The sequence below is a fragment of the Astyanax mexicanus genome, chromosome 20, assembly GCF_023375975.1.
Source record: "Astyanax mexicanus isolate ESR-SI-001 chromosome 20, AstMex3_surface, whole genome shotgun sequence".
NCBI classification, from domain to species: domain Eukaryota; kingdom Metazoa; phylum Chordata; class Actinopteri; order Characiformes; family Acestrorhamphidae; genus Astyanax; species Astyanax mexicanus.
This window is the reverse complement of record NC_064427.1, coordinates 10,234,180-10,522,537: the sequence shown is the minus strand read 5'-3', so window position 1 is coordinate 10,522,537 and position 288,358 is coordinate 10,234,180. Positions and strand designations below refer to the sequence as shown.

The 288,358-nt window shown below is 38.3% G+C and overlaps 6 protein-coding genes, 1 long non-coding RNA gene and 1 other non-coding gene across 14 annotated transcripts; 4 read left to right on the top strand and 4 right to left on the bottom strand.

Annotated features, from left to right (window-relative positions):
- The first annotated feature begins 16,859 nt into the window (after positions 1-16,859).
- Positions 16,860-16,941, top strand: trnal-aag (transfer RNA leucine (anticodon AAG)). The gene has a single exon. It is a non-coding gene; the product is annotated as a tRNA-Leu (tRNA).
- A 726-nt stretch (positions 16,942-17,667) lies between these two features.
- Positions 17,668-28,151, top strand: vamp2 (vesicle-associated membrane protein 2). Of its 2 annotated transcripts, XM_007236042.4 has the most exons (5): positions 17,668-17,963; positions 22,758-22,866; positions 23,235-23,393; positions 23,650-23,701; positions 23,890-28,151. In XM_007236042.4, coding segments are annotated over exons 1-5 (339 nt in total). In that variant the 5' UTR covers positions 17,668-17,961; the 3' UTR covers positions 23,907-28,151. The 2 variants fall into 2 exon arrangements, with proteins under 2 accessions (XP_007236104.1, XP_022522950.1); XM_022667229.2 differs by lacking the exon at positions 17,668-17,963 and having other exon boundaries at positions 22,750-22,866.
- Positions 28,152-33,546: 5,395 nt separating this feature from the next.
- per1a (period circadian clock 1a) lies at positions 33,547-49,920 on the top strand. 2 transcript variants are annotated; one of them, XM_007236043.4, is made up of 20 exons: positions 33,547-33,704; positions 35,592-36,057; positions 36,238-36,491; positions 36,748-36,869; positions 37,011-37,212; positions 38,988-39,179; positions 39,779-39,857; positions 40,051-40,157; positions 40,592-40,745; positions 41,037-41,292; positions 41,802-41,907; positions 42,006-42,165; positions 42,618-42,736; positions 42,880-43,056; positions 43,778-44,101; positions 44,503-45,482; positions 45,592-45,775; positions 46,452-46,635; positions 47,636-47,786; positions 49,470-49,920. In XM_007236043.4, exons 2-20 carry the CDS (start codon positions 35,783-35,785, stop codon positions 49,737-49,739), a joined length of 4,296 nt encoding a protein of 1,431 aa, XP_007236105.3. In that variant the 5' UTR covers positions 33,547-33,704; positions 35,592-35,782; the 3' UTR covers positions 49,740-49,920.
- An 8,740-nt stretch (positions 49,921-58,660) lies between these two features.
- pcolcea (procollagen C-endopeptidase enhancer a) lies at positions 58,661-69,987 on the top strand. Its single transcript, XM_007236044.4, has 9 exons — positions 58,661-58,819; positions 63,584-63,692; positions 64,787-65,045; positions 66,121-66,245; positions 66,376-66,512; positions 66,668-67,023; positions 67,964-68,038; positions 68,212-68,382; positions 69,088-69,987. Exons 1-9 carry the CDS (start codon positions 58,734-58,736, stop codon positions 69,216-69,218), a joined length of 1,449 nt encoding a protein of 482 aa, XP_007236106.3. The 5' UTR covers positions 58,661-58,733; the 3' UTR covers positions 69,219-69,987.
- A 9,064-nt stretch (positions 69,988-79,051) lies between these two features.
- Positions 79,052-96,660, bottom strand: tmem88a (transmembrane protein 88 a). 2 transcript variants are annotated; one of them, XR_007427347.1, is made up of 4 exons: positions 96,361-96,660; positions 90,272-90,659; positions 85,016-86,184; positions 79,052-79,118 (listed from the first exon to the last, which is right to left on the bottom strand). XR_007427347.1 is itself a non-coding variant. In XM_007236045.3 (3 exons), the coding sequence occupies exons 2-3, from the start codon at positions 90,635-90,637 to the stop codon at positions 85,903-85,905; spliced, it is 648 nt and encodes a 215-aa protein (XP_007236107.2). In that variant the 5' UTR covers positions 90,638-90,659; positions 96,361-96,660; the 3' UTR covers positions 83,753-85,902. The 2 variants fall into 2 exon arrangements, 1 of the variants encoding a protein (XP_007236107.2); XM_007236045.3 differs by lacking the exon at positions 79,052-79,118 and having other exon boundaries at positions 83,753-86,184.
- LOC125784791 (uncharacterized) lies at positions 83,753-167,566 on the bottom strand. The gene is made up of 2 exons (XR_007427349.1): positions 167,469-167,566; positions 83,753-84,792 (listed from the first exon to the last, which is right to left on the bottom strand). It is a non-coding gene; the product is annotated as an uncharacterized LOC125784791 (long non-coding RNA).
- kdm6bb (lysine (K)-specific demethylase 6B, b) lies at positions 101,242-180,764 on the bottom strand. 4 transcript variants are annotated; one of them, XM_022667232.2, is made up of 23 exons: positions 180,636-180,764; positions 173,024-173,149; positions 131,872-131,928; positions 131,614-131,737; positions 128,458-128,541; positions 126,938-127,127; positions 126,662-126,865; positions 126,413-126,550; positions 125,009-125,329; positions 122,502-123,768; positions 120,107-121,652; positions 118,136-118,262; positions 117,861-117,966; positions 115,891-116,096; positions 114,283-114,383; positions 114,106-114,174; positions 110,779-110,927; positions 109,890-110,004; positions 109,115-109,302; positions 108,011-108,152; positions 106,053-106,179; positions 103,603-103,773; positions 101,242-103,428 (listed from the first exon to the last, which is right to left on the bottom strand). In XM_022667232.2, the coding sequence occupies exons 4-23, from the start codon at positions 131,730-131,732 to the stop codon at positions 103,405-103,407; spliced, it is 5,394 nt and encodes a 1,797-aa protein (XP_022522953.2). In that variant the 5' UTR covers positions 131,733-131,737; positions 131,872-131,928; positions 173,024-173,149; positions 180,636-180,764; the 3' UTR covers positions 101,242-103,404. The 4 variants fall into 4 exon arrangements, with proteins under 4 accessions (XP_022522953.2, XP_007236109.3, XP_007236108.3 ...); XM_007236047.4 differs by lacking the exons at positions 173,024-173,149; positions 180,636-180,764 and adding an exon at positions 154,416-154,664; XM_007236046.4 differs by lacking the exons at positions 173,024-173,149; positions 180,636-180,764 and adding an exon at positions 147,301-147,530.
- Positions 180,765-231,692: 50,928 nt separating this feature from the next.
- On the bottom strand, positions 231,693-233,101 carry LOC125784902 (G2/M phase-specific E3 ubiquitin-protein ligase-like). Its single transcript, XM_049469073.1, has 5 exons — positions 232,840-233,101; positions 232,649-232,732; positions 232,062-232,369; positions 231,799-231,980; positions 231,693-231,698 (listed from the first exon to the last, which is right to left on the bottom strand). The coding sequence occupies exons 1-5, from the start codon at positions 232,926-232,928 to the stop codon at positions 231,693-231,695; spliced, it is 669 nt and encodes a 222-aa protein (XP_049325030.1). The 5' UTR covers positions 232,929-233,101.
- Positions 233,102-288,358: the final 55,257 nt, after the last annotated feature.

The window sequence follows — 288,358 nt, the reverse complement described above, 5'->3', positions numbered from 1 at the left end:
AAAAATTTCCCCGTGGCTGCATGTCAAACTAAGTGTTCTCTCTCTCTCTCTCTCTCTCTCTATCTCTTCTCTGTGTTTAAATATATTTTACAATAATAAAATATTTGGAATATGAAAAAAGCTATTTACTATTAATAAATGAATTAATAAGGAATGTCAGCTGCTAAAAAATATTTCTTAAAATTGCAAAAACTAAAAAAGGTTCTATTGTAGTACAACAACTTGACTAAAACAGGGCTTGTAGTACAACAACAACTTGACTAAAACACCTTAAAATAAAACACCTAAAATCTACCTTACATGAATTACTGGAGCAGTTATTTTAGTACACTTTGCAAAAGAAATGTTAATAAAAATCAATTTAAAATAATTTAAAATTAAATGAATGATTTACTACAGTATACGTTTTCAAATCTAAAAAAGTATTTAAAATAATGTTAAACAAGTAAGTACATAATTATTAGTTTTTTTATTTAATGAAATATAAGAATTCTCTGTTTTTAACATCTTTTAGGGCCAGTTGTTCAAAAAATGTAATCCGGATCAAAATTATCCAGATTTGGTAATCCCATTTTTTGCTATCCAGGATCAGGTGATCTGTGTTACTTTTAAGACAGTTTTTCAAAGCAATATTGGATTGGATCACCCTGATCCAGAAACACAGTTTTCAGGATTACCTAATCCGGATTACCAGCTATGTAAAGAATAGGTAGAAGAACCAACATGGGTTGATGACTCCTTTTCTTGCAGTAACAAAATAATGCTTATTTGTGAAACAATAAGTGCAATTGAGCGTTTAAATGGAGTTCTGCAGAGACGCTTTGCATGCCTTAACTATTTGTGAGTCGATCCACAGGGAGCATGCAACATAACACTTGCATGTATTGTCCTGCACAACATTGCTACCAGACGCAATGTCCCTCTCTGTGATGTTTATGATGCACCTGAGCCTGTTGAAGAACTAGAACAACCTCTGGTGTTCTTTGCAAATGTTCGAAATAATTTTTGACAGCTTCATATCTGATGAATGTTTCATTGACATTAATATACAGTGATGAATGACAGTGACGTAGATGAAAAAATGAATATATTATTTTGTTTGTTATTGAAATCTTTTGGGGGGTTTATTTAATGGGGTCAAGATTGTTTTTATTTTTACTTTACTATAGTAAAAGGCTTAATTGGTAGCCTATGTCTACTTTAGCACTGTAACGGTTAAACAGGTCAAGTGCAAAATAGAAATAAAAGTATATACACTAAATTGTGCAAATGCATTTTTTTACTTTAAAACTTTGATTTTAAAGTTTTACTACATTTTCTTCCTGAAATCCATCTGAAATCCTACCACTTGTTGGGATCAGGGTAATCCTGTTTTTTTGGATCAAAGATATCCAAATCCTACTAAAAAGTTTTGAACAACAGAAACTGAAGGTTTGATCCATTTACAAACTAGGATTGGATTACATGATCTGATCCGATTTCAGAATGCTTCTTTCACTTTTGAACAACCCGTTTTCCAGATTTGATCCAATCCGATCACCACAATCCGATCAGATTACCTTTAAAACAACTAGCCCTTAGATGTCAATTTGTCAAGATGTCAAAATGTCAAGCATAGAAAAAGTATTAGTGGAAACAATGTAGGAACATATTCTGTCATTTTACTAAACATGTAGTGGTTACAATGGATACCGGACTGTTTCATTAAGATCAATAATTATTATTAATACCAATGTTAATATATATGCTTTTTTTAAAGGTATCTGTTCCCTATGAAGTTTCTTTTCTTGTCCTGAGGATGGCAGTGTTGCATTGTCAAATTTCTTAAGAGTTTGGATCACAGAGGTTTGTGGTGTGGTATGTGTGTAAAATTAATGGCATTTTTATGTAGTCCTATCTGACCACCTTGGCTGGTTCTGAAAGAAGGAGTAAATATTCTGTCCGATTATTTTAAAACCACTTATGGACTTAAAGTTGTTAATAATTCAGTTCATTTAAATTCTTTTCCAAACTCAGATGGCCTACACTGAAAAAAATCATGTGTTGGATTTACTTTAAAAAATCAAGGCAACGTTTTGCACCAATTTTTTTAAGTAAATTCAACTTGATGAATTTTTAAGTAAGTTCAACTAAAAATATTTTGTTACACCAACTCATTTGTATTAGACTCATACAACTTAATATCAAGTCAGTCCAACTCAAAGAAATCAAGCTCAATTTACATATTCACCTTTAAATATTAAGTCAGTCTAACTCAATGAAATCAAGTTTAATTAACATATTCACCTTTAAATATTAAGTTAGTCTAACTCAATGAAATCAAGTTTAATTAACATATTCACCTTTAAATATTAAGTTAGTCTAACTCAATGAAATCAAGCTTAATTTACATATTCACCTTTAAATATTAAGTTAGTCTAACTCAATTAAATCAAGCTCAATTTACATATTCACCTTAACAAATTATAAATGTACAAATTGACTTATACAAAATGTATTACTTGAATTTATTTTTATTAATACATTTCTTACTCATACATTAACAATGCATGAAGTTGAGGTACAGTATTTTTAAATTCCTAAAATATTTAAGAATTGAAACCAAAAACTCAGTTTCTCAGTCCAACATACAGATTCAGATTAAGTGCAAAATGAACAAAACATGCAACAGACTCCTTAAAGAGGCCTTGAGACCTGCTGTATAGTTTTAAATGAACAAAAGCTTGCCAGTTTTAACAGTCAACTTTAACAGTCAATCATCTGAAAAATCCAAACATTTTAGGAGTTTTAAAATCCTAATGATTGATGGCTGACTAGTAAAAGTATGGGGGGGGGGGACTAAAGTGCAAACAATAAACTGACAACTTCTTACAAAGACAACACTGTCATTAGAATATGCCAACAACATCAGTGACCATAAATTGCAGCAAGTTACACAAAACTAAAGAAAATCCATTTAAAATATTTTTTTTTCACTGCTGTTAGCCTATAAAGTGCATAAAACAAACTGAAAGTTGTAGTCAAGACAATGTTTCAATATTACAACATGACAACATGTCATTAGCCAAAAATAGCATCACTTTACACAAAACAAAAGTCCCTGAGACCTACTGCTTAGCAACTTGCACATACCTCTTTTGAGACACTGATATCCACACATTTAACTCAGCAACTTGGACTTCAGTGCGTGCACTTTTGGTGAAAGTTTCCCACTGTCCAGTTCTAACAGCATCTTTTGACAAAATTCAAACGTGTACCTGAGTTGTTTGGGGTAACTAAGGTTCACAGCATAGATCAGACCTAGTAACAAGGCACACGCCCTTGCTACACTGGACAACCCAGACAGTACTTCTCTGCCTTCCAGCACAATCCCAACATCCAACGGGTCATCCTCCGTAGAACCACCTTTGGTGACAATTTTGATTGTATGCTGTGCAAGATCCTCTTTTACTTCATCAGATGGAGCACCCTAAAATAAAAAAAGCATATTTAATGCTACATTTGGACGAATTTCTGCATTTCAAAATTAAGGGTTTTACACATTAAGCCTGAAAGAGGAATTAAACTAGCGGCATTTACAATTTAAACTAACTAGTATTGTTGTTGGGCCCCTTTTAGCACGTGGTCAGTGGCCATCTGGAGGGATATTAAGCTGTGCAGTCTATATAGCCACCCACAGCTCCATGGTACTTTTGGTGCAGCACCTCTGGTGTGAATGGACTTCTACACCACATGTTGATACATTGATAGTTAATTGCTGTGTAATTCCTATCTTGTGACTGAAAACCATATTCACAAACAGCTGCAAAGCTATTGCCCAAACACTATTTAGAACCATTAATCTCTGTAAGTTTTCTTACATGGTAATCCTTAATAAGATCATCTACACTTTCGGAGAAGTACACTATTAAGCAGCGGATCACCACATCTCGGCGCATTTCAGTAGTCTCTTCCTATTAATGAAAAAAGAGAAACATTTACAACATGTCTAATGTGTCTAAACTACACAGAGCTGAATTTCATTACATAATTCTTTTCATTCTTTTCATTACATAATGGTATTATGATACGCACACTACTGGATACATTTTAATTGCCATACCAAATGAAGAATGTACCACCCAATGCTGATGCAGTCAAATGTTTTGTGCAAAAATGTATATTTATTCCATAATGTTTGAGGTTCCTTGATTTGTGCATGACGCTCACCATGGCTAAACAGTCTTTGTCCAAAATATCAATAAAAACAGAATGCAACAATGTACAAATAATTTAAAACGTATTTTTAATACTAAAATAATTGTTAAAAATAATACTGTTTTTGTTTTTTAATGCCCAGTTTGAATTTGATTCCAGCAACACCTCTCAAACCAAATATTTGTTTAATTGGCAATGATTGAATAATAAAAAATAAAAAAAGAGACTGATTTTTGCAGAATTATAGATGGGGGGGGGGGGGTTCGTCACTCTGTAAAAGACAGCATGGGCAGTGCAACAATTCAAAAATAACATTTTTCAATGTAAAATGGTAAACCTTGGGACTCTTTTTACACCAATCATATATCTGGCTTGTAACCCAAAAAAAACTATTTTGTTAAGTAGTATTACACAAATTAAAATCTTTTGCTGTCCCATCCCAGAATTTCTGGAATGTGTTGCTGGAAACAAATTAAATTGAGCATTTTATTTTAAACCGTAAGATTTCTCAATTTTAAAATCAGAAATGTTGATTTTGTACTGCTTTCAACTAAATATATGTTTTGGAGTTTTTATTTGCAATTGGGGTGGGCAGTATGCCACACCTTGCAACCCAACGCAGTTACATTCTGGCACCTTGTAGATTTACAAAAGCACCAGTACATAGTTGTTGCACCATGTTGAAACCATTTTAAAACCATGGTAGTGCAACCCTGAAATCAAGATGTATTTTGCTTTTAGTGTGACTATCAATAGAAAATTTAAGGATCAGAGAGACAATACAAATTTCCTTTGTAGTTAATGTATGTAAACCCTAAAACTGTTTACGCAATACTAAGTCTTTTGCTGTTTGGTAATCCCATCATTCATTTAATTGGAAATTTAGTTTGTATGTATATGAAAGGAACTAGCTCTAAAAGGGTATCTAATGTCTGTACAACCTGCAAGTTTGGCAGCATGTCAGTATCCTATAATATACAGTATGGCATAATACCTGCTTCAAAAGATCCAGAAGTTGACCCATCTTCCGTCCAGCAGCACCTCCTTTAGCAGAGAACAAAGACAGGAGCCTCACTGTGTGCTTGTCCAAATTTGCAACGAATGTTGTTTCCAGCTCAATGGTTGTAATTCTTTTGAATTCTTCTTTTATCTACAAACATTGACAAATAAAAAAATCATTAATTCGATTGTTTAATTATGTCAATAAAAGTAATATTAGCATATTCACATTTCACATTAAGGGTAACTGTATAGGGTTTTTTAATGGTTCATAAATGGATAAGAAACAACAAGCAATTGTTATGTACCATTAAGTCAATTAATTAACAGTTAATGAACAGTACTTGTAAATATGGGATTATGCTTATAAGTGATTCGTAAACTCTGCATGAACCATTAAATTACATAAAAATATTAACCCTTATTAGGCCCTTATGGAAGTGTTACCATTAGCACACACTCATACAGCAGTTACCTGAATAGCATCAAACAAAGCTGGCCATCTATGAAGAAGATCTTCTATGGCAGGGTTTTCATTCACCACTTCCTGTCTTCTCACTTATGGTCTTCTGATTATTTTTCTTCTTAACCTCACTGAGAAGATCTACCCTCTCCTTTTCAAGAGTTTGTTTGGATTCTCCAGTGGGGTATGGGGGGAGGTAATTAACCTCTGCTTTACGTGGCTTTTTGACATCTTTCGCCGCTGCTGTCTTGCTGGAGGCAGAGTTGACAACAAGCTCTGGACATCCCAGTCTTCTCAATTTAGACCTGTAATTTCCCATCTTATACTTTAGCCTTGTTTGCCATCCATACAACCCAGAGAATGAACCTGGTTCCTTCAAGCATGCATGCTTTTGTATTAATGCCTCAGCAACATTGCATATCTGCTCACTGGTTGGATATGCACAAAATTGGTAGATCCTTTCAGCCAGTTTTTCAAGAATATCAGACTTGATGCTTGGATTGTTCAGACATGTGCCATCCTTTCTAAATGCAGCATTAGCAGACTCGAGAATCAGCTCTGTATCATAAGCAAATTCTGGAATTTCAAATGGTGATGGCCACTGTTGTGATCTCCCACGGTTCTCCGGAGAAGAGAGAATTATGGTTTCAGCAGATGAAGCATGAGATGAGGAACTAGAAGAGCTATCTGACAGTGTAGAGACAGGACCTGCTGGGTCACTTTCTGTTAAAGTTATATACAAAGGCTCAACAAGAACTACTTTGACAGTGTCTTTGTCTTTAAGATCTGCTGTTGTGGTCAAGGAAAAAAAAATCACCAAACTCAGCATCCTTATAGAGCAGGCTGAAGTTTCCCTGAAGCTGAAATGTCTCTCTGATGATCAATTCCAGGTCTTGACATGTACCAGGGATCCCTGAAGGCAAGACCAGCTTTCGGATATCATGGTCATCCAGAATCACACGCAGCTTTGCTGGTTCAGACATCCTTTCCTTTTAGCAAAATAGAGAAAAAGAAGGTTAAAGATTAAATGAAAATGAAGCATCTTCAACCACTATGAAAGAAGACTGATTTAGAGTGGAAGGCAAATAGCACGCTTCAGTGTAACCATAGTCCGCCCTGCAACGCTGTACGCTGATAATGGCATAACATCAAACAACTCCTGTTGATCAAGTACTTGAAAATGCCCAGTTGTTTCTAGCTCATAAGACCTCAAATGCTGATTGTACCAGGCCTGACAAGTCTTCACAATGAACCTGAATGTCTCACCAACAATCATTATTTGTTGTATTTGCACAAAATCTGGAAGCCCTGCAGTGGATCCATAAGGCAAAATCATGCCTTTTGAGTACCTTGTTCCATAGTACAGCGCTGTATCTGCCAAATTAACCGTTGCACTGTTTACATTTTTTTTTTGGATTGCTTCTCGTACATCATCGCTTAACAAATCCAGAGGTACTTCAGACACACGTGAGACACAAAGAGCCGGTTTTAGACAACTTGATTCATTCGTCTGATAAGCCATCAAGAGCTGATGCTTCACAGCAAGAGAGAGCAAGATGTTTTTGAAAGAACCGGCATGCTGGACCACACGTTTAAAAAACCTGTGCTTTGCCTCAAAGCGCATTGTCCACAATGCCACTAAGGGACCAATAGCCACCAATTGCATCACTCTCGTCATTGGTCTCTCTCTCTCTCTCTCTCTCTCTCTCTCTCTCTCTGTATCTCTCTCTCTATGTTATTAACTAGCCAACATTCATTTACAGTGATGTTTGCCGTTCATGACACATACTGTCAACACAAAAAATATGTTGCGTTCAGTTCAACGTTCACGAAAAAATTAGCGTGTTCAATGAACGTGTTTTTTTTTAACTCGTTCACACACAACACTGAATACGAGGCTTTTAATTAAGTTTATTTTATCAGAGATAATGCTCAGGACTGTCTGTAGAGATATATTTAATTCTGACAGAAACAGGAGGGGATCATCCACATATAACAATAGTTCATAAAGTTGCCATTTTCTATTAATTCTGTACAAGCCCACACTATTTCTCAGTGCTATTGCTAGAGGCTCAATCGCCACATCAAAAAGTAATGAAGACAAGGAGAAACCTTGTCTCATGTCTTGTAATATATGCTTAAAGATTTGGATAGAATCTGGTTTGTTTGGACTGTCGCCTTAGGGGCCAGTTGTTCAAAAAATGTAATTATCCAGATTTGGTAATCCCATTTTTTGCTATCCAGTATCAGGTGATCTGTCTTACTTTTAAGACAGTTTTTCAAAGCAATATTGAATTGGATCATTCTGATCCAGAAACACAGTTTTCAGGATTACCTAATCCGGATTACCAGCTATGTAAAGAACAGGTAGAAGAACCAGCATGGGTTGATGACTCCTTTTCTTGCAGTAACAAAATAATGCTCATTGCAAAACAATAAGTGCAATTGAGTGTTTAAATGGAGTTTTGCAGAGACGCTTTGCATGCCTTTACTATTTGTGAGTCGATCCACAAGGAGCATGCAACATAACACTTGCATGTATTGTCCTGCACAAGGTTGCTACCCCCCCTTTTGGGGGGTTTATTTCATGGGGTCAAGATTGTTTTTATTTTTACTTTACTATAGTAAAAGGCTTAACTGGTAGCCTATGTCTACTTTATCACTGTAACGGTTAAACAGGTCAAGTGCAAAATAGAAATAAAAGTATATACACTAAATTGTACAAATGCATTTTTTTACTTTAAAACTTTGATTTTAAAGTTTTACCACATTTTCTTCCTGAAATCCACCTTGAAATCCTACCCCTTGTTGGGATCAGGGTAATACTGTATTTTTGGATCAAAGTTATCCAAATCCTACTGAAAAGTTTTGAACAACAGAAACTGAAGGTTTCATCCATTTCCAAAGGGATTGGATTACATGATCTGATCCGATTTCAGAATGCTTCTTTCCCTTTTGAACAACCCCTTTTCCAGATTTGATCCAATCCGATAACCAAAATCCGATCAGATTACCTCTGAACAACTGGCCCAAGGTGATGCATATAAAATCTTAATCCAGGAGGTAAAAATTGGCCCAAAGTCAAATGACCTCAGCGCTGCAAACAAACAATTATATTCTATCCTATTAAATGCTTTATGAGTATCTAATGAAAGGATAACTTCTGGACTTATTCTCGTTAGTGGGTAGATATAGCACATTAAATAACCAACAAAGATTGTTAGGTAACTGTCTACTACGGTGGCCGAGAAAGCCCAACGCAGTGCAAATTGAAAAGCGCTGCAAAAGCACAAAACACATCCATCAAAATTACAACACAGGCGCAGCAAATAGAAAAACAACACAACGGAAGTGAGTCACAACACAACGGAATTTTCCCGGGGGACCTTAAAAGATACTGTACCAGCTAAGCTGCGTCTTCAGTAACGTCTCGGACTTCACTATGTGTACAAAGGACAATAAGTGGCAAACAAGGCGTTTTGTGAAGCAGAACTTTTAATAATATGCACACAACCGTGGTAATCACAGGTAATAAACATAACTTACTTTTCAGAAGCTTGTTTGCCACTTATTGTCCTTTGTATACAGCTGGTACAGTATCTTTTAAGGTCCCCCGGGAAAATTCCGTTGTGTTGTGACTCACTTCCGTTGTGTTGTGGTTCTATTTGCAGCGCGTTTTTCTATTTGCAGCGCGTTTTTCTTTTTGCAGCGCGTTTTTCTATTTGCTGCGCCTGTGTTGTAATTTTGATGGATGTGTTTTGTGCTTTTGCAGCGCTTTTCAATTTGCACTGCGTTGGGCTTTCTCGGCCACCGTAGTCTACCAGCAATAAAAGCCAGTTTGATCTGGATGAATTATATTGGGTATAACTGTTTCAAGCCTGGATGCCAGACCCTTGCTTACATTTTTATAATCACAGCAAACTGGGTGATATGACTCCTACGTGGATCCTGGTTCTTTTTCAGAAGAATGGATATTATAGCTTCTGTCATTGTTAAGGGTTTTTATTCTTTTTTTAATATCTCCTCAAAAAAACAACAAAAAACAAAGTCGTGGTATTAGCCTTGCTGAAAATGATAGAACTCAATAAGAAACCCTTCCTTCTACACTGTAAAATGTGATAAGTTGATCTTACTTAAAAGAAATGAGGAAACCGGTTGCCTTGAAAAAATAAGCAATTATAACTGTTATTTTCATATTTTCAAGTTCACTTTATGCTTGCTATTTAGGTGTACTCAAATCATAGTTAAATCTACACAGTTTACTTGAGTTGTTTCTACTTTAAATAGCCTGTAAATGCAAGTTGTTTTTTTTTAAGTGTGTAAAACCCGATAAATTGACTAAATTCAAAACTTTTGTTGTAACCGATTACCTAATCAATTTTAAGTTCATGTAATATAATTTTTAAGTACAGTGAACTTAACAAATACATATACATATATATTTAAATTTTTTCCTGAACTTCTTTTTAGTCTTCTTTCTGGTTTCATTCAACTATTCTTTAAAATACTCATAGAAATGTAGATTAAAGAAAACAGTAAATAATTAAAACTACTGAGAGCACAGCAAGAACACAGAGTTACTGCAACTCAGTAAATGATGCTTGCTCTTATAGCCAACAACACAGAGACCAAGCATTTAATTATAATAGGTGATCTTCAAGTTTACCTAATCTAGCCTGGGAGGAATCACTACACACTGATGGTGCGCCAGAAATTGGGGGACACACCCAGTATGCAAATCGATTGTGACAGAAGACAATGGAAAAGAGGCTGCCAATGACAACAGACTAAACTCAGTTATGATAAGTAAATGTGCCCACGAATGTTCAACTAACTCAAAATAGTTGAGTAATGCTTAGAAATCTCCAATTTTATGTAAAACAGACTAAATTTATTTGAGTTATGGGTTTACAGTGTATTAAGTCCATGTTATCCACTTCTGATGTGTATAAACCTTCATAAAAATGGTAAAATTGGTCATTGTACTTTTGATCAACAACTTCCTCAACCTCAGAATTTAGAATTTTGCTCATATACAACCCAACGATGCTGATAGTTTCAGCTGATGACTCAAAAGCTTACTCGCTTCTTCACCAGATTCATAACAGTTCTGCCAAGTTTACAATTATAGGTCTATCACCCTCTTATTAGTTAATAAGTCACATTCGGTTTGTAATGAACGTTTGTCTCTCCTTATATAAATCTTTATATGCTGAAACTGAATATACTTAATCATTTAAATCCTGTCTGATTTAAATTTTGTTTTCCTTTTATTTTCATCTGCAGCGTATGAAATAATTTTCCCTCTTATAAACGCTTTTAGGGTTTCCTACAGTGTCCTACAGCTAATATCAGGTGATTAATTTATTTCAATGAAGAAATATATTAGGAACCAATAAATTTAACAAAATGATCGTCAGCAAACAGTCTTTTATTCAGGTATCAGGCTCGTACAGAGAGCCTATTTTACTAAAAGCAGAGCTTAGGTACCACTGGGCTATGGTCTGATTAAACTATACTATCGTATTCTATTGATCTCAGCAAAAAAAGCAATTTTCTATTTATCAGAAAATAGTCAATGCTGGAATATGTATGATGAACCGAAGAGAAAAAAGAAAATTGTTTCAAGGTTGGATATTTAACTTGCCAAGGATCAATCATATCATATTCCAAATAAAAAAAAATTGTTTTACTGCTTGTGCCACTGTAAAAAAAAAATCGTAAAATAATGGTAGAATGTCTATTGTCAAACATTTACCATAAAATTACAGAAAATTACCGTACCTAATTTAACAATGACTTTCTGTAAAATTACAGCCTTTACGTGAGTATGTTGTCTGTAATTCTGCAGTCAAAGTATACTTAATTACATGTTTTTCTGTTAGTAACATCCTATATATAACATCCTTCTTTATAAAATACTAAAATACATTTAATTCTGTTATCTGAAGGTCTATTAAATAACAGAGTAATTATGTTACTTGATAAAATTATTCAAGCAATGTACAGGAAAATGTCAACTTTCAGTAAAAGAAAGTAATTTTACTGTTTTTTAAATCTTATAACCTGTTGATAAGTGGCTTAATTCTGTAATTTACAGAGGATAACCTTTAAATAAAGGATGATGTGTTTAAAGGATGTAGGGGCGGATCTAGCCATTTTGGGGCCCTAGGCAAAGTACAAACAAGGGGCCCTCATTCTTGAAACACACACATAAACCAAATAACTAGAGATGGAACGATCGATCGGCAGTGTATCGTATCGGCCGATTTTCAGTCAAAATACGTTAACGGCGATCGGCAGATATTCTTCTGATTTTACCCGATCTGATTCAGGAGTTTAGGGTTAAGCAGTTTATCTGAGCTGTGTGTGGATGAAACTGCTGAAACTGCTCGCTTACAGGAAGCTGCAGTTCCTCATCCAACCACTAGTCGGAGCTGCAGCAGCAGCAGCAGCAGCACAAGCCCCGCAGATATATATAAATATATTATTTAGTTTATGAAAATAAATATATTTATTTATATATCTATAAACTAAAAACATATAACAACATACACATGATGCTACCTATATAAACTAAATAATATAAATTATATAATATATAAATAATATTTATAATATCTATAAGTATTTATTTATCTATAAACTAGATAATACAGCCTGACTCCGCCCTTTTCGAGCTGAAATAATCCGGCGCGCAATGAATCTTGGGATACTGTAGGCTGTGAAGGATACACATCGGAAAATAATAATAATCGGCCTTAAAATGAGTCCTTCGAAGGATGCAGCCCCTGAATTGAGACACAGCCTTTATCTCAAATCAGTTAGATATTTCTCTCAAAATCTCTGGACTGTGCTGCACTCTAGTGGATGTTGTTCTAAATCCCTCAATAGTAAAATTTTAGATATCTTTATTTGAGTTTTAACTAGTAATAGTAAAATTATTGATATCTAAAACTGCACTTTTACTAGTCAGAAAGAATTAAAGTGTATATCGAATTATAAATATGTGCATTATTTAATTTAATGTCAAATACATCAGTGTAAACACCAAGTTATCTAGAACAAGGGAACTAAATATTAGACTGTGAGCCATTTTATTTCACTTAAATAAGGTGAAAATATCGCTATAGTGAAGAATACTTTCTGCACATGGATCACTTTTACTGATTTAATATATTTTCTTGTGTGTGAAAAGAATGTTTTTTTGGGATGAGGAGTGTTCTTATAACTCCTCATGATAAGTTGAGTGTTGAGTGTTCGGCTTTCTCTGCTGCTCTAAGGAACAATATTTACACTGCTGAGACATACATTATGTATATAATGATTAGAATAACACTTTTGTGCTACGTTGGTCTTTTAATTTCAACAGACAAATTCACACATTTTCTGCCCCACACTCTCTCTCACATCATGTGAAGACCTCTTCACCACCACCCACAGTGGATAATGTAATATGTTTAAAGAACACTGGAGAGAAAGGCAGTGGAGTGGAGAGCTTGAAAATAGTGGCCAGTCTGGCCAGTGTCCATTCTGAACAGTATGCTGTAAACTCCTAACAAGTAAGGATGGTGTTATGCAGTTAGTAATAACTGCTCATGGCAGACTGAGGTTCAGTCAAGAATACCAGACTACACTTATATACACCTAAATTTTATTCACCTAATAGTGAAACGTTTCAAATTAATCTGAATTTAAGGACATGGTTGTAACAGAGTTACAAGATATGTACTCCACATGATTTACTTATTTATTTATTATTTAAATGTTACATCATATGGGTGGAATCACTGTGAAGGAGACGGACAAACTGCTTTCTTTTATTTTCTGAAGGTCTGATAGATTCCTGGACTATAGATAATTTTAATCAGGCTCATGTTCGGAACAGATGAAGACCATACTGATACCTACAGAAGTCACAATGATGGTAAGTGTGTTGTGTTTTCTCTCCCTGCAGATGCAACATGCCATAAGAATGATAATTTGAAAAAAATGCCTCCAAATTTGTACTTCCTTCACTGACCAGAAAAGCAATACATCCAAACCACTGAGATAGACACACAGTGAAGTAAAAATAATACTCCAGTAGATACAGATACAACATTTTAATAATTAAGAACAATAGTGAAGTAAAATAATACTCCAGTAGATAACTGATACAACATTTTAATAATTAAGAACAGTAGTGAGGTAAAAATAATACTCCAGTAGATAACTGATACAACATTTTAATAATTAAGAACAATAGTGAAGTAAAATAATACTCCAGTAGATAACTGATACAACATTTTAATAATTAAGAACAGTAGTGAGGTAAAAATAATACTCCAGTAGATAACAGATACAGCATTTTAATAATTAAGAACAGTAGTGAAGTAAAAATAATACTCCAGTAGATAACAGATACAGCATTTTAATAATTAAGAACAGTAGTGAAGTAAAAATAATACTCCAGTAGATAACAGATACAGCATTTTTGTAATTAAGAACAGTAGTGAAGTAAAAATAATACTCCAGTAGATACTGATACAGCATTTTAATAATTAAGAACAGTAGTGAGGTAAAATAATACTCCAGTAGATACTGATACAGCATTTTAATAATTAAGAACAGTAGAGAGGTAAAATAATACTCCAGTAGATAACAGATACAGCATTTTTGTAATTAAGAACAGTAGTGAAGTAAAAATAATACTCCAGTAGATACTGATACAGCATTTTAATAATTAAGAACAGTAGTGAGGTAAAATAATACTCCAGTAGATACTGATACAGCATTTTAATAATTAAGAACAGTAGAGAGGTAAAAAATAACACTCCAGTAGATACAGACAGAGCATTTTAATAATTAAAAACAGTAGTGAGGTAAAAAAAAATAATACTCCAGTAGATACAGATAGAGCATTTTAATAATTAAGAACAGTAGTGAGGTAGAAATAATACTTCAGTGGATAAAGATACAGCATTTTAGTACTTAAGTACTGCAGTGAATTAAAATTATACTCCAGTAGATACACTGTAAACCCAGAAGTTGTTGACACTCAAATTAATTTAGTCTGTTTTACATAAAATTGGAGATTTCTAAACATTAATCAACTATTTTGAGTTAGTTGAATATTTGTGGGCACAAATACATTCAAACTGAAATCTTTGAGTTGAACCAACTTATAATAACTGAGTTTAGTCTGTTGCCATTGGTAGCCTCTTTTCCATTGGCTTCTGTCACAATCGATTTGCATATTGGGTGTGTCACCAATTTCTGACACTCATTATTAGTGTGTAGTGATTTCTCCCAGGCTAGGTTAGGTAAACTTGTAGATCACCTATTATAATTAAATGCTTGGTCTCTGTGTTGTAGGCTGTACGAACAAGCATCATTTACTGAGCTGCAGTAACTCTGTGTTCTTGCTGTGCTCTCAGTACTTTTAATTCTTTACTGTTTTCTTTCATCTACTTTTCTATGAGCATTTTTAAAAATAGTTGAATGAAACCAGAAAGAAGACTAAAATTAAGTTCACGAAATTATTCATTTTAATTATATATGTATTTGTTAAGTTCACTGTACCTAAAAATGATATTACATGAACTTAAAATTGATTAGGTAATCGGTTACAACAAAAGTTTTGAATATAATCAACTTATCGGGTTTTACACACAAAAAAAACAACTTGCATTTACAGGCTATTTAAAGTAGAAACAACGCAAGAAAACTGTGTAGCTTTAACTATGATTTGAGTACACTTAAACAGCAAGCATAAAGTGAACTTAACTTGAAAATAACAAGTATAATTGCTTAACTTTTCAAGGCAACCGGTTTCCTCATTTCTTTTAAGTAAGATCAACTTATGACATTTTACAGTGTACAGATACAGCATTTTAATACTTAAGTAGTGAAGTACTTCTACAGTAATATGTGTTTAAAATGTAACTGTAATCCCGTTACTTATTTTTTTACTGTATCTATAAAGGAGTACTGTTTTTGGTATCATGACATAATTCTGTTATGCTCCCAGGATTTGATTCAGTGATTCAGTACCACATTATCCTGGTTATCTTACATAACTAATATGTAGCTAATCACAAACTTGTTATTTACAGTCTTCCTTATACTACAACCACATATTTACATTCATACAGAACTGAAATATGTAACACTGTTTCTTCTCTAAGAGTTTCACCATTCATTTGGATTTCCTATCTCAGGTGCAGCGCTACAAAGTGCTATTCATTAACTAAAGGGAATACTATTGCTTAATGAAAGTTAATATACGCTGCCCTTAAAGAGTCAACACAAAAAATTATTTAGTGGTGTAAAATAATTTTCTTAATTCAATAAATTCCCTCAGGTTAATTATATTGTACATTTTAAACTGAGGATTTTTATTAAATCATATGGCTGATGTATAAAATTTAAGGAATAATTTAAATCAAAAGAATGTTTTACATCTTTAACTGTGATTTTATTACCATCATGTGCTAGCTTCTCCCACTAATAAAAAAAATTATTTGTAACTTTTAACCTAGTTAGCGAGCTAAGCTAACACTGTGGAAATTTCGATGGATGCATGGTTTGGCTTTATGAGGACACAAGTGGTTTCTTCAGCCTCACTGATTTAGACAATAATCTGTTCTATATAATCTGTCCTTTCAAGTGTGTTTAAATACAGTAGTTTATTGTTTAAGTTATATGTTTATGTTTATATATATATATATATATATATATATATATATATATATATAAGATGTAACGTTAAGTTATCTAGCTAGTTAACTATAATTTTAGAAGGTTGTATTGTGATTTTAAAATGCAGTGTTTTAAACGTTTCCATTTAACGTTATATGATTTATAGGTAACATTATTTTTCGTGTTGCTATACTTCGAGGTAGCTATACTTATTGATTGCTAAACTGTTCAGTGGTTTACTACAGATTGTAGGTTACTATTACTAGCTAACTACTAGCTAATTACTAGATAACCTAGTTTATTATTTTCTGCACGGCGGTGATTTAAGCGCTATTGATCAAATTAGGACTGTTTCCGGTTACACCACCATGTAGGAAAAAAAAAAATAATAATAAAAAAAAATAAAACTAGACATTTAACCGATAACTACCCAAACGAATGACAAAATCCAACAATATATGTTATCATAAGTTTATTTTGATAAACATTTAAGGAAAGACCGCGCTGAGTGCGGCAGGGTAGCGTGGCCGAGCGGTCTAAGGCGCTGGATTAAGGCTCCAGTCTCTTCGGGGGCGTGGGTTCGAATCCCACCGCTGCCAAATTGTTTTTATTTTTTTCTTCTTCTTAAAATTAATGAATAGCAACGCTGAAGTAATCTAACGCTGCCTGACGCCATTACAACATATTCTATGCGTTAACTCTGCGTTTAAAATAGGTTACGTCTCAATTTCTTTAGAAATACCTTTTAGTATTGCATTAACCTAAATCAGCAGAAAATGGAATATGGGCAGTGCTAAACTTGGGCTGAGCTCGTGCTGTGTAATATAAGAACGCAGCTGTGTTAGAATTAGGCGCAAAAATAATACGCCTGATTCTGCTTCATCCATACATTTATAAACCACACCGCCATTTTGTTTGTTTCTGACTCTCTCCTTCAGTTAGAAAACAGAAAGCCGTAGCGAACGAGCGAATGGTAACGTTAAATAGACGCTAGATATGCGTTTGTTTTTAAGCGTTCTTTAAAAAGGCTGATTTGTCCGAAAACGTGAACAATTCCAGAGCGCTTCTTAGCAGGTGTATCTTTGGATCCGTGCACTCTCCATCTTCTCTTGTTAAACCGATGCTGCAGCCCGCTGCCTTTTTCTTTTCCACACCCGTATTCCGAAGAATTCCGCCTTTCATTGGCGATCTGTGGAGCACTAGCCAATAGCAACAAAGAGGCCGAGACTCTATTAGCCAATCGCGACCAAGCGTAGGCGGGACAATATCGAATGCAGGTGGGTAAAAAAACCCGTCACCCGTATGACGAGTGACGTCAACGAGCCATCTTTGTTCCCTTAATCCAAAGCATCTTATTTTTATGTACATAGTGACGGAGAGGCTAGTTTGCTGAAGCTCCGTTCATTTTATTAGCGGGATATCAGGCGAGAGAAGAGGCTAAAACGCGACGGGAACACGTGTGCGTTTGGGATTAAGGACACCAAATAAAATAGAATAAAATTAAATCACCTTTGAAATCGAGGAGAAGGAGAAAAAAACGCCCGAGGCAGACCAGCCATTTAACAAATTACCTTTTCCCAGGACTTGTATATAGCTGCACACACAAGCCTCAATAAGAAATGTGAGTATATATTTAAATATCTTTTCATACATTGCATTGTATTTAAAAAATATTTTAGAAGGTATTGTTTTGTGATTTGCCTTTTTTCCTTGATCCTTGTAGAATGAAAGCTGGCCGTGTAAAATGATACAATATAACAAATATATACGATTCAGTAAATGGTAATTACATACATAGCTATATTTGTACTGCTTATTTCAAAGCGGTGAACGTTTACACGTTATTTTTTGTTATTCACCGAGCGCACCAGCTGATAATGGCTATAAATAGGCTAATTATAGGCGGCTCTGTTTAACGTTAAATGCTCGGAACAGATGGCTTTTCTAACAAAAGTGACACGTATGCGGTCAAAACCATTTATTTAAGCAGAAATAATCTTTAAAATGGAGGATGTTTAAATGTACAGCTGGATTTCCTAGCTATAACCTATAACGGTGAATGGCGTTCAGCCACTATGAGGAGGATGTGTTGAGTGTATAGTTTCAGGAATATGCAGCTAAAATGTATTACCCTTAACATTTAAATTTAGAAAAAAACGGTCGTTTAAATAGCCTGGGGGCTTTTTTATTATCGTGGACATGCCCGGTCTTCAACATATGATGTTAAAATGATGTTAAAGAGATAGTACTGAGCTAAAATGCTGTGTATTTGGTTAATGGGGATGGGTGTTTTATTCATGTAGGCTGTTTTCCTCAGCGCGTGAGGCACACATGGTGGGGGTTGGGGGAGCGCTCGTGAAGCAAAGGAGAAAAATCGTGTTGAATTTTTCTGCTCTCATATTCTCCAAATAGGGCAAATGTCTCCATCATTTTCTTATGTTTACAGAGATGTCTGAATGGTTTATGTATGACTGTGCCGTGACCAAATGGCTGGCGTAATGGGCTCATGTTATGTAGTTAGGCTTCCCTGCAAGAGAAGATGGCCGTGCTGCTCTTTCCATTGCTCTCCAGCACACACGCTTTATTTAACACGGGTTAAATAACCCAGCTTGAAAGAACTCAAGCCTAGCTCACCAGTACTGATTTGAACAAGGCCATTTTGCTTTTAGATAGAGCTCATGTGTAACCAAAAAAGCATACGAAGGTGATTGCAGTACAGGTGCGCTGCTTATTTTTTTTTATCATTTAGCTATAAGGATTATATGCAGTGGGTTGCCTCTGTAATCAGTGCATGTAAACCACACGATTTTTAGTTAATCTGTTTTTGAAATCATCTGCTTGGCTCAGGAGAGCGTGTCTTGCATGTGACGCACATAAATGCAGGCCTGTTGAGGGTGGGGTGTTGGCCCTGTCTTCTTCTCTGACCCTATATTATATTATGGTGCCTAAAAAGATATTTGGTGACAATTTGGACACAACACCACAATCAATTGGAGTAATGTTGGGTTTGAATGTGCCATAGCAATGAGTGAACCACACAAGGATCTGGTGTGCTGTACGTGTGTTCATATTTAGCTGGCTCTTTATTTTCCAAATTCACTGTAGTACTATAGTTAGATATTGTAGACACATAAGCCAGCAGTGCTGTGCTGTTCTATTAAGTAAGTAGTAAAGGCTGTAGATTATTTAGATATTATTGTATTGCTCCTAAAGGTGTCAGCTGTACCCACCAGCCTAGGCTCAGTCACGGACAGACATATTTTTTCATTACATTACTTTAATCATATATATATATATATATATATATATATATATATATATATATATACACGTTCAAAGCCGTCAGCAGTCAGCATGGGTATACATTGTTTATTTCTGTTTTTAATCTGTGAGCTGTACTGTTTTATTCAGCTCTTACCGTAGGCCACACCAGCCAAGGCCTACAGGGAGCCTGCTTTGAATTCATTCTTTGAAACACCGTCCCTCCTTTCTGTTAGTACAGAATAAGCTTTTGTGGCTCGCTAATTGTGTTTGTAGTGGCTACAGTAGAGCGGAGGCTTTTTATTCAGACGAATGGATGAATAAAACCCTGTTGGAGAGGACTTTAGCAGGACCTCAAAGCTAAAGCAGGTGGACTAATAGCCATCTTAGCCTGCACTGTTGGTGATTCTTCTGCTCAGTGAAGGTGACAGTGGGCAGGATTTGAGGTCTAAATATAGGCAGTGCAGGAGAAGCTGTAATATAAGCATGAAGCCGCGGAGAAAAGGCTGTGTTGACAAAGGGGAAGCCTTTATCAGCATATATGCCTCTCTTCTCACTTACTATGTTTTGCTCATATAAGTGTAATAGGAGGTAATATAAGTGTAGTTGTGTAAAGAAGGTTGTGTGGTGTGTAGTTTGTCACTGGATTAGACGCGAGCAGCGCTCAGAGGTGACCTTTATACAGAGTTTTGTCTCCTACTAGCGGTCAAGTCAGCGAACTGCAGCCGCTGTATGCTTTCTGGATGTGTGCACGTGCACTCCTGAACACTGAGGAGAGATGTCACAGGGTATCAGTCTCGTGCCAATATCAGCAGAAAATGCTGGAAAATGTATTGCAATAACAAAATAGAAAGAATCGAATTCGATTCTGTCACAAAAGTTCAGAAATTGAGTAGCAGACACTTGTCTCTTGAACACACTGTGTCACTTGAATGGGCTAATATCACATAAAAGTAATTTGTAAGGTATTTTGTAAGTTGCTGTGTGTAAAAACTGTTTAAGTGTCTCCCCAGTCAATATACAGACACTATTGTTAATGGTTTAGACAGGGGCGTAGCAGCAAATTCGGGGCCCTGTACACTCTCAGTGACAGTGGGCCCCTATCCATGCCAGTACACAAGGAGCGTGAGCAAAAATTTTCATGGGCCCCTCTCTCTACTTGGGCCCTGGGTGGTCAGGTCCACTTTTCCCCCCACTACCACGCCCATGGGTTTAGATGTATCGTTTCTAAGAGGACAAATCCCAAAACAGTTTAGCCCCGCCCATTCACACTTAAGGTATAAGAATAGTTTAATTTTGGAATTTTTGAATGATAGGAATGATGAGGCACAGGAAAGTAGGAGTGGGAGAAATGACTATTGTGATATGATAAAATAATATTACAATATTTCATAATATTTTTGCAATACTAAAATGACTAAATATGTTGTTTAAAAAATATTTTTAAGAATAATTTACTGCAACAAAATGAGTATTAAATCTTACTTGTCAATATTATTGCACGTGATATGATATGGTGCACCCTTAATTGAGATTTTTATCAAATAATCCAACACATCATGATATTAATAATGTACTCTATATTTCCAGATTTCCTGCAGAAAAATAAATGATACTGGGCAGATCTAATCTGTCTGCAGTAGATATAATTTAATGGGAAATAAGAATTTCGCTACGAACAGCAAAGAATTGTACCCTGATGTAATATCACCATATTTTTAGGGTATTTTTACAATAAAGCTATTCCAATTTTTGGCCGTATACCATACCATACATTATGGCACACCCCTACAGGAAAGGCACATGCATTTTATTTTTGTTATTTATTAATACATTATGATTAGCACATAATACATTAAATACAGTGTGGCCCTGACTGCAATTGAGCTTTTAGCTGAGAATACTTTACTTTAATGTGAAAAAATTTAGGTGTTTTAGGTGAGATTTTTCACATTGATATAGATTGATTTAACTCCCTGTTCTTCAGGTTCATTATACAGTACTATAATTTCACAGTAATTACTTCAGTCTTAAGTATCTACTGTAAACCTGTGTAGATATGAAAATGGCTTCTCAGAGTTAAACAGAGTAATGATTTTTACATTATAGTAATAGCTGTGCTTCTTTGGTGCTGGTTCTTCTTGTGACACTGATAACAGGATTGATTTCATTTGCAAATCTGACTCGGTCATGCAGATTTCTCCCGTACAACATCCAAAGAATTCGACCGTTTCTGTCTCAGGAAGCCACTCAGGTGCTTGTGCAGTCTCTTGTCATCTCAAGACTTGACTACTGCAACTCTCTACTGGCTGGTCTTCCACTGAGAGCCACCAAACCACTACAATTAATTCAGAATCCTGCAGCACGAGTCGTCTTCAATCTTCCGAAGTTCAGTCATGTGACTCCTTTGCTGCGTTCCTTCCACTGGCTCCCTGTTGCCGCCCGCATCCGATTCAAAACCCTGACGCTGGCCTACAAGGCAAAAAACGGACCAGCTCCTTCATACTTGATGGCGATGGTCAAAGCCAGATCTGCACCAAGAGCTCTTAGTACGGCTCGGCTTGAACCTCCATCACTCAAAACACACAGAAAACAGACATCCAGACTCTTCTCTGTGCTGGCACCAAGGTGGTGGAAGGAACTTCCACTGGATGTCAGAACAGCAGAGTCACTCGCCGTCTTCAAACGTCGACTGTAGACACATCTTTTTAAAGAGTTCCTAAACTAAAAAAAAAGGGTTCCTAGGGTTCTAAACATGATTAAGTTCTATGTATCTCTTGATCCTAGTCTACAAACTAGAGTTGGATATCTTAAGTAACTTTGAAGCACTGTTGTAAGTCGCTCTGGATAAGGGCGTCTGCTAAATACCGAAAATGTAAAATTTAAATGTAAATTTCATAGTGATGTCATGAAGGGAGTTGCTCAGACCCTCTGAGTCATTACACAGCTGGATTTTTTGGCAAAACTAAACTATAACTACAACCACAGCCAGCACACCGTTCAGAAAGACTCAGGCGTATCTGTCTACCTAAATAAATCTATGATAGGAAGTGTGTGTATTAACTGTACAAACAGTTCATTTGCAGAGCATGTCTCTCCTGGACACATGAAAGATTTTTGTTTGAGTTGTGCTTTTGATGTTTTTGATGGACAGGTCTGCCCCAGGCCCTGCCGGCGCCCCCGCCCCAGAGGGAGGCAACCAGGCCCCTCCAAACCTGACCAGCAACCGCCGCTTACAGCAGACACAGGCCCAGGTGGACGAGGTGAGTGACCCCTGTTTAAAGCTCCTGACCTAGGAATTAAAATGTAGTAAATATTTTTATTAAGTTAGTTATGAGCGCTTTAGTTATGAACAAAGGTAGAAATGAATAAAAAGAACAATGAAAAGAAAGCCATTACAAAAAGTGAGTGAATCAACATCTAAAACAATTGTAATGATACTAAAAAAAAGCAAAAAATGTTAAAAGCTGAATGTAAAAAAAAAAAAAAAAGCAATCAGACAATCCCTTAAATATTATTCTATATTCAGTATTTCTCTATTGATGGGAATATGTGCCAAGATTAAAAACAGCCATTTATCATAGATGTGTGTGATGTTTTGGTGCATCAAACGCTGTTTGTCTGTCGGCAGGTGGTGGACATCATGCGTGTGAACGTAGATAAGGTCCTTGAGCGTGATCAGAAGCTTTCAGAGCTGGATGATCGGGCCGATGCGCTGCAGGCTGGAGCCTCGCAGTTCGAGACCAGTGCTGCCAAGCTGAAGAATAAGTACTGGTGGAAGAATGCCAAGGTAAACCAAACATAAGCACATGTACACGCACACAGCATCTGCAGACTGGAGAAAAGTCACACCTCATACAGAATAAATCATGCCTTTAACAACAGCGTTGATCTCACATGAAAACTCTTCTTTAGTTTAACCCTACCATACTTTTATATGACAGATTTTAAAGATATCAGTTTGATGATGGTATCTGTTCATATATTCGTAAGCTAAAAAAATTGTTTTTACAGTGTGCCCATGTCTCTGTCTTCTCTCTCTGCAGATGATGATTATCTTGGGAGTGATATGCGTGATTGTGCTCATCGTCATCATCGGTAAGGCACCACTCAATTCATTGTGACAAATAAGATGTAGTAAATGTATAACGATACACTTGTTTCAGGTTTGAGTATGATTTTTCATGTAGAAGTTTTATAAATTTAAATTCATTTGTGCAACAAACCCAAAAGAATCTATGATAATGACCATTTAGTAACTCTGCTTCTCCTTTTTTGTCTTACAGTCTACTTCAGCACCTAAAGGCCGATGCTCCTGCCCCAAGTCTGCGCTCATGACCACCCGATTTACAACAGCTGAATTATCTACCCCCGCAAAGAGTGTAAATCTCTCCCCTCGATGAACCCTGTAACACCACCACCGCCCCTCCCCTCCCACTGAACCCAGATCAACCTTACCCCAGCCCCCAGAGCGGGACCCCAGTCTCTCCGTCCATCCCCACATCCGGCCGTCTGTCCTGTCCATCCATTCTGTTGTGAGTGTGTGGTCGTGTATCCTCTGTAAATACCCCCCTTTCCCTGCCCCTTGTTGCGCTGTTTTCTGAAATATTCCTCACAAATTGTCAATTACAAAACGAACGTCGACCATTGGGCATATTTACAGTCTAAAGTGATATATACATATATAAATATATATGTTTGTGTGTGGTGTCTGTACACACCTACATATATATGTATAAAAATTGTCCTTTGTAGACTTTTATTCTGAAATACCCTTTTTTGTAGTTTGTGTGCGTGAATGTGTGCATTTGTAATTTATTTATTTATTTATTTATTTATTTTTGTACGACTCCTTTGGCTTCAAACTTGACAAAACTGCCTACAGATCTGTGTTTATATATATATATTGCACGTTCTTTCTCTCATTCATTTGCTGTCCTTCTTCCTCTTCCTCTGCTTACTGTTGCTCAGTGAGTTCTAGTTGTGTGCTTTTTTTAATGGGAGTCAGACTCCTTTTACTCCGTTAATCGAGGTATGAAATCCAGACTTTTTCTTCCAAGCCCACATGTTACATGACATCAGATCCACTCAGCATGCCGCTGTTCTTATCTTTATTTCTTTCTCTTTTTTTACATTTTCTTACCAATGATAGAATCGTAGCCTTTATTTTTCTTCTTCTTCGTAAAAACTGCCACAAAATGATTTGGACCAATGTCTGTAGATGTCTTTATTTTTTTTACGTCTTTTAGTGTCTTATCTCTTAAACATTCCTTTGTAGCAGTGTAGGAGTATGCTGCCTATAACAATGCATGCAGATGTACAGGGAGCGGCGGATGTAGAAAAAAAAAGCTGTAGTCGTAGAGTCGAAATGATTGCCAATAAAGTCGATACCGAATCCGTTAGGGCCTAGCTCCGTAAAGTACGCTATGAACTGCAGTTCCATTAACAAACCGGTGGTTTGGAAGCATGCTAGCTTATAGACACAGGCTGTTGTTTGTCTCATACTTTACATCTCTAAACACTAATTAGGGCCAAAAAGAAAACCAGAGATCTTTAGTAAACATTTTAATGGGGAAACAATCATGCACAAGAACCTTGTTTTTGATGGCGCTTTTTAACTTGACTGATTTAGAGCGAAGCAGAACTGCACAATCGTGCAACTCTCTCATGGAGCAATCTGAATCCACACACAAAACCTGTTCAAAAGTGCAACCGAGCCGAAACATCGCCAGCAAAATGAGTTCAGCGTTAAAGCACACTGGTTGTACTGGCGTGAGTGGGTTGCTAGTGCTGCGTTCCTGCCTCACTTTGTCTTATTATATAGAGATAATGCCTTTTGTTAGTTTTTTTTTAAAGTAGAAATAGTTAGTATTTGTATTCAGAGTATTTTGTGTATGTGTGTATGTGTGTGAGTGTGAGATGCAGGCAGAAAGGGACCAGATCATTCAGGCCTTTATTTGCTGCGCTGTCTGTGTGTGTTTGTTGGTTTTAGCTCTGTAGTTTATACACTGCCAAGCACCTGGGGGGATGTTTTTTCTTTCTCTCTTCATGTTCGCAGAGCCCCCATTCAACCGCACCCACTCAGAATTACCCATCATCCTCCAGTGCTCCAGTCACACAGGCCCAATCTGTCAGCATTAAATGAGCCAGCGATGATGTGTGCAGCCAGATCACATACACACACTCGCACTTGTCTCTAGACACCTTCATACACTGAGGGATGCATCCTGCACTTCCATATTTTCTCTTTCTCTCTCTCTCTCTCTCTCTCTCTCTCTCTCTCTCCCCTTCTATCTCTCTCTCTCTCTCTCTGTCTCTGCTTGTTTGCACAGCTGGCTTGTGTATATTAGCCACTCCATCCAACCAGATTAGGTAGCTCAGACCTTACAGGACCTAAAGTAATGGCTGCAGATCAGCTGATTAATTTTGACAGTGGATGGAGCCAGTTATTCAGCATAAAAGGCATTGGCAACTCCGTAAGAGTGTCTTCAGTGTAAACAACCTGTTTTGGCATTCCTGTAAGGTCTTAAACCAAAACAGGTCAGTTCTCAGGTATAACACAACACTCTCCTAGCAAAACAAGGACAGTTTGGTCTGGAGCTCCCTTGTCATCCTCACTGTTACAATCATCCAGCAAAAAACATCTCTGTCTAAACGGAAATGGCCTTAGAACGTTTCTCCCTTGCCCGAGCCATTGCCGAGCTTGTATTCTTCCTACGCGTTATCCCACCCAGATAGAGCAAAACTAATTTTAAGGAAAATGACCAAAGACCATATTGTCTTGCTTATGCTGCCAAATGCCATCAAAAACAGGTTTAGAGACATTTCCCCTCTCTGGTTCATAAAAGCACTCAAAAGCCCCAATCTGCTGGCATTTTCAGGTCATTTGACATATTTTACTTGAATTAGAAGGTAGCGGTAAAGAATCCGAGAGTGAATCTAATTAGAGTCTAAAGCCAGACAAAAGAAAGAATGACGCTGATTTAGCCCTGGACCTGGCCTGGTCTTAACTAACGTCGATAGCACAACTTCTTTATTTCTGTCTTATTTCTGTGATGCTGAGTAAGAAATGAAACATTTATCTGTAGCTGTTACGATATATATATATATGAGTATATAAAAAATGAATCAACAAAATCTGTATCGTTTGGTGTTGTACTGTGGGAGATATCTGGGGGACAGGGGTCCATTTTTTTCTAAGTACGTCCAAATTTAAGACCAATTTTCCAACAGAATAACAGAATCGCGGAAATATAAATTGACCGGAAAGCATGTGCTGGGGTAGGAATCGTACATGAATGGACAAATCACAACGTGATGTGTGTGCGTGCTGCGAAGAGGACTAATAAAACTTGATGTGTGTATGTATGTGTGTGTGCGTGTGTGTGTGTTTTCTGTTTAATTCTTTATACGTCTTCTTTATGTACGTACATGCGAGTACGAAGCCATTTCTTTGTGTCGCTGTTTATTTAATTTCGTGTGTGGATAGAGGGAACAGGCGCGGGTGGTCCTGTGTGCAAACGCCCCGTTGAAGTTAGTGTGCCCTTTTTACTGGAGGGACCAAAAGGGGGCTCCGTAACTTCAGCGGAGCGGATAGGAATCACGATAACGATAAAGATTAATTGTCCATCGCACGCAGTTTATTTACATTGACCTGTTGTAAGAGAAATTGTTTACTTTCCTGTTTTATTGTTTTCGAAGCAGAATTGAGTTGAGGCCTAAAGGTGGCACTGCTTTTTGTGAAAAGAGGACTTTTATTTTGTTATTTATGTTGTTTTATGCTTATTTTTTTAAAGGTGAGAATGAGCATATAATAGAAAATGTAATAATGGAAACTGAAACCTGCCTTATTAAAAGGCAGCCTGAAAAAAACAAAAACAAGCAAAAAAAAAGTGTGTACAGAAAGCAAGACAACACCATTCACGTAGATGCTGTCATTCAAAGCAGGAGTGTCTCAAATGAAAAGGCTGGCTTTTTGAATAATGGGCGGAGCTAAAGCAGATACTGAATGATGGGGGCTTAGGAGAGCCTGTAGAGTTTTGGTACTGGTCAGTTAGAAGGGCATTGGTGTCGCTGTACTTGGTAACACTGTTCATGTTTAATTTCTTTATTTTGTTTAATTTAGGAAGGCTTGGAGAAAGGGGGTTAGATGAGCATTGCCTCTGATCGGTCAGCCTTTTTTTTTTTTTTGGAGGGACCAGGCTGGAAGACCACGGGCAATGCACTCCCCGCACTCTTATTTGATTTATTTGCATATGTTTTGTTGTCTTTATTTCCAGTGTTTTTGAATATAAAAACTGGATGAGATACCATGTTACAGGAAATCATTTGAAAACCAGACCTACATGGCAACAATTGTAGAGTAAATCTGTCAATGTCTAATTATATTGATGAACATCTTGGGAAAATATATATATAAATATACATATATATTGGAAAAAATGACAATTATGATGACCTGTGTTTATTGTTCCAAGTTAGAAATTAAAATGTGTGTGTGTTTGAAAAACAATGACATTAAACATAAATGAAATATATGATTAAAAAATGGTCTGTGTTGTTTGTTTTTAACTGAAAGCTTGCATACAATTTGATAATGATCATTTACATTAGAATAAACAGCTTATTATCGTAAAGTTATTATTATCGTAATAACATTCATAACCAAACTAAAGTTCTAAAATCATTAATTATCCTTAATCAACATTAACATTCATTATGAGGTTATAATAACAGTGATATCCAGAATTAAGTGGAGATGGATTTAAAAAAAAGGTGAAATTTACACAGCAAACTTGTTAAGTTCAATTCAATTTTCAATTCAATTTTATTTATATAGCGCTTTTTACAACAAAGGTTGTCACAAAGCCGCTTTACAGGAAAAACAGGTCCACGCCTCTTATGAGCAGCACCACAGAGATGCCAATTGTTATGGTGACACAGTGGCAAGGAAAAACTCCCTTTAAAAGGAAGAAACCTTGGAAGGAACCAAGACTCAGTCAGAGGAACCCATCCTACTCGGGTTGACCCGCTCAGTACAAACAAATAACAAACAACAAACAAATAACAGAACAAAACAGTACAGAGAATTAATATGTACTATGGCTAATATAACAGGTACTAATTTATGAATATAAAAATGTGATGGGCACAAACTATAGAGCTATGGCTAATATAGAAAACAGATTCTGAGTGTGTTAATGTTAATCAGTGCATGGCTGCAGCCGGAGAACAACACAGCGGGCAGTGGAGAGCCAGGCTGGGAACATCAGGAACAGGGCATCTCCATACATGTAAAAGAGACAGATAGATAGAGAAAACAGAAAGGAAAGAGAGAGAAACAAAAGGCAGGAGTTAGAAAGGTTAATAATTGTAATTGTAATAATTGTGATGAGTAGAAGGACAGGGCTGATTCCTGAAAGCTGGAACCACAAACGAACAGATCCAGGCAGACCAGCCGGGCATCTCAGCACATGTGAGAGAGATAGAGAGAGAGAACAGAGAGGGGAGAGAAGAAAAAGGGGTCAGAATGTTTTTATAAAACTCTGCTGGAGTGGGATGGGCACTGGTAGCAGCAGCTCAGGACATGGGGAGAGAAAGAGAAAGCAGATGATTAGGACAGGGTTTATATTTGCTGGATAGGGGAAGAAAATTGTAGTGAGACATTACTCAAAAGCTTGAGCAAATAGAAATGTTTTGAGTCTAGATTTAAAGATTGAGAGTGTGTCTGAGTCCCGTATATTAATAGGGAGGTTATTCCAAAGTTGGGGAGCTTTATAAAAGTAAGCTGAATGTTTCAGCCTGGACATCATATGTATGAATTTGATTGTGTTTAGTCACGAGTGTATCAGTGTGTTCAAATATTGGATGTTTAGATCTGCCACCCCAACTTACCCCAAACGAGGCAGAGAGCAGCCTCTAGTGGCAGGTTCTAGAAAAACAGCAATTTATTGGTTCTTTAAATTTAACTTGTAAAATGAAACATCTGCATTAACTTAATACATCTACACATACTTTGTGTCATAACATTATTATCAAAATACTTTTAATTTTCTGTCATGTGTACATGCGCCTTCAAAGCAAACTGCACCACAAGTAGAAATTTTATGGAAACTAAGTTTAATTAAAACGTGGTTGCAGCCATTTTGACTGATCAATGTTGATCATAGAGAGTTGGAGGGAATATGAGAATTACTCATTGAAATTAATATTATTAATTAAAGTGTCAGTACCTTAAAAAGGTTATCACTGGATGGCAGGGTACACAGGGAACGCATTCTTAAAACTTTCTTAAAACAGTTTGTACAAGCAGCACCACATAATGGATGAGCACATACTTCACTCTAAATCCTTTGCACATGCATATTTATGTCAGTGAACATGTCAGACTCATCAAAATTGACCAAAAGTCCTTATGTCATTGATTTCGAACAAGACAGTCAAATAGATTAGTCATGTGGTCATGTATCTGTTATCTCTTTAAGGATTTTCTCAGTGCTAATGTATTGATGACAGACAATATTTTTTTTCTAAATAGCATTTATTAATTGAAACAGCACAAGTTTACACATTGCTGTTTGTGGGAGCCTAATTTAAATTGGACAATAGATTCAAATTCATGTATTCACTGTTTGTGCAGACATTTATTGACAGACCATGTTATTTTAACAAAAAAAGAAGAAAAAAAAACATTTCTGTCAAACACTACATAGCACAAAGGGAAAAAAATAGGAAAAAATATTTTCAGAAATGTAAACGCAGAAAACAGGCAGCAATGTACACTGTAAATCAGTGCAGTTTTTCAATACTTCCTCACCTCCTGTCTGTTGGACCACATATTCTCATCCACATTGTAACGAATATCTTTCCTTGTGAAACACCGTTAAAATAATCGTTTGGAATGTCTAATCCCGCCTCTGCAGGCTTCAGCATGTGGAGTAAAAGCACAGCTCAGTTGGGTTTAGGAATGGGTAATAGGGTGGGAGAAATACCTTCAACGTCCTGTCGTGGGCTGCAAACCTTTGCCTGATTGAGTTTGAGTTAGGGAAACTCACATTGTCCCAAGTAACCTCATACTTTGTTAAATCAACTGGAGCTCTTTTACCATCATTTAGAGGTCTATCTAGGACTTTAAGGAGATGCTGTGTGTTATGTGGCCCTGTAATGGGGATATGAGTATGCACACCCAGCTCTGATATGGCTGCACACATAGTAATGTTCTCCCCATATTGGCCTGTAATATCCACAGTGGCTTTGTCTCCAATAATATTTCGCCCATGTCTTCTGCCTTTTGTACACATTACACATTATTTTTTCTAAATCCACAACAATTGTGTACAGGTCACACTTACTGTACTTTATATCATACAATGCAGTGTTTACTAAAATGTACAGTTACTGTACTGTTGCATAGCTTCTTTACTCTGTCATCGTTCCCTTCAAATGGTACACAGTACAGATTTTTAATACAAATCTGGTTTCTTCTAAATACTCAGACAATAGTAAAGATGCTTACTGGTTGGATGTTTTCAAAGATGCCATTGTCATCTATAATGGCACACTGGCTATCCCTGTCTAAAATGCACTAACAGCAAAGGCCATTGCACAGATAGCCTCCTCCTGCTAAGGTGTAAAAAGGGGACTTTTACTTGGGTTGTCTTGCAGACCTGTGTGGTACACGTGCAGTAATGCGAAACATAAGATTGAGTTGAGTATACTTTTAAGAGATATATAAAATTATAATGAGAAGTGTTAGTGTGTACAGTGAGTGTGTAGTCTTAAATTATTGAGTAATTATTACACACCTGTTCTCTCCACAAAAAGTTAGAATTATTAAAGGCACAGCTGATCTTCTAACATTCAGCTGCACCCTCTGGCTAGCCTACGCCATGATTAACAACATGGTCTACAATTGTGGCCCTTATTTTATCTGAAACATGCCCATATCCTTGGCTTCATCCAGCTCTTCTTCTGTCATGCCTTCTTACACTTCTTCCACGCACCCTTACTTCCCTTCTTCTTCATTTAGCTGTTGAGCCTGGTTATTTCCTTGTGGATCTTCTGTTATCAAAATTTGTAATACTGTTTTATGCTCAGTTTATATATGCTTGCCAATTGAACATTTGAACCTGACCTCATGTTTATCACTTATTCGCTGATTCTGTTATTGAGAGTGGCTTTATGTTGGCTAAATGTAGATCCGGACCATTATACACTAATTCAAAATTACTCCGTCATCAGTTGTGGCTGTGATAAGGATGTAGGTTATCAATATAAAATTTAATATGGTTGAACAAATTGTAATTGACTATAAATAAATGAATAACTTTAAATTAATAGGACAGGGTAAGTGTTTCTAATAAAGTGGCCAGTGAACTTAAGCACTTGGTGAGTGCTTCTAATAAAGTGGCCAGTGACTACACGGTTAATGTTTCTAATAAAATGTCCAATGTCCCTAAGCAGTTTGTGAGTGTTTCTGTTACTGTGGCCAGTATACCTCAGCACACGGTCAGTGTTTCTAATAAAGTGGCCTGTTTACCTCAGCACACGGTCAGTGTTTCTAATAAAGTGGCCAGTTTACCTCAGCACACGGTCCGTGTTTCTAATAAAGTGGCCAGTGTACCTCAGCATATGTCAGTGTTTCTAATATAGTAGCCAGTGGGCCAAAGCACTCAGAAAGTGTTTATAATATAGTTGGGCAGTGTGGCTAAGGACACGCTCAGCGTTTCTAATAAAGTGACCAGTGTACCTCAGCATGTCAGTGTTTCTAATAAAGTGGCCAGTGTACCTCAGCATATGTCAGTGTTTCTAATAAAGTAGTCAGTGTACCTCAGCATATGTCAGTGTTTCTAATAAAGTGGCCAGTGTACCTCATATGTCAGTGTTTCTAATAAAGTAGTCAGTGTACTTCAGCATGTCAGTGTTTCTAATAAAGTGGCCAGTGTACCTCATATGTCAGTGTTTCTAATAAAGTAGCCAGTGGGCCAAAGCACTCAGAAAGTGTTTATAATATAGTTGGGCAGTGTGGCTAAGGACAGGGAAAGTGTTTCTTATAAAGTGGCCAGTGAACTTAGCACTTGGTAAATGTTTATAATAAAGTGACCAGTGTACCTTTGCACACAGTCAGTATTTCTATTAAAGTGGCCAGTGTACTTCAACACACGCTCAGTGTTTCTAATAAAGTGGTCAAAGAGTCTGAGCATGCGATCAGTGTTTCTAATAAATTGGCAAATGTAGCTTAGCACCGAGTGTTTCTAATAAAGTGGCCAGTGTACCTCAGCACATGTCAGTGTTTCTGATAAAGTGGCCAGTGTAACTGAGCACATGTCAGTGTTTCTAATAAAGTGGCCAGTGAACCTCAGCACACGGTCAGGGTTTCTAATAAAGTGATCAGTGTTTCTAAAAAAGTAGCCAGTGTATCTTAGCACACGGTCAGTGTTTCTAACAAAGTGGCCAGTGTATGTTCAGCACATGGTCAGTGTTTCTAATAAAGTGGCCAGTGTACCTCAGCGCACGGTCAGTGTTTCTAAAATAGTGGCCAGTGTATCTTAGCACACGGTCAGAGTTTCTAAAATAGTGGCCAGTGTATCTTAGCACACGGTCAGTGTTTCTAAAATAGTGGCCAGTGTATCTTAGCACACGGTCAGTGTTTCTAACAATGTGGCCAGTGTACCTCAGCACACTGTCAGTGTTTCTAATAAAGTGGCCAGTGCGTGTTTGGTGCACCATCCAATAGGCGGACGCGCACAGTGTTCCAAATATGCAAATTGGGACAGGAGCGCTGCTTCAACGTGACAGCCGAGAAAAAAACAACAAAGAGAGTTTCACAGCGACCAATCAGAGCCTTAGTTTCTGACACAGGGGCGCGGTTTGCCCTGATTGGGCGGTGATGTTGTCATCCGGTGGCCAATCGCAGCAGAGAGTCGTTGTGCATGCACGTGTAGTGTTTCGTGTTGAGTGTGCTGGAGACCCGTTGACATGAAGTGGACTCAGTTTTGCATCGCTGTGGAGCTGTTTTCATTTCTGTACGATTTCTTCGCACTTTTCTTTTTCTCCACGCGCGCACTTAGAGACCTTCGCCCACTCGGTGTCTAACACGAAGGTAAGAAGGTCGACTTCGCGTCTGAAAACGTTATTTATTTTCTCTTTTTAGTAACTGAAGCGAAGAAAGCTAGCTAGCGAGTTTACAAACCGCGGATAAACTGGTTAACCTAGCTAACGCTAGCCAGCTTAGTTTACTGTCTGTCTGCTGTGGTGAGCTGTTATTGTGTTTAATTATTTGCTCTGGATTGATATTTTCGTTTATTTTCCTTCTTTAATAGGCTTAAGTTGATGGTTATTGATGTGTGTTGCTCGATAGCTCTGTGTGACGCTGTTTGACCATTATAGTCGAGCTTGGCTTTGACTCAGCCTGGGCTGCACTTGACGTTCATGTATATTTAACCTGTAGCTGTACCGTAACTGCAACACTAATCCGTTGTCGTTTAGCAGTGTGGTCGTTTTAGCTCTTTATTTAGCAAACTGTCCTCCACGACTCACTCATCCGTCCTTCCCACTGTCTGGCTTAAAAAATACACTAACCCTGTCCTCATACAGCTGAAACAGTTAGTTAGTTAGTTAGGTTTTATGTACAACTGTGTGTATGTATTTAACCTACATAATATGTGTATAGTTATACATGATTAGACAGATAAATCAGATTGCGGATCTGCAGTGTAATTAAAATGCAGACTAAATACATTTTACATATTTAAAAGGACTGTATGAGTCTATCAAAAATGCTGTTCCTTTTGATTATGCAACAAACACTGATCTGTAATAATAATAGCAGGTCAGAATACTTTGCGTTAATAATCTTAAACATTGAGCAAAATGAACTTAAAGGGAAGCACTAATACTGTATTATAATAAGGGGCTGATAATAATAACAACTAATAATAATTAATGCCTTATTGTAATTAATCAAAAAATAGTAATAATCTTTTTTGGCATGTTAACATCAACCTGACTAACGTTCATGAGCTTTATTTTAGAAGCATAAATACTTGCCTGCTCTATGAAACGTTGTTTGACGACGTCACTACGCATCAATGGGCAGGGCAAATGAAATTAACCAAATAATCCCACTTACCTCACTCTCCTTATTCCCCCACAAGTCATGGAAGAAAAATGCTCAGTTAGGTGAAAGACCTCATCACCATATTGTTAAAGTGCAATTTAAGTGATAGAATATAAACATAAAAAAAATCGAATACTTCGTGTGTCTGATTATGTACTTTTACATAATTAAATATGAGTTCTTTGACAGAGCACTAACAGTCTAATATGTCTAATATACAAATAACTGTATTCGATAGCAAGTAAACAGTCTGTTCTTGACGTTAATGAATATAGGAAAAATTAACAAGAATTCTGAGACAGGTTGACCAGAGCCATATTGAGATGGGTAAATGACTGGGTCAGAACAGCTCAGAAATTAGCAGACTTTGTGGGCTGTTCCCAGTATGCAGTTACCAGCATCTCCCAAAACTTTGTCTAAAACATGTGTTTACATTTAATATATTTAGGTTACATTTTGAGAATGTTTATGTTACGATTCCAGTGTCTAAATATTATAAATAACTTAATTAGCTTCTAAAAATAACATTAATTATTCTACTATTATATTACTTTATATTAGTTGCACACAATGATCATAAAAGGATTTTAATATTAGTTATTGCCATTATTTCTGAGATATCTGGTTATCAAGACAGCCTTAAGCACAAGTGAATCTGTTAATCTTTTAAGCAGGAGTTGGAGTTGGAGTCAGGTGGTCTTAATGTTATGGCTGATTAGTGAATATGCATTAATGCATATGTAATAAAAAAATATTTAAATACTATTTAATAATCATGTGTAATCATACACTGTAGATGTTTGTAGCTGTTTCACGGAAGTTGTTGTTCTTGACATGCTTTTCTTCTTTATTCCCTGTATTTCTTACCAGGTGCACTGTAGTAATTCCACAATCAGCACAGAATACTTGACAGGAAGAGAATCTACAAGTCAAGAAAAACCTACAGACTGATGGTTCTATATCTTATGTGGATTCTAATTCAGTGCTGATTCATGCTTGGTTATAGGAAAACTTCAGTGCACATGCAAGGAGCACACTGTGTGACATAGCAGAGTTTTATTATGAGTGATGCTAACTTAAAAATCCCTGTCAGCAATGATCTTAAAAAAGGGGTCAGATGTGTGGGTGATGATGACAAGAAAAAGCATTCCCCCAGGTTGAACAGTAGGGGCGTGGTCAGTCAAAGTGCTCAGTTGCACTCTGACGACACGGACGGTCAGTCCAGCGGGAACGATTCAGCTGAGCGAGAGTGCGACGGCCACACGGGACAGGAAGCTTCCACGTGCAGCTCTAACAATGGAAAAGACTCTGCGATGGAGACTACAGAGAGCAAGAGGTAATCACCCCAACTAATTCACCCCCACTTACCTTCTATAGTGCAGTGGTTCCTAAAAAAAGTGCATATGTCCTTAAATTGGTTGTTAATACTGTGCAATGGTTCTCAACCTGGTTTTTAGTACAGAAAAGCATATGATTTCTTGCTCTTACTTACTTTACCATATCTCCTGTCTTCCAGTTCCAACTCCCACAGCCCATCTCCTCCGAGCAGTTCGGCCGCATATAGTCTGCTGAGCGGCAGCTCCGAGCAGGACCAGCCATCTACCAGCGGCTGCAGTAGTGACCAGCCGGCTCGCCGGCAGACTCAGAAGGAGCTGCTGAAGGCGCTTCATGAGCTGAAGATCCGGGTTCCTGCAGAGCAGCGAGGGAAAGGGCGGTCCAGCACACTGGCCTCACTGCAGTACGCCCTTAACTGTGTTAAACAAGTTAGAGGTGAGTGGGAAAAACAAATATTTAACCCTCAAAAATCTGTTATTGTTATTTAGTTATTAATATTTTGCAATGCATTTGATTTGTATTACATGAATAATAAAAACAGTCTGCAGTTTGGCCTTTTTCAGTTTATTCAGTGTTAAAACTTAACAGAAATTGTTTCTTGTGAGTACTAGTATGATCTATCAGAATCTTTAACTGTATCAATTTTGAAAAATGAATACAAAGAAGCCCTGTTTTTCTTGTCATTTTGCAGCTAACCAGGAATATTACCACCAGTGGAGTGTGGAGGAAAGCCATGGCTGCTGTTTGGATCTGTCTGCGTTCACCATCGAAGAACTGGACAATATCACTTCAGAATACCAACTTCAAAACACGGTACGGCAAACTGTCAAACCACAACACTACATAAAATTCTCTGCGCTGTCAGCTGCATTTTCCTCCCAGCATGACTTGTTATGTTAATATATTATTATATTGTATTTTGAGTATTCTGGGTGTTTTTCTCTTTGTTTCCAGGATACGTTCTCGGTGGCAGTTTCCTTTCTCTCAGGGAAAGTGGTGTATATCTCTCCTCAGGCGTCGTCCCTGCTGCGCTGTAAGCCGGAGAGACTACAGGGGGCAGTGTTTTCAGAGTTTTTGGCCCCGCAGGACGTCAGCACCTTCTACAGCAGCACGGCCCCCTGCCGCCTGCCTCCGTGGGCCTCCTGCACCCGCGCTGGTACGGAGGGGCTGTTACACATACATTTACATAACAACCAGTGGTATTCTAGCATTGACAGTATAGAAAAATCACTAATTAAATAATGCATCCATTAATCCCTAGAATATACACTTTGAGGCAAAAAATTAAGCTAGTTCCTCTGTTCAGGTGGTTCTGAAATCTTAATTAGGAATTTTATATTAGGAGTAGTTTAGAAATTATATATAAAGGACAATGTTATGAGCATATTTGAGTTTTGTTCTAAACACTTAAGCAGGGTTTACCAAGCATAATTTTTTCAAAAAGCTAATAGTAATTAACAAACCATCTACAGAAGAACAAGAGAGAAGAATGACTCAATTCAAAGAAAGCTTTGATATTTGGTAATTAATTAATAAATTAAGTTAAAGGAATGTCTTTCTTGAATCTTTCTCTGAAACAGTGCAAGAAACACCAAACACTGTTTCAGTATACAATTGTCAAATATACATTGTCTTTATTATTACTCAAATTATTAAAATGATATCATATTTACAGAATATATATAATGATATAATGTAAAATAAATGATTGCATACATGTTCACTCCTCTTAAAGTGATCAGACAATTGGTGCTAGAAGACTCACAGTTAAAATGGAGATCATTTGAGAACAGTGAACATGTCTGAAATGAATGTAGTATAAGCCCACCTATCTGGAAGGTACTGTCAGAAGTAATCTGTGTATTGTTTCTGTCTACAAATACACCATGAAGACTAAAAAATAGAATAGCTTTCCTGGGTTCTTTACACAAAAATGGATTAAATACATTAAAGTAAATGTCCTGGAGTGGAAGAGCTAAAGAATAAATAGACAATTTGTGACTAGTCTTAAACAGGACAGTTTACTCCTGTTTCCATGCAATCTGACATTTCTTGAGCAGTTTCACAAGGATGTGCAAGCATGACTGAGATCCAATCACACACCTCACAGACTCAATAGGCCAATAGTGCATCTACAAAATACTGACTTGAATGTATTAATATTTATGCAGTCACCTATTTTACATCATGTTTATATTTAGTTGCCGTTACTTTTAGAGCATGTTAATTTTAACATTTGACATTTTGACAGTTTTTAACTATTTCCAAAAAAGTACTTATACTGACCATAATGCCATTTTGCAAAGCAATACATTAACAAAAAATATTTGAATAAGGAAAGTAATATATTTGTTTTTTATAATTAACAGTTTTATATTTGTTTAAAATTCCTTCCTACCAGAACTGCAGCCAAAATCAATTTAAGAAGCACTTAGAGAAAAATGAGTAGGTCCTGTTACTTGTGTATTTTTAAGTTTTGAAATGTGCTTGATTATTACTAATACTTAGCATTACAAAGGGCATGTTCAGGGCTCCCCCCAGGGGTTTGTAGCTGTATTGCAAGGGGTTGTGAGAAATGTGAAGGTAAATTGAAGAAAATGTAAATGAAAAGAAAAATGTACTAAAAGTAGTTAATAGGACTAGGATAGGACTTGAACTTTGACCCATTTGCATAGAGGGCTAGATGGCTATAAAGCCCCCAGCATTGAGCTGTTGAGAAGTGGAACTATGTTCTCTGGAAAGATTGAACTCCATCCAATTCTTTTGGGACAAGTTATGGAGTTGGGGGTGGGGTGGTCATTCAACATCCTGGGACAGTAGAGACAGTTACTCCATTGAAAGCAGGACATTTTTTGATAATTGATTGCAACTGGTTCTTCATCACTGTGAATTAATTAATCTGTTTGATTGATCTTTGTGTTGTGTGGGCAGCTTCCTCAGTGGACTGCGCTCAGGAGAAGTCCATGTTCTGCCGTATCAGTGGAGAAAGAGAAAGCGGAGGAGAGATGAAATATTACCCATTTCGGCTGACCCCTTATCAGCTGACCCTGCGAGACTCGGACACATCTCAGCCCGAGCCGTGCTGTCTGCTCATCGCTGAGAGAGTACACTCCGGATATGAGGGTAAGAGATTTGGAGTGCCGACATAATTCAGGCTAAAAGATTGCTAATAAGAGTAAGAGTGACTAATAAGACAAAACATTATACTACACAAAATATATCATGGTGTCTTGATGCACAGGCAAAATGCACCAAAGCTGCTATCAGAAACGCAATATAGTGATCTTTATTCAGAATTTTCTGCAGTACCTTCAGTTGAACAGGACATGCAGTAGTTTAGTTATGATGGCGATAGTAACGCCGAAATGTACAATATGTGCAAAGGTATGCGGATATCACAGTCATGACAAATTAGCTTTATATGTCCCACCTCCAGTTCCAATGGCTTTTCGCTATGTTACATACAGTATCAGTTAAAAGTTTGAACAGACCTGTGTCATATTAATCTACAATGTTTTAAATAATACAATAAAATAATAATACAAATTATAATCAGAATGTGTGTCCAAACTGGTACTGTACATATCTGCTTTTGTCACACAGTCATGCACCATCAGAAATCAAATTGTAGATGCAAATTTATTGTGTATAAGCTTCTATATATTGTTCATTGTTCAATCTGACATCATCTTACTGATTGTGTAATTTTATGTCTCTATTAGCACCCCGTATTCCAGCAGATAAAAGGATCTTCACCACCAGCCACACACCAAGCTGTCTGTTCCAGGAGGTAGATGAGAGGTTAGTTTGGTATTAATTGTTTTTGCTCTTTTTCTCATTATTTTGCTTTAAAGCAGTCATAGTTTGCAGATATGGCTTTCCCACTAAGAAAAAAATATTTATATGTAATAACTGCTGGTGTAATGATGTTAGGCTTAACTGTCTTTCTAAATAGTCCCTCATGAATCTTTTATTATGTTCCTTTTCTTTCCAGAGCGGTGCCATTGCTAGGGTATCTACCTCAGGACTTGGTTGGAACCCCGCTGCTTTTGTACCTCCATCCTGAGGACAGGCCGCTCATGGTCGAGATCCACAAAAAGAGTGAGTTTCAGTGTACACTGCTCAAAAAGGTCACAATGGCTAAATTAGAGATTGACTGATTATTATATTTTAGGCTGCTACTGAATGCAGGTTGTCTTTCTGTATGATTGGATGATCGCAGTATTTCCAGGCAGTCTTGGCGATGCTTCATAATGCAGGGCATATAAAACATCTCTCAAGATTAAATGTACTTTTATATGACAACAAGCTGTAAAAGAACATGTGAATTCCACACTGCAGCTCAGAGTGGACACACAACCAGACAGGACTGTTTATCTAAAACTAAAAACTCTTTCGTTATGGTTTTGTGTGATTCCACCAGATTTTTTCCATCTCTAATAGTAACAGATATCTAGAAACTAAGAAACTAAGTTAGGAGCAGTGTTTCAAAGTGTCATTGTTTTGTTTCACAACTTAATTTTTCCATCTTCCAGTTGTCCAGTACGCGGGTCAGCCTTTTGACCACTCACCGCTGCGCATGTGTGCACGGAGTGGAGAGTATCTGACCATCGACACCAGCTGGTCTTCCTTCATCAATCCCTGGAGCAGAAAGGTGGCCTTCATTGTGGGTCGCCACAAAGTCCGAACGTAAGTGACATTCCTTCATATGACTCGACTTCAGAATTCATCCACACAGAGGTGAACAGTTGGAATGTGGCTCTTTATTTAATGTAATGTTTTTATGTTTTTTTTATGTTTGAAAACATATATTAGTAGTCTAGTGCAACGTCTTAACATAGCAAATGAGACCAACCATACAATCTCTTTTGTAGTTTAGTAGTATTAATATTATCTTCATTGATAGAGAGAGTGTTTAATATAATGCTTGCTCGACTCTGTAATAAAATATAAAGCTTTCTGCTTGTTCCGTGTATACAGGAGTCCCCTTAATGAGGATGTGTTCACGGCCCCTGAAGAAGGTGAGGTCAGGGCGATGTCTCCCGAGGTTCCTCAGTTCAGCGAGCAGATCCACAGGCTGTTGGTGCAGCCGGTCCACAGTGGTGGAGGTGGCGGTGGATCTCAGGGCTACAGCAGCCTTGGCAGCAGCGGCTCCCGGGAGCTCCAGCCCAGTGCAGCATCTTCCAGTGAAAGCACAGGAGCTGCTGCAGAAGAACCTCCACACGTCCGCAAACTGGTGAGACTTAAATCTCACTGTCCCTCCCACTCTCCCATTATTGGGCTTTGTGCCATGTTTATTTATAGATCCAAGATTTAGATTTTTACAATTATAATAATCAGAAATATTACTTTATCCAAACGATTATCACTGCTGCTGGGTGGCGATACTTGTTAGCGGTTTGTCCCACATAGCTTGTTTTAACTGGTTAAACACGCAGACTACAGTCCTAAAATACTCACCTCTGAACGATAAAACGCTTAGTGTGGTTAGAGATTATTGCTAATACTGCTCCAGCAGTGCTAGCCGGCATAAGCCACAGGCTACAGGCCCATAATACTCACCTCTGAATGGCAAAAGAGCTAGCGTTTAGCATGATTAAGAGTAGTTTACTGGTCCTTTTAACCTGACTGGTAACTATTTTTTATTAATTGATTAATTACAAAAATGTTTTATTCCAAACCTGTGTTTAATAAAGCTGATGAGCTTCATGCCTGAATTAATTTTCTGCCAACCATATCTTTCAGACCTTCCAGCAGATGTGTAAGGATGTACACATGGTGAAGACCAGTGGACAGCAGCTTTATGCAGAATCCCGGAACAGACCCCCACCTCGGAAACAGGCCAGCTCAGGTATATACAAGCCATTCAGAATGAATGCCAGTCACTAACTGACACTCTTTTGTAAAACTTTATCAGCAATACAGCAATGATGTTTTTATTTTATTAAGGAGATGCAGTGAAGGCTGCTGAAGCAGAAAGCACATCCAAAGAGGTCCAGCAGATGGCGACTATAACCCTCAAAATCCAGGCTTCCACTCAGCTACCAAGAAAGGAGATCCCGGCCACCTTTTCATACCAGCAGATTAACTGTTTGGACAGCATCATTCGGTAGGGGTGGCAAATAAGTATATATATAAATATATATTAGTCTAACAAGCAGTTCTTCTGTATGTCTTAACATACCAAACATACTTCACAACCAGGTTTACCAGTGCTGTGTGGCTGTGTGTGTAATGCTGCAGTACTTTCCTAACCTGCAAATGATTCATACATAAAATACTATTTACTGGTATAAAAATACCTGTATCAGTAAATAACTGGTTATATGAAAAAACGACACATAAGATATGGTAACAATACAGCACTACATTGTTTCTGGCACAGCTTCTATAGATGCATTATATTATGCTCATTGTCATACGACCTATTATTACACTCATATGATCTATTATTACACTGTAGGTGTATTTGAACACTTATTAAAGAAAGAAGCTATACATTTTATTCTTGATCTTTACTTAAGCTTTAACACTGATTTTGTTGTTTTTTTCTGTTCACAGTTATTTGGAAAGCTGTAATGTTCCCAACACAGTGAAGAGGAAATGTGGGTCCTCCTCCGGTACCACCTCCTCCACCTCTGATGATGACAAATGGAGAGAAGCAGCAGGTCCAGCTAAGGGTAAACGCTGTGCTACTGTTTATATTTTACATACATAAACACACCTCACATGATTAGGTATATAAGACATGTATAAAATTACATATATATGTCCATTTTCCGTGTATGTATTATTAATATATATGTTATCCTCTGCTATTCAGACATAGTGGAGACACTGGAGGTGGCCGAAGTTTCTAAGGTTGTCCCTGCAGAGCCCACTCACCCTCTGACCCCTCTGGCTCTGCACTACAAGGCTGAGAGTGTGGTGTCTGTCACCTCTCAGTGCAGTTTTAGCAGCACCATTGTCCATGTCGGAGACAAGAAGCCGCCAGAGTCAGGTATGTCAGTCTGTAAAGGTACAGAGCAAATTTGTGAAGTTGGATAATATCAATATTAGATAAATATATGAAAGTGTTAGTTTTTTTAGTTTGTTGTCAACATAGACTACAACTTGAGTTCAGGCGTACTTTTTGGCAAGGTAGTATATCAGAGTGTATTCGCGAGGTGTTTAGGAGCATGATTAAACTCTCCTGGGGTTAATTCACCTTTAGTGCTGTGTTGCAATTTGAAAGAACAATTTGCACTCACTTTACTTGTGGAGTTCACACTGTAAGTTGAGTAAATATTACAGATATTGAAAAGCTGACAAAAATTCAATAAGGTAAAGTAAGGTAAAATGACATATTCCTTTTGGCACATGGCATCATTTATTTGCAAAACAGGTGTATCCACTGTTGGAGGCTATAAGAGCAAGTTACCTTAATCTTTAATAAAGTGTCTAACTGTGAAACTATTGTTAGTCATATTAAGTGACCGTGAAAATATATGCTGTAAAGAAAAATCACTGATGTTGAGTTGAGGTATGTGCCCAACATAAAAGAAGCCAATTGAAAATATATACTTTATGTGTGATGCCCAGTTTTTAATTCCCCCCCCCCAAAAAAAAAATGATAATATAAACTCAAAAAGGAAAAAGGGATTGCAGCAAGAGCTCCAAAGAAACAGAACACACTGCAGTATCAAAAACTGAAACTGACTCTGTTCTTTGTTCCCTCACAGACATTGTGATGATGGAGGAAGCTCCAACAACACCTACACCAGCACCATCAACTCCTGTCCCCCAAAACCCCACCACATCCCCTACAGGGGCAATAGCACAGCCTGCCGCTTCCCCCAGCCTTGCGGAGAAGAAGGAAAAGGAGCAAGAAGGGAGAAGAGGTGGTACTGGAGTGAACAGATGGGGGCTTACTAAAGAAGTTCTGTCCACTCACACTCAGCAGGAGGAGCAGGCCTTCCTCAACCGCTTTAGAGACCTGAGCCAGCTGCTGCTCATCGAGTCCAGCCCGCCCCCTCGCAGACAAACAGCAACACCTGCAACTAAAGGTACAGCACTGTTACCTTTCTCCTCCAAGCGTGTTTAGCTTCAGTGGTATTTTTTAGTAGTATCCTCCAAAGTAGCATTTAGAGGTTTTTAAATTTTTAAAAGGGTCAAGATATTTGTGTTTTTTTGTTTTATAAATATATTGAATATTATGGCTGTCCAATTTCTCTGTGAAAAATGTGATAATATTTTTTATTTGACTACTGAAGGTTTTTCGCCAGTGCAAAGAACAGTGCAAAGAATATAATTACTAATAGTTGTTATTAAGAACTCTTGATAGCTATTTTACAATGCTCATGCTCAAAACTCATTTCTACCTGTATATTGTAACTATGGTTTACTTTAATTTGTTTAATTTTAATTTAATTAATTTATTTTATTTGTTTTCTTTTTGTTTTTTTAGGTGTCCGCAGCTCCCAGAACTACCCATCTGGGGGTGGTAGTGGGCGTCAGCGTGGTAGAGGAGGCAAAAGACTGAAACACCAAGCTGAGGTCCCCTTCTTTGACACCCCATCCCTGTCAACCTCGGGGCCTAGTACTCCTCCTAGATCTACAGCAGAAGGTCCCAGTGTTCCAGCCTTCTCCAGCAGTCAGCATTTGTCTGGAGGGGCCCACTCATCATCTTCTCCATGGCCTACTTCAGTGGACTCTCAGGCTAGTGGACCACCCATTATGACATCATATCCTCCTGGCTGCATGCCTTTTTATTCCATGTACCCACCTTTTCCTTTCCCACAAATGGAGACGGACCCAAGGATGCAGGCAGCGTTTTCCTGCCCACAGCAAGGCCCCAGGTTTCCGATGCAAGCCACGCAAATGTTCCCATCAATGGCACCTCCTGTGATGGCCTTCATTTTGCCTAACTGTATGTTCCCTCAACTAAACGGTGCCAATGTTCCAGTTCAACAACTCGCACAGGCTATGCCCATGCCCACCCAGCTGAACCCACAATTCAATCCTGCAGTGGCTCAGATAAGCCCTGCTGTGGCTAACTTTAATCCCACTGTGGGGCAGTTTAACCCACTAGCTCCCCAGATGAATCCCACTCAGCCTCTAACTGTACCTCAGCAGTTTTATAACCCAAATCTGATGTTTGGGTTCCAAAATGGAGCTGCTGCTTTTGCCTCGCCCACTTCCGCTGCCCCGCCCCCTCGTGTCCCCTCCCGTTCCAGTACCCCTCAGTCCACTGGCCAGCCAGTGGGAGACAATGAACGGGCGGGATCTCCTCTTTTCCACTCGAGATGCTCCTCGCCGCTCAATCTGCTGCAACTGGAGGAGTTGCCAAGCAACCGTACTGATGTCACACAGCAGACACCACCCCCAGTGGGAGGGGCCAGCCAAGGACCACAGACTTCTGGCACTCGTAGCAGTAATAAAGATAATGTGAGTGAAGATGTTTGGCTAGATTTATGAGTATAATTTGAGTCATTAACACAGATGCACAGTATGAGTCTGATGTATTTTTTTCTGTTACATTATGGTCTGCTCCCAGGCTGATGTCAGTGAGTCCAACCAGGATGCCATGTCCACCTCGAGTGACCTGCTGGACCTCCTGCTGCAGGAGGACTCTCGCTCAGGCACGGGTTCTGCGGCCTCAGGGTCAGGGTCCTCAGGATCTGGCTCTGGATCCTCTGGTTCTGGATCTAATGGCTGTAGCACATCAGGAAGCGGAACCAGTGAGTCATAACAACCTGCTACTATAGTTCTCTATAGGATTCTCTGTCTTTAAGCCCAGGAAAGAACAGAAAGTTCTAAGTTTGCAGATTTCAATAGGTCTTTGGATGACACAAGATATTTATGTGATCAAATAAATAGAAGCAATTTTAATCAAAGAGAGGCAGGCTGTTCTATAACAATGTAACACTATTCTGTTTTGATTATGCAGCATTATAAAGTGGTATTTTTGTATATGACAATACTGGACACAAATGTTTATTAAAGAAAGTATGATGATATTAATATCATTATGCTAGGAAACATCTCAGCTTCTGTTACTGCACCATTTACCGTATTTTTTCGGACTATAAGCTCTTTCAGGTAAAGCAGTCAGGAGCCACGCGTAATAATACTTAATGTGCTTCAACATAATATTTTGGTGTGTTGTAGCATTACAGCTACTGTAGTCAGGAGCCCCGCGGAGGTGCTTAATGCGCTTTATAATCCGGTGCGCCTTATGTATAAAAATAGACTGAAAATAGACCATTCACTGATAGTTCTCCTTATAATCCGGTGTGCATTTATAGTCTGAAAATACAATACCACTTTTTGTCTAATCCAAGAAAGGATGTATTTGTAAAGTTTTATTACCACAAATAAAAATTTATATATTCTTTGATCTGTTTACATTTTTAGGAAGCAGTAATACCAGCAAGTATTTTGGAAGCATAGACTCGTCAGAGAACGACCACGGACACAAACAGGCATCTGGGGATTCTGGGGAGGAACAGTTTATTAAGTATGTTCTCCAGGACCCGATCTGGCTTGTCATGGCCAACACAGATGAGAAAGTAATGATGACATACCAAATGCCCAAGAGGTGAGTGTTGGGGACAGAAATGGGGTTTACAGGTAGGGTTTTTAGGTAGAGCTCAGAAGCAATTTTTTTTCTTTTAATTGTAGTAATTTTTATTTTATTAGACAATAAGTAGCAAGTAATTTGAGCATCTTGTTTTACATCTACTTTTTGATTGAATGTCTGCAACGCCAATTTAACACCATCGTCCAGACATACTGATAACCAGAGCTAATCCAGAAAAACTGCAATCCAACTACTACTAATCCCCTCATTATTTATTTTAATAGTTTCATAACACAAGGGCTGTTTTTCAGTTTGGAGCATACTGTGGCATTTTATAGACATACAGGAAATTATAAAACAGCATGTGGAAATGTTTAAGTTACATTGTTATAATAAAGTTACTAAAGTGGAGACTATATAGTATGCCAGCTATCCCTATTCATGGCCAAAGTGGTTTCCTCTTTTTTGGGAAAATTAGACTCGGTTTAAATCCAGTCTATATTAAACAAAGTAAAAAAAAAAACATCTTACTGCACAACTTTATTTTCTAGTTATTTTTGTATTTTACAACAATACACATGAAAGCTGCTTCAGCTGCTTCAAACTAGTTAAAAATACAAGCTGTGTGCGAGTGTATGTTCACAGTTTACATTTCACTGTTTAATGCAGTACAGGCTGTATTAACTACATCAGGGAGAATAAAGAACAGTACATGGAGCAAACCGGGAACCAACTTCTTTATTTTTCTTCCACCCAGCACACTGAAATCATATTAAACTGTCAGGTTTATACTGTTGTGTAAACTGAATCATGAATTTTGTGTACCGTTACACCCCTGCATGTACTTCAGTTCATGTTTATAGATAACAGTGAGTCAGTCAGATGGTGTCAGAAGCTACATAAACAAGTCTATTACAGATTACAGAACACACCCACATGGTTTCAGGAATGTGTGTGATGTTGATGTGTGTGTGATGATTTTTGTCCAAATGTGTCTGTATGTGTGTTTGTGCTGCAGGGACAGAGACACAGTGCTGCGTGAGGACCGAGAACTTATGAAGACCGCAAAGATGCAGCAGCCACACTTTACTGAGAAGCAGAAGAAAGAGCTCAGTCAGGTGCACCCGTGGATCCAAACCGGCTGCCTCCCTAAAGCCATAAATATTACTGTGAGTAGCTCAAATCTGTTTTTCGCCTTTCTTTCTCTCTTTACAGAAAAGCCATAATCTTTAAACGGATCCAGAAAAACAATATTTTATGCATAATTTCCGTATTTTAAATTTCCAACCGGAATTTAATGATGCAGAGAATTCTAAGCAAAGAGCTTCATTAGAAACAACTTTTGGGGGGAATCCAAATGGCAAATGCTATAAAAATTGATGGCTGCTATAAAAATCAACATTAATGTTTGATTTCTTTCCCAAGGATGCCTTCAACCCACTTTATTTCAGCTAACAAAAGTAACGAAAATGACTTTGAAAAGGCATTAAACTCTAAATCATATATTTTTTATAATTAATAGCTAAAATGTGTTCCTTTGATGTAATTACATAAGCCGGTCCTCGCAGGTTTAACTGTGCAATAGGCGAGGATGATGTTTCTGTGTACATTGGTATGCAACACTCAAAATATGGAAACCAATCAATTGATAATACCGCCCATTGTTGACGTCCAACCATCTGAGCATCACCGCTATCAGAGGCAAGCTGCTGCTGCTGAATATCTGCGCTGTGGCATCTTAGCTTAAGTTAGTCAGTTAGCTAGCTAGCTAGACAGAGAGCTAGATTTACGGTTTATTCTTTCAGTTTTCAGTTTTTTCAGCTAACTAGCTTAGGCTACAGCGATTGGGTCACTGTTTTTGCATTAACTAACAGCACACTTAAGGTTGTTTTATTGGGGGCTGCCACTATGAGCGGGAGGTCGCAGGTTCGAACCTCCGCTCATGCAGCTTTGCCATCAAGCTGCTGGCGTCAGAGGGAGCAAAAATTGGCCCTGCTCCCTCTGGGTGGGTAGATGGCGCTCTCTCCCCACATCACTCCTAGGGTGATGTCTGCAGCACAGGGCGTCTGTGAGCTGATGTATCGGAACCGAGTCGCTGCGCTTTCCTCCAAGCGCGCTGGCTGCTCGTTAATGCTGCATCAGCAGCAGCTCCAAAAGAAGTGGTGGCTGACCTCACATGTACTGGAGGAAGCACATGTTATTCTTCACCTTCCTGGGCATTACTAGTGATAGGGGGAGTCCTAATGAGTGGGTTGGATAATTGGTCGTGTAAATTGGGAAGAAAATGGGAAAAAAAAAAGTTATTTTACTGTAAGTAGAATTTTACAGTTAGACACTCACTGACCACTGACTTTATGTTTATTTGGGTTTATTCTAATGTTATATAGAGTTTTATAGGTAGACACTTTCACTGACCACTGACTCTATATTTAGTGGAGTTATGTATCATAAATAAGTTTTGGGAGATTGATCCACGCCCTCACTCCTCCCACTTTCTTCCCTATTTAAACCGTCACTTCCTCTCTACCTGCTCATTGAACAACATCGCACCCACCTCCCCCATCGTCCTCCTTCTTTAATTTTATTCTCTTCTCATGTTTCTCTTCGTGAGAGGGGGGGCTTCGGCTTCACGCTTTACAGCGAAGCTGCCCCGAACTCCATCCCAAATACTCTGAGTTTACCCCCCCTCTTTTCTTCTTCTCTGCCCAGTCAAGGGTGTGGGTCAATACTAGCAAATTTGGGGTTATTTTAATGTTGCAGTTAAAACACTCTTATTGCTTGTATACACAGTTCTGACTGTCAGTACACATGCTGAATTAAACCTGTACCCTTGGCCTTTCTTTAATCCACAGTCCTGCATTGGGTGCGGTTCCCCTACAGAAGCTTCTTCAGCACCACCATTTGATGTGGAGCTCCATGTCATGGACCTCACCAGGATCCTGCGGGAAGAGAACGAGCACATGACTGCAGTCATAGCTGAGTTACTTCCAGATAGCCCACAGTCATCAGAAACACTGCAGAAGGAAGCTCAGACTAATGCTGCCACTGACACAGGAGCTTTGAACAAGGTGGTTGAGGAGGCAGAAGTGACGTCATCATCGGTGGAAGTAAAACAAGACTGAGACAATCTCAGCTGTGATCAGAATGCCTTTATATGGGAATGAGCTCTGTAATCACACAGTTTAAACTTTTTCAAGATGTCTGTGTTCAGAGTTTGTTTGTGTGTGTGTGGTGTTGGAACTGTCAGAAATGTATCATAGTCACAGTAATTAAAGCAAAAAAAAAAAAAACGAAAAAAAAAAAGGATTTAATTTTATTAGTTAGAGATCACAAGATCACGTTAATACAAAATGCATTAGAAATAGTATTTTTATGTATATTCAGTTTTTAAGTGTCAGTCTTTTTTGCCATTTCCAAAAGTCATTGTTTAAATGATTGTATGTACCAAAGGTACTTATTTTACACCCTACAATAGACACACTTTAGGTAAACCTGTACAGAATACACACACAGACTGTATGTGTGTGATATGTATGTGAAGTCCGTCTTCATCTTTTGTTGTTTGTTAAATATTTTAATGTTGAATTTTTATGTCTGACAGGTGTTTTCATGCAGGTTAGAGCTGCTGAGTGTCCTCGAATGATGACACCCTGACCAAATCCTATTTTTCTCATATAGATGAAAATATGCAGTTTGTATTGTTGTAGTGATTATTGTTTTTCTATTTTTATTTGTCTGTTTTTGGACAAAAAGAGCAAAAATAAGCCTCCAATTTGCGAGGAGCTGATCTGGCCGTTCCTATGGAAACGCTGTGGTCCTGCTGGGTGGACAGTAAACCCATATAAACAGAAAAAAGCATTCAGAGAAGCAACCGAGCACAACGTGCCTGAGGTTCAAAGCGATTTCAAGACTTACCACAGCCGACAATGCTAATTCTGTTACTCTTTAAAACACTGGAGCTCAATTAGTGTCTGTTGGCTGAATTTAACCCAAGTTTGAATGCTGGGTAATTTCTAAAAGCTTGTCTGTGAAAGCAGTCAGGTTCCAATCAGTTTACATGCAGTAGATCGTCTTGATAGGAGCTTTTTTTTTGTGGAGGACAATCGTTTTTGCATTGTATGAACTCTTTACCAGTGGGTGGATGTGGGAGGAAAATTCCAGTTGTGTTTAGTGTAACCTCTATCTGATACTTGCATCTTACAGCATTCATTACTGAACATATTTTGACATGTTTATCTGCACTTAGAACATGAAAGATAACTTACTGTCTTACAGAAATTAATGGGCAACACAGCTTACGAGCCTTTTTTTAAATCAAATTCACTGGGAAGGTGATTCAGAACATTTAATAGGAAATTGCTTTCAAACACTTGTAATGAAAGTCAATGTGCAGTTGTTTTAGAACATTATTAATGGAAGTTAATAGGGAGTGGCTTCAGAACATTGATAATAGAAATCAATAGGCAGTTTGTGGGGCAACTCAAAACGTACTTATTAAAAATTATAATAAAGGTTTTAAAGCAACTGCCTATTGACTTCTGTCAGTCAGTGAGCCTTTCTTTTTCGCTAAATATAGATAAACTGTCTCAACATTATTAACAGTGGAAATTAACCATACAGTGCAGATGCAGCAGATAGACGTTAGGCTAAAAAATGTTTTTTTGAGAATTACTCTGTTTCCTTTAATATTCAATAAAATAACGGTTAAAAAATGTGTCTTTTGTGGTATTTTATTTAGAATAGCAGTTGAATTCTCAGAAATTGAGTTCTGTTGTTTAGTTAATGCGTCATGATTCCTTTGAAAGCCATAAACAAAAACGAAATCCAGTCCTCCCAACGCTGAATGAGTAAGGAATAGTTCAATTCATGCCAAACAAATTTTGAGTCACAGGCAACTGGAAAGAATTTTTGAGTGTGTGTGTGTGTGTGTGTATGTGTGGGAGTGAAAATAGTTGCTTCTTCCCTCCCATTTTTTCCATTGTTGAAGAAGCACTGGACACAGAATCCATAATTTAACATGCAATTCCTGAGCATGGAGGCAGTTTGTGGGAATTACGCCAAAATTCCTTACGCAAACATTCTGAGTTTTAGTTGGAATGCTCCCCTAGGCCTGGGAGACCCTTCCAAAGTATGCCAGAGGAGTGTAAACCATAGCATTCCTCTCATTACTCTTCCTTCCTTTGTTAGAACCCTCTCTTTGTATAACTTGACTAACTCTAAATCAAAATGCTGGTGTGCTCAGTTATAGGTAAGAAAGGTAGAGTGATGTAGGGATATGTTCAGGGTGCCGTTATCAGGAGATACTGGTATGCAGAGAATGCCTCCCAGCCAGTCCAATTGCAAGGTCAGGGCTGAATGTGCTTTAAGGCTATGTTCAGACTGCTAGCCCAAATGTGACATTTGGCATATATAGATTTAATCCAGAATGATTTTTGGTAGTCTAAACAGCTGGAAACAACATGAAATCAGATTTTGACAAATCGAATGCAAGTCACATTTCTCAAAATTTAGATTCTTACAAATTGGATTTGAGTTTTAGTCTGGACAATCTAGGCCTTCAAATCAGCAATGTGATGCACAATTACCTCATCAAACCGGAAGTGAAGGAAGTGCTGGAGTGCAAGAAGGCCTCCAGAGTTACTTACACAGGTCATGACTAAAATTACTTTTTAACATTTACAAGTTGCCTGTCCAACCAGAGGAGGATGGGTCCCCTATGTATTAGTCTAGTGTATAAGGTAAATATAAGCCCTGGTTTCATCCTAAAGTTATTCCTTGCCTCTGTTGCTCACTGGAGATTCTGTGTTGTATGTTCAAGGTTTAGTCTGATTTTCTGTCTAGTAGGGGTGGGTGATATGGCCCTAAAATAATATCACAATATTTCATTGTATTTTGTCGATAACGATACTCTTGGCGATATGACAAAACACTGAATAAAAAAAAATAGATCAAGAATACTCTACTGTAACAAAATGAAAATGAAGTTTTATTATTGCGTACGATATGATATGGCACACCATATATCTCCATATATCCAGGATTAAAGTAAATCAAATGATATTGGACAGATATAGTCTGTCTCCAGTAGATATATAATTGGAAATGAGGACAGTGTGAATTTTTCTTTTGCTAAAATCAGCAAAAAAGTAGTACCCTGATGTGATAGTTAGGGGTGGCTGATATGGCTCGATATTTCAGGGTATAATATCGTTCACGATATTCCAAAATGTTGGCGATATTATCGCGTATGATACGATATGGCACACCCCTACTGTCCAGCTACCACCTTTCTGTTAATCTAATTTGCGACTACAAAAAAGCACTATATAAATACACTTGATTTGATTTGTTATCTCAGCATCCCATTCAGATACATTTGTTTAGTCCAGATACGCAAATTCTTTTTAATTAGTTGAAAATAGGAGTTAACAGATCTGATTTGAAAAACAAATCTGATTTACCTGCAGTCTAGTGCATCTAGTGCATTATTACCAAATGATGTGATTTGCTTTGAGTCATACAGTAGCGTCCAGCTGTAAAAAAAAAGACAAGACTGAAGTCATAAAACAATACACAGTCTGGATGAAATACTGAAGGGCACTCTTACTGAAACCATAATAGCAGAGAGGAGCTTGTGGTCTGATCCAGGGCTAAAATTGGAACGTTATGTGTGAAGTGTATTGGCCTGCATGTCAGCAGCTTTCATTCATCCAAGCTGTTTTATTTTCACAACAGAAACGGAATAGCTTAGTGAACCTTGTGCTCCTACAGTGTTAACATGTTCTAGTCTGCTACACACCTTATTTTACTATGGAAACTTTTAAGAACTCTGCAATTGTGTTAGAATCTCAGGTCAGTTCATATTAAATTGCTTTTGGTCATTTTGTAGACTGAATAAGTTACAGCTGTGGCCAGTAATCATAAGGTATGTAGATATGCTATTCCAGCATCCCAACATCCTATTTAACCTTACAGTGGCTTGCAAAAGTATTCATACCTCTTGAACTTTTTCTCATTTTGTCATCATACATCCACAAAATGTATTAGTTTGTGATTGTAAAAGATAGATAAACACTAAGTAGCACATAATTGTGAAGTGGAACAAAAAACCTATGAAGACATGTCCTTCCACAAACACTGACAGATTGAACAAGGAGCAAGGCCCATGGTCACTCCGGAGGAGCTGCAGAAATCCACAGTGAAGGAAATTCACTTTCCAGCCACACAATGATCATAAACATACATCCAGAGCTACAGTGGAATGGTTTAGATAAAAGAATATTCATGTGTTAGAATGGCAAAGTCCTGACATAAGTCGTGACCTAAATCCCATTGAGCATCTGTGCCAAGACATGAAAATTGCTGTTTACTGACGCTCTCCATCCAACCTGTTTGAGTTTGAACCATTTTGCAAAGAATACTTGTAGCTCTAATAAGTTCAATATACTTTTGTATATTGAAAACTTTTGCACGCCACACTTTTCACAATTTTTTTTTAAACTTTGAAAACCATCTTTTTCCTTTCTTTTCACAATTATGTGCTTCTTTGTGTTGGTCTATCACTGAAATACATTTAGGTTTGTGGGTGTAAGGTGACAAAATGCGGAAAAGTTCAAGAGTGCACGCCACTGTTTTTACAGCCCTTTACAGCATAGCCAACCAGCTTTCACACACAGCACCCCAAAAAATAGCAATGCTGTGTGGAGCTAACTTGCTAACTAGCTAGCTAACATATCCACTAGCTTTCAGAGAGGTGTGGTGCTGAGAGTTTGCAGACTTCCCAAGTCTCCCGGAAGTTGTGAGAGACTACCACATATCAATAACGGCTCCCTGATGCCCGCAAGTCAGTAAATCTCCCGGAATCCACAACGAGTGTCCCAAGAGTGAACACAAACGCACACAAAGGCGATACAGAGAGGGATCTTATTGGCCTGTACTTTGCAAATAGTTTGTGAGTCAGCCACTCAGTGTTTAGTGTGGGTGGGCAGTGTTTTTTCCCCTCCTATGTATATATATATATTGTCAACTGGGCAAAGTGTCTTTGAGTGCGTCTTATAGGCATGTCTAACAGTCAGTGGTCTCTTACCAATAGGGAAACTACACAAAAAACATTTTCTGAGTCTCACAAATCAGAACTTAGGGACTTTATACCTCTCTAGCTGACGGTTGGCATTAGGCTTGGTGCCATTAGGTGCTGTTTATATGCTAAAGGGTCTTGATCTATTGGCAGAACTTACAAGGAGTAGAGAAGGTGTGATTGTGCATCGGCAAGGGGTCTAACTTAAAGTAACTAATTGCTTTCTTAAAAGGAGTGTTCACAAACATTTGAACAAATTATGGACTTTGCATAGAGCGTTATTTGTCTTGCTCAATGTCCCAACAGTGACAGGTTTGCAGACCTGGGTGTTAAACCAATAACCTTTGTGATCAGTGATGAGGATGGCTGTTCATTATACTTTTTCTTCTTCGTCTTCTTCTTCTTATTATTATTATTATTACTGTTTTTACTGGTTATTATTGTAGGGTTACTTTGTTAGCCTTGTCCTTTTTTTCCTTCCTCCAGGGCTCAGACTGGACATGGCCAGCCAAAGCAAAAAGATTATTATATAAACAAACCCTCTTCAACTTTCATTGGCACCGGATTCTAAGACAAGGACAACCCTATGAGTGTAACTGACTGTGTTCTCTGGAAAGATTGCTCTAATATTATCCAGTACTTATGGGATGAGTTGGGGACTTTGGAGATGAGCAGGATTAGTGATCATTCTGTCATCCTGATTCTGATCAATGCTTTTATTGCTGAATGCAATCAAATCCTCACACCAGTGCTTCAAAATGTAGTAAAGGGCAACAATCAAACAAATTATTTTGATTACTCTTGATTTCAGAAGAAACAATAAATACGATGTTGTCCCATCACTTTTGTCCATTTCCTTTTCATGTGGCAACAGCCTAGTAAATGCTGGAAAGTGGAAACCACCTAAGCTGCACATTGATTCTATTAAATAATAATCATTTTTCAGTTTGTCCTCACTCTGCAACTTTCCACCAGACACCCCCCCTTGTCGCCCCTCGGTCAGCTTTTGTCTCTGTTTTGATTTATTGTTTATGAAGCCTTTCTCAGGCCTTTCTCTATACTCCTGGACTGCTGCCAGTTGCTGGGGGGTAATTCTAACTGCCCTGTTACCTCCAAAAACACCCCCGAATACCTCCCCTCCCACCCCACCTCCTCATCCACTCCTTTGTCCGCCCCCCAGCAACGCTTCCACGTCACCACATTCCTGCATCCTGTTGACTCTTATCACTGCTCCAGCCAGACGCCACAAGGCCCTAAGCCAACACACACACACACACACACACACACACACAGAGCCTCTCTGAAGGAGAAGAATAGCTTTGAATATCCCACTGTGATTCATTAACCTCAATATCAATTGCCTCCGCATGTGAACTGTATGAGTTTGTGAGGTGGATGGGCAATACTTACACATTTGACACTTTTTACTCATTTTTTTTTTGTTTGTTAACACATTTGTATTAGTTTGTAGTTTTGTGGATGCTTTATAATCATTTAGGTACTTTATTTATTTATTTATTTTGCTGATTGTCATGCCCCTTACCACCCTGTCATCTTGGGATAACCCCGCCTTTAACGTCAATGACATCACAACCTTCACAATGTTTTAATCTCATATTTTCTCCAAGCTTAAATCAAAATGTATCTTTGAACTCTACGTCAACGACATTTTCATCATAAACCACGCTCTCAAACTATGAAACTATGATTTCTGTGTAGTCTGTAAATATGATAAATAATCAAAGAGTTATACAACTTTTTTATATTTAAGGCCCAAAAGGAACAGTATACTAAAAGATGAGCCAGTGGCTTATTGCCGTCTATTGTACGAGTTGGTGGCAACTACTATTCATATTTATATATAGCCACCTCTGGTCAAGCTCTTTCTTTAATATCCATGAAATTGTGTGTGTGCGTGTGTTTGTGTGTGTGTGTTTTCCTGTGAAGCTCTGCTGTTTTCAACAAAGTCAATGTGCACTAGAAAACCATATGGGTATAAATTCCTCCCACACTGTGTAATCTGTCCTCCTCTACACTCAGAAGGCATAAACAGTATTTGTTCATTCATTTAAGTGTTTACCCTGCTTTTGCTTAATAAACTGTCTATTTTGTCCACAGATGTGTACTATACTTTAGACCATTGTTGTGAGGATTTGATTGTATTTGTAACAATAAACATTAGCCAACCAGGCACTCAGAAGTATAAGTGAAATTGGGTTTATTGGAAGAGAGCTTGCATAAGAAAAAATAACAAGGACTGAGTGAGATTACAAGCAAATAGGCAACCATACTAGTCATGGGCAAACCAGAATCAGAAACCATGATACAGAGCCAAAAGAGCAAACAATCCAAAAGCGAAATCAAAAGGGCAAAAAATAAAACAGAAAAAAACCCCAAAAGAACAAGCAGATGTTGATAACCAGGCTAAAAAAACAAGAGAGCATTTAGCATGCAACAGAAATGGTCGGCAATACTTCGCAAAGGCTTTGACAAACGAGTATATTTCCAGGCATGTAATCTGAACACAGGTAATTTTTTGGGAACTGTTTGTGATTGGCTGATGATGAGCACATAACATATTGGCAGAGGTGTAGTCATTAGTGGAGTCAGAGGACCAGAAAACAGTGCTAAAGAACTTTTTATTTATCTAGTCAATGTCTACAGTATCAAAAGTTTAATGTTTATCTGCAACGATTAGTCCTATTCTCTTGGCAATACTTATCCCATGTGTGCATTTTCATGTCAATGTCAACAAAGGGTGCTACCTAAAGCAACTGAATGCATTCACCACAAGGGGTGTCCAGAAACATTTAGACATACAGTGAATCTGTATAATCTGTGGAACTGTTACTGGGATAGAAAAACGAAGATGGATGCACTAGATAAAAACAGCACAGGCCTTAAAACACTTCAAACATTTGCAAAAACATTTCCACATGTCATCCACTGCTTTCACTGTCTTGTTTTCACCACACATCAGTGAATGTTTAGCAGCTTGCCTTAGAGCTCACTTCTCAGTAAGCCTGTAACTGAAATCAGGAGCTGTGTTAATGCTAAAACTGGGACAGAAGAATGACTGTCAGCTAAAGCTGAGCTGTTTAGTGTGTCCTGTGAAGCTTAATGGCCTGAGGCACTTCCTGACCCGGCATCAAACAGCTGGAGCCAAGCAACTAAAATTGGTTTGAGGCAAGTGTGCAATGTTTTAGGCATGCAGTTTGCCCTACCTGTCATCCCACCCTGCAAAAACTCATTTCAGGGAGGCAGCATTAAGGCCTTGACCACCAACATTCTCCTTAAACCCACCCCCCCCATGCCTTCAAACCTGCAAAACTGCAAAACCTCAAACCACCCCACACGGAAACCTCATTGGTCAACTTGGCTTTGTTGTCTCTCTCTCACTTGCTTACTCTAAAAACAATAAAAAAAAAAAGATATTGTCTATACAGTAATTTGCAAGCATCAGGGAGCCCCTATTAAAATGAGTGACACTCCCTGAACTTCCGTGAAAGGTGGGATCTCTGCACTTAGCTAATTGGTCACGTGCCATTGGACACTGCCATTATAACTTCTCCAGCTTTAGCTCCAGCTTTTGGATGACTGGCTATATTTGGTTTAAATCGTTAAAATGTGTTAGTTTGATTTTCCACCAAACTATCGCTTTAATATTGAAGATGATCTTCTACAACAGCTTGAGCAGCATGACCAAAATCCTGAACTAGTCAAACAGGCCACACAGACACAAACACTATCCTTTGGCCTTGGTGGTTTATTTTACTCTTGTTTTCCTTATTTTTTCCCTCTCTCTCTCATGAATGTGCACCAACTTCTTTGGGCCAACATCAATAAGCTTGATACCAACACAGCATCTGGCTCTGATTAAAAAAAAACTCCCCCTTTGCTTAGGTCCCCCGTCAGCACACACACATAGACACACCCTCCCTCCTTTTCTTCCACTTCCAGCATCACTCCCCCTGTCCCTCCTCCCCCAGAGCCACTCATTCCCTCTGTTCTCCTCCGTCCTGCTGCTGAGTTGTGAAAAATGGAGAAGTTTAGCTGGACGTTTTGTTTGGGGCTTCTGCTGCTGTTTTTCAGCTGGACGAGTGGCCAGACAACCAACTATACCAGGTGTGGGGTAGGAGTGATTATGCCTGTGTGCCTGTGCTTGTGTGTGTGTGTTAAGAGTATGTGTATGACTTTCTAGTAAATCCAGAGAAGACAGTTCTATCCTATAGGAGCAAAGGTCTGGACTTTGTAAAGCTCTTTACATACAAAAAGTATTTTTATTTTAATTTAATAGATCCTAAAAACCTAGATTTATGTTACCTATAGGCACGTACATGCATAATTAAACTCAATGGCAAAAGTCATAGGGCAAAACTTAGTATAATATACCAGAACCTTTGCCATGCCTTATAGAAGCTAAAGAATGCTGCATTGACCTGCAGGATATACATGTGGGGCCTCCTGCATTGAATGTAGATGTGATTTCATCCATCTACATGTCTGTTCGCATGGAATTCATAGCAAATTTTGCTGGTCATGATCATTATCATTATTCCCACTACACATGTGATGCTGTGAATTGAGGAATGTTAACTTGTTAGAGTCCTATCCATCTGGTGCTCACTATTAGGCCTCACTCAAACTCAGTTCAAATTCACATCGCCTTGCCTTGAGCATGCTGGCCACTTTTTAGCCTCACTTACATGATAAAACCTCACTAATTATATGTGTGGGTGTGTCCAAGCTGTTGATAGCCCATGATACTACCTCCACCAGGCTTAACATATAAGCTTATAAGTTTGAATCATGAGGGTTACATTACTTTTCATCACTTTATCACTTTGGTACATCACTTAAACTTTGGTCTTATTTTTCTATTGTCAACACTTAATATTCTAAGATGTTTCACTCTTATATTTAACTCATTATTACATAAATACACTTAAATGACATCTGACAATTAAAAAAAAATCTTTTGCTGTATGTATGCAATATGTTACAAAATACAAGCTGTATTTACAATTTATTACTTTTTACATAGATGTTTATTCATAAAACATAACAATTCTAAATATTGTTATATACAGTTTATATGTGGTTCACAGTGTACAGTCTATTCCCCTGTGTGTATCTGTCTACAGTAAACAGATGCACAGTAAATTTTTCACAGTCTGTGCATGCATCATTCAGGCTTGGCTGGGATTCTACAGGCTGTAAATGTGGTTAAAGCTGCTGCTTTTCTGCATTGGTGTGTGTCTGTTTGTTTGAGTGTTTGGGGGATTTGGCTGAATTCGTGCTGAATTCATGATCCAACAAGTCTTCTGCTTTTTACTGAGGCTTTTCACCCTCATATTTCATCTGGATCCTGAACCCAAATTGAGTAATCACACTGGCAGACAAACTGTTGGGCAAGAGCTGTGGAAAAGTTCTTTGAGCGAGCTTCGAGAGGCTTCGAGTTCACCTACTGTACACTGCAGTATTCACTCTCTGAATGAGACCTTAAAGGAATACTGCAGTGTTTTTAAATCCTGCTGCATTTAAACTGCAAAATAATATACCCTCTGTTTTCCATAAACAGCAATTTTTACATGTTTGCTTTCACTTTGAATAATGGAAAAATCAATTAACAGAATAGAAATCAATAGTGTTTGTGCACAACCATTTTAATAAATACATTCAGCTGTTTTAAGCTGCAACCATTGCAGACACATGTAAGAATTGCATGCAAATGTACTTACAGAGTTTGTCTAGTTCCAGTAGAGAAGTATTATCAAAAAAGAGGACACCCCTGAGGAGATAAACATGATAAACTTAGCACCATGCTCAATGTAAATCAAGGCTTGCCTGGGTTATAAATTCCTCATTAGATCATGTAGGTCCTGTCCATTTATACAATGAGGATGCATGGCTGCTGTATCACTGCTATGGGTGGGTGACTGGTCAAAGTCTGTTAGCTGGACAATATGTCTTTGAGTAAATCATAGAGGGATGTTGCAGTCAAGAATCTCTTACTAAGAAGTTCACTACCCAAATGTAACCACTGATAGCATTTTATAGGGCAACAGGAGAAACACTTTTATACCATATTACCTGTAGAAAAGCTCTCTGAAACAAAGAGCCATGAACCTATTGTGTGTGCATGGTGCCTAATATCAGGTGTGGTCTCGAGAGGTATATGTTGGTATCAGCCAACATTCTGACTTTATTTTTGATGTAGTAAGTGATAGAATCAAATACTAACAGCAATGCTAAGAATAACAGTCCTGTTAACTGTTCACCTTTATTCACAGATACCACAACTGTTCCCTTAAAAGAAACAGATAAACAGATGTACATATCTATATAAAGTATTCACTAAAAGTATCACAAAAACAGTTTAGTCAAACAGGCTAAAAGTGTTTACTCTAAAAGTCAACTGTACAATACAGATGTAGTGACTATACTTAGAAATGTACAAATTATTGGAGTAGTCCTTTAAAGGCTCTATATATCCTTACTGTCACTACGTAGATGCATTAGAGCACAAGCATCATATTCATCTTCATTTTTAGCCTTTTCTAACAGGGAATTGCAAAACCCAGAGAAAGTGGTAGGAAAGTTTTAGGACAGTTGCTTTCGCCTGGATGTTTTTGCACTGCACTCTATCATCTTGCATGGTGAGTCTCTGTCTTGTTTCTAGAGGAGGGCATTTTTTTCTGCAGCCAGGCTGGCTATCAAAGCAAAAATCAAATAACAACACCTTTACTCCAATATGTCTTCATGGTTTGCTGTTAAATTAAAGTTTAAAATACTAGATATATAATATTTAAAGAGACAGTATGTTTTATATTCAGTCAGTACAACATGTGATATTTTCATAGTTATATTCTATACAGAATGCAACAAATTGTGCAACTTACAGCCTGCAGTGCAGCCTTCTACTACAGGCAGTTACAGTAGGAGTCCAGGTGACTTTAAATCAAGCCAGAGGAATTTCAGCTTTCCACTGTGTTTATCTAACTGCTGTCCCTTCAGTCTGTTAACCAGTGGCAGTATTTCAGTATGTAAAGGTGCTGGAACTACACGTGTAAAAAAAAGGGGGTGAAGGGTATTTTTTGGGTGGGTGTGTAGGTTGAATGTCACTGGGTTTAAACTATTTAGCGATACTCAAGGGAACAGAGAACAACCTCTCCCTGCAGCCAAAGACAGTGTATGGTGAAAGTCTTACCCAATCTAAGAGTCCTCTGAGGTCTGTCTATGAGGGTAAGTGGGCTTAAAAACTCATTAGATCAGCTCTCAGAGGAGCATCTGTCTGGTCATGAAGGTTGATGTAACTCACAGTCTAAAACAAAAGCCCTTTGTTACAGGTTTGAGGGGTCAAACAGCAAAGAGGGAGAACTGGGAGAGAGAGAGAGAGAAAAAGAGAGAGTATCCAGCCTGTCCTCTGTTTACCCTCTCCCCAGCCGAGAGCAGTATTAGCTGTTACTGTAAATGTCTACAATTCATCCATCCAACATATGAGTCATGCACAGTGTGTGTGTTGAGTATTCTTGAGTCTTTATTCATCTCTTAGTGAGGACCAAATCCGTCTTTATTCTGCTTGCCACTAGAGATAGGACCCATCCGGTCCAATATCGGTATCGGGGCTGATATTGGTGTAATTTAAGGTATCAGATATCAGGGAGGGCCTGATATTTTGTTATTGGGCCTGATATTTTGTTATCAAACAGGCCTGATTCACTTACTGATCCAGATTCCAGTCAGCTGTCTGTGCTGGACCATGAATTTTCTGTAAAATTAACAGGCGAGGCACACTTTACCATGACCCCACAGCAGCCTCAGTGGGCAAATATCTGGCTGTTGCCTTGACTAAAACATTGTTTGTTTGGAGATATTTTAGTTTAGTAAATCCAGCTGGAGCGTAGAAGTGCACTGTATTGTACAGTTTAGCCAGTTTAATCAAGCATTTGCCTAAGCATCATGTGAAGGGGCACAGAAGTTAGTAAGCTCTAGCAGCTCCAACTTGTAGACCAGTGAATTTAGCACTTTTTTACTTTTTTATTGCTTTTGCTTGTTTGGAGATATTTTAGTCTGAAACGCAAAAAAATAAAATAAATAAATACAGTAAAGCCAGCACAATGAGGGGTAAAGATATGGCTGTCATATTATTAACCCATTTTATTAGCACCTGCTCAAATGTTCAAGCTGTCCAGAAACTACAGCTGAAAAGGATAAAGGGATTACAGAGAATTTGTTCACTATATATTATACTCGATGTGCAGTTACTGTCTTCAGTGGAAAATGTTGTATTTCTGAGTCTGTTGAAGCATAGGTATAAAGGTATAAAGCTACAATCGGGTATAATCAATTATAAATAAATTGGTTTGGAAGGCATTAAAATTAAATATCCTTATTTATGTTGTTGCTGTCCTAGCTGTTCTGTATGGTCTATTTCAGCATCGCCCATGATGTGACTGTAAACACAACACAAACAATAATAGTGATGATATAAAAAAAAAAATTATGTTAAATAAGGTGAAAAGAAAAATTAAAAGAGCTCTTGTGTAGGAATGTGGATTGTTGTGTATTGGAATTGGATTGTAACTAAAAAATGCCATGGTGAAAACAATTTACATTCATGCAGGCCAACTAAAATGAATAAAGTAACTTCAGAATACAGTAGCAAAAATTGTGACTTAGGTAAACATTTGACTACACTAAGCTGAGTTAACAAAAACAAAACATGCTGTAATCAGTTAAAGTATAATTTGGCGTTAAGTTGACGTTAAGTTTACTTAGCTTTTGTTAGAAAAGAGAAAAAAGGGCTAAAGATAATCAGCTGCGTTTCTGAGGTTAAGTATAGGGTTGGATGTCTGAGTATGAGTGTTTTCTGTGCTTTGTCCTCAGGCCAGTGTTTAACTGCGGTGGTCATTTGGATGGAGACTCTGGCTTTGTGGGCAGCGAGGGCTTTCCTTCTTTCTACAAACCAGACAGCAAATGCACCTGGTACATCACTGTGAGTGACACAAACACAAAGTCCAGAAACATTTCTTCATAAGTAAATACCAGCAGAGAACAGTACAATATCAAGACCTACTCAGTAGTTATTATAGTTTTACAGTGGAGCTACAAAGATAATGTTGATAACAAGAAAGGTTTAAGCAGTTAGCATGGCGCTAACTACATGCAAAAACATATCAAACTCTCCTCAAAAGGTATGGGGGTATTCAGTAATACCTTATAACAGACTTATGCAGTTTCAAAATTGTTGACACACCCATATCTTATCTGCTAACAATCATGTTTATATAAATTAGAGCTTCTCTGACATGTTATATACATTGTTAATCCATTGTAAATCTAAACTAGTTAATCTAACTACCTAACTATATAGCTAACTAACTAACTAAATAAGTAAATAACTATATAACTTACTAACTAACTAACAAAATGAATAAATAAATCATATAAATGAAACAGGTCTTTTCGTTTTGGTTAAATTTGTGGTAAACATGGAGAAACTGTATAATTTACTTGCTTTACTAAATGAGTAACTAAAGTACTTACTAACTAACTTATTAAATAAACCTTATTGAATTAAACAGGTATTTTCAGTCTGTCTAAATATGTGGTATACAAATGTGCTTTACAATGCATGTCGCTTCTTGCTATTTGGGGCTTAAGATAGCTATCTAACTAACTAACTAACTAACTAGTAAAATGCTAACTAACTAACTAACTAACTAACTAACTAACTAACTAGTAAAGTAAATAACTAACTAACTAAATAACTAACCAACCAACCAACCAACCAACTAACTAACTAGTAAAGTAAATAACTAACAAACTAGCTAACTTATTTAAAAAAAACACTACAAATGAAGCATTTTCTTGCTATTTGGGGCTTAAGATAGCTAACTAACTAACTAACTAACTAACTAACTTGTAAAATAACTAACTAACTAACTAAATTATTAAATAAATCTTAGAAATTAAACAGGTATTTAATTTTGTCTAAATATGTGGTAAATATGGAGAAACTGTACAATTTTCTCTGCTAGCTTAATGCTAATGTCATCTAGCCTCTCTCTCTCTCCCTCTCTCTCTCAGGTCCCAGAAGGCAATGTGGTCATGCTGTCCTTCAGGGTCTTTGATCTGGAGGCTGACCCTCTGTGTCGGTATGATTATGTGGATGTGTATAATGGTCACTCTAACATAGTGCAGAAGTTGGGTCGTTTCTGTGGAACGTTCAGGCCAGGCGCTCTGATCTCTACCTCTAACACCATGATGCTGGAGATGGTGTCGGACTCTGGCACTGGGGGCAGGGGTTTCCTGGCCTACTATAATGGAGGGAAACCACATGTGGACGGTAGGGCTTCTACTGTTAAGCCAATTTACATTTTAAATTAAACATTGCAGTGTGCAGTCTACAATATTATAAAGTTATGAAATAAAATAAGACAATTTACTAATTCACTGTCATAAGAAAATTATGTATTATTATTTTACTACTAAATATGTAGTGGAAAATAATCATTTTACTTTTTATAAATTGGTTATTTTTGTCACGTCCTTGCCCTGTTTCCTGTCTGTCATGTTTCTGTGTTTATTTACCTTTTCTCTGCCTGTCGTCTGCTTGTGCCTGTGAGTGTGTCTTCCACGTGACCCTGGTTCCTTAGTATTTCTTCCCTGGTGTTTTTCCACTCACCTGTGTCCATTTGTAGCTCCGCCTCATTACCTTTTCGTCAGGTGTTTCCTGTTTGTCCGTGTCTTTATATAGTCCCCCTTGTTCCTGTATTGCTTATCTGGTGTTGTACGTGTTACATCAGTTCAGGTGTTTTGTGTTTCTCAGTTCTACGTTCATACAGTTTCTTTGTATGGTCCAGTCTTTTTGTTTCTTTAATAAATATTCACATTTGCGTCCGCTCTCCTTGTCCTTCCTTCCTGCACTTCACCTGACAATTTTAAATATTTTGTAGTATAAATTTCACGTTTACAGTCTGACATTTGCTTTAAAATATCTGACATTAATTTTAAAATTTGCAGTCTGAAATCTAAAGTTTGCAATCTACATTTTCTTAAACATTTGCAGTCTGAAATTCATTTTGAATACGGCAATCAAAATTTTCAAATTTGCAGTCCGAAATTTACTTTAAAAGTCTGACAGTGAAATAGAATTTAAAGCAAAAACATTTGTAACATTTGCTTTGAGGTTTTCTGCATGAAATTTAATTATCTTATGTTTTATGTTTAAAAACCCACAGTAAAGTTTGCAGTCTAAAGTTAAATATATGCAGTATTAAATGTAACATGACTTTTGCAAAATTTTTAAATAAAGTTTTAGGACTTTTATTGTTCCTGTAATGGATTTAGAATTTCTCCTATTGCTTACTTTATTGCTGTTTTAACCGTGATAATCAGTGCAAGTCTTTATTTCTTTTCAGAGCATCAGTTCTGTGGAGGAAAATTAGAAAAACCACAAGGTACCATTAAAACTCCAAACTGGCCAGAAAAAAATTACCCACCGGGCATCAGCTGCTCATGGCTCATCACTGTGGATCCAAGCATGGTCAGAACTGATTATTAAATACTGATAAATCCAGATCAGGAGAGTGTGTGTGAATTTTGAGATATGAGCTCTTTTTTGAGGCAGCGATGAGCTGCAGGTTGTGATTTTAAGGTTTGTGTTTGTGTTTCAGGTGATTGAGGTGAAATTTGATAAGTTTGATGTGGAGTCGGACACTTACTGCCGCTTTGACTATGTGGCATTCTTTAACGGAGGAGAAAAGGATGACTCTCGACGCATTGGTAAATACTGCGGAGATGTGGCCCCTGAGTGAGTACACATTACCAAGAGCTTAAAATCTTGATGATTTATAAAATATAACAATGTGTAATAAAAAATGTCCCCTAGGCCCCTTTTAAAAATGCTTCAAGATTTGACTGGTAATAAGTGAACAGCTTCTATATTTCACTTCTTTTTTTCTGCAGGACCATTATAACCAACAGTAATGTCCTCCTGGTCCAGTTTGTGTCTGACCTCAGTGTGACCTCTGATGGTTTTATGGCCTCATACTCCAGCATCCCCCGTGGCTCTCAATCCCCCACTGCTGGTTCTAGCCAGCCAGGCAGCCGGGTTCATTCTGGACCTACAAAGCCCCGTCCAGAACCAGCTAAACCCCAAAAACCCATCACTACAACAACTACAGCGCCTCCAACCACCACCACCACTACAACCACAACCACTCCTAAACCTCCACCCAAACGTATACCAGGCAAACCCGTCCGACCTGTCAGACCACCGGTCCGCAAACCAGAATCAGGCCAGACCAAGCCAGTCCGTCCAGGTAAGATAGAGTTCTACTCACAGAAATAGTGTAGTTGTATATCCCTAACATAAGAGTAAGGTTTCTTTAATTCTTTAGAATTACACAGTCTGTGTAACTGTGTAATTTTACTGTGCTTTTAGGACTGATGAATACTGCCCTGTGTGGTGTTTCAGTCAAGACATCTTATAACTTTAGCATAAATATGTGGAGCTAAACTGCTGCAGGCTGAATGTGTAGTGTGAATCCATACATTTATTTAAAAAAGATATGTAAATTTGACAGTTTTAATAGTTTACTCAGTTTTTTCCAAGTAAATAAAATTATTTTAAAATAAAAATGGTTAGGCCCTTTAACACATCAAAGCAACATTATGTATCATTTTTACAATAAAAGAGCAACTATAAATTTATGTTGATGCTTCACTGACCTGTAACAAGAAGAATGAAGCTTTTTCATTGTTCTGGGCTCTGTGTGCCAGAAACTGCATTAATAAAAAATGTGCAGCATAACGTTTGTGAGAACTACATAAAGCTGCATTACCCAAGTTATATTTATGTAAAATCCTGTAGTAATTCTCTATATTCACCTCAGTGTACATGTTTTTATTATGTTTAGCGACAATTCTGTAACTCTCAACTTGTAAAATGCTTGTGAAAAGAGGGTCCATTACAAGTGGTTCAAAGCATGAATTTGAGGGGAGTAGGGAGTAGGGGGAGCCGAGGAGCAAAATCCCAGTTCTCCCATACTGCTGCTTTAAAGATTAAGATGGTGTGTTTACAGGACAATAGAACAACATGTAAATTTTAGGGACAGAGTTAGCCTATGTTTCTCCCCTTGATGTGATATTTACCTTCAAGTGTTTTTGGTGTTTAAATATTTTTTTATCTGTGCTTTTAACAACATTATGCTCTATTAGTTCTAAACTGTTAATCTTCTTGGATGTCATTCTTACTTTCAGCTACAAACCCACTTTGCCCTAAAACATGTAAAAGGGACGGGACCATAAAGGCCAGCTTCTGTGCCAGTGACTTTGGTAAGTTCAGCCATTTAAACTACAATTGTAAATTTGATATTGATAAGTGAACTTTTTGTTCTCTCTCTATATATACTGTATATAAAACAACAAAAGTTCAATGCTTTGTCATTTTTTTCTTTTTTACTTCAAGTAAAAACAAGGCTCTCTCTGCTCTTTGTTTGTGTGTGCAGTAATCGCAGGCACAGTGACGGCTCTTTCTCCGGGCCCTCAGGGCAGTCTGCATACCACAGTGTCCATCATTAAAGCCTATAAGGCTGGCAGCCTGACCATCACTCAGGCTGGAGAGACCATGTCTGTTAAACTGGTGCTGCCCTGCAGGAGCTGTCCACAGATTCGTAGAGGTACACACACACATACATACCAAACGCAATACAAGCAAACACTGACTGGCCAGTTTATCAGAAACTCAGACCATCATTTAATATATTGAGCCCCTCAGAAACTAATTTAAGGGTTTTAGAGCAAATCAGACATTTTGATATGTAGAAATGGGTCCCCAGATACATTGAACTCAGAGGTTTGTAGATCATCCTACAGTAAATGTGTTATGGAGTGGAGTTCCTGGAGTGGAATAACGACAGCAGTAAAAATCTTTTCAAGAAACGTGGTCTCAATTTTAAGTAACTACATTTTGTGAAGTATCCTAGCCTTTGGTTCGAGCCAGGTGCTTCTTTTAGTGGATTATGGATTGATGTGTATTAATACATTGTATTACTAAAGTGGTCAATATGAATGATCAATAAAAAACTGATCTAGAATGATTGTATTCTTGTTAGATATGTTTGAAAAACTTTCAGCATTGGATTTTGTATTAGTTTAATGTCTTGATGAGATGCCTTAAATGGATGCCCATGGATGTATGATTTTAAGTTGTGTTGTATTGATTTTTATATGTGGATAAGACTTTATTTATATGATTTGTTATCCCAGTTGTCCCAGTGATCTTAATTTGCATTCTCTGGTTATCTATATTGTTTTATAATTTGATATTTTACTCTGTATAAAAAACAGTTTTAACCTTTTTGGAATCACATTCACCTTCTCAGGTCAGAACTTCATCCTGATGGGACGGGTGGATGAAGAAGGTCGCGGCACATTGGCTCCAGGAAGCTTCACAGCACCCTACAAAGCTCCACACCACAAAATCCTCAACAACCTCAACAACCAGCCATGCTGATTCCTCACTCTGCGCCATCTCAGACCACAGAACAACACCAACCACTCCGACCACACCAGGTCCAGCTCATGTGTAGCCAAAACAGAGCCTGAACACCGCAGAGAACCAGCCATGAGTTTTACAGAGATGCTGAAGTGAACTTTATTCTTCCATATGTTTCAGTATTCACTTAGAAAAGTGCAGCTCAAAGAATCATTTGGATGTTAAAACAGGTCTTCAAATTGGTGGAAAATCCCATGTAGTTCTATACAGAACCATTTAAAAAATGGTTCTATAAAGCCCCCCCCCCCCCCCCCAAAAAAAAGTTGGATTATTGCTTTTAGTCAAATAACCATTTTTTTAGAACTATACAGGACTTCTTTTTAGTTTTTGTTCACATGAAACCTTACAGCAAGTTTAATTTGGAGCAGCTAATAATAAATAAGAATAAAAATGATTTAAAGAACCTTTATGTAAATGTGTAATGGAACAGTTCTGTACCAAGATTAAGTTTACATTACATGGAGGTTCACTCTTCACTCATGCATCTAATTTTCTAATATGATTCTGCTGAGAACCATATATTGAGAGTTCTTCTCAATACGGCATTGTGCAATGAACCATTTTTGGCACCTTTGTTTTTAAGAGCGTACTGAATTGGAAACGATCACAATGGCAGCATATAAAGGGACTATATTTCACTTTATTCATTTTATACACAAAAACAAAAAGATGTCATATTTGTAATTTATGATGATGTCATCTAATAAAGGTTTTATATATCACACCATGTTTTTGTTAGTTGGACTTAATATATGAGTAAAACACATTGCTGGAGCCAAAGCATTTTAAAAGTTGCAATATTGAACATCGCCACCATGTGGCCAGATTCCTTTCATTACGCTCTGTATGAAGTCTCATGGGTGTCTTGCTTATTGAGGAAAGTATTAGAATTAAAGTGATAGTTTGGCAGAAAAAAACATTTTATTTTATGTCATTAGTCAGCCAATATGTCTAAATTAGCTTTTTTCAGTTTTAGCTATGAGGCTAATGTAGGCAGTGGAAGCTTACTGTGACTGATTAGCATGGTGCTAACAGCACGTCTAAATCACATCATCTCCTCAAATGGTGTACAGGTTTTCAGAAATCTCTAGTTGATTAATTAAGTGGTCTGAAGTGTTTATACTATATTTTATTGACAAAAGTAAGTACATTCTTAAAAAATATTTCTAAAAAAGAACTATGTAACAAATCTTTTGAAAGAATGTTTGAAGAACCACGACATAATATAATTTCAGGCTCTTCACAGTCCAAATAAACCAAAAAACATTTCTGAAGAATCATGTTCTGGTCAGTGTTCTCAGAGCTCCAATGTCCAATAAGAATCTGTCACAACAGGTGGCCCTGATCTAGCCCAGTGTAAACACTCTCAATAGTTCTTAATGCATCATTCATAAATTCCAGTATTATATTTTCAGTGATCTCAGCTCATGATTCGTTAGTGTGATTTTGGAAAGAAGCCAGTGACAGAGTGCAGGCTTATCTTGCAGAATGTGGCACACTGTAACTCTGACGTAAACACAAATCTCCTGCTGAGGGTTTGAACAGGGGCAGATTTGGAAGTTCTGGGGCCCCAAGCAACGTTTTTTTCTGGGGGCCCTGATCAAAAGGCTTCTTTTGTATAGCAAAATTCAATATTAAATCTGACAACCTAGCTGTCTCAGGTACCTCATCCTCATCAGATGTATAATTTTTTTTGCTGCTGCGAAAAAAATGGTGAGCTTTGTCAGGCTTTCTGTGTTGGACTTCCTTTCCTTATTTTTTTTATTTTATTTTTTTTCCAACCTTTTGGCCAGCAAAAGCAATCCCCAAGCGTTTGTGTGGTTTGCGTAGTGGTAAAATCCGCCCCTGGGTTTGACTCCTGTGCTGCATATATACAACTATGCCTAAGTAAAAAATTCACTTATTTATTATTCACTGATTCACTATATGCAAATGACACCTTACTTGAATTTTAAACTAATGTTTTCTTGTAGTCGCTGTTCCAGTTTTAAAGCTTTTAAACTTCAGGTAGTAACCCTTTAATTAGAGGTTTACGAATCAATCCAAATATCGATAATATCAATACCAACTCTGGTATCGGTATTGAGCAATACTCATGTTAAAAAAGATCGATACTCAAGCTTTTATCTGATCAATATCAAAATTCCCGGTATCACCCACCTCTAACCGTAATGCTGACACTGCCTAAAACCCCGACTGAGTGTGCGTTTATTCACGCGTGAGTGAACGACACTCACGTTCACGTTCATTGGTTTAATAGTTTATAGTTTTATATTTCGTAAAACTGTTATATTGAGGAAAGTTGGTGGCAGTTGAGTGAGTTTGGGAGGAAAATCACATTCTGCTACAAGTATGTGTATTCTACTATTCTAATAAGTATGTGTATAATTTACATAAACAAAGACTGGAATTTTAGAACACTGTCAAATTTAAACAATTTTAACTGCATGCATGATTATTGTTGAGTATTTTGATATTTTACAAATGTATAACTTACAGAAACATCAATCTAACAGAATGCTAAATTTATTTATTGCAATTAGTTACAGGCCACAGTGGTTAGTTACCCTGTGGCATTGGTACCCTTAGCTACAGCAATGGCTGAACTGGCACTGCTAGAAAATTTAGGACACAGCGCACTCAGAAGAGTGTGCTGAACGGATATTCAGAGAGTATTATAAGTTTATCCTCAACGATTGCACCAATGTGCTCGTCAGCTTTCAAAAGCTTTGTTATGAATTGGATTTATCTTCTTTGATTCATTTTAATGCGAAATCACTTTTTTTAAACCTCCGTCATGATGCACTCATCTGATAAAGCACTATTAACTTTACTTCTAATTTGTTTCCAAATCTTGGCATTTTCAAATGCTGTGACTCTGCTGGTTACACTACTACTAAAAAAAAATGTTAACTTGATTTAAGATTACTTCTACTTCTTCCTCAGAGAAATTCCTTTTCTTTTACTGTTTCTCTGTCATTTTGGCATTTTCAGGACAAGTATTCATTGCCTTTTATGGGCTTTTGGGAGCATCACTTAATAAAAATCAGCTGTGATGTGAATGCGCTTGTGATTTTTCAGGTGATTGGTATTCTTTAACATAAATATTGATGTTGATAAATGAAACACTTAGTTTGGTTTAATTTTGTAAATTAAAAATATACAAAAACTTTACTAAAACTTTAATAAATGAGGCCCATTACTCGTAAACTGAGTCATTCAGGTCAGCATTTACAAAAAATATAAATGCAGAACAATGAAAAGGTTAGCATATACTGTAAACTTGTACTATAAACTTGTTCCTATTGGCTCCTGGTAATACCCAACATGCCCTCAGTGTGTATACTCATTAACAAGGGCTACCCTTGATTGTCAGTTGGCAGTTTGACTATGATATGCATCTTTGTTATAATAGTAATGGATATTAATTATATTTGTGAAGAAATTATGGTGGATATTATATTAATTAGATTAGTTATTTACTGTAACTATTCAAATTACTGTTGACTTATATGTCAGTTATGATTATTTAACAGCATTTTACATTTATTATAAAATACAGTAAGCTACTGTTTAAAATCTACAGTAGATTTACAGCAGGCCACTACAGTGTAGCATTCTGATCCACAGTTGAGAGAAGACAAAAGAAAAGAAAAGAAAAACATGGAATGAAAACTTTTCTACATTTATATCAGTACAAACAGTGATTATTTACAATAACTCGTCAAATAACAAATCAGATCAACAAATCAGATCAACATGGCAAATATTTAAGTCATGTGTAATTTAATTACTTTTTTTCTTTGCAGGCCTTCCAGTTATCAATTCAGCAACTACACAGATAACTGTCCTGAGCCTGAGTGTGATTAAAAATGGTTAGAAATTGTATTTTTAAAAATTAAAACATATTATTAATAATACTTTTACCAAACCACCACCTCACCACTAAAAAGCTTTTAATCACTGTGGTGTTCACAATTTATTCCCAGTTCATAAAGGCTCTAAATACCGCCTCTAAAAATCACCAATCAGAAATACTGTTCACATTCATCTCTCCCACAAAATGATCACTAGAATGTTACAGACAGTACATTGCTCAAATGCACAATCACACATTTTGCAGAATACACTTGTAATTTCTGTGTTTTATCTGTTTATAGACCTGCAATATTATTTATACTGCAATACATACACTATTTGTGTATGATACATATATATACTTATATGAATACTCAATCTCCTTTTAGGTGCTATTGAACAGTACTGTCTTTTGACTCATATTACACTTTTAAACTTGCCTTATTTTAGATTATAAGAGTCTTATGAAGGTGTAGGGAACAGTACTCACTGCTCTCACTTCATTTGTAATTTCTCTAAAGAACATTTCTCTGTGTTTCTGTAATTTTCTAGTTATTGTGATGAAAGTGTGAATGTGCTGTGTGTAAGTGTGTAAATGCTGCAGTACAGAGTGCAGTAACACAATCTGTTCCAATATTGCTTTATTACACACAAAAGCTTTACGAATGGATTTTTTTTCTGGTACAAATGATACAAGGGTTAGCAGTAACCTGGCAGGGCATTTAAAAAAAAAAAAAGACTGTGTAGTATGTGGCACATATAGTGTCATTTCCTATTTGTACATTTCTACACTCCCGGTCAAAAATTTTAGAAGTTTATTTTTTTGCCATTTAAGTTATTTTGGTTCAGTAAATAACCTGAAATTGGGATTCAGTGAACTTGAACAGTATAAATGTTAGCAGACACCTGCCAGGATTTAAATGAAAAAACTAAAAACTGAAAAAATGTATACAGAAAAAAAGGTGATGCTTTTTAGGAAACAATTCATTTCTTAACAGCTTACAGCTGGTAAGTAGCAAAGTAAATAAACTTAGCTTTGGAAATGGATTTTTAAAAATGTAAATTTCCAAATTCTTTGTGTGTAGGACAACAGTATTTGAACGCAACACTCTTTACTACAGCAATTACACAACACAGCTTATTTACACTTTCATCATAATAACTAGAAAAAGTCACAGGAACACAGATATTTCTGTAACTATTGAAAAACTCCTTTCTTTAAATAAATTACAGATGTAGTCAGAGAGAGATGACTACTGTTTCCCACACCTTTAAAAGAGAGCAAGAGGTCTGGCTGACACACATCGCAACTGCGCATTTAGCTCAGCTTAACATTGGACTAATTGGATTCTCAGTTTCAGCAGTAAAAAGAAGAATTAGAGGTCTGTCAGGTGAAGTGCAGTAATAAAGTCACTGTTAAGATGACAAAGCAAAAATCTGATTATTGACCTACTTTTATAACCTCTGGATTTTCACAAATAAACGCACTGATTGGATTACTGATAATGTATTTTGCAGTAATCAGATTATGAAGTGCATGTGAACATACATACTGTGTGTTTAATGAACATCCTTTTTGGTTCACACTCCTTTACAAACATGCTTCTGTATGGAACCAAGAGTGATGTTTAAATAGATCTGGAGGAAAACTCATAAGTATAAGTTTAGTTAAAATTAAGTTAAAGAACCCTATTTAAAATAGTTTCTATAATATACAAACCATTTTCATTATAACAATATATATAACCCAGTTTCAATACAACACAGAAACATTGTTTTCGCAAAAAAAATAAAAAAATAAAATAAAATGTAATTCTGCTGCAATGCTGCTTTATCTACAGAATCATCAACTCCAAACTTATGCTAAAAGTATTACATGGAGCATGGTCTGATTTAAAGGGATACAGAAACATTCGCAGTCAGAATATTATCAGTAGTACAAAGGCCAAACTCGTGATAATAAATAGAAAGTGATATGTCAATATGCAGTGCTAATAGATGTTCAGTCATTTGATTTTAATAATCTAGTTTCTGTAGTATTTCACATAATTTTAACCAAGGTGCAGATTTTTGTCCTTTTTTCCACATGGCTCAGGACTGCTTGCACAGGTCAGAGCTCAGAGTGCTACTGCTTCTCAAGAATATACTTTTGGATAATGTCCAAACTGCACTGAACAGACAAAAGGCAATGACACTAACATACTTAATGTGTTATTAACACATCTGTGCACTCAAACCTGAACACACTGCCTGTGATACATAAGACCACAACACACAGGTTTTAAAAATAAATAACACCAAAGGGGTTGACCTTACCAGAATACACAGATGCTTTACAAATAACATATAACTGTTTTAACAAATGAAGAACAAGATCAAGAAGGGTCTAGAAACCAGTGGCATGCAGTGAATATAGTGGGTACCCCCTTACTATTGAATCAATCAAGCATGAGCCCAGTTTATGACTAAGCAACGCGTAACACCTTCAACACAGCGCTGAGAAGGGGTTAGACAGCCATGGCCCCGCCCCTGTAGTGAAAATGAATGAATGTAATGAATCTGATTGGTTAGACTTGCTTCGATTTTGCTAATAGACTCATTACTACACTCTTCTCTAAATCAGGAGAAGGGTCACGCAGTCACGCGGGCAGAAGCCATTTTAAAAAGCTTTGATTGGTTAAAACCGCTGTCAGTGAAAATAAGAGTCCTGTAGACTAATGCTTTGAATAAGTTGCTGTTTTTTATTTTAGTTAATTTATAAAATAAATTCTTACACTTAAAATAGTTATGATATATATTTCCTGCTTAAAAATTATGTAATTATTTACATGCATTTATTGTCACCCCTTCTCTGAAGGGTTAGAAGGGCCTCACTGCACACCACTGCTAGAAACCAAACAGATAAAAGTGTATAAAAATATATGATGCACTGCAGGTCATGTATGTAAACACTTAAACCTTGGCCTGTCATGATAACTATTTTTGTTTGGATGATATATAAATAAAATTAATTAGGATAAATTGGGATAAACAATATTTTTGTCAATTTAGGAATTTTTTTTAATGTTAATTTAATGGCACTGATATAATGATAATATAATAGCATATTAATGCAATTATATAAAAAACCCTAAACAAATAAATCTAAAGATTTTTTTTATTGTAATATAAATATATTTAAAGATCCAAAATAAATAAAACCACATTTTAGCTTACACAAATTTAAAATCTATTAATAAAAGTCTAAATGATGATATCGAGGGAAGCAAAAACGATCATGGTCATATGATCATACGTTATAAGTTATGTTTATAACATAATTATCATGACAGGCTCACTGGATCCAGGCTGGAAGTCGGACCCGCCCTCTTTGATCACATGACTATCCTAAATGTGTCATTAATTCAGGGCTGGCAGAGACAATCCAGCTGGCCTTGATTAAAGCAGCAGAAGATATAAAGTTTAGGAGGGAGGAAAATCGTCCTTACTCTTCAGAAAAAAGTGATGCATTGAATAATGCCTCGATGATGATGATGATGATGATGATGTGTGCATCACTGTTCTGCATAGTTTTCTATGTATTCAAAGGCATCACTTTTTTCTGCCAGTGATTCTGGGAAAGGAGCCGGCCGGTCAGCAGGTGGCGTCAATAATATTTCCGTCCATCTGGTGCCGATAGGTGACTCTGGCCTTGTGTGAAAAGTAAACAGGTTGCGTTCCGCCTCCCTCGCTGTAGCATGTCCATGGGATGGAGGGGCGGAAGACAGGCTGAACCTCACTGGAGGGAACTGAAAAGAGAAAAAGAGAAAATGGGAAAATGGACATCGTTTATTTTAAGGTGATCAGTGTAATGTCTTCGGCACGTTCTCACCAGATATTATCATGTGTCACATGATGCAACATAATCCCATCACTTAACGCACATTCGGAGGAGGCCAGGGACACATGTAGAGTGAATATTAACTGAACATACACTCTAGTCCTGTCATGAGTATGTATGAGTATATTATGGAATTATCGTACAGTAAATAGACATGAGCTCAATGATATTGAATAAGGATGATATCGTCTACTGTTTATTTGTGTGCTTGAGTACATATATAACAGAGAACAGTTATTTATCCTGTCATGAAATGACCAAAATTTTAATAACTGTGACTCCATACACACTGTGTGAACTGCAGTGTTTTAAGAAAAAAGTATATGTATTCTTTTTAAAAAATGTCTTCAAATTGACATAGGGGTATGCCATATCATATTGTATTATACCCTTAAATATCGTGCCTAATTATCACATCAGGGTCCTACTTTTTTGCTGTTTTTAGCAAAGGAAAAATTCACACTGTTCTCATTTCCCATCTTATATTTAGAATATCTAGATCTAGATTATATCTGTCCAGTATCATTTATTTTACATTAATCCTGAATATATGGAGATATATGGAGTCTATTATTAGTATCATGACATTCTGGATCATTGACATTTATTTTGTTGCAGTAGTGTATTTTTAAAATATTTTTTTATATTTAGTGTTTTGTCATTATTGTAAAAATACCATAAAACATTGTGATATTATTTTTGGGCCATCTCGCCCACCCCTAAATTGACAATAATATTGTTAATATTGCTATTGCTAATTTCTGGGACTAAAAATCGTCCACCAATATTTTTATTTTATTTGTAATTGTAAAAGGCTTAACACACTGTATTGGCGAAAGTATTTGCTCATCTGCCTTTGCACACATATCAACACGAGTGACATCCCATTATTAATCCAAGGGGTTTAATATCATGTCTGCCCACTCTATGCAGCTATAACAGGTTCGACTTCAACTATTCTGAAAAGGGTTTTCACAAGGTTTAGGTATGTGTTTATAGGAGTTTTGGATTTTGGAGGACTGTAGTGATTGACTCTGCAGAAGGTACGTGCCTCAGTATCCACTGACCCTGCCCTGTCATTTTATGTGGTCTAACACTTTGTGGCCAAGTTGCTGTCATTCTCAATTGCTTCTATTAGTAGACGCTGGAATATTTAGTAGTAAGTGTTTAGTAGTTTTATACACTGGTGGCCATGAAAGTGGCTGGAACACCTGAATTCAATATTTCAGATGGGTGTCCATACTGTCCAAATGATTTAGCTGATCATGCTACAATATCGTGCTAATGGATGGAAGGTGATACATCTCGATTTGGACTGAGGACTGCATGCAAAGAAACCTGGGAGACTCTTTCTGAAACTGGACCCTCCTTCAGCTGAAATTATGTGAAGAAAATGATCACAAACAGTCACATGACCCACATTCAAAAATTATTGGATCGTCCAGGACACATTAATGCCAAGTGGGAATGGGGTCAGACTTGCTAATATGGTTTCTGACACTGTAATCTCCAATTATGTGCACGATGCTGCTGCTGTTTTAGCCCATTAAATGTGCTACTGCAGGTTTATAGATGCAGAGACATTCATGCAATCAGCACCATGCTCGTTGCTGGGGTGTCTGCTTCCAGTATATGTTAGATCAGGGGTGTCCAAACTTTTTTTGTTGGGGGCCAGAAGTAGAAATACATTTGAAGTCACGGGCCACAGACTCTATAATAAAACAAATAATGAAATATACCACTTTAAATAATACATTTTCCTGATTACTTTCATTTACACATCATTTTACTTGACTTACTATCTTTATCTATCTTTGACAGTGTTGTGTAAACTAAGATTTTTCAAATTGATGTTTCATTTCATGATGTCTTTTAATATTAAACTCCTTAATTACGGCAACTTTTAGACTCTTTGGCCTGTTTTTCTGCGCTAAAACTGCGCACTCTCTCTGCTTTTAGACTATTTGGCCCGTTTTTTTGCGCTAAAACTGCGCACCCACTCCGCTTTTAGACTCGTTTGTCTGTTTTTCTGCGCTACAACTTCACTCTCACCGCTTTTAGACTCTTTGACTCGTTTCTGACACCTAGTGTTCAAACTTTAAATCTCACATTATAAAAACCTGCTTAACAGCGGGCCAACTTTTATTCTATTTCTAAAATACCTCACGGGCCGCTCCAAAAAAGGAAACGGGCCGCAAATGGCCTGCAGGCCGTAGTCTGGACACCCCTGCGTTAGATGCATTAGCCTTGTACCTGCAATGCAGATTTTTAGGCTCCAATTGTGGCTAATTATATAGTGTGTACATTTGCTTAAATCAATAAAGTGTGCAACTATTTGCCTGCATCACAGCTGAGTACCACACTGATACTCAAGTTAAGTATACTGAGGTATACTTAACTTAACATACTAACCGGAAGTGACTTGTTGCTTTGTCAACATACCTGATACATTTGAGCATACTCCCATTTTACACTTTAGCTATAATAAATACTACATATTCTAAACTAGTATTTCTATTTACAATACAATTCGAACACACCCTTACAGTTGTTGCTGTGGTTGCCATAAAGCAGTTTTTCTCAATCCTAGTCAAGGAGGCACCCTGCTCTGCACATTTTAGAGTTTTTCCCTGCTAATAAAGATTAATGTACTGATTTGATTAATCACTTGTGTTAAGAGAATGGAAAGAAAGAAATATGCAGGACTGCATTTGAGAAACACTACCATGTAGTTACCAAGTATGTTACCCTTACCAGGCTGTGGTGGGCAAAGCCTGCCTTTCCCCTGGTTTTTACAGCGCTTGTACCAGGGAAAACACTGCAGCACATTCTTCCCCATGATTGGAGAGGAAGGGTCAGATCTGAAAAGGAAATGACTGGCATGAACTTGAATAGTATCTCTCAGTCTTGCTTAAGCACTACAAGAAAAGTAGGGAGATCTAATTAAACAGCACTGCACAGAAGACATGTAACTGTGCTAATTGCATTACAGAAGGTGCAGAAGGTTTCTTTTTTTAGACTGTCTAGTCTACTTTATTTCTTACTGGAAATTTATAATCTGTTTTTATCCTTTAGAAGTGTTACTCTAAAAGTAATACGGCATGCACTGGTCTGTACCTACCAAAATTGTCCCATGATGGATCCCCAAAAGTTGGATGGGGCATCATAATTCTAATGAACAAATTATCACTGCTTCACATCTTAATGTAGTGGGCTTATATAAAGTTCCACTTTCATACAGCACTAATACCCACATATAACATATTACAACAATCAAACTAATTTTTAAGTAACACTTTACTTGAATGGTCCATTTGATGATGCTCAACTGACATTCAACTGCATGTCTATTAAATGCAATTGAACTGAAAGGTTCAACCCTACATCCAACTCTAACCCAAACTCCAATTTTAACATTTTAGCATTGGGTTTAGAGTTAGATTTAAAGTTCAGGTTAGGGTTAAGTGTAGGGTTAGATTTTAGGGTTGATTAAGGGTTAAGGTTAGGGTTAGGTGTAGGGTTAGATTTTAGGGTTGATTAAGGGGTAAGGTTAAGGTTAGATTTTAGGGTTGATTTAGGGTTAAGGTTAGGGTTAGATTTTAATGTTGATTTAGGGTTAGGTATAGGGTTATGTTCTATTTTGAATAATTTACATTCAACATATGGTTAAGTAGCATTTAACAGACATTCAGTTGAATGTTAGTTGAATGTCCATTGAGCATCAACGAGGACATCAAATGGACCATCCAAGTATTACTAATTGTTACCAATTTTTTATATTTTGTAAGTCCCTCTTGTGCTGCTGTAACAGCTCTGACCATCAATGAATTTTGAGGGTGTCCTGTAATCCTGCAATTTGTGAGGTGGGCCATTGGATCTCATCAAGAAGCCTAAGTTGCCCATGACCCTGTTGTTGGTTCATCGGTGCTCAACTTTGCAGAGGCCCAGTTTTCTAGCATTCCAATGTGGCAGGCTGGAACTATACTTTACATGTAGTTTAGATGAGTTTGGCTGATGTTTCTGCTCAATCAGGCCTAATTCCTCAGATAACAAGCCCATATATTGGAGTCCAGCTGGTATGTCAGTGATGGGCACCATCAGGGTAATTGGTGGGACAAGGAGGGGTTAAAACAGGAGTTTCCTCCTGGTTGTAGACTGTTACTGGGGCCTAGATGGGACCCATGTGGAATAAAGATGGGGTTTGATGATGGGGTTCATTTTGGAAGTCTGCTGAGAGCCCACGCTCACCTGAAACCCACCTGGACTACTTTCCACCCATGTGAGACCCTTATGACCTGCATAGTTAACCACCCAACCTAGACAGACCCTATCCCACCAGAACCCATTCAGTGCCCTATTGACATCCTCAGGGGATAGAGGTCAGCCTAACTTGATTAGGAAGTCATGTATCGAGGTTTTCTCAACTTCTCTGAAAAGTATGTTACATAAAACGCTAATCCCGTCCTGGAGCGAATGAAAGTAGAACGACTGGAGAAGCCAGAGGAGTAAAGGGGCTTTGTCTGGATAAACATAGAGCTTAAGAGTCCCAGCATGACTGCATCACTGCAGAGCAGCATTCATTATATAAAACACAACACCATCCTTATACATTTACTAGGAATTCATTTAAAATATTTAAACATTATGTATTATGCAAAATGCATACTTTAAAAAAATTACAAAAACTATCCTAAATCAGTTGTTTACATTTATCCATCACATCATCAATTATACAATAAAACAAAAACAAACAAAAAATACATTAAAACATAAACTAGAGAAAATGAACCTACCGGTGGATGAGGACTCGGTATGTGGGTTCTGTAGTATCCAGCTCTGGGCAGTTTAGTGTAGTTTAGTTTAGTTTAAATCCGTGGCTTCATCATTCACATAAACACCAGCAGCACCAGCACAGCTATCACCAGCACGCTGCTCGAGTGGAGCCCGGGGACTGGCGCTGTAGAATCTGAGCGACGATTTGATTCACGAGTCACTCGGTTCAAATGATTCTGTTTTTTTAAACGACTCGGATTCTTACACGGATGATAGTTGTAAAAAGTTCTAATACTTAACAAATCACCCTGTACATTTTTGCCAATCCTTCTTTAAAATGTGTGAAATATTTTGTGTTTCTTAAAAAGTAAAAAAAAACATGTTGATTCTAAATTAAAGTAATAGAAACAATTTTTAGTATATAAATTATTTAGTATATAAGTACAATTTGCTAGAAATAATTTTTTAGTAAAATATAAAACAAAAAAAATATATAAATAAATATGAAAAACTCTCTGAATGAAAACAATTGAATTAAAATTCTCTCGTTTCAAAAGAATCGAATCACCCAAACGAGTCATTCGCGCGTATTAATTAAGGTCTGGATTGAGCATGCGCGGTAGAGCAGGGGAAATTTCCACAAGCTGAGCCTTTTAACATCACTAATCCTACAGGTCTCAGAGCTGCCACAGCTTCATAAACTACAGCAGTGTCTTATTACACTGGGAAAAGTGTTTACATGTACATTAAATATATATATTAAGTGTACTGCTTAAGAGAGGTAAACTGACCTTGTGTGTAATATTTATTAAATAATATTTAATTCGTGTGGAAATCATGCTTACTATAGGCCATAGGCAGATTTAAATAAATAGCTGTATATAATTATAAGGTAATATGAACATATGAGTACCAGTAAATGTTTGGACACCTCATTCAATTTTATTTCCTACTTTGTAAATGAATACTAAAGTCATCCAGACTGTGAGGAGACATATAGAATCATATACTTTTGGATTGACTTTGAATGACCTTCATTTATTAAGGAATTTTTTTCTTGGCTTAGTTGCGTACTCTATGCCATAATATGAATTAGAACATAACTCAAATAGGGCTATTTACTGAATACCAACTCTACCTCTTCACAACTTTACAACTGGTGCTCTCAAACACATTAAGAGGCAAAAAAAGGTAATTAACTCTTGACAAGTTCAGCACAGCTGTTAACTGAAACATATTCCAGATGATACAGCTTATAAAGCTGACTAAGAAAGTGCTGCTTGAAGAATCTAAAATATAAAAAATATTCTGGTTTCAAACACTGTTTTGTTTACTAAATAATTTCGTGTTTTTCTGTATAGTTTGGATGACGTTAGTGTTAATCTACAATGCAGAAAATGTTTAAATAATGAAAAAAAAAAACACCCCAAAAGTGTCCAAACTTTTGACCGGTACTGTATATAATTAATAAAAAAATATGATATAATGATAAGGGAAAAATATGGCTCAAGACAATATTTTGCAACATTATGTATGTGCCCCTCAGTAATGAATCACTAGCTAACATATTCAGGGATTCAAAAAATATTCAGTAATAATAAGAAATCAATTATTATTATTATTATTATTATTATTATTATTATTATTATTATTAGTAGTAGTAGTAGTAGTAGTAGTAGTAATAATAATAATAATAATAATAATAATAATAATAATAATAATAATAAATTATTATTATTTATTTATTTATTATTATCATTATTATTATTATTATTATTATTATTATTATTATTATTATTATTATTATTATTAAATCAGCAACAACAATACTACTACTACTACTACTACTAATACTAATACTACTACTACTAATAATAATATTATTATAATAAGCTATCTATTTAAAAACATTTATTTAATGTTACAACTGATCTTTTATTTAGAATTCTTATCGGTTCTTAAAAACACAGTTAGCACGTCCTCACGTTTTCATTTATTTATTCATTCAGGCATATCAGTAACACCATCCTCCAGCTTTCATTAGATGTGATGTTTTCCTCATGGTCGTCAGCAGGGGACGATATTTCACATCCTGGTCTCCCTCCTTCTGCACTGTAGTTGCCAAACCCAGATCAGTGGCGTCTGTATCTCAGTCTGATCACACGCAGTCCTGTAGTTTTAGATATAATAACAAAACAGGAACAGCTGGCCCAATTACAGATAAAACATTTATTAAACACTGAGCCTAAAGGCATAATCCAAAAACACATTAACCACAGAATAATGATTTGGAGAAAAGACCCAGAACAGTCTAATAAAAGTGATTCTTCCAGAATAAAACTCTGCAGAGATACACCCAGTCCAGTGAAGCAGCAATAAAGCAATAAAGCCAACAATAAAGTGGAATAACGTGGAGGGGGAAGGAAAAGACACTTAGTGCCAGAATGGAACAGCCACTTAAACTACAGCACTACAATCAGTAGAATAGTACTTCAGAACAAGACCCTAGGAATCAAAATCTATCATTTTGGTGGATAAAAAAACACATTATTAGGTGATTTATTGGCGTTTGACTTGTGAATCTACTATGGGTGGTTGCCTATTGATTAACTTGACTGGTTATTCCATAATTGGCTAGTTTGTGGTTGGTTATCTTGTGATTGTTTAAATCAGGGGTGTCCAAACTTTTTTTGTTGGGGGCCAAAAGGAGAAATACATTTGAAGTCACGGGCCACAGACTCTGTAATAAAACAAATAATAAAATATACCGCTTTAAATAATACTTTTTTCCTGATTATTTCATTTACACACCATTTTACTTGACTAACTATCTTTATCTTTGACAGTGTTGTGTAAACTAAGATTTTTCAAATTGATTTTTAATTTCATGATGTCTCTTAATATTCAACTCCTTAATTACGGCAACTTTTAGACAGTTTGGCCCGTTTTTCTGCGCTACAACTGCGCACCCACTCCGCTTTTAGACTCTTTGGCCCGTTTTTCTGTGCTAGAAATGCGCACCTTCTCCGATTTTAGACTCTTTTGCCCCGTTTTTCTGCACTAGAAATGCGCACCCTCTCTGCTTTTAGACTCTTTGGCCCGTTTTTCTGCGCTAGAAATGCGCACCCTCTCTGCTTTTAGACTCTTTGGCCCGTTTTTCTGCGCTAGAAATGCGCACTCTCTCCAACTCTTTGGGTCGTTTCTGACACCTAGCGTTCAAACTTTGAATCTCACATTAAAAAACCTGCTTACCTGCGGGCCAACTTTCATTCTATTTCTAAAATACCCCGCGGGCCGCTCCAAAAAAGGAAACGGGCCGCAAATGGCCCGCAGGCCATAGTTTGGACACCCCTGGTTTAAATGATTAACCTTTGACTGGTTAGCCTGGATATCCATTTTCTCTCGACTAGTTATCCTATGATTGGTTATTCTATGATTGGCTGGCATGTGATGGGTTAGCCTGTGATTGGTTATTATGTGATTTATTAAAGCATGATTGTATAGGCTGGTAGACCTATGATTAGTTGTAGTTGATCAGTATATGTTTGTTTGTTAGACTACAGTTTGGATATGAATTAGTTACCCTGTGATTGATTAGTCCATGAATAAGATTAAGATTAGTTCTAACATGATTACTTAGCCTATTTTTTATTAGCTTGTGCTTGGTTATCCTATGACTGGCTATCCTGTAAAAACATTTGGGCATTTGGACTTTTCTTAAATTGATGTACACTTTTAATGGAACACAATTTATGTGTAATAGGCCTATTTATCGCTTAGCCTACAGTTAATTAGCCTTTAATTAATTGGCCACGATCATTTTTTTCTCTGCTCACAGATTTGAATGGCCTTTAGTTTGTGAAAAAGAGCAAACAAGCTAAACTAGTAAAAAGAAGGAGCCTCCAGATGTTTACAATGAATGAAAAGCAACACAGCTAATGGCAGAAAAACAACCCTACCCCACCCACCCAAAGAAAGTCTTAAGGGTTGCTGTAAAACCGCATTTTCAACCCTATTCTTGAAGGAAAATGAACATTTGTTTAAGTGGATTTGTCCCTTAAAAATGCATTTAATCCTGGATTTGTCTCAAACCCGAAAGTCTTTTTCGCTGGATCTCCAGTGCCTTTTTCCTCACACCCACACACTGCCTTTCCTCTCCCTCTCTGATGAGCCCTGCTGGCCACAGCATCCCCCCATCCCCCTGTGGTGGGATGCAGGTATGTTTTTATAGACGGCGCGGCTGTAGGGGATGAAGCAGAGGCTGAGCTGCAGGTGTCGGGCTAGTCTGCAGTACGCGGCTAGAGCCAGAACCAACAGAGGTACCAGCAGCAGAAAGCCAACCACCAGCAGAGCGACACAAGCACCATCGTTCAGCAGATCCGAGCAGTAAACAGAGGTTCCATGGGGCTGCACCTGGGAAAGAAGGTCCATTGGTGAGGCTGAATTGACATGAGTTTACAAATGCATACAATATATTCGTAACTAACATTTCAAAGGTTAACATTTGTAACATAAAAAACCCTAATGAGAATCTTCTGCAAACATCTTAATATTACACCACTGCATGATTACAACATTGCATGATTAGCAGACATCCCACCTCTCCCAGGACTACCATGATTCTCCTGTATATTAATTGCATCTCCATGACACCCATAAATCATTCCACAAATCAAGGCATTGTAAATAAAGCTTTCGGAGTGATGAAGCATTTCCAAGTGAGAAACAGATGTAACGAGGGCTCTCCTGTGTTATGTCTCTCTTTCTACCATAAAGCATCAGTTCAGTTTATTTTTGTAGCTCTGTGGCAGAAAGATTACTTTATTTTTTGCTTTTTTTGTCATACAGATAACAGACAAATTTGACCTGAGTAAATATAAAAAGCTACTTTTAAATGATAATTTTATTTATTAAAGGAAAAAAACCCATTCCAGCCTTGTGTGAAAAGGTGTTTGTCCCCTAAACCTAATAACTCTCTTTTTTATTATTGAATCATTAACTCTGACCTTAACTGAGGTGGGTGTGACCTGCAGTTCTTTAAATGTTGTTCTGGGTTCTTTTGTGACCTCCTGGATGAGTTGTTCATGCCCTTTTTATTAATATTGTTCAGCCAGCCACTTCTGGGAAGGTTCACCAGTTTTCCATGTTTTCTCCATTTGTGAATAATTGCTCTCACTGTGGTTTGCTGGAGTCCTTTTTTAAGTGATTTACTGTTTCTACAGTAATCAGGTTCTGGTTGTGGTTAGTAAATTGAACTCAGCTTTCCACTCAGATTTATTACAGGTAATTTATTGGGGGCAAACATTTTTTCACACAGGGTAAGATAGGTTCGGATAGGTTTTTACCTTAATAAAAGAAATCAAAATTTAATTTAGGTTATATTTAGGTTATTTAGGTTATATTTATCTGATATTAAAGTTTGTTTGTTTATATAAATGAGCCTCCAAATGTTGGTATTGTGATATACACTGAAGTGGAGCTACAGTGTCTCATTAGGGTAAATATATATTAATAACACTCTAAATGTAGGTATTGTGATATACACTGAGGTGGAGCTACAGTTTTGAATTAGACTGAATATACAGTATAATAATAACACTCTAAATATAGGAATTGTTATGATATACACTAAGGTGGAGCTATAGTCTCTCATTAGAGTGAATATATATTAATAACACTAAATGTAGGTCTTGTGATATACACTGAGGTGGAGCTACAGTTTTGAATTAGACTGAATATACAGTATAATAATAACACTCTAAATATAGGAATTGTTATGATATACACTAAGGTGGAGCTATAGTCTCTCATTAGAGTGAATATATATTAATAACACTAAATGTAGGTCTTGTGATATACACTGAGGTGGAGCTACAGTTTTGAATTAGACTGAATATACAGTATAATAATAATAACACTCTAAATATAGGAATTGTTATGATATACACTAAGGTGGAGCTATAGTCTCTCATTAGAGTGAATATATATTAATAACACTAAATGTAGGTCTTGTGATATACACTGAGGTGGAGCTACAGTTTTGAATTAGACTGAATATACAGTATAATAATAATAACACTCTAAATATAGGAATTGTTATGATATACACTAAGGTGGAGCTATAGTCTCTCATTAGAGTGAATATATATTAATAACACTAAATGTAGGTCTTGTGATATACACTGAAGTGGAGGTACAGTCTCTCATTAGAGTGAATATATATTAATAACACTCTAAATGTAGGTATTGTGATATACACTGAAGTGGAGGTACAGTCTCTCATTAGGGTGAATATATATTAATAACACTCTAAATGTAGGTATTGTGATGATATACACTGAGGTGAAGGCAGATTTGTTGTTTCTTTTTTGCTGACTTGATTACCTTCAATTTAAATGTTATTCTGACAAGTAATATCAAGTATCAAGTAATCAATCCAATGTGTCTGGAATCCATGATTTGTTATGGTATGACTACTGAAAAACAGAAATGTATTAGATACGGGAATAAGATCTGTTTTTACAGTGTGATTGAAGCTCTAATGTAATATTTGAGATAGTGGTGTTGGTATTAGGAGCAGTGGGAGAGGTGTGTATGTGTGTAAGGTGATAGTGGATAGATAAGCAGTGGACGGTGGTGATAAGGGGGATTACGTCTGAACTGTTTACTTTTATGTAAGCTGATCCAGGTTGTCTATGTTAGGCTCGGTAAACCTGGAGGAATTCAGTGATTACTTACAGAAAGGCTGAGATATTTTTCCTGTCACTCTTAATCGCTGAGATCTTCAGATGGGTGGAATTAGAGAAAGTCTGAGTCTGAGGCGCCTTTATGTTATTCTTTTGATGAATGAAAGATACACCCAGTCCTCCAAATCTAATTAGTGTGTTCATGGTAGAAGAGTTCATGTGTGATGTGTGTGAGTGTGTTATAGATTAGTAGTGCTGACGCTGAGCTCAGTTTTCTCAGCCTAAAGAAATAACAGTGGCCCAGTCTTAATACAAATCTTAATAGTTTTTAATTCAGTAACTACTAATGTGTTATTGTACTATGAATTACTCAGTATACTCTATAAAATATTATCTTTCTACTATTCATCAGTAACAACTATCATTCATTCATTACCCAGTATAAATTATTCATGGTCTGTAATAAATAATTCAGTATATAATTTAAATGTTTAAAGTCTTAGATATAATAGATCATATATGTACAGTACCATTAATTTATTTCTTTATTTAATTTATCTTCTACACTTGAGATTAATATTAAATACATCAAAACACTTATTGGACACATATGAAAATGGCGCAGCACACTGTAGCCGACGCCGCGGACATTGTGACTGCTCAAAGAGCAGCCCTTCCTCCAGAGAATGTGGACATTCTCATCTTCTTAAAGAAAAACTTGAAAATATAAAAATAACAGTTGTTTTGTCTAGCCTCAAATATGTTAATAGATTTGGTACCGTAAGGAGCATCTTTCTCTCAGATAAAGTTAATAATATATCTTTATTAAAGAAAAATATATATTTTTAATGTTAAACTGATATAGTAGGACAGAGTTCAGTTTGTTAAGGCTCTAATTGTTCTATTATTTTGTACATGACTGTTCCTGTATTTTTTTTATTATTTATTTTGCTATGTTGACATTGCTGTTTTAATAGTGCACACTGCTGCTACCAAAAAAAGCCACTAGATGGCATTACATATATATCTTAATTAAATTATTTAAATTTGACCATTAGTGCCTAATGTGGTGTATTACAGATCACTTGTATCACTTTCCATCACTTGTATCAAGCCCACCTTTTGAAATAAGATATTGTAAATTTGATGAATCAAACTAATGACTGACCACAGACAAATCTAAAACTGGCATCGGCCTCTCTGCTGCAAAAAAAAAAAAAAAGAAAAAAGAAAATTAAGAATTGATTCGAATCGTGACCCTAAAATCGGAAATAAAATTTAGAGAATTTAGAGAATCGTGACACCCCTAATTGTGACCGGCGGCATCTGGCTAAAATTGGGGATTGTCAGACAAGTGACTCTGGCAAAAATCATATCCACTTTCAATACAGGAGACCCCACATGCATATCCCAAAGGAAACAAGTTGAGAAAATTCTAAATTTCAAGGTAATCTACCGCACAAGGTTTTAAAATTTTTAGGCCAAAAAGTTGTAAAGAAAGCCACCAACAGTTGTGCCAAATAATAATCATATTTTAATCATATTCATGTAGTTGGCCCAACAATATATGTTGTGTTAATATATGTTGAAGAAAGCTTTATTCTTTTATTCCTTAATTGAAAGCTATTAAATATCTACCTACATGCCATCCATATAAGCTTACAGTAATGCAAGAGTGACCTGCTATAATTCACAACAAAGTTTACTTCTTCAGTTTAATTCTTGAGCTGCTGTTTAGGCAAACCTTTTCACATACAATCACCTGTAAAGCCAAAGTTAAAGGCAATAGACCTAGACCTAGATAGGCCTCTTACCGAAGAATGGCAGAGGAACCCGAACACCACCATGACAAGCGCTGGGGTGAGGATGAGGCCGAAGATGACTCCAGCCAGGCCTGCATTGATAGTGGCGATGATGAGGTTCTGGGCGGTGACGAGGACAGAGCAGGCCCAGCAGTCCAGAGACCCCCTGAGCTCCAGCGGCTGCTCGGCTCCGGCACTGCCTGCCACAGAGTAAGGAGGGGGCACCACCACCCCCGAGGCTGGCACTGGGGACACGGCCGCAGAGGAGATGGAGTTAGTGTGATGGAGGTGAGTCTGAGTTAACTCTGAGTCCAGAACATCAGCCGTGAGCTGCTGAGAAAACGTCTTCTCCAGCGTTCCGTTACGAGATAACGACATTCTGACCGGCTCTTCTTCAAACCTTTCAGGCAGAGAAATCAGAGATGAAGGTGAAAAAAGGACAAAATATTTATAAATCATCTTGAAGATCATATCAATAATATTAATATCAAATTATATAATACTCTGATCATTTCAGGAGACAATTCCAACTGTGAAGGTTAAAGTATCATAATACAGGGGTTGGACAATGAAACTGAAACACCTGGTTTTAGACCACAATAATTTATTGTCCCGACGGACAGTTCTGGTGGAAACAGGAGAGTTGAGGCACATTGAATTCTGCCGTGGTTTTGAGCACCCGAACATCCCTTTCAGACAGCTTCCTCTTGCGTCCACAGTTAATCCTGTTGGATGTGGTTCGTCCTTCTTGGTGGTATGCTGACATTACCCTGGATAACGTGGCTCTTGATACACCACAAAGACTTGCTGTCTTGGTCACAGATGCGCCAGCAAGACATTTGTTCTCTTTTGAACTCTGGTATGTCACTCATAATGTTGTGTGCATTGCAATATCTTGAGGAAAACTGTGCTCTTACCCTGCTAATTGAACCTTCACACTCTTCTCTTACTGGTGCAATGTGCAATTAATGAAGATTGGCCACCAGGCTGCTCCAATTTAGCCATAAAACCTTCCACACTAAAATGACAAGTGTTTCAGTTTCATTGTCCAACCCCTGTATATGTGTCACTAAGGATCAACAGCAAATTAAATCACTTAAATCGACAGTCCATAAGTTAAGGGGATTTAGAGACCCCTCTGGTGAGTATGTGTAATTGCAGTAATTGTAATTGTGTAACTGTAGAACAATTATATTAAACAAACCTACCAGTGCACTCGGTTTTAGAATGAATATATGAGACTTTGCATCAAACTAAGCATTACAATTAGAGATTTTTTAGCTGTAAAACCTAAAAAGTTAAAGTTCCTCCAAGATTATCCTCCTGATATCTCAATTTTTTTATAGGACTAGAAAGGTCAAAAATCTTTATTATGCATTACCTTATCATTCAGTGTTTTTTCCCCTACATTGTAAATTAATACTGAAGTCATCCAGACTATGAAGGAACACATAAGGAATCATGTAGGAACTTAAAAATGTAAAAAAACAAAATACTGTCTGAAGCATTTAGGTGCTCTTATTTGGGGTTCTCTGAACTTGCAGTTTCTGAGTCTGGTAACTCTTATGAACTTATCCTGTGCAACAGAGGTAACTCTTGCTCTTCCTTTCCAGTAGCAGTCCTGATGAGAGCCAGTTTCATCATAATTTGATTTTGATGGTCTTTGTGACTGCACTTGAGGATACTTTTAAAGTTATGCTGAGTTGAATAATTATTGCCATAATATGCATTAGAACATTACTGAGATAGAGCTATTCGCTTTATAACAACTCTACCTCTTCACAACTTTACAACTGATGCTCTCAAACACATTTAGAGGCAAGAAATGTAAGTAATTAACTCGTGACAAGTTCAGCACAGCTGTTAACTAAAAGCCATTCCAGGTGACTCTTCCTAAACCTGACAAGATACCAAGATGTCAAAGCTGATCATCTAAAAAAGGTGCTACTTTGAAAAATCTGAAATATAAAACTTATTCTGGTTTGTTGTAAACACTTTATTGTCTAATAAAGAGTTTACAGGTCATGAAACTAAAATAGAGATAGGCTTTAATGAGGTGGTTCGAGATCTGCTTCCTGTCTACAATGTGTATTTGTAATCAGTGCGCTGGAATTTGGAGCTTCATCCGTATGTACTAATTGTCAGAACATAAAATTATACATTATTATCTTCTCACACTCTTGATACAGCAGATTCGCTGGTAAATGTTCATTATGTATATGTTATATTAAACTAAACATAATTTAGTAAAGTCACAACCATAAAAAGAATAAATTAGCAAGTTAATTTTAAATCTATTTTAAGAATTTTAAAATCCTTAAAAAGTCTAGATTAAGGTATTATAATCAAAATGGAAAACTCTTTATTGTTTACTAAATAATTCAATTTGCTTTTCTTCATAGTTTGAATGCAAAGCAAAACATTTTAAAATAATCAAAAAATGCTTAAATTATTCCTAAAGCCTTATATATTTCTGGAATGGTGAGGCATAGAGAAGAACTTCTTAAGCTTCTATTGTATCCACATTCTTAAATGTAGTGTTTTGTTATCTAGTTCTAAGACTATAAGAATGGACGTCTAGATCCAAAGAATGAACCTAATAATGCTACAATTTTAGCTCCTTAATCTGCAGGCCTATTTGGCCTATTATTTATATTATTTAGCTTAGTGAAGGACCACTAAGCTGGACCCTCCTTTAGGCTCACGAATATTCTCCTAATTAATCTCTTAAAAAAGCAAAGCTGATTTTCTCAGAATCCAGGGGCAAGAAATCTGAAAGGTAAACAAAGATAACCAAGTAACTGTGAACAGCAGGAAACAGAGCCCACTCCGACACCCCCCCCACCCGCAGTGACCGGAACTCCAGGACGACTAAAAACACAAAACACTGAGCCAGGAACAGGCCTCTCAGGAAAGGCAGTGTGCTGAGCGGACTGCATATATCTCTCCAAGCTGGACATCTCCTCAAACACACGGCTTCCTGCAACCACTGGGACAAATAAACCCACCTAACTGCCCAATACTCTCCGGTCATGACCTTCCAGTGTGACAATGACCAGAGGAGTCTTAGAAAAATCTCTTACACTACAAACTGTTACAACCATTAAAGTAAAAGCAGAAATTACAATTTCAAGGTAGCCACTTATAGTCTGAGAACTGCTTCTATAGTATGTTTACATTCTTAAATTTAGTGTTGTGTATCTATGTGAAAAAATCTGAGTCGTTATCTAGTTCTAAGGCTAGAAGAATGCACGTCTAAACTCCTGATGGGTCTGAAAATGCTGAAATTTTAGCATATATACAGCCAAAACTAGACAAATTAATTTTTACCAAGTTGAAGGGTAAATCCTAACTTTCAAGCTGAATGCTAAAAAAATAAAAGGTAAAATATTTTATAATTTTGTAATTTTGGCACTTTTTTATTGGTCCATTGACATAAAAAAGAAAAAACATTTTATTTTGTGTATATATTGTATGCTGTGACACATACTGTGTATATTGTTGACATCTATCTAAACCATTTCTTTTTATTATTATTATTATTATTATTATTATTATTTTACTAATAACACTGTGTGAAATTTGTAAGTTGGAAATACGTTAAATATTGCTACAATATTTTTTTATTCATAAAATAGATTTGAGGTTTTGACCACTTGCTAATTTGTTCTTTTTATGATTGTGACTTTACTAAATTATGTTCAGTTTAATATATCAGAGATATAATGAACATTTACTAGCGAAGTTGCTGTAATAAAAGTGTGATAAGATAATAATGTATAAGACGATCAGTACATACGGACGGAGCTCCGAATTCCAGCGCACTGATTACAAATACACATTGTAGACAGGAAGCAGATCTCGAACCACCTCATTAAAGCCTATCTCTATTTTAGTTTAATGACATTTTGTCACCTGTTTATCTCCAGGCAGTCCAGAAAATGGCCTCAGAGGGAGTATCCTCTTTTCTAGGAACTGGCTGACTTTTTTAAGAAACAGTACTTTGGCTCGAGTCCAGCCTTTTTATTGGTGTGAGGGTTTGTGCATGACATCAGCCTGCCAATTATAGTGCTGATTTTATCAAGGTTTTAATTTTAAAATCTTTCTCACGCTGTACGTCTGCAGTGCAGCTAACAAACGTTCAGGTTTTCTGAAAAACCTAAACAAAACATACAAAATGTGTGTTTTTAAAGGAAAGACTGCATCAATTGATGTTAGAGCTTATTAACAGAATATCGTATTATATGTCATTATTAATAAATAATATTATGTATAAAGTGCTTGAGTTCTATATTAATATAACTAATAATAATAAATAAACATGACCTTTCAGTTAAAAAAAATTACTAGTCAGACATTACATTAAAACCACCCGCCTAACAGTGTAATAGTCCCCATAAGGCTGAACACAAGATCTCTGAGCGCGTCCAGCGGTGAGGTGGGGCCTGTTGCCAGTTGTCTCATCTATTAGACACTTTTGGTAGATACTGATTATCAGCATACTGGCATACACTATCAGGAAAATGGTACAGAGCTGTTGTACTCTTATGTTAAGAGGAACATTTGTATAAAAAAATTTTGCAGGTTTTTTGCACAGTTAAATCTGATCAGTCATTTTGTATCTTGAGGGAAACATTTGCCCTGGTTGTACATTGATGAACAAGCATGTCCCTATACAGTATCTTTTTTTCTTACAGGATGCTGGGAACTCCCTAAGATCTGCTTTCTTGTTCTAAACCATTCTTATAGTCACCTTTTAGCCATTACAAGCTTAATAAACAGTGCACACTTGTCATTTTAATGTGATTCTCCAGAGAAAATCTTTACAGGAGAAATACTGTGAAATTGATTGGGGAACGCTATCAAAATAACATAAATATTTTTAACTATACAATTACTACATTTTAATAGGTATCTTCGGACATCACAAGATTTGTTTTACATTTATTTTCTTTTATATTTTGTTTCATGTATTAACTGTATTTAACTGTAGTATATCAGCTTTTTAAAGTAAAAAATGCAAAGTGCAAAAAAATGTTGCTCTTTTTTAAATTAGAAACTTCTTTTTATTTTTCTATTTGTTTTAGAGTGTAAAACATCCTATAAGACCTTCCCAATGTTTTGCAGTCTTCTAGCCATCCCAATTTCCGTAAATCCGTTTTTTTTTTTTTTTTCTTGCTTTTTTGTTTACAGGAGAAATACTGTAAAATGTATTGGGCAATATTTGTAAACATCAGGAATATTTTTATATATAAAACTACAGTACAGGTCTAAGAAAATGAGCAGTTTGTAACAGGCATTTCTGGCATCCTAACATTTTTACCATTATATTCTTTCATATTTTTTACATGTATTATCTGTATTTGACAGTATAATAATATAATGTTATCTACAAAAGTGTTATTTCTAAGATAATTGAGCTTGTTTTAAAAATGACTTGTCGATCTGTCGTTTTGATTCTGGTCATTTAATCTAGACATCTAGAAATAAGTAAAATGTTGTTTCAATATTCTTACATTCCTAAAATTAGATTTCACATTTGTTCAGATTTAAGATTAACTTTCTAATTTATAATTTTTATGATTGTGACTTTACTAAAATATATTCAGTATAATAATAACAGAGATAGAATAAACATTTACCAGCAAAGTTGCTGTAATTAAACAATAAGATTACGATCTGACAGTAAGTAAGTACAAACAAATGGAGCTCCAAATTATACAATTCTTTTTTATTTTACTGTAAATTTTAAAACAGTTTAAAACACAATAAAAGACATGTCTGGTGTTTTGCAGATAATTTGGAGATATTTTGACCCGTCACAGTCTGGTGTGAACTAATGGATCTACCTCTATACAGGCTGCTTAGGAGCCTGTTTTTACTTTATATTCAGCCGTTTTAATGTTGTGACTGATCAGTGTGTATATTTTATATTTCGTTAAATTAAAATGTACAATATAAATTTATGAGATTTGAGATTTTGTTATATTATTAACAACATATTTCTAGAATATGTTTTTTATTGATGGTTTTTCAGAAGATTGTGCCATATGGACCTGCTTTGGCACATTTATTAAAGCACGTATAACGCTGGTACTTACTTTAGTGTGATTCTCCAGAATTGTAGACCTCAATCTTCTCAACAAGATCTTCTCTATACCAGAATAAATTCTTTAGTTATTTATTTAATCCTCAGGCTGGTGTAGATGCCGCCACTGATCTGAACAGAAGGTCCAGTAGTTCTCCTCTGTGTGGAGCTTTATTCTGTATTGTTCCAGATGTTATCAGGTGTGACTTGTATGTCAGCAGACTCTGGTGCTTTAGTTGTGCCACTGCTGGTCCTATCCAACCCTGTGCTCTCTCTCTCTCTCTCTCTCTCTCTCTCTACTGGAAAACTTAACTTTCCTCCTCCTCTCTCTCTCTCTCCCTCCTTTCCTGCCTCGCTCTTTCCTTCCTTTGACGAAGATGGCCTTGTGCTGGCAGCCTGGATACATCCTCCCTCCCACCTCTCTCAGAGGGGTTCAGATCTGCTCCTGGTTGGGGTAGATAGGGTATTTGGACTCAGAAGTCCAGATGTTTGTCTGATAGCTGCAGTTCCTAAAGGCCAGAGTACACAACCTCCACATTCCTTAATAAACATCATCTCTTTCATATCATGTGCTGGATGGGGATTTTGATGAGTCTCTAAATGGGCTTTTTTAAACAGACAAGTTATTAACCTGGGTGCTTGTTGTATAGTGATGGTGCTTCGTGGATAATGATGGTGTTTGATGGAGAATAGTGGAGTTCTTCACTATTTCCACTATTAAAAATAGTGATGTTTATTGGAAAAAGTATATATGTAAGTGTTTGAAAAATAACGTTGACATTGGATGGAGAATGTTGGTCTTGGGTTGTTCTAGAATTTGCATTATATTTCACATCAACACTAAAATAGAAAAAAAAATGTTTAATCCTAATAACCAATTAGGAGTTTCTTACATTTTTTTTAGTGTAACAGAACACCTAAAAGCAAGGCTTATCCGTTTTAAAAGGGAATTTCTCAGTTATAAACCATGTTGGCAGACAAAAGGCAAAAGACAAATGTCTTTAAAGTAATTTGATTAAATCCTGCACTTTAAGTAAAATGTAATTGTAGTGGTTCTAAAGTCTAATATAGAACACTTCTCAGTTTTTACAAGACAGAACATTTCTGTAGAAGAACAGTACCTTTCTGGAAGGATGAGTCCTGGAAATGTATCACTTTTTATCAGACATTTTCTAGCATCCCTACATTTATGTTTTTATGTTTACATTTATTTTCTTTAATATTCTTTCATGTATAAACTGTATTATACAGTAAAATGACAGAAAATGTTGCTATATTTTACATCAACTTTTTTTTATTTTACTTTTGTTCAAAGTGACAGCTAAATGATATAAAAAAGAGGTAACATTTTGTAACTATTTACAAATTAAACAGTGTTTTGTTTGTCACTTTAATATGATTTTAAGAAGAAACATTTTTACAGAAAACAAGTACTGTAATATTAATTAAATTAACATACAGGTCATTGTATTAGTTTTAAGAGCTTTAGTTATACTGAGAAACAGTAAAATAACAGTAAAATATGTTTATTTTATATTATGTTTTAAGCGCCTAAGTAAAGAAAACTATAATTCTTAAAAAATAAGTCAAATGAGCAATGGATTTTGGATTTTTCAATGTTTACAGATTTCTCTCCTGAAAACTGTCTATTTAGGTGAGTAAAGCACTTCTTTTTCTATTTGACAGTGCTACAGCTAAGTGTTCTGGTAAACCAGGGCGCAATTAGCTAGCGGTTTGTCCCACTTGCACGGTTAGCAGCTAATGCTAACGATGTTTCAGCAGTGCTAGGCGGGGTTAGCTGCAGGCTACAGGCTGATAATAATCACCTCTGAACAGTGAAAGAGCTAACACTTAGCATGTTTAGTTAGTACTGCTAATGCTACTCCAGCTGGAGAAAAACATTACTTAAACTCCTGTATAACACTGTACTTCAGCAGAGTGGCTTTACTGCACCCTTACAACCTGACTGCCAAAATTCATACATAAGGGGTGCTGACAATTTTTAGGAAAATGTACGGATTTTAGGTGCGCCTTATAGTGCGAAAAATACAGTAACCTTTTATTGTATACAAACTATTTATTTTAACATTTAGGCAAAACTATGGGTTGGAACAGCTGCTCTTTAATTCTGATCATACAGAACAGTCAGAGTAATTTCCTCTCATTCTCCAGAACTGTGGACCTCAATCTCCCCGCCAAGATTATTTTTTATTTAATCCTCAGGCTGGTGTAGATGCCTTCACTGATCTGTACAGAAGGTCCAGTAGTTCTCCTCCATGTGGAGCTTTATTTTGGATTATTCTATTGTTCCAGATGTTATCAGGTGTGACTCGTATATCAGCAGACTTTAGAAGTGCTACTGCTGGTACTGGTACTGCTCATTCTGATCATACAGAACAGTCAGAGTATATTACATTTACATGAGAAATTGTATTAGTTTTTTTTTTTTTTCGTGTTTCTCTCTCACAGATTTCTGCTCTTTAATGCTGCATCAGCATCTTGATAATCTCTGCATCACCACTGTTTATCAGCTGCTTGAATCTATTTAAATTAGTATTATTATAATTCACATAAACTAACAATATTAATGTTAACTAATGATGTAGACCACAGAGTTACACAGTTAAGCATGTACCTTTTTAAACAGGTCACTGTCTAATTTTAACACATATTTGAATTAAAAAATGCACCCATACCAATATAAACACAACTGATGATCAGATCAACTGATGTTCTATAAAAGGTAAAATATTGAAATAAACAAGATGATCTTTAGTGTGTAGAGAGGAAAATGACATCATGTGATGCTGGGATAAATTGTTTAAGATGGAGTATTCCTGTAAGTAACAGTTGATAGAACTTATGCATACATAAATAATTAAGATATTTAAATGGTTTGAATGAAAATGTTCTGAAACTGTTTTTGACTTAAATGGTTTTATTCATTATCTTTATTTATTATACTAATGCACTCTCAAATTCCATTCATCTGTAATATATGCCAGTTTCTAAGAAAATTTTATTTAATAGTGGACATGGAATGAACACCAAATTATAGAATGTTGAATACTGGAATATGGTGTGTGATGGATAGGGATGGGAATTGATAAGATTTTTCCGATTCCGATTCCCTTATCGATTCTGTGAAACGATTCGATTCCTTATCGATTCTCTTATCGATTCCAATTTGGGGAAAAAAGGAGAGCAAACAGTTTCATAAGCACCAACTTTGTTTACTTAAATATCATACGACCTTACAAACTCAACAACAAGGTCAACATGTCCACAACAATGTGCAACTGGCAATATGGAAATGTAGCAAATACTCTCTAATAATGTTGTGTGCGTAGATGTTTGTGCATATTTGATGTATTCCCTCCCGGCGATGTTATCAAAAATTTACAATGGTTGCAAAACGCCCTGTTGCCATCCTTGTGTAGCGTGAAATGAAGCCAAACTTTCGAGCGTTTTAACCTAGTGGACGCCATTGAAAAGACGTGCTTACTGAATCATGCGTAACTTGCGTGATCGTGCTGTCTGGAATCGATAAGAGAATCATTAAGCAAGGTGCCAAACGATTCCGTGGAATCGAAACACACGGGATCGATTCTCAACAGGAATCGATTCTCGATTCCCAAGCCTAGTGATGGATGTAGAATGATGTTAATAGATGTAATTATGCTTAATATGAAAGATGCATGATGGATAATGGTGGTGTTAATTGGTGCATTATGATGATTGGTTAATGATAACTGTGTTTACTGCAGATGATTGATGTTTAATCCAAGAATAATTGAGATGATGATGATGGTTAGGTGTGCTGTAACTGCGTGTAGTCTATTAGGAGAGTCAGTGTTCAGTGTAAAGTTCATTGTTAACAGTAAAACGCTGTTGTGTTTTGGAAATGCTGGGTCAGTGTTGGGAAAGTAGTCGGTGGGGAAACTGATATTGTTCTGTCCAGAATATCTTAGATGATGTTCATAAAAACAATAAAAAAAAAATCAGGTGGCAGTCGTAAATAAAAATTATACATAAGGGACAAGACACACTTTACATATACAGTAGCAGACCGGGTATTTGGTATTTGGAGGTCAGGAAAATAAATTTATGGCCAAAACAAGAGGAAAATCAGCTCTGCATACACAGCATTTTTATCCCTGTCCAGGAAAGGAAATCACAAACGTCAGTGCAGTAAATGCTGAGTCAGATAAACAGACCTCAGGAGGAAGCTCATATCAAAAGATTAGATCTGAACTGAGATGTATTAAGATGTTCTTTAAATGCTCTACATCATTATTCTAAAAATATATATACTGCTTAATCCAGAACAGCACAAAAAGGATTTTTTTATGTTAATAACTGGGTATAAATAAATAAATGGGATTTAAAAACTATAATCATTATTATGTTCTGTGTTAAATAAACCCTTTACATTCTGTTCTGTGTATTTATATCCTGTACATCACTGTGTCCTCTGGATGACAAGAACTATAGAAGGATGCATGACCTCAGTGTTCGCTGTAACGTAAAAGAGGGTTCCGATACTCGTGGCCCGAACTGAAGGCGATAAACCAGTGCAGTCAGGAGGCTCCAGGGGAACGGTGGAGGTAGGAAAAAAAGAACGTTAAGCGGGAAATCCTGAGAGTCATAAAGGAGGAAGACCTGATTTCCTGTCCTTGGAACCAGGATATCCGCCGGTCCGTCTGCAGAGGGCGCCAAGGTGTCACCCAAAAGTTATTCTCTCTCTGTCTCATGACCCCTGCAGTGACCTCTACTTACACACAACAGCAGCTGGCAGAGGAAATCTCTTGTTTTGTGTAAAAAATAAAGAGTGACACACACCCTACCATCCCAAAATAACCGGCTCAAAAAACAGATGGCTGAAACTGAGCAGTGAATTTATCAAAATTTGTTTTATTTCTTTTTTTTTGTCATAGTTATTATATGAATTATGACACACAAAATCACACGAGTGTTTAAGACAGGTCTGGCTCAGTTCATTATTTTTCATTTTCTCTTTTTTTTTTTGTTTATACAGTAAAGTCGTAACTCAAAAGTGGAGTAAACCTGACAGACACACTCGGAGAGGAGTGGACAGAGAAAGCAACCGCGGCGCGTCGAAATCTGCCGCTCGGAAAAGCTCGTACAGGTCATACAGAACAGCAATTATGATAGTTGTCATCCACACGTCATCACAATATCTTGTATTCCATGTAACGTAAAAGTAAAACAGTAAAACTCTTTTTATCTTTCGAATACAGTACAAAGACATTCAGGGCATAAAAGGTGTACAGACTCTGTTCTAAGCACCAAGCTGTGAGATATTAATGTTATATTCATGTACTTATCTTTTCTAGATCATATACACTGAGTGGCAGGCCGGGGAACAGGGAGGGAGGGGGCGTCGAGCACCATAATAGAATCAGACATCCCCCTTTTCTGGACCTCGGCACTGCCCAAACAATAGCACGATTTTAAGGAAAGGAAAAAAAATAACATTTACAAAATCTGGACTTGCCTCACTGACGAGAAGCACCATGTATGTTCAATAAATACGTGAGAAGCAGTCGAATAAATAAAACCACAATTCAGTGAACAAATTTCAGGAATTCAATTCTGAGAACCAACAAACCAACAAACAAACAAACAAAATAAAAAAAGATAGAATAAGAAGAACAAAATTCGACTGAAGTTATTAAGGAACAGGATAAAATCGACAGGAATGATTCTGTTTTTTTCTGTTAATACAAAAAATTCACCAAAACACTCACAAGGTTTTCTAGACAAATGCAACCAAATACGTTTCTAAATTCAACCCGTATATTTTGAGAGATTTGTGACGTACATTTTATTGTCTGCAAATCATCGCTGCCATGCAAAAAAAAAACAAAAAAACTTGTATCTCTAAAATGGCAACTTTACAGAAGAAGAAAGAACCTTCTTAACTTTTAACAGAAATCACGGTATAAAGATCGTATTATTTCAGTTATTTTAGAGCATTGCTATTGCTCCACCATGTAAAATTCATACTGTGTCAAAAAGAGAAAAGCAAAAAAATAGGGACACAAGGTTTTTGCATGACAGCGACAAAATATTAATTATTAATGCTCTGAGAAATATGCAAATTGTTATTACATAACTGCTTGTTTTGTTTGTTTTCTTCTAAATACACAAGTCACAAAAGGCCAAAATGGTGTAATTGTAGGCTGTTTAAAAAGTTTTTTTTTCCTCATCGAAAACCTTTGTAAAATTGAAAAAAAAAAAAAGAACAAAATAGCACCCAGGTAAATATGCAAACAGCATTTACAAAGATTAGCGTCGCAGTAAATATGACACAACACAATCATAACAGTAAAAAAACAAACAAAACACCCAAAATAATGCCACTGTCGTAATTAGCATTAGCTCCTTCAAAGGAGAAACGATTCCCCTGCTGTTCGTGTCGTAACAAAGCACCACTTGTTCAGCAAAGTCCGAGACACCGATATGTAACCAGACGGGTGAAAAATTTCTACAGATTTGCATAAATGTAATCTACAATAGTACCTGAATCGATTCACGTGTTCGGCAAGTTGACTCTGTGTGTGTGTGTGTGTTTATTTATTTTTTTCTCAATATTGTAAAAATCACAGCAGTTTCCTCTGTGGACGAATGACCTGAAAGTGAGTTTTTAAAACACAGTTCACATTACGAGTCCAGTGTGCACCAGGTCTGTGGCAACTTACTGGTCACTCCGAAATACTTGTTGGCTGCCATAATGCTGTTATTAGGCATTACAACACCTCGTCCTGTCAGTAGCTGGTGAAGGGGAAGACGACTGAGCCGGAGAACCGTCTGCTGCTAATGCGCTTGTCTGTAAACAGTACTGAGTAAACAGCTGTGCTGATTGGTTACGCAGAGAGAGAGAGAGAGAGTTTGCAGTAGTGGTTTTTGTAAAAAAGAAAAAGAAAAAAGAAAAGAAAAAAAAAATTAAAGAAAGAAAACTGAGTGAACTGAAAGTTGGCACTGCTGATGATCAGCAGGGATTTGGTTATGGCTGTGACATCACACATCGGCTTCATTTAGAAAACGGCATAGGAGCCTAAAAAAGATAGAGAGAGAGAGAGAGAGAGAGAGAGAGATAAAGAGAGAGAGTCAGACATTAGCAAGGCACACTCCTGTGTTTTTTTCTTTTTCTGTGATATAAGTGCCTTAAAAGGTGTGTATCCCATTGTACTGTATGTGGTGTGTGTGTGTGTGCGTGTGTGTGTCTCACCAGGCTGAAGTTATCGTATATACTCATGAGCTCCTCCACTCTGTACTGCTCCAGCACCACCACGCCGGTCATGCCGGGGCTGCGCCGCCGAGCGCAATCCTCACAGTGAACCACGTACGTCTTTCTGCTGCTGTTCTCACTGGTCACAAAGAGCAGGTTAAACACCTCTACCTGCACACACACACACACACATACATAGTTAGTTTTATATAGTGTTTCTGTATTCTCAGCCTGTATGTTCATAAATACAGTACAGATTCACATTAAGTCATAAATAGAGAGCTGCAAATTTTTTGATGCAATTACAGCTGTAAAAGCTTTTGGGTATCTACCAGCTTTGCTCATCTAGAGACTAGAGATCTAGAGATTTTCGCCTATTCTTCTTTAAAAAACAGCTCAAGCTCAGCCAAATTTTGATGGAGAGCATCAGTGAACAGCAATTTTCATGTCTTGCCAGAAGCTGCCACGGATGCTCAATGCGATTTAAGACTGGGCCATTCTAACACGTGAACATTCTTTGATCTAAACCATTCCACTGTAGCTCTGGCTGTATGTTTAGGGTCATCGTCTTGCTGGAAGGCAAATCTCTTTCCCATACTCAAGTCTTTTGTTGCCTTCAACAGGTGTTCTTCTAGGATTGCCCTTAAACTGCATCTGTAACTGTGCCTTTAAGACTTTAGCATATGGAAAAAACAACTCTGTTCAGATTGACTATTTAAAAAGTAGTCTGGGCTACAAAACTCCTTACATTACATGCCTAATATTGGGCCTTTAAGTAATTATTTATTAGTAGTTAACAGAGGTGGGAACAAGTCATTGAGTTGCAAGTAACAGGTAGGTCTCAAGTCTTGACATTCAAGTCCTAAGTCAAGACTTAAGTCAATACAGGCAAGTTTTTAAGTCACCAAATGCAACACCAACGTAGTAGTTGTTCAGTAGTATATTAAAATTACATTCATTTGCAAAGGTTTGTGTTTTGTGCAGAGGTGGAAAGTAATGAATTACATTTACTCAAGTTACTGTAATTGTAAAACTAGTTTAAAATAGGTAATTTTACTTTTACTCAAGTACATTTTGACACAAGTAATTTACTTTGCTACATTGGAAAACTCACAATTACTGAGTAAAAAATAAAATGCTGGGGAAAAAAATTGTCTGAATAAAAAAAAAAAATTTGGTGCGGATGCTCGTGTGTGAATTTTAGCAAATTAAAGGTACTTTTACTTAATTAAAATTTTTCTGTACTCTTTCCACCTCTGGTTTTGTGTTTGTATATTAAGCTCAATCCATCTTCCCATTAACTCTGACCAGCTTCTCCGTCTCTGCTGAAGAAAAGCATCTCTACAGCATGATGCTGCCACCACCACGTTTCACAGTGGGGATGCTGTGTTCAGGATGATGAGCAGTGTTACTTTTCTTCACCATATAGCGCATTACATTTAGGCCAGAAAGTTCAACATTGGTCTCATCTGACCACAGAACCTTGTTCCACATGTTTGCAGCAACTGCTAAAAGTAATTCATATGTTACTTTTAACAATAGATTTCTTCCTGACACTCTTTCATAAAAGGCCATATGTGGAGCGCATGACTTATGATAGGTGTCCTGTATACAGATTCTCCCACCTGAGCTGTGGATTTCTGCAGCTCCTCCAGAGTGATCATGGCTGCTTTTCTGACCAGTGCTCTTCTTGCTTTATCTGTCAGTTTGGGTGAATGGCTATGACTTGGTAGGTTTGCAGGTGTAGAATACTTTTCTATTTTTGGATAATGAATTGAACAGTGCTCCTTGGGATGATTAAAGCTTGGGATATGTTTTTGTAACTTAACCTTGCTTTAAACTTGCTGCTCCAGAGCTTTATCTCTGACCTGTCTGGTCAGTTCCTTGGTCTTCATGTTGCTGTTTGTTCACTAGTGTTCTCTAACAAACCACTGAGGCCTTCACATAATAGGTGTCTTTATATTGCGACTAAATTACACACAGCTGGACTTATTATATAACTAACTTATTCAGTGACTTCTGAAGGCAGTTGATTGCACTGGATTTGATTTTACGGGTTTTAGAGTGATTTGATAAAAAATTTAAAAACCATGTATCATTTTCGTTCCACTTATGCAATACTTTGTGTTTGTCTATCACTTAAAATCTCAATAAAATACATTTAAGTTTGTGGTTGTAAGGTGACAAAATGTGGAAAAGTTCAAGAATACTTTTGCAAGCCACTGTACATACTGTATATTATTGATACTTTTTTATTTTACTAAAATATTTTTTCCCAACACATTTAATTCATCAAATAGATGGCACAAGATGTCCTAATAATGTCCTATATAAATGTGTTTTTTTATCCTGGATTAGTATGTTATGTGTGTGTGTGAATGTGAGTGTGAGTGTGTGTGGGTGTTATTCACTGCAGCTCAGCAGGAAGCACTGATAAGCGTGTCACTCACGTCACACTCGTTGCAGTAGTAGGCCGGTTCATCCTTCACTCGGCTTTGGTAGGAGATTTTTTTCCCTGCCGCTGTCAGCTGGCCCCGCAGGATCTGGATATGCTTCATGGATTGCAGGAGGCAGTGCCTGCAGGGGAAACAGGACAGACTAGGGGTAACTCAGCTCTTTCCATTAACCTCTATTTTAAAGTTTTCTTCGACGGTTTGCTAAGGGTGTTATTAAAGGCCCTTATCATACAGTATTGTAGTGTATTATATTTCCCTACTGAGGTCCACTTATAACCTTCGTGTAGGTTTATTTAAAAAAAACAACAACAGTCCTAATGATTTTTTTCAACAACATTTTTTCCACCCTCTCTTTATCACTTATTAGACTTAGAATTAAACTGCATCTGTAACTGTGCCTTTAAGACTAGCATATGGAAATAAAAAACTGTTCAGATTGACTGACTATTTAAAAAGTAGCCTGGGCTACAATGCTACTTACATTACATGCCTAATATTGTGCCTTTAAGTAATTTAATAATTAATAATTAACAGTTTTAACTTAGTTGCAAGTAACAGGTAAGTCTCAAGTCTTGACATTCAAGTCCCAAGTTTAGTCTTAAAGCTCCACTAGGTAGGATTGAGATTTTGTGCTCAGGCGGATTAGTTTCTCTTTCTTGTTTTCTGGCTTTCAGAGACATATTCGTTCTCTTTCCAGCCTTTGCCAGAGTGTCTGTATGTTAGTTTGTAAAGAATGAACCAGTAGTCCTTGTAGAACTGTTAGAACTAAAGGTCGGAAAGCAGGTCGCAGTTCTTGCGAGCGTTGGTCGCGGCCGCCTCGGAAAACTTACAGAGTCTGGTTTGAGCTCAGAGGAGCTCCGGCACAGACGCGAGAGCACCGCTATTCCTCCTGTTACACCTCAATGCAGCGCTGCAGTGAGTTTCAAGCTGTAATTTTACTTCTTTAAAAAGATCAAGGAAATCAAGGAAATCCTACCTAGCTGCTTTAAATCAATACTTGACTTAAGATTTTAAGTCACCAAATGCAACACCGATGCAGTAGTTGTTCTGTAGTATATTAAAATGACATGATGAATTTGCAAAGGTTTGTGTTTCTTAAAATTCCATAAAAAAAACCAAATCAATAATGTTACTTTTGATTATACTAATAACTTAGAAGAAAAATTATGTCTCAAGAATTATGGATATGACTTTACTGTACAATCATTGCATAGTGCCTATTTCAGTTTTCAGTTTTCTCTAGGCACCAGTCAATTGCGTATCGCACAGCTGGATTTAGGGCGTGTCGGTGGTCTTTGGTATCGCGGGGGCACAAAAAATACACCTTGCACAGCTCGAAACACCCAAAAGGCATGTACTAATTATCTTCATTATTCATGGGTGTCACATGCCATTCCCTTTAGGAGGAAAGTGTGCTCTGACTTTGGCACGTTAGTACACACCCCACTTCCAAACCAACACACCCATCAGTGTAGATTTATTCCTAATCTCTGATGCCATTTTGACAGTGTGGGGTGTACGATAGGGCACAAAATGTTCTAGTAACGTAATTTAACATTACTTATTGGAAGTGAACATGGAAGTGAATGATGTTAAAAATAAGGCTGTCAGGTCTTTTATTCTTAAAGCGCAAGTTCAATTCCAGGTCCAGTCAGCAAAGTTAAAAGTCAAAGTCGAGTCAAAATTCATTAAATTTGTAAGTTGATTCCACACCTCTGATAAATGATATCCCACATTTTCAATGAGATCAGACAGAATGTTCATATTATTTATATGTCATCAGATGTTGCATTTAAGTTCATGTGTAGCTTTTGCAATAACAACATTAAATTTAACACAACTCTCTACAAAAATGTATTACTAATATCTTACTGAAAATTGGACACTTAAATTTATTTTCTGATGCATTAGTAAGAAACAAATGAGACAACACAGAAACACACTTAACTCACCTGATCATTTTGTAAGTGTTCGCGTCTGTTATCTTGATTGTACGGGCGACATTCCAGGAGACATGAATCATGGGAACAATAGACTTGACCTTTTTGACCTCGTTCCACTCAAAGCGCTCCAGAGCCAGCTGATACTGGTATGCTGAGAGGACACACACAAACACACACCCATCAGCTTTCTCAAAAACAGCACACGCACCTAACCCAGGACACACACTTTCACCTAAGAATATAATGTATATTAACTGTCTCTTATTTATAGATGTAACACTTTCTGACCTGGATCACAACTACAAATAAGTATGAGAGAAACTTCAGCAAGCAACACAAATATCCCTTTAAATTGAATTACATGGATAGTAGGGGTGGGCCATATCATATCGAACGCAAAAACATCGCCAACATTTTTAATTATTGTGAATGATATTTTACTCTAAAATATATTGTGCCATATTACCACACCTCTAATTATCACATCTGGGTTTTTTGCTGTTTTTAGCAAAAAAAAAAAAAAAATTACACTGTTCGCATTTCCCATTATATATCTACTAGAGACAGATTACATCTGTCCAGTATAATTTATTTTATTTTAATCCTGGATATATGGAGATATGTGGACTGCATTATTAGTATCATGACATTCTGAATCATTGACTTCTGTTACAAATCTGATAAAATTATTTTTCAATATCTCAGTTATTGGTGTGCCATATCATATCATATTCAATAATTCAGTATTGTATTCTTGAAATAATGTTTTAATTCAGTGTTTTGTCATTATCCCAAAAATACCAGGAAATATTGTTATATAATTTTAGGGCCATATCGCCAACCTCTAATGGATTATCAAACTTAAAAAAATAACATACACAGTTAAGCTCTAATTATGACCACCTCCCTATTACTTTACTCATTGTCCCTCTTATCGGCTCCTCTAATGATACCAGAGACAAGTAATACAAAATCAACTGAAGCAACTTATCAGATGATGACATTTTATATAGTAATGCTTTAGATCACATTACAATTCCATCTTTTAACAGACACTTTTGATTAGTTGATTATCTACTGTAGCTCCCCCTGGTGTGCACAGACAGTACTCACGGTTGAGAGGGCCCACGTTCCAGGCGATGTTGTTGCACCAGCCCACAGCCTGTACCCAGTGCACAGTGCCAGCATTGATCCACACCAGGTCTCCTGGCCGCTGGATGAAGCGGTACACTGGGATGTTGGCCTGGTATAGATCTTCCAGGACTGGCCACCAAGAGCCGGTCAGATAGTCCACTCCATGCCTGAGAGATAGACCACCACAATAGGAAACATGTTTATACTGTATGTGTGTTCTTTATTCATACAATAATCATAATTATAAAACAATTCAAATGCAGTTATGAATACTTTAACGCAGTGACAAAAGAAACTGCTTATAAATATCATTCTACAAATAAAAACTCTTTTAGATTTTTTATTCTCAGCATTTATTCTAGCAGCCACTTAGGCCCAATCCCATTTCACCCCATAGCCCTACCCCTTACCCCTACCCCTCTGTTTTGCGTGTGCACGCCAAGGGGTAGGGGTGTCTCAATTCTTAGGGGGAGGATTTTATTCCTTCCTCTTGTAACTCTGTCTCAAATTAAAGGGTTACACTCAAAATGAAGGGGGAGGGGTAAGTGGGGGGGGCAAGGGGTGAAATGGGTTTGGACCTTAGGACTTTTTTCAACAAACATGTTTCTAGATACATTAAAACAGACTTGTTTAAATGTCTGGGTCAGGCTATCATGCTCCAAACCATGACAATATAACTAACAATAAATAGAATTTTAAAAAATCGTATTTGTTATTTTCAAAATAAAGGTCTGATGAACCATAAATTACTCACTTCTCACAGAAATCATTGATGGCCTCCCAGTAATGTTCATGCACAGCAAACCACTCACAGTCTCCAGGGCCAATGTTAATGTTCACAGAGGAGAAGTTATTGTTCTCCTGGTGGCCTGAGGACAATGAAACATAGCATCAAATCAAAGACAGTATGACCATATATATATATAAAAAAATCACCTTTTTGGTTAGGACACTACCGCCTCCCGTTACAGTAAACAACATAATCCACAAAACATTTAGGGCCCTATTTTACTGATCTATATGTGAGCTGCCAACCTGCACAGCACTGCGCAGCTTGATTTAGGGCAGGTTGGTGTGTGTTTGGTATCGTAAGGACTCTAAAAATAAAAAGGCGTGAATGTGAAATAAACCAATCAGCCGGTCACTTGCCATTGCCTTGCTATTAGGTGCCAGGTGTGCTATTACTTTGGCGGATTGATATTTTATTGGCGCAGAGCTTCTGTGCTTGTCTTCTACGCTGTGAGCAGGCAGCTCATTTATGGTAACAACAATGTTTTTTTTTGTATTTGGTTTATTTTTGATGTAAAATTAGATTTGTGTGCTGCTGCGTGTTTTTTGTGTGTGTGTAACGAGTGTGGGTGTATGCGCGTTTAGCACATGCGGCGCACCTGCGATGCCAAGACAGCAATGAATGAGTTATCAGGGTTCAAATCAGTCAGTTGCACACCTGTTTCTAACCACCAAGGTAGCAAAACGTCAAAATGTTTCTGAACACACCTCACTCCCAGATCAGATATATATTCACAAGCACAGTCACTATTTAAATGGGGCAAAGCATGAAAATAGACTTTTGCAGGGTGTAACACATGGCCTTTAAAGTCTCCTATCCAAATGAATGTGAATTAGGGTGTTTGTGTGGAAACCTGGAGTTCTGCTGCCCGGGACCTTCATATACAGCTGCACTGTATTCATGCCCAGTATGGTGTGACCCACATGACTCAGCATGTTGTCAGTGGAAGAAACGCGCATAAATGCTGGCAACTTCAGCAACTCCTGCAACTGGGGCTTCCACCTGCACACAGCAACACAACACATCCCACATAAAACAGCTCAATATAGACAAACACACAAAAACAGAGCTGCTAACAGGGAAAGGAGATTCAGTGCTACAAGTATTCTAATACATTCTCTCCCTCAGTAACAGCTGTGTTTACGTAAACTAGAAACTGACTGTGAGCTCCTATATGTCACAGCACGTTACACACATCTACACCTCATCCCTCACCACACACATTCAGAAAGCACTAATGTCTAATGTCTGGCATATTTACTGTATTTATTGTATTGGTCTAGTTTTATTCTTGCACATTTATGTAGCACTAGGGTTACCACTAGGGTTAATGTTAATGAATAAGATTCCTCTAGGAACTTTAACATGCATTTTAAACGCAAATTATTTCAAACTTTTTTAACACAATAGTGGTTTTATTTAGCGATATATCACCATTGCTTACTGTTGAGTTCAGAAGGTAGATTCTCCCTCATACCCTTTCTCTCACACAGAAACACACACACATACACACTTATACAGTCAATTACTGCCATGTTTCCTTTTTCCAGGTTGTTGAAGGTGGAAATACTAACTGAAACTAACCTCAGTAGCTTTGCATGTTAAAAGATTCTAATTTAAAATCATGAAAACTACCCTGAGATATTGTAATGAAAACAATAATGTAACACAGGAAATACCAGCATTTAAAAAAAAATCATAATTTCAATCATGATTAAATCACAGAATATTGTTATGATTAATACAATTATTTTGTTATGTTTATTATGTTTAAAACCAATAATATAATTACATTTAACACTGAATCTATTATTTACTTTTAATACTTTTTATGAGGTTAATTCTAAAGAGAAGACAAAGCAAGATTAATCACGATTAATCCCAAAATTTGGCTGTGAATAATCTGATTATTTTTTTATTATTGCACACCACTAGTTTGCACGTTATCACTTTATTTAATCTGTATTGTGTTGTGTTGTTTTTTCCATGTTGCACCATGGTCCTGTGGGAATGTATATTCGCTCCACTGTATACATGTACTCAAATGAAACAACAATACAAGCCTATATTAACTTCAGAGCTATTCTGAGGACTAATCAACCAACACCCCTTTTTTCCCCAGAGGAACCTGTGCAACTGAGGAGATCTTAGCCATCTCCAGACAATAAAGGAGAAGTGCTGTCTACTTTAAAAACATGGCCATTCCACTTCTGCCAGCCCAGAACTGTTAAGAAACTTCAGTCCTCGTCCAGACTAAAGCAGCCTGTGATTGGATCCCCTCCATCTACTGGGAGCCCAGTCTCCAGGGTCCGACCGGCAGTCGCTCTAGGCCCCAGGCTGTTGCCCCTCTCATCCTCTGACAGAGAACATCTAGTGCTGAGTACTTGTGATGATTTATCTGCTTGTCCACCTCACTCATTTGTGGAGATTTGTTTTCCCTACAGGACTTTTCAGCCTCAGGAAATGACCTCAGGCAGTGTATCCATTCCAAGGACTTTAATAATCTTGAAATCAAGTATGTTCTTCAATGAATGAATGTACTTTTTTTTAAACTACACCAAAAAAATGTCGGGTAAGTCTTATAAAGTAACTATTCCTGAAGGACCATATCATCGCTGCCTAATAAATAAAAAAAACATGTATCTTCAAAACTGCAACTTTACAGGAGGTAAATGAAAGTCGATGTAATTCAGGTAATTTTGTAGAATTTCTGCTGGTCCATTAATCAAGAAATTCTGACAGTGCAAGGGACAGTTTGTGCATTCAAATGACACTGCCTGACTAAAAAAAGTCACCACCAAATAAAAAAAGTCACACACGCTAATATGTTGTTGAACCACCTTTAGCTTTGATTGCTGCACACATTCACTGTGGCATTGTTTCCATAAGCTTCTGCACTATCAAGATTTATTTCAATCCAGTGTTGCATTCATTTTTCACCAAGATCTTCCAGCATTGATCAGTCTGACTGAGAGTCTGACCACTGCACAAAGCCTCTCTTCTCCATCCAGCACATCCCAAAGATTCTCAATAAGGTTAAGGTCTGGACTCTGTGGTGAACTCTCTCAATCCATGTGTAAAAAAAATGATGATCTCATGCTCCCTGAATCACTCTTTCACAATTCCAGCACCATGAATCCTGGTATTATCATCTTGGAATAATCTTGTGTTCATCAGGGAAGAAATAATCCATTGATGGAATAACCTGGTCTATATTCAGTATATTCAGGTAGTCAGCTGACCTCATTCTTTCAGCACATACTGTTGCTGAATCTAGATCTGCAGACCAACTGCAGCATCAACCCCACATCGTTTACTTACTTAAATCCAGGTGGCAACTTTGTTTTTGGCAAGGCAGAGTATGTATTTAACTAAAAATAGACAAAACTAAAGATACTTGCTTTTCATTGGATATCAAAGATATGTTTGTCTAAACTGGAAAATGTATTTGCCCACAAATTTGTCTTGTCTTGAAAACATTTAGTTTGTTTATCCACAGTGTCCTTACTGGCTTTTAAGTTTTCAAAAACAGCACACTTCATTCAGGACTGTAATTAAACTACATGGAAGTATTGGGACACCAGCTTACTCACTGTTCCTTTAAAAAATCATGACATATTAATATATTACATTAAAAAGATTTATTCAACTGATTTTGTTGGAGTAACTGTCAATTTAACTACAGTAAGGATTGGATGGCATTCAGCAACAAGATAGTTAGTGAGATCTCAATGTTGAATGGTCACCACCATACCTAATATTCATCTCATCCCAAAGTACTGTATGGAGTATTATCTCATTCCAGAGAACACAGTTCCACCGCTCCACAGCTCAATGCTTTGGGCTTTAAATTATACCGTTCTAGCCCACGCCTGGCATTAGACATAACGGCAATATTTTCTATTCTGCCTTTACTACTGGCAATACTTAACTACAGGGAATAGACTGTGTTTCTAAGATGTGTGTTCATTTGCACATCTTAAAAGTAGCTGAATGCCTTAATTAGTCCACATACAGTACATGTAGTGTACAAGAGAGCTGAACACACTTCTTAACAACTTAAACAATATCTTAACAGCTTAAATAGTTTAGCCTTTAAGATGGTTGAACTCACATTAAACACTAACTAAAGCACAATCAAACACGCTGTTAAAAAAGCAAACAAATATGCAAGTCTTACCTCTTAGGGTCAGACAGGTCAATGTTGGTTCCAAATTTGATGATTTTCCCAATTGATTTCTGATCAGAGCTAGAAGAGAGAGATACACATAATTTCCAACAGTGAAGAACGTGACACTTGAAACAAGGTTTCTGGAGTTAACATTAACATTAAGAGATAATAAAGTAAACTCCTGACCTGGGAGTGCTGGGAGCAGAAGGAGGGCTGGACAAAGCTTCTGGTTTAGACTCAGTTGATTTCTTATCTCCTTCATCCTCATCTTCACTGTCCTTCTCCTCCTGAGAAATGCACATAAAAAGGACAAGTAAATCATTAACCCAAAAAAGCCCATGGTGACGTATGTGTCACAGACCCTTTTAAAGAATTGAAAAGTTCCATGCAGCACTCTGTCCTTCACTTCAGCTTATGTTAAAGTCTCTTAGTGATGTATACTAAACATCCTGAGAGCATCACTACAGGACAGTTTGTGAATCTGGTTCGTTCATCTGACCTAATTTACAAAATTAGGAGTGCTGGGTTAGCTCTTTTTATAATTCATTTTTTGCTTCTACAGGTCCGTTTCAACCATTTGAACAATTCAAAAGCCTTAATTAAATATTTTACATTCTATATAACTAGTTCTGATCTGATTTCTGGAACAAAATGTTCAAATATATGGTTTTAGCCTTAAAATATTAAAAGTCATGTGCTCACAATAAGACAAAAACATGAAAGAGCTGTTCACTGAATTTATCTGAATTAGTGGCATCTGGGCTCTTATGGATTAAATGGTTTTTGCTGTACAGGGTGTGCTTTTTTTGAAGTCTGTACTGAGGCTGGGGTGACCCTTCACAGTAATCAACATCATCAATTATGGAAATACATTGTTTTGCATAATGTGTGTCAATGTGTTGCAAAGATGGCCCAAACCTCACACTACTACAGTAAACAATGTATTTAAAACAGTTCACCACCATAAGAAATGCATATTCACAACTGTTCATTCATAATAGTTTGATTAATCTTCCTGTTATGTTCATTTTTCAGGAAAAAAATCAATTTGTCAATTTGACCCAGTGTTTGTTTAATTATCCAAAAGATGTCTAAAACCCCAAAAATATATATAACAAGCAGTGTGAGTATTTCACTACTAACTCCATTGCTAATTATTCTATCAATATTTAGTGTAATGGTGTTCCTTCTCTCTAACAGGTAATGGTTTAATTAGGATAATTGACTTGTTTTTCATAAAAAAAAAAGGTTCAAACTTTTTTTTAGGTTTTACTACTTTATTACTTTTGAAAGACTAACATATAAAACACAATAGTTTTACATAACATTAAAACAGCACTGCAATTTTGTTTTAGATTTTGTTTTTGTAGGTGTGGTTTCAAATATATGAGATGAACTATTTTCATATTATATGTTGATTACACTAATTAAGGCAAGACGTTTCATACTGAAAAAAAATAATTACCTATTTTTCCTAGATCTTTAAACTTTAAAACAAGTCAATTTGACCCGTAACATAATAGGAGGGTAATTGACTAATGGATAAATAAGTTGATTGATTAATTATAAAAAAATGTAAGGTACAGCTCTCGTCTGAATTTAATATAAGAAGAGATGTAAATAATTAGGATAACTATAGGAAGATGCAGGGACTGCTTAGATAGAATGGAAACAATATTTCATTTAGTAACTGAGGTTAAGGGATGTCATATTTTGCAATAGAAAAAGCAGTATTTACAATATAAACAGTCATTCAATTGAAAGCATGAAGATGGTGCTAGTTTGTATGTGTACCTGTAAGCTCTCCTGGAAGCTGGAGGCCTGATACTGGGCATACTTGGCAATGGTGGTGTGGGATCGGCTACTCTCACATGGCCAAGTCTGAGCTGAGCCAGCTGTGTTCCAGTTCTCATCAGCTGGCTGCTGCACCTGAGTCCTCACTTCCACAGCATGTTCACCATTCGCCTCCACCAGGGACTTGGTGGAGAACAAACCCAGATCTGAAGAAAAGACAATGGAAGGACAGTGGTTATGGAACTGTTGGTAGGAAAATACTTTTTACAGTGAGCAACATGTTTACATACTCTGTGATGAGACTAACATAGACATACAGCAGCAAATCTGGGTTTGAGATCTAAAGATGAGATAATAGACCATAGTTACAGTTTTTATTTCCTTACATTTATATCTAGACATGTTAAAGAAATAAAAAGTATTTGTATAGTGGTTGTAGATTACACAAGTCTATATAAGGGAAAGTATAGGAACAGGTAGACTTTAAATCAAACCATAGCTAGCTGAAATGTTAAAAAAGACAGTGCTTAATAAACATTTATAAATTGTTATTTTGTAAAAATAAATGTAGCCTGTTTATTTAATTAAATGGTAAAAGATGACACATTTAATAAAACCTGCAAAAAAGGTGTGCGGATTTCATGATTTAGCCTTCAGACAAATGTCTTATTTGGCTTGGTTTCAGCAAAAAAAGTCTAATATCTCTGCATTTAACTTTTGTTTTTCTTTTTAAACGCAGTTGTTTAATTTTTAAGAGGATTCTTCTGCTTAATTAAGCTATATCTTCTTCGACTGACCCTATATTTTCCCTTGATAAAGGTATGTTTTGTTTAGGCAGTGTGTTTTGACTAATGGCTGCTGCATGATGACATTCCTGTCAATCAGATTTGATTGATTCATTGGCAAAAAGGATATCTTAAGATTACTGATGAAACTACCTCCACCATGCTTCACGCAAGAGCCTGTATGCTTTAGAACATGAGCAGATAATTCTTAAAACTCTGGGATCCATCACTTTGGTCCATAAAACTTTAGTCCAGAAATGTTGAGGCTCATTTCTGTTTCTTTGCAAATTTCTTCTGATTTGTATTACGGCCTTTACATTTCTGCTTTTAAAGTCTTATTTAAACTCCATAAGTTCTACCCTATGGAACTTGAGGAGTGATTGTAGTTCTGGAGTTTCTCAAAATGGGATGTTAATAAATGGATGGATTCAAACAAAAAAATAGCAGGTTTTTAGGTGTTTATCCTAAATCAAACTCCTAATATCAGGAAACAAACAAAATTCTGATAACTAACTTGCTAACCTTTTTACTAAAATACACTGCCTGGCCAATAAAAAAAAAAACACACTGTAATATTTCTTTGGACCGCCTATAGCTTTGATTGCGGCATTGTTTCGATAAGCTTCTTCAATGTCACAAAAATTTATTTCAATCCAGTATTAAATTCATTTTTCACCAAGATTTTGCATTAATGATGGTAAAGTCTGACGGCTGCACAAAGCCTTCTCCAGCACATCCCAAAGATTCTCAATGAGGTTAAGGTCTGGACTCTGTGGTGAACTCTCTCTCAACCCATATGTGAAAATGATGATCTCATGCTCCCTGAATCACTCTTTCACAGTTCCAGCACCATGAATCCTGACATTGTCATCTTGGAATATGGCCGTACCATCAGGGAAGAAAAAATCCATTGATGGAATAACCTGGTCTATATTCAGTATATTCAGGTAGTCAGCTGACCTCATTCTTTCAGCATATACTGTTGCTGAACCTAAACCTGACCAACTGCAGCAACCACAGATCATTTGCTTAGTTAAATCCAGGTGGTGATTTTTTTTGGCCAGGTGTATCTTTAGTGTACAGCAAAAACAAATCAATTAGCCTTGCTATACCAGGACATTCACTCTATTCACAACACTGTATAAAGATTTATGAAGATGGAATACATCATCAGATATCACTCACTGAGGCGGAGGGATCCTGCCAGCCCTCTGATAACAGTAACAGGGTTTTTGGCATCTGTGCAGAACTGAAGCAAAACTGGAGAAAATGCATCTCTCTTACTCTCGAGCTAAACAAAGACACACACAAACACACACATATGCACAAAGTTAACATGGAGGTCACAAACTATGCCATTATAAAAAAGTAAACATGCATGTGGTTTCTTAGTGTGTAACAGAAAACCATTATCTGGTAAAAGCTGAATGTAAGAGATGAAATATGAAACTTATGCTTACGTAGATGCTGGGTGTTGGAGGATTAAGCTTTTCCCGAGGTATTGGAGAGTCAGGGTGTAACACAGGCTTAATTGACAATGCAGGCAACAGATAGGACTCACGGAACTTGCCCTTAATATTTACCTCCCTGTCAGATGAGAAGAAGAGATAAATAATAATGAATACACTGACTTCAGACACTTTTAGGACACATTGTCAGACTCTCCTACCTTTCTTTCACTGATGATTGTTTTTTTGACTAAAGCTCTATTCATACAGGATTACAGGTGCATCTCAAAAAAATTGAATATCATTAAAAAGTTATTTTTTTTAGTAATCCAGTTCAAAATGTGAAGCTCATATATTATATAGATATATTACACACAGAGTTATCTATTTTAAGCGTTTATGATTATGGTTTACAGCCAACACAAAAATCAGTGTTTCAGATAATGTGCAAATTTGAAAGTTGTCAGCTGATTGAAGCATGAAGTGCTGTAATACTTTCTGGGAAAACTGCACTGACTTTGGACTTGATAAAACACAGTGGACCAACATGGCTCAACACCAGCAGATGACATGTCTCTCCAAACCATCACTGATTGGTGGAAACTTCACACTAGACCTCGAGCAGTTTGGTCTGTGTGTTTCTTCACTCTTCCTCCAGACTCTGCTCCCTTGATTTCCAAATAAAACGCAAAATTTACTGATGGTCAGTGATGGTTTGGAGAGACATGTCATCTGCTGGTGTTGATCCACTGTGTTTTATCAAGTCTTAAGTCAGTGCAGTTTTGTTTTCCCAGAAAATCGTACAGCATTTCAAGCTTCCCTCTGCTGACAACTTTTATGGAAATTCAGATTTCATTTTCCAGCAGGACTTGGCACACTGCCCACACTCCCAAAAGTACCAACTGGTCTTATGTAATATTCTAATTTTCTGAGATACTGACTTTTGGATTTTCATTGGCTGTAAGCCATAATCATCAACAATAATAGATCACTCTGTGTTTAATACATCTATATAATATATGAGTTTCACATTTTAAACTGAATTACTGAAATAAAGTAACTTTTTCATGATACTCTAATTTTTTACATGTACCTGCAGATGTATATGAGAAGGTGGGGTAAAGTCATTATTACTAGAGTTTCTCTGTGATTTTAGTCCTAAACAAATGTTCCATATCAGTCATTTTTATAGACTTGATGCTCCTGCATCAGAAAACCTTCAAGCATCTTTACCTTTGTGTAAGTAAGTCACAGAAGTAACCACAGGTTATATTAATCCAAGCGGAATTAACATAAAAATCATTATATTTTGTCATATCCTGGGAAAAAAACCTTGTGACATTTTTTTCTCAGGTATGGAGGCAATCTACAAGGTGTTGAGTCTCATTGTGAATGGCACAAATACATAAGGTCATTGGAGTCTGTGGCAAACCTGACCTAAATCCAGAAAATGCTAAAGGAGTTCTCAGAGTTGTGATGTTTCTGACTTTAGGTGTAGGTAGATTAGTCATTATGTAGCATAGCATAGTGAATCGCCTATGGAATTGTAACTTTAAATGGATTTAACTTTAAATGCATGAGATTAGGTGAGATCAGTGCATAAATTGAGTAGCCACTCACATCTCGTATCCCATTTGAATTAGCTATAACATTTGCAAACATCTTGTGATAAAAATACATAACTCCTCATGTTAAACTCTCTTGTCTAAGTTATTTTGGCTGGTTACATTTGGTTTAAGCAACAATTATAAAAAAAAAACAGTGAGGCTGTTTGGCCCAGTGGACTCTTTTTAAAAGCAACTACAAGCCCACATCACTACTATGTAACTAGCATTGCTGTGCTGAGAACAGTACACGTGTCAGATATAGATAAATGATGATTGATAAAAGATAGTCTGTACATATATATATACAGTGGAACTATATAATAGACATAGAGTGAAGTTTAATGCAGAACTCCAATAAAAAAGCACTGAGGCTCACTTGCAGGCTCCGATGATCTCTGCTGCTGAGTTACTGATGCTGATCTCCTTGATTGGGATCCTCTTCGATTCAATGTTTGAGGCAATGAAGGGCTGCCTCCCATTGCTATCCACTTTAACCAGGTGGATTCTCAGCTCTTTCAGGGGTATGGTACACAGGGCCTTCAGCCTCAGCAACTCATCATTGCTAAGCACGGGTGGCTTACAACAGATATTAGCACCAGAGGAGACGTTCGAGTGGGTGGATGTTTTTGTGGTCACTTTTCCATTTTTGTTTTTGTTCACCTTCACTTCTGCAGGTTTGTTTTTTTCTTCTTTACCTCTCCCATGTTCTTTAGCTTTTCCTCTCTCTGCTGTTTTGTTTAATTTGATGTTTTCTACAGTCACTGTCGCCTGGTTGTTCCTGAGATGCTTGGAATGGCCACCAGTAGTAGAGGAATGAGGCAGAGAACTGTGAGAGCTACATTTTGCATCGTTCTCAATTGTTGCTTTTTGCTTTTTACGTCCTTTTCCCGCAACCTCTTTCGCATCTGAACCTTCTTCATTGCTGTCAGTACTTGGTTTTGGACTCTTCTCTTTCTCTCCTTTCTTATTCCGAACTCTTTCAGATGCTTTCTTGATTGCCTTGGTTTTAGATCTTTTTTTCCCACTTTTTTCCTTTCTGACTGGAACAGTGATGTGATTAGGGCTTTGGGTCAAAAGCACCTCACAGCTGTGGGCAAGTTTGGCCTGCAGGGTTGCGGGTGACATGGTCTTTGCTTCTTTCTCCTCCTCCAGAGATGTACAGGTAGGTTTATTGTGTGGTTCTACTGCTTGAATTAAGTTGTCTCCAACTTCCATTTGGACACTTTCAACCTCCTCTTTCTCATCCTTGACCTTCTCGTCATCCTCAGGATCTGAAGACGAATCTGAGGGACACTGGGAAGGGGACTGACTTGACCCGGGAACTGTTGGGGTGAAATCGGTTTGGGAAAGACCTGTTGGAATCACTTCAGTTTGTGTGAGGCTAGACTGAAAACCACCTGAAACCAGATCACTCTCAGTCAAGTCAGTTTGAGACAGGCCAGATGAGGATGAGTCATTCTGAAACAGATCAGTTGAGGACAGATCAGTTGAGGGCAGGTCAGCTGGGGTCAAAACAGTTGGGTTTAGGTCAGATGAGCTCTGACCAGTAGGGGACAGAACAGCTGGGGACATGGCCAATGGAGTTACAGCAATTGGCGATTCAGAGGTTGGGCTTTGCTGCTCTGGAGGATGTATTTCTGGGCCCAGCGAAAGAGAAGAAGAATACTTGACCCCAGCCAATTGGTTCGGAGGTGGCCGGCCAAACGGTCCACCTCTATAGGTGTATCTGTGGGTGCCTGAACCTGAGGCGCTATCAGTCTGGTGCAGGTGGGGTCTCTGGGAGGCCTGAGAGTTGATTGTGCTGCTGTCCTGCTGTTCTACCTCAAGCTCCCCATCCTCCTCTTCTTCTGCAACCTTAGGTGGCTCTTCAAAACCATAGAGTTTGGCTAGGTCACTGTGGCGGTAGTCTGGCCAGGAACCTCCTGGAAAAAGACGTTTTAATTTAAATGAGTTTTTAGAGTTTTTACAAGCAAATTTGGTACATTTAGTCTAGTGTAAAATCTGTTTTTGAACCCGGAAAAATGTTTAGAGCACCACTCTCTGGTTTTCCTGAAATCAGTGGTCTGGATTTTACTTCAAGCAGATGCTATCAGTTCCCTGTGCAGTGTGTAGGGTTGTGTGATTGGTTTATTTTCTATTATCCCTAATGCACACCTTTGATAAAAATCGTTTCATATGGATACATCTCCTGCACTGTGAAATGCAGTAAATGGCCATACATTTACTGTTATTAACATATGGGGCCGTATCTTACACCCTGTGCCAGGCATGCTGTGATGCTAATTGATATCTTACACCCAGTTAACAGTCTATTTTCATGACTTTCGCCTGCATTGTTTAAATAGCAAAGGCTCTTGTGAATATATCAACACTGATTGATGGGTGTGGTGGTCTGAAAGTGAGGTGTGTTCAGGTAAATCTGTGGCGTATTGCTATGTTGGCAACAGAAAACACAGGTGTGCCACTGACTGATTTAAACCCTGATAACAGTCAAGCGTCAGTCGTTCATTGCCATCTTGGCACCGCAGGTGTGCTGTGCACGCTCAACATCAAGTCAGAGTTCTTGTGTAGGAAATTAAACCAGCAATAATAATCCCCTCCTCTGTCCTTTCTGGGGCAAGTGTGATAACTCCTGTTTAGTTGATAATTGTAAGGCTTTTTGTTCAGTATGCATTATTAAGTTCTCAGCAACTGCTATGTAATGTTGTTTAAAGCCTGTAATAATCGGCTGGCCTAGAAAATGATAACAAGCTAGCCCCTCCTGGACTCACCAGATTCTTTCCAGGTCTCTTCTGGCTCTCGGATTGGAGAGGTGTGTGTAGGGCTGGGCTGGAGCACTGGCCTTCTCATCATGATATCTTCTTCTTCCTCGCTGAGGTCTGAGACAGGGGAGCCCTGCCAGCTCAGGACAGGAGGGCTGGCGGAGGGATCCAGACGCAGATGCTCATCCGTATAGGTGCCATGGGCGGGTAACAGGTCTGGAGCGCGCTGGGGCCTTGGCTCAGCCTGTAGGGGAACGTTCTTCTCGAAACCAGCAGTGGGTTCATTAAATGCTGCTTTAGGATCAGGCTGCTCACTGCTAGCAGGTGGATTGGAGGTAAAAACGTTGAGGTCAGGCTGCTCCTCTTGAGGCCTCTTGAAGCTGCTGGTGTTTAGACTCTTAGGCTCTGAGGAAGTCAGGCTGTCGTCACTGTCTGAGGTCATACTATTGGCAGTGTTTTTTGATGGATGTGGTGGAGAATGGCTCTGATTGGCTGGAGGGGTGGAGGAGGGTGCGTCGGACCCTGAGGTGTGTGAAGAGTCGGAATGGCAGCTGCTCTCCTCCTCTTCTCTGTTCTCTACATATTCGTGGGCTGGAGATGACAGTGGAGTGTGTGAGAGAGGGGGAGATGGAGCAGACTCAGAAGAGGCTGAAACAGGATGGTTCATTAGAGAGCCTGATAATGGATTTTGGGTAGACGTGTGTCTTCTAATGCGGTCTTTCTCTCTTTTCTTGCCATCCTTCTCTGCTTTCCTCTCTTTTTTCTTGCCATCTTTAACTTTTCTCTCCCTCTGTCCCAACCCCATCTCTTCTTTTCTATGCACCCCTTTCTTTTCCCGATGACTTCTTCCTTCTTCTCGTTCCTTTTTCTTCTTCTTTGCCTCCAGTTTCCTCAGCATCCTCTCCCTCGCTTCCTCGCCTTTCCTTTCTTTCCTCCTCTCACGCTCCCTGTGTCTCTTTTTGGATTGGCTATGTTTGAGCACATCCACATCCTGCCTGCTTATTGGGCTCTCCTGGTTGCTGTGGGTGGAGGAGCTGGAGTGGACATACTTAGATGGACTCTGGTGTTTGGAGAGTTTGCTCTTTTTTCCCTCAGTCTTCTGAGAATCAGAACCAGTTTCAGGGCTTGGAGAGACAGTACAGGCCTCTGTAGGTGGACTTCGCCGCTTGCAGTGGTCTCTCTGGGTGTGTTTAGAGGTGCCATGCCGCTTCTCTTCCTCTTTCATTCCCTGTGGCTGCTGTCGGCCATCCTGACCCGGTCCAGAGCGCCTAGTCTCCTAATGAAAAATGTAAATACACAGCATTATGAAAATTGGTACACAGGGGCGGACTGGCATTCTGTGCATTCTGGAATAGTCTAGAACGATTGGCCAGTTCACAGCCATTGACCCTGTCCAATAACCAACATTTAGAGTCTACTAACAGCATCAGGGGGCACTAATTCAATAATTTGTCAATTTATCAAGCAAAAAAAAGCCAATAGACAAGAGTGAGCGAATCATTAGTTTTAATAGAAATATAGCAGAAAGCATAAAGAGAAAGGTGAGTGAAAAAAAAATAGAAGAATAAAAAGACAAGTTCCAGAAAATGCATCAAAATGTAAAAAGCTCACAAAACTTTCTTTACAAACAAGGGAGAAAACTCTATTCTCAACCAAATGTGTGAGGAGGGGAAAAGTTTTCATCTTTTGTATTTACGAGGTTTTCTATGTGGAACATAGTCTACATACAAACTTTACTGTTGTTTGAAGGTGGATTATTACAAAAGTCGGTTAGTATCATAATTAATCACAGCAGCGTTGCATTGTGAAAATTACTAATAAACAAGTTTTAAGTCTATTTGTCAGGCTTATATATAAGCTAACAAAAGAGCAACATAAAATTACAACTATAAAATGTGTCAAACAGGTTACTTACTATTATATATGATGGGATCTAGGAAAACCTCGACATGGTAAAATGTTGACCTTTCTGAGATTTTGATTTAAAATTCGTTCAAATCTGATTTCTCTTTCTTTTATAAATGCTATTATTTAAGTACTGCGATCAACCAAAATCATCTTATCAGTAACCAATAAACCAATAAACAATTAGTTTTGTTAACACGTTAATCCGAAAATATTTTGGTGAGATATTTTCAGATATGACGTGCAGGATGTTACAGAATGATAAAGTTATAAAAAAGACAATTTAACCAAAATATTGTTATTCAGCACATTTTCAGTCTTTCACACACACATATGTCGGAGTACAATTTGAAGGGTATTGGTAGAAACAATCACATAGTGTAGCTATAATCAACAATAGCCCCCAGAGATGTGGTGGGCCTATTTGGGATAAAGTCCAGGGCTGTTTTTTGGTCCCAGCCCGTCTCTGTTGGTACACTAGATAGTAATAAGGACATTTACCTCAAGATACAGAGGAAGATGAGATGATCAGCTATTTTTAGTGTAAAAATTAAATTTCAGTGTGAAATGTTTTGTAAAAGGATTGTGAAGAAAGGTTTTAGGGCACTCACGCTGTCTTGTCTAGCCGGGCGTTCCTGGGCTTTCCAGGCCAGCGTGGGTGACACCGCTTTCACACTGCTGGACCTGCTGTCCGGGTGCCTGTGTGTGGACGCTGGGGGCTGGTGCTGGGGGCTGTAAGGCACTCTGGTGAAGTCTGCTGGTGAGGGGGGAGCAGAACGCCCCCAGTCCCCTTTGGTTCCACGGAGGCCCGGATGGTCTCTGGGGTGGTGGGTGTGGCCTTGTTTTGGAAAAGCCTGGCTGGGGCCGCTGAGCGCAGGGGAGGTGGGATGAGTCCTGTGGGAATGATCTCTGTTGCTGGACTGACTGGATTCCTGATGATACAGGGATAGAGTGGAAGGTACTTCATTAAATGCATGACTGATTAAGATTATTCAAACTGTTTATGGAGTGTGTGTGTGTGTGTGTGCTGTTCCATCTTTAACAGCTTAAAAAGGATTTTACTAAGGATTTGATTAATGATATGACACAAGTATAATAAAGCAGTTAAAAATGAAAAATATAACAGCAAGTGGCAATCGTCTGGGTCCAAGCACTTCTCAGTAGTCTTGTGCATTTAAATAACGTTGATGTACTTTCATAGAGATGTTCCACATTGCAAAGATTGAGATCAAACCCACAACCTTGCAGTTTAAAGGCACATGTTTTACAGAGAAGCCACTAGCATTTAAAGTGATGCACAAGCTATTATTTCCTTTACATTAATTTCTAACATTTTTTAACATCAGTAGTAAGCAGCCCCCTTCATCCTTACATGCAACTTTTTTATTAAACACGGTCCAAACATAACCTCCTTATATTTCAGGTAAGAAAAAAAAGGTTAAAATATGACTGCAATATAACTGCCACGTAAAAGAGTTCTTATAAATGAATAATGCCAATCTACTGAGATTCCCTCTGGAAGCTTCTATATGTAAAGATGTACTATTTTGATTATCCCATTAAAAAAAATGCCTTAAAACAGAAATTGATTAATCAAATTAATTGATTTAACCTCAAAGTCATATGGGATATAATCAAATATCCACAAAACAGTAAAAAAAATATTTGTAGACTTTGCTAAATATGGCACTGGTAAATGAGAGGGCGGAGCTAAAAACTTCAAAAGACTCTTTGATGTAGAAAACTTGCCAGAATAAGTTACAATAAAAACTTTTGATTCTAGATGGCACAGTTGGTAAGATATTGACCTAAATACAAAACAGATATTTTTTCGAATAGGGGTTAAATTACTGCACCAATTTATCAAATTTGGAGTTTAGATGACTTCTCTACATCCTTATGTACATGGAAGAAGAAGAAATTAAGAATCATAATAATAAGAAAAATGCTAGCAACCTCTAATGATATAAAGAGGGAAACATGGCTAAAGTTTAAAAACAAAAAAAAAGTTTAACCTGGTAGCGAGAAGGAGAATGTCCCTTATTTGTCTGACTCCAGGGGGCAGCATTCCTATAGGGGGGACTCCAGTTGCGAGGATTAGGTTGGGACATAGGTGGACGGTTCATAGGATGTTTCATTCTAGAAGGGAAATCCTGGAGAACAAAACACAAAAGGTAAATTTAGCGCTGCCTTTCATTGGCCTAACCAGCAGAGGGTGCTGAAAACACTTATACTGTATAATATAGATCCTAGTAGGTTCTGACCTGGTGTGAGCTGTTGCTTTTGCTCCTCTTGCTGGGGCAGTCATCTCTGGACGGTGAGGGGTTTCGGTGGGGGGCTGAGTCACTGTGTGGGGGCGGCGGCCGCTTGAGTGAAGGGTTCTGGAAGGGCCGGGATGGGGACGTTGGACTCCATCTCTCTCCTTGTGCCTGCGGGGGGCGCTGCTGCTGCTGGTGAGGGCCTCCATACTGAGGGACACAAAGAAACATTGTTTTAGTATCTGCAGCTTCAGAGTATTTAATAAACGGTATTTTTCGTACCTTCTGAGGCTGGTTAGCGTGATTGTTGCTGTTGGAGCCGGTTCCTCCGCACCCTGAGCTGTAGCCATTAACAGCGGCCCGATCCGGGTTCTGGTGGTTTGGAACCCAGGGACGTGGGGCTGATCTGTCCCTCCCGGGGCCTCGTTCTCTGTGCTGACCATGAGCTCTGTCCCTGCTCAACTCTGGAGGTCTGGTCATAACAATACACACACAACATTCAGCTCACCCCCACTGCTGCTAACACAATTAAACTGAAGCTGTAATATTATCTGGTGTTTACATTTTTTTTTTTTTAATTTAAGACTAACTTAAACTTGTGTAATACAAGTCATATATATATATGACATATATCATATATATATATTTTTCTTCTTGGTGGTATGCTGACATTACCCTGGATACCGTGGCTCTTGATACATCACAAAGACTTGATGTCTTGGTAACAGATGTGCCAGCAAGACGTGCACCAACAATTTGTCCTCTTTTGAACTCTGGTATGTCACCCATAAAGGTTTGTCCGTTATAATATTTTGAGCAAAACTGTGCTCTTACCCTGTTAACTAAACCTTCACACTCTGCTCTTACTGGTGCAATGTGCAATTAATGAAGATTGGCCACCAGGCTGCTCCAATTTAGCCATGACAACTCGCACACTAAAATGACAGGTGTTTCAGTTTCATTGTCCAACCCCTGTATGTAAAATTAGTTTTTTTTCACAATATAAGGTGCACTTAAAATCCTTTAATTTTCTCAAAAATTGTCAGTGCTACTTATAATCCGGTGCGCCTTATGTATGAATTTTACCAGTCAGGTTGTAAGGAGCAGTAAAGCCACTCTGCCGAAGTACAGGGTAACACAGTAGTTTCAGATTAGCCTGAGGCAGCAAGACTGGAGCAGTATAAGCTCTATTTCATTCGTCAGTCAGAGATGAGTATTATCGGCCTGTAGTCTGCTGCTAACCCCGGCTAGCATTGGTGGAGCAGCATTTGCATCACCCGCTAACCATGCTAGCTCTTTTGCTGTTCAGAGGTGAGTATTATCAGCCTGTAACCTGCTGCTAACCCTGGCTAGCACTGCTGAAGCAACATTAGCATTATCTGCTAACTGCGCTATCTCTTTTTGCCATTTAGAGGTGAGTATTATCAGCCTGTAGCCTGCTGCTAACCATGGCTAGCACTGCTGGAGCAGCATTTTAGGAATTACAATTTTGTTTACTTAACTTAGCTAAGCTATACAGGTGTCACCAGCCAGCAGCGAGACCTGCTGAATTGGGAGGAAAATATGGCAACACCCCTGTTCCTCACTAATGTCACAAAATGTGGCTTATAATCTGGTGTGCCTTATGTATGAAAATAGAGCAGAAAATAGACGTTTATTGATAGTGTGCCTTATAGTGTGAAAAATATGGTATGATTTAAGTTTAAATCACATCAAATGACAACTAAATATAGTATTAGGGAGAATTCAGCACTGTGACAGGAGAAGAAAGGCACGAGTGGGCGGGGTTGTTTTTGACTGACCTGTTGTTATAAGCTTTATGATGGTTTCTTCCTGATGTGTGGTTCAGGCCTGGGTGTTGGGGCTGGTACACTCCTCCACTGGCCCTGTGGAGGAAGGGAGAATCAGCAGAATGGACGAATCAATACATCAATTAAGCAGACAATATAATATAATATACATATAATTTAATATCACGTTATATCATGTTAGGAACTCTCTACAGTAGAGTCAAATTGTGCTCTCTCTCTCATATTGTTCATTAATTACAGTACACTAAAAACACCTCACATTCCACACACATATATACATATACATTATATGAACATAATATTGGAACATTCATTCTAATACATTCATTGTTTCTTATGAAATAAGAATATTAAAATGAGGGGGTTTATTCTGCTTTTGTTGGAGTAACTGTCTCTACTGTCTGGAAAAGGTTTTCTAATAGATGTTGGACCATATATTGCTGTGAGAATTGGAAGGCATTCAGTCTCAAAAGCATTAACATTCCAGAGAAAACAGGTACACACAGTGATACTCCTCTAGCTCACAACAGGCGTTAGGCAATGTGCCAACTGGTTCATCTTGTTTATTTGCAGCAGAGAGTCCTATTCTATTGGCAAAACTTGTCAACAGGGACCAGACAAGTTGTGTGTGTAGTTTAATGTATTCATTGTAATACTTGGATTAATAGTGTAAGCCCTCTATTCCATTCTTAATGCTGCATTGTGCCAATGTCCTCTTAGGACAATACAATAGTTAATGTATAGCGGTTTCTTTCCCTGTTTGCCACCCTTTTTTCAGTCTGAGAAAAGGGTGGGGGGCAATTCCCACTCAGAAAAATAATAAATTGTAAACACAACAAATTAACAGAATGAAGTAAATGGGCACTTACTCCCCACATCATAAAAAAGCACAGTTCCTCTGCAGCAGAGTACCGTGTTTATTATTATTATTATTACAGTCCTGGCTTTGGCACATGATGAAATTTCCTGCAACTTTATGTATTCGTAATTGAGATTAGACTGGTAAGCATTTGACAAATCACTTGAGAAAATGACCATGTGACCACATCATAAACCATTTCCATGTTTAGAGTAGGGCTGCCAATTTCCTCAAATGAAAACAGGGAACACGGACACTGCTCCAGAAAAAAGTAGTTTATAGAATAAAACAATAATGTTTATTTTACGAAGCAAATATACCTAAAATAGTTCAATCAGATAAACAGATAATTTGTGGTCTCTTATTTTTTTCTGGAGCTGTCTTTTCTCAACATTGAGCAGATTAAAACATTCATTTCTAATCTTTGTTCCTGTCTGCTTTGCCCACATAGGCATATATTAAAGGGCACAAATTTACATAAAAATAGCATATTCACAATAGAAATAAATTTAAAGAACATACCATATTTTCTGCACTATAAGAGCACTTGAAATGCTTTAATTTATCCAAAAATCATCAGTGTGCCATCGGTGTGCCTAATGTATAAACTTTACCAGTCAGGTATTAAGGAGCAGTAAAGCCACTCTGCTGAAGTACAGCATTATACAGCAGTTTCAGTGACGTTTTTCCAGCACCAAGGCTGGAGCAGTAATAGCATTAGCTGCTAACTGCAGCGCTAGCTTTTTCACTATTTAAAGGTAAGTATATTGTACTGCAGGCTGCGCGTTTATCGTGTTAAAACAAGCTACGTGAGACAAAGTGCTAGCTGGTAGTTTCCTGGGTTACCAGGACACTTAGGGTTTCTCAGTGTAGCGCTATCGGGCGGCATTTACTAGTGCTAAACACAGCTGACACTGCTGCTAACCGTGGCTAGCGCTGCTGCTAATCATGCTAAAATACTGGAAATTTTAACTTACTGTAAGTAAGCGGAAGTACTTTACTCAATAAAATAAACAGTTTTTTAGGAGAGAAATCTGTGAAGATTAACATTTAGCGCTCGTTTGACTTTAAAAGAAAATGTTTTTTAAGGATTACGGTTTTGTTTACTTAGGCGCAGTGAAACCTGCTGAATTAGAAGGGAAACATGGCAACACCCTTGCTCCTTACTAGTGTGGCTTAAAATGCGCCTTATGTATGAAAAACAGACCAGAAAATAGACGTTCATTGATTAGTGTGCCTTTTAATTATCATATTTAATCTCTAGTTTTTGTTAGGCATATCAAAGTAATGCTGCTAGTCATCAGAATTGTGGTTGTAAGAATTGTTTTAAGACCAATGAGAAGTGTCTGCTCTGTTGAGAGAGAGAAACAAAACATGACTGAGTAATTGAGGGAGAGTAACTTGATTATATCCAGAGGTGGAAAGTAATGAATTACATTTACTCACATTACTGTAATTGAGTAGCTTTTATGAGTAATTTGTAATTTTTAAAGTAGTTTTTAAAATAGGTAATTTTACTTTTACTCAAGTACATTTTGACACAAGTAATTTCCTTTGCTACATTGGAAAACTCCCAATTACTGAGTAAAAAAATGCTGTTAGCTTTCAAGACTTCCACATCAAACCTGAGAAAGCATGTGGTGGTAAGTATTTTTATAATTAAACAATCTGCTTAAATGTTAAAAAAAAAGATGTAAATAGCAGTTAAAGCATAGCAATGGCAAGTTAAAAAATAATAATGAACTGTAAAACTATAAAAATACAGTTTATAGTCACCTATATTACCATAACTTTTTAATAGTAAAGAAAAGAAATGGATCATCGAAACCTATGCCACTTGTTTTATGGGGTAGTCTGAACAAATACTGCCTGAAAGATCCAAATTATTATGTGGAATAATAGTTCATTAAAAACAATTTAATTTATTTCCTTTTTTACATCAAATAATTAAAAGTAACTATGTAACTTTTACTCAAAGTATATTTTAAATTGAGCACTTTTTTAATTTTGCCCGAGTAGATTTTTAGATGGGTACTTTTACTTTTACTTGAGTAGAATTTTAGCAAAGTAAAGGTACTTTTACTTAATTACAATTTTTCAGTACTTTTTCTACCTCTGATTATATCACACAAAACACCATGAGTGTAACCTCATAAAAATACGTAACAATATATTAAATCTCACATTCCCACATCTGTGTCCCAATACTTTTGTCCATATAATATACAACTGTGTAGTCGTGAAGAAGTTTTAATATGTAGAACCTTAAAACCAGTATGAGAGCGAACCTGGATGGAGCAGCCCAGTTGCGGCTGGAGCTTGGTGCCCATGCTGCTCTGCTGGAGCTATTGGAGGGGAAGGAGTCCCATGAGTACCGCCCAGAATACTGCTCTGCTCCGTGATACATCCAGCCTGGGGCAGCACACACACCCACACAGACACACACAAACACACACAAATAGGGTATTCTTGTGGATGACAACACATTTTGGACATTTTACAGCAAACTGATGCAACAGCTTCCAATCAATGAACAAACTGCTCACCACACTAACGCACGCGGGAATCCCTCCAGTGCAGAACAGAGACAGCACAACTTCAGCCTGAGAGAGAGAGAAAGAGAGACAGAGAGAGAGAGAGGTATTTAACAGTGAGCCATTGTTTTGGTTTGAGTAGCAGAGTGTGTGTTGTGTTGGAGCTGGAAGGGCTGAGACGCAAACAGCTGAAACAGAAAGCGACAGACAAGAATAGGCCTAGATATGCATATACACTCATGTGAAAAATTAATAGAACACCCCATGATTAAAAAAAAAAATTTAAGACATTTGTATTAACAAGTTCAGCCCGAAAGCAGAAAACAAGATGTGTAAGGACATCTCTTTAACAATCGTAAAATAATATTAATTGACCGAAAAGTAGCTCTTGCCACAACTGATATTAAAGCACAGCATTTACCATCAGAACGAGGCTGCACTGCACTTATATTATACACTCATTGACATGAAAATTATGCACCATGAACTTTTGCCAGCTGAAATTTAGTTTATGCTCATTTGGCAATAAATATGGTGAGCAGACAGTCCAAGAAAGTGTTGCAATCTATCAAAGACATTTCTGGCAAACACTTGTTATGTGTGGGTGAGCATTATCCTGCTGAAAAATGTCAGCCGGAAGCTCTGCCATGAGATACAACACACATATCACTGAGCTGTTAGTATCCCTCATATCACTACCAGAGGTGGAAAGTAACGAATTACATTTACTCACATTACTGTAATTAAGTAGATTTTATGAGTAATTTGTAATTTTTAAAGTAGTTTTTTTTAAATAGGTAATTTTACTTTTACTAAAGTACATTTTGACACAAGTAATTTACTTCGCTACATTGGAAAACTCCCCGTTACTGAGTAAATAATTAAATGCTGGGGAAAAAAAAAACAAATTGTCTGAATTAAAAAAATATGTGCTTCTTTACGGCACTGCACATGCACCGACCAACATTTTATTTGTATGTTTTCACGTTTTTCATTATAATTCCTTTAGTTTTTATTAGGAACATCTGCTTGGATGTTAAACAAACATGTAAATAGCAGATAAAGCATAGCAATGGCAAGTTACTGTAAAACAATTTTTTTTACAAAAACTGTAAAACTATAAAAATACGGTTTATAGTCACATAAATGACCATAACCTTTTAACTTTTTTAACAGTAAAGACAAAAATGGATCATAGAAACCTATGTCACTTGTTCTTGAAAATGTTTTATGCGGTGGTCTGAACAAATACTGCCTGAAAGGTCCAAATTATTTAATTAAATAAAAATTTAATTTATGATTTGTACTTTTTTACATCAAATAAATAAAAGTAACTATGTAACTTTTACTCAAAGTAAATTTTAAATTGAGTACTTTTTTACTTTTACTCAAGTAGATTTTTAGATGGGTACTTTTACTTTTACTTGAGTAGAATTTTAGCAAAGTAAAGGTACTTTTACTTAATTACAATTTTTTTAGTACTTTTTCCTCATCTGACCACTACTAGGGGTGACTGATTGTTGCATATAATAACTCTCCAGATCATCACGCCAGCAGTGTGGGCTATTGTTTCTCAAAAAATGGCAGGATTTAGGCACTCACCACGAGCCCCCATACTAAAACTTGACCATTGTCAAAATCAGATGACGGACCAAAAAAACGATGCAGTTCTAATTTGTAGTTGTCAAGGTTTCTCGTTTAAACAAAGGGGACAGTGTCTGGCTGACAGACCGTATAGATGGCAGGCAATTTGTTGAAACAATTAATCTCCCTGAAATCAACTTTTGCAACTTGGGATGTCTGCTATAGAGTTGTTCGCTTGTGGTGAGAACGTGATCCGACCAAGCTACCAAATATGTACATTTAATCTGAGCTAAACTGCTGATAAGGTGCAGTTTAATCTGCTATATTAGCCAGATAATGCTAAGTACCACAGTTATGAACAAACGCTGTATCTGTTGCTCCATGTTGTTTACATGCGCGTTATGTGCAGCGTTCACTGCTTGCAGCTGCACGACTCAGTTTACTTTGTGTACATATGCGCTGCACATTCCATTTAAAACACTGTTTGAAAGCACAGCAGCACATTTTTTATAATGTTTTGTGTTAAAGCAGCTTTACATTTAGAGTGCCAAAAGGTACACTACACTAAAAGTAGGGTAGCTGGGGAACTTTTACACCCTTTAGTGGCAAGACCTGTTTTCATAAAGACATATTTTCTTCATATATTTAAAATTTTATCTTGTGCATTACTGTTTCATGTGACTAGACAGTTGACGAAGCTGTTTCTATTACTAGTTACTTTTCATTGGAGAAATCTTGTCATACTTTAGTGAACAATGGTTGCATTTTTTGCAAATTTAATTATAAACATTGTTATTGCTACATAATTTATTAAACATTTGTGTACTTTATCATACTGTATGCAGGTTTAGAAAAGCTATACACACACAGGACAATGCACTACATCGGGGGTGTCCAAACATTTTGGTTAGGGACCAAAAGGAGAAATATATTTGTCCTTTTGGTCAGACTCTGTTTTATTACAGACTCTGTAATAAAACAAATAATGAAATATACCACTTTAAATAATACATTTTCCTGATTACTTTCATTTACACACCATTTTACTTGACTTTTTTTTATTTATCTTTGACAGTGTTGTGTAAACTAAGATTTTTTAAATGATGTTCCATTTCATTATGAACTTTTAGAATCTTTGGCCCGTTTTTCTGCGCTACAGCTGGGCACTCTCTCGGCTTTTAGACTCTTTGGCCTGTTTTTCTGCGCTACAACTAAATATTCTCACCCCTTGTAAACTCTTTGGCCCGTTTTTCTGCGCTACGACTGCGCACTCTCTTCGCCTTTAGACTCTTAGGCCTGTTTTTCTGAGCTACAACTACGCACTCTCTCCGCTTTTAGACTCTTTGGCCCGTTTTTCTGCGCTGCAACTGCGCACCCTCTCCGCTTTTACACTCTTTGGCCCGTTTTTCTGCGCTACAGCTGCGCACTCTCTTCGCCTTTAGACTCTTAGGCCTGTTTTTCTGTGCTACAACTGCGCACTCTCTTCGCCTTTAGACTCTTAGGCCTGTTTTTCGGCACTACAACTACGCACTCTCTCCGCTTTTAGACTCTTTGGCCCGTTTTTCTGCGCTGCAACTGCGCACCCTCTCTGCTTTTACACTCTTTGGCCCGTTTTTCTGCGCTACAGCTGCGCACTCTCTCCGCTTTAAGGCCCGTTTTTGACACATAGCGTTCAAACTCTGAATGTCACATTATAAAAACCTGCTTAACAGCGGGCCAACTTTCATTCTATTACTAAAATACCTCGCGGGCCGCTCCAAAAAAGGAAACGGGCCGCAAATGGCCCACGGGCCGTAGTTTGGACACCCCTGCACTACACTGATTTACATCCCCTTACCCATGATAAAATCACAGAAAAGAACAAACTCTTTAGCTAATTTTATATTATCATAACATATTTATTCCAGAATTGAGTTCACACCTTATTAAATATCATTGTAATAGATTTTTTTAGATGTAAAAATGTATGTAATTGAATGATATCCACAATTTTTTACACTTCTAATCTCCGAACATCCAAAGCTACAGCTGCAGTTCCCAATCCTCAAAAAGAAATAGCCCTGCACTTTTCTAATCTTCACCCAACACACTCTCTCACACACAGCTCCACCACACCCTCTCTCAGTCGCTTTATCAGGACAAGAAACAGGCACATATGCACATGCACACACACACACACACACACACACACGAATTGAGTTGTCCCTATGGGAGTGTGTAGTGTGTTGATAAGTGTGTGTCTGTCCCTGCAGTGCGTCGGCGTGTCCCCTGATATCAGCCAGGCTTATGTGGGGAGGAAAGAGAGAGAGAGAGAGAGAGAGAGAGAGAGAAGCAGCGGAGGAATGACAGGAATGGGGCCACACTATGCATATGCGTGTGTGTGTGTGTGTGTGTGTGTGTACACTTCCCTTTAATCCTGTGAGTAATGTTTTTGCCCACATACAGTGAGCCATACAGTAAATGTCTCATGATACATACACATGGCCTACATTCTGTACAACCAACATCATGCTCTGTTCTTATGAGTTCATTTCAGGACATTCAGGACTAATTACATGCTTAACAAAAACTTTCTGGCCCACCAATGACACTGTTAGATTTATTCAGCTCTGTGTTTTATTTTTATTTATGTTATTTATACCAAAGTTTAGATATCTAACTCTTAGTTAAAGGGAATACAACATAATTGAGTTTTAGTTTGCGTCATACTAACAATAAAAAAATGAGTAAATAAAAACATAAGCATAAATAAAAATATAACTAAAAAAAAAAATACAGAAACAATTGTCCTATCTTTAATGACTCAACAATAAGTGCTTAAATAGTCAAATATGAATATCATAAACAGTTGAAAAGTTGTATTGATGCATATTTTCAAAAATGTTTAACAAACATGAGTAACTTAAGTAACCGGTATATTAAGGCAATTATTATAAATATGGAAAAGATGGATATTGTTATTTTATTTCCTTCTGATAAATATCTGACATGTTGCCAAATCTGCAGAATTCAGACTTAGAGCCGAACATGCCTACTAATTTTGTTGAACAATCCTGTTCTCTCACACTAAAGGCCAGTTCATACTTTTCTGTACGCTGTAGCTTACATCGCATCTGCCCAGGAATAAAACTATATGTCATATGACAGACAGCAGCAGCTGTGATTGGTCCACTGAGTCTCATGTTCCCGCCCATTCCCGCTTCGCAAAAGTATAAATGTGCACAGCAGCTTAGGGCACAGGCAGCCGATTAGTCCAGTAATTGTAATGTTTAAACATTAAAAATGCAGTTCAATATTTTGGCATGAAATTATATATGTTTTAATTAATCACGATTAATCACTTTTTCTTCCTTAAGACTAAGCTTTTGATAATGGGTATTATTATAAATGTGAATAAAAGAATCAGTGTTAGAAACACTTTTTTGTATTTGTATTATTAGATTGTATTAATCACAACAATATTCTGTGATTGAATTGATAAAATAATGATAAACAAAATATTTAATGCTTTTTCAACTAGAATATTGTAATGTGAGTGTTTTAATGGAGAAAATAAATGCTAGTGTAGCTCCATATTCCACCTTCAACAGCTTAAAAGAGGAAACATGCCATCAAGATTCACAATCACGATTGTTATCACCACTCGAGTGTTTAAGTTTCCAGATTAACTGCATGTGTTAACTAAATAAAATAATAAATACTTAAATGTTTATGTAAATATTTTAATTACACATTAAAAAACTCTCTCAATATCTCCATGTATAATATGAAGAAAAGAATGCTGAAAATCAGATTATTTTAGTAATATAATATGATGTCACAGTGGTTTACAGACTGGCTAACAAAATTTGACTGCAATACGAAAATTTTTAGATAATTGCAAAAAAAAAAAAAAACAGATAAAATAAACTGGAGTTAACAAACCATGAATTTGAGTGTAAATGAAAGACTAAACCTAAGAACACGTGTGTGTATGTGAATTAACTCGTTAAAAGAGGAAGTGGCATTAACTTCCTGTGGAAACGTGACTATAACTGCCGCACAGACATACACACACAAACACACACAACCTAAATGCTGCAGTGTCTAACCAAACCCTGTTGTTAAGAGTCAAGCACTCCCACTGGCTGTATATATATATGCTATTTTTACATATATTTATTTAGCAGATGCTGTTATGAAGAGCAAGACTGCAGGTCAAAGTACCTGGAGGTGCAAATGTAAATATATAGAACCTTAGGCCTGACTAAAGTGTTTTAATTTAAAAATGATTTTGTGTCAGATTTTGTGTCTGTATCTTTTTTTCAGAAAAAAAAACATTTATCCTGAAAAAGAAATGCTACATATCTCAACTTACTTAATTTACACACAGTGTGATTTGTTTTTTTATGCAAATGTGAACACAATAATCACACTCAAATGCAAATGCCAACATAACACACTGAAACACATTTGAGAGGAGGTGGTTGGTCTCGTTTAAGTGCCACATAAACTCTGAAAAGGTTTGTTCTGGAGTAAATGTACTGTATTTTTCACACTATAAAGCGCACTATATTTTAAGGCACATTATCAATGACCTCATTATCGACCGTATATTTTCTGGTCCATTTTCATACATAAGGTGCACTGGATTATAAGGCGTATTTTAAGAGGAACTTCTAATTCAGCAGCTCTCGCCGCTGGGTGGTGGTGGGGGTAGCTAACTAAGTTAAGTAAAGCTAAGCTAAGCTAAGTAAACAAAACTGTAACAAGAAAAATACTTTATTTCAAAGTCAAACAAGCGCTGGGTGTAAATCTACACGGACTTGCCTTCTGAAAAGTGTTTAATTGGGTGAGTAAAGCACCTTTGTTTATTTACAGTTAGCTTAGATTACCGAATTTCTTCAGCACTAAGGTTTGAGCATTAGCAGCTAACCCCTCCAAGGTTAGGAGCAGGCTACTGGCCGATAATACTCACCTCTGAAAGGGTACCTCTGAAATAGCAGTAAGCGGCTAATGCTAATGCTACTCTAGTCCTGATGCTGGAGAACGAAACTGAAACTTCTGAATAACACTGCAATTTGGCGGAATGGCTTTACTGCTCCTTACAACCTGACTGGTAAAATTCATACATAAGACATACTGGATTAAAAGGCGCACTGGTGATTTTTGGGAAAATGTAAGTATTTTAAGTGCGCCTTATAGTGTGAAAAATACAATTCTCTGATCTTAATCTGAACCAACTATCAGAAGGGATTACATTTATTTCTCAAAAATTACTAATTTGGCACTCTGCAGTTCTGGTACAATATATTGATAAGATAATTACTACAGCTATGAACATATGCTATCTATACTATTTTTCATATTAAGTTGCATAGAAATATGAACCAGACCAAATCGCAGGACATTCTTTCTGTATTTACTTTCTTGCTCATGACTCAAGACAGGTCTGACCAATTAGCAGAGAGAACGTTCTCATGTAGTTTTTTTTGTTTCCCTTTGTGAAAACAAACCAAAGCAATGGGAAAAATTAACTTTTAAGATTTTAGAAAAAAGCAAACAGACTTCTTTGTAAAAAAAAAAAACACAGGTTCTCCAATGAGTGTGTGATTTAAATGTGTCACCTAAACATTAAAAATGTGGTTTGGAAAGGAGACTGAATATGGTCACAGAGTACCTAACCCCCAACCACATCCGAGTGCCCATAACATAGTTTGATAGTTAGACATTAGCCTAACAAAAGAGGAAAACACATAACCTTTCTCTGTGTTTTTGGTAAAAACTAATTTTGATGCTGCCCCCTTGTGTACACATTCATGTATACTGTATGTTCACGTTCACAGACATGTATTTCAGTCTTAATGGTGGAGGATGCAAAGGCAGCAACACCTGGCTTTACAGGAATACTTATATGTTAAGGAAAGAAGACCAAAGCTGGTAAGCAGGTGCAGAGGTAGTGAGGAGATTAGCTCTTTGATGCCTGGAATGTGAGAACCAGAGCTTTGTTTTCAAGCTTGCTTCCCCAGGAAGCCGGCGAAGAGATCTCAGCCGAGTTTTTTTTATTCTAACAGTAACTAATTTAACAGTAACTATAAACGCAGACTATAAGCCCTTTGTGTTTATGACCTTCACATCTCATACCTTTTATTAGTTGTCTGATACAGTTTCTCACTGTTTTATCTGTCTGGATGCCAACCTTCTCCATTCACTTATTCAGCTTTCATCTCTCAGTACTCACTGCCACACTGCATGCAAACCCACACACACACACACATACACACACACACACACACACACACACACACAGAAAAAAAAATGGATGAAATATAAGACTGCCAGAGCTATACTATGTCATTTAACTACACTTACACACATACACACTCATGTTTAAGGATATTTTGCACACATTCTACACAGTAAACCAAACTATAGTTGTATCAGTTAATTACAGTGCTAATTCTTATGGGGACCTCCAGCACAGTCCCCACAAATCCTCAGGTCCCCTACTGCATAGTTAAAAAAAACAGGTTTGTGTCCCTAAAAGTATTGTAAAACAAACACTGTATATAACCACAGAGCAGAGAGAGAGAGAGAGAGAGACACACACACACACACAGAATCAATTCACTTACACAAACATAACCTCTACTCCCACACACTGCACACTATACTATACACTATACAGTGCACAAACACACACAGAGAGATACACACACACACACTGCATACACTTTACACACTTGCACACCTGGAAAAACACTGCAGGCACCATCAGATACTGAATAGTCTCACAAACACACACATTTATGTATGTATATATATATATATATATATATATATATATACACATGCACTTCTCTTCTTGATTGAATTGTTTGCATGCATTGTATAAAGTAAAATAAAGTTTTTTTACTGCACACTTTAGACACACAAACACACACACACAAACAAATTGCATTACATTCAATAGTAAATCTCAGTAAATTTGATTTTTTAAGTGGGGAATGGACTCTATCAGAGCGGAACTGAGACAAAAGGCAGAGTGTCTGAAGCATTAGGAGAAAATGATAGCTTGGGAGGGGGGGTGGAGCAAGAGAGAGAAAAAGAGAGAGAGAAAGAGAGAGAGAGAGTAGGGTGTGTGCGGTCAGGGAGCCGAGAGATTGAGTTACACACACCGAGGCGAGAGATACGCTCACACTCCCAAATAAAAACACAAAAGGCTGCAGACTGAAGACCAGAAGACCAGCATCACACAGACACACACACACACACACACTTCCAGGGGTTCCAGTTCTACTGCTTCACTTAATAAATGGGGTGCTTGTTAAGGTTGTTATGGTGACAGTAGGTTTGTTATTGCTATTGCACTACTATTGCAGAAGGATGCTCTACGTGAATTATGTTCTAACCAATCCTCTAAGCACCCTGACAAAATAATTTATCCATGCCCCGCCCACAAATGCATTCCCTAATAGCTACTGCAGCTCCACCTCAGTGTGTATCACAATACCTACATTTAGAGAGTTATTAATATACAGGGGTTGGACAATGAAACTGAAACACCTGTTTTTTAAACCACAATAATTTATTGTCCTAACGGACAGTTCTGGTGGAAACAGGAGAGTTGAGGTGCACATTGAATTCTGACGTGATTTGGGCAGCCGTGGTTTTATGTTTTTTGGATACAATCCGGGTTAGCACCCAAACATCCCTTTCAGACAGCTTCCTCTTGCATCCACAGTTAATCCTGTTGGATGTGGCTTGTCCTTCTTGGTGGTATACTGACATTACCCTGGATACCGTGGCTCTTGATACATCACAAAGACTTGCTGTCTTGGTCGCAGATACGCCAGCAAGACGTTCACCAACAATTCTCTGCTCTTACTGGTGCAATTAATGAAGATTGGCCACCAGGCTGCTCCAATTTAGCCATAAAACCTCCCACACTAAAATGACAGCTGTTTCAGTTTTATTGTTTTATACATAACATATTATGTAACGTATAAGGTATTGTGTAATTCTGCCTACACAATACCTGTATTTATTCATCCATATTTACATCTTAGCTATATACCGTCTAGTTTACACTTACTGACCCCTTTATTAGAAACTTTATGTGCTTTGTAAATTTATGTGTTTTCACCCACTGTCCACTTGACCAATGAGCCGTAACTTATTTAGACATGGTTCCACAGGAACACAGGCGTCAACATTTACACAGGCATAATACAGGTAGAAGTTCTATCTCAGCACAGCAGTGACATTGGCACAGTTAGCGGTTTAGCGGTGCTATGAGTGTCAGACATGATTCAGACATAGCAGTGTCGCTGAAGTTGTTACACACATCAGCATGTCTGCAAGGTTGAGAGTTTCCACTTTCCAAATAGTGTGACTGAATGGAAATCCACAGCAGAGGTGTTTTGTTTTCATCTAGTTTGAGCTGAGCGAATCAGAAGCGTGTAAGAGTCTCTCATTTCCATTTTTTTAAACACACAAGAATGTTTTTCAGTTTTTAGCTTTTTCACACTTACACTGATACAGACTGGAACCATATTGGGCCCTATTTTCAAATACTACTTGCTGCAGAACCATAAATCCAGGTGGGTGGGGCTGTTTCTGATTTAACTCCTCCCATAAGTCCAAGGGTTAGGGTTAGTGATAGGTGTGTCTTTGCTATCGTAACAACGGAAAAAATAAACAAGCAAAATACATATACTAATTCTCTTAATTAATCCTTGGTCTGGTTTGGGCGTACCGTGAAATAACTAATCAACATGTCACTTGCCATACCCTTTAAGAGCCAGATGACTTTGGCAGATTGCTATTTTAACAGTGCAGTGCTTCTGCTCTTCCTAGCAGAGTAAAGTGACCCGCTCGTTCACGCTGTAAAGATGATTGAACAGGTCATTTACTCTGTTTATTGTTGATGTAAAAAAAAGTTGGGTTTGCACACTGCTGAATGCATTGCCAAGATAGAAATACATGTCTGAAGGTTAACTGTCATCAGGGTTCAAAACAGTCGCAGTTCCTCTCAGTCACAGTTGCACACGTATGTTTTCCGTTCCCAAGACAGCAATACGCCAGAAATTTCCCTAAACACACCTTGTCTTTAGTGACAAGTCAATGTTTTGTTTGGGATCCATCCACAGTCCGATTTGATTTGGAGGCCGTGCTTTAATCCTGAATTTGCGTCCAATGATCTAGGAAACAGTTAGCATACTATAGACAGCGCTCTCTAATAGTGATATGAAGGACAATAAGAGCTCAGTGATATGTGCAGTACATTCTGCAGCTTTGTGTTGTCTCTTAGGTAATGCTCACCCACACACAGCAAGGATTTCTGAGGATTGTCTTCAGATTGTAAAACTTTGGCAGATTTATCGACAATCAAGCAATTCGATAGATAGACAGAGAGATAGATTGATAGATAGATAGATAGATACCTTATTTATCACGAAGGAAATTTAGGAATTATAGGACCAGGCAGGGATTGAGCAAGATCAACTGACACAGCTGCAATACCTGTGTGCAAATGTGCCACAGGATGTCATGAGGAACCTGTATGCCTTCATGCCCAACTGTATGATGACACAGTGTATGATGATGTGTGTGTGTGTATCTTGTATCCAGGCTAGAGGCAGAATACATGGGTACTAGTGCCTGCTTTTAACTGAACAGTTTTCCTTAATAAATGTATGCTTTCGTCTTAATATCATGACCACCCATATATTTAATCTTGGTGCATTTTTTGCCTATTACACATTAGGGGTGTGCCATATCGTATCGTAAGCGAGTATATCGCCAACATTTTTCTATATCGTGAACGATATTATACCCTGAAATATCGTGCCGTATCACCCACCCCTAATGATCACATCAGGGTACTACTTTTTTTTTTACTGTTTTTAGCAAAAGACAAATTCACAGTGTTCTCATTTCCCATTTTATATCTACTAGAGACAGATTATATCTGTCCAGTATCATTTATTTTACTTTAATCCTGGATATATGGAGATATGTAAAGCACATTATTAGTACCATGACATTCTGGATCATTGACTTCTGTTACAAATCTGATTAATTTCTTGTATTTTTTTTAAATCTCAGTTAATGGTGTGCAATATCATATCGTATGCAATAAGAAAAATTAATATTCTTTTTGTTGCAATAGTGTATTCTTGAAATCATTTTTTAATTCAGTATTTCGTCATATCGCCAAGAGTATCGCTTTCGCGAAAATACCATGACATATCGTGATATTATTTTAGGGCCATATCGCCCACCCCTATCTCACATATTATAATAGTGTTTTAATAGCAGTTGTCTTTTATAGATAGTTAGGTGTTTGTATTTTTTGTGTATGCTTCTATTCATAAGAATAAATATGAAATAATTTAGTTCTCTGTCTTTCACTCGTTCTCTCTCTCTCTTCACCTCTCTAAGTCCATTTCCAGGTGTGTATAATGAAATGGGCCAGCCAAGCAGCAGGTAACACACCTGGGCCCCAAAGGAAAGGAAAATAATATCCTCACTGTGTGTGTGAGAGTTGTGTGTGTGTGTGTGTGTGTATGTTAGTGTGTGAGACTGTGACAGAGAGACCACAGGGGGATTATGGTATAAGAGAATACAAGGACGCCTCTCTAGGGCGAGAGAGTGTAGATAATGTAGATCTCTCTGTCTCACACACATTAACACACACACACACACAGACCACAAACACACACATGTAAACACCCCCCCTCCCCCCCCCCCCGCCCACACACACACACATACCCACACACACACATGTCCAAAAGGTAAATTGGGGTCAGACTGTATAAAAAAAATATAGTTACATTATGGAGCTCAGTGAGGCTCAGTGTTAATATCGTTAACATCAGTAATTTTTGGTGCCCATGATATATTGCTGTTGTGTTTATTTGTGTGTATAGTGTATATATTTAAGAAGAGTTGTTAGTTTTGCTTAATTGCGCTATTCTCTTGTCCTCTGCTCAGACGAAAGCAGGTCAGTAGTCTCCATACATACACACACACACAGAAACACACACAGAAACACAGTACAGTTTTACTGCTGCTGTTGTCTTTCACACAGTATAATCAAGTCATACACAAACATCTATAACCTTCGTTTTAATGCAAATCAAAATTGTATTCTCTTCACGTAGCAGCATCTGTCTTTTGCAGTGGTATAAAAAATATTTCTTGGGACAATATATCATCCATTAAAAGTCTGAGTCTACTAATTTAATGAGATTCAGATCAACAGAATCAAAGAGAGCTTATAGAACAGAAAGTGTCTGTAAAGTATTTGGTCGCAGATGAGCTAGTAAAGTTTATGGTGAACCTCAAGGTCGTTTCTGAAGTGAAGTGGAAAGAATGACCAACTGTGTTGTGCTGGAGGGCCAGAGAGGACTATTCTACCCACTCAGATATGCTCTCTTCAGGACTTCCAGACATGGATGGCTATGGCATCAACAAGTACTGGAATACCAACATTTTGAAAAAAAAAAAAAATCTGTTTTCTATTAAATTTTGTAAACTAACAACTGTAGCTATAGCAGAACACAATAGTGGGTGGAGCCTGAAGACCTCAGTGCAAAGAGGCCTGTGGTAAACCTTTACTTTAGCTGCACTTAAATCATGTGACAGTCTTTTCCTGTTGGTAGGCAAATCTATAATGGTTCTACCTGCCTCTGTTTACTGGGCAAAGATAATAATGAGCGCCATAAAAGCACTATAAACACTATAAAGCTGCAGCTATAATAAAAATGTGTAAAAGCCTGAAACTCACTGACCCTTCATTAGCATTAATATGTTTTTCAACAGTACTTACCTCTTAATTACACTTGCACACACAAATACAAACACACACACACACATACTCACTGCACAGCATATGTTTCTTTTTTTATCAACCTTGCCAGTGCTATGAGATCATGATATACAGCCATAATAAGCCCACTTCCTGCCTGAGAGAATTCACTACAACACTGATATCATATTACAAACACACACACACACCATTTGTGCAAAAGCACTCATCTGAAGCTTCCTTTGCATTTACATATTGCCCTCCCCACACAAACACACAAAGGAGACAGATCTTTGTGCACAAACAGGAAAAAAAAACGTAGAGAGAGAAAACTAGAGTTAAAAGAGAACAAGAGAGACTGAGAGAGAGAAAGAAAGAGCGACAGAGAGTGAGAGAGAGAGAGAGAGAGAGAGAGAGAGAGAAAAGAAGAGGGCAGTCACATGCCGGTCTGCTGCAGAGCACAAAGGCAGTCTGACCGGCAATACACTCTCGAAAACGCTGTGTTTATTAACAACACACTCATTGTGCTGTCACTACCCGCATGGAAATGTAGTACAGTAATGCTGCAGGACTCCCATTACAGAGTTACAGTACAGCAGGACAGTCACTACAACTATCCTGCATGCTTAACTACTTAACTATTATACAGTACTAAAGAACAATAGTACAGGGATATGCTGAATACAAATATGTATTTTAAAAACACGCATGCAAAGATGTGCCAAACTGTTTGCATACAGCTATTTTTATATATACAGACATATATATGTGTGTGTGTGTCCAAATATTTGTGGACATCCTGTCTAAGGAATGCATTCAGCTATTTTAAGCTGCACCATGGGTGATAAAAAAAAAAAGATGTGCAAATGACGCACTCACACACTTCTTGTCTAACACTTGTGAAGACGTACTGCCAATAGAATAGACAAAAAAAAAAACGTGGCTAAAAACCATTGGCACCATGCCCAATGCATTAAGCTGTGTTCTCTTTAACATTGGGGTTCCACTGAAGTTTGGGATGAACAAGTATATGGTCATGACCTCATGACCAAATATTTATGTTGCTGAATGTAATCAAATCCTTACAGCAATGCTCAAAAATGAATAAGCAGGTGTCCCAATACTTTTGTCCGTGCAAAATACTGTATATATGCAATCTTTTTATTTAGCTGTGGGTTTGTATCTAATTTTCCCTTTGAAATCAATGCCATTTTAGCACATATGTAAAGGTATATGTATGTATATATGGCTAGGTGAGTGTAGTTATGTGCAATTCTCTATACAGCCCAAAATCTCCACTGTGCAAGACCCCCTTTAATATGTGCAATATATATGCCCATATATGGGCGCACACTCCAGTCCCCCTCTACATTACAGCACAACATTACCTACTGTTATACATTCCTTTCTCAATAATACATAGTGAGCCTCAGCTACACAGCAAGCCTGCAGTTCAAAGTTCAGTCCCAGAGAAGGAAAAAAAAAAAAGCTAATGCTGCTAACAACTAATGCAAGCGAATGGGCTTCAATTAGCATTATGCAAATGGGGCTTGGCTAATTGGTGCAGATTAGCTTGTGTTTGCCATCAGTTAGCATGCTTGCTTGAGCCGGTCCTTTAAACAAACCGATAACACACTGAACAGAACATAGTGCTAATACCACACACACACACACACACACCCACACACACACACACACACACATACAGAAAGCTGGGTTAAAGCAACAATACAGTACATGTTCTTTTTTAACACATCTGCTTTGAGTGTGTGCAGCTCTTACCTTGAGGGGGAGAGCCTCTGAGCTTCCGGATACACACACACACACACACACACACACACACACACACACACACACACACACACAGATACACACACACACACACACACACACACACACATTCCTAACAGCAGTCAAGTTCAGTCTAATGTCCCTTTAAACCCCTGCCCCCCCTCCGCCTCTTTAAGCCCACACACTGGCCACATACACACACACACAAATGCGTGCACACACACACATACACACACACACATAAAGAGAGAGATACAGAGAGGTGGTCTTACTCAGAATCGGCTCTGACAGATAGGTGTGTTTGTATTGTCACAGAGACAAGTGTTGCCGGTCCATTCTTTTCTTTTTTGCCTCCTTTCTTGGCTTTCACACTTTCCTTTTCACCCTCTCCCTCTCTCCACCCCCTCTCTTTCTCTCTCTCTCGCCCTCTTTCGCACTCCTGTTCCTCTCCCCCTCCAGCACACAGACAAAGAAAGGAAGGGAATGGCTTGGAAAGAGAAAGCAAGAAAAAAAGAAAAAGAGAGAGAGAGAGAGATACTGAGAAAGAGAGAAAGAAAGAGAGATACTGAGAAAAGAAGGCCCAGCCCCCTTTCCACCAGCCAGTCTGCTTGCAGTTTTTCTTTTTTTTTTCCTGCTGTCCCCTGCCTGGCCCCTCCCCCAGCCTTCCGTCACCTCTCCCCAGCAGCCTCAATTTCACCAATCTCTCTCTCTCTCTCTCTCTCTCTCTCTCTCTCTCTCTCTCTCTCTCTCTCTCTGTCTGTCTCTCCCTCGCGCTTCACACCTTCTGAGTACAGTATGTGTTTCCTAGGCAACCAATGATACACTCTGCTCTTTGCACAGCACACCAATCTGGCAGCGAGTAAGGACCTCACCTGGCAGACAGCGGAGTGTACACACACACACACACACACACACACACACACACACACACACACACTTCATTTAAAGCTCCTATCATTTCCTTTTTAGACACTATTTGTGCAAATGTATTGGGACACCTGCTCAATGAGTCTTTCTTCCAAAATTAACAGTATTAAAAAAGAGTTTATCCTAAATTTGTTGGAGTAACTGCCTACTTTACTACTATCAAGTAAAATGTGTCTACTACATTACTGAGGATCACTGTGAGGATGTGGTTGATTGCATTCAGCAATTCTGACAACAGGTCATGATGTTGCATGACCACCTCCTCACCTCATCCCCAATTTCACAGTTCATACCAAAAGTATTGGGTAAAACCACACAATTCAAAAGAACCAATGTAGTTCCACTGTATGATGAATCCTATTTTTATATTCAATGCATGTTTTTGATCGGAACATAGAGAAAGAGCTGCCAATGCCTTGAATTACAGTAAACTGAAATATATATTTCCAATGTGCAGCAACAGAAAGAGCAGGAGGCAGAGTGAGGTAGAGCAAGATAGAGGTCCACAGCAAATGGACACACCAAACTGCTTCTTAGCCTGGGAAAAATGAGTCCAGCCAAGCCAAGCACTGAAAAACCTTCAAGGAGCTTAATTTATCATGTCCTACATTGATATTGGAATATCCAACAGCACATATCCCATTTTTTGTCCATACTTTGCATCCATAGAGCTGAGGGGCTTCATTCCCCTTTAGATGCAGAAGAGCAGCACAGGAGGAGGCTGCAGTGCTGCAGATGCAGAGAGCTTGTGATAGATTAACTCCTTGGTTCGCTCAGTCAGCATACACACACACACACACACACACACACACACACACACACAAACACACATGTCAAAGCACACACACACACACACACATATACTGCTCTGCAGTGAACTGCACCTTCTGCATTCTGGGCTATAAGACATCTAGAGGCCTACCTTGTGACACCATAACGGCTCTCACCTATTAAGGGACAGACTCAACAAGACCACTGAAGATGTCCTGTGTTATCTGGCACCAATACATCAGCAGCAGATCCTGTAAGTCCCATTAGCTTAAGTGAGGTATGGCCTCCATTAGCATTGATAAGCCTTGGGCACCAATGACACTTTTACCATTTCACTAGTTGTTCTTCCTTGGAGCACTTTGGCAGGTACTGACCACTGCACTCCAGGAACTCTAAACAGAACTAACCTGATATTCTGGAGATGCTTTGACCCAACAAACTATCCATCACAACCTGGCCTAGACACATATAATCTTTTCACACTAGGCATTAACATGCACTCTGGGTGATCCAGTCAAGCATTGCCATTCACTTTTGGCATTTTAAATGCATCTTCTCTTACCACTTGTGGTAATGGTCAGGTGGTAGACGATGTGGTCTTGCAGTTATTACATATGTTTGGGTAGAGGCAGTGACAGTTAATGTGGTCGTATGCGTCTCTAACCACCAACTAATGAGGCTGAGTGATTGGATTACAGTACTTTCTGCTGGCGACTTTTAATTGGATCACCAAGGACATATGTGTCAATTCCAGGTGTGAGTGGAACCAAAATAGCCCAGATCTTTACGCTTATCCATTTCTTTTCTAGAACAATTTCATGAAAACATATTTCCAAACCAAGAGTTTCTTCTACATTATAGTAACAATTTTCATAAAGATTTCTGAATCAAATCTTTCCAGATGCTTTTTTTGGATAAAATATTTCTGGATCACAGCTTTCCGATTATGCATTGCTCCTGTTTTCAAAAACAGGTTTTCAGATATTTATTGTTGTGCATCAATTATTTCTGGATCCCATCTTTCAGGTTCAGTTTTATGGATCTTGCTGACATGTTTCCTTTTTTATGGTTTTAAAGTTGGTCACATATCACAGATAAGGTCACAGACCACACTTTAGGTTTAAGATCACATGCAGTATTTATGGATCACAGCTTTCCAGACCACATATGTCACAATCCTAGCTTTCCAGGTCATTTTAATATCTTCCTGGATCACCTAGTTCTGGCCCCCATCTTTCTGTATCACAGTTTTCAGGATCTCGTCGTTACTTAGTTCTTTTATATGAACTGAGTAAAACCCTGATGCATGAATGAATAGTGTTTGTGTTCTCTGCTTCCTATTATCCAGCTCACTGGATCCATTCAGTCCAACAGCAACAAACACTTCAGTCATTTCAGCTGAACACTGTTCACACAGCTCAAAGATAGGAGGTTCCAACTCACTCCCTTTTCTCTCTCTCTCTCTCTTTAATCAGCATGTCCTGTCTGGTACTCTCAGGAAACTCTATGAAGAGGGTGTTCCGAGGAAGGGTTCAGTATTGAAGTGATCGTTTAGAAAAGCAAACATGACTTTCCCTTCACACATTTGGTCATTTTGATTACTTGGCTCTAGGAAAACATTGATGAACTGGTTCCAATGGCACCTGTCACGAAGTTGGATATATTAGGCAGCAAGCGAACAGTCAGTTCTTGACGTTGGTGTGGTAAAGAAGGAAAGGGGGCAATCAAAAGAATTTTAATGGGTAGACGATTGACTGGGTCAGAACATCTCCAACACATCAGGCAGGTCCTGCAGGGAGTTTCTGACAATATACATTAGATCAGGGGTAGTCAATTAGATTTCAGTATGGTCCAGTTGGAGAATTTGTCGTCGCCATTTTTAACTGGTGTTAAAAATATGTACATATATATATATATATATATATATATGATGAAAAAATATATAATTATAATAAAATTACTCTCTGGCCAGATTTTGTGTACATTCCTCCACCTGTCTCTCTCTCGCGCTCGGCGTGTCTTTAGTTTCCGCCCGTTCTCGTTTTTCCACCAGTTCTCGGCTCCCTATTTCTTTATTAAGGTGCTTTTTCCCAGCTGCGTCCCAATTCACTAGCCGGGGCAGCGGCCTGCACAGATCTGATTGGCAGATCTCACAGCACACGTGATTGGTCTGTGAGTTTACTGCACCGCAGAGCGCGTACACCGTAAAGACAAGAAAAATTCTGCTGCTTTAAATGAACGCTGTCAAAATTCAGTTCTTATGTGTAGTTTATCAGTTCACTAATAGGTACTATTAGTACCTATTAGTACCTACCAGCGGTCCGCCTATTAGTGATCCCTGCAATAGATAGTACCTACCAAAACTGTTCCAAGGAAGGACAACAAGTGAACCAGTGACAAGGTCACGTTCAATAGCGACCCTACCTTAAAGGATCTACAGCTAACATATCTGTGCTACATACCATAGAACACCTTTAGAGGTCTTATGGAGTCCATCCATGCCTTGGTTCAGAGCTCTTTGGTTGGCAAATGAAGGGCCAACATTTTTTCAACCCAGCCCTCAGAATCCAGCACACTGCAGCACTTGTCGATGCTCGACTGTTCTTCTGTTAAAGCTGGAGCCTTTAGCTCCTCTGGGCTGAACACTTTGAGGCATGAAGCCACAGCCGTGGTGTGCTAATGACAGCTTCCTTCCAGCCGCACTCTGCCACATGAGGTCGGGAAGTGTTTGGCTTGGCGTTCTAAGGGGATGCTTCTGAACCTCCAATCCACCACCAAGACATCTAAAATCTCCCACCACTGCCACCCACATGCTACACAACAACCATGAACAGCCAGACCATAATAATGTCTTAATTTAGATAGGATTCTAATAATGAGGATGTACTGTAAATGTAGAGTGACTGTGTTTGAGTGGGTAAGTAGAGGAAACGAGAAGCTGCTGGTTCATTTTGTGAGTGTGTGCATGTGTGCATGTGTGTGTTTGTGTGTGTGTGTGTGTGTGTGGGAGACAAGGACAGCTTCTATAATCTTACAGGGGGCGGAACTACACAGACTCAGACTAAACAGACTGGAGTGTGTGCTAGTTTAACTTTAGCTCTCAGGCCAACCTTGTGGAAACACACTGAGTAAACCACCCTGCCCTATTCGTTGGTTAATTTTATGCAGAATTGCATAATCGTTTGGCCTAATTATGCAAATGTAGTCATGCTCTCTCCCGCTGCACTGTGTGCAATGTTTCACTGGTTTGCTTGCCATTGACCTGCAGTTTGTTTCAGTCAAAGTCAATTTGCTTGCCTCTGTTTGTTATTCTAATCCACGTTGGGATTTCAATTGTTTCCCTTCTTTTGTTCTGATCTTCTTCATTGATATTGATCATAATACATTGTCATGCTGGTCAATTTTGTCAAAGATCTTGAACTTGAGGAAAGCGCTAAATGAATTAAACATGGTATTACTGTCATTTTAAACGTTATATGATAAAAAATATCATTATAATACAAAATTGACCTGAAGTCTGCAAATAAAGGCAGATGTTACTGTTAAACGTCCTAATTTCCCTGCACTGGTTTGAATAATCAGTGTACTGGCATTAATTATGTTATTAAAGATGCATTTAAAGCACTGCAATGATTAAGTACTTTACCAGAATGCATTACACATGTTTATTTAGATCATTTATTTTAGAAATCATTTCATACACCACAAAATTTTAACAGGATGCAGTGTTTGAGATTAAAAAAACCTTCAGGGAGTGTTTGATCATGTTGTCGCAAACTGCCGGTAATATGTATTAGTGTGGCCTGTTAGCATTCAGGCTAATCTAGCATGCTAGCTAATAAGCTCCAACTCACAAGAAACACCAGCAATATCCATTACTTACTTTCACATTTAATTTTTCTTTGAATTATCTCTGTATATGTGCAAAGATGCCTAGTGCAAATGGGAAAAACCAGAAACAACAGTTCTAAGACTTTCTTACATGTTTTTTTTTTTACCATGCTAATGAGAAAAAAGAAACAAAACACTGGTAGAAACCAGTAAAGTGTTCTGGATTTGCTGCTTGGGTGGTTTGTGGGCCATGATGGAGACATACTTTTAAATAGAAAAATTCATTTTGCATGTTAAGAATATAAAGAGTATATTGTGTATATTGTGGTTGTCCAACAAAAAACAATTATGTCCAATTTTACATAATTTGAACACACACTCCTACACTGTATCAACATGGGCCAGTATAAATTCCCCAAAATTACCTAAAAAATGTATTTTACATTGACTTCCATTGAAGGTTAAGATGGTTTATTCGCTCTCCTGTAAAGCCTCTGTTTTTAATTGGACAGTGATGATATAGAGTATAAATGAGCCTTTAGAATTAATTTTACTTGTACTTGGTTTTACATATGTTATGCATCCATGTTTATTCCTATGAAAAAGTGTGTCCCAATGTGGCCTACCTACTCACAGAGTTGTTAAGTTACAAATGAGTGTTTTGTCCTGAATAGATAGATAGATAGATAGATAGATAGATAGATAGATAGATAGATAGATAGATAGATAGATAGATAGATAGATAATTTATTGATCCCAGAGGGGAAATTCTAGACATCCAGCAGCAGGTATAATACACAAAGTTACAAAATAAAAAATATAAAATATAAAGATATAAGATACATATAAATATAATCAAATAAAAAATAGAATGTACTGGGAATGAGGCGCAAAACAGAGCAGTCAATCAGTACATCAGTGTTTTGATGTATAATTGGCACAACCTGCCTGAATGTGTTTACACATTACTTGTTATGTTACAATTTGCAGTGATTCAAAAATAGTGGTGGGATTCTCTTCATTAAGCAGCACTAATTAGTCTATATAATAGACTATAATCAGCAAATTCTCACTGATGGATTATTCTCACTTAACTGGCATTATCTTTATCGCGTCAACAAGTGGTGGGTAGGACTTTATTTCGGGCGCGCATATTTAGAGTGACATCCGATAAATGTAGGTCAGTGTGAGGAGAGGAGCTTTGGCTTAAGCAGAGCACAGGCACTGTGAAGCCTCTTCTGGACAAGAGCCGGCGAGAGTGTAGGCATCACACACTCGCATGCAAAACACACAAAGAACCAGAGGAATGCCGTACTGTAGAGTCATTGGCCTTTAGGTGCATTAGGGGCATTCAGCAGGGCATTTAAATGAGCAACGCCGGCAGTGTGACATAATTACTGTTAAATATTTACATATATTAACATTTGCTCATTGACACTTCTAATGACACTGACTTCACTCACCCAAAGCATTCTGGGTGTAAAGCTAACCATGATGGGTTTCATGCATTATAAATGCCCATGTAAGCAGTGTCAATAAATATAGATGCCGGTCTCGTCTTAGCGCAGCCACACACACACACACACACACACACACACACGCGCACACACACACACACACAAAGGCATGCTAACACACAGACCTGCACACTACTGACCCAATAATGAATAGCCGGTTTGCAACCATTTAATTTGACTGAGCAATTGCCTATCTACACACACACACACACACACACACATACACTATTATCATTGACATACATTCAAATTATGCACACACACACACACACAACCTGCAGAGACACAGAAATAAAGAGATCAGCATGCATTCTTCCATGGAATCCTCCCTTCCTCCTCACCTCCTCTTCTTCACTCCTTCCCTCCTCTTCTCTCTTCTTTCTTTCCCTCCTCCCAGCTTTCTCTCTCTCTCTCTTTCTTTTTTTTCTTTCTTTCTCTCTCACACACTTTATCCCTTTTGTCCTCTTCTTGTCCTCCTCTCCTCTCCTCCGACACTCTTCTTCCACACCTCTGCTCCCTCACTACCTGCACCTATCTGCTGTCCTCTCCTCTCTCTTCTCTTCTCTTCTCTTCTCCTCTCCTCTCCTCTTCTTTGCTCTCCTCTCTCCTCCTCCCCCTCCTCCTTTCTCTCTCGCTCTCTTTTCTCCCTCCCGTTCTCAACAGACATCCATGTGCAGGGGCCCGGGAAGGCGGGGTCTAATTTAATAGCCCCTGCATTCAGCTCACGTGTCAATCATGGCATTGCAGCCAGTTGCAGGAGCAAGGTCACTGCCGGTCACTGTGGGCTGGCCAATAAGGGGTAAAGGAGGGAGGGACCAGGGGTAGGGAGTGTGTATGTATGTGCGTGTGTGTGCAGTGAATGTGTGTGTGTGTGAGTGAGTGTGTGTTTTGGAATAAGGCCAGCACAGTGAGCTATTTATAAACCTCCACACTAGGGTGGCAAAAAGACTCCATTTTCTACCCAGCAGAAACTGGTTCTCTGCAGAAAGCAAAACAAGCTCATCTCGCAGCGAAAGCGTCGAGCCGCTGCAACACATCAGTTCATCAGTTTATTCATGAATGCACAATTCGCCCCACAGCCATTCATGTCTTCTTCTACTTGCCTGACCTCAGTGTCTCTCCACACCTCCTACACGACTGTTTTTGGGAGCCGAAACAAAGTAGGCGGTTTGGCAGGCACCGCTTCGGTAAGGGCAACTTGCGGAAGCGATCAGAGCTCTGCTCACAAAGACAGGAGGAACCCTCAGTGCAGCGCTGACCAGAGCACATCCGCTGGGTATCCACCATCCAGCCGATACAACACTGTAATGAGGAAACCCATATCCACAAGGCAGAGGAGGGAAAAATTCCAATTTTGAACTGAATACTGCAAATATAATCACTTACAATATGATAAGCCGACAAGCCAGATTTCATTGTACCACCACTGTCTGCATAGAATCCTCAATGCCATTTCAACAGTAGGCATGCTCTTTATTTTGAAAAATGTGGAAGGGCATAAGACAACATTTACATATATTATCCTTTACATACCATTTCATGTGAACCTGCCTGGTACAGGATTTAAGCCATGCCCTCCAAGCCCTTATATGTAGGCCACCAGTGTTGTGTGTGAACGAGTTCAAAAGAACGCGTTAATTGAACACGCTAATTTTTTCGTGAACATTGAACTGAACGCAACACATTTTTTAATAAAGAACTTGAACATGAATTAGTTCACATTATGTGTCATGAACGGCAGACATCCCTGTAAATGAACGTTGGCTAGAGAGCGAGAGGGCGAGGGCAAGAGAAAGAGAGAGAGAGAGACCAACGACGAGAGCGCGGAGCGCGAGGGCAAGAGAGAGACCAACGACGAGAGTGTGGAGCGCGAGAGATAGAGAGAGAGAGAGAGAGAGAGAGAGAGACCAATGACGGGTGAGAGAAAGCGCTGCAATTAAAAAAAAAATGGCTAGTGGAAGTGATGCACGGAGACAGACACTGATTCTCCTTATGAACATTTTCATCACCTGGTAAGAAACCCACAATTACAGTGTCATGAGCAAATGTCTACAATGAGCAGTTTCAAAGAACGTATAGTGATTTCAAACTTGTAGTGTGAAAAAAAGTATTTATTTGAATATCTCACGAAAAAAGTAAAATGAACTGAACTTTGAACAAGTTCAGAATTAAAATTGTGAACTTTGAACGTGAACTGTTCACTTTGAGCATGTATGAACTGAACTTGAACTAGTTCAGAAAAGCTGTGAACTGACACAACACTGTAGGCCACATATCTATATCAACAGGCCAAGACACAGCAAAAACATGTGCTGACCAATAGTGAGCACTGTAAAAGACAAAACCGCTGTGTAGTCTGATTTGGAAAAAAGATATATAATATACAGTCACAAAATAATGACAAACATATTCCAGCACAGCTGTAACCCAAACTAACGAGGCTAATAGGTGGTAGTACTGTTAAACAAGGCCAATAGCCAGCGTGCATACAAGGACAGCATGCAAACTCTGCAGTACCGATGTTGGCCGAGTTCTAGAGCCAGTACGCAAACCACTGAATTCCAAAATCTATTGTTGCATAATTGTAGTTATGTTGAATGAGCCCCATAGCTGATGTGTTAATGCTGTTATGGCATGGTTTGATAGGACTGGTCGCCAGCATGTTTACACTGTGGTAGTATTGTTGGACAAGGCCAGTAGCTGGTGAACTAACACTGCGATAGTGTAATGGACAAGGCTGGTAGACAGCATGCAAACTTCACAGTAGCTATGATGAACGAGGCTGATAGCCAGCACGCAACTGCAGCAGTAGCATTGTTGGACAAGGCCAGTAGCCCACATGCTAACGTTGTTGTGGCACTGTTTGGACAAGGCTGGTAGTCAGCATGCTAATGCAGCGGGTGCATTGTTAGACAAGGCCCGTAGCCTGTGTACTAACACTGGTATAGCTGGTATTGTTGGCGAGGTCAGTAGATGGCACTCTAATGCAACATTAGTGATGTTGGATGAGGACAACATCCAGCATACTAATGTAGCTGTAGCATTGTGAACAAGATTCAGCCAATGTGAAATCTCTGTGATCACTACAGCAAGGACGCAAATGTATCTCCTCTCCGCAGCACGTAGGCCTACTTGTTAGCTTTGTGGTAAGATGTAATCCTCAGCCCGTCAGTAAGAGGAAATGTCTCTTCTAGGCAAACAAGAGTCAGTTCTTGTTCATGCAGGTTTCAACAAAGAGCGTCAGTCAGCAAGCAACATTTTTAGGCCGACTCTCAACATGGGCTGAAAAAACAAACTTTGTAAGATCAGCCGTTTCAGATTTTTGGGAATGTAAAATGGAACTGCAATATACCAAATCAGAATTTAAAGTCATTTACCTGTTAACAGGTATCTGTTAGAATTCCCATATAAATCTGACTTTTGAGTCAGAATGAGACGTAAATGTCAAAATTACAATAAAATAAGATGAATTGCAAGGTTGTGGATCAGAGATGTGGTAAACACATTGTGTATTTGTATAAATAATAATACAGCCCGACAGTTTAGATAAGATGTACTGCTGATTAATACCTTATTTTTAGTTACAGTTTATATAAAAAGACTTTCTAGATAGTTTTAATTCTAGATAGTTTTCACGTACCATCCCATGTGAGCTCAAAATATAAGTAAGAGCTCAGAGTAAGACTAAGAGCTCAAAGTAAGAGTAAGAGCTCAGAGTCACAGTAAATGTAAGAGCTCTGTGTAAGAGTTAGAGCTCAGAAAAAGAGTAAGAACTGAGAATAAGTGTAGAAGCCCAGAGTAAGTGTAAGAGCTCAGAATAAGAGTAAGAGCTCAGAATAAAAGTAAGTGTAGAAGTTCAGAGTAAGAGTAAGAGCTTAGAATAAGAGTAAGAGCTCAAAGTAAAAATAATAGCTCAGAGTAAGAGCTCAGAGTAAGAGTAAGAGCTTAGAATAAAAGTAAGAGCTCAGTAAAAGAGCTCAGAATAAGAGTAAGAGCTCAAAGTAAGAGAAAGAAAAAATAACATGTTTTTAGTGTTCTTTTTAATGTGGTTAGATTTTTGAAAGATTTTTTCAATTTTCTGAGAAATGTGTTTAAATGTTTGGAAGTTGAGAATTTTATTAGTCTATGTCAGTATACTAATAACCTTACTTAGGAGTAAGGTCTGGAATTCTGAGAATAAAAGATTGAGTTGTTCTTAAAAATCTGAGAAGAAAGTTAGGGCCTTATCGTACACCCCGCGCAAGGCGTGTAGTGTGGCGCGTTGCCATCGTACACCCCGTCAACAGTCTATTTTTAAGTCTTGCGCACAAGTCCTTAAAATAGCAATGGACTTTTGGACTATATTACCGCGTGTATATGGGCGTGTGTTCAGGTAAATTTCTGGCGTGTTTCTATCTTGGCGGTGGAAAAACGCATTGCGCGATTGGTCCTCTGAAAGGACGTCTAAAATCAACTGTCACTGGCGCACCCAAAACTGAATCACAATAGCCCTGCGCTCCAAAATACCCCATACCATCACTTCCTCACCACAGAAAAATACACCTCACCAACAGCCTGCAGCAATCAACTATAACATTTAAATATACTTAAAAATCTGCACAGTAACTATAAATTATTATTATTTATATTTATTTCTGTCAGTTATAAGGATTTATATTTATGTTCACAGCACACAGACTGTAACTTAATATGGCAGACACAGGCATTCTGCTGATTAAGAATTTCAACAGATGCTTATTCTCACTCAAATGCTGGAGTTTTTGAAATGAAAAATTAAAAGAGAAAAGAACTTTGACTGAACATAAATGTATTTTATTTAACTTTGCTATTATTTAACTGAAATTCACTTTTATATCTGAAAAATAAAGCACATTGTCGGCGTCTGGTGCTGCCCGTCAATTATATAAAACTTAAAACATTTGAAATACACAGAAATATAAAGCTATATGTTAGAATTTGTTTCTTAAATATATTAATTTATTAATTAAAATCTCGTCCAGTGCTCTAAAATGTTGCAGGCAGGCAAAGCGGAGCTTGGCGCAGCACGCGCGCGGCATTGCGGGCAGAATAAACTCTGTCTTCCAAAAAAAAACATTTTAATAAATATGGTCGGACAAGTGTAGTAAAATTCATGTTATTAAACTTACTATAGCTACATATTTACGCTGCGCCTCTCTCTCTCTCTCTTTTTTTTTCGCAGCGCGGAGCTGAATTCAACGCAAGGCAATAAATAATATAAAACTCAGTTCAGTTAAACAAAAATAAGTAAGGACCTGTAAGTATAAGTAAAGTACCTGTAAGGACCTGTAAGTAAATATTGTGAAATATAAAGGAGAGGTTGAGGTTTTGGTGAGCTGTTTTCATGATTTGAAACTGAAACTAACTGAAACTTTTATTATTTTTACTTTTATTATTATATATAACTTGTATTATTTTATTATCAAAAAGGCTGTGATTGTTTTAGATGAGTTTTTTAATGAGTTTTTATTTTATATTATTTTTTTTCTTTTAAATAATTTTTATTATTTTATTAATCAAATGATTCAATAATTATATATATATATATATATGTTATCATTTGATTAATAAAATAATTTAAAAAAAATTATATAATATATATATATATATATATATATTTGTTTTCCCCATGATTCCCATGTTTTACTTCACTTTCACTGCTATTATTATTTTCTTCATACGATATTAATTCTTTACCTTTTATGTTGATTTTTATGATCTTTTTAAAATGTCCTATTTTTCCTTTTTTTACGTATGTATTTTATTTGTCTATTTGTCTTTTATTTTATTACAATTTTTTTATATATATTTTGAATCCCTTTTAAACTGTAAATGCTCAGCGCATTGTAAATGAGGGTCCCCCTCCAGTGTAAATAATCGATTGCTTGAATAATAATCAGCGTTGCAAATCCAGTTTTTACATAAACAATAAACAAAATAAAGAATAAAATAACTTTTTTTTAACTGAAATCAGAGCGCACCTGCCTCTTAAAGGGGCTGGATACAAACACACTGATTGGTTTAATTCACGTTACGCCCAAAACACGCCCATGAATAATTAAGGGAATTAAAACACGCCTTTTGCGCCGTTGGAGCTGCGCAAGGCGTATTTTTCGCAGCCTCGCGATACCAATGACACAGGACACGCCCCTAAATCGAGGTACGCAAAGCGCAATTACCAAGTGCACTATAGATTGTTAAAACAGGGCCCTCAGTCTCTATTTTGAGATTTTGACATATTTCTGGCTCTTAAACTTGGCACATCCATATCAGATGAGGCTCATTCCATACCCGTTACATTTATCGCCATGCTGGACCGTCCATACAGATTTAAAGGTGCTGCAGCAACATATTCAGCTTCAAATCAACAGTCTCAGCAGATCATAATAAATCCCAGGCTCATAATCTAATGCCCAACATTTGTCACTGTAGCTTGTCTTACAGCTTCTAAAGCAGCTTTTAAATCCCAGCCAGGCTCTAATATCACACTCATAAACAGTCAGAGCCTTTACATTTGCTGACAATACAGTGGAACTATTAGATACAGAAAGTCAGATTAATGCACTTCATGCCCGCATTTTAGATACTCTTCTAAAAATGGACAAAATCAAATATTATTTGCAGAAAATTGCACATATCATACGTTGTATTGTATCTAATATGAGCAGTGATGTGAACTGTGAAAAAGGGTTTCCCCCCTTTCTTAATTCCTGACTTCCTGGGTTTTTATTAAAGTTTAGAATTGCCTGGTTAAGGAGTCACTCAGACAATAAGAAAGCAGTAGAGAGGAAAGGAAAGAGAATGGGTGAAAGATAAAACAAGGGCCGGGGGGAAACAAATGTGAAAAGAAGAGACAAGAGAAGCTCTGATTTTGAAAAAAGGACAAGAGGACAAGAGAAGAGAAACATAAAATAAGAGACAACAGAAGAGAATAGGTGGGAAATAAGAAAAAAGAGAAGAAGGGAAGGGAAAGCCTGAGACAAAACATGAGAGAGGAGAAAACAGAGGAGAACAGATGAGCAAGAAAGATATAAATAAAAAGAACAAAAAGAAAATAAACAAGATAAGAATGTGTAGACAAATAATTGAAAAAAAAAAATAAAGAAGAAAAGAGGAACAGATGAGGAGAGAAATAAAAAAGAAGACTGGAGATGCGAAGAAAAGAAACAGAAGGCGAAGAGAAAACAAGATAAGAGAAGAGACAAGAAGAAATGAGAAGGTAAATGAGAATAAAATGAGAAAAGATAAAAAAAAGTACAACAGAAAAGGGATGAGAGGAAAAGAGAAGGAGAGGAGAAATGAAGACAAGAAGGGAGGAGAAGACAGGGAAAAGAAGAACAGGGGAATAGTTTTGCATAATTAAGTTTGTGTTTGGTCTGTGTGTGTGTGTGTGTGTGTGTGTGTGTGTGTGTGTGTGTGTGTGTGTGTATACTGAGTAGACTGTTCCGGCACAGCTGAGTAGCCCCGGCAGCTGAGAGCTGAGTGACTGAGCACTAGACCCAGACTGGAGAAAGCACTGGGAGAGGGGTATTGGATTGGTGGGCTTGGATGGGGGGGGTTCTTGGGTTCTTGTCTACGTGACGTTTTGCGCATAGCACCTACTGCAAGAGGAGAGAGAGAAAGAGAGAAAGACCTCTGCTCTCTCGCCCATCCTTTTATCACTGACCAGAACGACTGGACAGCATGGAAAAGGACAGGGTGGACGAGCAGAGAAGAGACAGACAAGATAGACAAGGCCGTTCCAGATGAGCGGAGATAGAGAGAGAGAGACAGAGAGAGACAGAAAGAGAGAGAGAGGGAGAGAGAAATAGAGAGACAGACTGTCTGACTGCCCATAGCAACAGCAACCCCACTGCTCTCTCTCTATTGGACGAGTGAGCAGCTTGCATACTATGCCTATGTCGAGATTCCAGCCAATCAGATCGTCCAGCCTGCTGAGCTGCTCACCATGGTAACAGAACTACACACTCCAGTCAGTAAAACATGGACGCCTAACAGACACACACACACACACACACACACACACACACACACACACACTCTTCTTTCTCCCCAGAAAGTAAGATAAACTCATTATAAGGTTCTTCATAACAGTATTAACTCTATAAAATGTGATATTATGCAAATGTTTCAATATCTCCACAATGCTCCTTCTGAAAAATTACAATAAAAACAGAAATCATTCTTCATTTCTTTTACAGCTGTCCACACTTTGAAAATTATTGAATGGATAAGTTTATACTATAAACACTGATAATGCATAAAAAGACTAAAAAAAGCTCTAAAATCTAATCCTACTTTCAAACTTGTCTATTTTAATTTAAAGTCTATTCTACAGATAACAATGCTCAGGTCTTTGAACGGTGAAGCCTCTAAAATTGAAATATACTCAATAGTATTGTTGGTACTTTTTGTCAAAATATATACTGTGTCTACTCCCCTAATTATCTGTCCATAATGTGTCTGTGGATTGATTAAGCAATAATACACGAGAGGAAGTGCTATATCGTGTAATATTGGCACTGCTGAAGGCCGAGTGCCAAAGAGTGGCACAGCAGTGCCAATATTACACATTATAGCATGAACCTCGAGTGTATTACTGCACTTATACCACAGTTCCATTATCACTGTTTATTAATAATGTTTGAATTAAAGAGGATGAGAAAATCGATTTGTTTGATTACAAACACTCTGCGAGTTAAAATTGTTCCATTGCTGATCTGTTTGTAGCTGCACTGTTTGGCTTGTAAGTGCTGCATTTGAGCAAGGTTACCTGTATGTGGTGGAGTAATACATGGAGAGCTTCGATTACAGTGCATTACCGGCTGATAATGGCACTCATAGATAATTCACCTTGCCTTGTCATGAGCATGCAGGCCAGTATTCAACCTCACTCACAAGATAGCACCTCACAACTTATGATAACCATTGCTGCTCCCTGTTTTCCGTGTGCCAAGTCTAAAACCTTAATTAACATTGAACACCGTTTTCTTTTTTTGGAACACCAGAACAAGAACACTTAAAGCAGCACTAGGTAGGATTTCCTTGATTTTTGATCTTTTTAAAAAAGTAAAACTACAGCTTGACACTCACTGCAGCGCTGCATTGAGGTGTAATAGGAGGAATAGCGGTGCTCTCGTGTCTGTGCCGGAGCTCCTCTGAGCTCAAATCAGACTCTGTAAGTTTTCCGAGGCGGCTGCAACCAACGCTCGAGAGAACTGCGACCTGCTTTCCGGCCTTTAGTTCTAATGAAACATTTATTACACTCTGCAACTGTAGGGGGAGCCCACGAGCACAAAATCTCAATCTTACCTAGTGGACCTTTAGGACAGCAATCCCGAACACCTTACACCATACCCTCGAGATGATGGGAGCAGACTGAAGGATTTACATGATTTTATTCCAACACTTTGGGCCCTATCTTATACCCAGTGCATGGTGAATATATCTACATTGATTTGTGTGGTGGTCGGTAAATTTCTGGAGTGTTGCTATGTTGGCAACAGAAACAACAGGTGCACCACTGACTAAAATCAACCTAGACAACAGTCAAGAAACAGATGTTCATTGCTATCTTGACAATGCTGGTGTGCAGCATGTTAATCCTCACTTGTGACACACACACAAGAACCCGTAGCAGAGCACACACCACAAACTTTTACATCAACAATAAACAGAATACTAAATAAAATAAGAGCAGGTCTGTTTTCTCTGTTGAGAAGCGCAGAAGCGCTGCGCTGTTAAAATACTAATCCACCAAAGTCAGAGCACTAGTACATGCATTTTGCAGGTTTAAGATGTTTAAGGCGCACTTTTCCGAACACAATATATTCTGCTGTGTTGTCATTCCAAGCTCCAATATCTGAGGTAAATTGAACGCAGCATGATACTGTGACAAACATGACAACTTTAGCCTAGCATGCTAGTTTAGCTACAGTGCTCATTCAAGCTTTCACGAATAACACTGTAAATATCAATTAATCTTGCTCTGGTTAACCAGTCTAACATTGGCTAACATAAAATAAATCTAGTATGCAGACTAATTCTAGTAAGCAGGTGTAATTTAGACTTTAATTAAGCTATTCGTGTAAAAGTAATCTTGCAATAAGTGATCTAGTTAAGTGTTGCTGAGTTTAAAACAATTGCTCTTGAGAAATAGGATGAAAGAGATTAAAATGGAGGTGTAACAGCAGAAGCCTGACCACCTAAACAGTTTTTAAACTAGTTAATCAAAAAAGAAACCTCTAACCTTTAACCTCATTAACCTCTAAACCAGGGGTCCTTAACCCCAAGAGGGCTCTGACATTGCCTGAGGGGTTGTGGGGGAGATGCTACATTGTGAATCTGATAACCGACAGACTATAATTACCATCTTTACTAAACTTTTATTTTACAAAAAAAAATTATTGAACTTTTGTTTACTATGCCCAGCTGCAGAGCGCAAACCCCACTTCTAACTTAACAATATACAGAATAAAGAATAAATTAACATTGCTGTTCCTTAAAAGAGCTACTGGCATACTTTAACAGCATGAACAAGCAGGTCAGTATCCTCAGTTGAGCGACACAAAGCTCCTCGCTGTTAAGATACTAATGCGCCAAAGTCAAAGCACACCTGTTTCTAAAAGGGAATGGCAGGTGACACACTGATTGGCCCAAAACATATCGAAACACATGAATTATTACGAAAATTGGTACATGCCTTTCGCGTGCTTACGATATCAAAGCCCACTGACACAACCTAAATCCAGCTGTGCAATCAGCAATTGAGCTCTACAGATTGCTAATATATATATATATATATATATATATATATATATATATATATATATATATATATATATATATATGTAATAGTCTTTATGCTCCTCTTTTCACCCATCTTTCCCTGATACTGGACAGTGAATTCTGACCTTATCTGAAGCCAGTGAGGCCTGTAGGTCCTCAGATGATTGTCTGGCTTCTTTTGTGAATTCATGGATAAATCCTTCTGGTTCTTTTGGAAGAATTTTGGCTATTCTGACACTTTTGGGAAGATTTGCTTTTGTTCCAAGTTTCCTCTATTAAGAGATAATTGCTCTCACTGTGGTTTACTGGAGTCCCAGAGCTCTGGAAATGGCATTGTAACCCGTTCTAGACCAAAACATTGGATAATTTTCTTTCTCTTCTGAAGTTTGTTCTGATAGTTGTAGAGTGTGCTCTGCTCATTGAGACATCTTAGCTCTACTTCAGATTGCAGGAAAAGTTCTTTTTAATGATGTTTATACTTAACAGGGCTGAAGTAACTGAGTCTGGGTGTGTCTGGCTTTACTGCAGTCATCAACTACATTTTGGGTCACTGGATGACTAATGAAAAGACTAAAGAAAACATCAGTCATTACCCTGCAAAGACTGCCAACCTTATAGGGTCACTATTTGTAAGACTGCATTTAATATATATATATTTTTTACATTATTTCCCATTATGCTCCTGATGAAAATACCTAAGAAACAGCTGAACATTAAAGCACAAACAGATGCTGCAGAATATTGACTTGACTTGAAGAACTCAACAGTTCTTACAAGATTGACCTTTTTAAAGATGGAAAGCCAATTTTCCTTCAAAAACAACACATTTTTAAATATATTTAGACTCTACTGGAGTTGTTGTTGTCTTGCAAAAATGCAAAAATGGAGGAAATCGGGTCAAAGCAACTAAATGTTCACAGTATTATATTGCCTATGTTATATTATATTTATATTGCCTAAAATAACATAGACATAAATATATATATATACACATAGACTCTGCATAGCGTAGCAGCCAACACCAGGAGGCAGGCTATGCAGAGTCCATGTATATATATGTCTATGTTATTTTCAGTTCAGTGATGGCGGCTAAATGTAGCTGAAGCTAGCGTTATGGGATGTAAACAGTGTTTTTTAATAAGCGTTTTGTGCACTTTTTAAGTTATTAATGCCTTGTTTTAAATGTCAGGGCTCTCCGGATTCTAGCAAGGAGATGTGGAGCTACTTTGAGCCTGAATAACGGTGGAAGAAGTGGAAGAAGTAGAATTTATCGGGGCACATTATGCCCTGTGTCACACAGTCTAAAGGGTGTTTGGACAAACTGTTAAAATTCTGAATCTCGGAACGCTGTGGGAGAACGGAGGTGTGCTATTCATCAAAGGTTAGTACTTTTTATGGTACCACTTTAAAATAAGACTACCTTTATAAAGGGTGTATACATGGTTTACAATGAGTTTATTAATGGTTACTAATTAGGTTGTAAATGCCTTTAAAATCATTAATAATCAGTTGTAACACATACGTAAAAAGGGCAACAATGATCTGTTGTTTGCCAAATAGTGAACTCACAGCCTATATCTATAGTGTTGCCATTTCTAATTATGTGTTATAACTGATTATTATTATTATTGATTTTTAAGGCATTTACAACCTAATTAGTAACTATTAATAAAGTAATTGTAAACCATTTATAAACCCTTTATTAAGGTAGTCTTATTTTAAAGTGGTACCCTTTTTATTATGTTTTACTACACCAAAAGTCCATTTTACACCAGCGTTCTCCTTTAAGAAAGATGGATGTAGAGGTTCTTTACCAATTTAAAGGTTCTTCACACTCTTCACATCTCAATTACAGAAATACTTCTTTATGGAACATTTCCAATGCTTTTCTACAGTACTGCTCCTACAGAACCTTTTAGCACCTTTATTTTCAAAAGTATACATTTAAGATGCCGTAAATATCTGATTTATACAAATGAATACATATAAATTCTATACTGCTGGAGTATGTGTGCGTGTGTGTGCGCGCATGTGTGTGTTTCTGGTTCGGCCATGTGGCTGAAACTCTCACAAAAGCCTCTCTGTGGTGGGTGAAATTGGTCTCCTGGGACTGCACATCTGGAGCACGGCTGGATGGGCTGCTCTGGTGAGCGCTACGACACATCTGGTGCTCCACATACACACACCATTTAAATACCTGGGCTGCTGAGAGTGCAATTTTAATCAGTTAACACTCGGGTCAGCAGGAGATGAGCTGCACTGTGTAAGATCCCCCAATTTTAGAATTCCTTAATGACTGTAAATCAGTGGTGTCCAAACTTTTTTTGTTGGGGGCCAGAAGGAGAAATATATTGGAAGTCACGGGCCACAGACTCAAATAATGAAATATACCACTTTAAATAATACTTTTTTCCTGATTATTTCATTTACACACCATTTTACTAACTATCTTTATCTTTGACAGTGTTGTGTAAACTAAGATTTTTCAAATTGATGTTTAATTTCATGATGTCTCTTAATATAAAACTGTTTAATTACGGCAACTTTTAGACTCTTTTGCCCCGTTTTTCTGTGCTAGAAATGCACACTCTCTCCGCTTTTAGACTCTTTGGCCCGTTTTTCTGTGCTAGAAATGCGCACTCTCTCTGCTTTTAGACTCTTTGGCCCGTTTTTCTACGCTAGAAATGCGCACTCTCTCCACTTTTAGACCCTTTGCCCTGTTTTTCTGCGCTAGAAATGCACACTCTCTCTGCTTTTAGACTCTTTGCCCCGTTTTTCTGCGCTAGAAATGCACACTCTCTCCTTTGGCCCGTTTCTGACACCTAGCGTTCCCAACTTTGAATCTCACATTATAAAAACCTGCTTAACAGCGGGCCAACTTTCATTCTATTTCTAAAATTTGAATTTCCAAAAAAAGAAACTGGCCGCAAATGGCCCGCGGGCCGTAGTTTGGACACCCCTGCTATAAATCTATACTTTGATTCCTGCACCTACTGTACATGAACAACTCATCTGTGAGCAGAGTGAGTGCTAACTTCACAACAAGGGGCACCCGCTGTAACAGTCTATAAACAGTGCGGCGAATTCATCCAAACAGTATTAATTCAGTACAGTTCTATCCTGCTTGGGGTAGACACACCAAAATATCTGTATGCCAAAATATTTAAAATAGGCTGTTCTGTCAAACATCAGGGGGATAAAATAAAAAGTGGTGTTTCCATTTATATAACATATAAGGGAATACATTATTAACACATACATACATTCTCTGCTCTGCATATATGAAGATATATGTTTATAACATATGTAATAACATAGAAAATGTGTATATGTACATACAGCTCTGGAAAAAAAATAAGAGACCACTTAAATATAATGAGTTTCTTTGATTTTAGCAAATTGAAAACCTCTGGAATATAATCAAGAGGAAGATGGATGATCACAAGCCATCAAACCAAGCTGAACTGCTTGAATTTTTGCACCAGGAGTAAAGGCATAAAATTATCCAAAAGCAGAGTGTAAGACTGGTGGAGGAGAACATGATGCCAAGATGCATAAAAACTGTGATTAAAAACCAGGGTTATTCCACCAAATACTGATTTCTGAACTATTAAAACTTTATGTATATGAACTTGTTTTCTTTGCATTATTTGAGGTCTGAAAGCTCTTTTTCTGAAAACCTCTTTTTTGTTATTCCAGCCATTTCTCATTTTCTGCAAATAAATGGAATTTGGGAGAAATGTTTATATAAATGTCCGTGGTTTATATAATAAAACAACAATGTTCATTTTACTCAAACATATATACATAGCAAAATCAGAGAAACTGATTCAGAAACTGTGGTCTTTAAATTGTTTTCAAAGCTGTATATTATAACTACATACAAGATTTATTTTCATATTTTTTATACATTGCTGTGAAAAAGTATTTAAACATTTTTCAGATTATCAAACAAATTTTAATAACAGATAAAAATATATAAAAGCAGTTTTTAAATGATATTTTCAATTATGAAGAAAAAACTAAACCAACCTGGTGGTATGTGAAACATTATTTGCCCTCTCCCATTAAAGAACTCTGATTAACCACCTTTTGTTTGGAAAGCTAAGCACTATTTCACTCACCACAATCAGGCCTGATTACTGTCAGACCTATAGAATAAAGAATTCACTTTAATAGAACCTTTCTGACAACATTAAGCAGCAAAGAGTGAGAGATATTATTCACAAATGGAGATAATATGGAACACTGGTGAACCTCCCCAGGAGTGACTGGCCCACTGAATTTACAACAAAAGGGCATGGACAACTCATCCAAGAGGTCACAAAAGAACCCAGAACAACATCTAAAGAACTGCAAATCTCCCCCACCTCAGTTAAGATCAGCGTTCTTGATTCAATGGAAAAGTTCAAAGGCAAAAAAGGCTGCTGACCAAAAAGACCATGATGGCCCATCTCAAATTTGCCAACAAACATCTTGATGATTCTCAGGACTTTGGGAAATATTCTGTGGGCTGCTGAGACAAAAGTGGAACTTTTTGGAAGGTGTGCATCCCGTTACATCTGGCATAAAACTAACACATAAATTTAGATAAAGCAGATCATAGTGAAAATACTGACAGTCAAACATGGTGGTAGTTTGATGGCCTGGTGCTGCTTTGGTGCAATATGACCTGAACAATTTACTGTAATTGATGGAACCATGAATTAGGTTTAGGGGCAAATTCTTTTTCACAAAAGGCCAGGTTGGTTTGGTTAGTTTTTCCCTTAATATGAAAATATCATTTAAAAACTGTTTTTTGTATTTAATCAGGTTATATTAGTCTGATAATAAAGTTTGTTTGATGAAAAAAAATCTGTAAGGGGGCAAATACTTCTTTAAGGCACTGAAAGTTGAATTATTATGTTAGAAATATATATTTATTCAGCAGTGGATATCTAGCACTATAATGCATTGCAGTCTTTTCCTTAAGGCTTTCTGCTACAGTAATTGTTGTTTTTGTTGTTACTGTCGTAATGTTGTTGTGGTATGACTCGTAGTAACTGCTGATTAAGTTTAGATGTGTGTGATGAGTGTGTTGCTGTTAAAGCATCATCAATTAGTTTACTGTGCAGTAGTAGCTCACTATCACCTACTATAACCTCCTCTCTGCTCTGTTCAGAATTAATGGTATGACTGATTTCAGGCACCCAGTGCTTGTTAGTGCTGTTAGTGTGAGACAGTACTGTAAATGAGTGCACATGCTGAAATACATGTTGTTCTCTTTATGTTTATGCCACATGGTATGCTTAATAAATGCATTTTGTAGAAGAGCATGTTTTTCAGTGGAAATGATATTTCAGTGTGTTTGATAGAAAATAATTGTATATAGAGCACACAAATAAAAATATGGTACGGGTTAGATATATGTGACATATATAGTGGCATGAAAAAGTATTTGCCCCCCTACAGATTAGTTTTATTTTTGCATTTTTGTCATATATAAACAAATTTCAAATACCTCAAATATAACCTGAGTAAATACAAAAATCTCCTTTTAAAGGATGAATTTATTAATTACGGGTAAAAATAAAAAAACATTCTAACCCTTCGTGAAAATTGTTTGCCCCATAAATTAACTGTGATCAAACACACTTTATGGAAAGCTGAGTTTAATCTCACTACCCAAAACCAGGCCTGATTACCGCCAGACCTGTAGAATCAAGAAATCACATAAATAGAAATTTTGAACACGATGCAGCTAAAAGGTCTCAAAAAGCAACCCATTTTCCCCCAATATAAACAAATTCAATAACAGATGAGAAAACAAAGTCATTGAGATCTGTCAGGAGTGGCCGGCCGACCGAAATTATCCAAAAGTATGGTGTCACATCATTTTCAAAAGTCGAGGGCGCAAAAATACCAGGTGGAAAAAATTAACCAGCATGTTTTAACATTTTGTGTGTATAAATTAACTTCTTGTGAGCACAAATGTGAAACTTGCGAGCAACAAAAAGGGAATTGTGTGCGTGCTGAAGAAAATGTTGCTCTCGAGCTTCATTTTTCTCCATTTTTCCTCGCACGCTGTGTGAATTACCTGTTGCAGCAGTTTGTGCTCGACTGAGTGTTTTGCGTTCGTGTTTTGAAAGGGGTGGTTTTGACAGTTTGGGGGCGGGGCCAGGGTCACCTCCCTCAGCGAAGGCTATTGGCTGATATCTCCAGGGTTTGTGACGGACCGCCTACCTCCACCTCTAGGCGAGAGCCAGTTGTTCCAGGCGAGAGCCGGTCGCTCCAGGCACTAAACCCGGGCAGACAGAGCCAGCGCGCCAAAGAGCGGGTTGTTTGGATGTTAGCATAGCCGGCTTGCTAACTCTCCTGCCGTCCTTTTTTTTCACACTCCTCCAGCTCGTGGAGGTAGGCGACCCGTCAAAAACCCTGGAGATATCAGCCAATAGCGTTCGCTGAGGGAGGTGACCCTGGCCCCGCCCCCAAACTGTCAAAACCACCCCTTTCAAAACACAATCGCAAAACACTCAGTCGAGCACAAACTGCTGCAGCAGGTAATTCACACAGCGCGCAAGGAAAAAAAGCACCCGAGAGGAGAAAAATGAAGCTCGAGAGCAACATTTTCTTCATCGCGCACACGATTCCCTTTTTTTTTTGCTCGCTAGTTTCACATTTGTGCTCACAAGAAGTTCATTTACACACAAAGTGTTAAAACACACTGGTTAATTTTTTTTCACCTGATATTTTTGCGCCCTCGACTTTTGACATTGATGTGACGCCATACAAAAGAGCATGGACAAATTATCCAGCATCTAAAGTACTCCAGGTCTCACTTGCTTCAGTTAAGGTCAGTGTTAATGATTCAGTAATAAGATAGAGACTGGTTCCAAGACTAAAAAAACACACTGCTTAACAAAAAGAACACAACGTCCCTTTTCACATTTGCCAAAAAACATCTTGATGATCCTCAGGACTTTGTGTAAATATTCTTTAGACTGACGTGACTAAAGTGGAAGTTTTTGGAAGTTGTGTGTCCCGTTACATCTGGCATAAAACTAACAAATAATTTCAGAAAACGAACACCATATTGAATGTAAAACATGGTGGTGGTAGTGTGATGGTCTGGGGCTGCTTTGCAGCTTTAGAGCCTGGACAACTTGCTGTAATTGGTGAAACCCGAAATTCTTTTTTTTTTACAAGACAATCCTGAAGGAGAATGTCCAGCCATCTTATTGTGACCTCAAGCTCAGGTGTACTTGGGTTCTGCAGCAGGACAACGATCAAAAGCACACAAACAAGTCCACCTCTGAATGACTTAAAAAAAAGTAAATGAAGGTTTTGTAGTGTCCTAGTCAAAGTCGGATTGAGATGCTGTGGATGATCTTAAACAGGAGGTTCATGCTGGAAAGCCCTCTAATGTGGCTGAATTAAAACTATTCTGTACAGAAGAGTGAAACAAAATTCCTCCAAAGAGAGTTTCTAAGACTCATTGCCAGTTATCCCCAGCGTCTGATTGCAGTTTTTGCCGTAAAGAGTGACACAACCGAGTTATTAGATTTAGGCTACAATTTTTTTTTTACACAGGGCTAGATTGGTAAGCATATTTTAGTTTTTTTCTATAATAAATAAAATTATCTTTTAAAATTTTTAAAAAGTTTTTTTATATTTACTCAGGTTATCTTTTTCTAAAGTTTATTTGATTATCAGACAAATATCAGTATGACAAAAAAGCGAAAACAATGCCTACTGTGAAGCTTTAAGTGTATTTTTGTATTATTGTTTTGCTTCATTTCATTATTTTTATGTACATTTTTTTGTTACATTATTATTATTTTTTAAGTAATTTAACTAAATAAAAATGTAACATTTATTTTGTTGCAGTAGAATATTCCTAAAAGTTTTGTCATATTGCGATGAATATCATTAACACATAAATACCCAGAAATATCAGGATATTATTTTAGGGCCATATCGCCCAGCTCTAGTATCTGTCTTGGTCAAGATGACCTTGCTGAACAAATGTCAAGCGCAGTAGTGGTGCTGCAAAATCATCAATACTTATCAATGCTATGCCTCCAACAATGGTCATAGCACAGAAAAAAAAACAGCATAAACCCCTGCAAGGGCTATTACTGGTCAGACTGACGTTTAAACCCACCTCACTCTGAAGCTGATAGGTTCTTTCAGCCATCTGTGCTCCTCGGGTCTTCTGCCCGGAAAAATCCAGCAGGCCGCACTGACCACAAAGGCACATGCCAGCATCTTTCCCTCGGTTCACCTCCATCTGCAGTAAAGCAATAAACTGTATGTAACATATACTAGATACATACTAAACACTAGATACGACACACACACAAACGCATAGTCCATAGTTTATCTCCATTTTTGCCATGAGCTCCAATTACCATATAGAAGCATTTTATATTTTTATGATTACAGATGGTAGTCCATCTGTTTCTCACCAATACACCATCATACACCATGTGCTGAGAATGACCCACCACCATTATTATACCTCTTATAATGCTCTGTGGTGGTCCTGCAGGGTCCTGACCATTAAAGAGCAGGGTAAAAGTAGGAAAATTAAGTATGCAGAGAAACAGCAGCACTACCCCCAGTAATGATCATAATATTCTAATATGACTGTGTAGTATGAATATATGTGTTTTGATAATGATTTATTAGTATTTTAATAATGTTTTATATTGTTGTTATTACTTTATTTAATACTTGCCTTATAATACTAAAGACCAAAACAATGTTAATGCCAAGACTTTATCAGGTTGATAAAGATGCTGGGAAAGCATCCGTACTTTCCTCCATGTTCATCTCTCAGCACATGCAATTATTTATATGCGCTATCTTATCTCCACATTCCTCAGAAATGATAAGAGCCTTCATAACTGCAGTCATACACTGCCATCTGCTGGGCTGCTTCCCACCATGCAGTGCAAGATTTTAAAATGGCATCCTCTGTTATGTGTATATAGTGCATGATTATATGTACACTGTGTTCCAAATTGTTATGCAAATAATATTTTCTCAGATTTTCCAAGATTACCTATATGAATTGCACTCATTGTAATTTTCCAGTCATTAACTATTAGAGTACAATTGAAAGGTTTTTGAAGAAACTGCCAATGATAACTGTATTTAAAAAAATAAATAAAACACTCAAAATGCACTCAAAATGCATGTTCCAAATTGTTATGCACAGCAGAGATTTTTAACCTTTTCATTTTTATAAAGAACAAAAAATTGTCATTTGTGAAATTATAAGCATTAGCAGGTTTATACAAACTGAAATTAAACAGCTTTCCAGTCAAAACTTTATTTTAGGTGATGTTACATTTGCACATAGGACCCCTTGTTCGAAAGGATCTTCTGAACTCTCTCGTCCAGTGAATTTGTCAGGTTTTGGATGGTATCTGTTTTAATTGTTTTGCATGAGGACAGAATACCCTCCCAGAGCTGTTGCTAAGATGTGAACTGCCTCCCGCCATCATAGACACTCCTTTTGATGATGCTCCAGAGGTTCTTAATAGGGTTGAGGTCAGGGGAGCATGGGGGCCACACCATAAGTTTGTCTCTTTTACGCCTATAGCAGCCAGAGATGCAGATGTGTTCTTTGCAGCATGAGACGGTGCATTATCATGCATGAAAATGATCTTGCACGGTTGCACGGTTCTTCTTCTTCTTGAACCACGGCAGGAAGTGCTGTTTGAGAAACTCCACATACATTATGGAGGTCATCTTTACCCCTTCAGAGATCCTAAAGGAGCCGACAATCTTTCTCCCCATGATTCCAGCCCAAAACAGTTTGCATGGGGTTGCATGTCCATCAACCAGCCATCCACCACTTCATCCATCTGGACCATCGAGCTTTGCACGGCACTCAAAAAAAAAACAGTTTTTAAGTCAGTCTTCATGTATTGTTTGGCCCACTGGAGCCGTTTCTGCTTGTGTGCAGTGGATAGAGGAGGTCGACAGGATGGAAGGACCCTGCATCTAGTTGTTCGGGGGACGTTGGAGGCACCAGCAGCTTCTAAAACTTGTCTGCTGCTATGACAAGACATTTTTTGCAGCTGCTCTTTTAAACTGATGTAATTGCCTGTTGGAAAGAGTCCTCAATTTTCCCTTATCAGCACGCACACGTGTGTGCTCTGAATCAGCTACATACTTCTTGATACAATGTTGATTGTAGTCATGCCTTAACCTAAACACTCCACAATTTGTTGTCTCTCAGCAGCCGACACATCCTTTTCTTTCCCATTTTGGCTGAAAATGTAGGCTGCTTAATAATGTGGGACATCGTTCTTACGTAGTCTTGCCTTTAATTGGGCACACCTGCCAAACTAATTAGCACAGGTGTCTGCAATTGCTTTCAGTGATATAAAGAGCCCTGACACACATCACCATCATTGAGTTTAACACACAAACAAAAAAAATCGTATCTTGTCACTCCTAAATACTTTTTGCATAACAATTTGGAACACAGTGTATACAAGTGTATAACATAAGGTTACAGTAAAAAGGTAATTAACATGCATAAATGATTGCACGTGTACGATAATATAATATGTAGGATATTTTATCATGTGTATGGTGTGTATGATCATGTGCATAGGATGTATTGTAATGTGTATGACATTTACAACAACTTGTACAGTAAGTATGATAAGTGTGTAGTATTACAATTAGTTTACAATTATAATGCATGTATAATATGTCAAATGAAGTGTGTCATGTACAAAACAGTGGCGTAAAAAAAATTAGCCCCCCTACAGATTTATTTTGTGTTGACTTTTTTGTCATACTGATATTTTTTTTCAATTGTCAAACAAACTTTAATATCAGACAGAGATAACCTGAGTAAATATAAAAAACACTTTAAATAATATTTTCATTTTTTAAAGGGAAAAAATCCAAATCAATCTAGCCCTGTGTGAAAAAGTGTTTGCACGGCAACAACTGCAAACAAGCTTAACCGATAACTGGTAATGAGTCTTTTCACATCTCTGTGGAGAAATTTTGTTCCACACTTCTATACAGAATTGTTTTAATTCAGACACATTGGAGGGTTTTCGAGCATATAGGTACTGTGACTAACTTTGACTAGGCCACTCCAAAACCTTAATTTTGTTCTTTTAAGAGGTGGACTTGTTTGTGTGCTTTGGATCATTGTCCTGTTGCAGAACCCAAGTACACCTGAGCTTGAGGTCTTTACTCGGGTTATATCTGTCTGATATTATTATAAGTTTGTTTGATAATCTGAAAAATTAGTCCTTCCAAACGGACTTGCACTACACAACACCTGCACTACTGATATACTTGCACTGTCAATATGCACTTTAATTCCACTTAATTAAACTGTGAACTTTAAGGACTTACGCACCCATTCACTTTACCAGCCTTAAGCTATATACCATATACCCTATTTGCACTACTGTTATTTACTATTTTTACTGTCATTCCATCTCAATCACCATCAATATTGCACTATTGTCTTACGTATGTTTATTGTGTCTTGCTGTATTGAACATATAGTGTCTCCCACTCTTTTATATTATAATTATATATCTATTTTTACTTATTTACTTATATTTATATATCTATTCCTCCCCCATACCACTGCACCTTGTTTTTGTCTCATGTATGTCTATTTGTGTCCCTGCTGTATTGTACACATAGTGTCTCCCATTCTCCTTTATTATATCTATTATCTGTACTTGCTGTAAAATTGGGAAGGAGAGTAACGTAATTTCAATTCTCTGTATGTCCTGTACATATGCAGTATTGACAATAAAACTACTTGACCTGACTTAAATAAGGGGGAAAATACTTTTTTACATCACTGTATAGTGTGTATGATCCTTTTATTGCATGTATGATGTATCTGGTGTCTGTGATGTGTATATCATGAATTATGATGTGTATTTCATGTGGGATAATGTGTACAGCATATGTGGTAGTTTTATATACAACGATAATGTGTTTAGTTTTCCTGTTATACAGATGTATGTGAATAATATGTAGAGTAACATATAGCAGTATGTATATTGTGTATGTTATGTATTGTTTATTTGTAGGGATGTACCGAAATAAAATGTTTTGGTTGAAACCAAACAAAATGAACCATTTGGTCGAAGTTACATGAGCTGAACTTTCAATTGTAAATCTACAATGTGCATATTTATTAAACCTTTAACATTTTAATATATCCCTACATACCTACACTGAAAAAAAATATGATTAAAATTTATTTTAAAACGTTTCGCAACTTTCTGCATTTGCTTTTTTGAGTAAATTTAATTTCAGATTAATTTAAGTAACTTCAACTCGGTTTCAAGACTTACATTTTACATAGAGTAAATAAGTGAACTGTACTTCAGTCAGTACTTTCTTTTAGTAAACTTTACTTCATTTATTTTTGCTCAATCAATCCTTTCTTTTAGTAAACTTTACTTAAGTTCTGCATTATTTCATTACATTATTTATTTTATACAATATTACTCAAATAATTTATGATACATAATATATTAAAAATACTGAAATTTAAATATTTTTAGTTAAAAAGCACATATTACACATATTATCTCAACACATGGATGGCATGTAAATATATTATTTATACTAGTATACTAAAAATAACGTATTACATGCCATCCATGTGTTGAGACAATGAGATTTGGTACGTTTACACAATAAGTCTTTGAGATTATGTAACTATTTGAATGTGTGTTTTAACTAAAAATATTTAGATTCCAGTAATATTGTATGCAGAAATTAAGTAAAAAGTACTGACTGAAGTTCAGTTCACTTATTTACTCTATGTAACATTAAAGTCTTGAAGTTTGAAGTTGAAGTTACTTAAATTTATCTGAAACTAAATTTACTTAAAAAAAGCAAGTGCAGAAAGTTGCAAAAACATTTTAAAGTAAATTTTACTCATCATTGTTTTCAGTGTACAAAGCATTTAATGCATTTATCTCAGAAATACTAATATTTTCATAAGCATATTTCAGCAGTCCTATTCTAGTGACACATTTAGCTAGCTAATTAGCTACCTCAGCAGAATTATCAAATTATATATGTAGGTTAACTCATTAGTGCAACCTCATTCATAAAGTTATAATAACTTAATAATGAACTTACTTAGCTCATCATAAACATAACCTACATCAGCTGTGCAATTCTAGCTTAGCTCTCTCTCTCTCTCTCTCTCTCTCTCTCTCTCGTTCCTCTCTCTGCTTCGCACGCATATTGTGTGTGTGTGCAAATACCTCTTTAAGTTAGTTTTCCTAAATAAACTCCTAACGACACACAGCATACTGCAGTCCAAATCCAAATGGCGTGTTTTAACCGGCAACCACTACTAAGCGTTCGCGTGGTGTCTGTCCCAATTAGCATGCTACACCCTATTTCTTGTATGAAGTGTACACTGTACACAAGTGTACAGTGTACACATCCTGAGTAATAGTGTGGATATTTTAGTGTCTGAAGTGTTGATATAGAAATTGGGACAGTTCCCATCACATATTTCAATTCCATTTCAAGTCCCTTCATTACCATCTGTCATATAAAACAGTATCTCTCAGCATTGATCCTGAATAAAATACTCCTAAATAGGCAAATACCAGTATTTATGAATTTATTAATGTTGGTTTTATAGAATGTGACAACTTGTCAAATTTTGGGGGCGAGTCTTAGGAAGTTGAGTGTCAATGTTTTAACAAAAATATCAATATTTTTTTTCACCCAAATGTATAATATGTATTGTAGTGTGTATATTGTAAATTAATGTGTATAGTTTAAATGTGTATAGTTTATATGGTAAAATATAACACTATAGTTATATGATAATGTATAAGGTAATGTGTATAGTGTATATGATAATGTGTAATGTGTAAATGATAATGTGTATAGCTCATATGGTAATGTACAGTTTATATGATATGTGTATAATGTATTTGATCATGTTTATAGTTTATATGTTAATACATAACACTATAGTTATATAAAAGTGTATATAATGTGTATAGCTCATATGGTAATGTACAGTTTATATGATATGTGTATAGTGTATATGATAATGTGTATATGTTATTAGATAATGTGTATAGTGTATATGATAATGTGTATAGGTTATTAGATAATGTGTATAGTGTATATAATATTATATATAAGATAATGTGTATAGTGTTTAAGATAATGTGTATAGTGTATATGATAATGTGTTAAGTATATATGATAATGTGTAAAGTGTATATGGTAATGTATTTAGTGTATATGATAATGTGTATAGCTTAAATGGTAAAATGTAACACTATAGTTATATGATAATGTATAAGGTAATGTGTATAGTGTGTATGATAATGTTTATAGCTTATATGGTAATATATAACACTGTAGTTATATAAAAGTGTATATAAAAATGTGCATAGTGTGTATGATAATGTGTAATGTGTAAATGATATGTGTATAGTGTATATGATAATGTGTATAGGTTATTAGATAATGTGTATAGTGTATATAATATTATATATAAGATAATGTGTACAGTGTATAAGATGTGTATAGTGTATAAGATAATGTGTATAGTGTATAAGATAATGTGTATAGTGTATATGATAATGTGTATAGTGTATAAGATGTGTATAGTGTATAAGATAATGTGTATAGTGTATAAGATGTGTATAGTGTATAAGATAATGTGTATAGTGTATAAGATGTGTATAGTGTATAAGATAATGTGTATAGTGTATAAGATGTGTATAGTGTATAAGATAATGTGTATAGTGTATATGATAATGTGTAAAGTGTATATGATAATGTATTTAGTGTATTTGATCCTGTGTATAGCTTAAATGGTAATATGTAACACTATAGTTATATGATAATGTATAAGATAATGTGTATAGTGTATATGATAATGTTCATAGCTTATATGGTAATATATAACACTATAGTTATATGAAAGTGTATATAATAATGTGCATAGTGTATATGATAATGTGTAATGTGTAAATGATAATGTGTATAGCTTATACGGTAATGTGTAGTGTATATGATATGTGTATGGTGTATTTGATCATGTGTATAGCTTAAATGGTAATATGTAACACTATAGTTATATGAGAATGTATAAGGTAATGTGTATAGAGTATATGATCATGTTTATAGCTTAAATGGTAATATATAACACTATATGAAAGTATATATGATAATGTGTAAAGTGTATATGGTAATATGTAACACTATAGTTATATGAAAGTGTATATGATAATATATAGTGTATATGATAATATATATAATGTATATGATAATGTGGATAGTGTATATGATGTGTATAGAGTTAAGTGTATATGATAATGTGGATAGTATATATAATAACATGTACAGTGTATATGATAATAAAACTGGAGGGAAACACATTTAGATCAAATCTAAAAGTTAATTGCGTTGCGTATTTCCGGTCATTAGGATTGAGGTAATTTAAAAGGTGCGTATCAGTCTCACATGAATGAGTCACACTTTACATCAACACAACTAGTGCTAAACACACTGCACACTGTTATTCTATAACACAGGATAATTCTCTAATTAACACCTATAGATAAATATATAATATAATCCATGCAGTGAATCTGAGGAGCACTGCGCAGCCTGCGCTTCATCTCTGAGTTACATAATACGCTCAGTTTTGCAGCGTCGGAACTGAAGCTAATATCAGAGCACAGTCAGTAAACCAGCATCTTACAGCCACTCACCTCACTGAAGCTGCCAGTCCTGCCAGTCCTGCCCTCAGAACCTGCCACCCTGCCCCTTAGCTCACCTGTCCCCATATTCACCTCACCGCGCGCGTGGACGCAGCTGGTAAACAACACTCCGTCACTTTTCCCTGGCTGGAGGTGGGAGGGGGAGGGATTTGGGATTTTGACTAACTGCGTGACTCACTTCTGAAGAGCACGAGCGCGGTGACGTCAGCTCACACTGTGCCCACGCGGTGTGTGAATGATGGAGAGGGGTAAAGATGATGATGTTTAACTCTCATTATTAATCTCTCTTTATTTTACCTTTAATTTACTGAGCCGAGCTGCAGGACAGACTGAGGATAATCTGAGTTCCTCTACTGAGGGTTCAGCAGATACAGGGGGCGCCAGCCAGCTGCACTACAGCTCTGACTGGCTGCGTCCCAAATCAACATTTTGTACCTTTGGGACATTCCAGGATTTTGGTACATTTCCTGTCCCACCACTTAAATTTCAAATGTACATATCCAAAATATCTAAATGACTATTTTTTTGTGAAAAATGTACTTGTTATAAGACAAACTGTAAAATATGGTGGAAAAATAAGCTCCTTAGATATTATTCAAAAGACCGAAAAGACCTTTGGATCACCTCAAAAAATGGCAGTTTTCTCTTGTCCCACGCATTGGGTAACCAAATCCTTTGGCAAACTTAACAATTAAAATAAGCTCTAAATAAATGACTTCCTCTTGTATATTGTTGATTTGCATCTCCTTTACTTATGAAAACAACTTCTTTGGTCTACATTGTATTGCATGTTACAGTTTTTTATGCTATTAAGTTGTGTCCCACAACATGCGCTCAACCCTGTTACCATAAGGAATTTTACCTGCAGAGAAAGAGTTAAAAATAATTGTCTACTGGCACAAAGGAAGTTACATCACAAGGACATTTTCTGCCCACATGGCAAGACCAAGAGTAAGTGCTCTAACAATTTTCAAGTTTTTTTTCCAAATATGTCCAAGTTCCAAATATGTCCAAATTGTCCAAGTTGTGTGTGTCACTCAGTGAACGCAACCTTGTTACTCATTGTAAGACTAATAATGAGTAGTCAAATTTTTCTTTATATACCTATATAACCATGTTTGTCCTTGATCTTGTATACATAGCTTAATTTTACAGTTAGCATCTGTTCCTGGGGTAAACCACAACTTAGCCTAGATTTGCAACCCTGTTACTGTAAGTTACCAAATATATTGCATAATCTAATTAAAAAACTGCTTTGATACCTGAGCTTGACGAATCCAACTTTTTGATAGCCTATTGTCACATCTTTTGCCTGTTTTCTGTCTATTCTCATGTCTGTTATTCTCACGTGACCCGGCTTCTCTGTGTTTCTTCCCTGGTGTTTTTTCACTCACCTGTGTCCATTTGTAGCTCCGCCCCTCATTAGTCAGTCCCCAGGTGTTACCTGTTCTCTTTCCCGCCTTGTGTGTGTATTTAAGCGTCTCTGTCATAAGTGTTAGTTTGTCGGTTCTTGTGCGTTTACACGTCTGTCACGGCTGTGTTAATCCCGTCTGTTAGTTGGTCTCCCTGTGTATGAGTTTCTGTTTGGTTTATGTTTTGTTTTCAGTTCTTAAATAAATATTACTTGCATTAGCGTCCGCTCTCCTCGTCCCGTCCTTCACACAGCGTTACACCTATTACCTGTATGTAATAAATATATGACTAAAAATGATCAAATAGAAGATCAAATTTTCAGAAGTGACCACCCCTGAAATGTACCAAAATCCTGGAATGTCCCCTTTAGTAGTGGACTAGTCTAATGTTCAGTTATAGTGTGGAGTCAGATAAAATTAGCCACTCTTTAGTAAATGACTTACATGACCATCAAATCATCTTTGTGTGAGATCTAATGATATTTTACATTTTTATAAACTGACATGGGTCTCTTAAATAATTATTTGTTAAGAAGTTAAAAAGTATAATTGTTTTGGAGCTAGGACAGGTAGAGCAGCAGTATGTTCTCTTCTAAACTGCAACACAATGTTCAGCCAAAATGGGTGAGTACCTAAAATTACTTTTTAATTAATTAAATAATGTGTAATAGCTTTTGGTAATTAATGTTTTTTTTTTCTTTAGATAAGGCTGCAGATCCAGGAATTTATGGACATTGGAATTGTGGTAAACTGAGATGCTGGTGCTGTTGTTCTCCCACTGCACGCGATCACTCAGGTCTGTGGATGGAAAAGTGGGTGGATGCCAGTTTTTCAGGGTGCCTCCCTGTCTATGTTACCTTCTGGCTCTCTCCCTTAAGTAGTAAGGCAGTTTATTCAGATCTGCCGGAGTCATAAGCTGCACTGTCACCGGGTTTGATGAAGCTCTTCATCATTAAGTGAATTAAGAGATCAAACTGATCTTATAAGAAGACCTTGCTGCTTCCTGTCTCTAGTACTTTATACATGTCTAAACTTATTTCAAGTTTGGGCAAATTGTGACATCACTAAATATATTATATGGGACATCAAAACTACCACTTTGTGATAAATTACTTTTAAGACCAGCAAATCAGCAATCTAATGTTATTTTATATTTTCTAAATTGCCATGAGTCTGTTAAGTAATTATTTGTTTAGAAAAAGCAAAAAAGTGTAATTGTTTTAGAACTATGACAGTTAGAGTATCAGTATGTTAAGTTAAATTATAATTGCTTTATCACCCTAATTGGTGATGAGTGAATTTTTATGTTGTCCTCACCTACAGTGGCTTGCAAAAGTATTTATACCTCTTGAACTTGATTTTTTTTTTCACCTTACATCCACAAACGTAAATGTTTTTTATTGAGATTTCAAGTGAAAGACCAACACAAAGTAACACATATTTGTGAAGTTGAACAAAACTGATACATGGATTTCAACATTTTAATCAAATAAAAATCTGAGAAGTGTGATGTGCAAATGTTTTCAGCCCCCTTTAATCTGAACCCCTAAATAAAATCCAGTGCAGTTAATTGCCTTCAGAGGTCACTTAATTAGTTAATAGAGTGCAGCTGTGTGTAATTTCGTCTCAGTATAAATACACCTGTTCTGTGAAGGCCTCAATAGTTTGTTTGACAACACTAGTGAACAAACAGCATCATGAAGACAAAGGAACTCACCAGACAGGTCAGAGAAAAAGTTGTGGAGAAGTTTAAAGCAGGCTTAGGTAATAAAAAAAACATAAAAAAATGAGAAAAAAAAAAGTATTCTACAACTGCAAACATATGAAGCCGTGCACCAAAACAGACAGTTTGAGCAAGGAAAGCACTGGTCAGAGAAGCAGCCAATAGGCCCATGATCACTCTGGAGGAGCTGCAGAAATCCACAGCTCAGGTGGGAGAATATGTCCACAGGAAAACTGTAAGTCATGCACTCCACAAATCTGGAAGACTAAAAAATCCTCAATAAATGGGGGTGAATGGAGCTGACAGCTAAAAACTCATATTAAAAGCAGCGTTTAACTCCTTGTCCACAATGTCTCTTTAATTTTGAGAAGTTGACGGCATTTCTGTTTGAATTCGGCAAACAAATAAAAAAAACTAAGAAAATGTATCTGTATTTTACCATTTTCCTATATTACACACATCTTGGGCAATAAGGATGCTAGCATTTATGCTACTGAGAGCTGATTGGAGATATAGCCAGAGCACATTTAAAATCTTATAACTTTTCAGCATATAAATAATCAAACATTTAAAATCTAGGATTTTGCTCAAATGCTCTATATAAGCCCATTTATTTTGGACTCAGGAGCGCCATCTAGTGTCTGACACATCTAAAGTCATTCTCAAGTGCGTTTTCTCCTCTATAGCAATTCTCTGGTAGCACCACTACAATTTAAGTTGAGTTGAGGGTTGACTCTGGTTTCATTCTACAAAAGCAGCCACCAAAATAGGCTATTAATATGCATGATCTCATTAGCATGGGCTTTGATTGGCTGTTATTAATCGTATAGGTAGCAGCACTGCAGCGGTACAGAGAGGGTGGTGCCATTACCTTGGGCTTACCTTGCTGCATATTGATGAATGTAATGATGCTGACCTGCTGTGACCTTGAGACTCACTGTTTGATACAGAATGAATAGAGGCAATCAGCTGTTGCTCAGTGACACACTGTACACCAGCTTACACCAGGGTGAGAGAATGTGTGTGTGTGTGTGGTATGAATGACAGTTTTAGATGGTGGTGGAGAGGTGCTGTTGTCATGGTAGCGTGCTATGGGGAGAAGAGTGAGTGCTGATGAAATGGGAGAGAAAACCTCTCCATCAGACACACACACACACACTCCTGACCTTCACAAAAAAACAAGAAAACATAGCCCAGGATGCATTCTCACATATTCAGACACACACACACACACACACACTAAATATGCACGCATAACTTTCTAAATGACAACAGTATTAGCATCTAGGTGATGTATGACAGATATTTTTACTACAGTAATGATAATAATAATAATAATAATAATAATAATAATAATAATAATAATAATAATATTAGTATGAAGAAGAAAAAGAAGAAGAATGCTTTCAACCATCTATAGCATGCCATCAAGAATTACTGACAAAAATATTTATAATAAAATTATACAAATGATTTGTATTTGATTAATATCTATTTTATTTGTTGCATATTTTATTGCCTCAAATTTGCACGACACACAACACTTTTAAAATAAGGTGTTAGCTAGTGTGAAGAGACTAATGTCCATAGATCCCGAAACATGAATAATTTACTTTTCTCATCCCACAAGTCAACTGTTTAGTTTAACTCAACTCTGTTTTGTCCTGATGCTGCTGAGCCTGGCCTTCCACTTTCCTGCTGGGATGCTGTCCTGATTCATTCCCCCTGACTCTCTACACCTGTGAATACGGCTGTTCAATCTGCACAGACTTGTACCTTAACACTGAGCATGTGGCCATCACTCTGTTATTCTCACAATTCAGGACCTGCTATTACTGTCACACTTTTTCAGTCTGTGGAAGTTTTCATTGTCACTGTCACCACAGTCATACAGGAAATAACTGTTTAACTGTTTAGCCCTAAGAAAACAGCTGCCACCTGTATATTTAACCATAACACTGGAGGGAAAAAATGGGTGGTAAGATTGAAGAAGTTTCCCAAAAATGTACAGTTGTAGTACTACACACCAGGCAAAAACACATAGTATCTACCACGAGCAAAAGCTTACTAAATTTTACCCAATAATAGTCTGTAAAAAGTAATATATACAATATACTTAGTCAATTAGAAGCAACATTGTGAACTCACTTTGTTTGGATGGATAGAGATCACCCCATATTACCTAAATTGAACATCTGGGATACCCTAAAAAAAATAAAAAGTTGAAATTTAACATTTGACAAGTTGAAACTTAGTGTGGCTTCGTGCCTACCGAGAACTGCACGGCAGTAACTTTGCATCGTCCATGTTGTCAGTATTTTACTGTTAATTTACAGTGAAATTCTTTAAAGTGTATGGCCCTCTTCTTTGGCAACTAAAGACCCCAAATATTTAATATACATATTGCTGCTGTCCAATAAAAACATGTATCTCCAGAACAACAACTTTACAGGAGAGAGATAAAACCATAACTTTTAATAGAAATCAATGTAAAAAGAGTTTATTTTAGGTCATTTTGGATAATTTATGTTGGTCCACTCACCAAGAAATTTTGATAGAGTGTAAAGGAATAGTTTTTGTGTTTAAATTATGTAGAGATACTTGATTTTATTGGACAGCAATGATATTTTATTTGTAAAAAATGTAACAGTATAATAACATATTTATTTATTAATGCCAAAACTTGCTCTAAAACCTGCAATACTCTATAGTTAATTTGTGTTAAATTAACTTGCTTATTATACAGTAATATGCTGCAATCTTTCTCCACAGTGAGTTACTGTAATTTTCAAATTATTTATTTGCAACGTTTGCTGTTAACCTACTGTAAAATTAACAGGAAACATTTTCAGTGTATACTTAAGCAGTGGGTTGTTATAGTGTTGCTATGTGTTTGCTGATTATGTTACTATGTGGTTGCTTAGTGCAACAGGTTTGTTGCTAAGGCATTGCTAGATGCTGCTATGTGTTTTTATAGATGGTGGTTGCTAAGGTGAATTTGAGTTAATGGGAGAAATAAGAGAAGAACAAATGACACACAAACAATCAAAATGAGTGTGCAAATGAAACTACAGACCCTGATATTGTTGAAAACAAATAGGGGTATGGCTGTGGAATAATATGGCTGCCAGGAGACTCTATGGCTCAGAAACTCTATTGCTTGGGCAAAATATGTAAAACTTATTGAGAATTCATCAGAACATTATAGTGTATGTGGGGTGTTTTCATGCAAACAACAACTTTACATAAGATGGTAAATGTCAATCAAATGTAATCTGGGATGATTTCTATTAGCTTATTTATAATGAAATTATCCCAGACATCCCAAGTTGCAAAAGCAAACAAAAAAAACAAAACAAAAAAAAAAAACTTGCACACACACCAAAAGAAAATGAAACTTTACTTTTATATTAATTAATTTTACTTTTTTTTAATTAAATTTAGAGTATTCAGAGGTGAAATGAGTTTTATCTTTTTTTTTTTTGGAAGGCCCTGCATCTGGTTTCCTTTTTTTTGGGGGGGAAAAAAAGTCTTTATTTGACAAAAATTGACAGTTACATATCACAAAAAATTGCACAACATCAAAAACATTTCATATCATATTACAATTATTATTAATATTGCCTCCGCCTGATCTGCTTTCTCTCACTCACTGAAAAAAATCCCGTCCGGGAGGGGGGAAAAACACTGCCCGCCCACACTAAAAACTGATTGGCTGTCTCACAGACTCTTTGCAGAGAACAGGCCAATCAGAACCCTCTCTGTTTTCTCTCTCTCCTTCCCACACACGATTAGAGAATAAAAGTCTGTCGCCTGTGTGCGCGTTTGTGTGCGCGTTTGGGGCACTCGTTCTGAATTCCGGGAGATTATATGTGACTCGCGGGCATCAGGGAGCCACTACCGAAATGCGGGAGACTCCCGCAGCTTCAGGGAGACTTGGTTTGTCTGTTATCCTGCTGAGAAGACGAAGATAAAAAAGGCCTGGCTAGTTTAAGCTGGTCATTACTTAGCTGGATGACCAACATGAGCAGCGTGATCAACAAGGCCATGATTTTCGACCAGCATGATCAGTGAGACCAGAATGACCAAAGTAGACAAGCAGTATGACCAAGATTAACTATGCTAGTCAGGCTAGACAAGCATGGCCAGCATGACAATTCAACATGGTTACCCAGCTAGTTTACCAGCACTGGTATGTTTTTGCCTGGATGGCTAGCTTTTTAACCACCTAGACCTTCAACACTTAGACCATCTGAAACCCAGCAAAAACTTAAGCTGGGTTGTTTTTAGTAGGGTATGACTTAATATACAGTAACAAAAAATTAAAATGTTTGGACACACTTTCTCATTTATTGCCTTTATTTTTGTATTTTCGACATTGTAAAAGAAAACTAGTCATCCATACTATAAAGGAACATGTAAGGAATAAGGTAGTAACTTAAAAGTGTTCAACAAACCAAAATGTAGGTGCTCTTATCTGGGGAGCTGTTAACTTGTGGTTTCTGAGGCTGATAACTCTGATGAACGTATCCTATGCAACAGAGGAAACTCTTGGCCTTTCTTTCCTGAAGCAGTCCTGATGAGAGCCAGTTTTATCATAATGTTTTGATGGTCTTTGAGACTGCACTTGAGGACACTCTGAAAGTTCTTGAAATCTTTTGGATTGTTTGACCTTAATTGCTTAAAGTTATTTTTTCTTTTCTTAGTTGAGTAGTTCTTGCTATAATATAGATTAGAACATTACTCAAATAGGGCTGTTCACTGTATACCAACTCTACCTCTTCACAACTTTACAACTGATGCTCTTAAACACTTTAAGAGGCAAGAAAATTAAAGTAACTGAAGGCCATTTCAGGTGACTCTACCTCATAAAGCTGACTGAGAAAATCCAGCTAAAGCCATGTGCAAAGCTGTCATCTAAACAAGAGGTGCTATTTTAAAGAATCTAAAACATATTCTGGTTTATTTTACATTTTGTTTACTAAATCATTTCATATGTTTTATATCTTTATAGTTTTTTTTTTTAAATAACCAGTCCATAAATTTAAAGTCCATAAAATTTTAAACCAGGTCATTATCATGATCACAGTCTTCATCAGTGAATGGCAGTGTAAATGTTTACAATATAAAGAATACAATTTTAATTTTCATGCTCTGATTTAAATTGTTTAATGATATACAGAACTGATTCAGTGCTGCTCAACACACAGCTGCTGATGATCATAACTTCTTCAAGTGTTTGTTTTTCAGCATGCTTGCTAATTTTGGATCTGCCGGGTGTAATATATACACTCCAGCCACCAGGAGGCACTATCACTCTTCCAAGCATTTCAAACTATAGCTGAAACTATTCACTACCAATTCATACAGTGACCAGCCATAACATTAAAACCACTGCCCAGTGAAGTGAATAACATTGTTTATTGGGTTCTAATAGAACCTGTCATAGGGTGTATATATTAAACAGTGAATGACCAGTCAGTTTTTGAAGTTTATGTTAAAAGCAGGAAAAATGTACGAGCTCAAACTGTGATAGCTTGGGCCCTGTATCAGAACATCTCCAAAAATAAGTACACAGTATCAAGCAAGTAGTTTTAATGTTAGAAACCAAACCTAACCCCCCTAAAGTATTAGTTATATGCTGATTCCACTGTAGCTAGGGTATTAAATCACTGTATGTATAGTGCAACACAGCATTTGTGGAACAAAACAAAATGTATAATTTTCTGCATTTCTGTTTATCATTAGATAAATGAATTTAAACGTCAGTTTACCACATAAACATATGACTATAAATTACATGGTACTGATTTCTGTTGTCAAAAAAATGGTAATTGTCTGGAATATATTCATATACAGTACCAGTCAGAATTCTGGACACACACTTATTCAGTGCGTTTTCATTCTTTTTGTGATTTTTTTTTTACATTATACATTTAATATTTTTAAATGTATTTAATATGAATTATTTTGTAAACAAAAAGTGTTAAACCATAATTAGTGTTATACTTTAGTATTATGAGTAGCATATTTATCTTTGAAGACAGATCTGCACACTCTTGGTATTTTAATCTCAGTTTCTTCATGAGGTAGAGTCACCTGGAATAGTTTTCTCAGCATCTTGAAGGAGTTCCTGGAGGTGCTAAACAACATTTGCTGCTTTTCCTTCATGCGGTGAAGCTCCAGCTCATCCTAAATCACTTTTTTATACTGTTTACTACATAATTCCATATGTGTCCATTAATTGCTTTCATGTATTTAATATTAATCTACAAAATAAAAAATAAATACAATAAAGAAATACAGAAACACATTCAATCTTACAATACCAGCTAAAACCTTGCCAAGCAGTTCCAAAGGCATTGCTAGGTGTTGCTGTGGTATAGCTATTGATTGCTAAGTGCTTGCTATGTGGTTACTGTGAAAAGGGGTTGCTTGATAAGGTGTTGCTTGGAGGTTGTGTAACTGGTGTTTAATGACTAGTTAAAAGACTAATTGTATTCCACGTGGTTGCTAAAAATGTGTTGTTGAAAATGAATTGGAGTAAATTAGAAAAAAAAAGATTTGAAAAATATCTAACAGTTGAGTGCAAGTCTGTATAGCTGAGAAATAAAGCTTGCAGTCCTGCCCTGAAGTACATGCAGTTTGGTGGCTTTCTGGCAAATGAAAGGGGCTCTATTGTACACCCTGTGCAAGGCTCGTCACAATGCTCATTGCTATCTTACACCCTGTCAACAGTCAGTACGTCTTGTGCCTGCGCCGTTAAAGTAGCGCCAGAGTTTAGGAATATATCTATGCCGATGGACGTGGTGGTCTGAAAGTGAGGTGTGTTCAGGTGCATTTCTGTTGTGTTTCTATCTTGGTGACAAAAAACACTGACTGATTAAAACCCTGACAACAGTCACCAGTCAGCCGCCCAATTCTATCTTAGTCATGCAGGAGAACTGTGCAGTTCACCCCCGCTCATTACACACACACATATGGATGCAAATCCAGTGTTTACATCAACAATAAACAGAATAAAAAATAAATTAACATTGCTATTTCCTGAAATTACCTGCTGGCACACGCTGAGATACTGAAGGTCAGTATCCTCTGCTGGGACGAGTAAAGGCGCTGCACTGTTACAGTATTAATGTGCCAAAGTCAGAGCATAGCTGGCTCTTTAAGGTAATGACAGCTGGCACACTGATTTTATTTTATGTTACAACCCAAAACACACCAATGATTAATTAAGAGAATTAGTTTATGCCTTATGCGCATTTCAAGCTGCACAAGGTGTATTTTTTGCACTCTCAGAATAACAAAGATGCCCAACATGCCCTAAATCCAGGTGCACAATGCCCAATCAACCTGTGCACTATAGATCACTAAAATAGGGCCCTAGGTTTTGGGCGTTGTTGAAAAAGAATTGGAGTAAACGATAGGAAAAGAAGATGAAAAAGTGGTAAGTAGAAGAGTGCAGGTCAGTATGGCTGTGGATTAGAGCTGAGGGAGTACAAGTATTTTGATGGTTGTAGGAATAAGCCTTGATTTGACTAATGAAGCTAATTGAGAATGATTGGATGATGAAAAACCTCAGATACCAGTCCTCTGAAAATAAATGAAGTTTTGGTGGCTGTCAGGAGCCAGGAAGTCTATGGCTTGGGCTGAAATAAACATGGGTGAAATGAAGTAAGGAGAGATGAAAGGAAACTGACAAATAAATGATTGTAGGTCAAAACAGCCGTGAGTTTGTTCACAGAGGCCTCAGTATCTCCAAAATGTGTGTAGTTGGACTACAAGGGTACTGTGGGCACATGTGAAAAAAATGAATGGGATCCAACAGAACAAATGCAATGAAAACAGGCAAACAAGTGTGCTTAGTGAAAAGCTGAACAATCTGGGGTTGGATTTGTGTCAATATTTTGTAAAGATTGGGAAATTCTGCATTCATAAATATGATGAATAGCCAAATCATGTAGGAAATGCACACTTTATCAAAACTCAATTAATCAACAGTTTTACAGTTGATGAAACGAATGAGCATCACAGAGCTGAAAAGGGTTCACAAGTTCAAACTCATAATATATTTAAAACAGCGCTGCTGCTCTCGCTGGAGTTACGGCTCTGAGGATGCAAAACTGCTGGCCTGGCATCAGTCCACTCCGTGTTTATAGCTCACTTTAAACCTCCAATTACTGCAGGGAACAGGGAACACATGATAGTTATGCTTCACTTAAGTGGGCCTTAATATAATCCATCAATTAGGAGCAAAGTCAATTACGGCCGCTGGCAGGCCACAGAGGGGGTGGTCAGTAACACAGAGGCTAAGGCTGTCCTTGGAGTGGACAACAAACACGGACACACACACACACACATACACACACCATATTGAGGAACTTTAATTAGTGTGTTCACAGGAAAAGCTAATGTTTAGCTGCTTATATAAATTATTTATCCACATTTGAACTGAAAATGCAGCAACCGTCATAGTAGTTCATAGTAGTTCACTCTTATAATGTATTCTTTAAAAAAGAAAATGATATTATATCTTTATTATAGAATGTTTTTTTGTTTCACATTAATGGAAAGTAAATGAAAACACAAGATAGAAAGGATTTCTTATAATGTGGCCAGTGAGTGGAAGCACAAAGAAGGAGGTGTTTCTAATAAAGTGGCCAGTAAGTCGAAGCACAAAGAAGGAGGTGTTTCTAATAAAGTGGCCAGTAAGTCGTAGCACAAGAAAAATGCAAACGGAAATATAAGGAGGAAGGAGTTTCTAATAATTTGGCCAGTGAGTGGAAACACAAGGGGGAAGGGTGTTTCTAATAAAATGACCAGTGAGTAAAAAGAAGCACAAGAAAAAATGGGTTTCTAATGAAGTGGCCAGCGAGTGGAAGCACAAGGTGGAATGTGTTTCTAATAAATTGGCCAGTGAGTGGAAGCACAAGGAGGAAGGTGTTTCTAATAAATTGGCCAGTGAGTGGAAGCACAAGGAGGAAGGTGTTTCTAATAAAATGGCCAGTGAGTGGAAGCACAAGGAAGGGATGGTGTTTCTAATAAAGTGGCCAGTGAATGAAAGCATAAGGAGGAAGGTGTTTCTATTAAAGTGGCCAGTAAGTAAAAGCAAAAGAAAAAAATGGATTGCAATAAAGTGGCCAGCGAACAGAAATATAAGGAGGAATGTGTTTCTAATAAATTGGCCAGTGAGTGGAAGCACAAGGAGGAAGATGTTTCTAATAAAGTGGCCAGTGAGTTGAAGCACAAGGAAAGGATGGTGTTTCTAATAAAGTGGCCATTTATTAAAAGCATAAGGAGAAAAGTATTCCTAATAAATTGGCCAGTGAGTGGAAGCACAAGAAGGAAGATGTTTCTAATAAAGTGGCCAGAGCGAGTGGCCAGGAAGTGTTATGGAAGTAGGACTGGGGAATGGTCAGTGGGTGGGATCAGAGGCTTAAACAAACAGATTTAAACGTAGTAAACAATGCAAAGAGGAACATACTGGCTGAAACTCTGTTGTCAAAAGATTCCAGCGATTTCCAGGTTTCCTTAAAATCTGATCACAAGATAAAATATTTTAGCATGTGAGAAAAACTTATGTTATTATTTGGTAATGTATTACAGGCTGGAGCAGCAGGCCTGTGTTTATTAACTGAAGGATGGGCAGGCAGTCAGTGTGTTGTTGTGTATTTGTCATCTGCTGTGCCGCTGGACTCGCTGGCCTGTTCATATTGCTGACACAGTTCTTATAAACCTGACAAAAAGCTCAGTCTCTGTTTTGGGGGATTTTTTTTTGAGAGATGTTGCGAGATTTCGACACCTGCTTCTCCCCTCTGTCAGACAGAACGTCTCTGAATATTTCACACAGCTGCTGCTCCAGCGCTGGACACACGGATTCACACCAAAACGATGATGGCTGCCTATCTGAGGTGATTTTTAGCGTGGCTGTCACTTTCTGTCCCCCAGGCACTGAAACACTGAACACTGTGAGGCAAGCACACATTTGAGTTTCATAATATATTAGCATCTAGACGCTGTTGATGGATACATGATAAGTCACATCTGTGATGGTCAGTGATTTTGGGACATATTTAGGGGGTTGATTTTAATATAATGTGCATTTTGTGTCCAGCTTAATACAAGTACAGAATAACAATATACAGTGTAATACAAAACAAAAGCAGCAAATAATTCAAAATGTTTGTGCAAGGAGAAAGTGGGCACAGGAACATAGATGTTTCTAATAAAGTGGCCAGTGAGAGGATGCACATGGGAGATAGGGGTTTCTAATAAAAATGATAAAAATGGACAGTAAGGGGAACCACAAAAGGCAATATGTTTCCAGTAAAGTGGCCAGTGAGAGAAAGTAACAGAGATTGGGATTTCTAATAAAGTGGCCAGTGAGAGGAACCAAAGTGAGATAGGGATTTCTGATAAAGTGGCCAGTGAGAGAAACCAAAGGGAGATAGGGATTTCTAATAAAGTGGCCAGTGAGTGGAACCAAAGGGAGATAGGGGGTTCTAATAAAGTGGCCAGTGAGAGAAACCAAAGGGAGATAGGGGTTTCTAATAAAGTGGCCAGTGAGTGGAACCAAAGGGAGATAGGGGGTTCTAATAAAGTGGCCAGTGAGAGAAACCAAAGGGAGATAGGGGTTTCTAATAAAGTGGGCAGTGAGTGGAACCAAAGGGAGATAGGGGGTTCTAATAAAGTGGCCAGTGAGAGAAACCAAAGTAAGATAGGGGTTTCTGATAAAGTGGCCAGTGAGAGAAACTAAAGTGAGATAGGGGTTTCTGATAAAGTGGCCAGTGAGAGAAACCAAAGGGATAAAACAGTTTCTAATAAAGTGGGCATTGAGAGGATGCACAGGAAGACTGGGGTTTCCAATATAGTGGCCACAAAGGGTTGTGACCTGTGTGTGTCCACAAAGTTGAAGAGAGCAGAAGGACAGGGGGATAGGTGTTTCTAATAAGTTGGCCAGTGAGAGGATGCACATATAGTTTTTAATAGAAATTATAAAAATGGACAGTGAGAGGAACCACAAGGGGCAATATGTTTCCAATAAAGTGGCCAGTGAGAGCTAGCACATGGATATAGGTGTTTCTAATAAAGTGGCCAGTGAGTGGAAGCGCAAGAAGGAAGGGGTTTCTAAAAAAGTGGCCAGAATAAGCTGTGACCTCTCAGTGTCCATTTTTCAGGCTGTTCAAATCAATATAAGGCTGTTAGTGGTGCTGGTTAGAGTCCGGTTCAGGGGGCTGTGAGGTTGGAGCTGAGTGGCGCTACTGGGGGTCAATTCTTAGTCCACACTTTTCATTACTGTGACCATTTATACACGAGAAGAACCAGGAAGATCTGAACCAGTGACTCAGTCCCCCTCAGACAGCCCGCATTTTGCAAAAATATGTGACTCAAGGGGGCAAATGACTCTCGTTGAGCTGTGTGTGTGTGTGTGTGTGTTTGTGTGTGTGTGTTTGTGTGTGTGTGTGTGTGTGTGTGTGTGTGGGCTGTTAGCAGTCTGACAAACCTGTATTATTGAAAGCTCAGCAATTTTAAACTGTCTAAAGACAGCAGGGAGAAAGAGCGACAGGGTGTGTGTGTGTGTGTGTGTGTGTGTGTGTGTGTGTGTGTGTGTGTGTGTGTGAAGCAGTCAAAGCTGCGCTGACAGACATGCTGAGACAATACAGGAAAAGACACAAAAAGCAGACAGGTGAACAGAGAGGGGTGAAGGACAGAAACAGACAGGTAGGCTCTCTCACACACACACACACACACACACACACTCTTCTTCGATTTTCTGCACCATGCTGGAAACTTGGGACAGTTTGAAGGAAGCTGTGACTCACAGGTTCAGAAGGATACAGTGTGCTTCCATACTTTGGCCATTTTATCAGAAACAGCTTCTTCCTTGGGCTCCTTGGACGTCTAAATTCTTGCGCATCCACTCACTGGCCACTTTATTAGAAACACCCTCTTCCTTCTTGTGCTTCCACTCACTGGCCATTTAATTAGAAACATCTTACTCACATTGTATCCACTCACTGGCCACTTTATTAGAAACACTTAGCTTCTTGTGCTTCCAATCACTGGCCACTTTATTAAAAACACCTACCTTCTATTTGCTTCCACTCACTGGCCACTTTATTAGAAACATGTACCTTCTTGTGCTTTCACTAACTGGCCACTTTATTAGAAACATGTACCTTCTTGTGCTTCCACTAACTGGCCACTTTATCAGAAACATCTTACTCACTGTGCTTCCACTCACTGGCCTTTTTATTAGAAACACTTACCTTCTTTGTGCTTCCACTCACTGGCCACTTTATTAGAAACACTTACCTTCTTTGTGCTTCCACTCACTGGCCACTTTATTAGAAACACCCTCTTTATTCTTGTGCTTCCAATCACTGGCCACTTTATTAGGAACACCTCCTTCCTTGGGCTCCCACTTTCTAGCTACTTTATAAGGAACGTCTGATTCTTGGGCATCCACTCACTGGCCACTTTATTAAAAACATCTTCCTCGTTGTGCTTCTATTCACTGACCACTTTATTAGAAACCCATTTTTTCTTGTGCTTTCACTTACTGTCCAATTTATTAGAAACACCTTCCTTTTTTGTGTTTTTACTCACTGGTCATTTTATTAGAAACACCCTTCCCCCTTGTGTTTCCACTCACTTCCACTCCTTCCTCCTTATATTTCCGTTTGCATTTTTCTTGTGCTACGACTTACTGGCCACTTTATTAGAAACACCTCCTTCTTTGTGCTTCGACTTACTGGCCACTTTATTAGAAACACCTCCTTCTTTGTGCTTCCACTCACTGGCCACATTATAAGAAATCCTTACTTACTTGCCACTTTATTAGAAACACCTACAATCCTTCTGCTCCCACACTCTAGTCACTTTATTTGGAACATCTACCTCCACATGCTTCCACTCCCTGTACTCTTTTTTGATATAAAGTTAAATTATTAAGGGAAATCGTGTTAACAGTTAATGTTTCTGAGTGTGGTGGTCTGTCTTGGTCCCACTTCCCCACATCTTTGAGACAGGTTCTCCAGCCAGCTCTCCACAGATCCAGCCTTATTGGGCTTTTGATGTCCAGACAACATGATCTCTGTTTGTTTGCTGTTAAATGCTTGAAAATCGGGTAACTGTTTCTTGGCAAAAACAAGTGAGACATCTGCGGTGGATGAAGAGGAATTTGGAGAAGGAACTGGCGGGAATTGGACAGAATTGGCTGAAGTGGATGAACAGGGTCATGAGTTGCTTCTGGGGTGTCGTCCAGGCTGACGGGTTCTCTCACTGAGTGTGTGCCAATGTAGCTCTCAGTGTCCACAACAAAGTAAATACACACACACATGTACACACATACACACATACACACTCACAAGGGGCAAAGCAAAGTCCAATTCTAAAGAAAGACTGCTGCCACTGGACACAAGTGGCCTGTGTGTGTATTTAGCAGACATTTTGTTCTGATAACGTCATCTTCGTTTTTCAGTTAATTTGCTATCTGTAAACTCGTTTAGTTTAACTTTTGGTAATTAATGTTTCCTCTTAGATAAAGGCTGCAGATCCAGGGGTTTATGGACAAACTGAGATGCTGTGCTGTTGTACAGCTTCCCATCACTCAAGTTAGTGGATGGAAAAGTGGGTGGATGTCAGTGTTTCAGGGTGCCTCCATGTCTATGTTACCTTCTGGCTCTCTCCCTTTATTTAGGCTGTTATATTTACAGTTGCAAGAAAAGGTATGTGAACCCTTTGGGATTACTTGGATTTCTGCATAAATTGGTCATTAAATGTGTTCTGATCTTCAGCTAAGGCACAACAATAGACAACCACAGTCTGCTTAAACTATTACCACACAAAAAAATATATGTTTGCATGGTTTTATTGAACACAACATGTTAACATTCACAGTCATGGGGGAAAACGTATTTGAACCTTTGTATTTAATAACAGGTTGATCCTCCTTTTGCAGCAAAAACCTCAACCAAATGTTTCCTGTAGCTGCAGATCAGACCTGCACAACAGTCAGGAGGAATTTTGGGCCATTTCTCTTCACAAAACTGTTTCAGTTCAGCAATAGATACCAAGAGGGGTATCTCTTGAGGTCATGCTGCCACAGCATCTCAATTGGGTTGAGGAGGTCAGGACTCTCCAGAGGGCGTATCTTCTGTTGAAGCCATTCGGTTGTTGATTTATTTCTATGTTTTAGGTCGTTGTCCTGATGCATCATCCATCCTCTATTGAGCTTCAGTTTGCAAACAGATGGTCTTAAGTTTTCTTGCAAATGTCTTGGTTAACTCTGGAATCATTTTTCCATTGATGACGGCAATCCGCCCAGGCACTGAGGCAGCAAAGCAGCCCCAAACCATGATGCCCCCTCCACTATGTTTCACAGTTGGGATGAGGTTTTGATGATGGCGTGCTGTGCCTTTTTTCTTGAGTTGTGTGTTCCTTCCAAACAACTCAATTTTGGTTTCATCTGTCCACAGTATATTTAGCCAGTACTGCTGTGGAACATCCAGGTGTTCTTTTGCAAACTGAAAAACGTGCAGCAATGGGGGTTTTCTTTTGGACAGCAGTGTCTTCCTCCGTGGTGTCCTCCCATGAACTCCATTCTTGTTTAATGTTTTCCTTATTGTAGATTTGTCAAGAGAAATGTTAGCATGTGCCATAGATTTCTGTAAGTCTTCAGCTGACACTCTAGGATTCTTCCTCACCTCATTGGTCATCTTGCGTTCTGCTCTTGCATTCATCTTTACAGGACCACCTCATCTAGAAAGATAGCAACAGTGTTGAACTTTGACCATTTGTAGACCGTCCGTCTTACTGTGGACACATTAATATCAAGGCTTGTAGAGATACTTTTGTAACCCTTTCCAGCTTCGTGAAAGTCAACAATTCTTGAACGTAGGTCTTCTGAGAGTTTTTCTGTGCAAGGCATGATTCACATCATGCAATGCTTCTCAAGAACAGCAAACTCAAAACTGGTGTATGTTTTTTATAGGGCAGGGCAGCTTTATAAAACACATCCAATCTCATCACATCCTGGCTCAAATTATCTCTTAGAAAAGTCATTAGCCTAAAGGTTCAGATACTTTTTCAACTCTGCACTGTGAATGTTAACATGTTGTGTTCAATATAAAATCATGCAAACATATATTTTTTTGTGTGGTATTAGTTTATGTAGACTGTGTTTGTCTATTGTTGTGACTTAGATGAAGATCAGAACACATTTATTGACCAATTTATGCAAAAATCCAAGTAATCCCAAAGGGTTCACATACTTTTTCTTGCAACTGTAGATCTTCAGGAGACATTAGCCACAGTCTGATAATGTTACATATTGTTTGTTCCCCAGAAATCCGGTCAAAAATAATTGCATCTTCTTGCTTATTTCTGAGTTATTGATGGCCCACCTGTCCAGCTGTACACTAATCAAGGTGTTTGGAAGTCAGGCTTCTCTGCAATCCAATACAGATCTGCTCTCCATCCAGTTCATGCCATTTTCCTTGGAATAGGTGCTTACTCTCCACTACAAACTATACTGATGCTTGCATTAACTTGTAATTAATTGTAGTAGCTGTCTCTACTGTCCAGGGAGGACTTTCTACAAGATTTTAGACCATTATTGTTCACATGGGCTAGTTTGGTTCCAGGTGGGAACATGTGTTGTTTTGGAGACCCACTTAGTTTCCCAAATGGGCCCCATTATTTCAGCACAACCTACTATCACATGGGTCTCATCTAGGCATTGTAAAACCCAGTTGGGTCCATGTTTAACCCTCCTCCCCCATTATGGACCCCAGTGGAGCCAACATGGAGACCATAGATTCAACACTTTGATTTAAAGTTGGGCTACACATGAGCATATTATGAAACAATGCATATCACATGAACAATGAATTCAATGGTCTGTAGTGGTTTGCAGCTTAGTCTACATAAACAAACCTGCTGCCCTAAAGCTCTCACTGTCTTTACTCTCTCTTCTTCTGCGTGTCATCACCCTGTCATCCTTCTATTCACTCAGTTAGAAAAGATAGATGACTGACTAGTTGACCTTTCGGTTGTATGTGTGTGTGTGGGGGGGGATTTCTGTCATGCTTCATTCTCTTTCTTATTTTTGTTCCCCCACCTTTTACGCATATTGTCACAGAAATAGTGTTGCATTGTAATGCTTATTATAAAAAAGTAGAGAAATAGTGTGCAATGTATGAGTCAATATGCAAGACATTTGGGACGGTGTTGTAGAGGTTCCTAATGGTGTTCATATAATAATCCATCCTAAGCCTCTTAAATATTCTTGTGCAGTTTTGTATTGTCTTTAAGGCAAGCTCTTGAGACAACAGCAGTATGTGGATGAACATTGTCCTGTTCAGTAGGTGTTTCTAAAAAAGTGGCCAGTGAGTGGAAGCACAAGGAGGTAGGTAGGTGTTTCTAATAAAGTGGCCAGTGGGTGAAAGCACAAGGAGGTAGGTAGGTGTTTCTAATAAAGTGGCCAGTGGGTGAAAGCACAAGGAGGTAGGTAGGTGTTTCTAATAAATTGGCCAGTGAGTGGAAGCACAAGGAGGTAGGTAGGTGTTTCTAATAAAGTGGCCAGTGGGTGAAAGCACAAGGAGGTAGGTAGGTGTTTCTAATAAAGTGGCCAGTGAGTGGAAGCACAAAGAGGTAGGTTGGTGTTTCTAATAAAGTGGCCAGTGGGTGAAAGCACAAGGAGGTAGGTAGGTGTTTCTATTAAAATTGCCACAGGTACGTGTTTCTAATAAAGTGGCCGGTGAATAGAAGCACAAGGAATTAGGTAGGTGTTTCTAATAAAGTGGCCGCCAGTGAATGGAAGCACAAGGAGGTAGCTAGGTTTTTCTGATAAAGTGGCCAGTGGGTGGAAGTACTGATAAGTACTGGTAGGTTGGTGGGTGTTTCTAATAAAGTGGCCAGTGAGTGGAAGCACAAGGAGGTAGGTTGGTGGGTGTTTCTAATAAATTGCCCACTGTGTGGAAGCACAAGGAGGTAGGTAGGTGTTTCTACTAAAGTGGTCAGTAAATGGAAGCAAAAGGAAATAGGTAGGTGTTTCTGAGGATGTCACGAGTGAATGCATGGGGGAAGAGGTTTCTGATAAAGTGGCCATTAAGTGTATATTTGTGTCTCATAGTCACACTAATGCAGACTGACGGCGGCTATTTGTTTATATAGTTCTACATTTGGATTGTGAATTTTTGCTTTAATGATTTGAATGTTTTTGTTGTTGTTGCTAAAAACAACATGTTTGTGATGCATGAAGGATGAGCACGGGACTGTGAGAAAATGACTGCTCTGATAAAAGCTGAAACATTTCAGCTGTGGATGAAGAGACAATCTGAGGAACCGCAGGTGTCCAGACAGTCCGAGGAATTTGGTGCGTTCAAGTGTGCTCTGTCATTAGCTATTGAAATGTGCAATCTTAGGCAGCTGCCACTGGAATTTCTTTTTGTTGTGAGTGTGCACAGCCTTCCATTGCAGTATTTGTAATCTCTTTTCCTGTAGTGTGTTTGTTTGTAGGCTAAAATAAACGTATTGCAGCGCTATACAGACTACGGAATATTAAAGGAAAATTGTACTCTTGCATTATGTAAGAGAATATATTAGGTTTTTCCTAAAATTATATAAAAAACACAACAATATGACATAAATACTTTTAAATATATTTTAACTAAAACAAAAATGTACATAGAACAAATATACAATTGTCAAATAGAGTCAATTGAGGTAGGCACAAAGTCTAGGTACAGTAGGTTTCAGCTCTAAATGTGTTTGTACATGTGTACAAATGGGCTCCACAAATGGGTCCCATCCAGATTTGGGAAAAGGCAAAAATAAAAAGGGCCATACTGCATGAGATAGGGCCCCTCCAGTGTTTTTAAAAACTATGATCCAGCACATATTATATAATAGTCTTCATCATTGACTACACTGCATTTTGTCTCGTACTGTCAAATACTATTTAAATACTATGTCATCCTATTTAAGCAATAGAACACAAGAGGGAGTGTGTTATCAGGATAACACATGACCTTGAGTGTTCTATTGCTTTTATACAACAGATTTTTTTTTACAAAATTATTAAAGAAAATAAAAGGCCTTGGGAAAATTGATAATGAATGTACTGTTCTTGCTACGTTTTTTTACACTTAGTAGCCTATGCTAACGCAGTTAAATAGCCAGCCAAACTCATTTTCCACGAGCCAGGAAGCGAGCACCTTTCTCCTTTATTGACAATCTTCAAGCATGACGTGAAAGTTCAAGAATAAAACTGCAAAAAAAAATATTAAGAGAAAAAAATCTTTAAGTGTCTCTTAAGTAACACAGAAAACACAGAAATGAACATTAGCCGCGAACTCGCGGTAATAAATTAACACTAAGAGTAACAGCATGTCTACTTATTCATCTCAACTGGGCTTCTAAACAATTTAACTTATGACTGTTGCTTTCGAGGGGATGAGAAAGGTGCAAACAAGAAGGTATTCACATCAGCTTCTGCTCTGTGCAGTGAATTTTTACTCTAGTTCCTCCCATCCCACAATACACAGCATGAACCTATATGTCAAAATAAGAGTCAGCAATGAACTAAATACACACAAGAGTGCTATTATTGCTGATGTATTCATTGTATCTACTAATGAAGTTTAGAGGGCAGAACTATAAATTTGCTTTAATACGGACTGTGCCTTCTGCCAAAAAATAGTTCCACAACAAGTGAACTGTAACTACAAAATGGTGTATGGTTTATACAGGCTAACACCACCAACATTAGCTTGAAATCAATATGGGGTTAACGGGGTTAATAAACGTAAGGATCGTGAAATAATGGTAAAACTCTCCTCAACTGCTCCGCAGAGTCATCTTCAGTGTTCTCAAGTCTCACGCTCTGAGCATGTGACACATGCACCTCAGCGAGTTCACACGCTCACACGCCACACATGGTATTTCTTACGCTTGCCAATCCATCGGCTCTATATTATAATGTACTCTCGTTGAGCCAATCAGAATATAGATCGCTCTGTTGTTAGGCAGACCTAGTCAAAGAGGAGTTTCTGCCAAAGTGTCAGGCGCGAAGAACTGTCTGATTTGAAAGTTCTGAAACACATGTCGGTGAACAACTGAAGGAGAACGGCGGCAACCCCGCCCACCCCCCCGTTTAACAACTGAAGAAAAACGGCGCGCATCCAACCACCGCGTCCAAGGCAATCTCACTCCCACCAAACTTCAAAACTTGAGAGCCCTGGTCATCTTCATGTGAAAGCTCCGCGTTTGTGAGCATTTCCGCCTGTTTGCTCTGGGGTGTTGGCTAGCTAGCTGGCAGGCTAGCTGCGCCTGCAGGACTGTGGTTAAGCTAGCATAGCTTGCTTTAGTTTAGCTTTAACTTAGCTTAGCCTAGCCTGGCTGGTTATCGTTTCGGCTATCGGACTGTGGCCGAGGTGACTGATGGATTGACTGATGGATTGGGCGAGAGTGCCTTGGCTGGGCGCTAGCCTGTGCTTAGCTAATGCTGCTGGTGCTGGGCGAGGTGATGATTCAGAAATGTCTTGTGTGTATAAATATATATGCCGTTATTCAGCAATGTGTCTGCGGAGTGATACTGACTTAGTGTGAGAAGGCTGTTCTGTTACCACAAATTTTAGCTCGGTTTGAACACTTCTCAACCAATCAGATTGTGAGGTCGGAACTAACTGTTGTATAATGTACTAATAACACCTATAAAACACCACATTATGTTTTTTTTGACTGGGGGAACTTCTATTAGGAGACTTTACCTCACTTTCACATATATAGGTGGGCTGCATTTCTTGCTCGCCATGTCATATAAGCGTTATAAAATATAGGACTCTATGTATATATTTGAGACATGTGATGAGACAACAGACAAAGCTTTCTGCCCAAGATTTTTAGAATGACTGAATTGTAATTGTTATAAATGATGTAATTGCGTTTAAGGTCATGTGAAAAACAAAAGAAAAATGTAATTCTAGACTACAGAAGTTGCAAAAAAAAAAAACTTCTGAGCGGTACGTGGAAACTAATACTATTACTACTGTGTGTATGTGTGTGTGTGTGTGTGCCTGTGTGTGGCTGTTTGTTAGAAAGTGTAATTGAAAGCGCCTGACTGAAGCTCACAGGCTCTCTCTCAGCTTTGGTACATGTAACTTCATCAGTACACACTGAGCTTCTTCATCCTGCTGGTTTATTTAAAGCAGGGTCTGATGAACACACTGACGGCTGATGGGTGTGTTTGTGTTGTGGTGTGTGAAATCTGACCTTAAACTGGACATCTCAATAAAACTCTTTAAAAAAAAAAAAAAAATTTGGAGCTCCTAGCGGTCTAAAGCGCTGCTACTATGATTGGGAGATCGGCAGTTCAAATCCCGGGCATGCAGCTTGCCATCAGATGCTGGAACACAATTGGCCATGCTCTCTGGGTGGGCAGATGGTGCTCTCTCCCCTCATCACTCCAAAAGAGTAATGTCGATCAGCCCAAGGCGTCTGTGAGCTGATGTATCAGGGCCGAGCTGCTGCGCTTTTCTATAAATGTGCTGTGATGCTATTCGGTAATTTAAAAAGAGGCGGTGTCTGACTTTACATGTGTCGGAGAAGGCGTGTGCAAGTCCTCACCCTCTTTGTGTTGAGGCATCACTAGTGATACACAAAGGATATACAGCTGACTAACAGTTAAATGGGTGAAAGTGGGGAGAAAAACTTTATTTAGAAATTAGATTTGTAGCATGTCATATCTGTAAATGAATTCAACAGGAAATCTAAAAGTATTTCAAATTAATTACAAGTATTCAGAAAGCATTCTAAATTTATTCTAAAATAATTAGAACATAATTGTCAAAGTATTCAAATTTTATATAGAGTTCTATCTACCAAATTACGGAGGGGATTGGGGAGGTCTGACACTAGTTTCCAATCTCTATTATTCATGTTAGCTATGTCTGCCCGTCTCATTATACTGTTGGTTATGTAGCTTGGATCTTCATTAAGGTAGTACCTGCACAAGCCTGCTATATGTAAGTAGCTGACATCTAGCTTTCTTAAATACACTTTATTACCCTCATGAAGATTCCACCTTAAATATCACCTTAAAGACTTCAGGCTTTTATACTTTTTTTGTTTTATATAATTTAGTAATGGTGTGTGCTACATAAGCTGGTGCAATGGATTTATCGTTAGACATGAAGGGTCTTACACCCCTGGGCAAGGTGCAATGCGTTGCTCATTGCTATCTTACACCCAGTCAGCCGTCTATTTTCACGTCTTACACCGCGCCGTTAAAACAGAGTCGGAGTTTAGAAATATACAGAACTTTAGTCACGGTAAAAACACCCACGATTTATTAAGAGAATTAGTACATGCTTTTTGTACATTTAGAGCTGAGCAAGGCCTATTTTTGCGCCCTCATGATACCAAAGACACACCAACACGCCCTTAATCCAGCTGCACGATGTACATTCTAACATTTAGGCGGTTTAACATTAATTATAGCTATTTAAAGCAAAGATAACTAGCTTTCCAACTCAACACACAAAGATGGGAGTCCTGTGGGAATGCCCTACTCATGCCCTACGCTTTACCAGAGCTGAACTGAGTTATTTGTCTTGGTTTGGATGTTCTGGTGTTGATTATCCTTCACTAAATGGTAAGAGTTAAGGTGTAGATGTTTGGGTGGATATTTCATGCAGAATAAGGTGATAGAAGATAGGTGTATTATTCTAAACTTAAAAAGTATTCTAAATTCATTTTATCATTATTCTAAAACTATTCTATGGAATTCTAAATTAATTCTAAAAATGACTTACATGATAGAATTTGTCATTTCCTAATTCTAAATAATTTCATTGGAATTCTAAATGAGTTTTAAATAAATTATATAGTTATAAAAGTATTCTATATGAATTATAAAGGAATTCTTAATGAATTAATGACATTATTCTAAAAGTATTCTAGAGAAATTCTAAATGAATTCAGGACAGTGCATTCATTAGGCTTTTATTTTTACTGTTTGTGTTTGTGTGTGTGTGGATCTCTCTCTCTTCCTGTGTGTCGGTGTGTGTGTGCTTCTGTGTGTGTGTCTGTGTGTGTCTGTGTGTGTGTGTGTACAAATTAGTTGCTGTGGAAATATTTTTATGTGCAAGTAAACTAAGTTATATTTGGAAATATATTTTCCCTTTCGCGTATATACTGAGCAAACTTCAATTAGGAAGTGCTCCACACACACACACACACACACTCTCTCTCTCTCTCTCTCTCTCTCTCTCTCTCTCTCTCTCTCTCTCTCTCTCTCTCTCTCTCTGGTGATCAGAGTGATTAGGGAGAATGTAGGACGCAGCTGGAAAAGGACAAAATGAGATAACTGCTGAAACATCTCACGTCTGCTCGTCTCCATGGAGATCCATCCTCACTTCATTCCTCTCTCCATCTTTCATCTCTGTCTCTCTTTCTTTCTTCTCTTTCTCTAACACGTCCTCTCATGCTTCATGCCTTCTTATGCGCTCTCTCTCTCTCTCTCTCTCTCTTTTTCTCTCTCTCTAAGGATCTCAGCAGACTTTTTAATTTTCACTTCTCCTGGCAGTGAAAGTTGGAATAATTAATTCTCGCACTGTTCATTTTTTTTTTCGACGTTGTTTAGGTGAAGGTCATGCTCTCTCGTCCCTTCAATGTCGCCAGGGATTTTGTGGGGCATGTTCTTGCCCTCCTGCTGTGGCTCTTTCTGGGCAAGCTGGTGCCATCTTTTGTGCCAACTGTGGACTCACTGCAGACTCACAGTGACAGAGAAACAATATAAACATTCAAATTATTTCAGCAACACATTTCCCAATCACAGTATACATAAGCACAGTTTGCTGATGATACAGTATACATGCACAAAAGGGATTAAGGCTGCTTTTGTTTGAGTAACTCTCTTCAGTCTCTGATGTCCAGGGAAGGCTTCCTACTGGGTTTAAGATCATGCTGTGAAGACTAGGATATATATGTGAGGATTGCATATACTGTACAAAGCAGTGTCAGGGCCAGGTGGGGATGAGACAAGCCTGGATACAAAAATAAGGCTTTATTAAATATAGGTAAACCAAATTTATATTTAAGGCAAGGTCAAAACCAGAAAACCTGAAACAGGCAAAACTGCAGTACAAAAATGGGTAAAACATTAAATAAACAATACACAGGTAAATTAAAAGCTTTACACATGTAGTACCCCTCAGTTAATGAAAGAAAAAAACAAAATGGTCAGTGAAATAACTTGAATCTGACAAAAGTAATATTAAATAAAATGCAATCAAAATGAACAAATGAACGTCAGACAATGCTTTTCAACTATTTTCAACAGAATTATATAAAAAAAACCTCATGAAATGAAATGATGAACAGAAATTATGGTTTCCCTAACTTAATATTGTGTTGCACAACCTTTTGATGCAATTACTGCAATCAAACATTTCCTTTAACCTCTCAGCAGGTATTTTGACCCACTGAACAAACTGCTCCAGTTGTCTCATGTTTGAAGGCTGCCTTTTCCAGATGGCATGTTTCTGTCCTTCCTAAGATGCTCAATAGGATTTAGGTCAGGGCACATAGAAGACCAAGTCAGAATAGTCATATATTTACCTCTTGGCTGTTTTTAGCTCTGTATTGTGGTCATTATCCTGTTGCAAGACCCATGATCTGCGACTGAGACCAAGCTTTCTGACACTGGGCAGCATATTTCTCTCTATAGTCTTGAGATTTCATTGTACCCTGCAGAGATTCAAGACAGCCTGTACCATATGCAGCAAATCAGCCCCAGAACATAACAGAGCCTCCTCCATGTTCCACAGTAGGGACAGTGTTCTTTTCTTGATATGCTTCATTTTTCCATCTGTAAACATAGAGCTGATGTGCCTTGGCAAAAAGTTTCATTTTTGTCTCATCTGTCCATAGGACAGGTGTCTACAGTGACTACTTGTAGCCCTAAATATAGGCCCACTGACTGATTACAAGATAGACACCTTTGGAGCTAATTAGTGGACACACCTTGATTTAACAAGTCGCTTTGGACACATTATTTTCAAGGGTACCATCATTTTTGTCCAGGCCTGTAAGTTTACTTTTTTTATAATTCTGTTGAACCATGGTTCAGAATCAGTGTTGGATTTTGTGGGTTTTTCTTTTATTAACCGAGGGGTACCAACCATTTTGTCCACGTGTGTATATACACAGACGGAACCAAATCTAATACTTATAAATAGAGTATAAATAGTGAGGTGAACAGGTGAAATCAATACTCAGGTGATTGTGGTCTGGGAGACGTAAGTATCGTAGGAAGGCTGGCTTACACTTACTAATGGAGTGACTGACAGCTTCAGCTAAAACGGATTGTCTGTATTACATGGAGTAGCTGAAAGTGGTCTGAAAGAAGGGGCCTATCAAATGAGTAAGCAGGTCTCTGGTCTCTACTGTATAGACTCTGGCTGAAAATTTGACAATATGGCAGATATTTGGCTTCTTTTCTATAAAATGGTAGAAAACAGAACCAAGGTGGGAATGTAATTATACTATCACTGGGATGCTAGCATAGCAAACATGGAACAAACAATACACAGGTAAGTTAAACAATTTATATACACAGACAAAACCAAATTCAATACTCAGCAGGAAGTGAGTGACGTGCAGGGGTTAAAATAGTGAGGTGAACAGGTGAAATCAATACTCAGGTGATTGTGCTCTGGGAGATTTAGGTATCGTATAAAGGCATGCTGATACTTAGTAATGAAGTGACTAACAGCTTTAGCTAAAACAGATGTGTCTGTGTCTGTATTACATGGAGTAGCTGTGCCGATGTTTGGTCTGAAAGAAGGGGGCTACCAAATGAGTAAGCAGGTCTCTGGTCTCTACTGTACAGGCCCTGGTTGAAAATTTGACAATATGGCAGATATTTGATTTCTTTTCTATAAAATGGTAGGGAACAAAACCAAAGTGGGAATATTGGGTTATTATATTATCATTGGGAATCTAGCAAAGCAAACATGGAATAAACAATACACAGGTAAGTTAAACGATTTATATACGTTGAATGAAGTGCAGGGGTTGAAATAGTGAGGTGAACAGGTGAAATCAATACTCAGGTGATTGTGGTCTGGGAGACGTATGAATCGTATGAAGGCTGGCTTATACTCAGTAATGAAGTGACTGACAGCTTAAGCTAAACTGATTGTCTGTTGTTATACTATCATTGGGATGCTAGCATAGCAAATATCTTTTTCATTATTGTGTAGCTTTTATCTGAAAAGGCTGGATTGTATAAAGAGAGTGTTAGCTGACAATCAAAGCCCTAAATGACACTGAAATCAGGTTTCACTAAATCTTAACAAGTGGAGTGTATAGTGAACTTGACCTTGGCATTTATCGACACTGAGCTGCAGGGTATTCTGGCATGCGATGACTTTAAAACACAGATTAAGAGTGTGTTTGCTTTATAACAGTGGATGAAACCATCCATCAGTACTACTGCTGTTGTAGCGTTTTAAGAGATCAAGAAGGAACATTATATTAGTCTTAATAAACCTAAATAGATCCAGTATGTAATCGGTTGGAATGCTGTCCAGTTTTGGGCAGCGGGACAAATGGGGCAAAACGTCTCTTTACATTTAAGCACCATAACAAGGAGCGAGACAATGAGAAAAAAGATGACTACATTTACTCTTCCAGACACTAAAGTGAACAAACACACACAGTGACACAGTGTTCACATAGGCCAGCATTTGCTGCCGGACCCAGGGGGCGAAGGTGCTGAACAGCCTTGCACAAGGGACCAGACTCCCAGACTTCCCTCCAGGAACCCAACTAGCCCATGTTACACCATTTCGAGCCCAGACTCCGAGCTCATGTGGGGCTTGAAATGATGCAACATGGGCTAGTTGGGTTCCTGGTGGACATATGCTCTTAGTTAGATTATACATAAGGGCCCATCACTACAGCCCACATGGGTCAAATCCAGGCCCTATGTGCAGTGTACAATCCAGAAGGGGACCATGGTAACCCCTCCTGGTCCCAACACTGAATTTGATTGGGTCTACCACTAACATAAAAACAGAATGTGGAATCAACATGAAACCTGTGAACAAAACATAATGGTTGCCAGTTGGTCTGCCAGTACAAGCCCCACATAGGCAAGTTATCTGGGATTAATCTTATTAAAAATGTCACTAAACCTTTTCAAGTCTCTAAAACATTCAGCAAAAATATCTTATCAAACTCCAAACATAACTAATTGATTCTATACTTTTTAAATTTGTTGGTGGTTTTATAATGCATGAGACATTCAGTCCAGCTTCTGAAGGGTTGACCAATGGAAGAACTTGCTTGGCTAAATCTGCCCAAACACAGAGGTAAATAAATTCTTTATCTATATTGTTTTACCATCAATACTTCAGTGTATTGTTACAATATTCAAAATACAAGACATACAATGACTCTATTGTTAAAAAAATAAACAAAAAGTAGATTTTTTCCCCCAGAAATCTTCATTGGTTCTTCACTGGTAGAGACTTGCTAAAGTAATTTCTTACTCTAAGAGGAGCTTCATTGGTTGAGATGGTTCATTGGTTCACAGGTAGAGATGATTGTCTACTGGTGAAGAACCTTCAAGGCCTCCTAGCCATCAGAAAAGACCTAATGATTTCTGGGAATTATTGGTGTAGGAACCGGACGTGTCCCACCCAATATCAGAAATGGGTGGATGGGTCAACCACAAAAATGACACCACAGAAAAAGCAGTAATTGTTTTAAAATAAACTTTTATTTTGAAAGCGTATTAGCAACAGGCTCTGGTTGTTGAATTCAGATGGCTGTTCAGAAATGTGCTGCAGTCAGCAGCAGCTTCACTGACCCGAGCTTTCGCCTCATTGGGCGTCAGGGAGTTTGTGCCAGCTTTACACACGAGCTCAGTGATTAGAGCAATAATTCACAACAATAACAATACACTGCAATAAAAATGTTTTTTTATCGTCTTGTTCTGCGAACAGACTGGGAGGGTTTGGGTTATTTAACCTTTGTATTAACTGCTGCCAAAAAAATCTCTGTAAAATGTAAAGTTACATTCATTTAATAAAAGGACACCATCATAAGAAGTGCTTTCAGTAAAAAAAAAAAAATAAAAACACGGGACCCAGCACTAACAAGGTTTTTTTTATTTTTAAAAGTGGAGAAAATGTAAGTTTACAACAGAATTAACATGCCAATACATAATAATAATAATAACAACCAAATCTGTTGTTATATTACTTTAAATATTTGGTGATAACTGATCAGTTTTTGATGTATATGTATGTATATAATTTAGACATTGCACACATATTCTTTTCTAACAACAGTAAATGTAATGTGGAGTAACATGTTTAGGATTTAACTGATAATAAACAGAAGTACAGAAAAAAATGTACTTCCCCCAAAGTCAAACCCGCTCCTACGCCTTTGCTGGGAATGCTAAAAATAACATAAAATAAAATGTAAAAATGTTATTTTTTCACTTTTAAACGCTGGCTTAATAAAACCACCAAAATGTTTCTCTGTTTGCTACTTTTGCTGCTTGATATCCGCAGCGAAAGGAGCATCTGGTGCTGTCAGGAAAGATGTGAAAACAGACAGAGCGCTAGTGCGTCTGCACAGATTTATATAATCACTTTCACACTGAATCCGTGTCTCGCCTTCTCACGTCGCCCTTCCTTTGACGCGAGTCACAAAGCGATTTGTTTTCTGTTGTAAACACGACTTAAAAAGTAGCCTCTTTAAAGTCAAGCAGAACGACAAGAACCGGCAGCAGAGAATCAAGGAAACACAACAGAACCTGACTGGGATTTTTACTTTCCGGGGAACAGGAGTGGCACGGCACTGTCATTACAGAGGAGAGAGAGAGAGAGAGAGAGAGAGAGAAAAGGAGTCACACATGAAAGAGAAACAGACAGACTGAGACAGGAAGAGTTCTGGATCTAATTGCTTTTATTCAGGTCATCTGTTCAGTGAATTACGTGAAATCGTCACCTAAAATCCGTGATAAGATATAAGCTGGGGGAAGGAATGAGGACTTTTTTTTATTTTCCTTTAGTAAGAGGGTGAAATGTATTTAAAGCCCGTATGACTTACAAAAACTGTCCATTCAGAATGTGTACGGGTCAAAAAATGTTCCTTTTGGCCAACAAAATCTTCAAAAACATGACTTAATATATCTGTAGCAGTAATGCTAGATACTTATCAACAGTACTTTAGTCAATCAGCACTCAGTAGCAGTAATGCTAGTTAATAAGTAGCAGTAATGCTAACCAATCAGCACTCAGTAGCAGTAATGGTACTAATTAATCTACACTCAGTAGCAGTAATGCTAGGTAATTAGTAGCAGTAATGCTAACCAATCAGCACTCAGTAGCAGTAATTGTACTATTTAATCTACACTCAGTAGCAGTAATGCTAACCAATTAGCACTCAGTAGCAGTAATGCTAGTTAATTAGTAGCAGTAATGATAATCTATCAGCACTCAGTTGCAGTGATGGTAATCAATCAGCACTCAGTAGCAGTAATGGTAATCAATCAGCACTCAGTTGCAGTGATGGTAATCAGTCAGCATTCAGTAGCAGTGATGGTAATCAATCAGCACTCAGTAGCAGTAATGGTAATCAATCAGCACTCAGTAGCAGTGATGGTAATCAATCAGCACTCAGTAGCAGTGATGGTAATCAATCAGCACTCAGTAGCAGTAATGGTACTATTTAATCTACACTCAGTAGCAGTAATGCTAGTTAATTAGTAGCAGTAATGATAATCAATCAGCACTCAGTTGCAGTGATGGTAATCAATTAGCACTCAGTAGCAGTAATGGTACTATTTAATCTACACTCAGTAGCAGTAATGCTAACCAATCAGCACTCAGTAGCAGTAATGGTACTATTTAATCTACACTCAGTAGCAGTAATGCTAACCAATCAGCACTCAGTAGCAGTAATGGTACTATTTAATCTACACTCAGTAGCAGTAATGCTAACCAATTAGCACTCAGTAGCAGTAATGCTAGTTAATTAGTAGCAGTAAGGCTAACCAATTAGCACTCAGTAGCAGTAATGCTAGGTAATTAGTAGCAGTAATGATAATCAATCAGCATTCAGTTGCAGTGATGGTAATCAATCAGCACTCAGTAGCAGTAATGGTAATCAATCAGCACTCAGTAGCAGTGATGGTAATCAATCAGCATTCAGTAGCAGTGATGGTAATCAGTCAGCACTCAGTAGCAGTGATGGTAATCAATCAGCATTCAGTAGCAGTGATGGTAATCAGTCAGCACTCAGTAGCAGTGATGGTAATCAATCAGCATTCAGTAGCAGTGATGGTAATCAATCAGCATTCAGTAGCAGTGATGGTAATCAATCTACACTCAGTAGCAGTAATGGTAATCAATCAGCATTCAGTAGCAGTGATGGTAATCAATCAGCACTCAGTAGCAGTGATGGTAATCAATCAGCACTCAGTAGCAGTGATGGTAATCAATCAGCATTCAGTAGCAGTGATGGTAATCAATCTACACTCAGTAGCAGTAATGGTAATCAATCTACACTCAGTAGCAGTGTTGGTAATCAATCTACACTCAGTAGCAGTGTTGGTAATCAATCTACACTCAGTAGCATTGATGATAGACAATCAGCACTCAGTGTCAGAACTGGCAATGAATCACCATTTAGTAGCAGTAATGCCAACCAATTAAAACTCACTAGAAGCACTGGCACCTAATCAGGACTCACTGAAAGTAATGAATTTGGCAATGGCAACAATGTGGCAATGATGTTTATGTGTTGTCCAGTTCTTTTTCTGAGGGATTCTGAGTGAAGGTACAGACAAAGCAACACACACACACACACACACACACAAATATTCAGCAGTGAGTGTTGCTTAGTTTCTTCCTCTACAGAGTGGGAGGCCACAGGCGTTGGCGATGTTTGACTGAGCGCAGATACACATCAAATAGTCTTTGATTCATTAACGCCTTGATTAAAATCAAGATCTTCCCTCCCCTTCTCTCTCTCTGTGGAGACTGATATGCAATGATCCTCCTTCTAAAATCTAATTTCCTCTTTCTTTCTCTCTCTCTCTCTCTCTCTCTCTCTCTCTCTCTCTCAGTTCATGATAGCTTTATTGGTGTAACTGCTTTGAGTACAATATTTCATAATATATCAGAATTAATGTTTCAGTAATTTGCACACCACTGAGATATGCCGCCGTTTTGTAAATACATAATGTTTAGGGGTGTTAGGTATGACAGTGTAACAGTGTACGCTGTGTTAGTGGTGTACCTCTGCACACCGCTGGATTGATGATTGAAACAGACTCCAACAGGTTTTCTTCCAGAATGGTTCTGTATTTGGCTCCATCCATCTTCCCTTCAATTTTAACCATCTCCCCTGCCCCTGCTACAGAAAAGCAGGCCAAAACCATGATGCTGCCGTCACCATGTTTGACAGTGGGGAGTGTGTTTAGGGTGATGAGCTGTGTTGCTTTTACGCCAAACATAACATTTTGCATTGTGGCCAAAAAGTCCGATTTTGTTTTATCTGACCAGAGCACCTTCTCCCACATGTTTGGTGTGTCTCCCAGGAGGCTTGTGGCAAACCTTAAACAAGACTTTTTATGGATATCTTTGAGAAATGACTATCTTCTTGCCACTCTTACATAAAGGCCAGCTTTGTGCAGTGTACGACTGATTGTTGTCCTATGGACAGAGTCTCCCACCTCAGCTGTAGATCTCTGCAGTTCATCCAGAGTGATCATGGGCCTCTTGGCTGCATCTCTGATCAGTTTTCTGGTGTAATTAGTCTGTTTGAGCTTAACGTTTAGAGGGACAGCTGGGTCTTGGTAGATTTGCAGTGGTCTGATACTCCTTCCATTTTAATATGATCATTTGCACAGCGCTCTTTGACATGTTTAAAGCTTTGGAAATCTTTTTGTATCCATATCTGGCTTTAAACTTCTCCTGGTTCCCCTGTCTGGTGTGTTCCTTGGTCTTCATGATGCTTTGTGCGCTTTAAAGAGAACTCTGAGACTATCACAGAGCAGGTGCACTTATACAGAGACTTGATTACGCACAGGTGGATTTTATTTACCATCATCAGTTTTTTATTGCAAAAAACAAACAAAAAAATAAATAAATAAATTTAGTTCCACTTTACAATTTTGTCCCACTTGTTGTTGATTCTTCACAAAAAAATACAATTTCATATCATTAAGTTTAAAGTCTGAAATGTGGCAAAAGGTTAAAAGGTTCAAGGGGGCAGAATACTTTTGCAAGGCACTGTATATATATTCTGAACTATTCTCAGTCCAGCAGTGACACTGGGATGTTTAAAAACTCCAGCAGCACTGCTGTGTCTGATGCACTCACACGACCACAACACACACTAACACTGCCATGGTGGATCTGTGGAGTCCTGACCACTGAAGAACAGGGGAAAAAGGACAGAAGACTTCATTCTATAATTGTAAAACTACAAAGTGCCTTTCTATGCTCAGTGAAGCTGAAAAAAATAATGTAGAAACAAGGAGATGGTGTTAATTCAGTGACCGGTGGGTGTGTGTGTGTGTGTATACTGCATGTACTTACATTATACAGTATTATGAAGGTATTAAACCAATCTTTGCGTGTGTGAGTGTGATTGTAATAACTAAATAAAAAGTTCTCATGTAAAAGCATGTCATAATATTGTTTGTGTAGATGCGAAGATGCAGGATGCACTCTGTCAGGGTCTCGTACGCTGCACTAAATCGCTCTTTAAGCTTCATTAGAGATGCTCCCTCCAGAGTTTATACAAACTCATCTACACTGCAGGATAACACACACACACTGCAGCCCACACTAGTCTCAGCACCTCCCTGCACTAGGCCCATGCTGCTCGTGCTCATGCTACACCCAAACACAGCCAGAGCGGAGCTGTGCTCACACTGACGTGTTTGGCTATGGCTCATGAATAACGCAGTGAGTTTGTTGCTGTGCAGTGCTGGTGGAGGGGTGTTAATGACCGGAGCATGGGGAACAATTCATCTCTTCAACTTAAACATCATGACTCTGCCCACAAATTTGTTTTCATTGCTACTTTTATGAGGTGGCACATGCAGGATGGTAGTAAAAATCGAGTTCAACTCTAATGAGAGACTGTAGCTCCACCTTCTCAGTGCATATCAAAGTCAAGTCAAAGTCAAAGTGGTTTTTATTGTCATTTCAGCTATATACAGGGTACACAGTGAAACGAAACAACGTTCCTCCAAGGACCATGGTGCACATAAACACAGTGTAGACAGAACAATAGTGCAACAGTACAAAAGTGCAGACAGACAATACAACACCATACAGACAAAGAATAATAAATAACAAGACAGTGTGCAAATTTTGCAGTGTGCAAAAAGGACCAGGTGAGGTAGTAATTACTCTATTGCACAGTGTGCAATAGAGTCCAGTGAGGTAGTAGGGTTTTTAGTGCTTTCCATTTTCTGGGGTAAGTGGGGTAAGAGTGTGTGTGCATGTACAGAAAAACCATCAGTTCAGTCTCTGCAGTTAAGGAGTCTGATGGCTTGGGGGTAGAAGCTGTTGCAGAATCTGGTCGTGCTGGACTGGATGCTGCGGTACCTTCTTCCCGAAGACAGGAGGGAGAACAGTTTGTGTGAGGGATGGGTGGGGTCATTCACAATGCTGGTTGCTTTGCGGATGCTGCGGGTGGTGTAAATGTCCGTGATGGAGGGGAGAGAGACGCCGATAATCCTCTCAGCTGTCCTCACAATTCGCTGGAGGGTCTTGCGGTCAGAGACGGTGCAGGTCCCAAACCAGGCAGTGATGCAGCTGCTCAGGATGCTCTCAATGGTCCCTCTATAGAAGAGTGTGAGGATTGGTGGAGGGAGACGGGCCTTTCTCAGCTTCCGGAGGAAGTAGAGACGCTGCTGGGCTTTCTTGGCTGTAGAGCTGGTGTTCAGGGTCCAGGTGAGGTTATCTGCTAAGTGGACACCAAGGAACTTGGTGCTCTTAACAATCTCCACAGAGGACCCGTCGATGTTGAGTGGAGAGTGGGTGTGTTGTGCTCTCCTGAAGTCAACAACCATTTCCTTTGTCTTGTCCACATTCAGGTGAAGGTTGTTGACTGTACACCAGTCTGTCAGCCGCTGCACCTCCTCTCTGTATGCTGACTTGTCGGCTTTGGTGATGAGACCCAGCACGGTTGTATCATCGGCGAACTTGATAAAGCTGTTAGAACTGTGTTTTGCAGCACAGTCATGAGTCAGCAGGGTGAACAGCAGAGGACTCAGGACACTGCCCTGGGGGGCCCCCATGTTCAGTGTGATGGTGCTGGAGGTGCTGCCCCCGAACCGGACTGACTGGGGTCTCCCCGTCAGAAAGTCCAGGATCCAGTTGCAGAGGGGGGTGTTGAGGCCGAGCGAGCTTAGCTTCCTGGTGAGGTTCTGTGGGATGATGGTGTTGAATGCTGAACTGAAGTCTATAAACAGCATTCTGACGTAAGTGTCCTTCTTCTCCAGGTGGGTGAGGGAGAGATGAAGGGTGGTGGTGATGGCATCGTCCGTGGAGCGATTGGGACGATACGCAAACTGCAGGGGGTCCAGTGAAGAGGGCAGTTGTGTCTTGATGTTCCTCATGACTAGCCTCTCGAAGCACTTCATGATGATGGGTGTAAGTGTAACGGGACGGTAGTCATTGAGGCAGGACACTGTGGACTTCTTCGGCACGGGGACAATGGTGGTGGACTTGAGGCACGTTGGGACAGTGGCGCTGCACAGGGAGCTGTTGAAGATGTCCGTCAGCTGGTCTGCGCACTCCCTGAGCACTCTGCCGGGGATGTTGTCTGGTCCTGCAGCTTTTCGTGGGTTGACTCTGTGCAGAGTGTTCCTCACATCCACTGCAGTTAGGCACAATACCTGCTCGTCCAGCTTGGGCATGGTCTTTCTCGCCATTGTGTTGTTTTGTGCCTCAAACCGTGCATGAAATTTGTTTAGGGCATCAGGGAGGGAGGCATCACGTTCACAGGACGGTGGCATTGTCCTGTAGTTGGTGATTGCCTGGATGCCCTGCCACATGCGCCGCGCGTCACCCGTGTCCTTGAAGTGGCTGTGGATTCTCTGGGCGTGTGCGCGCTTTGCCACTCTGATAGCTCTTGACAGGTCGGCTCTCGCTTTCCTCAGGGCCACCTTGTCACCCACTCTGAAGGTGGAGTCGCGGGTCCTCAGCAGCGCACGTACCTCAGCAGTCATCCAAGGCTTCTGGTTTGGGCGTGTGGTGATGGTCTTGGAGACAGTGACATCATCAATACACTTGCTGATGTAGCCAGTGACTGATGCTGCATACCCCTCCAAATCAACAGAATCGCCTTCAGTAGCAGCCTCCCTAAACATGTCCCATGCAGTGCACTCAAAACAGTCCTGAAGGGCAGAGATGGAGCCTGCCGGACAGGTTTTCACCTGCTTCTGAACTGGTCTGGAGCGTCTGATGAGTGGTGTGTATGTTGGTGTCAGCCAAACACACATGTGATCCGAGAAAGCGAGGTGGGGGCGGGGCTCCGCCCGGTACGCGCTGGGGATGTTTGTGTAAACAAGATCCAACGCGCTCGCTCCTCTCGTTGCAAAGTTCACATGTTGGTGGAATTTAGGGAGCACTGACTTGAGATTTGCGTGGTTGAAATCTCCGGCGATAATAAACAGTCCGTCTGGGTGTTTATTTTGCAGATCGCTGATAGTCCGATAGAGTTCACACAGAGCCTCTTTAGCATTAGCACCAATGCTAGCGCTGGGTGGAATGTAGACAGCAGCTATTAGCGGAGAACTCCCGTACTAAATAAAAAAGGTCTGCACTTGATTATCAGGAACTCCACCAGCAGAGAGCAGTGTTTGGCGACAGTCACAGCGTTGTTACACCATTCCGTGTTGATGTAAACACACACGCCTCCACCGCGGGTCTTCCCGGATAGAGCCGCGCTTCTATCGGCTCTGAACGCGGTTAGCCCGGCTAGCTGAATGGCGCTGTCCGGAATGTTGTCGTTAAGCCACGATTCCACAAAAAACAAAACACAGCAGTCTCTGAACTCACGCTGGGTAGTTCGCTGGAGTCAGATGTAGTCCAGTTTATTGTCGAGGGAACAGACGTTTGCCAGAAAGAGCGATGGTATAGCCGGCCGGCTAGGACTAGCCTTTAGCCTCGCGCGGATCCCGGCTCTCTTTCCGCGCTTCCGCTTACGCTCGCACCGCTTGCGATGGCACTTCCGCTGGGCTCCGGCGTCAGGAAACACCGCGGGCTGGCGGCCTGGGTCTCTTAGCAGGCTAAGCTCAAGTAGCGTCTGCAGAACCTCGTCCGGTAGCGTGTTTTCTGGCTGGTTTCTCCACTGTAGCAGGGTCTGGCGGTGGTAGAACATGTGCACGGGTGTTCCGATGCACATATTTGCAGGAAATAAACGGAAAAAACGACAAATAGTAACACAAAAGCACCATTTAACGGACCCGGAGCGGCCGCTGCGTGTTAACGCGCCGCCATATTTTGCACAATATCATCACAATAGCTGCATTTAGGGTGTTACTAATACATATTCAACCTAATTAGAAACTTTAGCTCCACCACAGTGTATATAAAAATCACTACATATAATAAACCCTTGTGTTGTGTATATATATATATATATATATATATATATATATATATATGGAAAAAATAAAAAAATTGACTTTGCTTCAGGTATATGTTTGATTTCTCCCAAATTACAAATAAAAATATTGTCATTTAGAACATTTATTTGCAGAAAATGAGAAATGGCTGAAATAACAAAAAGGATGCAGAGCTTTCAGACCTCAAATAATGCAAAGAAAACAAGTTCATATTCATAAAGTTTTAAGAGTTCAGAAATCAATATTTGACTGGTTTTTGATCACAGTTTTCATGGATCTTGGCATCATGTTCTCCTCCACCAGTCTTACACACTGCTTTTGGATAACTTTATGCCACGCCCGGTGCAAAAATTCAAGCAGTTTAGCTTGGTTTGATGTCGCGTGACCCTCCTTTATTATATTCAAGAGGTTTTCAATTTGGTAAAATCAAAGAAACTCATTATTTTTAAGTTGTCTTATTTTTTTCCAGAGCTGTATATACAGTATTTTCCCTAATGAAAGACTGTAGCTCCACCTCCTAAGTGTATATCAGAATACCTACATTCAGATTATTCTTTTTCGTAGTACATATAAGGCACCCTGTTCTTTTTGTATATATAAGTCTCCTCTTACAACACATGTTTGTAAAAGAGTATCACGGCATGAAAAAAATGTGATGTCCGAGGTTACAGAAGCATCTCTAAAGAGTTATTTAGATAATAGGTGCCAAATAGATGAAATATTCTTTTTCCAAAATTCAAATTCCAAAGTGCGGACATTAAACATTCCTTGATGCACAGTGTCACCAGGATTGCGTGTCAGGAATACAACATAGCAGGCATTACCATCCACAGTGGACAGCGTAAAAAGTGGTTATGATTAGGGGTGTCACGATTCTCTAAAACCTCGATTCGATTTTATTCCTGATTTTAGAGTCACTATTCGATTCGATTCTCGATTTTCTTTTACAGCAGAGAGGCTTATTTCTAAAGGTGGGCTTGATATAAGTGATGCAAAGTGATACAAGTGTTCTGTAATACACCACATTAGGCACGAATGGTCAAATTTAAATAATTTAATTAAGATATATATGTAATGCCATCTAGTGGCTTTATTTGGTAGCAGCAGTGTGCACTATTTAAACAGCAACATGCAACATAAAATAAATAATAAAAAATACAGGAACAGTCATGTACAAAATAATAGAACAATTAGAGCCTAAACAAACTGAACTTTATCCTACTATAACAGTTAAACATGGAAAATAAGACTTGAGAATGTTGAAGTTTTTTCTTTAACAAAGATATATTATTAACTTTATCTGAGAGAAAGATGCTCCTTAAGGTACCAAAACTATGAACATATTTGAGGCGAGACAAAACAACTGTTATTTTTATATTTTGTTAAGTTTTTCTTTAAGAAGATGAGAATGTCCACATTCTCTGTAGAAAGGGCTGCTCTTTGAGCAGTCACAATGCGGCTACAGTGGGCTGCGTCATTTGCGTAGCCTGCTGCACCATTTGCGTAGCGCACGTTGATCCTCTTTTTTACTTCGAGGCTCAAGACCATGACATAATTTTGATCGATTTCGACTAAATATCAAAGTCGTGACACCCCTAGTTATGATCATCTGGTTAGAATTACAGTAAATACATGAGATCTGTAAGCATATCCCTCAGGCCAGTCCTGCATTCTTTAGACTCCATGGGACATGGCACAAGTCATGGGACATGATATTAAGTCCCATGATATAATGCATGCCAGTGTAGTAACTGAATAATTCATAGCAGCTTTTGAATAATTCATTAAAAATGTAGAGAAAAATTCAGTGCCTGGTCTGTGGGTCGACACTGAGTGCAAATCTACACCTGAGACTGAACTGGCCATAGGGGAGCAGGTCAGAGTCCTGCTGTTAAGCAGGGCAGCATCGGCCGCCTACCAAGAGCTTTCATTCAGCTTCTCTCTCTCTCCAGCTCTCTGCTTCCTGCCCGGCGTGGGCTGCTGGGAGTGTGTGTGTTAGTCAGTCAGTACTTGACGATTTGACCCCATGCTTTGACTAAACCATTAGTGCTGCATCTGCGCCGTGACTCCACCAGACAACACGGGGTTCTGACAGCACAAACGCAAAACCCACAGCGCCAGGGGCAATCACCTCTGCTGAAATGTGAAAATATGAGATCAAATTGATGAGTCACGGTTGGGGGCAGACATCAGCATTTTTCAGTGATGCCATGCCTGCATTTTTTATTAACCTTTAAAAGTCTGACGTTACTGTAAGTTGTGTAAACTGTACATTTACATTATTTCCATTACATTATTTATAGTGTATGTTATATATATACAGGGGTTGAACAATGAAACTGAAACACCAGTCATTTTAGTGTGGGAGGTTTCATGGTTAAATTGGAGCAGCCTGGTGACCAATCTTCATTAATTGCACATTGCACCAGTAAGAGAAGAGTGTGAAGGTTCAATTAGCAGGGTAAGAGCACAGTTTTACTCAAAATATTGCAATGCACACAACATTATGAGTGACATACAAGAGTTCAAAAGAGGACAAATTGTTGGTGCACGTCTTGCATCTGTGACCAAGACAGCAAGTCTTTGTGATGTATCAAGAGCCACGGTATCCAGGGTGATGTCAGCATACCACCAAGAAGGACAAACCAAATCCAACAGGATTAACTGTGGACGCAAGGGGAAGCTGTCTGAAAGGGATGTTCGGTTGCTAACACGGATTGTATCCAAAAAACATAAAACCACGGCTGAATTATAAAAAGGCTACCAGAGGCAAACTTTGGGTAATGTACCATTTTTTTTTAAATAAATAAAAAATATATATTCCCCTTTTCTCCCCAATTTCAACAGCCAATTACCCAACCCACTCATTAGGACTTCCCCTATTACTAATTTACTAAATTAATACATGCACTTCCTCCTAAAGTCTTATGTTCCCTCCCGCCCGCTGCGCTCCTTCAGTGAACGTCGCTTAGCTTTACCAAACACTCACACAAAACAATCCAGACTGTTCTCATATTGAGTTCCCCAATGATGGAACAAACTACCTTCCACTACCAGAGCAGAAGAATCCCTTAGTATCTTTAATAAACTCCTGAAGACAGAGCTCTTCAAAGAGCACTTACTCTCCTAACACCTATAACACACTAACTACTTCTAACCCCATTTCCTTCTCCCCCTCCTTTCCTTCTCTGCCCCACTATTTCCCTTGCCATCCTTTAGGCCCTGTCAAAAATGCTTTTGTCTTGAACTTCTATGTTCTCCATTGCTAAACATACATCATTATTTGTAAGTAGTGTTTGATAAAAGTGTCAGCTAAATGTAATGTACTGTAATGGAATATAATGTGTCTCAACATCAGATAGGTGTACACACTTCACTGTTTTAATCTTAAACTTTTTTAATGGCCAAAAAGTTCAGCTCCATTTTCTTTTTAGAGAGGGAGACGAACTCTGTTTGTTCAACTTGACTCTCACTTTAATGACTCCTTCAGGTGCCTTCATTTCTCTGGTGTAAGTCTTAAGGACTGTACCAGTATCACCCAGACGCACATGAGCTAGTTTTTCTCTGTACAGCTCTTCAGACAACAGAGATACTGCTGCACCTACACCTAGTTCCATGATAATTGACAACCCTTCCGCCTCTGGCCTTATCACATTCACTAACATCACTAAACATGTGTCCTTTCTTAGGATTGTCTCTCTACTTTTTTGTGTTGATTTTACTTTTAGGCTTTGCTGAGTCTTTATGTTTCTGTCTTTTTGTTTCTGCCCATAAGAGAAATGCGTCCTTTCTTGTTTAAGTTATAAAATACATTTACTTTTCTTGTGATTCATCTCGTCACATCTGGGACATTTACATGTGGAGATGGCCAATGCATTGACTTTCAATGAATTTCTGAGGTGTTAAGATTCTCTCGCTAGCGTTTCCATGGACATATCCACAGCTTTTTTGTATGTGAGTGTCAAGATCATCTGTCAAGATCTTTCTCTGTATGGCTTCATTGCCTAAACCACACATCAGTCTGTCACTTAGCACAGCTGGTAAATAATCTCCAAATTCACGGTGCTCGGCTATAGCTTCTTTAAAACTGCCACATATTGTGCAATGCATTCTTTTTTTCCCTTTTTTATGGAAGCGGTAACGCTCTGCAATCACAAAAGCAGTTTTAGGGAAAAGTGATCCTGTATATGAGAAAACAGAGAGGGTTCTGATTGGCCTGTTCTCTGCAAAGAGTCTGTGAGACAGCCAATCAGTTTTTAGTGTGGGCGGGCAGTGTTTTTCCCCCCTCCCGGACGGAATTTGTTCAGTGAGTGAGAGAAAGCAGATCATGGCAGAGGAAATATTAATAATTATTGTAATATAATATGAAATGTTTTTGATGTTGTGCAATTTTATGAGATATTGTAACTGTCAATTTTTGTCAAATAAAGGCTTTTTTTCCTAAAAAAAAAAAAAAAAGGAAAGTAGAGGCAGGGCCTTACAAAAAGAAAAAAGATAAAAGTCATTTCACCTCTGAATACTCTAAATTTAATTTAAAAAAAAGTAAAATTAATTAATAAAAAAATGTAAAGTTTCTTTTTCCTTTGGTGTGTGTGCAATTTCTTTTTGTTTTGTTTTTTTTTGCACCTTGGGATGTCTGCAACTGTGACGATTTGCGTGCTCTAATCAATTCAGAGACTGGCGTGGTTGTTACACCTCAGCCCATGTCTGTCCTGTGTTTTTCCCTCTTTTGGTTTTCTGTGCTCCTGCCCTGTTTTCCTGTCTTGTGTTTCCAGCCATGTGCTTTTTTGAGCACATGGCATTGTTTTGTTATTGTTCTGTCTCTGCCCTAGCCCCGCCCTAGCCCTGCCCAAGCCATTAGTGTTGTCACCTTGTGTCTCATTTGTAACTCCGCCCCCTCATTACTTCCACAGGTGTCCCTAGTGTGTGCCTGTGTATAAATACCTCATGTGATCCATTGTTCTCTGTTGCGCTTTTTGTTTGACCGTGTTTGTTAATCTTTCCAGATCGTGTTTTAATGTTTTGTTTAGCCTCAGACCTGTTGTGTTTTTTGTCTTCAGTTTTCCAGGTTTGCTTTATGTAGTTAGTTTCTTTGTTATTTTGGCTTGTTTGTTTCAGTCTTTTAGTTTATCTTCTGGTGTATAGTGTTTGTTTCAGTAACCTTTTTCTTTATAGTTCTTCCTTAGTGTTTTGTTAGTTTATTTTGTAAATATGGATAATAAACTTGCACTTGCACTTGCATCCTGCCTCCTCCTCCATGTTACATAAAGCTCGACCTACTGAGGATGTAGCAAGTCAGTATTCGGCGATGCAGGAACAGCAGGAGTTTTTGGAGAGCCTTGTGTCCAAGCTTCAAGACGGACAGCCGCTGGTATTACCCTCATTGATGTCTTCCCCCTGTGAATATGATGGGGAACACGGGACCTGTGAGGGCTTCATCATGCAGTGTTCCCTCTACGTCGACCATTTGTTGTGCCCTACCCTTCCAGAACTTATAAAGGTACTTTTTATCAAGACTTTACTGAGGGGTAGGGCTTCACAATGGGCGGACATTGTGTCTGACCAAAGGCCTGAAAAGGCAAAGACGGTGGAGGGACTCTTTGAGCTACTGAAGCTCAGATTTTCAAGAGCACCAGCAGCTCCCGCTGCTCCAGCCTCAGCTCCAGCTCCAGCACCTGCTGCCCCACCTCCAGCTCCAGCACCTGCTGCCCCAGCTCCAGCTCCAGCACCTGCTGCCCCAGCTCCAGCTCCGGCACCTGCTGCCCCACCTCCAGCTCCGGCACCTGCTGCCCCAGCTCCAGCTCCGGCACCTGCTGCCCCAGCTCCAGCTCCGGCACCTGCTGCCCCAGCTCCAGCTCCGGCACCTGCTGCCCCAGCTCCAGCTCCAGCAGCACCCGCTGCTTCAGCTCCAGCACCAGCAGCACCCGCTGCTTCAGCTCCAGCACCAGCAGCTCCCGCTGCTTCAGCTCCAGCACCAGCAGCTCCCGCTGCTTCAGCTCCAGCTCCAGCAGCTCCCGCTGCTCCAGCCTCAGCTCCAGCTCCAGCAGCTCCCGCTGCTCCAGCCTCAGCTCCAGCTCCAGCAGCTCCCGCTGCTCCAGCCTCAGCTCCAGCTCCAGCAGCTCCCGCTGCTCCAGCCTCAGCTCCAGCTCCAGCAGCTCCCGCTGCTCCAGCCTCAGCTCCCGCTGCTCCAGCCTCAGCTCCCGCTGCTCCAGCCTCAGCTCCAGCTGCTCCAGCAGCTCCCGCTGCTCCGGCCTCAGCTCCAGCTCCAGCAGCTCCCGCTGCTCCGGCCTCAGCTCCAGCTCCAGCAGCTCCCGCTGCTCCGGCCTCAGCTCCAGCTCCAGCAGCTCCCGCTGCTCCGGCCTCAGCTCCAGCTCCAGCAGCTCCCGCTGCTCCAGCCTCAGCTCCAGCTCCAGCAGCTCCCGCTGCTCCAGCCTCAGCTCCAGCACCAGCAGTGCCTGCCGCCCACGTGGTACCCACTGCTCCAGACCCTGTGCCCGCGGCTCCGGCCGCCTCTGACCCTGTGTGCGCGGCTCCGGCCGCCTCTGACCCTGTGCCCGCGGCTCCGGCCGCCTCTGACCCTGTGCCCGCGGCTCCGGCCGCCTCTGACCCTGTGCCCGCGGCTCCGGCCGCCTCTGACCCTGTGCCCGCGGCTCCGGCCGCCTCTGACCCTGTGCCCGCGGCTCCGGCCGCCTCTGACCCTGTGCCCGCGGCTCCGGCCGCCTCTGACCCTGTGCCCGCGGCTCCGGCCGCCTCTGACCCTGTGCCCGCGGCTCCGGCCGCCTCTGACCCTGTGCCCGCGGCTCCGGCCGCCTCTGACCCTGTGCCTGCTCCCAGAACTTTGTACACCCCCAGACCAGCTCCCAGGCCAACCCCCAGAACTGTGCCCAGGCTGGTCTCACAGACCTCAAGAACTTTTGCCAGTCCTGGGCGTCCTATTTTGTTTGTACCCATGTCTCTCCCTGTCCTGGTCCCCATGTCTGTGTTTGTTCCCGTTCCTGTCCCTGGTGGATTTCCTGTTCCCGTCCCTGTCACCATATTTGTGTCAGTCCCAGTAAGTGTATTTGTCCCAGTTCCCCTGCCCAGTCTTGTCCAGTCCCAGTTCCCGGCCACTGTCCAGTCTCCATCCCTGTCTAGTGTCCAACCCTCTGTCCAGTCTAAGCCCCGTGTCCAGTCTTTTGTCCAGTCCTTGTCCCCTGTCCAGTCTCAGCCCCCTGTCCAGTCCTTGTCCCCTGTCCAGTCTCAGCCCCCTGTCCAGTCCTTGTCCCCTGTCCAGTCTTTTGTCCTGTCCTTGTCCCCTGTCCAGTCTAAGCCCCCTGTCCAGTCTTTTGTCCTGTCCTTGTCCCCTGTCCAGTCTAAGCCCCCTGTCCAGTCTTTGTTCATGTCCCCTGACCTGTCTGCATCCCTGCCCAATGTCCAGCCCCCTGTACAGTCTGCATCCCTGTCCAATGTACAGCCCTCTGTCCAGTCTCTGTTCTCATCCCCTGTCCAGTCTCTGTTTCTACCACCTGTCCAGTCTCCGTTCCAGTCAAAATTAGTACCCCCTGTCTAGTTTCCTGACTCTGTTCCAGCCCCTGTGTTTGTCCCCAGGTCTTGTCTAGCCCTGTCTTTTGTTTTTCTGTTCCCTCTCTCTCGGCGCCTCTGGTAGTGGCGCCGTTGAGGGGGGGTAATGTTACACCTCAGCCCATGTCTGTCCTGTGTTTTTCCCTCTTTTGGTTTTCTGTGCTCCTGCCCTGTTTTCCTGTCTTGTGTTTCCAGCCATGTGCTTTTTTGAGCACATGGCATTGTTTTGTTATTGTTCTGTCTCTGCCCTAGCCCCGCCCTAGCCCTGCCCAAGCCATTAGTGTTGTCACCTTGTGTCTCATTTGTAACTCCGCCCCCTCATTACTTCCACAGGTGTCCCTAGTGTGTGCCTGTGTATAAATACCTCATGTGATCCATTGTTCTCTGTTGCGCTTTTTGTTTGACCGTGTTTGTTAATCTTTCCAGATCGTGTTTTAATGTTTTATTTAGCCTCAGACCTGTTGTGTTTTTTGTCTTCAGTTTTCCAGGTTTGCTTTATGTAGTTAGTTTCTTTGTTATTTTGGCTTGTTTGTTTCAGTCTTTTAGTTTATCTTCTGGTGTATAGTGTTTGTTTCAGTAACCTTTTTCTTTATAGTTCTTCCTTAGTGTTTTGTTAGTTTATTTTGTAAATATGGATAATAAAAAAGACTTGCACTTGCATCCTGCCTCCTCCTCCATGTTACAGTGGTAGAGTTGTGCCCGGGTCTAAGGTCTTCATTCAGTTTCTCTTCCTATCATCGCCATTTCACTGTTCCACGGCTTTACTCCAGGTAGGAATATTACTCTCTTTATTAAGAATATTTTAAGCACATATTGGTATTTACCTTTAATTATTTGGCTAGAACCATCAAATAGCCTGCTGTTCCTATTCTCCTAATGGAGGTCGGCTTCCTAACACTGGTATGCCCTTTACATGTTTTTTTAATTATTAGATATTTGTAGAATTTGTAGAAGTTAATGAGAGAATTGTTGTATTCTTTTCAGACGTGGACAGGCCAAGTTCTGTTTTAAGTACGTTAAGCTCTCTTTAGCTGCTCCGGTTTCTGTGGTGCTGCTGTTTTCTCTTTTCCTCCTTGGTGAAGCTGTTTGATCCAGCTGTTAACCTGTTATATTAATACCATTTTAACGGTCATTAGATTGTTGTTTTTGTCCATTCTTTTGTTTTGTTTAAATATACATTTTCCTTTGAGCGTGGTTTGGTTTGTTTAATTTCATCCCCAGACGCGTATTTGTTTTTTCCGGGTTTTTTTTTTTTTTAGTATTACAAGTCTTAGTAATTTTCTTTGGTTGTGTGGAGTTTTTCGTTTCTATTTTTTGAAATTCGTTAGATTATATTTTTGTCAACATTTTGGGTTTATTTTTGTCTGTTATCTTTCTAATAATAATAGTAATTACATAATTTATTTCCTTTGGTTCATTTTTTTTTTTTACTGGGGCGAGTAACGCAATAGTTACTTTTACTGCTAACTAGTTACTTTTATAGTGGAGTAACTCCATTGGTAACTCAGATACTTTTTTGGAGAAGTAACTAGTAACTATAACTAATTACTTTTTCAAAGTAACGTGCCCAACACTGTCTATTACAGTCAAAAACACTCGTTTTTCCTCAGTAATGCTGTTAGCTTGAACAAAATGCTCAAACCTCTTCACGTAGGTAGACCACTGCTCTCTTGCTTCGTTGAACACCTTGTTCGATAACGTTTGGCTTTGTGGAGTAAATCCTCAGTAGCACTGCTCGCCAATATATATTATGTTTTCAGCTTAATGTTAGCCTAATTTACCAGACAAGGTCTCTGTATTAAACTTACTTATCTACGGTGGCCGAGAAAGCCCAACGCAGTGCAAATTGAAAAGCGCTGCAAAAGCACAAAACACATCCATCAAAATTACAACATAGGCACAGCAAATAGAAAAACGCGCTGCAAAAAGAAAAACGCGCTGCAAAAAGAAAAACGCGCTGCAAAAAGAAAAACGTGCTGCAAAAAGAAAAACGTGCTGCAAATACAAAAACGCGCTGCAAAAAGAAAAACGTGCTGCAAAAAGAAAAACGTGCTGCAAATACAAAAACGCGCTGCAAAAAGAAAAACGTGCTGCAAAAAGAAAAACGTGCTGCAAAAAGAAAAACGTGCTGCAAATACAAAAACGCGCTGCAAATACAACCACAACACAACGGAAGTGAGTCACAACACAACGGAATTTTCCCGGGGGACCTTAAAAGATGCTGTACCAGCTAAGCTGCGTCTTCAGTAACGTCTCGGACTTCACTATGTAAAGGACAATAAGTGACAAACAAGCTTCTGAAAAGTAAGTTATGTTTATTACCTGTGATTACCACGGTTGTGTGCATATTATTAAAAGTGCTGCTTCACAAAACGCCGATATAAACTCCGTTTCATCCTAATAAAACACGCCATAGACTACACTTCACTTTAATACATAGTACGTGCCCTAGATTAACCTATAACCTATAAAATCACACGCTGTAGGAGTAGAATAGTCCTCTTATTTGTGTTTAAAACAGTTGAGTATATCTCTATGGCTGTGCTAATATAAATTTTAGAGTTTAATGACTGATATCCCTGCTGAAAAATCCAGTTTAAGACCAATTTTGCTGGTAGTCGGATTTAGGTGGTCTAAACTGGATGGTCAGGGTGGTTAAAAGCTGGTCGTCCAACCAAAAACATACACTGCTAACCAGCATAGTATATTTAATATTTTTATTTTGATTGTACTTTACCGTGCTAATCTTGCTGATTGACCAGCAATAATATATCTACTACAGCTATGATTCCTAAACAGTAATTTATTAATAATTTAGTAAAGAAAAATTGATATGATTTCCCACTTAGTATCTATGGACTTTTCTATGGACACTGTGCAGTATACTTACTGACACTTTACATCAAACTCATACAAGGCCATATGTAGCTAAACTGTACCAGGAATAATGTTTTAAATAAGGTGGGACACTGAAATTTAAATGACTGCTACAATTATATTATTATTATTATTATTTATTTTTTTACCTTTATTGAAAAAAAATAATACTTTTTTTCACTTGTTACTAAATGAACAATTGCAAATTATAGAAGGCAAGGTTGGCTAATAGGTGTTCTGTAATTTAATGTATTTTCCTTTATCTTTTTCTAGGTCATGTTTTGCCCATTTTGTGGAAATGCTTTGGAGGATATTGGGACATTCTGTCTGTCCTGTGGTGGGAATATTCATTTTTTAAGAAATCTTCAAAACGGTAAGTTTTTTTCTTGTAACATATGTGTTAGTGTAATTTCCACATTTTTTCTAGCAACCAGACGTTTTATCCCCTCACCTTAAATACCTCAGGTGTGGTCATGAATATTAGTCTCATTTCTAAACAACAGCACTAATTCCCCATGTAACTGGCATATCAGATTTTGGGCCTGCTTCATATGTTATTTGGTTTATTTGTTGCAGGAAGCAACAATATGCTTCAGTGAGACTAGAATTAGGACAAAAACAAATACAATTGGTGTAATTGCAATTGTTTGTTTCATAAACTTGTAACACAACATACCTTCTACATGTAGCAGATAATCTCTCCAGTAAGCAAGCACCCTTGTCTCTTCATGTCGCTTGGTGCTTCCAGGAGGGCTAAGCTTCACATGAAAGATATCCTCCACAGTATCTGCTGTCAGCCTGGCCTCAGTATAGCACATGAAAGGCTGCAAGAGTGATGGATGCTGTTCCAAAGCATTGGCAACATCAAGTGTTGCTAGTCCCTCTTTAAATCTAGAAAACATGTCAATTAATCTCTTGTATATTCTGTACAGTTTAATTATCATTTAGAAATTGCACAACATCAAATGCATTATATAAATCAAACAACATGCATCATTTAATTATTTTGTGCACTGGCTAAACCAAAATTTTAAGCCATACTTTTATTTCTGAAATTTCCCTTGATATTTATTTGTGCCAAGTTATTTGTAAGTACACACAGAGGTAATAAAAAAAAAGTTTAAATGCAATACCTCTGAATGGAGAAATGATTACGATACACGAAGTACCACTGAATGTAATCATGTACGATTTTCTCCTTGTCTTCCAGTTTTTTTTATGAGGTGAAAACATCCTGCTGTCTGGAGCATGCTTGAATGTTTATCTGTGGAGCTTTGTAGCTGACTCACAGATGTTGCATTGGAAATCTAGAAAATGAAAATCAAGCATAAACACCAGTTTTTACAACTACAGATACTTATAAAGTTTGAAACCCAACTTGATTGAGTACTTTAATACTAAAATATTGCTCTGGAATTCTTAAAAAAATAATCACAATATGGTAGTCTAGGAATTAATTTGACATAATATTTGTATGTTAATATTTGTTTTATTGTATGTGATATTCCACTGTATATATTGTTAGTTTACATATTCAGTGTTTAATGTTAGTTCCAGTTTAGTAATCGAGTTTGATCTCCTGGTCCCTGGAGTTTTAGTCCACTCTAAACTGATGACTCTTGTTGTGCAGAATGAAAGCTATTTCATAGTATATCATGGAACTGTACTGTCATGCAACACATAGCAAACTCATAAGGCATTATTAGATATATAAATACACTGTGTCTAATGTGCTGTCTAAAGATTAGAGGGCCCTTTAAGACTTAAACTTAATAGCCTCTACTTTAGCAGCTTTATACCTAGATTAAAAAATAATTAAAAACAACATTGTATTTTATGGAACTGCATAAAAATTATATCTATATTGTAATGAAAGTTACTTGAAATTGCAAATGTTACCTCAAATAGAGAATTCTTAACTTCTTCATCTGGTATGTCCTCAATAGGAGCTTCAATGGATTTCACTTTACCAATGAGGTACTCAAAGAGATTCGGGGACAGGCATCGTGGACCCGGACCACCATGGACTATGGACACTGCAATCATTCTTCCAACATGGAAGTACTCATCTTCATCTGCAGCTGGAATGTAAATGTTTCAGTGACATGATAATACAGCTGTACCTGCAACATGAAAAATTGCATATAGTGATAACATTTTACCTTGACTGTTGAATGCAAGGTATTTTGCAGAACTTCTGCCCTCAAACACTCTTCTTGTTCTTATGGCATCCAGTAACAGTGTAAGAAATTCACGTTTAGGCCCTCCTGTGTCAATAGAATCTTCTGTCTGTCCGACATCATCTGAGAACTTGACCAGCATGTCATAGGATGGGTTGTATGCAGATCTCTTAAACCCTCGTATGGCTCCATCCCACACATTGGCTCTGTTAATATTGAATCTGTTGAAGGAGGTAGGATCTATCTTTAAAGACAGATTAGAGACCACATCTGAAGCAGCCAGTCCTGTGCTGTAAAATAAACAAACATGCAATTAGTTTTGTTAATGTTGTTTAATGATAAGACAGCTGAACTAAGAAGTTTTGACTTCTTAAGTCTACTAAAAGGGCAAAAAAAAAGACTTGTCATTAAACGGTCATCATTTATAGTTACTGTATAAATGTTTAGCATAAACAAGTTAAAGTTCTAACAAAGTACAGAACTTTACAAATTCATAATGTATGTGCACGGCATTGTAAATAAAAGGTAATGCTTTTTTTGTTGTCATTAAACAATTTAACATCAATTACCTATCTTCTTCTTGTGGCTCCACATTTTCTTCTGACTCTGAACTGCTATCAATGACAATCGGTGCATAAACACTGGTGTATTCCCTACAGGGGAAAAAAATTTAATTGATTTCTGGACTGAAATCAAATTTGAGGGTCTGTAACTGAAACTAGCAATAGTAACATTTATGGGGAAATAAAGAAAAACTCACTTGTAGAAGCTGTGTGGGGTGTTCAGCACTGATGTAGCCATCGCTTGAGCCCTGGCAGTATTCTTTTTTGCATACAAAGCAATAAGCATTAGAATATGACATACAAAAATTAATATTGAAAAAGTTATTTAATTCTTATTGATTAAGTAATGTTTAATACTTCCTGGTCAAAAGATTGAGATGTTGTAGCTGACCTGGATAAAAAAGAAACATACAGTATAATTACGTACAAGATTTAATTTGTTGTTGTCTTTGTTGTTTAATTTGACCAAATAAACATTTTTGACTAATGTTAAAAACTGCATTTACAACATTACACATACATTATAATATCTAGACTCATAGCGAGCAAGCAAACAAAAAGATTAAAAGCACAATTTTGTCAAATATCTTTAAAATCTTAATTTGCTAGATAAAATGACAAACTAATTGTAAGCAAAACATCTTACCCATCTCTGTTGAGTGGTGAACTGCTTTCAGGATCTGTCCAAATCTGCAGGGCATAACCAGTTAAAATATCTCCGTCCACACGGAAACGCCATACCACTCAAAACCGCTGAAATGAACAGGGATCCTCTAGACACTTGGACGTTTTCTCGTCACTCCTCGACAACAACTACTTATTTTTTTTAATTGTCCCACCAATTTTTTACCATTCACGGTAGGGTCTGTACCTCCGGACAGGAGGATCGGAAAAAAACGGCACACAGCACATTTTAGTAACGTTACCTCCACTGTGTTAGGTAATGTGAGAGTAACGTTAAATTAAGCTGTGAACATGTTATTAATCCACACATTGCGGAGAGAAACGAACCAATCCAGGTGCTGTCCCTGTTTCAGGACTAATCTTAACTTGGCTTAATGTACTAAACAACGAGAAACAAACACCAAACAACTTATTTTTTCACTGCATAATAAAATTTATCAGAATCTAGAAACAAATCACTATAAGCCACATTACTGACCCGCTGTAAAATCCAGAGAGGCTAGGGAGAAAACAGGCTGGATGAAGAGCTCCAGTAACAGTAAATAATGTATTTTCAGTTTGCTGGTGTAGCTGGTCTGTCAGTGTATCCAGGGTGGTGTTGGATCAGTATAATTAAAGCTCATACTGATAGAGTAGTGTGTAGAACAGCCAACACGCCACTATCACTGTTTTCAAAAATCTCCACCTTGGAAGGCATTTTCGAAAACCTCTGTTTTCAGTGACCGAAAACGCCGTTTTTGTGTGGACGGAAGGCCAAAACGGAGACAAAAAACTCTGTTTTTAAAAATACCCGGGTTCGTGTGGACGGGGCCTTAGTAGGTCTCCCTGGTCTGTATGACAGACTGAACCTGTGTGTGAAATTGCTCTGACTAAAAATCTGGACATTTCATTATATTTGTGCATTTTTGTTACTGTTCTAAAACAGTGTATAACTGTATTTTTTTTAAATAATTTAAGTCTGTCCAATCTGTAGATCCGTCCTAGTATTTTTCATTGAATCAGAGGGGGCTTGAGAAAAATGTGACACCATCTGTCCAGACCTGAAGCTGAAGCAGAGGTGGACCATGCAACATGACAATGACAAAAAACATTCCAGTAAATCCACCAAAGAAGAGCTCAAAAGTAGAAAATGGAGAGTTTTGAATGGCCAAGTCAAAACCAGGATATTAACCCTATTTGTATATCCAGTCCTATTGCGCATGCAAAAAACATCTCAAACATACATCACACAGCTGAAAGAATTCTGCATGGAGGAGTGGGAAAAGCTTTCTCTCAGTTGATGTTAAAACTGGTAAATGATTATAGGAAACCTCTAATTGAGGTTCTTTTAGACAAAGAGGGATTATTAACAGCTATTAGGGGTACATTATTTGGAAATGTATATACTAGTTAATTACATCATTACAACTTCAGTTTTAAGTAATTTATTGAGTTTTATTTATTATTAGTGCTGTCAAATGCTAAAAAAATCTAATCAACCATATGCTCAGGTTCATTACTTTTTACTAAGAAAGTATTTTAAACTTCACAATTCAACTGATGGTTGAATTGGTTACTGGTGATTCTAACTGTTTTCTGAGCTGATATGATCACTTATTTATGATAACAGATGAATGGCACAATGTTAGTTAGATTAGTAGATAAGGTATGATATTATTTGTACTTTTATTAAGTACATTTTGACACAAGTAATTTAATTTGCTACATTGGAAAACTCCCCATTACTAAGTAAAAAAAAAAAGCTAAAACTAAAAACGAATTAAAAAGTTTTGTTTTGAGTTTTGTTCTCCATGGTAGCGCAGCTAAACTTTTCCCAGTAATGCCTATTACTTTTAATTATACTTTTAATTATATTTCCTTATTTTTATTGGAAACATTAAACAATCTGCTTAATTGAAAAAAAAAAAACATGTAAATAGCAGTTAAAGCATAGCAATGGCAAGTTAAAAAATAATAATGAACTGTAAAACTCGGTTTGTAGTCACATATATAACCATACCTTTTTAACAATAAAGAAAAAATGGATCTTGTTTTTGAAAATGTTTTATGGGGTGGTCTAAACAAATACTGCCTGAAAGATCCAAATTGTTATTTGGAATAATAGTTCATTAAAACAATTTAATTTATGAATTGTTTTACTTTTTTACATCAAATAAATAAAAGTAACTATGTAACTTTTACTCAAAGTACATTTTAAATTGAGTACTTTTTTACTTTTACTCGAGTATATTTTTAGATGGGTACTTTTACTTTTACCTGAGTAGAATTTTAGCAAAGTAAAGGTACTTTTACTTAATAACAATTTTTCAGTACTTTTTCCACATCTGGGTATAACCCCCTTCCAGCAATGGTCTATGAGGTTCTCTGGAGTGAAAGGCCTTCATACATTACCTTTGGAATGAGTTGGAGTGGCTCACTGTTGCTTTCACTCTCGTGGGGCTGAATGCAATCAAATCCTACTCACAGTAATGTTCTGACACCTACTGTAAAAATCCTTCCCAGAAGAGTAGAGGCCGCTGCTGCAGCAGGACTGGGAGGATGTAACCATCACTAAGGGACCAGTTATATAAGCTCATGTACGTGTTTATTGTGTGTGTGGGAGCTGTGGGGGTCCGGCAGTAGAAAATATAAATGTATCACCCGCTGCCTTTATTTACTATCGCCTGCACAGGACTGTCCCACAGTTCGCATGCTTTTGGTAAATCAGCATTTAAATCCTGTTACAGCCGCTGTGTGTCCTGATGCTCTTGGCCCATGACCCCATTTGTGTTCTCTGTTAGCGTGTGTCTGAAAACACAGGGGGGCTTAGCCTGAAGCCCTGTCCAAATATAAATGAGGATTAATGCAGGACACAGTGCAGAAAAATGAAAAAAGAAAAAACAAAACAAATGAAAGCACATAAAACCATATTAGATGGCTTTTTAAAAAATGTGAAAATATTTACATGAAAAAAATACATTATCAGAAAACTCACTGACAAAACAGTAATAGTGCTGATATAATCAGAGGTGGCTATTAGTTAATTTTGGAAATAAAGTTTTATAGCAGAGAAAACATTTGGAGGTTGGGTGGATGAGAGCAGATGGGGTCTGAAGCATCTGTAACAGCTGTACAGATGAGGTAAAGCAAGGTAGCATTAAAAAATAAGTACATTTGAAACAATTTTATAAAATACTTATTTAAATGTATTTTTTACTTGTCTTTAAATGTCTGAGAATGTCTGTATTTTTTGTGTCATGAAACCATGTTTGCTATAATGCTATAGACCATCCCTGAGTGGTGCAGTGGAAACCCAAAAGTCAGTATCTCAGAAAATTAGAATATACTATAAGACAGTGGCGGATGCTGGTCAAGGAGGGGAAGCTCAATTTCGGCCTACATCTTAACATATGTAGTTTTATTTATACGTAAATTCTACTCTCCCTGAGATTTTATTTTTTTTTTGTAAACAAAAGGCATTATTTTCCAGTTTTCACTACACAACAAAAAGGTACCCATTCTTTACATTGAACAATTACATAAAAAAAAACGTTATGACATGAATAAACATATAAAATGATCAGTAAAAAAAAAAACATTACACAAAATCTTTAAAGTTGGTAAATTAAAAAGTGCAGGTAAATTAAGTTCCTTTTTGGACAGTTTTAATTTCCTTGAATAATCCCTTTATTAATTTAAATTATTTTAATTATTTTTAATGATAACACAATACTTACTACTGGCCCCTGTTCATTTATGTCCTGAGATGGTTTCATCAAGAGGAATGGCCATCAGTACATTTTATTTGTTACAGCACTTCCAGTCAGCCAGCTCACTTTATCATTCCAGAACAGCTGAAAAGACCTGTTACTTTTCCCACCTTTTACACCAAATTAATCTGAGCAGTTGATCTGCCCTGCTGTTTAACTCTAAGTTTTTCTTCGTAAGGAAGACTATCAAATGGCTTCTCCAAAATCCGGTCCACAACATTAAAACTGTCTGACAATATGTGCAGCTTGCACTGGCGCGAGGCTAGTGTAAAGTGTGTCCATCGCAGGTTCAAACACCCGCTCATGCAGCTTTGCCATCAAGCTGACGGTGCTCAGAGGGAGCAAAAATTGGCCCTGCTCCCTCCGGGTGGGTAGATGGCACTCTCTTCCCACATTACTAAAGGGTGATGTCTGCAGCACAGGCCGTCTGTGAGCTGATGTATCAGAACCGAGTTGCTGCACTTTCCTCCAAGCGTTATTCTGCATCAGCAGCAGCTTGAAATGAAGCGGTGGCTGACTTCACATGTATTGGAGTAAGCATGTTATAGTCTTCACCCTCCTGGTGTGTTGGGGCATTGCTAGTGATAGGGGGAGTCCTAGTGAGTGGTTTGGGTAATTGGCTATGCTAAATTGGGGAGAAAATAGGAAAAAAAAAAAGATGTATAACTTCTGAACAAAAGTTTACAGTTGTTTGAGGAGGGTTTTCAAGCCTGACAATTTGTGTTCTAGTGCCAAGGTTCAGAAGTAGCGGATGTAAAGATGTGACGAGGACTTGGGTGATGGGATCTTGCTTGTCGCAAGGGCAAGAAGCTGGAAACAAGGAACAAAAGGATGAAGTAAGGGACTAAAGACAGGCACGAAAGGAGCAGAAAATAAGGAGCAGATGGAAAAGTGGAAAGAGAAATAAGCAGAGCAGAAAGGGCAAGAGACAAATGAGAAAAGACAGAAGGCCAGGCCATCATGGGCCCAGCGTAAAAGAAGCTGGGCGAGGGATCTGCCACGCGGGCAAAGGAGGTGAGCAGCTGGAGGAGGGTCGGGGACGGAGTAGGCAGCACCCGGGAGGCCTTTGTGAGCGATTGGAATTGGGAATTGGAAACCGTCGAGCTGGCAGAAGCAGCAAGTATGAAGACCAGCAAGACCACGGTGGATGAAGAGCGAGCCAGAGGTAGCATGAAAAAGCTTGAAATCCGAGGCAACCGTATTAAGGTCCATAGCAACAAAAAGCAGGAGTAACAGGTAAGCTCGACACGGGAAGCCATGCAAAATTTATATTCCACTAATTTATTCGTTCATACATGAACTAGGGAGGCACCAAAGCACATTTATGACTTTACTATGAAAATACAATAAACAAAATGAATGAGCTTAGGTCCAGTGGGTCTTAGAGACACACCACAACACTCACTTCAGTTCTCTATGTTCTTTGTATAGCTACCCATGTTCCCATGCACTTGGCATAAGGGGCTCTTAAAGGGACAGTGTACTCATTACCAAATACTGGCCGTCACACGTTACAGGTTAATCTTATTGCAAACTTTTTCCAGCTGAACCAGCTTGCTAGCTTCCATGCTGCAACACGGTTCGCTCGTTGTTGTGTACTGGCAACCTCGGGGTGTAAAGATCGCTTAAATAGGGCCCAATATGGCTTAAATGGCCATACTATTCCTGGGCATTTTATCAGAAACCTCTGGAGCTCTAAAGCTCCACCTCGCTGAAGTTCTGTTGGAGATTGTAAATAACCGTTTGATGCAAAGTTTGGGCTCTCACAGCAGAGCTTCTCACTAAGATTTTTCAGCAGGACAATGCTTGCCACACAAAGCAATGGGTTCCTGTAATAAGCCAAGCATTAATGGAACCAGCTGGCAACTTATGACTATGCAGGATCTACAGGGGTTGGACAATGAAACTGAAACACCTGGTTTTAGACCACAATCATTTATTGTCCTGACGGACAGTTCTGGTGGAAACAAGAGAGTTGAGGTGCACATTGAATTCTGCCGTGATTTGGGCAGCTGTGGTTTTATGTTTTTTGGATACAATCCGGGTTAGCACCAGAACATCCCTTTCAGACAGCTTCCTCTTGCGTCCACAGTTAATCCTGTTGGATGTGGTTCATCCTTCTTGGTGGTATGCTGACATTACCCTGGATACCTCGGGGTGGAATTAGTGATGGGGAATGAGCAGCAGGTGGAGTCAGGGGCCAAAACAAACACAGATACCATGAAGCACTGCACAGTAGTCCAAATAGGAACGTATTGGCTGAAGCACTGCTGACAAGAGCTGCCAGTGCTTAATTTTATTTATCATTTTTATTTAATAATTTTATCATTTACTACTGAAAATAAATCCTTAATGGTCCTTTAAGTAAGTTAATACTTTTAATGAAATGGTAAAAGTCTTGATTTCAACATCTGATATGTACACTTTTGCACTGTATATTTGTCTATTATTTTGAAATGATAATAAAAGCCCTTTGATTCTTGACTTTTTTAAACTGGGGTTGTAATGTTTAGCCCTGACAAATACTGAGAAAGGCAGGTTTAATGCAACAAACCAGATGATAAGTAAACTGGTCATTCACTTTCCTTTATTAAGCATTGTTTAAAGTGTGTGCATGCTCGAGCTGCACTGGATGCAATTTATTTGATTTGTATGAATCTGACCCTGTTTCCTCTGCTGTGTAACACAAAGCAGAAGGGTAAACTCACAGCTCAGAAAAACAAACAAAACAAGCCCAATCTCAGCATGTGCCGGCGTCCAGCAGAGGCTCAGCGCCTGTCTGATTGGAGCGTTAGCCGCTGCAGGAGTCCAGCCTGATCCGGCTGGACTGTTTAAACCTCGTTGGAGTTCAGCAGCCTGACAGCGGTTTTCAAATGTACCCAAATGAGCCTGCCAGGCCAAACAATAGCTGATTTCCTCTCTGATTGTGCTATTGTTCACACGATTCACAAGCTGTCAGTGCTTTCACCGTGACTCCATTTTTATGGCGTGGCAAAAAAAAAAAAAAAACACTGGAAAATTGCAGGTGCATGCTGTGCTTCAGTGAGAGGAGCTGAAAGCTCAATGCTAATACGACAAATATGAGTCTGGTAGTAGAACATCTGTGTATGAGTAAGGTATACTTACTATTGTTTATGTACTGTACCTCAAACACTTACTGACCACTATACTGGCAGTATGGAAGCATACAGCATGTATTATCTCCATGGTGCAATGCCAAATGTGGGATATAGAGGGTTATAAACTCAATGGGTGGTGCAGTTCTCCATCTATGGAGCTCCATCCAATAGCAGTAGGTTGAGTTGGAGTGGTAATTCTAAGCATCCAACTTCAGTAGCCAGCCTCACTGATGCTCAGGCTTTTGGGGTTCACTGTTCGCACCCTGTTTACTGCAAGGAAGTAGAATAAACACCTTATTAGTACCTTTGATCTACAAACTTTAAGACACATAGGAACCTATTGTACACCCTGTACACATTGCTATGCTTGTTGCTATCTTACACCCCGTCAACAGTCTATTTTCACATCTTGCACCCTTGTCAATAAAATAGCGTCGGAGTTTAGGAATATATTTACTCCAAAGAGTGTGATGGTCTGGAAGTGAGGTGAGTTTAAGTCAATTTCTAGCATGATTTTATTTTGGTGGCTGGAAATACAGGTGCGCCACTGACAACAGTCAACAGTCAGCCGCCCAATCCCATCTTAACCATGAAGGAGCACCGTGCGCACTGTGCACCCTCAGTGCATCTACACATTGCTGGTTCCTGAAATATGCTCCTCTGTTGAGATGCACAAAAACTATTCCTGGCCATTTAATCAGAAACCTCTGGAGCTCTAAAGCTGCACCTCGCTGAAGTTCAGTTGGAGATTCTACATTATCTGTTGATGCAAAGTTTGGGCTAACCGTTTCATTGACCACAGAGTCACAGTTATCTGGGCTTTTATTGGTGTTGAACCAACTCCTACCTAAGCAATGATACTGATACCGTATGTAGGAAGCCCTTATAAGCTCATTCCAGAATCACATAGTAACCACTACTAGGACTGGACCTGTCTTTACCAGTGAATTTTTAGTTCTGTTTCATGTCAGAGACCTTGTGGTGAGCTCTTCAATACTTTCTTTGCTGAGGAGTGACACACTACCCTAATTGCTGGTTTGATACCCTTGAAAGCCATTGCTTATGACAATCGTCACCAATAACAGCTTAGTGATATGTGAAGGACATTATACGCCTCTCACAGCAGAGCTTCCAACTGGACTTTTTAAACAGGACTATGCTTGCCCACACAAAGCAATGGGTTCCATGTAATAAGCCAAGCATTTATGGAACCAGCTGGCAACTTATGAGTATGCAGGATCTACAGGGGTTGGACAATAAAACTGAAACACCTGGTTTTAGACCACAATCATTTATTGTCCCGACAGTTCTGGTGGAAACAGGAGAGTTGAGGTGCACATTGTATTCTGCCATGGTTTTATGTTTTTTGCATACAATCCGGGTTAGCACCCGAACATCCCTTTCAGACAGCTTCCTCTTGCGTCCACAGTTAATCCTGTTGGATGTGGTTGGTCCTTCTTGGTGGTATGCTGACATTACCCTGGATACCGTGGCTCTTGATACATCACAAAGACTCACAGGTCACAGATGCGCCAGCAAGACGTGCACCAACAATTTGTCCTCTATTGAACTTTGGTTAGTAACCCATAATGTTGTGTGCATTGCAATATTTTGAGTAAAACTGTGCTCTTAACCTGCTAATTAAACCTTCACACTCTTCTCTTACTGGTGCAATGTGCAATTAATGAAGATTGGCCACCAGTTTCATTGTCCAACCCCTGTATATGCCCAGCTTCAACATCTGTGTGAAATATTTTGTTGGGGATATTGGGAATCTTACAACCCAGTACAGTACAGGCCAGTGAGTATAGACCTTGTGAATATGACTGTTGTGCATTTGCAGTTAGTGCTCAGTGTAGTGCTTTGTATGCTTGCTCATGCCTAATGCGTTCTGTTCAGTGTGTGTGTGTGTGAGAGAGAGAGAGAGTGAGAGAGAGAGAGAGAGAAAGTGGTGTGTCTGTGTGTGTGTGTGAGTGGTGTGTCTGTGTGTGTGTGGGGGAGCAGGTGTTAGCCAGTCCAGTCATCAGCCTCCCATCCCTTTCTCATCTCTCATCCTCCGCTCCATCCTTCCATCCCCCTCTTATTCCTCAAACAGGCCAGCCAGCACCCTTTCTATTTCAAAGTCCATTTTTCAAACACTTCAGCTGCCTTTCATGCCTGCAGCTCCATCCAGACACGAGAGGAAGGAGAGAGGGAGAGAGAAAGAGAGAGAAAAGAAAAGCTGGACAAGAGGATATAGAAAAGTCTCTTTATCCGCAAGGACTGACAGACTGTGCATGCACAAACATCTGCAGTACGTTCCAAGTGTGTGCCCACACAGCATTCTCAGAGCGCGCGCGCACACACACACACACACACACTCCCTGGTTCCAGCGCAAACCCACTGGACACAGACACGCTTGCCAAGCACTTCATTACACTAACACTGGGTAGTTCCTGGGTAGCTCACTAACACTAGGTAGCTCACAGAACAGCTTTATCGATTCTACAACATCTGGGGAACAATGCTATGAGGCTCAGGTCTACACTCTATGTTCAAATGTTTGTGGGAACCTCACCACAGGCCAGTTGCCCACCGTCCAGCTTCTGCCACCTGCTTTGGAATAGTTCCCCACCCTCCACGTCCGACTATACTGAAGCTATATACAGCAACTCAATGCATTTAGGCATGTAGACATGGCCTAGACCAGCATTTCTCAACGCTTTTTCTATCACGACACCCTTTAAAAGTATGCAAAATGTCAAGGCACCCCAGTTTACAATGTATCAAAAACATATACTCAGCATTTATTTATTAGAGGGAGCTAAACGGGGGGGTGTGCTGGCGCAATACTTCAGATGAGAACGAGGGGTGCTGGCGGAATATTTTATTTCAGGTGTGGAGAAAGTGGGGGGGTAATTAAAATTAGCGGGAAACCTGCTGACTTTTCAAACGAGTGAAATATTTTGCTACACTCACTGCTGAACTACCACTGGATGAAGAAGTTAATGGCTCCGATTCAGAGTTATCTCTCTCGCAGTGCATCGCGTGGGGGGAAAAAAACTTTACAGTGTGTCCCAATTTAGGGGCCGCATCCTTCGGAGGCTGTATTCGAAGGTAGATTGCGTCACAGCTGCGCAGTAATACACCGCCTATCTCTGTGGGTCGCATCCTATAGAGTATGCTGCCTGTGCCGTGGCACCCTGGTTGAGAAACACTGGCCTAGACGATCTGCTGTAGTTCAAACCGAGCATCAGAATGGGAAGAAAAGGGGATTTAAGTGACTTTGAACGTGGCATGGTTGTTGGATTATTGGTGCCAGACGGGCTGGTCTGAGTATTTCAGAAACTGCTGATCTAATGTGTTTTCACGCACAACCATCTTTAGGGTTTAGAGAAAATTATCTGAAAAAGAGAAAATATGCAGTGAGCTGCAGTTCTGTGGGAGCAAATGCCTTGTTGATGCCAGACGTCAGAGGAGAATGGCCAGACTGGTTCCAGCTGATAGAATGACAACAGTAACCACTCGTTACAACCGAGGTCTGTAGAAGAGCAACTCTGAACATCAGCACAACACGTCCCACCTTGAAGTGGATGATGAGCTACAGCAGCAGCAGAAGATCAAACTGGGTGTCGCTCCTCTCAGCTAAGAACAGGAAACTAAGCATACAATTCACACAGACTCACCAAAATTGGACAGTAGAATATTGGAAAAACATACCTGGTCTGATGAGTCTCGATTTCTGCTGCGACATTCGGACGCTAGGGTCAGAATTTGGTGACAACAACATGAAAGCATGGATCCATCCTGCCTTGTATCAGCAGTTCAGGCTGGTGGTGGTGGTGGTGAAATGGTGTGGGGGATATTTTCCTGGCACACTTTGAGCCTATTAGTACTGACTGAGCATCGTGTCAACGCCACAGCCTACCTGAGTATTGTTTCTGACCATGTCCATCCCTTTATGACCACAGTGTAGCATCTTCTGATACTACTTCCAGCAGGATAATGCGCCATGTCATAAAGCGTGAATAATTTCAGACTGGTTTCTTGAACACGATGATGAGTTCACTCACTGTACTGCAATGGCCTCCACAGTCACCAGATCTCAATCCAGTAGAACACCTTTGGGATGTTGTGGAACAGGAAATTTGCATCCTGGAGGTGGAGTGATGCTATCATATATCAATATGGAGCAGACTCTCTGAGCAATGTTTCCAGTACATTGTTGAATCTATGCCATGAAGGGCAGTTCTGAAGGCAAAAGGGTGTCCAAACCAGTACTAGCAAGGTGTCTCAAATGTTGACACACAAAAGAGTGGGATTCTAACAGAGCTAAAATTCATCCCAACACCTGACGAAGCATCTCGTTAAACCCATAACAAACATTCTACAAAAAAACATTCATTTATCCAAAATAATATTTTCAATGGTTGTCTAACAGGTTCTAACTTTGATTGGAATTTTAATGTACTTTTAGAACTAAAATCTGACTAAACATTGATTTACTGTATCATTTTGAAGAACACATTTTTGTATGGAGTCAATTCCAGATTCCAGAGAATTTAGTAGATACCTGTGATCTTCAGCTACCTTATTGTTCTAGCAGGTGTTTATTAACATACTCTGGAGCTCCACTACTCCCAGCACACCTGACCCAACTATCTTTTAACACTTTTTAACACGTCCTTTCTGAGCTGAACAAACAAACAAGCTTGTTATTGGGTATGCATCTTTGTAAAGTTTGTATTTATTAAAACAAAAAGTAACTTTAAATATGTGTGATTATTTATATCAGGATTTTTTTATTACTACAGTCAATTAAAAACAATACCATAATAATAAGTTGTGGTTTAGTATTCGCATGAAATACACATTTTTCCAGAAGTTTTGGCTGGGAGTGGCTGACCTGTACCTCAGGTACTTCATGCAGGAAACTGCGTAGGTGATGGGTGAGTTGATTAACAAACTGAACATATTGCATTTTCAGCTTGCTTCACCTTAACATCTTTAATATTAACACATCAGTGTGGAACGGTGCATTGACAAACATTATTTATTTAACATTGGAAATAAATTATGTTAAAAATATAATTTATTAAGTATTTATTGAGTCTATGAAGTCAGTGAAGGTTAAGTCCAAGTAATAAGAAGTTTGGTGGTGGCAGCTTCATGCTGAACTGAAGACACCCCTTTTTCAGTCTGCAATAAAACTAAATCTTTTGAAAAAGTTCACCTTTCAGGAGGACAGTAACCCCAAGCAGAACTCCAACCAACACAGGAACAGCTAAACAACAAAAAGGTGAATGTTTTACGTACAGTGGGCAAACCAGATTCAGTCCAGCTCTCAAACCTATTGAGAGTTTGTGGCTCTGCTTTAAACAATTGCGGTTACACAAGCGTTGTCTAAGCAAATTGAAGAATATATATAATATAATATAACAGATCTGTAGTATCAATGGGGCACAATCCTCTCAAACATTAAGAGAGTACCTTTTTCTTTCCTTTTTTTAAATATGTACTTTAACAGCAGATTAAAGGAAGATTGTTGACCTTCAAGGGTACTGAGTACTTCCACACAGCACGGTATACATTCTAATACACACAGAATGAATTAGTATCACCCTTAGGTACTTTGGATGCCTGGCTGGGTAGCCTCGTTCAAAAAGGTCTAAACCATTGGAAATAAAATATGCAGTACTTTGGACACCTTTTATTTCTTTCTTTACGTCTAATGGTGCCCAGTGACTGTCCAATCTAAATTATTCATGTGCTGCAAAGGACAGGATAGATGGAGGAAGAAGGAAGAGAGGAAGGGGCTCGGAGAGGAGAAGTGTCCTGAGAGAAAAACTCCAGCAGTGTCTGCATAATGACCTGCAGAATACACGCAATCCTCCAGAGCTCTAAGGGGATACGCCAAGATTAGCCTGTAATCACAAATGTGTACCATCAGCATAAGTCGGTTAATTATGAACGCTGACAACGGCGTATTGAAAATTGTCACCGCATCGTAGAAGGAGATGCTGTTTGAATGACGTGTAATGAAAGGGCGTAGTTAGTGTCAGAGAGGAGGATAAAAGAAGCCGTTGCTTTCGTTCCCCCTCATACAGCCTTTCTGTCAAAACCTCCCACGGCCTGCCATTCACTGCTACACACACACACACACACACACACACACCGCACGACACACACACTGCAGATGCAGCAACAGTGTGTTCCTGCACTCTCCGAATCAGCAGGGGGCACGAGGGTCTTCTAGCTCTTAAATAATGGCCTGCCATCTCACCCAGTGGTAGACAAACAACTTTTACACCTAATACATTTTGTCCTAACCCCCCCAGAACGCCACTGTCGCACTCTGAGTTATGAGCTTATTAACCTTTATTAAAAGGGAATTATCATGCTTATTATGCTAAACTCTGGGTGTCAACTGCCCCTATAAACACTCCAAAAATTCCATCCATTCGTTTTCTGTGAATCAGTTGAAAGAGTTTTGTGTCAGGAATCATTTGCTCAAATTCTAGACCTTGAACCAGTTATTTTCGGACTTATAAGAACTGTGGTGTTTTCAGCAAAGCAAATCAAAAAGCCACATCATACGTCATCAACAGAGGGAGTTGCACAGTGGTGGTTCACACAGTTCACACTGAAGAACCTAGTATTCTTCAGTTCCCGCTGTGAACAATCGTTCCTGGTTCCGGAATCTTGGTGGAAACGCAGTGAACGGTTCACAATTAGGTTCGCAAACCAGAGTGGAGTCGTTTACACGTTGGTGGAAAAGCGCTTATTATGGTGCCACAACATGGAAACCTGCATAGAACCAGCCTGGCACCACCCTCACCCTTTCCCTTTAAGAGCCAGGTGCACTCTGACATTGGTGGATTGCTATTTCAGGGGTGCAGCTACCTGGGTGTGTCCAATGCCTCGTTCACACTCATTCATTCTGTTTACCGTTGGTGTAAAAGTTTGGATACTGTAGCTGCGAACAGGCACGTACTGTACTATGGGTTAAACATTTGACTGTTGATGACTGTCTAGGTTTTTTCAATGAGCGGTACACCTGTGTTTTCTGATGCCAAGACAACGATGCGCCAGAAACGTACCTGAACACACCTGAACCTCATTTCGAGATGTCTATGCCCATCTATGTTAATATATTCACAAGCACAGTTGCTATTTAAACAACGCAGAGGCTAGGCATGAAAATAGATGTTGGGGATCGCAGGCAGGAGGCGGGCGTCATCGCAGGTAAGCAGGAGTTTAATAATTAAATAACAAACAAACAAACAGACAAGGAGCAAACGAGAAATAAAGCAAACAAAGAAACAAATGAGTAACTGAAATAATACAGAACCAAACAGGTCACGGATATAAACAAGCAATAAACAGATGAACACGGAGTAAATAACTTGGGAATGCGGATATAAACAAGAGCAAACCGAATAGACAAAACAACAGAGGAAAGTGCAAAGACCGACCAATAAACACAGACATAAGGTGACTATATATACACACAGGAAGCACACACCTGGGAAAACAGGTAACGAGGGGCGGAGCTACAAATTACACACACGTGATGGAAAATTACTGGGGAACACAGGGGAAACAGAGCAAGGGCGTGACAATAGACTGTTGGCGGGGTGTAAGATAGCAATAATCATCGACAGGTGATGTGTCAGCAGGTTCAGGTTAATCTGCTCCAGAGAGTCCTCTTATTTTGGCATTGATCTGTGTGTGATTCATCTGCATTTGCACATCTGTATAAGCAATGCGTGCAACTTAATGTAGCTCAATCCATTCATTACAACACAAAAAGTTTTTGCTCTACTGCTGTAAATACAAATCAATGATACAATGATTTGAGCGCCCTCTATTGGATAGCTCTACACATGCATTTAATGCATGTGTTATTAAAGAGTCTAAAGAGTCTAAAAGCGGAGAGAGTGAGCCTTTCAAGCGCAGACAAACGGACCAAAGAGTCTAAAAGCGAAGAGAGTGCGCATTTCTAGCGCAGAAAAACGGGCCAAAGAGTCTAAAAGTTGCCGTAATTAAGGAGTTTAATATTAAGAGACATGAAATTCAAAATCAATTTGAATAATCTTAGTTTACACAACACTGTCAAAGATAAAGATAGTAAGTCAAGTAAAATGGTGTGTAAATGAAATAATCAGGAAAAAGTATTATTTAAAGTGGTATATTTCATTATTTGTTTTATTACAGAGTGTGGCCTGTGACTTCAAATATATTTCTCCTTCTGGCCCCCCCCAAAAAAAGTTTGGACACCCCTGCAGTAGAGTAATAGTGCAGGACTCAATCATGCAACATTACACAGTTCCAGACTTGTGTAGTGCAGTAATAGCATTTCATTCTATAGTGGTGATAACTGCGATGCTGTTCTCTTTATTACTGTCTCAACAGCATCATTATGATTTTAAAGCTGTTATTTAAAATTGCAGTGTAATGTTTCTTTAATGGTGCAGCAGATACAGCCACCGGGAGGCATATTTTACATTTTAGCCAAAACCGATTCTTTATGATACTGAAAAAGGGATCTTTCACCTTCTTGTCACTTGTAGGTTTTTCAGGCGTCTCTCTTCATTACTCTTCCCTGTCCTCAACAAGCACTTATAGGTTTTTCAGCTTCCATCTAAGAACATCTCGTTTTGGTTGAAGCTGCTGGAGAGTGTATTTAATCTGCTGATTTGCTGCCAAGCAATGACAGAACACACTGTACACCCTGATCTATTGGACAGGCAGTAAAGAGGACACTGCAGATGTAGTGAAGATCTGCCATGCCCTGGATTCTAAAGGGAAATAAGAAAAGCTGGACATACAGGGGTGTTTAAAAGTAAGTGAACCCTGTAGATTTTTATATTTCTGCATTAAGTTGACATAAAACTTTATTGGATTTCCAATATTTAGACAGGAAAAAGCAACTCAAACAAAAATACATGAATATTAGGCATGCTTATTTTTTTATTTTTTTTATTTATTTATTAAGGAAATGATCCAATATTACATCACATGAGAAAACTGTTTTTCTAAATCAAGTTAACAGGTTGAATGAACACAAATACTTTAAGTCAGCTCAACCTAATTATCTGATTGTTTTTAAGTTAACAGTTTGCATTAATGCAACTTAGATATGAGGCAAGTCTTAAACCATTTAAGTGTTCATAACTTAAATAATTTGAGATTAAGCAACACACTGAGCCGAGTACAGACAAATAAAGTGAATTAAATTAACCCTACTTAATTTTATATTGACATTGCTCAAACTACTCTATATCCGGATTAAATCCAGCATCCATTCCTGGATTTGTTATGTTTGGTGGGCATAGTGCTAACTGGCCAATGAAGCACTTTAACTGTTCCTTTAAATTCCAGCAAGAACCAAATCCAGAACTGGAATTTGGATTATTGTTCTCATTTTAAAACCTGATCAGAATGGTGAAAACAGCTTACTGATATGAGACCTAAATCTACATAACGAAAGGTTGCCTGGGGGAAATACCTTGCTTATGAATGGTGAGTAAAGTTGGGGGCAACACTAAATATGCAAAAAGATGGTCTTAGGAGCCACTGGAAAAGGTGTTTTAGGGCGTTTTCACACCTGTAGTTCGTTTCTCTGGTCCGAATCAGTTAATGAGTTTGTTTACTTGGAGCGTTTTCTTGCTCTGTTCGGTCTGGTTTCACATAGGCATAAATGTAAACGCACCAAAATGCGCATCAATAAACCACGCGAGCAGCCTGTGTCCTCTGATTGGTCAGAGCTGTCTGACATGGGAGTACGTTAAATATAAATATACGAAAAAAGTAAATACAGCGAGAAGATTTTGTGTTCCAAATATCTGTGCTTTAACACTGAATGCTGAAACGCTGCGCTTTCAAACACAGTGTTTCTACGTGCAGCGCAGATTTATACATAATAAACAGAGTCACGCGGCTGTGAGCTGTGAACGCAGCGCAGACGGCACGTGCATGGACACAGTGTTTGTTCACAGCTGTGGTAATTAGCGTTATCTGGATAATATATCAGTTTAAACTGTGCTTGCTTTATCAGCAGTTGAGCTCAAATAAATGGCTTATATTTAATAGCTGGATTCAATCGAGACCGGATCACGTTCTCACCACAAGCGAACCGCTCCAGAGTTCGTTTGGTACCGGACCGAGACCACCTCCTCTAGCTGGTCTCGGTCCGGTTCTTTTGATCCTCACCTGAGTGCGATTACTGTTTTCACACCTGCTCAATCAAACCGCACTAAAGTTACAAACGGACCAGAGTTCGTTTTAACCGGACCAGAGTTAGTGCTGCTGTGAAAACGCACTTACTCATAAATGTTGCACTGTATCAGGGGTATTTAATTAGAATTCAGTATGATCCTGTTAGAGAAAATTTCGCCAGGCCAAGGTCCAGACCGTCGTCTTTTTTAACTTGTGTTGTGATTCAGTGCAATATCCTATATAATAAAAAAGCCGAGTAGTTCTGTCAGTTACAAATACTATTAAGTGTATTTCAACAATATTTATTGTTTTAATTGGCCTGTCACAATAATTACATTATTGACTTATCATACAAAAAATGGAAACACCCTTAATAACTTAACTTATCGAGTCTATTAATGTGAATCCAAATGCTATATTTATTCTATTTGATTTTATTTACATTAGATTTAGGCCTGCCTGTCATGATAATTATATAAATATGAAATGTACAATAAATAGAAAAATGTTTGCTGAACTTGGCCAGAATATCAGCTTTGTTTAAAAATAGCAGTTTTATTTTATTTAATATTTTTACTGTTAGTATGTAGGTGCGCACCATCTGTATTAGTAACTGCTGCCTCTCACTGCCTACTTTGCCTGTGAGTAATCTGCAATACATAAGATACAGGTTTAGTTTTTTAATATTTCACTGAAATTAAGTGTTCCCAAATTTCTGTGGTATTTAAGTTATGTTAACTTAATTCATTCAAGTAGTATGACAGATATATTTTACATTGTTTCCAATGTAACACATTGTTAATGTATTACATTACATCAACTACTACTCCAATACACACTTTTTACAGTGTTGAACTTTTGTTGATGCTCATCAGGCTAAATAAGGTTACAAACTGATTTCTAAAGAGTTTGGATTCCACCAATCCACAGTCAGACAGACTGTGTACAAAATGGGGGAAATTGATTACCATATTTACCCTCCCCAGGAGTGGTAAACCAACAAAGATCATGTCACGAACAAGGTGTGTAATAGTGCACAAGGTCATATAGGAACTCATAGTAACTTCTAAGCAACTAAAGGCCTTCCTCACATAATATTAATGTTGATAAGGAGAACGCAGAACAACAATTTTGTGCATGTCAGGGCTGCAAACAGAATGCTTCTGCTCTTCAAAAAGAGAAAAGAAAACACTGCATTCCAGCATAAAAAAAATCATTCCAATCCCGTGTAAAACACGGTGGTGGTAGTATCATGGCTTGGGCTTGTTTTGCTGAATCGTTGATAACTTATAATAATTCTGACTTATAACAACACATTCTGAAGGAAAATGTCAGGAAATCTGATCATGAACTGAACCTCAAGAAAATGGGGATCATGCAGCAAGACAATGACCCTAAGCAAACACGTAGTGCTTAGGTTCATTGGTTAATTCATTGGTTAATACCATAATACATGTTGAGAAATGTTGTAGACGGACCAGAAGCAGCAGTTTATAAGAGGAAACTCATCAATAACAGCATGTTTTTCACTCTTAAATGTTTCAGATCAAACTAATTTAAATATTAGTCTAAGACAACACAAGTAAACACAAAATGTAATTTCTGAATAGAGTATTTTATTATTAAGGGAGAAAAGTAATCCAAACCTACATGACGGTTGTCCCACCCTTAACAGCGACAACTACTGCAATCAAGCATTTGCGGTAACTTGCAATGAGTCTTTCACAGCACTGTGGAGGAATTTTGGCTCTCACTGTGGTTCACTGGATCTCCAAAACTTTAGAAACCTTAACAAAGATTTAAAAACTTCAAGGATCAACTGTACTAAATGGTTAATGATTAAATGGTTGCATTGAAACACATCAGGAGTGTGCTGCTTGTGTGATGTTCACTAAAAAGACCCAGGCTCACACTGCTCAAAGCTTGTTTCTGGAGGTCAGTCAGTGGGGAGGTGTTTGGTGCTCTGCAGTGTTAGCTCACCTATAGTAAAAGCTCGTAATTCAGATGATCCAGAGGATTTTGGGATTCAGCCTTCACCACCATAGTGATGGCATCTCATTAAAGAGGTATTCATGTACACAAGCATCTATTTTACAGATCTGTGTGTAAGTGTGTGTGTGGGGGTGTGTGATGTGCTCCTAAAGCACGGTTTATATATAAGTGCAATCTGTCAGGAATGTCTAGAACTGAGCCAGATCCCTACTGTGCCTTTTTCTCCCGGCAGCTGATTTTAGCCTGCTTATAAACCGGCTGGATTTGGACACACACTTTCCTGTGTGTGTGAGTGTTTGATTCTGTATATTTTCAGCACAAAACCAATGCAAACAACACACTCTTGATGTTGAAGTGTTTTTGTTCTTGAATTGGCATAATGTACAAATTTCTATTTGCATAGAACACATTACTACAAAGTAATTGTAGGCTATGTGAAGATAGTCTAGCGTTTTCACATTGAGATTTCTACATTTACATTTATGGTACTTAGCAGACATTTTTTAAAAATCACAAAAGTGCTCATTCATTCACCTACAGTAGAACATCCTAAGCTAGTATTTATAACCCACAAATTACATTTATTTCCCCAATTTCTCCTCAATTTGGAAGGTCAGTTATCCAATCTCCATTCATATGAACTCCTCCTAAGGCTAGCTCATGCCTCCTCCAACTCATGTGAGCATCACTGGGTAGCCAGTTGAGGAAAGTGCAGTGCCCCAGCTCTGATACAACAGCTAACAGACACCTGTGTTCACCAACATCACACACTTGGAGTGATGTTGGGAGAAGGTGCCATCAACCCACCCCTAATGCTGCTGCTTGCCATCAGCAGCCGGAGTCCGAGAAAGTACAATTGGCCTTGCTCTCCTACACTTAGTGACAGGCAACCATTCATTTTCTATGAGAGGGTGCGATTTGTAGCCACGACACAGCAACAATTGGCAAGCGACAAAGTGACAGAGCGACAAACAGATTTGAGATTTTCTCCACTTTATGCAAATTAAGTATGACATAGTGAAGTGACATTCAACACCAATTGGACAAACAAATTCTTCAGACCAATCACAGACAGGGTGGGGTCTGATTTCCGAAGCTTCAGCTCTATGAGCTTTGCATTCACACTAGCAGGCAAAAAGTCACGGTTAGCATGCTAGCAAGCTACCTATTGAGCTATCCACTACATTCTTCCAAGCTTCATTTTTCTTCAAACTGCCCTGTATTTGTGCAGAAATGCATCATATTCATCCATCTTCACAACCACACTGCTGGAGATATGAGCAAAGTACAGCAGGAATCCAATGCTTACAGAGCAGAAGCTGCAAAACTCAGACCCCCATGTCTTTGATTGGTCCAAAACATTTTTGTTTGGCCAATCAGTGTTGAATATCACTTAACTAAGTCATAGTTTGCATAAAGTTGAGAAAACCTCAAATCTGTTTGTTGCTTGTCGCTCTGTCACTTTGTCTCTTGCAGCTTGTCACCAAATCATAACTACAAATCACATCCTCCCATAGGAGATAATTGGTAGATTGTGACTAAGAGTAAGAGAGCAAGGTCGATTGTACTTTCTCGGACTCCAGCTGCTGATGCAAGCACCACAATCTGGCATTGAAACTTTTGATAATTAAATCATAATGGCAGGGACTTAGTCCTCTGGACCACAAAGAGCCCTAATATCTCCAGAATCCTAGAATGAGATCCTATGGGGGGAAAGGGAGCGGTAAACAAGTGTATTTATCCAAAAGCACTGTACAGGCCAACCTCACACAATCAGAGCAAACAATCTGGAGTTGTCACTATCAATATCTCAAAAACTGTGGGGAAATTTTACCAACAGAAATTTGTAAAAAAAGCAATTACAAGAAAACCAAAGAATAGTATAAACTGAATAAGAACACAATTGTCATGATTACAAACTTTGATTTCTATCAAATGATAAATCCTGACTATGTAAGGTTCATTTACTATTGCACCGGCCACATAAATACAGACAGTATATTTTCACTGTCACACCAAAAACAGGCATCTCTAATATGGCAACTTTAATAGAGAGGAAAATATTTTATTTTACTTATATTTATATTGGTCCGCTAAACATGACATTTTAAGACACTATCAAAAACAAATGTCAGATTAAATTGCACTATATATATATATATATATATATATATATATATATGTTTTTTTTAATATAAAAGACATTTTTAATGAATTCAGTCAGCTACTTTTTTTACTACCCCCAAATGCAAATGCACACACACACAGTTTATCTTGTCCTTGTAGAGAGGTGCTGGCAATAGAATAGGATTTTCTGGAGCAGATAAACACACCAATGTTCCAAAATCTAGTAAAAAGTTCTCCCTGGGCAGTAAAGACAGTTATTCCAACAAAAGCAGGATAAACTCTTTTTAATACCCTTGATTCTGGATGAAACAGTGAATGTGCAGCTATTCGGAGTGTATATGAATATTGTATTTGAGTGTGTGTGTGTGTGTGTGTGTGTGTGTGTGTGTGTGTGTGTGTGTGTGTGTGTGTGTGTGTGTGTATCTGATCTGCGCTCACAGTGGCAGCGTAATGAGAGATGAGCAGTAGGGTTGAAGATTGTTTTGTTCGGACAGGTGCTGTGTAGTGCTAATTGAACAATGTCGTTCTCTTGGCTTTATCCAGCTGTCATGATGCTCTGCAGCTGTGAGGTGTGTGTGTGTGTGTGTGTGTGTGTGTGTGTGTGTGTGTGTGTGTGTGTGTGTGTGTAGGTTTCAGACTGAAGAGTGTCAACATCACATCATCAAGCAATAAAACAATAAAAATAATTAAAGCAGGTGCAGCAGACTCACAGCTTTCACTGTACAATACAGAACCTGATCCTACAGTAGCACTGCTCACAGTTACATACTGTACAATTTCACTCATTTACAACTAACATTTCACCACTCTATCACTTTATAACCACTTATAGGGTGAGGTTCCTAATAAAATGGCCAGTGACCAGAGGCACAAGAAGGTGGTGTTTCTAATAAAGTGGCCAGTGAGTGATAGCAGAGGGAAGTAAGTGTTTCTAATAAAGTGGCCAGTAAGTAGAAGCACAAGGATGTGAGTGTTTCTAATAAAGTGGCCAGTAAGTGAAAGCAGAAGAAAGTTTGTGTTTCTAATCAAGTGACCAATGAGTGGAAGCAGAATGAAGTTAGGGTTTCTAATAAAGTGGCCAGTGAGTGGAAGCAGAAGGAAGGAAGTGTTTCTAATAAAGTGGCCAGTGAGTGGAAGCAGAAGCAAGGAAGTGTTTCTAATAAAGTGGCCAGTGACTGATAACAGAAGGAAGTTAGTGTTTCTAATAAAGTGGCCAGTAAGTGATAGCAGAAGGAAGTAAGTGTTTCTAATAAAGTGGCCATTGAGTGGAAGCAGAAGGAAATAAGTGTTTCTAATAAAGTGGCCATTAAGTGGAAGCAGAAGGAAGTTAATGTTTCTAATAAAGTGGCCAGTGAGTGGAAGCATAAGAAAGTTGGTGTTTCTAATAAAGTGGCCAGTGAGTGATAGCAGAACGAAGCTAGTGTTTCTAATAAAGTGGCCATTGAGTATGAGCAGAAGGAAGTAAGTGTTTCTAATAAAGTGGCCAGTGAGTGGAAGCAGAAGGAAGTTAGTGTTTCCAATAAAGTGGCCAGTGAGTGGAAGCAAAAGGATGCGAGTGTTTCTAATAAAGTGGCCATTGAGTGAAAGCACAAGAAGGTGTGTGTGTGTTAAACATAAGCATCTGATATGCGGAGGCTAATTAACCTCTGCTACACACCAACATTTAACAACTTGGTTTAAACAAACACACACACACACACACACACACACACACACACACATACACACACGAAAAGTTATTCGGATCCTCAGCAGTCGACTCCACTTTTCTTTAACTACATCAGCTAATGCCTACACTCAGAGAAGCTCTTGGAGAAGGAGAAGCAGTCTTTAATTAAGCAGAGATAATGAATCAGAGGCTGCTGCTGTTTCCTAAACAATCCACTCCAAAGGTCGGTGTGATTGGAGTGAATGGACCGAGGGCAGTGTCTGCCATTTCAGTTTTCACTCTGCGTTAATTGTTTATGGGGAGCTAATTAAAAAGCTGCTCGTTAGGGAGCCGCCGAGGGCCTGGTTGTTGATGGTTGTGTGTCGGTTTTGGGGGGAAAGTGCGTCTCCAGTAAGTTTAAAAGGTTAAAGTGTTTCCTCAGTCAGTCGGTCGGGCATGCTGAATCGCTGTATCATAACAACACGCGCTAAGATGAAAAATCTGCAATGAAAGAGCTACTTTCACTGCTAGAACTCTGCTTATTCCTTTTATGAGTGTGTGTGTGTTATTTAATATTTTCTGATCAACTATTACATTATGATCACCCCCTTGTTTCTACACATATTATCCAATTTTTCAGCTCCACTGATGATATAGGACATTTTGTAGTTCTAAAATTACAGATTGTAGTCCTGTATCTGTTTCTCTGCATACCTTTTTATTATCTCTTTATCATTACCCTGTTCTTTAATGCTCAGCTCCACACAGGAAAGACCACCACCACAGAGCAGATATTATTTGGGTGGTGGGTCATTATATTCTGGTGGTTGTGATGTGGTGTTAGTGTTTCTTGTGTTGGTACAAGTTGATCAGACACAGCAGTGCTGCTGGAGTTTTTAAACAGTGTAGGTACAGTATAAACAAATAAAAGCCATAACTTATCAGATCATCAGATAGGTCTGATTAGCACAGTGTAATGACAATAACCTGGCACTCACTTCAACAGTAACAAGGTACAGTTGAAACCTGAAAGTTGACATACACTATATAAAAAGACACATATGCATTTTTCTCACTGTCTGACATGAAATTAGAATAAACCTCTCCCGTTTTAGGTCAATTAGGATTACTAAAATTATTTATATTTGCCAAATGCTAAAATAATGAGAGAGAGAAATTTTGAAGCATTTTTCTTACTTTCTGCAAAGTTAAAAGTTTACATACACTAAGATTGCTAAGTCTTTAAACAACTTGGGACAGCCCATATGATGATGTCATGTGTCACGTGTCACCCTAGCTTTGGCAACATCTGAGTTAATTAGGCTACGTTCACATTACCAGGCTGAAGTGATTCAAATTAGATTTTTTGCTTATTGTGGCTCCGATCTGATGTTTGGCACATGGCACATTTTTTCAGATCTGAGCCACTTTCATATATGGTCCTAAATGGGATACATATCCCATCCATACAAAATATGACATAAAGGTGAATGGTCAAATCCGAATTAATGTTTTTTTTTTCTTTCTTTTACATGTGTGCTACGTGTTTCTCTATCATATCTACAGCTGTGCCAGCTATTGTATAACTGCACAAACAGCAAAAGCAAGCCGCCTGGCCTTTTTTCTCTTTCTCGACCTCAGCATGAACATCAGACCAGCTGTTTACTCTCCACTCCAGCAAAAGATGCTCCACATATGAGCTGCTAACGCATCTATTTCCCTTTATAATGCTACGAGTTGTCTCTCAAATATGACGTTTTTTTGTTGTTGGTAAAGAAGGCGGCGTTTATGAGTGTGTGTGTTTTATTTCATATTTTCTGATCAACTATTACATTATGATCACCTCCTTGTTGCTACACACATTATTAAATTGTTCAGCTCCACTGATGATATAGGACAATTTTGTAGTTCTATAAGTACCGATTGTAGTCCTGTATCTGCATATCAATATGCGCATTTGAGGTGTTTCAGGGACAGATTCATTCACATTACACACAGATACAGATCACACCGTCACACAAGCCAAATCCGATCTGAGCAAAAAATCTGATTTAAACAATGTGGCATGTAATGTGAACGTAGCCTAGACACACCAGTGGGCATATTTAAATTTTTTATGTAACATCATGAGCAAGTCTAAAGAAATCTGTCAAGATATCAGGAAGAGAATTGTGGATTTGCGCAAGTCTGGTTCATCCTTGGGTGCAATTTCGAGATGCCTGAGGGTGCCTCATTCATCTGTACAAACAATTATACTTAAAGTACACACAGGTTTGGTATGTCCAGCCTTCATACCTCTCAGGAAGGAGAAGGGTACTGTGTCCCAGTGATGAGTGTGTTTTGATCTGAAATGTGCATATCAACCCAAGAACAAGAGCAAAAGACCTTGTGAAGATGCTGCTGAAGCTGGTAAGAGTGTGTCATTATCCACAGTGAAACGAGTACTGTATCCACATGGGCTGAAAGACCACTCTGCCAGGAAGAAGCCATTACTCCAGAAGAAACATAAAAAATACAGAATAATGTTTGCAAATAAACACAGGAACAAAGGCCTTAATTTTTGGAGACATGTCCTATGGGCTCACAGAGCTAAAATTTAACTATTTGGCCATAATGATCATTGTTACGTTTGGAGGGAAAAGGGAGGAGCTTGCAAATGTGAAACATGGTGGTGGCAGCATCATGTTTTGGGGTTGTTTTACTGCAAGAGAGACTGGTGCACTTCACAAAATAGATGGCATCATGAAGAAAGAACATTATGTGGCAATACTGAAGCAAAATCTTAAGACATCGGCCAGGAAGTTAAAGCTTGGGCTTTTGAAAATGGGTCTTCCAAATAGACAATGACCCCAAGCATACTGCCATACTGGTTATCCCCAATCAGGCTTAGTTACACCAGTTCTGTCAGTAGAAAATCGGCCCAAATTCCTGCCAACTTTTGTGAGAAGCTTGTAGAAGGATATAAAAATGCCTTAGAAATTCTTTTTTTTCTTATTATTCTTCTAGTTGGCAAATCTAAATAATTTTGTTTATTTTAATTGACCTAAAATGGGAAAGGTTTATTCTGATTTTATGTCACACTGTAGGAAAACATGAATATAATCGCTGTCCAATAAAAAACACCTTTCTCCATTTTTGTCGATTTTTAGTTTACTACATAAATTGAACAGACAAACTGTCCCTCGCACTGTGCCAAAATTTTTTGATGAACAGACCAATAAAAACTCTTCAAAATGACCTGAAATAAACTCTTTTTAAATTGTCTTTCATTGAAAGTTTACAAGGTTTTTTCTCTCTTCTGTAAAGTTGCTGTTTGGGAGATTTGGAGTGTTTTTCATTGGACATCCACGATATGAGTCTTTATATATAGTGTATGTAAGCTTTCAGCTGGTTTCAACTGTACATATGGCCATCTACATCACTGGAGCTGTTGTAAAGTGTGTGTTTGGCTTCAAGTTCTTTGGCAAACAATTCACCGGTCTCTAAATTGCCCCATCATTCAATGCGGCACTGTAACTGCTCCACATCTGACCACAAAGAGATTCAGTTGGTGGTAAAAAGCTACCCAACACATCACAGACATTTATCATCAAAAACCTTTACCACGGGGCTCCAATCTGTATATGATGCGAGGATCATCAGTTCGGAAGTTCGAGAGAGCACAATTGGCCATGCCTTCTCTTGATCCATAGATCCCCACATCACCCTAAGGCCCAGTCATCCACACGAATTCGAATATTTTCAAAAATGGACAGTTTAACTCCGTTTTGGCCCTCTGTCCACATGAAAACAGCATTTTCGCTCATTGAAAACAAAGATTTTTAAAAACTCCACTACCAGCAGAGCCGTATAGACGGGGAAAACTGAGCTTTCTAAAAACGCTGACATCACACAGTGAGTCTGCATATGTCTGCTTTTTGTTTACATTAGCTTAGCCTGCTTGGAATGAGCCTGTAACAGGAACAGCACCTGGAATAGTTCTGTTCTCTCTGCGATTTGCAGATTAAAACATGTTAATAACAGCTTAATTTAATGTAACTTTTATTGAACAAGCACCAGGTGGGCAATTTTGAAAATTATGTAGTTATTGCAGAGGAGTGGCGTGAAAACCTAAGAATGTCTAGAGAATCCCTGTTCATTTCAGCATATTTTTGAAATCGCTGCTCATGTGGACAAAGATATTTTTAAAATTCAAAAATTAAAAAAATTCAGTTTTTAAAAGAATCCGGATCAGCACAGGCTTCTGTTAGCTGATGTATCAGAACTGGAAATCCGGCGCTTTCCTCTGAGTCTGCTGGCACCTCAGAAACACTATATCAGTAGAAAAGAAGTGATGGCTGACTTCACATGCATTGGAGGCATGTGCTAGGCCATGGGTTCCCAATCTTTTGCTACTCACGGCCCACTTACACCATCACAAAATTTTCCACGCCCCCCAAATAATATTTTATTTGTTTCAAACCAAATACAGCACAAACTTCAACTTCATAGTTTTCTGTTTCTGTGAATGTGAAGCCTAGTGCTACACTGTAAACCCATACGTTGTTTGAACTCAAATGATTTAAGTCTGTTTTACATAAAATTGGATATTTCTAAGCAATACTCAACTATTTTGAGTTAGTTGAACATTTGTGGGCACATATACTGTACTATTCAAACTGAGATCTTTGAGTTGAGTTTAGTCTGTTGCCATTGGCAGCTTCTTTTCCATTGGCTTCTGTCACAATCTATTTGGATACTGGGTGTGTCCAACATTTTCTGACCAACGCTCACCATCAGTGTGTAGTGATTCCACCTGGGCTACCTTAGAAATAAATCACGCTCTCCTTTAGTTATAATAATTTGATGTTTTAACTCAAGTTTCCTTTCCCCATTACTTAAAAAAATAGCAAACTGGCTGCCTTAAAAAAGTTAAGTAAACTCAACTTATCCTGTCTTACAATACAACAAAAATAAAAAATGCTAACTAAGTTTTCATTACCCATTACTTAACTTTTTTAAGGCAACCGGTTTCCTCAAATTTTGTAAGTAAATTCAACTTATCCTGGCTTACAGTGTACATACTCACTGCTGTATATTCTTTGTTAGGATTTATGTTTCTTGGTTTCTTGGTTCTCTCAGCCAGAGTCTCCCAGGCAGATTTTTGTTTCACAGAACCTGTTTTTAACCATTTATCCATGATGTGTAAAACTCATCACAGGTAACCTCTTTACCTCTCTCCCTAAAACACAACTAGCTGTGCCTGTCATGTAACTGTACTACACCAGACCAATCAACAAGCTCGACCTAAACATGTTTTGTTTTGGTATTTTTATTTTGCAAAATGAGAGAAAAAAAAATCAGGTCCACTGCCCCCTTGCAGTACCTCTTAAAATCACTGTACTAGGCTTGACCTTCCCTAGTGTTCTGGGCATTACTAATGATGAACGAGTTCATATAAACACAGATCAGGTAATTGTCCCTCCAAATTTAGGAGAAAATGGGAGAATTTGCAACTAAATTATAAAAAAAAGCCATTTACCATATTTATACCCTACCCTCCTGCCATCTGGCAGGCGTTTCGGGAGCCTCCGCTTCCGCACCACCAGACTCAGATAGAGCTTTTTCCCTGGGGCTGTGACCCTGCTGAACTCCACACAGTCACTTTAACTGCATCATTGCACTCACTGCACTGTTAATGCACTTCATGTTCCCAGTGTTATTGCTATTACTCTTCATATCTGCACAGCTTAGTACTGCACTGCACCATCCGTACAGCTATACTGTATATATACAGTGCACATACTGTATATGAACACTGCATGTTATCCACACACATTTACATGTTCTTCACTTACACACACTTTCTATATGTACGCATACAGTGGTGTGAAAAAGCGATTGCCCCCTTCATGATTTCTTATCACTCTTAAATGTTTCAGATCATCAAATACATTTAAATATTAGTCAAACACAACACAGGTAAAGACAAAATGCAGTTTTAGGGTTTTATTATTAAAGGAGACAAAAAAACCTACATGGCCCTGTGTGAAAAAGTGTTTGCCCCCTAAACCTAATAACAGGTTGGGACACCCTTAGTATCAACAACTGCAATCAAGCGTTTGCGGTACCTTGCACTGTGGAGGAATTTTGGTTCACTCTTCACAGTGTGGTTCACACCACATTGGAGTTTTTTGAGCATGATCCGCTTTTTTAAGGTCATGCAATGGAATCTCAATAGGATTCAGGTCTTTGACTTTGACTAGGCCCCTTCAAAATCTTCATATTGTTTTTTTCAGTCATTCAGAGGAAGACTTTCTGGTGTGTTTTGGGTCATTGTCCTGCTGCAGAACCCAGACAAACCAAGTCTCCCTGAAGCTGCGGGAGTCTCCCGCATTTCGTTAGTGGCTCCCTGATGCCCGCGAGGCACATATAATCTCCCGGAATTCAGAACGAGTGTGGGAAGGAGAGAGAGAAATCAGAGAGGGTTATGATTGGCCTGTTTTCTGCAGAGTTTTTAGTGTGGGCGGGCAGTGTTTTTCCCCCCTCCCGGATGGGATTTGTTCAGTGAGTGAGAGAAAGCAGATCATGGTGGAGGCAATATTAATAATTATTGTAAAATGATATTAAATGTTTTTGATGTTGTGCAATTTTTTGTAACTGTAATTTTTAATAAAGGCTTTTTTTCCGAAAAAAAAAAAGGAAAGCAGAGGCAGGGCCTTCCAAAAAGAAATAAGATAAAACTCATTTAAACTCTGAATACTCTAAATTTAATATAAAAAAAGGTTAAATTAAAAATTTAATTAAATTAAAATTAATTAATATAAAAGTAAAGTTTCGTTATCCTTTGTTGTGGGGGGGGGGGGGGGGGGGTGGGGGGGGTGGTGTAACCTCCCTGAAATCAACTTTTGCAACTTGGGATGTCTGAGAACCCAAGTTTGTTTCAGCTTGAGGTCACAAACAGATGGACATTTAGCTTCAGGGTTTTTTTTAGTAGACAGTAAAATTCATTGTTTCATTTATCACAGCAAGTCTCGAAGCAGCAAAACAGCCCCAGATCCTCACTCCACCACCACCATGTTTTACTGTAGGCACAATGTTTTTTTCTGAAACGCAGTGTTACTTTTACACTAGATACTTTCCCAAAAGTCAAAGGGATCATCAAGATGTTTTCTGGCAAAATGACAAGCCTTAGGCCCCATCCACACAAATTCAGATATTATCTGTTTTTTTTTTTTTTTTTTCAAAAATATCAGAAATGCTGAAATGACCATGGGATTCACTAGACATTCAGAAGTTTTTTTCTCAGCAACAATCAACCACCATGTGCTTGATTGTCCAGGCCTGGTCCAGAATCTCCATTCGCAGGAAGGTTTGTATTTCCGGACAGACGGATCAGAAAAACTGCACGCAGCACATTTTAGTGCCTCCGCTGTGTTAGGTAATGTGAAAGTAACAATAAATTAAGCTGTAAACATGTTATTAATCTGCAAATTACAGAGAGAACCAATCCAGGCCCTGTCCATGTTTCAGGCTCATTTTGAACAAGCTAAGCTGAAATAAACAAAAAGCAGACATGCGCAGACTCACTGTGTGATATCAGCGTTTGCAGAAAGCTTCGTTTTTACCGTCCACAAAGCTCCACTGTTAGCAGATTTTTCAAAGATCTCCACCAAAAATGACTAATAATGCTGTTTTTGTGTGAACAGAAGGCCAAAACGGAGACAAGAAACATTTTTTTTTTATTTTAAGTTTTAAAATTATTTGGATTTGTGTGGACGGAGGCCATGTTCTTTTTGCTCAGCAGTGGTTTTCGTTTAGGAACTCTGCCATGTAGGTAATTTTTGCCCAGTCTCTTTCTGACGGTGGAGTCATGAACACTGACCTTAACTGAGGCAAGTGAGGCCTGCAGCTCTTTGGATGTTGTGTTGGGGTCTTTCGTGACCTCTTGGGTGAGTCGTCTCTGTGCTCTTGGGGTAATTTTGGTTCCCACTCCTGGGAAGGTTCACCACTGTTCCAAGGTTTCACCATTTTTGGATAATGGCTCTCACTGAGATTTGCTGGAGTCCCAATACTTTAGAAATGGATTCAATAACATTTTACAGACTGAAAGAGGTCAATAACTTTCTTCCTAATTTTTCCTGAATTTGTTTCAATATTGGCATGATGTCTAGATTTTAAGGCTATTTTTGTGTACTTCCCTTTGTCAGGCAGGTTTTATTTAAGTGGTTTCTTGACTGAGAACAAGTGTGGTAGTAATTTAGATTAGGTGCAGCTAGATAAATTTAACTTGTGTGATAAACCACTGTTATGTTTTAATTGGGGGAAAACACATTTTGTGTATACTTGTGTTGTTTGACTAATGTTTAAATTTGTTTGATGATCTAAAACATTAAGAGTGACAAACAAAAAAACCTGCATCTGTAGCACTATCCTTAATTATATATATATATATATATATATATATATATATATATATATATATATATATATATATATATATATATATATGTACATACAGTACAGTATACACATAGGTATACAGTATACAGTGTAATATGTATGACATCATGTCCTGATAAGGTACAAAAACAAGCTTAGTGTGTGTGTATTGTGTGTTAAATTGATCTGTGTGTTGAGGAGAGTGTAATGTGTGTAATGTGTCAGATTCTTCTTCACAGAGTAAATATTGACCCTCTTCTTCATTCAGCTCCTCTCCATGTTTAATTGTTCAGTTGAAAGGCAACCCAAAAAAAAATTGAAAGGAAAAGCAAACGCTGAATAGAAGCGCTGCTGTCCTCCTTTCTCACGCCTCCCCGTCTCCCTCCATCTCCCCCCAGCCTGAGAAAGACCCGGCATTCTCCTCTCAGGTAAATAATGACTCAACCCAGCAGGATAAAGACGGGGGAATAATGAGAAGCGAGGTGTCGTTTGTTACTCTTTAATATCTCTCTCCTTCTTTCTCTCTCTGTCTCTCTTTCTCAGTCTTTCGCACTGTTTGACTTGCGGTGGTCACTGTGAGTCCAGCACTGCAGGCCTTTCACTGTTTTCTCTTCATAAACTCTCACAAAGACTCGGACATGAATCTGCCTGAGCTGCTCAACACAGAAACGACAAAGAAAAACAGATGACACAACTGTGAGACACAGGTCAGAGAGAGAGAGAGAAAGAGGGTGAGAGAGAGAGAGAGAGAGAGAAACTGCTAACTAAACAGGCCTGAGACAGCAGTGCATTTTTGCATTGAACGCCCAAAATATACCTAGATCAAAACAGTTCTATTCTAAATTCAACCAAAAATTACCTGCATTAATCAACAGAGCAAAATCTGAACAATTACCCCACATGCTCAGTAGGGTTGCCCCTTTTACAGTGGCGTGAAAAAGTATTTTCCCCCCTTACAGATTTCTTTTTTGACTGTGACACCCCTTTTCCTTACTAGTGTCGCATAATGTGCCTTATAATCCAGTGTGCCTTATGTATGAAAATACACCAGAAAATAGACGTTTATTGATAGTGTGCCTAATAATCCGGTGCCCCTTATAGTGCAAAAATATGTTAAATAGAACGTGTCTTACAACATGAAGCAGGTAAAAGATCTAAAAAAAAAAGACATTATACTGCAATCTAAAGAAATTCAAAAACTGATGAAAAAGCAAAGTAATTGAGATCTATCAGTCTAGAAAAAAGGATACAAAGTCATTTTTAAAGCTTTGGGACTCCAGCGGACCACAGTGAGGGATAATATTCACAAATGGAGAAAACATGGAAAACTGGTGAACCTTCCCAGGAGTGACCGGCCAACCAAATTTATTCCAAAAGGACATGGAAAACAACATTTAAAGAACTGCAGGTCTTATTTGCCTCAGTTAAGGTCAGTGTTAATGATTTAATAATAAGAAAGAGACTTTTCAAAAATGGTCTCCATGGGAGAGTTTCAGGGCAAAACGTTGCTGACCAAAAAGAACGGCTCATCTCACATTTGTCAAAAAAACATCTTGATGATCCCCAGGACTTTGGGTAAATATTCTTTGAACTGATGTGACAAAAGTGGAACTTTTTGGAAGCTGTGTGTCCTGTTACATCTGGCGTAAAACTCATAACTTAACACATAATTTCAGAAAACAAAACCATCATACTGAATGTAAAACATGGTTGTGGTAGTGTGATAGATGGAACCAGGAATTCTGCTATTTACCAGAAAATCCTGAAGGAGGATTCTGTAAAGAAGAGAGGAGCAAAAATCCTTCCACAGTAAAACTTGATTGCAGTTGTTGCCGCCAAGGGTGACACAACCAAGGTATTAGGTTAAGGGGCAAACATTTTTTCACACAGGACTCGATTGGTTTGATATTTTTTTTCCTTTAATAAATAAAATATTATTTAAAAAGTGCTTTTTTATTTACTCAAGTTATCTTTGTCTAATAATGACAGTGTTTTTGATAAAAATCAGTATGACAAAAAAAGCAAGAACAAAAGAACTCTGTAGGGGGCAAATACTTTTCCCCACCAATGTACATGTGCATAAGGTGTATGTTACAGAATCAGAGAAGGCTTGGTGAAGCAGGGCTGTGCATATCACTGAATATGTTAATGAGCTTGGCCTTTTTTTTTTTTTTTTTTTTTTTTTGAGAGAGAGACACAGTTCAAATTTATAAGAGAACATTAAAAGAATGTCTAGCAATGTTTTGAAAAGGTTACAGGAAGATTAGCCTACAATGTAACAGAAATAAAGTAACATTCCCAAAACTAAAATAACGTTAAATAAAAATAAATAAATAAAAATATGCAGAAAACGTCCAGAAAACATTAACTGTAATGTTCAGAAGACATTCTATTAACCAAAACTGTTAGCTGGGAAAGAGGCGGAGAGAAAGAGAGAGATGCTGTTTTGTTTTTTTCATCACTGGCATCTTAAGCAAAAGCTTGAACGCCTCTCATAATTAATCAGCTTCCCCAAAGTTAATATTTGCAAATATTAGAAATGGATTTTAATGAAATTGCTGGAAGTTCTTCTACTGCAATAACTGTGATAATGAATCATAATTGTTCCAGGCCGGAAGCTTTTGTTCTGAGGGAGCTTTCTGCTGATTAAATGTTGTCAACAGTGGAAGGCAGGGGGTTGATACAACATGTGCGAGACTGGCTGGGTGAACCGCAGAGCGCTGGTTTTAAACTGCTGTAAAGGTCAGTGAGGTCATCCGAGTTTAACCTTTACTAATAATTCTGTACACAAATTAACATTACATATAAGTTCCATAAATAAAACACATGAAAAAAACAAGCAAATCCAGTTATGTCACACCACATCACACAGGCAGACATCCCAAGTTGCAAAAATTAATTTCAGGAAGGCATCCCCGGACCTGGACTTGGACCTCATTTATATATGAAGTTGTCTTTTCATGGGACAACACTGAAAAAATGACACTTTGACGCAATAAAAAAGTAGTCTGTGTGCAGCTTATATAATACTGTAAATTTATTCTTCCCTCAAAATAACTTAATATACAGCCATTACTGTCTAAACCACCGGCAGCAAAAGTGAGTTCACCCCTTAGTGAAAGTTCCTGAAGTGTTAATATTTTGTGTGGCCACCATTATTTTCTAGAACTGCCTTAACTCTCCTGGGCATGAAGTTTACCAGAGCTTCACAGGTTGCCACTGGAATGCTTTTCCACTCCTCCATGACGACATCACAGAACTGGAAGATATTCGAGACCACCTTCTGCTTGAGGATGCCCCAAAGATGTTCTATTGGGTTTAGATATAAAGACAAGCTTGGCCAGTTCATTAGCTTTACCCAATAAAGCAGTGGTCGTCTTAGAGGTGTGTTTGGGGTCATGATCATGCTGGAACACTGCCCTGCAACCCAGTTTCTGGAGGGAGGGGATCACGCTTCAGTATTTCAAAGTACATATTGGAGTTCATGTGTCCCTCAATGAAATGTAACTCCCCAACACCTGCTGCACTCGTGCAGCCCCAGACCATGGCATTCTCACAAACATGCTGGACTTTAGGCATGACACACTTATCTTTGTACTCCTCACCTGATTGCCGTCACACATGCTTGAGACCATCTGAACCAAACAAACTAATCTTGGCCACATCAGATCATAGGACATGGCTCCAGTAATCAATGCCTCTTGTTGACATGTCTTCATCAAACAGTTTGCAGGCTTTCTTGTGTACAGACTTCAGAAGAGGCCCTCCTTTTTGGGGTGCAGCCATGCAGACCAATTTGATGTAGTGTGCAGCGTATGGTCTGATCCTGCAAACAGTTTGCAGAAGACAAGCAGTCTAAGAGCATGAATTACTAGAACAATGTCCTGTGGTCTAACAAGATCAAGATAAAGTGGTTTTGCTCAAATGGTGTGCAGCGCTAAAGCCGCATCAGTGAAGTTGGACGAGTCTAGTAGTCATCATGCTAACACCTCATTAGTGATGTTGGACAAGTCTAGAAGTCATCATGCTAACACCACATTAGTGATGTTGTACAAGTGTAGTAGTCATCATGCTAATGCCACAGTAGTGATGTTGGACGAGTCTAGTTGTCATCATGCTAAAGCCGCATTAGTGATGTTGGACAAGTGTAGTAGTCATCATACTAACACCACATACATTACATTACATTACATTTGGCAGACGCTTTTGTCCAAAGCGACTTACAATATTGAAGTGCAAATAATAGAAGAGGTTAAGTACAAAAATAATAGAAGTTAAAAATAAAACATCTATAGATAGGGCCTTAAGGAGGTCAGAGGGAAATAATGGGATAGAGGAGTAGAGAGGAGGAAGAAGGAGATGAGGTTAGAATTAGTTAGTTTGTTAGAGGTGTTAGAAGAGTAAGTGCTCTTTGAAGATATATAAGTGAATATATAAGTGAAGTTGGACAGGTCTAGTTGTCATCATGCTATTACTTTGCACCATTTCAATTTCCAATAATAATTCAAGCAAGGAGACACAACTTCAGCTAAACTAAGATTATATCTGCTTCCAGCAGCACAAACACTTGTTAGCTTGGGGTTAGGATGTACTCCTAAAGCTGTCTGTGAGGGAAAGTCAGTGTGTGTTTGTATTCTTTTGTGTGTGTGTGTGTGTGTATGTGGCTCAGTCAGTGCAGTTAGCATGAGGCTTTAAACCCGCTGCAAGCCATCAAGCTGCACTGACCATGACCCAATACTAACCCTCCATCCCTCCCCCATCTAAACCTTTACCCAGTTCACCCTCCTCACCCTGAATACAGTCTATCAGTCAAAACATGTTTAATAATGTTTAATAATGGACGTTTCCCAGCTAACACTTAAAGTAATGAATGTTTTGAAAAGGTTTCAGGAAGGTTAGCCTGTAATATTGCAGAAATAATGTTCCAGGAACCTTCTCGAAAAGTGTGACATACTATTGGTTATTAATATGTTTCTTGCATAACGTTCCCAGCTAGACGAATACTAACACTATGAAAATGTTAAAAGTAGCATTCCCAAAACTAAAAATAAAAAAAAAATCATAAATTGACAAGTGATATTGAAGCAATGACACCAGAATGTTCCACTTGATAAAAAGTTGTTAGCGGATTTAGCATCAGGAAATTAGCATGGTGCTAACTTCAGGCCTTAATCATCACATATTCTCCTCCTTTGATAGTTTATTTAGTGTTAATTCCAGTAGTCTTGTCTGTTCTTGTGTCTTGTTTTGAATTTAATTTTTTGGTTTATTGTTTGTTTACTTGTAAATACATTACTTGTGTTCACGTCTGCCTCGTGTCCTCCCTGCTGCAAAGCCTGACACTTATAAGGTTTCTGAGACTGTATGTGTTCAGATGAGATTGAATTAGTAAATGGTACAAATAAACATGATATACAGATGGTAAATGTTATTATATTATTAATAATGTGGGTATTAACCATACAAATTCCAGCTCATAACGGTAGCATTTTAATGATCTTCCAACATTTAGAGAGAGCTTGTGCTGTGCAACCAACCAATTATATGACTGCATTATTCAAGGCCACCTGAATTTAGTATGTTTTTGCAATAACCATGTGGTATACAGCAGGGTTGTACAAAATTCAGTTCTTGCCTAAATTTGAATTAAGATTGCAAACAGAAAGCGGAATTGCAACCTAAATTTAAATAGCTGGAGGTAGAACTGGAATTCCGTGAAATTCATAATACAATATATAATTAAGGTGAATGCAACAATGAAGCTTTACAATATATATAATTTATGTGGTTTTATTACCACATACATTATATATACTGTAAAGCTTCATTGTTGTATGGACCACAAATTAACTTTACCATTTTTTTTTTACCTATTTCTGTCCCTTGCTGTAGTCTGAACTGGACTAATTATCACTTATAACATATTTCTGTCAGTAATTTGTTTAAGTGAGTAAAAGTAAAAGTTAACTGTAATTTGGATACTAGAAATTTGGAATAAATGGCATTGATAAAACCAGCTGTGCTTGTGTTCCAGTATCCAAATTCAAATAAAGTTGGACAAATATGGGCTAAATGAGTGTAGATATGTGGGTCAGAACTGTGCTGTGTGTCTGGGGTGTTTAGATAATCAGTTGCATTTGGAGTAAGAGGAGAACTATTTGTTAAACTTTTTTTTTTTGTAAGTATTTGGATGTTCCTGATGTTCTGCTCCTCCATCTCAACACCTCTCTCACCCTCTCTCTCTTGCTCTCTTGCTCTCTCTCTCTCTCTCTCTCTTTCTCTCACAGGCGGGTGTTTAAACAGCAGGCTGTCTGTTTAACTAATGCTCCAGTGATTTGGGGCTCCTCTCCTTTTGAAAGGTCAAGCTGGCCATATAAGGCAGAGCGACTCTGACCTTTAGCTCAGCTCTGTGTGTCCTGATGCTCAGACCATTCATCCTAACCCTATAGATAGAAACACTGCTGATAGCAGCTCTTCAGAACAAGTGACCTGCAGACTTTACACACACACAAATCATAGTGTAAGTGTAAGTGTGTGTGTGTGTGTGTGTGTGTGTGTGTTAGGGGTGGGATGTTATTAGGTCTTTTACACACAGGCTAGGCTCAGGCTGGGTTTACATGGTGAAACATTCATGCAACTTGTTGCAACTTCACAACATGGATCACTGCTGTCAGTTTTAGACACTTGTTTTTGCACAGATACTGTGTACACACACACACAAACACACACATAAACACACACACACACAAACACACACACACACACACACACACACAAAATCACACATATGCAGACACAAAACAAGTTGAATAATCAATAATAAACCTTTCATTACACATGATCAATCATTCATAGTGGATCTGTAATAAAAGAAAACTGGATACTAAATAGTTCATAGTGTATAATAATGAATTTGTAACAGGAACTGAATAAATAGATGTTACATATTTTATATCTAATTAATCACTGGAGATAATTCAGAAGATATACAGAATAATGTGATAATACAGAATAACGGAATAATTAATAGTATACAGTCAAATGAAAAAGTTTGGGCACCCCTATTAATCGTAATCATTTTAGTTCTAAATATTTGGGTGTTTGCAACGGCCATTTCAGTTTGATATATCTAATAACTGATGGACACAGTAATATTTCAGGATTGAAATGAGGTTTATTTTACTAACAGAAAATGTGCAATATGCATTAAACCAGAATTTCACCGGTGCAAAAGTATGGGCACCCTTATCATTTTATTGATTTAAATACTCCTAACTACTTTTTACTGACTTACTGAAGCACAAAATTGGTTTGGTAACCTCATTGAGCTTTGAACTTCATAGCCAGATGTATCCAATCATGAGAAAAGGTATTTAAGGTGGCCAATTGCAAGTTGTTCTCCTATTTGAGTCTCCTCTGAAGAGTGGCATCATGGGCTCATCAAAACAACTCACATGATCTAAAAACAAAGGTTGTCCAACATAGTTGTTCAGGGGAAGGATACAAAAAGTTGTCTCAGAGATTTAACCTGTCAGTTTCCACTGTGAGGAACATAGTAAGGAAATGGAAGAGCACAGGGACAGTTCTTGTTAAGCCCAGAAGTGGCAGGCCAAGAAAAATATCAGAAAGGCAGAGAAGAAGGATGGTGAGAACAGTCAAGGACAATCCACAGACCACCTCCAAAGAGCTGCAGCATCATCTTGCTGCAGATGGTGTCACTGTGCATCAGTCAACAATACAGTGCACTTTGCACAAGGAGAAGCTGTATGGGAGAGTGATGCGAAAGAAGCCATTTCTGCAAGCACGCCACAAACAGAGTGTGCTTTTGCTTTTTAGAAATGGCTTCTTTCGCATCACTCTCCCATACAGCCCATGATGCCACTCTTCAGAGGAGATTCAAATAGGAGAACAACTTGCAATTGGCCACCTTAAATACCTTTTCTCATGATTGGATACACCTGGCTATGAAGTTCAAAGCTCAATGAGGTTACCAAACCAATTTTGTCAGTAAAAAGTAGTTAGGAGTATTCAAATCAATAAAATGATAAGGATGCCCATACTTTTGCACCGGTCACATTTTCTGTTAGTACATTAAACCTCATTTCAATCCTGAAATATTACAGTGTCCATCAGTTATTAGATATATCAAACTGAAATGGCTGTTGCAAACACCCAAATATTTAGAACTAAAAATGATTAAGATTAATAGGGGTGCCCAAACTTTTTCATATTACTGTATTAGTTCTAAATAATAATAAATAATTCATATTTTAAAAACTGAATCATTCATAATAGTTGCTGAACATTTTATATTAGATCCTTAATAATTTATGGAATATACTGAATAATTAATGATAGTTACAAAACATTTAGAAATGTGTTCCTTTGAAGTAATGAAACATATAAGTCCTGATTAAAATTTGTATAAACCATTCCTAACCTTTAAAAAAAGCTTTTATAAGGGCACCGAGTTGTCCAGCGGTCTAAAGCGCTGCCACTATGAGCGGGAGGTTGCAGATTTGAACCCCTGCTCATGCAGTTTTGCCATCAAGCTGCCGGCGCTCAGAGGGAGCAAAATTGGCCCTGTTCCCTCCGGATGGATAGATGGCGCTCTCTCCCCACATCAATAAAGGGTGATGTCTGCAGCACAGGGCGTCTGTGAGCTGATGTATCAGAACCGAGTCGTTGCGCTTTCCTCCGAGCGCGCTGTGATGCTACTCGGTAATGCTGCATCAGCAGCAGCTCGAAAAGAAGCGGTGGCTGACTTCACATGTATTGGAGGAAGCATGTGTTAGTCTTCATCCTCCTGGTGTGTTGGGGCATTACTAGTGATGGGGGAGTCCTAATGAGTGGGTTGGGTAATTGGCCGTGTAAATTGGGGAGAAAATGGGAAAAAATTAGAAATAAAATGATAAAATAAAAAAGGCTTTTATAGTGGCAATTTCTGCCTCTGCAGCATCCTCTCAGGTTCAACTGCGCTATAGGGGTGGATGATGGGTCTGTGTATTTTGGTACGCAGATACATCACAATGTGCAGATCAGTCTATTAATAATTCACCACCCTGCTGACGCCCAATCATCTGCGTCTCACTGCCATCAGAGCAGAGCTGCTGCAGCTCAGCCAATCAGCTCTCCCTCCTGCCCTGTCTCTAAACCCATACATCACCCAGTGTCCCTTCCAAACTACCCCTCCCATTTTTTTTTACCTTTTTTTTTATTTGAGCATAGTGGGTTTAGTTCCTCTTTAACTCCAGATGAGGACCATACTGAATCATTTATAATGGATAATAAACAACTTATAATGAAATCTGAATCCTTCATAAGTTGTTAAATATATTTCATATTGGATGTTTAATAATTCTGTGGAGACGAGAATAATTCAAAATAGGTACTGAAATTCTTACTAGATACTAAATATTTAATTAGAGATACTGAATAACTCTTAGTAATGGATACTAAATAATCTGTAGGACGTACTTAAAATATTTTAGATATAGATACTAAAAAGTATCTAGGAGACAATAAATTAGTACCTAGGAGATAAAAATAAACCATACCATTGTTTGATAAGTGTGCAGAGTCAGGTGAAGCCTTGTTGCTCCAGAGGAACAATAGAGAAGTAGAACTAGAGAAGTTCAGACGCGACTCAGGTGATCTACTGCTATAATCACCAATGTTTGGACTAAAGAGCAGCAGCGTGAGATGAACTCAGAGCAGCACAGAGCTCTGCTGGTGCTGCCGGTGCTGCCGGGGCGAACCAAACCCGAACTGGAAGAGTTTGTGTAATTACGCTCTCAAACACACCGAACAATTTTCTTCTCTGACAGATGGACAGACATGTCTGGTTTCCAGGGTAACCACGTTCTCCATCTTGTTGCCAGGTGACAGGATGTCACTGGATCCAGACAAGCTGCACGTTCAAGCTTTTTGATATCTATCTCTCCATCATTTCCTTACACCCTCTCTCTCTCTCTCTCTCTCTCTCTCTGAGTCTTTTTATATCTCAGTTTCTCTCTCTCTTTCACTCTGTATCTTTGTCTCTCTTTCCCAGTCTCCCTCTCTCTCTCTCTCAATCTCAACTCTCTGTGTGTTTCTTATTCAGCTTCTCTCCCTTTTTATGTCTCAGTCTCTCTCTTAATTTATGGATATGTTCACACAGCAAATGTAGCCCAAATCTGTTCTTTTACGTCATATGTGACGCAGGCGTGTTGTTTGCGTGTCAGTGTGAACAGAAAAAAAATGCAATGAATTTGACATTTTCAATTCTGACTTGCACCACTTAAACATGTGATATTGAAATCAGATACATTCACACAGCAGGTAAAAGAGTTTGTTAAGTATGCTGTCAAAATATGGTAAAATATTTTGAAAACCAAAAGTATAATCCATAACCAAGACATTTCAATTTGAAAACAAGAGAACTATTATTGATATCAGGAATTTTTAAATTGTCAACAGAGTATTTTATACTGAATAGAGAGTTTAATAAGAAATTCATTTTGCTTTCTTTTAGTTGTTTTTTTTTATACGGTTACGCGTAACCCGCTCTTCCAATCATTTTGAGAACTTTCTTGCCTTTTACTGTGTCCTTAATAAATAATTTGTAACAGGAACTGAATAATTCATAATAGATGTTACATATTTTATATTTAATTAATCACTGGAGATAATTCAGAAGATATACAGAATAATTAGATAACACAGAATATCGGAACAATTCATAGTATATTAGTTCTAAATAATAATAAATAATTCATTATGAAAACTGAATCATTCATAATAGTTGCTGAAAATATTATATTAGATCCTTAATAATTTATGGAATATACTGAATATTTAATGATAGTTACAAAACATTTTGAAATGTGTTCCTTTGAAGTAATGAAACAAATAAAACATATCAGTCCCGTGGTCCAGCGGTCTAAAGCGCTGCCACGATAAGTGGGAGGTCGCAGGTTCGAACCCCCGCTCATGCAGCTTTGCCATCAAGCTGCCGGTGCTCAGAGGGAGCAAACGTTGGCCCTGCTCCCTCTGGGTGGGTAGATGGCGCTCTCTCCACACATCACTACTGGGGTAATGTCCACAGCACAGGGCATCTGTGAGCTGATGTATCAGAACCGAGTCGCTGCACTTTCCTCCTAGCGCGCTGGCTGCTCAGGCAATGCTGCATCAGCAGCAGTTTGAAAAGAAGCGGTGGCTGACTTTACATGTGTGTTACCATCAGATTTGTCAACAGAGTATTTTATACTGAATAGAGAGTTTAATAAGAAATCCGTTTTCGCTTTCTTTTAGTTGTTTTTTTATACGGTTACACGTAACCCGCTCTTCCAATCATTTTGAGAACTTTCTTGCCTTTTACTGTGTCCTTAGAGTCACTGTAAGACCTGGTTGCCGCTGGCATTGTTAAGTTAATGGATCAGAACCAGCCAGGAACACTGTGGCACAGCTTTAATAACAATTTGGCCCTGCAGTGGAAAAGCGGCTCCAGAGCTTCTGCAGTGTACAGTTTTTAGGGTCCGACTCGCGAACTGCGACTGTGAACTGGTCCGCGAACCCCCTGTACTGAGACGATTAGAAATGATTGGCCATTTTCCATGAGCCATGGGCTTTTGCTGACATGAGCGAGAGGAATGACCTTAATGGGCAGGGTTTATTTCCAGCAGCAAATGACCGACTAGTCCCCACCCACCCATAAAAATACGCTCAAAACTAAAAGCGAACTAAAAGTTCTCAAATTGGAAGCAAGAGCGAGATACACATAAACGTGAAAAAAAAAAACTGAAAGCGAAGGTAAAACACAAAACGGAAAATGTAACTCTCTATTCAAAGCTCTCTATTCAATAACAGTCCTCTTGTTTTCAAATGTAAATTTCTTGGTTATGAATTATACCTTGTTGGTTCTTAAAATATTTGACCCTATTTTGGCACCATAGTTTAGCTGTTTATAGAATCTTTTTGAGATGTGACCCATATCTGACATCTGACATCGTTTTGCGCTTTGTAAGTGACACTATGTGCAACAGAGCACTGCTTCACTTTAAGTTTTATTTTACTTCTTGTCAAAATCCTTGTCCCCGCATCTCTCAGTCTCTCTCTTTCGTTCTGTATCTCTATCTCTTACTCTGGTGTTTCTGTGTCTCTCTCTTTCACTCTGTATCCCTTTCTCACTCTCTTTCTTTGTGTGTGTCTGTGTCTCTTTCTCAGTCTCTCTTTTATCCTGTATCTCTGTCTCTAACTCTGACTCACACTCTTTCTCTGTGTCTGTCTCTCTCTTTCACTCTGTATCTGTCTTTAACTCTGTCTAACTCTTACTTTCTGGGTGTTTCTGTGTCTCTCTCTTTCACTCTGTATCCCTTTCTCACTCTCTTTCTGTGTGTGTGTCTGTGTCTCTTTCTCAGTCTCTCTTTTATCCTGTATCTCTGTCTCAACCTCTTTCTCTGTGTATGTGTGTGTGTCTCTCTCTCTCTCTCTTTCACTCTGCATCTCTGTCTCTAACTCTGTCTCACTCTCATTCTATGTGTCTGTCTCTCAGTCTCTAAATCTCCCTCTTTCTTTGTATGTGTCTCTCAATCTCTCTCACTCTATCCCTGTATCTAACTGTCTCACTCTCTTTCTGTGTGTGTCTGTGTCTTTCTCTGTCTCTTTAACTCTGTCTCACTCTGTGTGTCTGTCTCTCTCAGGATCTTTCTTTCAATTGTATCTCTGCCTCTAATTGTGTCTCACTGTTTTTCTGTGTGTGTCTCTCTTTCAGACTCTTTCACTCTGTATCTCTGTCTCACTCTCTTTTTGTGTGTCTCTCTTTCAATCTGAATATCTAACTCTGTCTCACTCTCTTTCTGTGTGTCTCTTTCTCAGTCTCTCTCTTTCAATCTGAATCTCTAACTCTGTCTTGCTCTCTTTTGGTGTGTGTCTGTGTCTCTCTTTCACTCTGTATCTCTGTCTAACTCTCTTTCTGTGTGTTTTTCTCTCTCCCTCTTACCATCCCACACTCCCTCTGGTTCCCTTTCTCTCTCTCTCTCTCTCTCTCTCTCTACCCCTCTCTCTCTTTTTGTTCACCTGTTTTTTTCTCATCAGTTCATTTCAGGCAGCGTGATGTGAGGTTTTCTTGTTCATGATTATTTCAGAAGTTAGGATTAGCGGGGTGTAACTCTAACTGCAGAGTCTGTTGTTACGAAATAGTGAATTCTGTGTCCCTGTGTGACCCACAACCCAGAACACTGCAGAACATCTCAACTAGAAAAGTCTCCTTCTGTACAGACAATAGTCATTTTAACTATCTCTTCTCCAAGATAAGAATGATACCAAACTCTTCCTGCTATCTATTCCCAATTTGCATAAATCAATACATTTAGAGTGTTACTGATTTCGGCTGTTTTCAGTTGAGCTTTTACTGTAATGTGAATTTCTACAATGAGTATTGAACTGTTCTTTATATTCAGCTTTAAAATAAGTTTTACGGCAGATAATGAATAAATCTATAGCAGATTATAAATACATCATTGGGGAAAATAAATGATTCATAGTGGACACTAAATAAATTAATAACATAAGTGGATACTAAATTACTTGTAATGGAAAAGAAAAAAGCATTCAAAGTGGATACTGAATAATTCACAGTAAATACTTAATAATTCATAGTGGAAACCAGACAATTCACAGGGGATACTAAACAATTCATAGTAGGTACTGAATAATTCATACTGGATACTGAATCAATCTTCGTAGACATTGAATAATTTAAAACAATTATTTAATACTTAATAGTAAAAATAGAAAAATCTGTTGTAGTTAGTGAATAATTAATAGTAGTTCCTGAATAGTTGATTGTAGATATTGTGAACATTTATTTAGTGGTTGCTGAATATGTCACTTTAATTGGTTTTACCTTATTCTTTTCAGTGGAAGGGCAACAAGTGCCCACTGCTGTACTACAGCTGACCAGCAGGGGACTGTGTAATAACACTGATGTGGCATTTGTGTGTGTGTGTGTGGTGTGTGTGTGTGGTGGAATGAGTCAGGAAGAGCAATGCAAAGGTATTACACACACACACACACACACACACACACAGAGGCCCAAATCTCAGGTCAGTCTTGCTCTGTGGGACTGTTAGTGTGTGTGTGTGTGTGTTGGAATGAGTCATGTAGAGCAAGGCTAAGAATTCAAACACACACACACACGCACACACACACACACACACACACACACACACACACACACACACACACACACACACACACAGTCCCACAGAGCAAGACTGACCTGAGATTTGGGGCTGTAGACACGTCTGCCCTTCAGTTGACACAGTTTAGAGAGAACTGTCCACAGTTAACTAATTCAGCAGAGAGAGAGAGAAAGAGAGAGCGAGAGAAATAGAGAGAGAGAGAGAGAGAAATAGAGAGAGAAAGAGAGAGGGAGAGAGAGAGAGAAATAGAGAGAGAGAAATAGAGAGAGAGAAATAGAGAGAGAGAAATAGAGAGAGAGAAATAGAGAGAGAGAGAGAGAAATAGAGAGAGAGAGAGAGAGAGAGAGAGAGAGAGAGAGAGAGAGATTCCTATTGACTGAACTGGGTTAGGACAGAATGTAGGGCAAAGTCCCAAACCGGCGGTGCCACACACACACACACACACTCACCCACCCGCACTTTCCTAAACATTGTTGGCAGCTGGCATTAAACATTTGTAAACACACAAAAACAAAACAGAGACGTAAACAGAGAAAAAGACTGAACACACACACACTCATTCTCTCTCTCTCTCTTTCTCCAACTCACCTCAAACAGCCTGGCACACACACACACACGCACATACACACACATACAGTCAGTGTGTGTACTGTAGGTAAGCTGGGAGCTGCTCTGCCGATCGTCCGGAGGGTAAATATTTATTTGACTCATCTGCACCTCCATCTATCCGTCCCTGATTCCCCCCTCTAATGTGGAAAAAGTGGGCACTGCATTCAGCATGACTCCAAACTCCAGCAATACACACACTAATAAGAGAGAGAGACAGAAAAACAGAGAGAGAAATGGACAGAAATAGCCACAGAGAAACAAAAAGAGATACAGAAAGAGAGAGACAGAAAAAAGAAAGAGAGAGACAAAGAGAGGGACAGAGAAAGAGTCAGAAAGATACAGTAAGAGAAAGAAAGAGAGAGAGAGAGAGAGAAATAGTAGTCTGCCTGTATTTTGACTGGGATATAGAAAGAAGTCATTGAAACACCCACAGTTCTATTGTGACAGTCACTGACACACACACACACACACACACACACTGAATTTTTTTAGCTATGGTTGAAAATATATACTTTTAGACTACATTCAGATTCTGACTGAATTTTGTTGGCAATAATCAAATTCAGACAGTTTTTTAGCTACAGTAATGTTTAGACTGAATTTTGTCAGGCTAGGATCAAACTCATTTCTGACAATTTCCCCCATTATAGTTAAGTTCAAATTTCTCAGCTATAATGGAAAAAAATTTAAAACGTCAGGCAAGTTAAATCTAAATTTGTTTAATTCAGACACGATTTCTACAGCCACAGGTTTATTTATTTGTTACAGCATCAGATTCAGAATGTATTTTGTATTTACTTTTTACTCTCAATGTGAACTACAGTTGAATTCAGATGCCATTTTATCAGCTACAGTCAGATTTAGAATGTATTTTCTCAGCTAGAGTCAGGTACAGGCAGAACTTTGTTGGGATAAGGTAGAATTCAGGCTGAAATGTGTCAGTTACAGTCAGAATCAGACTGAATTTCCTTATACTACAGTTGAATTATTATTCAGAAAAGCTACAGTCCGGCTTGTGACTAAATGTTGTCGGCAACAGGTGGATTCAGAGTGAATTTCACCAGGCTTATGACTAAAATTTGTTGGGCTACAGTTGAACAGCTATCAGTTTATCTCCAGTCAAATTGAGACTGAATTTTGTCAGCTACAGTTGAACATAGATCAAATTCTTTTCAGCTATAGTGGAATTCAGGAAGTATTTTTTCAAGTAAAGTCAGGTTCGGACTGAATTATTTCGGTTACAGGTGGATTCAGACTGATTTTCGTTAGGCTAATTGAATTCTGACTGAATTTTGTTGTTTTTACAGTTAAGACTCAGATTGCAAATTGTCAAATTCTAACTAAATTTTGTCAGCGACAGACAGATTAAGACAGACTTTGTCCGTTTCAGTTGTCAGTTTTGTCTGACAGTCAGGTCCAGACTAAATTTTGTCAGACTAAGCTTAATATCAGACCGAGTTTTCTCAGCTAGAGTCAGGTTTAGACTAAATTTTTTCAGACTAAGGATGATCTCAGACCAAATTTTGTCTGCTACAGTTAAATTGGGACTGAGTTTTGTCAGGCTTCAATCAGATTCAGACAGTAATATGTAGGTTATTACAAAAGGTTCAGACTAAATCTTGTTTCCTATAAGTCAGATTTAGCCAGAATTGTGTTGGAATTTTGACAGGCTACAGTTGGTTGAGTCCTGTGTGTGTGTGTGTGTGTGTGTGTGTGTTTTCATTTAGGTCTGGCCTTCAGACAGAGTTATGTTTTCATATAAATGTATATTCTCTCTCTCTCTCGGCTCGGTGTTATCACAAGTTCCTAAAGCCACTTTACACTCCTCTAAAGCCAAACACATAAATGTATTACTGCTATAAATCCCCTCACAAATGGCCACCCCCAACACAAACACACACACACACAGTGTGGTCAGCACTCTCTCTGCTTTTTGTTCTGTGGCCAACAGATTATGTTCTGGTGCGAGAAATAACAAAGAGTGTTTCCCTTTCTCTCTCTCTCTCTCTCTCTCTCTCTCTCTCTCTCTCTCTCTCTCTCACACACACACACACACACACACATTCATTCACATACTTATACATGCACTGAGGCACATTCCAACTGTTCCTGGGGTCATGGGGCTTGACAGCAACACTAAAGAGCAACATTGTGTGTTAGTGAAAGATAATAACAGTAATTGTGTGTGCGTGTGTGTGTGTGTGTTTCTGTGTGGGGAGATTATAGTAGACCTGTGTGGCACGGCCATTAGCTAAAGCTGATTGTGAAGCTTAGTATTGTGTGTGTGTGTGTGTGTGTGTGTGTCTGTTGGGGAGAGACAGAAAGAGAGTGAAAGACATGCTTCTATGAGAAGCAGTGTATGCATATGGAAATGAGACGTTTTAGCTGTGTGTGTGTGTTTGGGTGTGTTGGAGAGAAAGATAATTAAATGCTATAACTGTCTGACCACAAAGTATGTAGAAGTCTTCAGAATAGGATGATATTTTACGTGTGTGTGTGTGTGTGTGTGTGTGTGACCTGTGTGATGATGCACTGATGGAATGTTGACCTAGAAAGCAGAGCAGGGATAATCCAGTCATGATCACAAATCTCATTTTGCTACAAAAAAGCGTTGATCTGTGTGAGTGTGTGTGTGTGTGAGACACAGAGACAGTTTTAGACTAAGCCTCAGCCCACAGAGTGGTTTAGCCCTGATGCTAACAGTCGGTCTTGGCAGGGTTTAAGCACTGATGCTAACAGTCGGTCTTGGCAGGGTTTAAACAATGATGCTAACAGTCGGTCTTGGCAGGGTTTAAACAGTGATGCTAACAGTCTGTCTTGGCAGGGTTTGAGCAGTGATGCTAACAGTTGGTCTTGGCAGGGTTTAAGCAGTGATGCTAACAGTCGGTCTTGGCAGGGTTTAAACAATGATGCTAACAGTCGGTCTTGGCAGGGTTTAAGCAGTGATGTTAACAGTCTGTCTTGACAGGATTTAAGCAGTGATGCTAACAGTCGGTCTTGGCAGGGTTTAAGCAGTGATGCTAACAGTCGGTCTTGGCAGGGTTAAAGCAGTGATGCTAACAGTTGGTCTTGGCAGGGTTTAAGCACTGATGCTAACAGTCTGTCTTGGCAGGGTTTAAGCAGTGATGCTAACAGTCGGTCTTGGCAGGGTTTGAGCAGTGATGCTAACAGTGTGTCTTGACAGGGTTTAAGCACTGATGCTAACAGTCGGTCTTGGCAGGGTTTAAGCAGTGATGCTAACAGTCTGTCTTGACAGGGTTTAAGCACTGATGCTAACAGTCGGTCTTGGCAGGGTTTAAGCAGTGATGCTAACAGTCTGTCTCGGCAGGGTTTAAGCACTGATGCTAACAGTCGGTCTTGGCAGGGTTTAAGCAGTGATGCTAACAGTCTGTCTTGACAGGGTTTAAGCACTGATGCTAACAGTCTGTCTTGGCAGGGTTTAAGCACCTATGCTAACAGTCGGTCTTGGCAGGGTTTAAGCAGTGATGCTAACAGTCTGTCTTGGCAGAGTTTAAGCAATGATGCTAATAGTCTGTCTTGGCAGGGTTTAAGCAGTGATGCTAACAGTCTGTCTTGGCAGGGTTTAAGCAGTGATGCTAACAGTCTGTCTTGGCAGGGTTTAAGCACCTATGCTAACAGTCGGTCTTGGCAGGGTTTAAGCAGTGATGCTAACAGTCTGTCTTGACAGGGTTTAAGCACTGATGCTAACAGTCGGTCTTGGCAGGGTTTAAGCAGTGATGCTAACAGTCTGTCTTGGCAGGGTTTAAGCACTGATGCTAACAGTCGGTCTTGGCAGGGTTTAAACAATGATGCTAACAGTCGGTCTTGGCAGGGTTTAAGCAGTGATGTTAACAGTCTGTCTTGGCAGGGTTTAAACAGTGATGCTAACAGTCTGTCTTGACAGGGTTTAAGCAGCGATGCTAACAGTTGGTCTTGGCAGGGTTTAAGCAGTGATGCTAACAGTCGGTCTTGGCAGGGTTTAAGCAGTGATGCTAACAGTCGGTCTTGGCAGGGTTAAAGCAGTGATGCTAACAGTTGGTCTTGGCATGGTTTAAGCACTGATGCTAACAGTCTGTCTTGGCAGGGTTTAAGCAGTGATGCTAACAGTCGGTCTTGGCAGGGTTTGAGCAGTGATGCTAACAGTCTGTCTTGACAGGGTTTAAGCACTGATGCTAACAGTCGGTCTTGGCAGGGTTTAAGCAGTGATGCTAACAGTCTGTCTTGGCAGGGTTAAAGCAGTGATGCTAACAGTTGGTCTTGGCAGGGTTTAAGCAGTGATGCTAACAGTAGGTCTTGGCAGGGTTTAAGCAGTGATGCTAACAGTTGGTCTTGGCAGGGTTTAAGCAGTGATGCTAACAGTCGGTCTTGGCAGGGTTTGAGCAGTGATGCTAACAGTCTGTCTTGACAGGGTTTAAGCACTGATGCTAACAGTCTGTCTTGGCAGGGTTTAAGCAGTGATGCTAACAGTCTGTCTTGGCAGGGTTAAAGCAGTGATGCTAACAGTTGGTCTTGGCAGGGTTTAAGCAGTGATGCTAACAGTCGGTCTTGGCAGGGTTTAAGCAGTGATGCTAACAGTTGGTCTTGGCAGGGTTTAAGCAGTGATGCTAACAGTCTGTCTTGGCAGGGTTAAAGCAGTGATGCTAACAGTCGGCCTTGGCAGGGTTTAAGCAGTGATGCTAACAGTCGGTCTTGGCAGGGTTTAAGCAGTGATGATAACAGTCTGTCTTGGCAGCGTTGAAGCAGTGATGCTATCAGTCGGTCTTGGCAGGGTTGAAGCAGTGATGATAACAGTCGGTCTTGGCAGGGTTGAAGCAGTGATGCTAACAGTCGGTCTTGGCAGGGTTGAAGCAGTGATGCTAACAGAGCTGTGATGCAAATAGACATAGAAGACAGGTATGGCCGGGTTGGGGAAGTTTATTCAAGATGCTAAAGAGAACTCGATCCATCTAAAGAAGCGTCTTAATATATTTACATTGAACTAATATATTTTAATTTTCACTTTTACACTTTACTGGAGTAAAAAGCTTGAGTTGTTACTTCAACTTCTACAGAAGTATTTTAAACCCTAGTATATATACTTCTACCTATAGAGTGACATTAACTGATGAAAAAAAATAGTGATCCTTTAAGGGCCAAACTGCCTGTGTTGCCCTGGACCACTTTACATAAGTCAGGGGTCAGTATGTGCTGTCCCATTAATACAGCAGATCTGCATTGTGCAGTCTGGGCTGAAGCTCCTTCAGAATAAATGTTTATTTTGGTGATTTTCTAAGAGAACACAAAACCAGTGATCCTCTAACTGATATGTCAAATGAGTTTTTATGTCTGTGTGTAGAAAAACAGGGTAAAACGCTGGAAAATAGGATGTGTTTGACGTATGTGTGTGTGTGTGTGTCTTTGTCTCAGTCTGTCTGTCAGTTCCCTGCTGAGCTGGTTATTAATAGACTATAGACCAAAAAAAAAACATCTCTATCACACACTGCCAGAAGATGTGTCTCTCTCGCATGGCTGTATTCAGCTTAGAAGAGTTCATACAGACACACACACACACACACAGATGAAGCCCTGGCCCTTGTGCTGCGAAGGGTCATCCGAGTCTCTGTCAGAAAGTCGCTGTGATTTAGAAGTCAGACTTGACAGACACATCGACTAACACAGAAGGCCACAGGCGAGCGACACACTCTGTGACAGACAAATGAGTCATACAGTAAACATGTCTTTTATATAGATATAAAGAATATTATAATAACTCACTCACTAACCACTTTATTAGAAACACCCACTTCCTTGTGCTTCCAATCACTGGCCACTTTATTAGAAACCATTCACTTTCATTGGTCACTTTATGGCCAGATCCAATTTTACCCCTTGGCCTGACCCCTCCTTTTAGTGCATTCACGGTTAGGGGTTGGGTCTCCTGAGGGAGTGTTAGGCACACTCCAAACAGAGAGCTATGAGAATCACTGTCAAGATGGCGGCACAAGTGACCAAAGAAGCCCACAAATGTAAATATTTTCCCTGTAAAAAATTATGATAACCACTAAATCACCATAGTTTAACCCTAGAACACTAATGTTAAAATTAGTAACACCATCACTAATGTTGGGTTTACACTGTGAGTGTCGCACTTTAGCCTGTGTCTGTAAAGCACATGGATCTGTTTTGTGTTTGGTCTTGTGTATGCCTTAGCTCCACCCTGTCATCTGTAACCCCTCCTGTCCCATTTGTAACCCCACCCTTCTCGTTACTTTCACAGGTGTCCCTTGTCTGTGCCTGTGTATAAATACCCCATGTGCTCCTTTGTTATCTGCTGTGCTTTTAGTTTGTGTTAGACCCTCTGTCTTTATGTGACCCAGTCTTTTGTTTAATATCTGTTTGTTTGTTCCTCGATCCTGCAGCCTTTCAGTAAGTTTAGTTTCTTAGTTTCTTTAGGTTTGTTTTCTTTAGTTTGTTTCTTTGTTTGCTTATTTTGCTTGTTTGTTTTAGTCGTATGGTTTATCCTTTGTTTTGTAGTGTTTTTTTCAGTAGCCTTAGTGTTACTTATTACTTCACTAATGTTTGTTCTTTGTTTTATTATTTAAAATATGGAAAATAAGAGACCTGCATTTGCATCCTGCATCCACTGTGTTACAGTATGACAAGTTTTGGAACCCTTCTTTAATTTTACAACATACATCACATAAAATAAAAAAGGTGATTTGGATGACTCTTTAAAAAAAATCAGAAAAATGATTGGAAAATCAGGTATTCCTTAAAATAATGCTGCTGGGAACTTGGTCTTCGCTCCACCCATTCCTTGGACTTGTGAGCGCCTGATTTAAACAACCAAACACTATCACCAGGTAAATTACACCCATAAAATGTGTAACCCTCTATCACTAACGTAGGATAAAAATCACCTGAATGCACGCCTCTTAAAAAAGAACATAGATGCGAGGAGGAAATCAACCATAACATTAATGGCATCAATGATCATCGCCCTGAAGCTCCCCAAAGTCCCATGCAACTCACACAGCAGCAACACAATGGAAATACATTAAATATTGTGTGGGTGAAAATCACCCAGTGTTAGTGTTCTAGGGAATGTGTAGTTTTAATATTTTATGGTTATTTTCTTCATAACACGCATACAACATTGCTAGGAGTTTCTCAACTTTTTATTTAAACTTTTCTGCCTAAATGGTGTAACAGATGGCAGACGCTGCAGTATTTAAGGTGGAATGGAGAAATAACAGCTAATAAAAGCTAATTAAGCTCATTTCAGATCCCAATCACTGATGAATTAAGGAATGAACATTAATAATTAACTGCTGCAAAACCTGCCCTTCTTTCTGAAGACATACCATAAATACCCTTAAGTTAACTACTTAACCAGCAGCTAGGATACACTCGAAAACAAGTGGTAGGGGTTCAAAAGAAAAATGGGATTGGGCCTTTTCAAACTTGTATTTAGAAGTACTGTGGCCTTGCAATTAAAATGCCAATGATGTCACCCAAAACCTATTGCACAGTCGCCACCAACCATAACATACTCAGACCACAGAGAGAGAAAGACACAGAGAGAGAAAGACACAGAGAGAGATATTTGCACAAAAAACAAGACTAAGAAATGATGATAAAACACACTGGAGACATGAGATTTAGCAACAATTTTCAGTTTTATATCATATTTTTGAAGTTTTTCCTCCATGGAATGTTTTGTTTATTAGCAGGAGTGTTTGGGCTGACGAGAGGTTTGGATACACGAGGAGAGAGAAGAACAGGCCTCTGAGGTCTTGCATTGTTTTGTGGTCAGTGAATTGTCCAGAAATAGGAACTCAAAGCTAAGCGCTTTCTCTCTATGGGAGGGAAATGAACGGCAATTTGGAAAATCACCACTGTTGCACACTGTGACGAACAAATATGCTCCAAAGCATATTTCTTTCTCACATACATACCCCCCCCCCCCCCCCCCCATATGTACCACCTAATACAAGATTGTTGTCAATACATCATGCTAAGGGCATGCTTATGAACAAATTCCACTGAAAATTGCAATTAGTCAATAAATCAGAATCTCTATGCTGGACATTTATTTTATCAGAACATACACAATGTTATTATTCTTGAATACACTTTGGGTGTGTTTTTGTGAGTTAAGATGATTTAGCTGATCTTCAATAATGATCAACCTGACCAAGCTTGAATAAGCTGTTTGACCAACATGCCAGACTCAAACTTAACATACGTTTACACTATGTCAAGAGCTGGTAAAACGTCTAGGTATTCTCTATGCATTGTAGGTCTGTAACAACTTTCTTTTAGCCTTTATAGGAGTGTAATAGTAAGCATAGTTCATACGTGAACACAGCTTTTTCAACTTAACTCGGTGCTGCACAGACCAAACGCTGTCTGACTCAGTCCAGAGCACATCTGTTAGTGTTTTTGCTCGATCTGCATCAGCGCCATCAGTGTGTTACCGTCAGATACGCCATTATATTCTCTCCAGTGGGAGGTGACTGCAGCTGATGGTCTATGTTAGCTGAGACACGGTTCTATAAAAATAAGAATAGGAATATAATTCTCGGCCAGAAGCTCCACCCACACCTTTTTCGGCTGCTTAATTGATTGGTCCTTGGTCTCTGTCTTACTTAGTATTTTACTTACACAGCTAGCTACAGAACTTTGTTTTAGATCTTAATTGCTTTTAATTACACAGTATATATATATATATATATATATATATATATATATATATATATATATATATATATATATATATATATATACTATTTTAAGAGAAATGACTTTCATTTAAACATCAACACCAGGTTGTTGAATCTACTATTTTATTCTCTGTACATTTTCTGTACAAGAGAAATGACTTCCATTTAAACATCAACATCAGGTTGTTGAATCTGGGAACCTATTCCTGAGTGTGTATATAAAGCATTATAAAGCCTATTATAATGTGTAACTTTCTGTTATCATTATATACTTTGCA

What these genes read in the sequence shown, in the direction of transcription:
- vamp2 (XM_022667229.2), top strand. Translation starts at nt 22,750, where the DNA reads ATGGACAGGTCTGCCCCAGGCCCTGCCGGCGCCCCCGCCCCAGAGGGA. An exon ending in CACAGGCCCAGGTGGACGAG is followed by an intron (nt 22,867 to 23,234) that starts GTGAGTGACCCC and finishes GTCTGTCGGCAG; the next exon opens with GTGGTGGACATCATGCGTGT. An exon ending in ACTGGTGGAAGAATGCCAAG is followed by an intron (nt 23,394 to 23,649) that starts GTAAACCAAACA and finishes CTCTCTCTGCAG; the next exon opens with ATGATGATTATCTTGGGAGT.
- per1a (XM_007236043.4), top strand. Translation starts at nt 35,783, where the DNA reads ATGAGTGATGCTAACTTAAAAATCCCTGTCAGCAATGATCTTAAAAAA. An exon ending in GGCCTCCTGCACCCGCGCTG is followed by an intron (nt 37,213 to 38,987) that starts GTACGGAGGGGC and finishes TTGTGTGGGCAG; the next exon opens with CTTCCTCAGTGGACTGCGCT. An exon ending in TCGGAAACAGGCCAGCTCAG is followed by an intron (nt 41,908 to 42,005) that starts GTATATACAAGC and finishes TATTTTATTAAG; the next exon opens with GAGATGCAGTGAAGGCTGCT.
- pcolcea (XM_007236044.4), top strand. Translation starts at nt 58,734, where the DNA reads ATGGAGAAGTTTAGCTGGACGTTTTGTTTGGGGCTTCTGCTGCTGTTT. An exon ending in AATGCACCTGGTACATCACT is followed by an intron (nt 63,693 to 64,786) that starts GTGAGTGACACA and finishes TCTCTCTCTCAG; the next exon opens with GTCCCAGAAGGCAATGTGGT. An exon ending in TGCGGAGATGTGGCCCCTGA is followed by an intron (nt 66,513 to 66,667) that starts GTGAGTACACAT and finishes TTTTTTCTGCAG; the next exon opens with GACCATTATAACCAACAGTA.
- tmem88a (XM_007236045.3), bottom strand. Translation starts at nt 90,637, where the DNA reads ATGTCGTTATCTCGTAACGGAACGCTGGAGAAGACGTTTTCTCAGCAG. An exon ending in GGTTCCTCTGCCATTCTTCG is followed by an intron (nt 86,185 to 90,271) that starts GTAAGAGGCCTA and finishes CTTCTTTCCCAG; the next exon opens with GTGCAGCCCCATGGAACCTC.
- kdm6bb (XM_022667232.2), bottom strand. Translation starts at nt 131,732, where the DNA reads ATGTATCACGGAGCAGAGCAGTATTCTGGGCGGTACTCATGGGACTCC. An exon ending in AGAGACCTGGAAAGAATCTG is followed by an intron (nt 121,653 to 122,501) that starts GTGAGTCCAGGA and finishes GTCTTTTTCCAG; the next exon opens with GAGGTTCCTGGCCAGACTAC. An exon ending in CTCCAACACCCAGCATCTAC is followed by an intron (nt 117,967 to 118,135) that starts GTAAGCATAAGT and finishes GTCTTTGTTTAG; the next exon opens with CTCGAGAGTAAGAGAGATGC.
- LOC125784902 (XM_049469073.1), bottom strand. Translation starts at nt 232,928, where the DNA reads ATGCTTATTGCTTTGTATGCAAAAAAGAATACTGCCAGGGCTCAAGCG. An exon ending in ACCCCACACAGCTTCTACAA is followed by an intron (nt 232,733 to 232,839) that starts GTGAGTTTTTCT and finishes TTTCCCCTGTAG; the next exon opens with GGAATACACCAGTGTTTATG. An exon ending in GAGCCACAAGAAGAAGATAG is followed by an intron (nt 232,370 to 232,648) that starts GTAATTGATGTT and finishes TTTATTTTACAG; the next exon opens with CACAGGACTGGCTGCTTCAG.